Below are 244,895 nucleotides of genomic sequence, written 5' to 3'. Positions count from 1 at the left end.
GGGCTTTAAATGGTTTGGTACAGATTACAGTAATGGATTACACATCCACCCTGACGTATATGGCCTTTCTCTATTTGGAGGATTTTCACATATTGTGGCTGGATTTGCAAATGGGGTGCAGTGTAAAGCAATTTGTTTTTCACTAAAGTCACCACCGACTCAAAAGAACAGTCCCATCAAACATCTTCATAAATTTACTTCTGGACAATTAATGAATGAATACCTCCTCTCCTTGCGTTGTTCATAGGGATTGTAGCCCCCGCTTTCCTCGTGTCGTCGCTTTCGGACACTTTTCGCCGACTCCTTTAACTGCTTTGCTAGACCGTTGGCATCTTGTTGACAATCACGGTCCTCATGCCACAAATTGCTCTCTGCCTTTTGGTCATCCTCAAATTTGAGGTCATCGTTAATTTCTGTAATGCAGGACAATTAATGTTATTTGGTCATCCCGTGCAACAATATAGACGCTGTCTAAAATAAACACAGTAATCCCCCACACAGCAACAGTTAACTACTCCTAAATTAAAAAAAGATCCTATGTGGCACAAAGGCTGTTAATTGGCTGGAAATAGCCCAGGCTTTTAGTGAGAGGAGAGATGGAACTTCCCCATTTGCTTGAGAGCTTTGGATGGCAAACATGTTGTTATCAGGGCACCAACAAGCTGAGCTCTGGCTCGCTATATTATAGCTAATATTGAAAACAAACTACAGTGTGTCTGGAATTCAAATGTCACACACCACTTTTGTAGTTGACATGTTCCTCCTCGTCCGGTTCAAGTTTGACGACCATCTCAGCCATGGTGGCGGTTGGAGGAAGGTCGGTGTCTGCGCCGTTGTAATGCACGCTGCGGCCGGACTCAAACGCCGGCTCGGACTCTGCCTCCTCTTCGTCAGAGTCGCTGTCTGAATCACTGCCTTCCTCTTCTTCCAGCAGCACATCGCTGTCGCTTCCAACAGATGCCTCGGCTGTGAACGCACAGAGAGGAACATGTATGCCCATTCCTATTCCTCTTCTTGGGGTTTGATGAACTCTCAAATACTGCAAGAATTCGTCTTGCAGACAAGGTTACAAAGCCCTCTGTTAAACCTTTTTTTCCCCGCCACGAAAGCCTAAACTGTAAAGTCGTGGTTTACCTTGAAGCTCTTCCATTCCGTCCTCCTCTTCCCCTTCGCTCAACGACTCTGCAAGGGATTCCTTGTCCAAAGCTATCTTGAGCCGCTTCATCAGGTCCACCTTCAGGCCTTCGGCGTTCAAACCGCGACGCTGCAGCTCATCTTTAAGTTCGTTCAGTTTCAGTTTCATTACGTCGCAACTCATCGCGTTCCTTGGCGCATGTGTGTGCAGTACAAAGGCTGCAAAAAAGCGCAGTTATAGCATATCAAGCATTAATGAAATAAAATTAAATAAGATGTTCTTTCAGAACCTTTCAAGACATTGGGAGGTTTACAGCATTCAGCTGAACTTAATAGAGGGATGCCATTAGTGGAGCGTGCGCTGACATGTGCAGTTTAGCTACATGGCTACAAATAATGAAAAAGGGTAACTAAACGGGGTAACTTTGACCTAGTACCATAATTTCAACAGCTACCAAACGAAAGTGACTACTACTTATACAGGTTATAAGTCCCCTTCAACGTTTTCGATTTTATCGTCTGTGGTGTGCTACCTAGCTTAATACAAGCTTCACTACTCTACATTGGGGGGAAAACGAAACATTACTGCTTGAAATGCGTTTCTAGCAAACGTGCACTGGCTTCTCATGCAAGTTGTACTCTGCGCGGCGTTCGTGTAGGTGGGAAAAACAAAAACACGACAAATCGTGGAATTCAATTTGAGACCTACCTGCTCCACAGGAAAGTCACGCGGCCAACAAGAACGTTGTAGACAAAACATAAATATATATATATTTTTTAAAAAGAACGACGACTGCCCCCTAGCGTACCAGCTTCCGCAAACCCCCAGTAGATGTTTTGAGAGATTGCCATCGTGGTTGAAAATAATAACAATTTTAAAACGTTTTGGTAACTTTTTTACCATTTCACATTTAAGTACCAAATAGTAGTATTTTAATAACAACTTATCAAAATAGAGTAATTCGGTGCAGTATCGTGAATGACCCACGTGCTTTAAAAGGAAGTGACGTAAAACTATAAATAAAGAATCAAGGGTAATGTAGTTTAAGAGGTTTTCCGCAAACAATCTGGTTTAAAAAGGCGCCAACAAATCGTTTGTACGATGCTTACATAGTATAATGAATACAAATACGTAAGTACCCAAGCCAGGATGAATTCAGCAAAACTAACGTGCAAACTTAAATTCCCCCCAAAAAGAGGGGGTGTACGGGGGTGCTGCTATGGTGAAACCTGTAAAAATCATCCAACCATCGTAAGATCACCAGTTGTAAAAATACATTTATCAATTGAAAAAACAAACACGAACAAGTACATTTGTGGTTTGTTTTCCAGCCAACAATCAAACGCATTGTAGCCAACAGACACCCTTAAAATATAGGCGCATTAGTAAAAATATTTACCTTAACTCGTCATATCGTAGCCATTTTTACTGGAGCACCCCCCCCCAATCCTAGCGGTTTACTGGATTTTAACTGATCTTGATACTATATAAACATGGAGCCTACCAAAACAAAGATGACTCTTTTCATCAGAAAAAAAAGTTTATAGCTTCTTAGCAATCGGCATTAGAAAAATAGCTCATTTGAATGAAAATTAAAATTTCTGGGAAAATAAAACTGAGAAAATTATCTTTTTGTCAACGCATGCATTTCAAGCATAATTTTTCAACAGTATTATTTTTTGGCTTTTATGGCAGCACAAACATCTAAACAATTCATTCCTACTAAAAAACACCACAAAATTGCTTTTGATAGAAAAAGAAGAATTTAATTGCACAAAACACAAAAGTATTGAACTGATGAAATGCACTGTTCAACTATGAACAGAATTAAAGTGTGAGTGTGTGTGTGTGTGTGTGTGTGTGCGCGCGCGCCCCTTCCGCCCGAGTGTTTAGACATACTTTTTCTTAGTGTGGTACAAAATGAAACAGTTGCCTTGATGCAAGGGGACACAACATATCTCACACCACATTCTTGTCTCGCTCCGTTTGCCTTTGCGCAGACAGACCCGACACTTTCTCTGTGGTCTGGCTTTGGTGGTACTTGGCAAATAGGCGAGTTTGTGCTTATCCAAAGGATGTGCCAGCCGAATCGATGGGTCGGTCTTGTACGGGGCCCTGTGACTTCTTCCCTCAACCACAACACCCTCAACATGGACATCCAGGATTTCCTCCACGACACGCGGCTTTGACGTCCAGGTGTCAGCAACCGCCATTATGAAGTCTAGAAATGAATTTGCCTTCCCGGGGTATCTGGTTTTGAAAATAACGTATGCATTGAACATGCTCAACTGAAATAAATGGGCAACAAATTTTTTGGGCCAGTTCATGGTCTTCCGGATAAAGGGGTAGTACTCTGCGTTCTGATCCAACCTGTCCACCACACTCATGCGCGAGTTGTAATCCACGACACACTCCGGCTTCAGCACACGCATCTTTTTTCTTTCGCCCTTCTTCCACACATCAACTTCCTGCATTGTGTCCTTGTGGCAGGTGGTCACCATCTTTACAATCTGCTTGTCCTGCCACGCAAGCACCATCACCTTGCCGTTATGGTAGGAGAGTGTTCCCCTTTGCCCCAAGCAGCGCTTTGCGGCCTCCTTTATAATTAGTGGCTCTCCTCTGTTCTTCTTGAGCAAACCACACACGTGAGTTTTTGCTTCGAGCAGCCTTGCGCACATGTCCACAGAATTATAAAAACTGTCCATGTACAGCGTGTATCCGTGTCCAGTGAGGCGGTCGAGAAGCAGCGAGACGATATTGTCAACCGTGCAAGCCTCGCCTTTGCATGGCAGCAAATTGAAACAATATCCCGTTTCACAATCCATTAATACGTATGACTTGATGCCGTATTTTTCTGGCTTTTGTGGGTCGTAATCCTGAAAGAAATGGCGTCCCCGCCACTTCATCAAGCCCTCATTTATGCAGATGTCTTTGTTAGGTTGGTACAGTGCCTTGAACTTGACCAGCAGGTAATCGAGTACCTGATTGACCCGGTACATTCTATCGGAAGAATCAAATGATGTAGCCGTGTTGAAATGCAGGAACCTCAAAATGTTCTGATAACGATTCCTTCCCATTGTCTGTCCAAAAATAGGGTTGGCGTGTAAATGATACACAGACCAATACATGGCAAGGTTTGGTTTTTTCACAAATCCCATGATGAAATTAAGTCCAAAGAATAATTTGAGTTCCGCAACAGTCACTGGTCTCCATTGCAATTTTTTGCGCTGAAGACCGTCCGTGTCGGTGTCAAAGAAATTTTCTGCAAAGCGGTTGGTGGCATCCGCAATGTGCTGCAGCAGCTCATCGGTTATGAACAGCTGCAGGAAGTCGGCGGGCTCTTTCGACTCCAGCTGTGCGGCAGCATTCAGTGGCCCGGGGGTTGCTGCGAAGGGAATATTCTTCGGTTGCCATCCAGTGTGACGCCATCTTGAGTGACTCCCATCACTACCAGATACAGGACCTGTAAATTACAGAAATATAAACAATTAGAAATCTGAATTTTATCGCTGCAGTGTGAAGTGTAATACTTTTATTTACACCAACAATGCCATGAGGAGCTCTTTTGCTGCGATATACACAATCTGTATATTTAATTACGACACCATTTTGTATTGTTGCTATAGAATTACTCTCTACATATTTTTGTCCGCAAGACGCATGATCTGTACAATATTTTCTGTGCATTACTGGCGAGCGCGGTGATGTGGATGTAACCAACTGATGAGTGCGTGAGAGGTGACCAAGTTTTAAATGAGAACTTGCGACCACTAACCTCCTTGTTCTGCGGGTTCCGGTGAGGATTCCCTGCTGCTTTCGCTCACATCCAAAGGCAAATACTCGTCCGTCAAGTCGGGGTCCAAATCCAGCTCGTATTCATCGTCGTCTTCACTACTGGAAGTCACCGGCGAAGCATTCCGTGAGCTGCGTGGGCGAAGTCGCTCATGTGAGGTACACGGAGATCCGTCATGGTTTTCATTCCTAGACACAGATGAAACAATTTGTGGGCGATGTGGACCACGTGAGGTACGCAATGGTCCGGCACTGACAGCGATAGTAGCCACGAGGAACCTCTTTGGACGGACGGCTGCTTGGTTTGGCGGCAACAAAGCGTCATCCACTCAACCAAAACATCTCCATTGCCTTATCATGCGAATGGGATATATTTTTTTTTAACCAAAAAGCATTCCTTATGTGTTAACTGTTACTCATCGCTAATGCTGATGCTACAAACAACTCTCCAATCCCGCACTACTCTAAAACTTCGCCAAAAATCCTGCCTCCCAAATACAACTTCTGAAGCATGATCTTTTACACCACTGCCACCTCGTGGTCGTTTTTTCAAAGTATTTACAATGCAAACAAGACTGATTCTCAGTCATAAGTTGCATCAGATCCTTCTGCACACTATGACATAAGAAAAAAACAAAGACGTACATGTACGTCTTGGGTAGGCGGGGGCCTACACTTTTCAAAGACGGACAAGTACGTCTTGGGGAATAAGAGTCAAAGGAGTTGAAAAAAAAAAAAAGCCATTTAATTTAAACTTAATCTCCACTGTTCATCAAACTTCCTCTTGTGACATTCACTTTCGGACAATTAATGAATGATTACCTATGCTCCTTGCAGTCACCATTCTCCTCATACGGTCGCTTTCGGCCGTTGCGTCGGCTTCTCTCTGACTCTGCCTTCATCTGCATGGCCTGACTGCCGCCATCATTTCCGCAAATCGGCTCTGTCCACCCGGCACCGCCGACTGGCACCTGGGCATCATCCATTTTGAGCTCCGCTTTAATTTCTGGAACGAAGGATAATGAATGTCATTTGTTGGCAGACAGGGATGCATGTTCAGGATGATACATAGATCGATCTTGTTATTGATAAGATGGACCATCCTGGCAGTACCACTGCATCTGGAATTTAATTGTCACTCACCTTGTTCGATTTCAACATTTTTCTCTTCCTCTGGTTCACGTTTGACGACTATCCCAGCGATGGCAGTCCTTTTTGGGAGGTTGCCGTTGGTGTTCGGGCCCGGCACGATGTGGTTGGAGTCAAACACTGGCTGGCTGTCACACGGCTCACATTTGACCTCCTGCTTAGTGTCCTCTTTCTTATAGTTACCGCTCCAATATCTGCCTTTGTCTTCTTCTAGCAAGGAAAATTCATGGATGAGTTTGTGTCACATTCACCCAAACTTTTTCCAGTTTATTTTTTATGTGCAGTAAATGGCTATATTATTGAACTTAAATTTAGAGCGGCGATTTTCACTGTCTGGTTAATAATTACACATCGCTTTTCATCTAGCCTGCTTTTAACAACGGTTTTATGGCATTTGGACATATCTTTTAACATGCCCAAAAAGATAAAATGGTAAATCAAACAGAATAGAAACAGGTGTGTATCTGGAATTTAAGTGCCACCCACCTTGTTTGATGTCAACATGTTCCTCTTCGTCTGGTTCAAGTTTGACAACGATCTCGTTGATGGATTCCAGACTGCTGCGCTGGAGCTCATCATTAAGGTCCTTTGTGCTCAGTTTCTTCAAGTCATCTTGATTGTAGGTCTGGGAGCGTTTAGCAGGACTGTTGGAAAGAAAAAGCGTGGGGGTGGGGGGGGGAGATTGGATCAGTTGCAATTAATCGTCCAAAACTAAAAAATTCTGATAATTGTATACATTATGGTATAAAACAAAAAATGATGTTCAAGCATTTGCCCACCACAACAAAACTGAGCCGAATTTTGCTCATCTGCTGCAAAGTTTCATTTGTGGCCAGGCATCTTCTCTGAACACCATAGTTTGATCTCGGGCTCAAAATTATTTCGACGTCGCTAGTCAGACTTCAGCATACTTACTTATTATTTTTCCTTTCAGTCTTTGCTTTGGGGTTATCTTTTTTTTTTGCGTGAGGAAATACAGAGGGCACAAAATCCGGATGCTCGTTGTCTAGTGACATCTCACCTATAAAAAGAAAGACGCAAATAAGCCAAATATCACCAACTAGCACATTATAAGTTGCTAAGGCGTTCTAGAGTGCCTAAACGTCACAAAACAAGAACGCCAACGTAACAAAGAGTTTAAGTCACATAGAGCTGAATGGGTTAGCTACTAGTTCCTAAACTATCACTAGTAGTAAAGACCACTTACTCATTATTCGAGACATAAAGGTTAGGTTAAACGCAATGGCCATGATAACTTACCAGAAATGAAATGAGCACTGCAAACTCGGGCGATCCTGATGATGTCCTCGTGCCAGTCGGTGCGTTCAATAGCTTGCAACCACAAGGTCCTCTGGTGTTTTTCAAACGGTTTGTTTCCTCTTGGAATCGGGAAAAATTTTAACCCATTTCCACGCCGATTCGTACACCCGTTGACACAGCAGCTGGGCATGTTAATATTGTTTAAAACTATTCAAAAACTCCTAGCTAAGAAAAAAGAAAATTCAAACTCTCCACGACCACGCGCCTGTTGCCTGGTGCGGAAATGGAACCGGAAATGAAAGTGAACCGGAAGTTGCGTTTTTCATAGCGTTCTAACTCATATAGTTGACTCTACATTTAGGTACTTTCTATTTTAATACTTCACAACTTCACCCCAAATGGGTGCATTTTCACAGGAAATTATGAAAAAAGGATCGCAAATTGTTATGTAGTATTTCGGCACGATGGCCGGGGGGTGGTAGAGGAAGTGACGTTTTATTTGGCGGAACGCATTCTGGGTATTTTAGTCCGTGAGCATGTACGATGGCAATTACCATCTTGCATCGCAAAAAAAAACTAAACTAAAAAATAAAAAACGAACAGTCCTTGCACCTAACAGTGATATTAAAAATTGTATTTCCACAAATTATAATAGCTTTAAGGACGATGGCTATGGAAAATGGGCGTGGATGTTTAGTTTTGAAGTAGAGTAGACATCGAGGTATGCAACAATACTTTTATTTTCAGAGCAATTTGTACAAATTCATTACTAATTCTATTATCGTCATTATTTTACACGATTGTTCATTCATTACATCCGTTGCACATAAACCAGACAAGTGATTTACAGTGATGTTGACTGAGGTTTTCTCTATTACTTGGAAGAGGCATGTTAATTATTAAACAAGCCTCTCCTAAGATATTAATTATCAAAAAGGTTGCCGTTATCAGATATAATTTCTTTTGAATTTGTTGATGAAATTCTCCACCCAGTCATTCCACTTTGTAATAAGCATGCAATGTCAACCACAGAAAATACACTATGAATATCATAGCAATCCCCTTATTTGCACACATAGTCGTTCCAAAGACGATTACAAAACGCAGCTCCCTGGTCTTTTCCGCTTCCTCTGCCATGCGGGGTGGCAGTGAAGTAGCAGCTTCAGGCTTTACATGTTGTAGTCGTGTGTTCTTGTGTCCCTTTGCGTACAACTTTTTCAAAATTAAATCACTTTTTGGTGGGGGGAGGAAAGGAGACCATCTGCCTGTTCACCTCTCTCAGCTGAGCGCTTAGCGTCTCTGTGGTGAATGTGAGCTCAGCTACTTGAGTCTGTAGGCTGGTGAGCGTGTGGTTGAGCTCGTCCTCCTTGCGACGCGAGTTGGCTGCCTGCCTGGTGTACTCCAGCACCATGCACCCGCCGCCCACGAGGAAGATCAACGTCTCACCCAGAAGCTCTGCGCCCAGCTCCGCCGCCGCGTCCTCGTTCAGTGGCTTAATGTTGGCCCCACGGAAACCCATGATACGCATCTTGGTCCTCATCTCGACCCAGTGGTATACTGTAATGACATCAAGTGATAAAGTAACACACTATGGTAGTGTTGGGTCATTCACAAACGATGCAGTCAAAAAGAACCAAAGAATCTTTTCAGTGAATGTGAGTGAACGGATCACTTCCTGAAGTGGGTTGGGTTTGAACGATTCGGTGAACGAATGAGTTGAACAACTCTTTTTGATGAACTGATTCTAATGATTCTGCGATTGTCAGGCAACCAGTTCAGTGTACTGCGCCTGCTGCGGGAAGACAGCTGGAATAGGCTCCAGCACCCCTCGTGAGGAGAAGCGAAACAGATAATGGATGGATGCATGGATGGATGAGTCTAATGATTCAGTTCACTTAAAAGAACTGTCATGCCCATCAGTACATCACCTCACAAAAGATAAGTGATGTTTTTAATAATGAATGAATCTCTAAATTAAATCCATAAATCAGAATAAAAAACATGCTTAAATTTGACATAACCTTTAGTCAAAATCAGGACATTAATTAAAATGTCACGTGGACAAACTGGTCAACAACCAATTTTAATCTGAACTTTTTGTGTTCCCTAAACCTAATATCCCAATTTAAAAAAAATGTCTATTGGCTGTTTGTTAACCTACTTACTTAAGCCCTCCCTCAAAAAACAAAAAAAACGTAACAGAGGCAAGACTGGCTTTTTTTAATACGTTATGATATATTTAAAATATATATTTACATCGCAATCAAGTTTATGGTTGTCATTTACTGTCGTTTAACTGGAAACTGTTTTCATGGCACAGCGAGTAACTACATCAATGTGAAGCACATGCTCAACAGACAATAGCAAGGCAGATATCATTTTAAATGACGTAACAATGCGGAAATAGTATTTAAAAAATGCCAATACAATATTTGGTTTTATTTAATAACTGTCACTGATAGTGCTAAGAGTCGCCCTGTTTTACCACATAACGTTCAATGACAAAAAAAAAACCCTCAAGAACCGCCCACCCAAGTATTCTCGTGTGCTATTGGTCAGCCAAGAGTCTTCACGATGCTTATTGGATAAGAGGGTTCACCAAGCGCAATCTCATTGGTCATTGGCGGCTCTCCGGCTATATTGAGACCGGACATGTCTGACAACAGGAGTCTAGCGGTCACTAGATGCCCTTAAAGGCCTGTTACTCACGCTGGGCCGGCGGCAGGCAGATGTAATTCTTAAAATACTCGCTCCTCCGAGCTCCGTCTTTAATCCGATTGGCGAGGGGCTTGCTCAACTGCTTCACTCCAAGGTAGAGGAGCTTGGCGATTGGGAAGGCGCCGACGACCATCTTTGGGCGGAAGTGCGTTGAGGTCCAGGGGCGGGACGTGGTGAAAAAAAAAATACGCGAATCACGTGGTTACCCCGGTGACCAATCAGACGTCGCGCTGGCACGTCGCTGACGCGGTTCTGACAAAAGCATTCTGGACAAGGACAACATTAATTATGTTTACACACGTAGTTGTACTTTGTAAGTCGGTTACCATGACTCTTTTTTGGGTTTTTAAAATTAAAACCGAGGTTACTCAATTCTGTGAAAAAATGAGCAAATGCACACACCTTTGTAATGACTTATATAAATATTATAGAAAAATGTAAATTGTAAAAGTCCGTCGTAAAAAAATGAAAGAATCGCATGTTTTACCGGGCCAGCTGCGTTTTTGGAGAGAGGAGCATGGGCGGACCTGGAACGGTGTGTGCGCGTGTGCGTGTGTGCGCGCGCGCGTGTGTATACACGCCTGGAGGAAGCTCACGCCCACACGCACTCGACTGGGCAGTCGACTTCAGGAAGCCCAGAAAAAAAAGTGTTCCAGGATCAAGAGTCAGGACACGCAGATTTTCTCCCTGTCGGTCTCAAACGCAGAAGGAGGACAAGAGGTTTCCATTTTCTTTGAGGTAAGCGGCTTCTCATGTGCATTCCTGCAAGAAAAGTTACCCCACACTCTCGTAAAAATCACTTGATCGTCCGTTGTGTGGAATTCGTAAAGGCCAGAGTGTTTTTTTTTCCTTTTGCTTTTATGGATTCTCAAAGTAATAAACATCAGATGTTACTAAAATCCATAACAGTCTGGCTTTTAACCAGTTCTTAAGTATGACTGCACGATTAATTACATGCAGGCAGCAAAGCAACATAAAAACCCAGATTTATATTCGTTTCATGTTCATTCATGTGACTTTATGGCCACATTTGAGAACTTTTAGGATGCAATATCAATGAGGTTGATTGCGATTGTGAATGTTGCATGGCAAGTTAAGTGTATTGCTTGTGTTTGTTTAAAAAAATTAATTGAAGAGAACAAAAAGGACATGATTGCATTATTGAGGTGAGAGAGGGGGTCACATATCTAAATTGTTCAGCCCTACAAGCACAATGTTCCAGAGGTTTGCATGCCTGACTCGTAATTCTGATGTTCAGCGTTCGTAACTCTTCAGGCCTCTCTGTGTGTAAAAGTCACATACTGCTAGGAACTGCTAGTGGGAGTTACGCCAGGGAATTGGAAAAAACAAAAAAAGTCCCAAAAAAATTACAAGACATAGCACTACTTTTAATGTGTTGACGGAACACATCAGGACTTGTTCAGAACTTGAACCCTGAAAGATTCTTGGACTGAAGCTTGACACAGGGATTGACACATATTTGGGATGTGCAAAGCCGAAATCTTTTTTCACATCTGCAAGCAAATCCAACCTGCTTGCAGAATGTCAAAGTGGCGACCGGCCAAGTGGTGTGCGGCCACTTGCCGCAACTTGTTGTTCAGCACAACACACCTATAAATCTCTCCAGTGATACATTTAGTTGAATTTGTTCCGTCACCATGTCTGAAACTCAAAATAACTATATCAAATCATCATTGCCTGTTGAAATGAATCAAAATGTCAAAAATGTGCTAGGAAAATAGTAAAGGTATTTTTAAATCAGGGTCAAAAATACATTTAGAGGTACTTAAAGCCTTCTCTGATTAAGATTTGCTGTTGACTTGAGTAATATTTTTTCTTGAGGATAAAGAATATTTGTGCATGTGAGTATTGTTCTATTGTCGGTCTACATGTGTTGTACCACTGCTTGTGTTCCAACATTTGTTGTTTGAAGCGTTATAACCCCACCGCATTGATGCTACTCGTTAGCCCATCTGCGGTGTTTGTGTTAAGCGTTGAGCAAAGTTATGCGGTCGGTTTAAATACTCACCATGCAATTGTCTTTGTTTTGTGTTTAGTTTGACAGAATCAACTGACAGTAGCTCAAAACACCTAGAAGCGTCTTTTTTTTGAAGAATTGGCCAAATTGCTACTAGTTGTGAAGTGACTTGAGTTGAAAGAGGCAAATTGTTTGTGAAAATTTCAGCCCAATTTCCAATTATGCCACCTCAGTTTTTTTTTAACTGTATTAATGATTAAGTTAAGCCTCTGCGTTTCACACAGATTTTATTTCTGTGGTTTAAAAAAAAAAACACTCTGGGATAACTGTGACAAAAGTGAGGCTTGCTGTTGCAAATAGGCAACACATGTTCGCCCCAAAGTGTTTAATCACAGTTGGGATCGATACACAGACAGCCAGTTGCCCCAAACCACCACTGCTCCTGTGCACCAACACTCGCTATTCGGCAGCCAGCTGAAAAAACAAAACAAAAAAACAACAACAACGCACATAATGACTTGGAAGGGGAACATAAATTGTGAGAAATGACCAACAAATCTCTGTACTGGCACCTTCTTTGTTCCATGTCTAGAAATGTTGACTCGGTGGTGATTCCTGAGTCACATGGGGCACAGTTTACAAAAAAAAAAAAAAATTAGTCTTCCCATTTCCAAAGACTGAGTAAAAAAACGTGACGATTATTTGCACTTTTAGTACACTATGTTGGATTTATAAACATAATAAAAGGCATGAAAATAATATGCAAACTCCACACAGGAAGGCAAGGACCGTATGATTTCTGCGCTGTGAGGTGGACGTGCTAATCGGCTGCTTTCAGTCCATGGATGTGGATTTAAGATCTTGTCCAATCAGATTACGGCCTCATGCTCAGGGCGTTGGGCGGTCACGCAAATTTGACAAGTTAAATATTTAAATTATAGTCAATTGAAACACAAAAAAATGTTTGATTGAAAATAAACAATTGAAAAAAAATATTTAGTAATTTTCGATTACCAATTGAAAATGGAGAGCATGAATAAAACACCAATTGAGAAAAAGACCGTTTTCTGTTGCTGGGCCTGTTTTCTTTGCCTCTAACAAAAAGAATGCAAACTTGTTTGTTTGGTGCTTTTTTTCCCCTTCTAATTATTATGGGGAAACGTCAAGCACCTCAATGTCTCAACAGGGGAGAGTTGTTGTGAGGAACTAAGGCGTAACTCTTGTTAAAGTCTGCAAATAGAAACGACTGACTGTGCCATTCTTGGGAGGTGACATGTCGTTTTGAGCACTCTTATCGCAACGTGTGGGAATTGAGGATCTACTATGAGTCACGTTGGGATGTGTCATGTTTGAATGCACAACCTATTGACCTTTGAGATTTAGCACACTTTCATTTGAGTTGGGAAAGCGTTGCTTCATTTAGTGGAAGCCCCGCGTGATTTCACCAAAGTCTTGTTTGATTTAGCGGAAATCTTACGGCATTTGTGAAAGTATTGTGTGTGCGAAGTCCTGCCACGTTTAATGAAATTCTGAAGGGATTTGAAAATGGTTTAGTTGGGAGTCTTGCAGGTTTTCATGAAAGTCTTGCAGAGTTTGTGAACGTCTCCTTGTACCGTATTTTCCGGACTGTAAGGCACACCTGTATATAAGCCGCAGCAGCGCCTTTTTAATAAATAAATAAATAAATAATTAACTAATTAAATAAATAAATAATAATTTAAAAAAACAATATACAAGCGGCACCAGGCTATAAGCCACAGTTTTCTATGTTGAAAAAAAAATAGTTGTTTACTGCGTGTACGTAACGTTTTTGTTCTGTGAATGCACAAAAAGGTACATAAACAGATTGTTAAAACAGTGCCGTTTAACACGGCAACAACTTTCTCATTAAAACGGAACAGACTTGAGAAAAAAAAATTGAGATTCATTAAGCGTATTTTCTGAACTCTAGAGCGCCCCTAGTGGTGAAAGAAAAATCCACGGAAAAGCCGCACTGTTGTATTAGCCACATGGTTCAAAATCTAGGAAAAAGTAGCGTCTTATAATCCGGAAAATACGGTATTTCAGTGAAGGTCTCATGGCATTTTATGCTAGCTGTACATCAAAAGACTCTTGGAAAAATATCATCTCAATCAAGTCAGAACAGAAAAAATCAGACTGAGATTTTACACAGACGGAATTTTGCAAGGTCACTATTTAACAAGACTACGACTAGATTCTAGAAGCTCAACTATCTGCTCCTCTTTCTGGACGGTCGATGTTCTTCGGAGTAGTTTTGTTTTCGACGGTCTTTCTTTACATTGTAGGAGGAAGGAAATTGTGGAAGCACAGAGAGGACTGAAACAGGAGATGTTTGAAGTCAATGAAAGATTGCAAAGAAGGAAGACTGAGGACAGTCGGAAGAGTGATTGTAATAAGACGCAGTAGCAGACACACCCTGGTATTCTGTTGAACTAACGATTATTGTCCTGAACTCTCACGTATCCAGAGTGTCTGTTCCATGCTTGCAAGTCAGGTTGGAACGAGCAGCGGCCTTTGTTACAGCGGCAGAACCAGTTGCCTTGCCAAACGTTGGGAGAAGTGGAAGACCAGCGTGTTATTTTTGCACAACTTCTCTTGAGAAATAGCCCAAAGTGTATCAGCAATTTGGGAATGCAGGACACTGCAACCACATTTTGAATGTGTCAAAACAACGGGTGGGGCTCTTAAGCAATAGTGAAACGTCTCTTGTCGTCCAAGTTATGCACAAAAGTAATTCATAGTTTCATATTTGATAGGTCAGGTTCATGTGACCCGCAAGTGTTATTTTAATCAGGTTCATCCATTGCGTCGAGGGGAAGAGAATTGAAAAGCTATTTGAGAACCGGTTCCCTCAATTTTGCTTCTATCGCAAATCACTGTGATGTCAAATGTCAAGAATTGTACTTTTGAACTTTTCTAACGTGGTGCCTTTTTCGATAATATTGTTATATAGATGTGTGGGGCATCCGGTTAGCATCAATGCTACGCTAGCGGTTTTTCAATTGTACATGAATTAAAAGTATTCATAACCCAGACAGATTTTGAATCAAAATGTTTGTTTTTTTTTTAATTTTTTGAATGGGAGCTAGTCCGGCTACCAATGACTTTAAGATGGAAAGAATCATTTTCTATAAATCAAAAGTCTGGAGACGCATTCTCATTTACTAGGATTATGACATGTTTTCAAACTGTGACTGGTACTGGAAATGAGAATTTAAAAAAAAAATGTTTTTTAAACACATTAATACAACTGACAGAGGGCCACTTGCAATCATTTGTTAAACTATAATGGGCAGAGATGTGAGCCTTGTGGGACATCACAAGAGGAAATTGCTACGACTGATGCAGGCTCTTAAAGTGCTGTTTGTAGCAAATAGTATTTTTTTGCTCTCACTAAAGCTGGTATCTTACTAAGCGGCAAATGCTTGCAAAGGTTTTTTTTTGTGTCAAGGTTCATAAAAGGTTGCAAAGACGTTCGCAGACAATTTTTACTTTTTCTTATGATGAAAACCCCAAATTCGCTGCCTTCTCAAACATTTGCCGCTCAATGCGATAGCAGCTTTAAAGTGTTTATAAAACTCGCGTTTGAGTGTTAACTTTACCACCTTTGAGGACACTTCACAGGATAATAAATACCTCTGATAAGAAAAGCAAAGGAAGGGAATCAGCAGGTGACCTGAAACAACAAACCTTAAGATAGGCAAAAAAAAGTCCAAATATGATGACACTAATTCATAATTTCATGGAAAAAATGTACTATCCAGAAAAACACAATTTTACAATTTTTAAATTTTTTATGAGAAGTTGCCAAATATATAAATCTGATATTTTTTTATTGATTAGTTTATTGCTTGTGCTTATAAAAAAAAAATCTCAAATAGTATTCATAGTATTGAATGGAAATTATTTATTTATTTTTCATTTTTGCTCTCTCTTGAGCGTTTGAACTTTTTTGTCACTTCCCCCGACAGAGAAGCGTAGTCTGTTGAAGTAAGTCCAAATGAACTTTGGACAGAGAACAAACAATCAGCTGTTCGGGAGAAACACAAGTTCCATAAGTCTTCCAGTAAACATGAAATGGGGTGAATGGACAGAGTGGGGGGGGGGGTCAGGCCAGGAAGCTGAGAGGCTGGAACAGGACGTGACCTATGTGTCATCTGGCGTCGCGTTGCATACTGCTCTTGACAAAGATAAGACGTGTGTGAGACGTTGGAATGCGACGGTGAGTCGTGCACAGGCGAGCTTATCGATAGTCTGAAACCTCCGCCGAGGGGCCTGACTAATGTTCATCCAAATCTGACAGATGTCACTCAGCGCGCCACTTGTCCATCTGCCAGAAATTATGCACACTTGTTGAATGCGATCTTTAATTGGCAACACTTGGCAAAGTCAAGACTAAATCAAGTCTGTTTAAACAAAACCAAAAGTGAAATATCAAAACTACTTAGTTTCACGTCGACATGATTTTTTTTTCTTGCTTACTGCTCACAAGCAACAATGAATAAAACTCCCCAGTTTTTATTGTCCAACCAGATTAACTTTTTTTCCTCCCTCCTACTGGGAAAAATGTCCTTTTATTTAGCATCCATGCGATCCGTACGCTCCAAGTAAAGCACAACAAACTTTTCTCCTTCTTGTCCAACATAAACGTCCCTTTTTTTAGTTCAGAGGCCAGAAAGCGTCCACCGTGTTGGCAACAGATGCGGCCCAAAAAAAAAAAAAAAAAAAGCATAAGTGAGTTTTAATAACATAGCCACGTCACATCGGCCTTTGGAAAGTGGTGAGCCCAGTGCATTATGGGTGTTTTGGACAATTTGACAAAGAAGTAGCACATCCCTTAAAAAAAAAAAAAAAAAAAAAAAAAGAAAAGAAAAAACTCCTTTCTGATGAAATAATTTTTCATGAGACATTTAAGTTCCAGGATGCAGTTTTGGAGTTTTGTACCACTTTTTCACCCCAACAGGAAATTCAATCTTTTTTTTTTTTACAAAATGAAAATATAAATATTATGTGAAATTTCCAAAACTGTTCGTCTGATGATGTTAAAAATGACAAAAAAATAACCCCTAAAAACTACTGTACATAATTGTTTGATGGATAAGTTTTAGAGTGCTTAAAGTCAGACAAATTAAAAGCGGCCCTGGCATCCTTCAATTTGTCTGTATGCAGCCCTCGAAGGAAAAAGTTTGGATACCCCTGCTTTAGTACATTACATAGTTCATAATCTTTTTTCTCTTAATTACAAGAGTTGAATCAATACTTATACTTTGAACAGAATCTTTTTTTATACAAGTATCTCAGTAGTTTCATAAAAACATGCTGTAGTCTGAGTAATTTTGTCATTTCGCCATACACAAAAAAGGGTGTGAAGGTGTTGTGGTTGCACGTTTCCCCTCGGGGAGGACTTTAATGGTTAGACATACCTGAAAACTGAGCCAGGCTGTTTAGTATCAAGGTGGGACCAGACGAAAGCAGAACAAGTGAGACCATCCCGAGCTGAAAGGGATCAAGTGGCGCCATTGTTTAACCTTTAATAGCTGTACTCTAAATGAATTCATGAACATAAATAGAAATGTATACAAAGCATACGTTTTAAGTGACACCATGCTCAATCTTTCACATTCTTAATTCTGATACAAGTTGTAAAAAGAACTCATTGTAAGTGTAAAAATAAACATGTTTTAAATTAAAATGAGGCAACTGCTTTCTGAAAGTCCAAAAAGTGTGACTTTGTTTTCCAGGAGATAAACACCGCTGCCTGACAGTCATGACTTCTCAGAGCAGCTACGGCAGCAACTTGCTGTGTGAGTATCCCCCCCCCCCCCACTCCGCCCCACATCTTCATTTAATCGCCCTGTCACTGCGCTAATTGTCTGCTCCGTGGTTTGACGCTCTCCAGTCCAGACTATGAACGATGACCTGAACGCATCGCTGGCCAGCGCGGATGAGCTTGACAAGGAGTTCAACTCCATGCTGAGAGAGGCCTCCTCTGGACCCGCAGACACACCGCATGGATTTCAGGTACACACATATATTCACACACACCAAGCGATTGAGCACCTTACATGAACTAACGTCTTTCCGGACATACTGCTGTGAATGTGTGTGTGCGTAGATTCCTCGGCAACACATCTCTCCACCATCCAGCACGTCCAACACACTGAAGGGGTCGAGGAGCTGGAATAACATCAGCTCTACGTCAACGACATACACACCCACCGCATCGACCCTCCACCCGATGGACTCTCTGGTCACCATGATCAAAAGTGCACCAACTTCCCCAGTGCCCTCCGTGAACCAGCTTTCCTCGCCTAAGATCAGCCGGGCCACTTCGCCGCTGCCCCGTGCTGGTCCTGACAACTACACATACCGCCAGCTGAGCCCCAAACATTCGCCCCACACCCCGAGGCGAAGCTACGACCGGAGTCCCCGCAATTCGGTGGGCTACGTGGAAAGGAGCCCGTCCCCCAGCCGTGCCGCGGCGTCTCACCTGCCCCCGCCCTCACCCTCGCCCGTCCCCTCACCCAACCGGCTCAGTCCCTTCGATGGTCGCAGGTCGCCTCGGCCTGACCGAGGCCCCTCGCCTTTGGCCTTTCATCATCCCGTAAGAACGCCGGGTGAGTGCCTGTTCGTTCTACTGAGGGGTGTCAAACTCATTTTCATTGCAGGCCGTGCTGTAGTTAAGGGGACATTTTGAAAAGAAAATCTTATAAATGAGTCAAAAAAGCCTTCTCTGATCGCCTAAGCAACTGCAAATGTGTGGGTTGGAGAGTTAAAAATTAAAAAAATGTAAAAATAATAAAAAAAAAAATAGATATAGTTTCTTTAGATTTATAATGGTTTCTATTGTGCATTTTCACCTATTGTAGGTCCATTTGGAACATATCCCCCATGATAAATGAGAGTCAGTGTCATATTTTATTTACATATATTAAATATTAATTTCACTGTTCTAAAAAAATTATAAACCATAAAATAATAAAAATCTGAGTCAATAAAACAGTGTGAGGAAATACAAGAGTATAAATTAAATTCCTTCTTGGTACAGAATCTACACTAAACTGTGCTAAGTAAACACTGATTTGTGTTAATGTGATGTCTCAATATGGCAAGAAGCGTTCGCATTGCTTAAGAGGGTGGAGTTGCTGCGAGATTGGTGTGTTGAGTTTCTGTCCAACTGATGATTTTCAACATCTATGTGGAAACGCGCACACATACACACAGTAGAAGAACAGGTTTGTAAAAGTGGCGTGAAAAGTCACCCGATTCAAAGCTGACTGATAAACATCTTGTATTTGAAGAATGCCAGTGGGCACAGTACGCCATTAAAACCGTATCAGATAAACTCAAAATAATTAGAATTGCGAGCCGAGGACACGCTCACTTGAAATTAATTATCTTGCTGTTATTAAAGTGACTCTAGTAAAGTAATCGCCATTATCAGACCGTTTGCATGATCAAAAACTCACCAAAAGCACCCTGGAATGGTTTGGGTTATTTTTGGGTTATTATGTCAATTTTGGGCCTTTAAAAACACACTCATCTTTGCACGTTTGCCAAATAAATAAATAAATAAATTGTTTTAGGTCCATTTCCGGGCATCCTTCAAAATTGGGAATTTTTTCCAATTGCTTCCAAATTTAAACCACAGATGAACAATGTTTTGGATTTTGGTTTTCGCCACAACATGGCAACCAAGTTTTAATGACTCGCCATGAAACCTGAAATTCCTAACTTAACTCCATGATCTCAGAACTTCATCCCTGTTCAGCGCACCTCCGAACTTTCGGGGGCGGGGGATGCGTGGGCCGGTTCATCGCTACTCTTTGCTAATCTTATTTTTTCTTGTTCTTTGGTTTCTCCCAGATGACGGTGCGCAGAAGCAAAAGAGTTCCGGCAAGTGGAACGAGACAGATCTCGACATGTCCTTCGAAAGCAAGCCTCACCACACCTATGACAGTTAGTCCTCCGCGTTCCATGTTCACTTTGTACTTTGCTCAGTGGGACTAACGAGCAAAAAAATGTCATCAAAAGGGCCTTTTGTCTTGTTGTTCCAGAGAACGAGTGGGTCAGAGCAACCGTGCCCAACAGTAACTGGAGAGAATCCAACTTGGATGGCCCTCCTGCGGCCCCCAGCCCCAAAAAGGTGTGTGTTTAATGTTTGCATCTATAAATGGAGAAAAATAAATTAATAAAGCTCATCTCCATGAATGTGATATGCGATACCTTCAAACTTGCTGATGAGGTCGCTAAGAAATCATTAGCATGTAAGGCGCAAAAAGGGATAGGCCCTAAGACTGAGCCTTGAGGAACACTGCAGGAAAGTCTGACTTAGGGGGGGCCAACAACCGAATAAAAAGCTCTGAAAGTTTAGGAGACCAAACAAAAAAATGGTGAGATGATTGAACAACCGTTTTATTTTTCAGAATCATCGCGTTCCACCTGTCCAGTTCCCCCACAGTTCCCTCCCCCGGAACACTCGGGTGTCAGTCCTTCCGGACATGGCGTCGCCGACCCAGCCCCATCAGTACCACCCGCAGCCCATCATCTCCCGCATTTCCATCCCACCTGTTGCCACCCAATCTCGCCAACGAAGGCCCATCCCCCTCTCCGTCATCATGCGTCTCCAGAACCCGCAATGGGGTGCCACGTCTGTCCGAGTCACTCAAAGCGGGCCTCCCGGACACCAGTGGGAGGCGCCTTACCATCCTGCCGCATCTAGGAATTTCTTTTTCAACCAGGGCGCTATACAGCCGCCCCCTGAACTGAGACAACCGGCCGTTTACAGTGATGGTAATCAAGGTTTTATTTTTAATTGGCTTTAAAACTCTAAATGGTCTTCAAAATCCCCCTCCTGTCAAGGGTACTTGGACTTAAAATTCTTCTTCACACATTTATCAAACTGTCTCCTTTTTGGCAGCCTTGAACCCAGGTGACATCGATGCTGAGCTGTCGCGACTGGACTTAGCTCACCACATGCCAATGATCCATGAAGGCGATCCAAGCACCTTTCAAGGCCCTCCCCGCCCCCTCAGTCCGACCAGGCTGCAGCCCGTGGTCGCCCATGAGGCCCAGAGCCAAGAGATCCCCGACATAGAGGAGGTGTTGCGTATCCGCTCGGAAATCCCCCGAGCTCTGAAGAGGCGCGGCTCGGTGGACCAGTCACGGCCCCTGAAGAAGGCGTCGCAGTACGAGCCCAACCAGTACAAGAAGCTCATAAACAAGCTCTTCCAGCGCAAAGAGCGGCATCACAAGGAGGAGGGAGGAGGCGAACGGGGCAGTGAGAGCAGCAGTTCGTCAGAGGGTGAGGACAACAATGCTGCGCTTCCTCCGCCGCAGCCTCCCCAGACCTCCACCCTCCAGGACTACAGAGTAAGAAACCAGAAACCTGTTCCTCGACTATTGGATATCATTTGTAGGGTTAAAGAATGCTAAAATTTGATTATTGCTCTGGCTCACTATAATGTCCGCTATTTTGCTATGACCATTTTTGATCGTTCGATACATCAAGGGGAAAAACTGTGGCAAGCTTTCGCGGGCCTTATAAAAAGGGAATATCAGGCCTGATCATGCCCACGGGCCTTGAGTTTGATACCGATACATTTGAATCACAGCTCATTTGTCCCTTCAGAACTACCATTCCATCCTGAGGGCCAGCCGGGAGCGCAAAGGTTCCGGGAGACGGGCCCGCCTGAGCCCGCTGGTGCTGGCGCTGGACGGAGCGCTGGTGGGCGAGCTGGAGACGGTGCAGCGAGCCGTACAGGAGGTGCTAATGCTAATGCTAACTCTACCATGGGCGTGTACGGATGCTTGTGCATTAGAATGAGAGATAGTATGTGCGTTTGGAGAGGCGGGGCGCACTCTCCTCACATGAATTAACCGATGGTCTGAACCAATCAGCAGGCTCGTGATTTAACTGTTGCCATGTGGACTGGAGCAAACATGCGCCATGTCGCACTACTAATATTGCTGCAATTTAAAGTGAAAAATACTGGGACCAGTTCTACTTATGTTTCCCCCATGTAGAAAAAAAAATATTATTACTAACCGGGAACTTTCTGCATTCCTGCAGATGCCGGACCCGAGCCAGCCGAACGATGAGGGTATCACGGCGCTCCACAATGCCATCTGCGGTGGTCATTACAAGGTGGTGGACTTCCTGGTTCGCGTCGGTGCCAACGTCAGCGCGCCAGACAGCCATGGATGGTAAATGTTGACATGTCGCAAGGCATAAGAAAGTCTCAAGTTTCCATCTTCACGTTTCAAGCAGGCCCCAAGTTCCTGTGACACAAATCAAGTTTTAAGTCATACATTTTTCACAATATGCAATCGCACATTATTCACTTTGCACTGAGTGTCAGTACGTGTGTTAGTTAATCGTACAACACATCGCGACTCAGGTGTGATGCCAGTCAAGTCACGTGACTCAAGCACCCCACCAATCAGTAAAAGTCATGTGACTGACGTCAACTCGCAATATTTTTGTCTGGCAGGACTCCGCTGCACTGCGCAGCGTCTTGCAACGACCGTCCGCTGTGCGAGTTCCTGGTGAGGAACGGTGCGGCCGTCATGGCCATGACGGAGAGCGACGGCGCAACAGCTGCACAGAAATGTGACCCGTACGCCGCCGCCTTTGAGGAGTGCGAGAGCTTCCTAAGAGGTGAGGAACGCGCGTTGAAATAAATGAGAATACGTGATAATTGTTTTTGACAATCTTAGCTGACGACGTTTGGTCCTTAATGTCACAATCCATCTTTATGTTTGTCTTTTATATGCTGCGGTCTGCTCGAATTTTTGTGTCTTTGATGTCGCTGTCAGGCGTAGAGGAGGCGATGGGCATGGAGAACAGTGGCGTGCTATACGCCCTGTGGAGTTACCCGGCTCAGGCTGCCGACGAGCTCACCTTCCGAGAGGGGGACATGGTCACCATCCTACAGAAGCCCGACGGCTCCGACTGGTGGTGGGCCTCACTGTGCGGCCGCGAGGGCTTCGTGCCCAACAACTACTTTGGGGTAAGACTTTGTCATGATTAGATGAAACGAATCAAAATACGTGTTTCTATCGTGTGTCTTTGACGCTGCTCTCGGACTGTTTTGTGTCTCCCGCATCACTATTATACTTGACGCTGCACGCTAACATGTTTATCTTTGATGCTGCTCCCTGACTCCACGTTTGTTTCTTTGATGTTTCTATAAGAAAACATGTGTCTTTGAGGCTGTTGGTAGTGTCTTCCTGTCTATGATGCAACTGTCAGAATGTGAACATCTTTAAGGCTATTGGCCCAGGGTTTGTTTTTCGGCTTTGAAGATGCCATCTGACTGTGTCTTTGACGCTGTCAAACTCACAATTTAGCACCGTGTGTTTAAGAATACATTTTCGGGTTTAATATTGATGTCGCAAGATTATTGTGTATAATCAATTTTAGTGCCCTTAGAGGTAATGTCGCCAACTTGTGGCCTGGCATGGTTTGCGTCTGTTAAAAACAAAACAAAGAAAAATAAATGTTTATTGTTGTTTTGTCTGTTTTGTTTCCACAGCTTTTCCCCAAGGTTCGGCCAAAATCTCTTTCCTAGCAGGGAAAATGCCTTTGGGTCAAGCAGCAGACGTAATCTGTGTGTGTATGTGTACGTGTATGTTCATGAGTTTGACAGTCAAGGACAGTTGAAGGACAAGTCTCAGTATTCTTTTTTTTCTCTGCTATCAGTTGCTTTTAACGCCGCATATTTGTATATAGTCACTATCATGGAATGCCAGATAGCTTCCAGGTGGGCAAACACAGGAAGTGGACCTCATGTCCAACTGTACTTTTTTTATTTTAACCAACAGAATCGATTTCATCCTTCTACTCTGTGAATTGCAATGTCAACCATATTCCTAATTTTTTATGTCAAAGTGGGATGTGTAATAATTTAATGCTATGCTACCTGCTTATTCATCTGTAAAGGAACAAAAAAGAAAAAAATGTTTTCTATGAGTATGAAATTTGTGTATATTGTTTGAAATAGTTGTTTGTATTATAAAAATACTGACTGTTTACACTTTATGTAATGTTGTTTAATAAGAGTGCAATGACCAGTGCTGACCACAAGGTGGCACCCTGTAATCATATAGTATTAATATTGTGCTCCTTTGTAATGTGATTAGGTAAACCTTTCCTTTTTTTTTTTACCTTTGACTTTTTAAGCTTGTTTTTCTTCGAGTGTGGGTGAACTGAAGTCTATCTCAGATGACTTTGAGCAAAAGAAACAGGCTGCGCCCTGGAATGGTCCCCAGCCAATCACAGGGCACATACACATACGTTCACACCTATGGACAATTTGGAGTCTTCAAAGAACCAAACATGTATGTATTGGGAATGTGGGAGCAAGACTGCAACGAAGAACGCTGGGTCAACTCACTCTGGACCTGTGAGTCATCAATGTTGTATACTTTGTCTTTTAACTATTAAACACACGTCAAGTGGAGTTTGAGTATTACGGGAGATGTTCTGTTGGTGGGAGAGTATCATGAACGGGCTGGGGATGGACCACTGTTGCATTATTTAGAGAAAAACAACAACAATGTGTGGTTAATGCATGTGAGTGCGCTTGTGGTCGATCACAGACTCTTACAAGATGTTTTCTCCCGTTTGCGCAACCGCTCGTGGATTCCATACGTAATAAATAATCTAGGTTTCTTTTTACACTGATTTGGAAAAGTGTTAAAGTTCTAAGTGAATGGCGCCAATACTAAATAGGGAAAAAGTTTGTTTCATGTTAAAAAATAAATAAATTCTGAAACTAACTCGGGTCTCCTGTCACATTTACCAATTGTAGCTTAATTATAGAGGATGTTTGGGCAAGGCTGTCCTGCCCAGCTGAGTCGCCTTTGAAAGGCACAAAAATGTGATAAAAATATATAAAGATATTAGTCTGTTCTTAGAGAAGCAGGATAAATAATACACAGTTTTTGCGAATAAAATGTATGAATTTGTCACCTCCCTCCGACAGCAAGTTGCCCCTTCCAATATGGTCGCCACGTCTAAGATTATTGTTTTCACAGTGAACTCAGGAAAGCACATTAACATATTTCAACAATTCATGGACTTTAGGTTTCTCAACAAAATTACTGACAGGCTACTGTAAAGATTAAATTGTCACTCTTGTCAGGCTTGCGGAAGAACCTGATTGGCCGGGTACCGTGTACCGTGATTACGTCGGAGTGACTAGTTGCTATTATTCCTCAGTGAAAAATGATGATTTTTCTGGTTTAAGTTTGAGTCCCAGCTGGAGTAACAGCCTCTGCTGGAGGATAATAGATCAGACCAGAGTGCATCAAGTACGTAGGAGCCTGACCATTGAGCGCTCTTGTCAGTGACTGTTGAAATTCTGCACTGTCGCCTAAAATGAACAACTGAAACGTGTCTCTTGATGAACACGCCAATGCTGCAAATGACTTTTCCTCAGCGCATCCTGCGGCACCTTTTGTTCCCCCGCTCTGCATTCCGAACACATTCCGAGTGACGTCAACCTCCTCCTCCTCCTCCTGCTGCTGCTTGCCAGGTGGGATAGCTCCTAAATCCCACCGGTTCAGCCGCATTACTCTGGTTCTGTGACCCAGCACAAAATTGAACTGCGTTAAAAAGGACGAAAAAGGTGATGAACTATCGTCACGACACATCACACTACAAAATGGCAAATTCAAGTCACAGATGCTGAGGGGTCCGCGTGTGACCCTGGAGAACATGCTTTTTTTTCGCCGTACTACAATAAAGTGTAATTGCACATCCACTCCAGTAGTTGGCAGTGGCACTCTCCTTGAGTATTGGGGGATTGTTTTCTTCTTAATAGGGGGGCTAAACAGAAAATAATTGAGAAGCACTGATTTACTCACATCATAGCCTTGTCTAATAATTTTTTTAAAAGTATGTTGCTGCCATCTTGTGGGATCCATAGGCAATTACAATTTTTTTTTTTTTTGGGGGGGGTAGTGGCGTTCACTGCATATAGTACAGTACGCCGTGGACAGAGAGCGATTTCCAAAACAGCCTGTGAAGGTCACACGAAGGGGAGGGGCGACTGTGTAACGAGTCAAGATGGCAAAGTTAGCCGGCGCTGATGGACTTGTCATCCTGGAGGCCGGAATGATTTATTCAAGTGACGAGAGCAGACGGGGTGAGCTGGGATTAACTGCGGAGGGATGGAAGGGAGAACAAGCACTCTATTATTCAGAACGTCGCTGGGTGCGCAGCGGACGACATGGACAGGTTAAAGCAAAAAAAAATAAAAAATCGTGCGAACGACTGTTTGTCTCAAAAACTCACAAATCTGATCGCTCATATCTCAAAGCATCACTGTAAAGTATTTTAAGTATTTCAAATTCAAAAAAAATCCCTCAGCATACCACTAAACAAAAATATGTCACTTTGCCATTTTATTGAAGAGTATTTAATTGTTTCTCCTGTCACTATACGCCACTGACAAAAATAGAGGAACACCGATAAGTTACACTGCTGGCAGCATTCCGTTCCATCTTGTGGGTGTTCGCAGCCTCATTGACTTCCTAACAGTCAGTGCAACACTTTTTCTTAATCTGCCTCCATTAACCACCACAACCCTCCACAGGGAGGTTATTAATCACTTTAATTGCCCGAAAGCCTGAAAACGGAAACCGTCCCCCCCTTCCCCTCCACTGCGTCCGCGCCTTCATCTTTTATTGTTGGCACTCGTCTTCCTTGACAGAGACTCAACTCCATCCTCACGGAAAAGACTTTTAATCCCCTTAAACGACCACTTTGGCTTTGATTTCATTATTTTCTTCTGCTTCATTGCCGCCATCGCAATCCATGCGTGTGCCTAAGTGTTTTCCCGCTGTCTGATTGGATTAGCGTGCATCCCAGCCCGTTTCCTCGCAAATGCCCCATAACGAGGAGCCGTATCGGTTCACAATGACGTCAACAAACTCGCGGCATCCGGATGAAAAATCTTTCGAACCTCTTAAGGGCAGGAAAACAAAATGGAGATGGTGAGAAAGAGGGAGAGGGGGAAAAATATAATCAGTTTTTTTTTTTGGGACGACCTAAGCAAAAATGGGAGTGAAGAAAATCCAACCATTTTTTCACCATCCCAGGAGGTCACTTCTGTCGACTGAAAATGACATCACAGTTGTTCAGGGCTCAGGTAACGACCAATCACGGCTCACCTGGTTTCTGAAGCTTTCTGAAGAATTCATTTCTAGTGGACCTGCATTGAACATATTTTACCCTTAAATGGTGTTCATTTTCCATGTACATATATTCAGGGTCAAGTTTCTTTTGTACAGTTAATAAATATTTTGTTCTAACTGTAGTTTATATTGAGCGTAATTCCACTGATGACCACTAGTTGGTGGCACACTTAGTTTGCGACAGTATAAATTTGAAAGAAGAAAAAAACATGAAGTATTACAGCACAGCAGAGTTTTTGTTGAGTGAGTGTCAGTTTTGATCCTGATTACAGAAAGCAACGACTGTAGGTTAATTTTATAATGAATATCTTGGGCATGATAATCGATGATTATAAGATGTTAGCTTGGGAAAAAAATGGATTAATTTAGTGTCAACAAAGTCTGATTGAGCAACATGATGATGGCAGATAGGACATAACCAGCATAGTTAAAATTGACAATCCAATAAAACCCAGCCCCTCAAAAAAGACAAACAAACAAAACAGCTGACGTCAGGAGGAAAAAAAAATATTACCAACAGCGACAAGACGAGTGTTGGCATTTTCCAGGATGGCCGGATTGAACCTTGCAATTTCCCTGTTTCCAACAGCCTTCATTTTCCATCTTTTATTAGCTATGCTACTGTTCTGTATAGAATGTATCCAATTTTACCTCATGCTGGAAGAGCAATTTCCCAAATGTGCTTACTTTGCTTGGGGCTGCTTGAAAACAACAAAAAAACAGGTTGCAATGGACTCTAATGGGGGTGTAAAGACTGAAGAGGCAGGCCATAAAGCATGTTTTGGATTCCTGCAGGAGAATTGGTTTAGTAGCGTTCCCACTAATGAGCTATTTACCACCTCAGGCTGTCAATGCCTCCCCAACCTACTCATTGCCACCCCTCTCAAAAAAAAAAGAACACAAGCTTTCTATATTTTTTCAAAGTACAGAGCTGGTTCACACTTCTATGAGTAAAAAAAAAAAAAGTAAAACTAAGTGTCGTTTATAGTGCTTAGTTAGCTTGTGCCTTGGGTTGGCTTTGCCTATCAAATATCTTGCATTCCCAGCATGGGGAAAGTGAAATGCAAGGTGGTCGCGGCCTTGCGGCCCCAATCCCCCGTTTGCTGATTATTGACAAACTGGCTTGGAGGGAATGAGAGGTGGACCAGGCGGTAAGAGTCTTACGGTCAACTCTTCACCTTTCCTGTCTGAGGATGCAACCAATTGAAATTATATTGCATACCTCAAATGTATTCTATTCACATTGCAGTAAGGGTCTATGAGTAAATACTGCTAAGGCAGGGGTCCTCAACCACTGGTCCGCGGGCCATTTTTATACCAGGCCACACATACTGGTACCGGTCATATATGTCCCAATCGGGAATGTGCATCAACAACCCGCACTTAGCGATTGATATCCTTATTTGTTTTGTTAACTTTATGCTTAATAGATTTATTGTGCCAAATGACAGAATCAGCATCGGCCTAAAAAAATCCCAATTGTTTGAGGCCTATCTTTTTTTTGTTTTTTTACTTTGGGACATTAGAACACCTCTTTTACTTTTACTGACATAAAAGGAGTCCAATCAGCATTTCTGTTTTAACCACCAGAGTCTATATTGTTTTCCAGTACAAGTAAAACAAAAGAAAGAGGATTGATCCCTCAATGCATTGCGTCCTGCCCCCGTGATGGACTCTGAAGTCAAATACGCTTTCAGATAGGCGGCTTTGCGGCCACTCAAACAATAACAGCAACAAAAAAAAAAAAAAGCATCCCGAGGTGTGTGTGTGTGTGCCTCATTAAATAGTCAGCATAAGCCAGCGGCAGCCCGCCCGGCCATTGATTGGTTGGCTGCGGCGCTTTATCCACATGCACGCTGATGCCGTCTTGAGTGTGACTCAGGAGGGCCAAAGTGGGTCAGAGAAGTGGTGAAGTGGGCATGGAAGAAAGAGTGAGATAACACCACACACGCACGTCCATGCACACATACGCGCACAATCACCCACAATGCATAACAATCGACCACAAAGCGCACCCCCCCGCCCCGCCCCACTCCATCTTTTGTTCTCCCACCTCTTTATGTTGATTGCTCACGCCTGCTGAGCAGATTTGCACATTATTATTTTTGGGCCGGGCAGACGGACGGACAGATAGAAAGAAAAAAAGAAAAAGGATAGACTGATAAAGAAATGCTAGACCATGCCATTTGATTCACAAACTCATTGATCTATCGAAGTGGTGTATCGATGTCATCGATTGGTGCTTGTGCATACGTCAAGAAGTTTCCAAGTTTGATATTTACAGCAGCGTCAGATGCAACCCCAGACAGCCATGCCATCTTGAAAACTTCGTTTGGACTTTGTTGATTTGGTATTTTTTTGATTCACGTGCTTTGTTTGCTTTCCTTTTTCTTTATTTGAGATTAGATTCCCATTTTTGAGTGCAATCCTGCCTTGCCTGCCTGCTTTTGGGTCCTCTATCACACAAAATGAAACAGAATTTAAAATGTAACAACAAAATATCCTGGTCAATTCAATTCAAAGTAACAACAAATCGTCAGCAATGTAAAACCGATTTTTATCTGATGCCTATCGCTTATGGAAGACGATTCGATATGAAGCTCGATAAACGGGCCTCAATATGATTTTAAAATGCAGCGATTTGATCAAATGAAAACTACGGAGCCCCTCTGGTGCCATAGTTCGATTATTTTTTTTTTTTGCACAAATGCACGTACGGATAAACTTAAAAAGAATGTAAAAATGGTTAGAAACAAATGATGGGCAAACAAAAAGATGGACGGACAAATAGAAACGACGGACATATGCTAGAAAGATGGACGGACGGACACACAGAAAGTCAAATCGCGAGAGATCAATCGATCAATTGATGGACCGAGAGCAAGAATGGGAAAAAGAGATTGCATAGTACTTCATCGTTGGATTGCAAATTGAAAATTACACGTTAAAAAGAATCTTGTCTGAATGTGAAAAAATAAAGACATTTTAAAAAATTTACTGTCAACACACACACACACACATACATATGCTAACCTTAAAGCCCTCCCGGCTGCATGTCTGGTCTTAACCCCAATCCTAATTCCAACCCAAAATCAAGCCTTGACCTTCGTAATCCTCTTAAACAAGTAAGAAAAGGCAAAATGTCCTCACTTAGCAGGCTTGTCGCTATTCCCCTCTGCAGTAATCGAAACACCAAACACACATTTAAAGGACCAGGTTTTAGGACCCAGTAGTCATGTAGCTGCAAAGCGGAGGAGGAGAGCTGCAGTATGTGGAAACCGAGCGATATTGAGAGACATTGAAAGAGAGAGAGTGAGAGAGAGTCATAGGGAAGTTGGGGAGTCAGGAGAGAGAAAACACCATGCTCCCTCCACTGAGGAGAAGCCAGGAGGAGACCAGAAGGAGGAGGAGGAGGATGACGGGAGAGGAGACGACGCGCGGGGGGGAAGGGAGTCCGATGCAGCACTGATGTCCTACCGTGCGCGCCAGCGTGGATGCAAAACAATGCAGGACCATTTGGCGATTGTCTCCTTCCCAGGCTGACGATTCATCGAGAGGACGCAGAAGCCGACGTGACGTGCCAAACCTGAAGGTGAGGCAACAATATGACAAGATTATTCATTCGCCACATGCTGTCTCACAATAGTCACATGAATCGATTTGATGATCTTTTTGCGTTTCTCTTTTTGATGACTATTATTTCTCTGTTCTCATTTTTTTTTTTTACATAGACTTATTTTTTATTTACTGTGCATCATAATACATTATAGGAAAAGACTCACGTACACATGCATACTTATATACAGTACATACATATGATACTAATGACATGACATATGATGATAATGATAATATTGTATACATGTATAAAAAATGTACAATAACGGACTCATATAAGGTGGCTTAAAGATGTATACGGAACATACTATTATTACAACTAATAATAATAATAATAATAATAATAATAATATAATAACAATATAATAATAATAATAATAATAATAATACATATGTGCACCCACCCATGTATTGTTGATTAAAGGAAACCTTTGAGCACATAGGAGGATATTTAATTTGAATAAAAAGTATTAAAAAAATATATATGAACAATTCAAAATAAAGGAGCAAAAAATAATTTTAATTTTGTGGTAAAATGCACGATTAAAAAGAAATAAAAAATGTTGACTGAAATCATTTCGGCATGACCACCACACTAAAAAAATATATTTTTTTATGTCCTCCGATTTCATCAAGAAAATAAAGTTGAGTTGAGAAGGGTCATGTCACATGCGTCATGCTGCACGGCGAATTGTGCGCACAACTAAAATAATGATGAGTTTGCAAATGCAAGATCATTATCATTACCATGAACTGAGTGAGGAAATTGGAAATCCCCCCCTTGCTTGACACACACTGGTGCCTCAAAGAAAAATGCACTAATAACTTGTATTGATTAAGATGTAGCGGTCCCATTGGGAAAATACAGTAAAACACATAGGATGCGTATATTCCAGTCATGTTGTAACAACAACAAAAAGGCAGTCAACAGGACGTGTCAACCTTATTTTGTTCCTGTCAGTCTCACCCGAAACAATACACACACACACTTCTGAAAATGCCGAGCATTTTCTATGTTGTGCTCGACGTGTACTTGAATGTGCACCAAGTGACATAACCCTCACAATTAAAACATGCGCACGTTCGGAAGCAGAATTCATGATGAATGCAAACGGGGTTGAAAAACAGCTGCAGGAGGCAGCGACACATCATTTGCACACACACAAGTGGGCGTGCACCGACGACAGCCACTCACCATTGTGCTCCACTCAGAACACTGTGTCCAACACACTTCATTGCACGCAGCCATATTTTGGGATTTTAGGTCTGTGTGTGTGTGCGTGGGTGTGTGTGTGTGTGTGTGTGTGTTGAACAGAGGTTCTTAAACTGCTTACAAGGACTACCACAAAAAATATACAAATAAATTCACCAGGTACCACCATAATGAATCAAATACAGTACGAGTCTTTTTGTCCATAAAAAAATGGGCAAAAGAAAAGACTAATTTTATTGTAAGCTACTATCTTGATGCACACTATGAAAATTAACCCTGCACTCAAATACAATAAAGGGGGAAAACTGTACTCATATGTTGGATTGTACTCAGTGGTCCCCAAACAGCGGGTCGCGGCGTAGTACCGGTCCGCACAGATGAAAGAAAAAAAAACAAATTACAGTACAAAGTGACCGGATTCTCTCCATTACATCCGTCTACGATGTCAAAATGTAAATTATCTCTTTCACATTACGGTAACATTAAACCTACAAGCTAGCAAAATGAGTAAAAAAACAAAAAAAAAAACAGACGGCATATGAAGCCCGCTCTTTACAATATGTGGAGAGCACAAACCTTTGCCAGGTAAATCTCTCTGAAGGGTATTGCACGACAGCAGAACATTTAATCATGAGCACGCTGCTGATGGAAGGAGCACATACATACGTAAACTTGAACAGGGACATGCGGGCATTTAATCCGCGGCAACACTACTACGCTTGCATAGCACTGCCAAACTGATGACGGAATAAATGTCCATTAATCATACAGCTTGGGCTGCTGTGTGTGCTGTCAAGCTGGTGGAGGGAGCGCATACGCACACACGGACACATACCAAGACACGGATGTAAATAAATGTCTATTAATCATATTTCCTGGTTTCATCCTTGTAAGACTCAGAAGAAGAGATGGCCGTTGTGATGTGTGTGTCCCAAAATTGGACGGAGGGAGCGCATACGTACACATACAAAGATAAGGATGTAAATAAATGTTTATTAACCATATGTTAAAATTTGACGTGGTAGATAGTACGACACAGAAGTAGGGTTGGGAATTCGGCGGTATATGCTGCTGAAGGAGGGAGCGCATACATACACATAAGATATGGATGTCAGTAAGTACCTGTTACATTTATACCTTTATAAAGTTGTGAGCACACTCAAACTGAATGAGGGAGCATATACATACAAATATTATCGCAAGAAATACAAAAAATGCTAGGTTGTTTTTTTAACCCACTCACTGGAATTTGATCAGATAGTGTGACTTTTAAGGGCTGAGTTAATTCTTTTGAACCAGCAGATTGAAAATTGCATTTGGGCCGGCTGAAGAGCTGAAGCTGATATTTTTTTAAATATTCGGAACAATCTCGATATGTGACTGGCGTAACAAATTAGCGTTTACCCAGTGATTTCAAAACATTTGGCACCTCCGCTCATCGCTGACAGTCCTAAAATAGTGATGACGAAATGTAATTTTACGTTGACGGATTGACGGACTGACGATGACAGATTTGGTGGGCTTCAAATGACGGTGTGACGGGCCCAATTCTGCTTTTAACCAAGCAGTTTTAAGAGTTCAGTATGTCATCACAGAGTGTCAAATAAATAATCTGCTCTTCACTTCACATGCAGCCAGCTGAATGCGTTTTCATAGGAACAGCAAGTGGATGGCAAGAAAACGGTGTGCAAAGTCGGTTAAAAAAAAATTTTTTTCCTTTCTTTTTTTAAACTCATCCAGCCTCATCTTTATCACAGAGATAAAATCAATGCCTCCGTTTAAGATCCAGTGATCCCCCCCCGGGGTGTGTCTCAGAGGAAGGCCGCTCGGCTCCGATTGGCCGGGGGGGACGCATACATGTGTTTTCATTAGCGACTGTGATTTCCCGCATCCCGTCCCTGGCTGCTCGTTTGTGCACGAGCTGGACTGGTCGAGCAATTACCTCCAGCGCTGTGCATTGTGCGCGTGTGCTGAAACGCATCGTGTGAGACTGCAGAGTGGCTGAAAATCCGACAAAGTCAGCAACAGCAACAGCAGTTTCGCTTCCTTTTCCCATTCTACCTCAAGGTTTGCCTCGCTGATAGGCTCGCGTGCTGGGTCCTTTGTATACGTGTCATCCCATCGGAAATAATAATCATCTTTTTGCCCTCATAAAAGTTTTATTAACTTTACCAGTGATGTTTTAAATCAGTGATTCTCAAACTGGAACGTTGTAGCTTGGGGCTGTGTAAAAATGTTTTTTTTTTTGTTCTAATTCCTATGTGATTTAGGGGTACACATGTTAGCTTAATTGGCAGGGCATCCTTGGAAAATATTCTCCTTGGGCTCAAAAAGTTTGAGATCTCTTAATGTAATTATCAAAAATAAAACTATAATAAAGAAAAGTAAGTAAAGAAAAATGACTTACCCATTGAAGACACCTGAGCAATCCTGTAATCTCAAGTAGCCACCCCAAAGAATTTCTGTAACAGTAAAACATCACAAAGTAAGTTTAACGTGTATCATAGGTATGTATCAAGTAGTATCTATACCAGGTGTGGGCAAACTGCAGCCCGGGGGCCACATGCGGCCCGTTAAATGTTTTAATCCGGCCCGCCGAACTTGAAAAAAATGAAATAACTAAACCTTGTTAATGTTTTATTTTCTAAATACAGTGGTTTTTCAAAGCCATATGTTTTTGTAATGCTTTTGATCACTTTCATTTAAAATTAAATGTATTTATTTTCTCTGATGAAGTGAGGTTACCAAAACACTCCATCCAACTGCTCCAGGACATTGCTTTTTCGCTAACCAATATCTTGGAATAAAATCACTGGTGATGTGTTATTTACGGCATCAATCGATCTGTGGAGACTTGTGGTGTATCTGTACTGCACACTGTGAGATGACAATACAATAAATATAGATATCAATATTCTGTATCATTCAGGTCTGGTCGTTAAAAGACGCATTGTCCTGATTGAATAAAACAACGGAGGTGAGTCACAGGGGGGAACGACGCTGCTCTTGTTACACGGTGTTTGTGATTTGTGGCAGCGTCCTTGTCGCCTCCCTTGTAGCCGTTTTATTAGCGTTGCAGAATGCGAACAGGAGGATGAGGACGAGGAGGAGGCGGGTGGGCGTAATAAGCTGAGTGCATAGCTACTGGAATGAAGATGCGGTAGCTGCGTGTGTGGGGGGGGGGTGCGTGTGTGTGCGTGTGTGTGTGGATGGGAGAACAGGAAGCATGGATCCAATGAGTGCAAGTGAAGTACAAGAAGAGTGAAAGATGCTTGATGATGCAATCACAGGTTCTTCTTCCTCTCCCGAGTGGAATGAAATGCTCCGCTAATGTGCTATTGATTGCCTTCATGCTTCAGCCCAACACTGCAGCATCTTCCCCATGACACGAGAGAATCATGTCTTCTTGCTGCTATGCAACTATAGTAGATGTTGGTATCCCATGAGATCGGGTATCATCTTGTATGTATTCTGTCTAATAATTTTGCCATGTAACCATGAGGTATCGTTATGCATGTATCGTGCATTCGTCATCAATCAATCACAAATACATCTGATGTCCGATAGGCCTCACCGTGTATCTATGACTCCTTTATCAGCCATTTGGCAATCGTATGTTCATTATTTATCTGGTATGTTTGCTACATGACAATGCATTTAATTCAAGTACGCCATTCAGCTTCTATTCTGGTGTATCATATTTTAAACAGTGGCGGGCTGTCAAGGCCTCTGCTGGGCTAACATGATTAAGAAAAAATGATCATAGTCTTCACATTGATGTCATATTATATTGTCGTGTTTTACTTTTAGGTGAGCGTTTTTATCCAATCAGAATTCCGCTAGCTCATGTTGCTAGGCAGGTTTCACAATACCAATAGCGCGAGGCCTTCAGATGCAATTGTGCGGGCATCTCTTCTGTCAAAGCCAATGAGCTTTCAGATTTGATAGATAGTTGCGATAGCCAATCAGATCACAAGTTGGTTGCAGTGAGCCTTCTCGCTGGCCTTATGCTGAAGGTGCTGAACGCGTTTTGTGATTGGATACTCACTCGTGAGGGGGGAACACACCCGAAAGTCGTAACTAGCGGCCGTTGAAAAATCTAAAATATATTCTTGCTTTTTTTTAAACAAATTGTCAAAGGAGGGAATTTAATTGCAGATACACTTGCAAGGCCATTTTCAAGACGGACCTTTCAAGAGAAGCTACGTCGTCCAATACTCACTTAGTACTATCTAAGTGTGTTTATGCATATAATTTGTCCAGCCGTGGTGTCATAAATGATGCGATTATGAGGGGGATTTATTCAAGTAGGACAAAGTAGAAGTTCACGAAAGGCCAAGGTGTGAAATGCACAACCCGCCACTGATTTCAAATCCAGCAGCAAAACAAGCTGTCATATTTTAAAGTCGATCTGACTTGTGCTGAAGGTCTCAAATATTGTTTTATATAACGATAACTCCTTCTCGTGTGTCTCCGCAGAGCCCTTCCTGATCTTATTTGAGAACGTCCGGAACACATCAAGCTGAACTAAGTAAGTGTTGCAGTCTATTGATCCAAAAACTAACTTTCTAAACTCTGAGCGAGTCTTGTTTTACCCAAAGGTCCACTTTATGTAACGTTTATGTAGAACACATCTGCTCTGCTCCAGAATTGAATTAAAAGTTCCTCTTTGGGATTTTGAGGGTTTTTACAATTCACTCAGCAGTCTTCAAATAGATTGACTTTAAACAAAAAAAGAAAAAAAAAAAAAAAGGAAATGATAGTTCTACAGGCTCGATCGTTTCTTGATCAAGGGAACATTGACGCTGAAATGTCTTTGTTGCTTCTCTTTAATAGACCTCCGCTTCCTCGTGGCAGCCCAGCGCTCCTCGTTCGTCACGACTTAAACCTTGTGAAGTTGGACGGACTTCATTAAAAATACACGTCGTGGAAAGCAAAGCTGCCGTGCCGTAAATCAACACAAAGGCTCTTTGATTTCTTCATGATGATGCGATGCAGCGATGGACGCCATAGACCGGCGGGCCGGTTGACCTGCCGACGTGTACCGTAGGATTCTATTTCTGGAGCCTGCTTGCTTTTACAGATTAACTGCCCTCCAATATGGCCCCAATCCGCCCATGGCGCCACGAGTTTGACTGATGCTCGGGCATAATCAACACGCACCAGTTATCGGTGCAGTCATCTGAAACGCATCATCAAGCCATCCATTTTCTTCCACTTATTCTGCTTCGTGTGGTCGGAAAGCAGGAAGTCTATCCCAGCTGAATTTGGGCCAACGGGATATCAAAACCTGATTTGGCCGCAGGTTAATCAAAGGACGGACACAAGACGACGAAGCTGCACCTCGAAAATCATAGACGCTTATCCGTTAAATGACAATCATTCCTACACACTTATTTTTTAGAACTAAGGACAGTAAAATTGTGATTCTGGTCATTAGTCCATCACAGGGTTTATAGAGATTTAAACGTAAAACTTTAAATCTCCTCTCGAATCTAATCCATTCATTGAAAGCCATTCCTCAACGATCATTCCGACACTGAATTTTTTTCTGATCCATCCCGGAAAGGTTCGATGTGACTGTCTTGAACCTTGGATTGGTCATCAGACGACAGAGCCAGAGAACAAACCTGGACCTCAAAATTGAGCTCAAAGTTATTTGCTACTTTACGATCAGTCCTCAACTTTCATTACCACCCAAAAAACAGAAACGGAAATCCTCAACTGTTGTTTCCACACAGATTTTTTTTTTTTTCTAACCCTGGATGGGAAGTATTGATATGATAATCCCACACCCTGGATTGGCAACCGGTCAACCACAGGGCACACGGAGACAGACACCTGGAAATCACAACAAGTTCGGAGTCTTTTACATTAGTTTGTGATCATTCCACAAACTATTTCCACACCAGAACTTTTTTTTTTGCAATCCTTGATACAAAGGACACATGTGATAATTCTTCACCCTGCATTGGTCGCCAGTCAGTCTCAAGGGACAGAGACAGACAAAAAACTGAGCATCTAAATCAAGACAGCTCAGAGTCTCATCTGTTCTGCTTCTCAACTCTCAATTCCACCTAGAGCTTCTTTTCTACCGCTTCATCAAAACATCGTATTCTGTTCCAGGATTTCCTAAAAGACTTTATCATTGGTTGTCCATCATCAAAAATTAGACTGGAAAAGCAAAACACTTGTAGACCAGAGGCTTTGGAGTTCTTGAGCCAGAACCTGCAGGGGACAACGGATATAACGCGTGTTGTCATCCAAGGCAGCTGAGCTTTCACCAAGAGAGAAATCATAGAATTGGATTAAAGATGGATTATCGCTGAAATACTAGCAGCCGGCAAAGCATCTAATCCCATTGTGCCCTCCTCGGGGAGCCACTCCGATTCTGTAGATAACATTTTAGGCGTGGATGCCAGTCAAAGCCAGCGATGGAGAACCGCGACGAGCTGGAGCACCCTCTACTGGGAGAAAGCCCGCATCCGCCATCGGGATCGGCTCCCGGGGGAGTCTTCAAGGGAATGCTGGTCAAGTGCGAGGAGGATATGGCCTACCCTCCTCTCGCATGGAGGGGCTACTGCGGACACCCTCCGGATGTCCAGCAGCCACATCAGCTTCTGGACCCGTGTTCCTTGCCCCGCACGTTCGAGTCCTTCTACCCGGCTGCGCCCATTTGGAGCCACGGCGACTCGCTGCTCAGCAAAGACTACCTGGAGACCACCTTTGTGGACATCGGGCCCGGATCCACGCTGGAGCGGAAGCTGCTGGCCGAGGCGCATGGCGACTTCCACAGCGCCTCCTACAGTATGGACGATGAAGACGACCTGCTACCCGACTCGGATGTAAGTCGGCGCCTTGCCTCAAAACTTCATTTTTTGTCTGCTTTCACTTGCCGAGATTGCATGAAATATTAAAGCAGTGGTTCTCAAACTAGGATCCCTGGACAATAGATTTGGGATCTGCAAAATAATTCCCAATAAAATCAAACACGATAAGACAACTACTACTCTCAATTGAAGGCTCTGATATGAATAACAGAAACAAGAGGATGATTTGATGGATCCCAGAGCGTCGTAAAATCATTTAGAATAAAAGATTATTACAGCAATGGTATCCAGTTCAAGACCCACCGTGGCACCTCATGACCTTTCCTTTTACAACTTAACATCACCACAATACGTTTGCAGCCATGGAAATCCCAGTCAATATCTACCAACCATGTGAAACACTACTTTTAGTTTGTCCACCAAATGCAGAAATCCTCGAGCCACTATGTCCTTGACAACCAGAACTTTACATTTCGGATGGGGTGCAAAGTTTTTTTTCTTCTCGAAAATAGGCAACATACTAATTCTTATGGCATTCAGGGGTACACGAGGTGGCGTTGGAATTATGAGTAGGTCCTTGGTAATATTTCACGTGAATGCACACACCAAACAAAAAGTTAATTTAACCACAACACGACCCCTTTGAAGTGCAATATTCCCGCCATTCCATCAGCCTCGAATGTAGCATTATAAGGCAGACAAGATCTAATACTACTTAGAGTTAGGAAATTGTGAGTTGGAGAGACTAAGCAATATTTAATCACATCATTTAAATGGGTGCTGCTGCTGCTGTTGCTGTGAGGAAGATAACTGCATTATAAGCACAAGCGTCTCTCGACTTATTAATAGACGCGAGCGAGCAAAGTATTTTGGGGACAGCGGCAAGGCAAAGCTGTCAAGGAGTCACATTGCATGAAGCTTGGCGCAGGTAACCATTGTAGAATGACAGCTCTGTTCCAACGGGCAACGACGTGGTCACGAGGAACATGCAGTAAATAAGAGAAAAGGAATGAACGCAAAAAGTTCAATCAGTATCCCATAATAGGCTATTTTACATTTGGTTTTACATGCGCTGCCTCTTTGTCAAAACAGTTTTTGCTCCTCAAGGACAGACAAAAAGCTCATTCGGAATTCTGGCGGCGGTGCAGTCATGCAAAAAGTGCGGGCTGGCGGGAAGGAAACCTCGCCGTGACCTCAAAGGCAACACGGCATCTTCTTCTCCTTCGTCGCACTCTACGAAGCCCAAAACGTTTTGCAAAAGAAAATGGCGGACACTGAGGAATTAAAGTGGGCAGGAACAACCCAAGCACAAAATCGCATTATTTATACTTTAAACATGAGCGCTATTATTTTGTGAAGATGCAATTTTCCCATACAGCTCCATTATCTTGATGACACAATTCGAAAAGAGGTACTCATTTCAGCATGATGACTATTTATTAACCAATGACTACCCTGGTCAAAAAATATTTAATTCGAGATGCAAGTAACTTTTCAATTATTATTTTTTTTGCACTGATTCTGGATGTGACGTTATTTTTTTTCTCTAGCACATCAGGTGTTCATAATGACAATATTAATTTTACAACAATATTATATTCCTTTATAACAATATTATAACTATGTAATAGGTCATATAGTAATATAGTGTATTTACAGTATTAATATGGGTTAGGTTAGGTTGAAATTTTTTTCTGAAGCGTCATAGCTATAAATAACAACGCATGGTAAAATCGCGCGAGCTTTTATAGGTCAAACTTTAAAACAAAAAAAATGAAAATATCTCAAATACACGATGGGCTGAAAAAAAAAGGAAAGACATTTTTTTAAATCTGCGTCAAAAATACATTTTGAGACACTTAAAGCCATCTCAAATTAATATTTACTCTGGAATAACAAGTCTGGTTAGTCGCACTATGACTGCAAATAATGATTAGATGACTAGATTTTGTTTTTTGCATTGTTCGGTAGTCCTAAGTAAGTTAGTACTCTGTGAACTTTTTTTTTTTAGGTTAAATCTCTGTTTTATGTTTAGCTTGACAGTAAATTTCAACTGTGAGGCGCTCTTTTTGAGGAATTGTTCACTTATTGTACTGCTTGTTGTGAAGTGACTTGAGCGAACTTAGCATAAATGGCTGAAAATGTTAAAAATCGGTGTGTGTGTGCGCCTCGCTTCAAATGGTACACAGGTGTCTTAATATTACAGCCGGCATTGAAGCAGCAGCTGCATCACGTGCATGCGCGCATTCATCCAAATAAATCGAGACATACAGGAAGTCACATTGAATAAACCTTCGCTCGCAGATGACGCGTGAATCACGGGCGACTTGTCAGAGCTCGTTCGGGCTAACCTCATTCAGTCACATGACCTCATTAAGTCACATGGCACCAGCGAAGTTTCGCCGCTGCAAGACATAAACACAGACGAGGCTTTTTTTTGGTTCTGCGGCTTCTTTTAGAGCAGAAATAACATCAGTCACACGGGATTAACGCTGAATACTATTGAAATGGCATGTTTTGTTGGATATGACATTCATTCCCATTTACGCCAGTGGAATGTAATAGCCAAAATAAAATAAGCTCCTGAAATGCCATGTTTATTTAATTCTTCAACAAATGTTTGTATCTTTAATTTCACTAAACATGTAAATGACTTCCCTGGTTATTTCCACATCAACAGAAGTTATGCTTTTGATTCCATACAATTTGTGCATCTAGAACATCTACTTGGTCAAATAAATTGCCTGGATTGAATTGATATTTGTATTGCTCACATGATACTGAGCCCCCTCATGATTCATATATGGTTATTATCACAAGTTTCCCTATTATTGACACCCATCTGTGTTGATATAACCTCCCCGAAAAAATAAAAACAAAAATGAGAGTTACCACTTTTTGGGCCTCTGACATCCTAAATTAGTGTTTTGAGTGGTCCACAATCTAAAAAATAAAAATAAAAATAAATAAACAAATAAATAAATAAATAAATTAATTAATTAATTAATTAAAAATAAATGAATAAATTAATTAATTAATTAATTAAAAATAAATACATAAATAAATAAATAAATAAATTAAAAATAAATAATTAAATAAATAAACAAACAAACAAACACAAACACCAGAATTCAAAAGGCCCAAATCCTGTCAACTGACCAATACCGCGCATGTAGAAAAGCGTCCTTTCTGACCTCTCGCCTGTGTCCACTCAGGACTCGTCCATGGAAGACTTCAGCGATAGTGACAGCGAGAGCAACTTCCCCCTGATGATCCCACAGGACTACCTGGGCCTCGCCTTTTTCTCCATGCTCTGCTGCTTCTGGCCCCTGGGCATTGCCGCCTTCTACCTCTCGCAGAAGGTAAACACAAACACACGCACAACAGCACACACACGTTTGTGCCAAGCTGACGAGATGTAACCTGGCACTTCAGTTGGCAGCAATGGACTAACACCAGCTTCACTGTTTTAAGTGCAACACAAGTGCAGGGCTTACATAGATTTGTGGGATTAAGTTAACCACAAAGGATCAAAACGGCACACAGACTGTAAGCGCAATTTTAAGATGTAAAACAAATGTAAGGGAAGAAGGGATTAAATGTCAAAATCAAAGATTTTTCAGGACCGGTTTGTTTCAGTATCTAGAGCAGTGGTTCTCAAACTGTGGTCGCCGGGGGTGAGCGAGCCATATCTTGGTTGTCAGCAATAAATGATGTCGTTGAATTTGTGCATACCCAAAAATGTAGACTGGCGCACTAGTAAAAGAAACATTCGCTTTGGACCAATTAAAAACTGTGAAATATCCTCACATAAATCTGAAATCCTCACAAAGTAGTATTTTGCCCAAATTTTTTTTTTTGATAGTTTAAGGCATCTTTTTCAAGAATAAAAAAGGCACAACCTTGCACAAATAAAGTTGTATATTTTGAAAGTCCACCTTTAATGCCTGTTCTTGTAAAGATTATTGATTCGGGAAAACTGCCGAGTTCCCCTTGGGCAAGGACGCCACGCTGTATATCAACATTTCTTAAGTCCTTTGGAGTAGAAAAGATATCAAAGTCCAACAAGAAAATGAGACTGCGGTCTTGAAATAACTTTGGGTATTCTTAAAACAAGAAAAACTCATTCATGAGCATCTCCCCGCAGAGACTGAAGCTGAATGAGTTATGATTAATAGTAATAGTTAATAGTTATGATTGATGTTGGGAATAAATGAAGACCTTTTGGAAAATGTAAAGGGGGTTAAAAAGCTGGAGAACACCTGGTCTCGTGGACCGAGACAAGTATAAGTCGAATTAATGCTTCTGCAAAGCAAACTGGCAGCCGGTAGCAAAGGCCGTCCTATGGAATCAATGACTTTCATTAAGGTTTAATTAGAGTCATAACAAGGAGCCGCAAGGTGACAGAGCGCCAATAGTGTCAAGCGGAGACAGAAAAGGAAGGCGAGGGCGGTCAGAGTCAAAGAAAAACATGCGGCAAAAGAGCCTCAACGGCACAGTAAAATGTTCAGCACATATTCCGTGTTTGGCACAGAAGTGAATATTTTCAGCTCTAACTATTCCATAAAATATTATCCCCAAAAAGTTGAACATAATTTCAAAAATGTTACATTAAGACTGATTGCGGCATCATCGTGGCAATCTACCAATTTGCGTGGTTCAAGCAAGGAAAATAAATTTTCTCGTATGATTCTGATGTGCCAATTTTGCAGAATTTCACTTTTGAAAGAGGCGATACGAGCTCAGAAGCAGAGATTTCATGCGTGCTGTTCACACAGAACTGCAACCAGGGGGGGAATTCACACCTTTAATCGGCTGGGTTAAAGGACTGGCGAGGGAGTGATGAAGTGATGAGTGAGCCACAAACGCTGGCACGGATTCACAGAAAAACCTCAAACTGAATAATTCGTTAGCGTCAGTTTCATCCAAATTGCTGTGCTGTCATTTGATCAGATCCTTAAAGAGAGGAGATTGAGAGCTTTTTGGATTCTGGAGCCCTTACAGGAGAGTCATTTTCCCAAAGAGTCCTCTCATCTTAGCCTCACCCTTACGCTTTGTCGTTGTATATTAAACTTTCTTATAATCAGTATGTAAATATCTTTTTCGGATTATATCATCGTATTTAACTATAACTATTGTCCTAATAAACTACAACTAACTACCATTTGCACTACAAAATGCAATAAGATTTAAAAAGGGTAGCTTAGTTCTGAAAAATAAAATTGAAATGTATAATTGTCATGAGAATAAAGTTGCATTTTGTGCGTCTTAAAGACAGATAAAAGTCGTAATTTTACAAGAATTTGTATTTATCCAAGATAAAGTCTTAATAGAACGGCAATTGTACGATACTAACCTCATTGTATGACGAGGGAAGAAAGTCAAATTTAAACAAGTGAAATTCAAAAATATTTAAAATTACTTTAATAATGAGCCTTATACTCTGGGAGCGCTAAATTTGCCCCCCCCCAAAAAAAACAAAATTTTAATTAATTATTAAAAAATAAACAATTATTTGGGGGGAAAAAAATAAAACTTTATTCCTGTAATAATCTGACTTTTAAATTGAGTTATTGGTTGAGTATGTTGGTTTTATTAACATGCCTGTCCTCACATGTAGATACGTGCTTTAAAAAAAAAAAAAACACAAAATAACGTAATGCAAATGATTTTGCAGTTTACCAAACTACAGCTAGCCGACTCCATTTTGAGAACCACTGCCTTAAATGAAACTAATCACTAAATCAAAATCTTGTACCCTCTTTCAGACCAACAAGGCTTCAGCCGAGGGCGACCTCCAGGGGGCCAACGCGGCGTCCCGCCAGGCCCTGTGGCTTTCCGTGCTCTCCATCGTGTTCGGGATCGTCACTTACATCTGCGCCATTGCCGCCCTCATTTCCTACCTGTCTGCCAAGCCGCCATAAAAAAATTGTATATATATATATATATATATATATATATATATATATATATATACATATATATATATATATAAATAAATAAGCTGTGAATGCTCTCCTGGAGCTGACAAAACAAAACAAAAAAAAGGACCTTGTGCACATGCCGCCAACAGGTACTTGTAAAATAATCACATTTTAGAGCATCGGCTTCACTACCTTCAACCATAATCAAACTGGCCTTTCGCTAAGACACACCCGCCTTAGGCCTGGTACACATGCGCAATGACTTTTTTTTTTTAATCGGAAGAGCTATTTTATCTATAACAGACATTAACATTTTAAAAAATTAAATCAGGCATATATCAGTTTTGATCGTACTGTGTGCGGTGTGCAGCCTAATCTTTTTGTGTGTACCAGGCCTTAGTGATTAGTATCCTAGCAAATCACAGCAAAACTCAAAAATTCAAAAAACAAGATGGAGGACAATAATATTATTTCTTGAAAGGCCAACACAAACCGTGCAACAAAGAAGATATATAGTAGCTAGCCGGCTAGCTCTCTATTTATTAATACAATGTTTCAAAAGGCAAATCTCTCTTCTGCACTGTGATTGGCCATTCTGCACTTAGGGGGTGTGGCTTAGCGCAAGATCAATTTTAAACTATTCATTTATCTATTCATAGTGGAAATGCGCTTGATTTACACCCTGCAGCTCCCTACCGCCCTCTGGACTCTCATTAGCTGTACCAAAGTTAGAAGAGAATCACTGTAGATATCATCCTCACGGTAAGAACGAGCAAACTTTAAAGACCTGTGGGCGGAGAAGTGGATCCTGGTGGACCTCGCCGTGGGCTGGTGAAGTTCTGAATCCACGCCACAACTCGATTCTTTAAATAAAACAAAACAAAAAAGAAAACATAAGTGATGAGAAGAATATGGAGCCCCTTGGGGGTGATGTTGCCATAATATAATTATAAGATTAGCACAACATGCTAATTTGTCACCACAAAATCGGCATAACATGCACAAATAACTAATTAACTGAAAAACTTTCATTCCTTAACTTAACTGTCCAGCAATGACTCAAATCACTTGCATCGCAAGGGACGACTGCAGTCATTTGTATTTTGTGCTCACATTATACCGACTTTGTGACCATGAATTTGTATTTTGTGTGCGCATTTCACTCAATTTGTTGGCACAAATAAGGATTTTGTCCGTTATACAATATCTAATTTTTTTGGTCCATGGGGTTGCATAGGAGAACAGTTTTAGGTTGAAGGAGAGGAACACGCAATACTTTTAAAAAGAATACCAATGTAATTCAGGAAAAAAAAATGTACAATTACATTGACATGTTTGTTGAGTAGACTTCTCCTGATTGTCTGCAACTCACATACACGAGCTAGCATTTTGCGCGCTTGAGTTAGCATCTCATGTACAGTGAATCCCTGCGTATGTTCAATTCGCTAGTCACAAATTGGTGTTCATGTGCTCTTACTGTGAGGTCCTAACATGTCGCAAAGTGCTGCTTAATAGGAAAGTAGCACTGTGAACCCCCACCATTTTCAAATTCATCTGTGCGCACATTCTAGGAAACACTAATGTGCCAAAAGAGGCCATCAAAGCACTTGCTAAAAGGAAAGTAGTAATTTGTGTTTTTTACAGGTTGCCAATGCCAAATGGAAAATCAAGACATATATTTATGATGATCTCAGAATAATATTAAAGTGTTTTGGAAGCATAGTTTAGGTTATATTTATGGTTGAAAATCTTTTATTATAATATATATAATATATAATTTTAAAATTGCTTACAAATTTTTGGTGGTAGTAAAGTATTTTGACACAGCATAAATTCACAAACAAAAAGAAAATACATAGAGCATATGTGATTATAATTGGCCATCTTGAGTCTTCAGGGTATGACTCCGATTTGGTCATTTTGCAGGACCTCGGGGTGAAACAGGCTATGATCTCAGGTTTTATCCAACACTATCAAACGAGCACAAGTTGTAATCTCATGCAGACACGCTACACAATTTCACTTTCTCACAAGATGCTAACTCGTGTGCTCAGGTTAAAAAATATTATTGCCCATCAGGACCTACTGTATTGAATTTTAAGATTTCCGATGTGCAGTCTGAGACTAGATAGCAGGACCATGAGAGATGGACGCAAGTGCCAAAAGAGATGGGAGTTATGTATGTTACATTAAGTCCACTGAGTTTGCAACAACAACAACAAAAAAGAATGCTCAACCATTCCTTTAGGAATAACAGAGAGACAAAAAGATGTCCAGCATGAGTCCCTCACCTGACTTGGCTTGAGCTTCAGCGTGCCATTAACGTAAGCCAGTGACTATTTTAAGTGAAAAGTCCACATTTTCTATGTAGATGTAGTTTTTATATCATAGGGTGCACCAATGATTATCAAACGTAATAAATAAATAATAGCTGTGCGTGGCCAGTACACAAAGATGACCTGTGATACCTGGTCAGCTTCCAACCTCCCGACAATCCTCCTCCACTGTCTTCTGAGCCCGAGCGGCTTTGCCTGGACCGTTCACTTCTTCTCTCGATATGTGGACTTTCTCTCTCGGCTCACGTTCTTCTGTTAAATGTAAACAAAGTGGAAGAAAAGAAAGGTCAATCCCAATAAATAACGGCACCCCTTTGAAAATGAGTTTGCCTCTTTTAATGTTTTATTTCCTCTAATTGTGCTCCAGTTGTCCACTCAGAAATTGTTAGGACAACCTTTAACCACCTCATTTTTGAAAATTTCAATTCCGTTGAGATTTTCTGTGGTTCTGATAACGATCAAATTGTTCCTTGATTTCAGCGTCCAAAAATCACACATTTACAGGAGGATTTCGACAAAAGTTAAATATAGTTTAACGGTATGAACATTTATTCTTGTTTTCTGTTAAATCTGATGCAAATCTGAGATTATATTTTGAATATGGCAATTGTTTATGATCATTCCGTAATATCAATAAAACATTTCACTTTTTATGTGGGTCACAAATTTCCTATTGATTGACCATTTCTGGACATGTCAATTTGGGCGGAATCATGATATAAAAAGTGGCAAAAATTCTTAATCCTTAACCGATTCTTAAAAACCAGGTATTATTTTAACTTCGTTTCAAATCTCTATCCATTGATATCTATTTTTAAGATGATTTTACTATTCTGTCACATAACTTAATTCATCCTGTTGCTTATAGCAACCGTGTGACGTGTCTTCTGCCTTCCCTGAGTGTATATTAAGATGTTTAATGACACCACAGTTGGACTTTACTACGGGGAACAACACACAATGTATATTTAAATACAATAAATTGTTTTACGTACATAAAATGCTAGCACTCAATCCGGCTAGCAAAAATTTGCATAAACATCATAGGGGCTACTTACCTTCAAATAACGGAACGACAAACATAAATGTAGTATAAACACAGACAGAGAGGTAATATAAAAATACTTACGGACATGTATTTTACTTAATCTATGAAAAACTAGTTACATACAGTTATAAAATTCGCCACTTTCTTCGCATACTCTTTTTAAGTACATTTCCACGTGTGCACCACACTGCCCCCAGGAGACCAAAGCGCGCACGGCAGGAATTAATTTCAAGAAGTGCTTATGAACTAAACCAAGACAATAACAATTCATTATAAATATGACCAACGATTATGAAATAATGTGTACAGATTCCTACCTTAAAGAGGCGCTCGATTGATCTTAACGTTGGCACTTATATAATAGGTTTGAATGGAGAAAGTGGAGGTGGGCGTGGCCATATTCCTCCAAGGCATTTTCCAAGTAGTCACGTATTTCCTAATTACTCCAAAATAAATACAGAAAAAAAGAAAATGATGACTAATTTCAGTTTCCTGATCAAAAAATATATCAATGGAGCTTGTAAGTGAAAAAATTGTCCATCTTGACTAGAACGATACGTAAAAACCACAGGAGTTCTTCAAGTTTATTGTCTCACTTAGGTCATTGCATATCTTTTTTTTCTGCTCCAGAATGAACAAAACACACACTGACACGCACGCAAACACACACACGTGGCCTAGAAGTGAACTGAAGCAGAGGAGGCCCAAAGTGGCTGATGAATATTTTATTAGAAAAAATGGTCTTTGTGTGACGAGTAGAGTTAAAAAAGATCAGACGCTTTTGGAGTAGCGCCGCCTGAGCGACTCTCTGTGGAAACTGAAGATCTTCTCGGAGGCCGCCTGACTGACAGCGATGCACTGCTGCATCTGTACACACACGTACACACATTTTTGGTTTGTTTTATTGACTTGCTGGTCCCCATAAAAGCACTTTTTTTAAATGATACAAATGACTAATTTCTTGTAAAGATATATTTCATGGACCCCAAGAAGTCGCTGCTTTGAGAATGACTGGTACATTTCACCAACCTCTTGCACCGAAAACGATCCTTTGGTTGAGGTCATCATCACTCTGCGCTCTTTGCTGTCGATGGCGAAGGTCATCAGAGCTCGACTCTCCTGATGAGGGCGAAAGCAGACGAGTCCATTCAGCATTCATTAGCATCGAGACTACAGTTGTCCTTCGCTATGTCATGGTTCACTTGTTGCGGGGTTGCTGCATCGTGGATTTCTTTTTCCCATTTTCATAATGGATTATTTCCTATATTTGGGCGGTTATTTTTCCCCCCCACACTGTTACTACACGAGAAACTCACACTTACCGCTTCCTGCGAGGCGGTCGGGTCGGTGATGATTCTTCCGTCCGTGTGAATGGCGCAGGTGACGCCGCAGAAAAGACAACTCATCGGCAAGCCGGCGTCCATCATCGCCATGCAGCCGGCGTTCAGGAAGCAGGACAAGAGCTTGACAGCGGGTCAGGAAGAAGAACACGAACATACATGCTAAGCTAGCCCCAAGGCATTAAGCAACTAAACACCCGCTTGGGGCTCCACAATCACGATGGCCCAGAGAAGCGGAAGAAAAGCTGCAACTGTCTTGCTGCGTGAGCGAAAGATACAGAACCATCGTTATGGAGCTCCTGCAAAACGAGTGTGAGGGACGAGCGAGGGTGAAGGGACAGCAGCAGAGACGCCTCGCAGCTTTCACGCAAACACTGCTCCTGCGCTCGCTCCTTTACACCTGACAAAAAAAAATAAAATAAATAAATAAAATAAAAGCAAGCTTCTTGAACAGAGATACAACATCAGAGCCTGAATTGAACTCAACTAAAATGTATTTATAGAGCACTCCCAATAAAAAAAAAATGGTCTTACACAAGGAATTTTCAATGATTAGAAATAATGATGAATAATGATAGTACGTTCGATTTATATAGTCTATATATAAAGTACATTTATATAACCAATCAAGTTAAACATCTGACACTCACGCCCACCGCCTAAATAAATGAAAAACTGAAGGAAAAAAACTTCTTTTAGGCTCATAAAGGCATCATTTGCTAGCATCGGAACAGAGGCTACGAATGTAATTTAGCCTGGTGGTGATGCCTAAGATGACAGCAACAAAAAACGCCCAACAATTGCACTAGAGTGCCAATAATGACATATAATGTATAAATAAGCTCAGGACTTACTTGGTAGTCCAACTTTGGGTTGTATGATCACCTCCAATGTCGCCCTGTCATAAATCTCCTTACTGACCTTAACTTCAGCGGGTCCATACACTGCAGCCAATACACTGGTGTCACCTGGAAACAAACAATATTGTGAATGAAATAGAAAATATTATAAGTGAAGCAGATATTGTTCAATGGTAGTGATTGGCTTGTCATCACATTACATAAGCCTTTATTTATGGTATTACTGCCATCATGGATATTACTGTTGTTAACACGGGTGTTGTACCCATTATTCTCAAGAACTCTAATAATAGTGTTTCTGAGTTAGTATTGACAAGGTTAAATATTTTAAAAAAGATTGTAAAAGTGGAGAATGTTGCATTATTTCAAGGGATTATGCTATACAGTTTTACAACCATTGTAAACTTGACATCTCATTTCTATGATCTAATACAATAATAGACTACGCGGGCTAAATCGAAATGGCTCAGACATGCTGACTGACTTAAATGTCGTACAGTAACTGATAGAACGAACAGGGCTGATCACGATTCGTACTGAAAACAAGCTAAAAGCTAAGTCATTAAATCAGAGTCCTACTTTTGTGTTGTTACCTTGTGTGAAAGACGCCGAGCCGTCTGGACGAGACAGTAAATTTTGCTCGCAGCCAAACTTTCTGAGGGAAACTGTAGACGGACTACACTCCTCCATCGTGCAAATATATGTGTATGTTAGTCGCGAGAAAATTGCGTCATTCGAGTTTATCGTGTGGGTAGGCACTCATCGATGACATCACGCTAGCTCAGTCTGTTGTGCGGCGTTCATGTACTGTCAGTGAAAAGAAATAGTCGTATAAAAACATCAGGTAAAATAGATATTTGCCAACCCCCATACACTTTTGAACCCATATTGTACTCCAGATTTGTAGAAAAATAACAATTTGGCCGTCATTTTCAAGTTTTCCATGGATGATAAAACTACAAACAAAAGATGTAACTTGAGATGTAAAGTCAATCAAATCTGAGCTCTTGATTGATTTAAATGTGGGTGTTTTAAAAGGCGAAAAAAAGAACGAGAAGATCGACATGGACGAAGGTTAACCAGGAGGTATTGCGTGGCGAATGTATGTATCTTATTATTTTTGTTTGTTGTTATTCTTAATTCGCAATGTTTGCAATGTTACGGGATGTTATTTTAAAAACATTTCCGAGTTTGTTTTCTTTTGTAAATCAGCACTTCTACTTTTTTTCCACGAGTACTGAATGTTATTCAACTTATGTACTGTGCAACGTGTTAATACTTTTGTCACCTCTAAAATGTCAACAATGCGGAAAAGTGGATTGCCCGAAAAGTCCCCACAATGTGCCACGAAAATACCGGAAATTTATTATTTTGACTCTTGATTGATATGTAAAGTTTGTATCACTGTGCAATGAGGTCTGACCATTTCTATGAGCTACATCTGTAGGAAAACAACCACAAATCTATAACATTAAGTAATGTTTAAAAACAAAAGAAAAATGACAATATGTCTTATTTTGAAACCTCATCTAATTTCCGTTACGGCTTGTCTCGAAGCTGCGTGTAACCTTTTCTCCCCAAACTTGCGTCTGTGCGGTTGCGCGTTGAAAAGCGACAATTCGGTGTCGTGATCGGATTACTAATATTAATTTCCAAAGACGTGCGTCGGCCGCTAACAGTTTAGTCATTCAAACATAGTGTGAGGACGGTCCTAATGGCGGCTGTTAGCAGCTTTAGCCCTATGAACAAAATGTATAGGGCATGTTTCCACGCTGCTCGTCAAGCGGCTGCCCTAAAGGCGTCGAGGCTGCCCCACCACAGAACATTCAGATTCAACGTAAGTACATAAATCATATTTCAATCTTGTAGCGAAGCTTAACTTTGCAACCTCGAAGGTCGCGTTAGCTTTAATGCCCCTCAAAATGTTATGGTGTGGATCGAGCCTGTCAACCCGGAAGAACGATTTGCCCCACTAAAACACTTGGTTACGTGCCATTTTATCCTTCATTTTTTTGTGACCAAGAGTGCGATTTAAAAAGAAAAACAATGAGGTGGTTTCAAATTATTGTTGCCTCAGCTTTTGTGGGAATCTGTCTTCAAGTCTCGCGATATGTTGGTACACATCTGTCTTAGCAACATTAAATAAAATAACGATTACGTCACAAATGAGAATTTGTGGAGTGTAGCAGCAAAACAAAAGGGTTTTACACTTTAAATAATGTTCAATTTTGCAGGAAGGCGTACTCCGTATGTTAGCAGAGATGTTCGGAGCTGGGTGGCTAGAGACGAGCTAGCCGGTTCTTGTGACAATAGCGCTTGTGATTGGCTGAGCAGTGGGAGCGTCCGACCACGACGTCACAGCAACGAATTTTGTATAATTTCTCAATTAATAAACGAATTAAATAGTCATAGCTAGGAATGCGGTATAATAAATACATTAATTAATTAAAAAAAATGGGAATCACTTTTGTGTTTAATCTGGTGCAAGCATATCTGAACGTCTTTATTGATCAATGGATGTACACATTGGCCTTGAACTACAAAACAAAAATAAAGAATCCACAATTTATATGATCTAAAAGTATATTGTACGCTAGATGTTTTTGTCATATCTACAGTATATATTGTTAAATTGCACAACTTTCCTGGCTGATAGATAATACCAATAATGCCATGAATGGACATTTTCCAGACCCCGCACAGACAGCAGCCGTTTGACTCAACGCTGGAGAAGCCTCAGTTTCCCGGCGCCTCTGCAGAGTTTGTGGACCAACTGGAGTTCATCGAGCCCAATGTCATCTCAGGCATCCCGGTGTACCGGGTCATGGACCGCCAAGGCAACATCATCAACCCCTCCCAAGACCCTCAGGTAGGGCTCTGTGCCCCAGGCTTAGCAAAATGCAACTTGGGGGCCCTCTATATATGACAATAATATTGATTAATGATCATTCATTGTTGAATTTGAGAGAAATGCAACGCGGAAAGGTGTTTTGTAATAGGTTATATGCCATAACTCCTTTCTGTGACTTGCTCCAAGGCCACCCTTAGAACATTCAGAGGTTCCAAAATTACATTGCTGAGTAGACGATATGTCTCGCTTATTTTTTATTTCTGGCATGTTTCATCAGCTCTCCAAAGAAACGGTTCTGAACTTCTACCAGAAAATGACACTGTTGAACACAATGGACCGCATTCTTTATGAATCCCAGAGACAGGTACTTCCTGTCTGCCGCTCACTTCCTGTTTTTTGGAGGAAATATGAATATGAATTCATTTCTTGTTTTCAATCACAGGGGAGGATTTCGTTCTACATGACCAATTACGGCGAGGAGGGCACGCACATTGGCAGCGCCGCTGCTCTCGATCCAAACGACATGGTCTTTGGACAATACAGAGAAGCTGGTCGGTTTTAAAAGCCTAATTCAAAAACCAAATGCGGTACTCTAACCCTTATTTTAACTGAACCCGAACCTAGAATTGAATCCCTAACTTGAAAGCAACTTAAATTATTATACATGGTCAGTTACGATGCGACAAGATATTTTTATCTGCTTCATGACCATTCAGCTGTTATGCGCCCCCTGCAGGTGTGCTGATGTATCGCGGCTTCCCCCTGGATTCCTTCATGGCTCAGTGCTACGCCAACGCCGACGACCTGGGCAAAGGCCGCCAGATGCCCGTCCACTACGGCTCACGGGACCTCAACTTTGTCACCATCTCATCACCGCTGGCCACGCAGATCCCGCAAGGTGAGTTCGCCGTCCCGCAAGGCGCGGGCGCAGTTTTGACTCGAGCCCCCCCCCCATTCCCCACCCCCCCGCGGCACAGCGCAGGTGACGTCCCATTTCCTGTCATCCAGCGGTGGGAGCCGCGTACGCCATCAAGCGGGAGAACATCAACCGAGCCGTGATTTGCTATTTCGGCGAGGGGGCGGCCAGCGAGGGCGACGCCCACGCCGGCTTCAACTTCTCAGCCACGCTGGAGTGCCCGCTCATCTTCTTCTGCCGCAACAACGGCTACGCCATCTCCACACCCACCAACGAGCAGTACCGTGGCGACGGCATCGGTAACAAAACTCTTACATCTTTGGATTTTTCTGTTCTTTATGTTCCACCCCTCTTAACATGTTAAAGAGATGACCGAATTACTACCACTAGTACAAGAATCCGGATATAAATAACCCAAATTCTGGTTCAGCTGCTCGCGGTCCGGGCTACGGTATGCTGTCCATCCGTGTGGACGGAAACGACGTGTTCGCCGTGTACAACGCTACCAAGGAGGCTCGGCGCAGAGCCGTTGCCGAGAACCAGCCCTTCCTCATTGAGGCCATGACGTACAGGTGAGTGAGTGCAAAGTGTCGCAGGTCGTCACCTCTCACCACGTACAAGAAGACAAAAAACTTTGGTCAAAAGTTAGTACCAGGGCCTTTTTTTTTTTAAACAAATTTTGGTCTGTTTTTTTTTTCTTCTCATGTTTGTGTGTCTTTTTAAGCAAATATTTTAGTCTAATATTTAGCATTTATTTTCTAATATTTCGATTTTTTCCCCTTAATACATTGGTATTTTTGTCTAATATTTTTCTATTCCTCTGTTTGGATTTTAATAAGTTGTCTTATTTGTGTATTTTTGGAAAATCTTTTTTTCTAATATTTGTGTATTTTCCCCACATTTCTAACCTTTTGTGTAATTTCTTGTTATTTTACACAGATAACCGACAGTGACGTCATCGTTCCATTGTCCTTATTCATAAAATAATCATGCTGTGCCCCTGTAATAATTATATGTAAAATAATTATATAATAAGTAATTTCTGGACTACCGAACACATCCAATTAAAACATTTCATCCATAAAAACGGATTTGTTCATCAGGTTTTCAGAATTTCATCCTGCCAAATATCGGCCTAAAAAAAATCCCTCTCATCCGGACCCTAGTTAATAAATTTTGGCTGTTATTCGTGCAGGATTGGCCATCACAGCACCAGCGACGACAGCTCAGCGTACCGCTCGGTGGACGAGGTCAACTACTGGGACAAGCAGGACCACCCCATCTCGCGCCTACGCCACTACATGGCAACGCGGGGCTGGTGGAGCGAGGACGACGAGCGAGCCTGGCGCAAGCAGTCACGCAAGACCGTCATGGAGGTGTTCGAACGGGCCGAGAAGCGCCTGAAACCCAACCCGGAGCTGCTCTTCACCGACGTCTACGAGGAGATGACGCCCGCCCTCAGCAAACAGCGTGAGTCGCTCTTCCGCCACGTCCAGCAGTACAAGGAGCACTACCCCCTCGACCTCTACGACAAAGACTCTCACTAAATGCTTTTTACCAGGGGTTTTCAAACTGGGATCTGCAAAATAATTGGCACTAAATTGTCATGTCATTAAAAAAAAAAATAAAAACCTCCACGTTGCTAGCCTAATAGCATAATTAGCTACGTTATTTTTAAGTTACTGCCACAATAGCAAATAAAAATGAGAATGTGCTTGATAAAAAATGTGATTTTCTCATGTCTTTGTCACTAGACACGTTTTTTGTTAAATTAGTTTTTTCTTTTTTTCTGAAAATGTTCAACTATAACTTAGGACACCATGCTAGTAGGCTAATGACATGGGGAACATGAGTCAATCACACATTCATCACATAAATCTCACGTCTCTTGCAGCTATGCATTTCTTTAATAAAAGGTGTATTATTACAGGAATAAAGATTTCTTTTTAGTTAAAAAAAAGACAATTTTTGAGAATATTTTGGAACGCTACTTTTTTTTTCGGGGTAGAGAATAAAGGCGTAATTTCGGTGTAATAAACGGTGTATGTCAAAAAAATTTGAAACTTTTGTTGAATTGTCTTTCTTTTCTCTTTAAACTCAGACTACTACGACTAGGCAAAATATATCTTTCATTTTGTAAAATGACGCTTCCCAACAAAACAGGTCTTTATTCTTGTAATGACTACAACTTTTTGTCCTCTGTGAGAATACTTTCTCATAAGATTATGACTTAAATATGCCTTTTTTTCCTGACAAAATATATTGAGTCTCCTAAAGATTGCAATTTTTTTTATTGAATCTTGTTACAACTTTTTTTTTCCTCACAAAAAATATGAATGTCGTATGACTTTTTTCCCCTTCGCAAATAGGAAACAGAGCCTAATAGCATAACTGTCAAAGTTATTTTAACTCACTATCACAATAACCACTTGTGCTTACAAATAAATCAGGATAATCCACAGAAGTTGAATCGAGGCTACTGAATTTATCATTATTTTTTCCCAAAATGATGTCTATATTCTAACTAAGGCAACTATGCTATTAGGCTAATCATCAGCAAGCTCGTCAGAAGCCTGATCACGATCCTGATCTTTTGAATGGGGTGTGTTGGAGTAGAGAGACATCGGAAAAATGCAGGAAAGTGGCCCTCATGGACCGGGTTTTTAGATCCCAAATGTTTGAGAACCCCTGCTTTCTACTGATGCACAACAATGTCGTTTTGATGATGTGTGTGTCTTCATTGCTGTTCCTATGTTGGTGCCTTACGGTTAGCACAAATCCTTGTCATTTAATCAACAATTGTAAACAGTCTAATGCAAGTGGACGCTATGTAGAAAAAAAGTTAAATGCTTTGTATGTATCCTCTTCGCTTTTGTTTGTTCCGGTTTTCAGCGGGTTGTGTGAAACTGTTACAAAACTACATCGATAGCACACCGATGTAGCTCCTTACCTGACCTGTGTTTTGTGGAAAAATAAAAGATTCAACTTATTAACTTTCATGAAACCCTTGTGTGGTGATTGATGTATTTTTCATATTTTCATCAAAAAAATAAATCCTTAACTGTCCAAGTTTGTTAGCTAGCTAGCTAGTTAGTTAGCTCCTTGTTTCTTCCATTCACACAACTCCACAATTCATCTCCTTGTTTCTATGAACTAAATTTAGTTCTTTGTTAGCTTGAAGGTTAGTGGCTGGTTTGTAGATGACGTGTCTGCCATTTTGATTAGTTTCATTCACACTAACGTTAACAGTCTTGTTTCTACAAACTAAACTTTTCAAGTTCCAGATTTGTTAACTAGCAAGCTAGTTTCTGGTTCACATGTGATGACACAAAATGCGTCAAATACGCAGGTATTTGTCAGCCATTTTGATTGGACTCTTCTATTCACACAAACATTTCTAAATTGACTGGAATGAAAAGAATAAAAATCATCTCTTTACAGGTTCCATCTTCATTTGTTAGCTAGGAGGCTTCTTCCTGATTTGTGTGCTCCGAAGCAGTCTTTTCTCTGGACCTGTCTCCGTGGAAATGTAGGCCAAATATGAAGTCAAAATTCAAAGGCCACGGTAATTTGGTCAAGGCTCACTTTTAATTACGTCATGTAGCCATCAAAGTCGGCCTTTGAAGGAGGTAGCCTACAAATTTTGACAGTGTTGTTGTTAGCTAGCAGGCCACTTCAGGGTTTGTGGAGGATAACTTTCGTCAACCATTTTAAATTGGACTGTTCAACTCACATGACTTCAACTATTCATCTCATTCATTTCTAACTTTCTAAACTCTTTGTACCATTTTTGTGAGCTACCTACTTCCTCACATTGTGACGCATCTTTTTTGTTATTTTATTGTGACGTGACAATGTGAGGACTCAGTCGTTTTCTTGGTTCAGAATGCATAAAAATGGAAGTTGATTCAGCATGATACATCTTTAAACTGAATATGATTTGATATTTTCAATAATTCCACTATAACATAGCAAAATTATTTTTTTAATTATGTCACAATGTTAAACAAGGTCTGATCCTACATGTGTTCCGTCAACAGAAATGTAATCTTAAACCACGTGCTCAGTTATCCATACCCCCCCCACCCAAAAAAAAAAAAAATAATAATTTTGCCTCAACAAGTCAGTAGCGGATTGTGGATGCCCCGCCAGATCCTCGTCATCTGCTGCGGGGACCGGCGGTGGACTAGAATCAACTTCTTGTAGGCGCACAGGTTCTCGCGGTCTTTCTCTCCGATGTCAAAGGTGTGGAAGCCAGCGTGGGCTTCGGGCGAGACCCCCAGTGCACTGAAGCACATGCCAACATAGACATCGTCGATGGGGAAGAAGGGAATGGCGCTACATGTGGAATAGAGCGGTCGCAGCAAGGCCCCGGAGATGATGTAGCCGCCGCCGCCCACGTAGACCGGGTAGGGTCCTTCATAGAAGCTTATAGGAATGAAGTACTTGCTCTTGGGGTCCCGTAAGGGGCTCGCCATCTTTATCACATGTCCGGCGTACAATTGAGAGGCCTTGGAAGAGTCAAGAGAGCTGAGATACCTCAGCAGTGCCGGAGTGTTGACGATGACGTCGTCGTCCCCGCTGAAGACGAAGGAGACCCCCGGACACCTCTCCAGGGTCCACCGGAGGAAGGTATTCATCTTAAGGGTCAGGTTGAGGAGAGAATCGTGGAAGTCGGCCTGCAGAATGTCGCCGTAGCGCTCGGCTTCGAACCTGAGCCATTGATGGCAACTTAGCACTTTCGTTGGTAGTTTGAGCAGCTTTTCAGACAATCTTATCAACTACTTTTTTCTCCTTGGGAAAAATCAACTCCTAGCAACAAGTGTAGATACTTCTAAAATTTTGCAGAATTTTTTTTATTGGCACCAACATACCACGAGATGGCAGAGACATTTTCTAAAACAAGTAAACATAACTAGCCTCAAAAATTCCAACTAATGTCATTTAGGACGTTTTAGCACGAAATAATGAGCAACATCTCCGAAAATGTAATTGGCAACACTGACCTGACAAGCTCACTGAGGTCCGGGTCATCCGGTGATGCGACGCCCAGCAGAAACATCGTCCTCACGCGTAAGCCGCCGTCATGAAGGCGCTCCCGTCCCCAGGTGTCACGCACCACCTGAGTGAAATAAATAAAGCGCCAAAGATTGACAAAGTGTGGTGCCACTAGCAGTCGACGGGCTCCCTCTAGTGGTACGTGGAAGAATAACTACCCAACAACTCATTTGTATTTAACTTTTAAGTTGAATACATGCGCAAAGACAATTCGCTACATTTAATTCAGTTCCGTTAAATCAAAACCGATTTCAATCATCATTTAAGTCACGACACCTGTCGCCGCTCGAAGTGGGCCGGCATGGACTTGATGGCGAAGAACAGGAAGGTGGCGTTGTCTTTGCACTTGTCGGGCTGGTCCATGAGGAACGGAGGCGTGCGGCACTTCATTCCCCACAGGAAGTTCCGCAGCAGCAGCGGGTAGGAGGCCACATCGTGCACATTGGTCTCAATCACCTCTTGATTTTTGTCCTGGCAGTGAGGCCAAGGTGGGTCCAGGCTCAGAGGGTCCTTGCCCCGGTCTACAAGTTTCAGACCAGAGTGCAGAAGCCGGTTCCAGTATGCTCCATTTTCTGGGAAGAAAGTCCTGAACGCAGAAGATATGTTGATGCTTGGTGGGATCAGGACTTGGGTTTTGATTTGAGTTCGGACTTGCGCTTGGACTTCAGTTCGGACCGGGGTTCGGACTTGCGTTGGGACTTGAGTTCGGATCGGGGTTCGGACTTGCGTTTGAACTCGAGCTCGGACATGGGCTTGGACTTGAGTTTGGACAGGGGTTCGGACTTGTGTTTGGACTTGAGTTAGGACTTGCGTTCGGACCGGGGTTCCGACTTGTGTTTGGACTTGAGTTTGGACTTGCGTTTGGTCCGGGGTTTGGACCTCCATTTGGTACATGACAGCATGCTTGAGAGGCTCTTTCACTCTTGAGACCACCTCCTTTCGAAAGTTGGAGAAGAGAAAGACAAGGAGTAACGTGGACAGGAGGAGCAATGCTAGGAACCTCTGAGTGAGTCTCATGGGGGCATTAGGGGTGGATCATCATCGAGGAGTGGAGGACCAACCTGTGTGAAAAACCAAATAAGTTATGGGTCATTCTTGACTTAGAGGACAGTTTCTTACACCTGGTTCAATTCCAAAGAATAAAAACAGGCCCCTTACGAAGCTTCGGACCAGTAACAGAAAAAGCTGGTTAGCTGACTCAGCTCAGAGAGGTAAGGTGTTGTGAGACCATTTCAAGATTGGAAAACAACAACCAAAAAATAACATTTTAAAACGAACTCCAAAGGAACATGTGGAGGGAGGCCAGAACCGCAGTTATGAGCTCCCTCTTACGTGTCCCAGTTAAGCGACAGTATTTCGAGCCAGCTGGACATTAAGGGTAGGGCTGGTTGACTCCAAAATATTTTTTTTTACAGTAATCCAGCCAAGATGTGACAAAAGCATGGGTTACTGTTTCAAAGTACCATTGTGCAAGAACGGGCACATTTGTCATATTTGAATTATTCGAACGTTTCATTTGATCACAGACATATTTTAAAGAGGAGTATTTGTCCTCTAGTGGTAGGAAAAAAATAGCTCGATGACTCAGCAGAAATGACATCACGCTAATCGCTTGTGTTAGCATTGGTGTTTTGAGTACGAAAAAACGCAATCACAGATATCTCCATCTGTCATTTGGGCTCGTCACAATTATGTTGCAGATATTTGGAATGAGGACCAATTATTAAAAATATAATTACACCTCGTCAGAAAGGTATCGGTGCTCTCGACAAGGTTGGTCAAAGTTCCGCTTGCCTTATTCCACACAATTGGGGGATTTAGTCGGACGAACATTGATACAGCCGCACCAACAAAAAAATGTCGTTGGACAAGTTACTCTGCTGCTTAGATCACTATTGTCCATGGTGCCCAACTTTGCCCGCTAGTGTGCTAAACTCTCAACCGGCGGAAATGATGGTCACGGGGAGGGCTGGAGTGGCACTTAAAATCTACTTTGGCGTGTTTGGCTTTGACCAACTTGTGCGCACGTGTACACTTGCACACACTTTTGTTGCTTGTTCATATGCCTACGCATGTTCACAACCAACTCTGTAAAGGAGAAGTTATTGTTTCATGAAATTAAATGTGAACAATGTTTTACTAGGCTTGATTTAGAGGATGTCGTTTTTATTTGCTGCTGGTTCGGGTTTCATGCACTGATTAGCATTTGCTATCGCTAAAAGTCAGTCAGACTTTACACCATTTTGTAGACTGCGGCACTTTTGTTCAAATCATATCTAAAATCGAAAATCTTTTCATTCTTCACAATTCTAAAACACTGCTTTTTACTTTGGTTTGCTCCAGCTTGTATTATAAATATCTTGCGCAAAGTTGGGAATATGTGTGCATTTTATTTCATGAAAACATGACAGTAGACGTTATGATAAATAATGACGTCTCAGCCATGTTTGATTGTTGTGGTTTGAAAATAATGGAATTAAATATTGACTGTAAAAATTAAACATTCTATTCTAGAGACAGATTATTAGAAACATTTGTATTTAGATATAATTTACTATTTATTTCCTACAAATTTCTAGCTAATTTCAAAACATAAATATTATGCTCTACTTTCTATACCATGTGATGGCTTAGTGAGTGTTTCCAGAACCAAAGTGAAGCAGCATTGTGTTTCCTTAACGGTGGAACAAACTCCCTTAAATCCTCAGCTGATTCTCTCTATAAATTTAAATATGGTCTGAAGACTTTTTTTTAAAATCAATCAAACATGATTTCTTATTTTGCATAAGGATTTGCCTACGCTGCTTTGCAAGCAATGTCTATATTACTCAAGCACATTTGAGGAGCCTGCAGCTGTTGCATAAATTGTAGTGGCGTTGGTTACTTTCTCCATGAGTGTACATGGTGTGTTAAACACGATGCAATTAACCAGGGACTTCCTAATTAACTCGCTCCAACGTTCAGGGAAAAGCAGACAAACACGCATTGACGCTACGCCAAGGCGACCACTTTATAATAATAATGATAAAATAAAATGTAAAAAAAAAAAAAAAAACACTTACTGGAAGATGACTTGCACGAGGCTGCTCGCTGCTAGCGGCTCGAAGACGACGAGGATCACGTGACCTTACCTGTAGTGTTTGTTCAAAAACATTAACTGGGTGTGCGATTGATGCCAGGAACAGCGCGCAAGGAACTAGTTCGCGCGGCGGACAAGGCGGTAGCGGGGTCTAAACTCACTTTACGAGATATTTCCGGGTTTCCAATTGTTTAGTTTTTTTTACACATCTACTGTAATGTTTAATTTATTGCTGAGGTAAAAGCATCCAAAGTACAATAGGTTAGCCATTAGTATGAAGCCTCCAACACGTGAGAGCGGGTTTAGGTGTGTGCGTGCTGTATGGGTTTGTTCTCTTTTATTTTAATGATTGAACGAACAGGCATTGTTTGGGCATGCGTACATAAAAAGATATCGACCTTCATATGTAATCGTATATAGTTAAGTAAACTAAGGTGAACCTATATTATATATTTCATTATTATTAATATTAATGAACCGCCAAATTCAAACCAAGTTTGAAAAATGCCACATAGAAAACTTTACGACATACGTCAGGTCACGTCCATGCAAATCTCGTGAGATTTCAGTTTTATGAGCTTATAAAACTGGCAAGTCATTTTCATTGTGGCTCTCGTCGGAGTTGTGGATTTATCATGTCATAAAAAAAGACTAGGATCTCAATTGAGATTGCTTTATTTGTGTTAATCACTCCTGTTTGAGTACAAATGTTTAAAATATGCATTAAAAGTGTGTGAATTTCAATAAATACAACGGAAGACCCGCGATTGCCAGTGTTGTAGACATGTATTGAGTTCAATACATTAAAATTTAAAGTTTATGAAATGTTTGTCTTCAACATTGATTGAGGCGTAATTTAACTTCAATGTGAAAATTTTAGTGGCGCAAAACGCTTGTACAACGACCCTTAACAAAAACGGAGTAACTGCAACTTGTCATTTTATTTAAAAAAAAAATGGAGAAACAACGTACTGCTCATGACTTGATCAGTCAGTACCTATAAAAGGCCACTTGGTGTCAGTATTGCTTTGCAAACACTTTCCAGTTCCCTCCATATTGCGTCTGTTAGGCCTATACAAGGGGTGAGTAGTTTATTTATTTTTCTGTTTTAATATACAGTCGTTAACTTATTGTTGCACTACTACGACAGTGGGGAACATTGAAATGTGAATTTAAACATCATCTGTAGGTTCACCAAGGATTTTACTTCACATGATTTCCTGCTTGGGGTGAGTTGGACATCACATCATGTTGGAGGTTTCCACTCCATCAACATGCCCGTTAAGACATGACAAGGATACACAAACCAGGCACGCGTAACATCAAAACAAAACAAAAGAAAGTAGAAGCGCTGCTGTTCTGCACTTGTCCAAAACCATGCAAAATGTTCATCATGATGTGCGGGGGAAAATAAACAACACACAGTCCTTGGGAGTGAAAATAAGATTCTTGTCCTGAGGAGCTGAAATGAAGACGTCATGGTTATTATTATTGTTGTTATTATTAGAGGAGCCAGAATGCCACAATAGGGAAAAGGACATTTTAACACGTTGGTTAATGTTCAGTGGAGCAAGAGGGGGAGGGGGTAAGGATTTAGATAAGGTTGATTCTATTACCAACACAAGTACAGGTCGTCGAAGGGAGTTTGTTGAAGTGACACATCTCGACTGTTGGGAAGGAACTACGTTCAAGCTGTTTTTACGAACTGTGTTACCGCATAGGGGCCATTTTTTATGAAATCAAATAGTCTGTAAGCCATTTATTTTTAAGGGAAATATAAGTTAAGTTAGAAATGATGCTCAAGTGGTTTGGGCTCACAGTAGGTCTTGTTGTTCACCATTTAAACTATTAACAGAGGCAGTTTAAAAACATTTTTTACACATCTTTACAATTTGTCAATTTTGCTGACTTATTTTTTTTAATCTATCATCTATACAAATGTTTACTTTCATTTTCCCAAGTAATTTAAAATATGGATCATTGATTTAAATAAATTTGTAATAGCTATACAGATTTTATTCATTTTTAATGCATCGTTTCTTTTGACCAAACCTGTAATACAGTTGCTCCAAGGACGTTTGCTGGAACAATAGATCTCACCTGAGGGGACAACACTGGATGTCAGGGGAGGAGCCAAGTTTAACCTGGGTTATAGCAGAGAGTCTTTGTCGCATGTGCAAGTACACATACAATTCAAGATATTTATTTTCTAAGGGTAATATTATAAGATGAGTTGGGAAGCTGTTTTGGGCTAATAGATTCTTCTATAGTTACAGTTTAAATAATTAATAAAGGGAATTCTAAACATTTTTGGGGCGTCAAGTACTACGTTTTGTTCACGATTCGTGGCAGGGCTCGGTATTTAGCCAAGTGCTGGCAATCTGACAACAGACTAATAACCATTTCACGTACTCTGAAGGATAATGTTCACACCGAGAAATCAGATCCTGTGGATGTTCCGAAAGGAGGACATAAAGGCTTAAAGATATGCAAAGATGATGTAAGGGAGAGAGAGAGGCGAGGCAAAAACACGAGGCGCCGTGGCGAGGGTGGAGCCAAAGTCAGCGCAGGTCGCTCTCGTCCTCCTGTATGGTCTTCTTGATACGCAGGAGCATGGTGGTGAGCCACTGGTCAAGCCGTGAGATGGTGTCGAAATCCTTAACCTGTTCAAATTAAATACACAAATAATCAATAGATAAGATAAATTAAAACTAACTCTAAAAACAAATTAAAAGTAACTGAATTTAAAACTGAAAAGTCAAAGTGACATTCTAATTGAACCGATAGGATTTAAAAAAAAAAAAAATCCAAACGATTATAAACCCGGCTGAGACACCAAATGCACAAAACCACCAAACAAATGTGTCCACTCACCGAGTCGGTGTAGACGTCCACGTTCTGTTCTTCATACGCATCTAGAAGTTTCTGATAAACAGAAGCATATGCCAGTACATTTTTTTTTAAGTACATGTAGTACCATGTTGTTGCCACAACATGTTAGGGCAGCACTGAGGTCAACGGGAAGGAGATGCAGTGTAAATGTGAGTAATGCTTTATTGTATGATTTGATTGAACATTTTGACGTCTGAATGTACAGTATGTGATGCTGCTTTGTGTGTAAAGTAGCAAAGTAGATGTGGTGTGAAAATATACAATGACGGTAACATGTAGAATAATTTTCATCAACGTGACTATGGCGTTCTGCATGTTAGCATCAAGCTACCAGAGCGTCATTGAAATCGATGTGTGTTTAAAATAAAAAATAAAATCTCCTTCAATGTATTTTAAATAGCATGTGGAATTTCGCTATTCTGTACTCTAATTTTCCAGCTGGTGTCAAAAATACATAAAGCACCGGGAAATCAAATAGACGTGCAATAAGTTCGGTCTTGACTGCCGTTGTAATGACAAGCGGGCAACCTACCTTTAACAGCTTACACTCTCGAGAGTCCGAAAAGGCCGGGAACATTTCTTCGTACTTCTGCACAGCTAGCTAACACGGTGCGAGAAATGACGAGTATGATCACCGTGACGGAAAGCGCAATTCAATGCATCAGGACGCCGCCATCATGACTTACTTTGGCGTTCAACATGTCCACGCAGAAGTGACAGAGCGCCGCCTTGAAGAAGTGATCCTTGGCGCTGTATTTGAGCAGCGTGCTGTCCATGGCGTGAGTGCCCACCTTCAAAAGACAAAAAAAACAAAACATTTCTGGAACTCAAAATCACTGCCAGGCCAAAGTGTGGCGCCCTCTTGTGGAATCTTGTTGTTGCCCCGTTTAACTCAGGGATCGGCAACTCACATGCTGGAGTGGGGCAATATGTTCAAAATAGTTGCTCTTCATACATTTCATTTTTCATCAAACATTTCTGAATGTTTGAGACGCGTGAGAACACACTTCAGTCTGTTTTAAGCTACACAATGGCTCCCAAGTGAGCCAGTGTATCAGAGTTTCATGCAGACCTGCTCGTAGATTTCAATGGCTTTGGGGTACTGCTCCAGCTGGGCGGCATAGGTGGCGACCTTCAGAAGGCACTTGTTGGCCGAACTGTGAAAAGTCAAGCAAAGAGCTGCTCAGTCTGAGGTGCAGAAAGACAAAAAGGAAAGTAGTGATGACCACAGCAAGGCTGCTGATGTGGTTCACAAGGATTTTATTCACCTGGTGGATTCTTCGCCTTTGTAATAATCTGCAGCTTGTTCATAGTGAGCGATGGCCTGCAAGGAGAAGATACACCTTGGGTTATTTTAAATTGACTTCATTTACCCAAAATAGGTTTCACTGTATTATCATTCATGCGCATTTAGAGCAGTTGGTTGTCTTTTCCATCTGGCACGTCACCAATAGCAAAAAAAAAAAAAAGAAAAAGATGACGCAAACTGTAAATGAAAGTAATTAAGGAAAATGAATAAGTCGTCGGAAGAATATGTTCTGGCACTACAAAACATGGCAGGTGTATCAAATATTTTAGTATTACTTTTATATATTTCTGTATATTTTGATGCAATATTCTGGATTTCTTTTCAACATGTACATTTTGTATTATATATTTTTTAAATATTATCGTACTTGAACGAACATGTTTGTATTTTATCTCTTGCTTTTAAATTATTTTCTAATGCTTCATTTTAAAAAAAAAATATGTTTTCCTTTTTAAAAATGTCTGCATTTTTCCATCTATGAGCATTTTTGTCCACAATGTTCCATCGCTATTTGCAACGGCAAAAAAATCAGCGCGTAATTGACACTTTCCTAAAGGTTTATAATTGTCTGTGGATGCCACAAGATGTTGGCAAAGCACTACTTTTGTCTAAATTGAGGTTCTTAACTCACTTCAACATGGTTCCTTCACCCCGATATGTCAAAAGATGGGCGCACAAAAACAAAAAAGATGAAAATTATTTGTTTTTTTTCAAACTAAAGTAGACGATAGCTTTCCAAAAATTCTGAAAAAAATGTGAATTTGCGAAAGGCAGAGCACAAATAATTATGATTCACTGTAATTTTGCCATTTTTTCCTCAAACTTTTCAAATACTTTGGGGACTTTTAGATCACTTTCATATTTTTCAGAATTCTTTGTATTGTTTTCTAATCGTTCAGTTTTTTTTAATGTTTTTTTTTTTTTTCAAATATTTGTGTATTCCCCCCAGCGTAAATGTGCGGAATGTTTTGACTTTCGGCACCTTATCGATGTCCACCAACTCTGTTTCGTAGATCTCAGCAATGCTCATGTGATGTTTGGCTGCAATAGTGAAACGGCCCTGGAGGGACCCAAAAAATATAAGAAATTACCGCCCAACAATCACATTCAAGTGGAACATAAAAAAAATTAATCCAAACTCACCATGTCTGTATATATCTCAATAGCTCGGTTTAGACAGTTTATGGCCTCTGTTGACGCAAAGAATAAATTAAATACATTCACCAACCATAATCTAATAAAACAGAGATCCCCTGCAATGTTAAGATACACTGTATGAAAAATCACATTCATATATTTTTTTTAACTGTCTGCAATAAAATCAGCCTCAACTTTTGCCGTTTTAGGTCGACTAGATTACTGAAATTATTTCTATCAGCTAAATGCCAGAATAATAAGAGAATAATTGTTGAGACCATTTTTTTTTTCTACGTCCGAAGCGTATATACAGTAAGATTACTAAATAATTGGAAAAACGCAGGTGATGATGTCATGTCTTTGGAAGCTTCTGATTGGTTGATTGACACCATTTGACTTAATTAAAAAGGACAACGCAAAAGGGGCAAAATTAACACAAAAAGTACAAATTACGATAAAGTTAGCGGAGCTGTTGCAACAAATTGCCAACTCAAGAGGTTATACTTTCAAACTCATTCAGACTCATAATTGTCCACGGTTGTGTCATTTTTATTTAGCGAACTGAACACAGAATTAGAAACACTCCTAAGTGTCGTGCCAGTGAGGTTCTACAACCACAATGATAAATTACATTGTCACGCGAATGCCTGTCAAATGTCAGCTCGCTCTTAAATTATAAGGGCAGAAAATCTATGACGGTGCCATTAGTCGTCATTACGAGACATTTTTACCTTGTGGGTCGGCTTTTTTGAAGGCGTTTCCGGCGTCTATAAAGTTGGTGGCTGCGTCGTGTTTGCTCTGCATCTGCAGGTGGAGGCGAGCCGCCTGGGAGAAAGCGTTCCCCGCCGCTGCAGAAACAGGACAGTCCACATTAACACAGAGTAAAGAAGCAACAGAAGTGCTGTTATCAGGGGGAAAAAAATTAACATACCACACCAGTTCTTGGCCATCTTGTACATGTTGGCGGCCCTCACGTACATGTCACAGGCCTCTTCCTGCTTGGAGGAACCCCTGCGTATGATACAAATATTAATTGTAAATATACTTCATCATTATCTTCAACAGTTTTGCACATCTCTGTAGTGCCATTATTGCTGTAGTCGTCCTTGTCACTCTGTAATTCTGCAGGGACCGCTCTACTCATACTAGTAAAAATGCACCAATACTTTGACATCGATACCCCTTCACCAACCAAACTTCCAGGTAGGAGCTACTTCAGCCATGTAGCGATACTTCAAGATAAACACGTATGACAACAACGTTTACTTGACTGAAAATTATGGTCTGGCATAACTGCAAGCACTCCACCCCAGGTTTTGTCACAAAGCCACAACAGCAAATCAAGAAAAAAAAGCAATGAGTCGATAAAGTATCGCTTCAGTTATACTGTCAGTTTTATTTGATATATTGCGATTGTCAAGAAGCAGTCTTGTATTTCTGACTGAACTTTTTGGTCGTCAACACACAAAGTTAACATGGCATCCTATGTGGAACTCCACCAGACCCAACCTTCTTCTTTTACATACTGCCCCCTAGTGTTCAGACTGAAGAATATAATATGTCAACCAGATTTCCTATTGTGTCAGTAAATCTGCGATGTCTATTTCAGTTGAAACACTTCTTCACAATTTAGTTTAGTGGCGTGTTGATTTTTTTTTATGTAAAACATGTTTCGGCTCAATGACCGTTCGGAAACACTGCTATATACAAATGATGCCCTGATGCCCCCAGACGAGAACGGCCTTCTCCACTAGATGGCGCAATCTGATCAACAATAATCGATATAGGTATGAAATGATTAATGTTAATCATTCCCTATTCTTGCACTGAGCCTCGTGGAAAAGCAAGCATCCTCACTAAAAGCAATCCGCTATTTCGCACTGTGTGTATTGACCGTTACAATGCTTAATTCAGCGTATACGCACTTTGACGTATTTTAAGCAGCGATCACATTACGCTCAAATGTCTTAAAATGTCCCGCAACGATCAAACCGCACGTTGAATTACAGCCAGTGAGAACAATGCAGAGGATTTTAATCAGATACGACTTGTCAAGTCTTGCCAGGTACCTTTCCTTTTCCGCTTAGTTGGCCCTTTAGCTAACGCGGCTACAGAAGTGCCACTCACCCGAAGAGCGCCCCAAAAAACGACTGCGAGGACTTCAACTTCTTTTCGGCATCGGCCATTAAAGCCGCGGCTTCCTTCTCTTTGCCGCTGTTGTCCATGTAGGCGGCGAGTCTCTCGGGTTTAGAGAGAAGGAGGTGACAAAAAGGCGAAAAGTCAACAAACTTGTAGCATAAGCAGAAGCCGTTGATTTGCTTCGAGTCACCAGCTCCTTCTGTCACGTGACATGGGAACACCGGAAGCGCTCTCGGTTTGTTTAAGGAATGTCCGTAAAACTGACAAGTCAACAAAGACATATTGCATAATACGTGCGTGTGTGTATATATATATATATATATATATATATATATATATATATATATATATATATATGAATCTTTTTTGCTTTTTTTAGATATGTTTAAATTCCCGGTCCTTATCAAAGTCAGGAAATTATTTCGCACTGTCAGTGCAGAAAATGCGCAAACATAAGTTAATTATGAGTCAGTTACAACAAGAGATGACACAATGCGAACTAATCATCTTGCTGTATTTTTATTTTATTTTTTATTTTTGTATTTTATCTTTTATATTTAGTGTCAACTGGTCACATTCCAGCGGTCCGAAAATGACTTTGCGGAAATTACGCTTATTACTTAATAATAAACAGTGTGACGTTCGTCCACTATTTATAATTTGGTATGGGTAAAAAAAAAACTCCTCAGTAGACAAAAAAAAAATTCTCTTATTGTATTAAATTGCATTGTTCTTATACTGAGATGAAAAAAATCTCTGGGAACATTTTAATCCCAGCTAAATACTGAGAGGAAAATCAACGCAGCAAACAAGACAATAAAACATACAGTGCTAAATTTGCTAACTAATGATATTTACTGAAAAAATACACTCGGCAAATGTTTTGTTTTTCATATTGCATGGAGAATTTTTGAAGGGTAGTAGCCGGCGGATTTTAGGCTGTCACAAGACAACACATTCACCACGAATCATTCTGGGAGCCGACAAGCAACAACATAAAAAAAAAATCTCTCTGCTGGGAATATTTTGCCTCTCCGAATGTGTCGCATCATCGTTGTTAATGCCCCCGAGTGCACATTCCTTCATCTTACTGCTGTCCTTGTTTTTTCACCTTGTACAACCCCAAGACCCCAATTTATCAGTTTAACCACAGTTGATTGTATCTCTTTCTATTTACGTCTGTTGAAGGTTAAAAAAATGAATGAGCCCATTTTTGTCTTAATTATATTTTTCTCACTTCGTCTTTACACCAAAAAAACCTGCTTGTAAAACCAATTAATTTATTTAAATCAAGAATAAGATGCAAATCCTACATGCAGCAGAATGAACAGTCAAAACAGCATACCCACATTTAGTTCACTCCAATGGCCAGTTTGGTTGCAGAGGTGTCAAATTTGTTTTTCTCAAAGGCCACATTATAGTTATGGTTTCGCTCAGAAGACTGTTATTACTGTGCAATCATATATGGTCAATGTATAATCACCTCATGATAATATTACATATACACTAGCAAATGACGGTTAATTAGTTTTAAAATCAAAAGTCACTTGGTCAACTATTTTTAAAAAGGTTTAATAATGAGAAAAAGCGTAAGGACAACTTGCAATTGTGGCCTTTTAGGACGAATCGTGAGGTAGAGGCACGTGATTTGCTTTGGCAGGACACATAAAATGCTGCACTGGGCCAGATCTGGCCCTAGGGCCGAGAGTTTGACATGTTTGAAAGTCATCAATAAACCTGCATGTTTTAGGGAGTTTTTCATTGCCCTCCTAGGGGTTAAGATCTGGGGATGTTGACTGTGGGTATATGAAGCCCTTTGAGACTTTCTGTGATTAAGGGCTCTCCAAATAGATTTGACTTGACTTGATTCCACACAGGAGGCTAGAACTAAGGTTCGAACCTGGACTTCAGAAGTGCGTGCCAATCACTAATCCAGTGAATTCCAGCCACTAATGTAAAATGGGAGATTATAAAGTCTGATTTGGGAAATTATCCAATTTCAATTCATTGGTCAGATATTTAGTACATTTTCACAACAAATATTGTACGTATCTTTGTTCATCTATCTATGCCACTGATTTTTAGGGACAGCTTTGTGTTCAACTGAACATGTCCAGATTTCACAATGTATGCCCATTATAAGGTACTTGAGACTCAAAGATGGATATTACAGTAGAAAGTACCTTTTTTTGTGACATTTTTGTTTGTTGATGTGCCTTGATTTCATCCCCCTAATGTAAAACAATGTGCCTTGCAAGGCTCACGAAAGGTTGGGAAACACTGCACGAGTCCACTGAGTTGCCGTATTGACATTTTGTCTTCGTTGATGTTTATTGTTTAAAAATGCCCTTTAAAAACAAAACATTTTAATGAATAACTAAGATTAAAAATTTCTGCGGAAATCCACAAAAAAATGTGAACCATGATTTCGCTGGTGGGAAATCACGGATGTACCGAGTGTCGATTTTACATCAGGCAGAGCGGCGGTCGCCTAAGTTCCTTGCCCGTAGTTGGGTCCTGTGCAGCAGCCCGTGCGAGGCTGTCCTGGAGACCCCGCGCTGCCTGCACCTCTATCGTCTCGGGTGAGTTTGTTACAATGTAGCAATTTCTCTATTAATCGCAATAACTGCAACAAAGCTGCATTTATTAACGCACCTCATCAGCGGCTGCTTCGTGCACGGCGGGCGGCGTCGACTCGCCACACTGCCGCACGGCCCGCCAAAAACGGGGTGCTCCTTTTTCCCTGCGAATTCCCAAGCATACCCCCCTCCATCCAACAGTATTCCAACATTAACTCATATATTTTTTTTGCTCGCTGGGAGACATTGGTTGTCTTTCTGCGCTTTTTGCCGTCTTCCACGTCCCCGTTAGGAGCAATGTCTCGGGCCGAGTGTGGACGTGCAAGCCCGGGCGTTTAAAGCGCCTCCGTTGGCGGTTTGTTTTGAATGTCAAAGGCTGTCGAGCTAGCGATACACGTCCGAATATTGTTGGTAGCCTAGCTCGGGCTAGCAGGCTAACCAGCTAAGGCTAACCAAACGCAGCCCAGGCTAAGTGACAAATTACGGGCGTTACAGCTGGAGCCTGGTAGTGTTATTCGTCACGCAAGCACCTTGTGCAGGTTTTGGGTTTGTTATTGTAAGCGGAACGTGACTGGATAAGTGTTATTACGCAGGCGTAGATACTGGGGGTAGACTAGTTAGCATGTAGCTCGCAGCGTCTCCCATTCATATCCTGCGCAGTGGCGCCGCTAAATGGCTTGTATCCGCTGTCTTTGTATAGAAGGCAAGTGGGGAATACGTTTGGGTTCTCGGGGTACCGTGCGGATGGTGTTTTGGTTTGTGTGTTTATGCTGGAGTCGTCCCTGGGCACGACGGCGAGAGATCGTAAGCAAAAGCTGCTCGGGATGCGCGGAAACCGCGCGTTTTCAATTTGTTGTCTTTTTACCTTCACCTGCTGGACGACGTGCTGCCAACTTGCCCCAAAAATGATGACATACTGAGGATATTTTGCATTTAAAAAACACGAAACGATATTTTACTTCACCACATGTTGTAAAAGTACAGATATATTATTATCAGGTATGCGTGTAAAATGTCAAATAATAATTGATATGCATTTGACGAGCATTATCAGACAGATCATTTAAAGATCATTTCAATCACTGAAGTATCATTTTTTTGTTTCTTTTCGCTACTTTGGAATCACATAGTTGCTTCTGGGGAGTATTTTTGGTCACGTACACGCAACAAAAATATAAAAGTAAACAATATTAAGACGTATTTAACCATTTGAAACACTATAATTATGTAAGTTCCTTTTGGATTGGATTGTTTATAAAAGTAGTTATTTAAAAAAAAATGTGTAAAGGTGAGCATAATTTCCTTATATAAAGAAACAGAACACTAGAGTTTACTTGCTCTACACTTATAAATTGCCATAGAACTGTTGTAACATTTCCATAAACAATCTATATAGGACGCTCAAATTTTGGACTTAAGTATACACACAGTATAGAGATAAATGGTGCACAGTACACTTAGTTTTAATACTTCTTAACAGTAATTCAACCTACAAATCCATTTTAGAAGTTTGTAATTTGGCCACCAAGTAAGGCTGGTATCAATTCAAATTTACAAAATCGATTACAATTCGATACACAGTCTTTTTTTAAACTCTTGAACACGTGTACGGCACTTAAAAAAAAAACAAATGACAACTAATACTAAAACTAAGTGTTTAAAAAAAAAAAAAACTAACAACACCACCCTGAAAATGAATTTAAATGAACTAAATTTAAAAAACAAAACTGAAAATGAAATATATAAAAGAAATGACTAGAACACGGAACACAATAGAACAATTGAATAGACAATAGAACCATAAAAAAAAATATATTATGTTTATATATCTGAATCACATATGCTCGTTTGGCTCAGCACAGTCACATCTACGGCAAGTTGCAGCGTATACAGCCCAGTCTGGAGAGTCCACATTCATTCATAACCTAGATCATATTACATACATTGTTCCTCAGGACATCATGTACCATATTCCTGCTTATGTTCCATAGTCGAAACACGGTTTCAAAAGTCTCACACATCGCCATTGTTGCAAGTGAGCCGGACAACTTTTATGAATGAAAAGTTGTCTTTTGCATATTGTTGTCCTCTTCCTGCCATTGTGCCATCAAGCTGAGCGTAGTCACTTGACTACTGTTATTAAAAGTGTTAAAACTGTTGTCCTGCATGTTAGATTGATCATGTGTAGTGACAACATTATAGAATTTTGGTAAATCCATGTCTGCCTAATAGTTTTGTCTTGGAATTAAAAAAAAAAAATAGCCCTCATTGGTGGGTGATCTGCAGCCGAGGCTTGGTGCGCGACCCCTTTTAAAGTGACGGTAACCAGACCAGTGTCTGTGTATTTGTGGCGTGTCTTGTTATCGGTCCACTTTTGTTGATAGCTCTTCAAAGAATGTGACATTTTTTTCCCCCAATATCGGTCCGATAGTTACAGTACCGTACATCCGCTAAATGTTGGACTCTGGTAAACGTAGAAGTGTTGATTTAACAAAAAAAAAAACAACAACAACAATTTGCACTCAAAATATTTCAATAATTTGCATAAGGCTCATGCTAAGAAGGACGCAATTTTTGTTACACTTCAATTAAACACTTTTTTGACAGTCACTGAAAAGAAAGAACATTTGAAATATCAAGAGAATACGCATATCATATTAGGACACACCCCTATTCAAAAGCAATTTTTTGTCATATAATAAATTGGACCAAGATAAGGCATTTCAACACTTTTTCTACCATTAATATGACCTACAACGTGGACAACTCATTTGGAAAACAGTCTTGTCAAAAGGAGAAGTCAAAATAACCAACTGAGAAAATGCAGTTACACAAGTGTGAACACTCTCTTCGAACTGACTGACTTTATTTGGGAGACGTGGCTCCAAGCAGGTTATGTTGTTTTTTTACCTGTTAATTACGTTTTTTTTGCTTTATTTCATATATGAGTTCTCCGGTAGAAATTTGTGGAACATTAAAGTGCATTTCTTTTTTTGTGTGTGTGTGTTTCTGTGACGACTGATGCCATTTCATGTCATCCTAAACAGTTGTCATGGATGATGAAGACGGCAGGTGCCTTCTCGATGTGATTTGGTAAGTTGTTACCAAGATTTTGCAAATAAGACGCGACTCAATGTTGCCCTTGTTTTTTTTTTTTGGTTGTTTGTTTTGTTTTCTGTTCTTTTTTTTCTTTTCTGCACGTTGTGAATGTCACTTTTGTTTTTCACCGGCAGTGACCCTGAAGCTCTCAATGACTTTCTTCATGGATCTGAGACCCATGTGAGTAACAAGTGGCGGGTGCTTTTTTAATACGCTGCCCTGATGATGATGATGATGGTGATGAAGGTGTTGGTATATAGTTGTGAAACAATGGCTGGATTTTCAGTGGTGGTCCAATTTCGTGCTGAAATACAATTTCTATATGATAAAATTGCTGTGTTTTTAGTGAGATTTTTTTGTATGGAATTTCTAATGTATTTTTCTATACATTTTAATGCTTTCATTTTTTGTGTTCAAATAAATTTAGAATATGTCTAAAATGATGTTATTATGAATTTGGATGGCTTTAGATGCGTTGAAGGAGTTTTATGCGGTCTCTCTATTTTATGGACTTTTATTTATTGCGGGTGGGCCTGGAATGTAACCACCGCAGTGAATGGGGGGGTCACTCCAAATTCTGCGAATTTAAATATTGCGAACCGTGTTTGCCTGTTAAATGTTTTAAGTGTTAAACTATAAATCTGCTATTGGTTAATGCGCCTTGCTGTCACGTCCCCTTTTTTTTTTTTGCTTACTCTTTTCCCTCCCACTGTTTTGGCTGTGTTTGCTTTTTGAATGCACTGTTCATGGGTTCAGCCTGTCCTTTCCCTTTTTACTCACAAAAAATGCAAAACTAACGCTTCCCAAGTCTGCAAAACCCTGTCGTTGTGCCTCTCTTTCCTTAAACTTTTGGCTGGTTCCTTACAAAATTGGTTCTCTTTTCTGTGTTCTGTCCTCTTCCTTGCCACTGCCTTGCCCTCGTCCCCGCCACCTCCTCCTCTGATGTTCTGTTTCCCTGTCCTGGTGGCTTTTGCCTGCTGGTTTTGGGGGGCCTTGGGGGTTCTGTCTGTCCTATCCCGGGTGGGCGTGTGTCTGTAGTTGGACACTGACGACCTTTTGGATGGTTCGGGTGATCCCACCAGCTCGTTCTTCTCTACCACCGGGGTGAGTAAAATCCCCCAATCCCCTTCCACCCTGTTTTCTGTCTGTCTGTGTGGCATGCAAGTCTGAATATTTAAACCCCTGCCCCCCACTTCCTCTGCCTATCACCGCCACTAACCCACCTACAAGCCTTGATTTTCTTGTTTGTGGATATTCACATCTGACGATATAGATAGAGATGGTTTATTTGATATGGGCGTCACAAAAACATTGGACAAAATAGATGCTTTGGCGCTTGTCCACAGGAGGCTTATTAGAAGGTAGGCAAATGGAATAAAAGAAGGTAACTAAGATACTAGTGGGTTGATAGCTCTGGCCAGATTTACGCAATTTTTTTTTTAGGTCCGTGTCAACTACGCTAGGCTTCGTCTGCAGCCTCGATCTCTGTTGCCAGCGTTTAGCGGCGGCTACAGCGATAGCAGCGCTCAAATGCTCTTAATGGGCGGGTGAGAGCCAGGATTTCTTTTCAGCGGCAGGAGAAGTAAATGACTCGGCACACTTTGATGCTGACAACCAGACACGGTTGCCGTCCCCACTGAGCACTTTTTAATAAACCAGGCTTACTCAAGTGTGGTGTTTCGCCGTCAGAATCGCTACTGTGCTCCTGACATCACTCCATCTCAGACCAATTTATTTTTTTTGTCTAAAAACTCACTGTTTCTAGAAACGAAAGAAGTGTGCTGCAATGCACACTTTAAATTTAAGTATAAAATTTATTTGTAAAAATGAAAACCACTTGGTTGCTCATTATCAAATGGAAATGAAATGTGTTTTTAGTCTTCAGTACAAAACATTTTTATTTCATACCCAATTATTCGATAGAATTTTCAGTAGGATATCTAAATAGCAAAATATTCAATAGATGCAGTCCAAATAAAATTAGTCTCATATTTGTATCTCTGCCTGCTTTTAATGTAGCGTGTTGAGTAACGCACATGCATATTACAGAAGAGAAATACTTTGTTTATCCAGGATTGGTAGTATTTGGCCTATCAAAAAATAGCCCAATTATTGATCAAATCAAAATGGACCATACAGCAAATGTCGCTCTGTATAAATTAGAAATCTGAAATGAAATGTAAATCCGAATATTTTTTGTCCCACCCCTAAATTCAACTCGTCTTCTTTACTCCTCTACTCAAGGGCCATGTTCCAGAGGTCCAGCCTACAGTTCAGCTCTCGGCCACTGAGGCGGCAGGTCTGCCCAGAGTCAGCGTTGACCTGGACTTCTTGGAAGATGACGACATCTTGGGCGGATCCCCCGACAGAGATGGCGGGAGCAACGGCATCGGGACGAACCACGAGACCTGCGACATCCTGCAGCAGAGCTTGGCCGAGGCTAACATCACCGAGCAGAGTTTACAAGAAGCCAATGCGGAGCTGGATCTGGAATCCTTTGGGATTCCTGGTCTCCCGCAGGTGGTTCAGACGCTGCCTGACGCCAGCCTCTCGGGAGCCGGCGGCGCCGCCGTCGGTGTAGGCATCAGCGTCGGGGCGGCGGCGATCTTTCCTGGGTCGGCCCAAAATGCCACCGCTACTCCCCCGAACGCCACCGCTGACATGCTGGGCTCTGTGCTGGCTCAACAAGGTCTTCAGATCCAACCACAGGTCATGAACAAGGCCATTAGCGTTCAGCCTTTCATGCAGCCCATGGGCCTCGGGAATGTGACGCTTCAACCAATTTCAAGTCTTCAAACTCTCCCTAACGGGAGCCAGTCTGGACATTTGGGGATTGGACAGATTCAGGTTGTGGGTCAACCCACAGTCATGACTATCAATCAGTCCGGGCAGCCCATTCTGGCGAAAGCCATGGGTGGCTACCAGCTGCATCAGTCTGGACCCGAGGTTTCGGGGGCAGCAACTCAGACGGGGCTCGGGGCGTCAGGAGGTGGGCTTCTCATCCAAAGCAACAAAACTACTTTGGGATCTCCAGCTTTAAACGGACCGGCCGCGGTTGTTAGCAGTACGAACAGCACCAGTAGCGGCACCATGACTGCGCCTGCTGGACTTTTGGGCTTTGGAAGTACGCCCCTGAGTTCAGGAATGGCACCCCAGTCTCAAACTCAAGGCCAAATCATGCACAACGTGATTATCCAACGCACACCAACACCCATTCAGCCTAAACCTCCTCTGGGAGGAGCTCTCCAAACAAAACTGTTCAAGCCGCAGCAGCAGCAGCAGCAGCAGCAGCAGCAACAACAACAACAACAACAACAACAGCAGCCGACGCCCCAAAACCTGCAGAACGACACCACCAAGGCCCTCGGGTTGCAACAAATTCCTGTTTCTGCAGCTCAGAATGTAACTTTTCTGACTGGAAAACCCGGTTCAAACGTTGTCCTCAGCACTCAAGCCACGACGCAAGGCTCGCAGTTCCAGCAAACGTTGTTCAAACAACAAGCGGCGCAAGCGGCGGGCAAGCCTCTCAGCGTTCACTTATTAAACCAATCAGGCAGCATCGTTATTCCCTCTCAAACGGTTCTGCAAGGTCAGAACCACCAGTTCCTTCTACCACAGTTGCAAGCGGGTGGGCAGATCCTGACCCAGCACCCCGGTGGCCACATCATAACCAGTCAGGGCCCCGGGGGGCAGCTCATTGCCAACCAGATTTTAACAGCGAACCAGAACATCAACTTGGGTCAAGTGTTGACTTCCCAGGGTCATCCTGGGGCAGCTCACATTCTATCGACTCCCATTCAGCTTCAACCTGGCCAAATGGGCGCGCCCACCCTGTTTCAGATGCCGGTCTCGTTGGCTCAGACGCAGAGCCAAGCGCATACCCACACCGTCTCAGGACACGGCCCGACGGTCATCCAGGGCATGCCTATCCAAAACTCCCTGACTATGCTCGGTCAGGTGGAGGGCTTGAGCCCGGCGGTCAGCCTTCAGACAGCTCTGCAAGCCCAGTCGGGTGGAGTCCCGAGCAGCAGCAGCAGCATCAGCAGTAGTAGTTGTAGTAATAGTAGCAGCAGCAGCAGCACCGGAGCAGCGCCGATGGCAGCCACCATAACACAAGTGCAGCCCGGCGAGTGCGTCACTGTACTGGGCAGCTCCACCGACCCGACCGCCCAGCAGGCCTCGATCCTCTCCATGCAGCAAGCTTCTTCCGCAATCACCACCGTGTCGTCCTCCACTCCGTCCATATCATCGTCTTCGCCGGTGACCGCGGTTGGGCTGGTCTCCCACCAGGCTCAGCACAGCCCAGGAAGGCTCCTGTTCACCAACCAGGGCTCGAGCATGATCCTAAGTCAGGAGTCTCTGCAGATGTTCCTGCAGCAGGTCAGTGTCTTGCACTTGGCACGCCTAGTCTTGAAACATTCATTAACATTGTCACTGAGTGGGCTGTGTTGGGAATCACTCCCTCGCCAGTCGACAGTATTGTGCCCTGCGTCGTGAGTTTGCTATTTTGTTGCGCTGTTCCAATGTGTAGTGAGCGAAGGCAATCCTTTACAGTACCCTCGATCATCTTGATAAGTGGTGAACGACAAACGGTCGCTATAAAAGGAAGATATCCAGGATGCTTTGTGCCGATGCAGGCAAATGCATTTACGTTTCTAGGAGATTTTTGGCAGGAGTGAAAATTACTAAATTGTGGGGTGAAAATATCTTAACTTATTCGCTGGCAGCCCAGCTAAGATGAATGTATTTTTTGGGGGGCTTCGATATATGTCAATGGCAGCAAATGAGTTAAGTATGAACGGAGCGAAACATCAAAACATGGATGGACCTAAAATTCTTCGTTTATATAAATTTTGTAAAATATATTTGGCTTGAAACTGCTTTGAGATACCAGTGAGCCGACTTTTTTTTTTTTAAGACAACGCACAGACAACTGTACCTGTAGACTAATAAAAAATATATATATATATTATTACGTTTTTTTATTGTTGGTGTTTATGGAACAACACTTAAATTAATTTAATGCGGAAAGGTGATTTGAGATACAATTGTTTTTGAGTTAGAAGCTTGGGATCGTAAGAAATTAAACTCGCATCTCAAGGCACCACTCTTATTTATTTATTCAATATTTTTGGGCCGGTAAGATTGATGTTGATCGGGTGCATTGTATTTATGTGACAGCAGCAATGCGAGTCCGAGTAGTGTTTGAAAAGTATTGCCATCATTTGACTAATGAGTGAACTATATAGTCTACCACATGTTCCTTAAAAAAATCCTGCAATTGTGATTATTAGGGGGTCGGGAATAAGTACATGATTCCGAACACAGCTTTGGTCTGACCTTTCTGGCTCACCATTCTGCTTCTCATCCAACCCCCATGTCATTCCTTCTCTCTTCCCTCGCCCCGGGAACGGTAAACTATTAGCCGGAGAACAGAGCGGGCGAATCGACCCCCTCTGTGGGGGTCCCTGCCTCTGTAATCGTCAGCAGCGCCGGCGTCACAGCTCCGGCCCACATTGTCCATGACAGCCAATTAAGTGATTCGTTGGTGGGTCAGAGCCCGCCAGTGGTAAAGCAGGTAGACGTGCCCTCTACGTTAAGCCCCCATCCACTTGCTGCCGCCGCCACCGCCTCAGCTCTTAGACGTTATCTTCTGTTTTTTTCCCCCCGCTACCTGCCGTGCTATTTGTAGTCTTGCTTCCATGTCGCTGTACTGTAGTGCACAAACAGCTAACACGCTTGCAGCTTGTGTGTGTTACTAAAACTGCTTTGCTGTGTGAAAGCATGAGACTTTTAAATGATTAGATCGTTCCGTATGATTGGCAATCAAATAGGTTTCGTTGAGGTGAAATCAAATGGATACTTTTTTCATATACAACCCGACCAAATTTGTCGATCAAACTCATCAACTCGTCTCAAAATATATATTGCGCCGGTAATCATGCTTTAAGAAGTCCAGTGCATAGTAAAATGAAACTACAGCTGTTTTGTTCTGTCGGCGCAAAATGCAGGATAATAAAGGATTGAGACATTCAATAATCTCTTTAGAATCTCTTCAGCAAAAAATGTGAGCTAAATTTGAAACACTTTGTTTTCACTTCAAACGTACACAACGTTCACCGTGGTTGTTTACTTCCACCTAGTGTCCGAATGTGCGATTACATCCCAAAATAAAGAACAAAGTTGACTTAAAAAATAAGAAAATTGCATGCCCTCGAATCCTGAAAGCGCAATAAATGGGGATATACTGTATTCTTAACTTCTCATTAAACAGTGAATGCTGGCAGGTGTCCATACAGAATGATGTCATTGCACTATTTGTCCACTAGAGGGTGCGTTGACTCCATTTAATCCAATAACGGAACTTTCGATGAAATGGTTGTATAAACATTTGATTGGGGGGCGCTCAACTACTTTGTAGTGTTTCATTCTTGTGACAGTACTTGGTCCCTACCCACCCTTTGGCAGTTTACTGTATTCTAAGACAGCATGATAACCTTGTCAAAGCATCAAATTCATGGAGTTTCTTACTTCTGTACTAACAATAAACAAACTCACCTACCCACTCCCTGTTACTGGCGATGAATAATCGGCCAGTCAATCACATCTGACAATGCTACACTAAACCAAGGCAAGTGTCGCTCGCAACCCCATAATTCGTATTTTAAAACAACCGAAAAATGAAGTTCTTCATCTGTAAAGGTAGTAAGATCGCTTCTGTCATCATCATGTTTTTTTTTTTTTTTGAAAGATCATTTTTGGACAATTAATTCCATGATGAGACACGGTTGGACTTTTCCAGCTTTTAAATTTGTGCTGCTTCTTTGTGTGTGTGTGTGTTGAAGGTATATAACGGGCAATGGGCGCTATTTTATAGCATCTGTGTTTAGTAGAATGCAATATTAAGTAGCTGGAGCTTTCTGAAAAATAAACGCACATTCACCAGCCACAACTTCCACTTCCAAATTATTCACAACATTCAGTCCCACTTTGGAAACTATTTTACCCAAATAGCAACTTTTACCACAATCCCACATTTTCCACGAAAAGAAGTCCTATTTAAATGAAGGAGACCGTTTCAAATTTTTCGCAGCCTTTAAAAAATGTTGTTTAACTGATTCAAAACATTCCTTTGGCTTCAAAATGTTCACCAAAGACAGGATGTCTTTGAAACATTTCTCACTTTGTTAAATTTACCACATTTCTCACATTCCAATCCTAGATCAAGAGTGATTTGACACCTGTACCTCCTCTTACTCCAGTTCTAGACTGATTCAAACAATTCCATTGAGTCTCAAATTTGACATTTAACAATTGACTTAATTCCACAGCATTTCAGTTAAGCATAAGCTCTTAAGCTTTTCACAGAAATTGCGCTTTGTAGTTAGTTTTGCCTGATCCAAATGCATATGTGTTAAATATTTATATTCCACGTGCACAGGTGCCCTCCAGTGGACACCAGCAACCCTTGAAGATCCAGGGAATGTCTCCTTCGCCCATCTTGACCAGTCACGCTGCAGCGCCCCCTGTGGCCGACAGCCCGCAGCCCTCGCAGTCGCCGCTGACTCTGAGCCAACACATCCAGTCGCCGCACCACCAACAGTCGCGTCCTCCCTCGCAGCCCCAGCCGGCGTCGCAAACGCCCTCCCGCTCCTGCACGCCCTCGTCCCACCCGCCGCCCCTCTTCATCGTCCACAACCAAGTCGCCGACTCCCCCTCGCAGCCCCAAGTGGCCCAGCCGCAACCGACGCAGATCCAAGTGCAGCTCCTGTCTCAGCCGCGGCCCGCCTCCCAACCGGCACCCTACCAACAGCAGGAGCAGCCCCCCATGTCGCAGTCGCCCAAGCCCCCGCTCGTGCACCCGTTCGCCGCCCCTCCCGCCGGCGCACCGACCCCCGCTCTGTTAAAAGCCCAGGTTCCCGTCCACAGCCTGACGGCGGATCAGCAGCAGCATCTGGCGCTGTTGGGATCGCAAATCCAGACGCTATCGGCCATCAGCCAGCCCTCGCTGCAGCAGAAGCAGCTGCTGGAGAAGCTCCACCAGGTATGTTCCGACCCTCAGACTTCTTCCAGACGGCAAAGTAAAAGTAGTCGATTTCCTGTTCTTGTCAACTTTGTTGTGTGGTGTGGTGTTTTTTGCTCAACCGCTCATATATCACCATTTTTGGGGAGAGCGGATTAACTTTTTTTTTTTTGTATTGGGTCTCACTGTCTGCTGTCCTTGGCCATGTGCTTCCAGATCCAGCAAAGCATCCTGCTGCAGGTCAAGCAGCCCACTCAGGCACAAGCTCAAGCCCTGGCTCAGGCTCAGGCTCAGGCTCAAGCTCTGCCTCCCGCCAACAGCCAGTTTAGCATGCAGCAAGATGTGCCTGTCGACAAAGCAGTGATCACCTCATCGGCCGGTGCTGCGGCACCTGCCCAGCTGTCCTCGGCGCCACAGCCCACCTCCGTGCTCATTACAAGTCCCGCTTTAAGTAAGCACTTCCCTCGCCATGCCAGACAGCAGCGTTCTGCCCATTCTGACAGTCTGCCTCTCTTGTTTGCAGCCTCAAGTGACTTACAGGTAGTCTCAGGAGTCCAGGGACCAGCTGGAGCCAAGGTGAATCAGACTATCGCTCCTGTGAGCCTTACTCAGCCTGCACAGGTGAGCAATCTTAACTTTTTTACTTTTAATATTGACACAGTTTTTAATGTTTTTCGACAGGGGGTAACTCTAAATTATGATTTTTTTTTTTTATCTATAGCAGGTGTTTTTGGAATATATGCCCTGTGAAGAATTGTGGTTCACTGTATAACATCTTTTCCCGTTTTTAAATTCCACAGATTCCACCAAAGTCTGGAGTGACCAGCTCAGGTGGAGGGATGACTCTTGGCAAAGGTGGCATGCAGATCCACGTGTTAGGCACTAATGTCAACCAAATGCCAGCTCCACAGCCCCCAGCTCCTCTACAACCTCAAGTAAGCGAAGAACGGAATTTGTTTGGACTCGCTTTCACCATGTAGAACAGTTGGGTTCAGTACAAGCCAACATTGCCGACATTTCGTTGTGGCGTATAAAAAAACTTGAAATGCAAGTCAACTTTTCACAATATTTATTTATTTTTTTGTGCTGAATCTGCTCTCATTTATTTTTTCTCTTTAACTCCACTCTAATCGTGGGACGGAAGTGAAGAACCTCTCACTCACAGACACATTTTCAGAAATAAACAGATAACTCTAGAGAGCCAACTGTTTGAGTAGAAGCAATTAAAAAGCCAATTTTCCATGACAAGTCCACGTTAAGTGCAAGTTTAAAAGTGGTAATCCTCTTTTATCTCACATTACAGACAACAGCAAAGTTGCCTTTCGGTGCGGAACCGAGCAAAGAAGCCAGGTTCGTTGACACTCGTTATTTTTTTATTTTTTTTTTATTTTTATTTTGAGCATTTGGACTTTCCTCCCGTTTGCAGGTTGCTGGATCAGCTGCGGAAACATCAAGGCTTGGTGCTTCACCCGAACTACAGCGCTCCTTTCTACTCGTTTGAGGACACGCTGCACCGACTGCTGCCTTACCATCTCTACCAGGGAACTGCCAACTCGTCTCAAGATTATCAGAAAGGTAACAAGAGCCTTAGTGATTGGCGGCTTTTAAAAATAAAAGTGTAATTATTGTGTCATAACACATGCTGAATTGATATCAAAGCATTTCGATCGATATCGGATGGAATCCATTGACAATCTAAAAAAAAAAATCTAAATCCAATTGAATTATAATCAAAATTTTATTAAATCTTGAGGTCCTGAACAATGCCCAGCCCGACTATCAAATCAGTTTTCCCCAGTGGAATTAATTAATTGACACACTCAACCTTTCCAGCATCTCTAAAACAATTTTTTGTTCCATGGTGTGAATAAAGAAAAACAGGACTATAATGGACAAGTAACAATAAAAGGTAAAGAAATTAAATAGTTTTAAAAGTGCAATTAATTACTACTTGTCCTGGTGGATTAGTTCAATGTGAAGGTCGCAGGATTTTTTTTTTTTCCACTTCTTTAAATGGGGTGGGGGCACTCGTAGGTAAACGTCTTTACAAAGTGTTTTGACAGAGCAGGAAATCTTAAAACAAAATGACGATCTGTCATATAAAACCAATGGGTAACCCTGTCATCATTTTGTTGCGCACAGTGGACGATGAATTTGAGAGTGTCTCCTCCCAGCTGCTGAAGAGAACGCAAGCCATGCTTGATAAATATCGATACCTGCTCTTTTCCGAGTCAAAGGTAAGTCCCCGAATCCGAAAATCTGAATCCTCCCAGTGCTCACGTCTCCTTTGTATCACAAATCCGCCCACCTGAAAACTGAACTGACGTTTGACTTGCAGCAGCGACTTGGCCCCTCGGCAGAGATGGTGATGATCGACCGCATGTTCATTCAAGAGGAAAAGCTCGCGTTAAGCCAGGACAGGATTTTGGCTAAGGAAAGACCAGGTAGGCTGTGCCCATCCAGCGGCTGCAGTGGGATGCACTGAAATGCAAACATAAGTTTATTTTCTAGGCTACATTTTCTTATTTAAAAAAGAACTTTTGATGCGGGCCATGTTTAGTTTTGTTATTAGTATACGTGGGAGGCGCTTCCACTGTTGACTAAAGTTGATTGTTTGTGATTGCAGAGGAGTTTGTGGCCAACGCTCGCCTGCTGGAGAGTTTAGCTTTGGCCCAACAGAAGTCCCCTCCGGCCGAGCCCGCCTCCAAGCTCGCCGTGGTCCCGGCCGCCGCCGCAGCCGTGCCACTGCCGGAACCCGCACCTCCCACTCCGGCCATACCTTCGCACGTACCGCCGAAACCCCCTCCCGCACCCAGCCCGTCTCCTGCGCCAGCGCCAGCTCCCGTTCCTGTCGCCGCCCCACCTTGTGCTTCCTTCCCCCCAACGAAACTGGTCATAAAGCAGGGTGGAGGCGGGGCCTCTGTGTCGTGGTCCAGTAGCTGCCCCACTCCTTCTGGGGGGTCGGAACCAACCGGCCAGAGCCCCTCCTTATCACGCACCCCTGCGGCGTCGTCATTCTTCTCCTCCAGCTCGAAAATAGACGACGATGACGACGACGCACTCCCGCAAAGGACCAGTAAGCCGCCTATCAAAACCTACGAGGCTCGGAGAAGGATCGGCTTGAAGCTGAAGATCAAGCAGGACCAAACGGGCTTTGGTAAGGTGGTCCACAACACAGCCTTAGACCCCGTGCACACCTCGCAGCCCAACACCCCCAAATCGCAACCATCATCCACTCCTACGCCCGCCGGGGTCATCAGAACTCAGTCTCCCATGTCGGTCGCCACGACGACCACTCAATCCAACCCTTCTCAGAGTTCGTCCTCCACTCAAATGAACGGAACCCTGGAGCACCACAACACGGCCTCCGCCACCCCCGCGCCCTCGCAGACTACCTGTCGCCTCCCCCTCAGAAAGACTTACCGGGAAAACGTCAGTCCCCGTGTCCGGCCGGGCGTCCCGGGGGGCGGTGGGGACGACGACTCGGCACCATACCCCACACCCGCGCACGAGAGGACGGTCATTGCCAGCGTGAAGGTGGAGAAACGAGGTCTCGACCCCGGCTCGGGCTTGGACCACGTGGATGACGTGTTCAACCACGCCGTCAAGGGGGTGAAGGGGAGCGGGGAGGATCGCTCGGAGCAGGACCCCGACTTCCCTAAATACAAGCGGACAAGCGGGAAAACCAAACAGAGACAAGCGGGGACTTTTAGGATGGACCAGCACGCGCCGGGGCCCCCTTCGCCGGAGTTCCCTTCGCTACCCGCCAAGCGCTGCAAGTCGGACTCGCCAGACATGGACAACGCCAGCTTCTCAAGCGGCAGCCCCCCTGACGACTCCCTCAACGAGCATTTACAATGCGCCATCGACAGCATCCTCAACCTGCAGCAGGAGCCCACGCTACGGGGGCACCACCACCACAAGGGGGGCAATGGCCGGACACATTCACGCTCGGCCCCCCCGCACAGACCCTCGGGGCCCCCATCGTCTTCCTCCGCCTCGTCCGCCTCATCCTCCCTGGCCCAGCACCCTCAGGTCGGTGGCCGCGGCCACAACGGCAACCTGGTGCCGCAGACTCAGAGCAGATAACGGCCCCCCCCGCCCCCCGCATGGACTGACAGGGGGAGGGGCGCACCCATGAGAATAGGGAGGGAGTCTTGACGACTCTGCCAAGTTTGTCAGTGGAGTTCTCTCATCATGTTTTTGTTGTCTTGTCCTGTTCGGGCTTCTCCTTGTGTTGTCATGCCCTTAATTAAGCCTGCCCCCACATTCCTTGATGAAAATTCCCTCAGGTGTCCACTTGTATGCCTTTCTGTGACTTCCTTTCAAATTGGTATTTAAGTTGTCGTCTTCATCATGCACTTCCCACTTTGACATTCTGACACCTAAATGACATCTTGCAATCGATTTACTGTTCTCTCGCCATCAAACATGAAGGTAGCGACTGAGCTTGGAGTGTTCCCAGCGGTTTGCAGCCGAGAGACTGGAAGCGTCGTAGAAAGTCATACAAGTGGACATTGGAAACGTTTAAAATTGCTGAAAATTGTTTGATCCATGGAGATTTTCATTCCGCTCCTTGTTGGAGAGGCGTGAGAAGTACTGAAATGTTGAACAGATTGCATTCAAAGGCTGAAATATGAAAATATAAAAATGTCTCACAAACGCATTTGAGAGAGGCATGAGCACATATCACAGTGAAATTATTCAACCACAAATCCTAAACTAATTTTTTATTTTATTTTTTTAAGCTGGTTGATTTCCGACCTCGTTTGCGAGGCCTTAATTCATTTCAGTCAGCAGGGGGCAGGCTAGGCTCATCCTTCAAACTTCACCTTCCCTTCCTTCCTTCTTTGTGTGTTTTCTTGTTTTGATTTGTTGATGTTGCTTTTTTTTAAGTGTAAGCCCGATGGACAAGTCCAACTGAAACAGCACAAGCGTACGCAAACGGCGGGGCGGCGTAGAGAAGAAGAAAAAAATAAAGAGAAAATGGAACAATAATAATGTACAAAAAAGACTGCAAGAGAATTTGAAGTATAGTATTACAGATTAATTTTGTATTGTATTTATTGTGTATAAGGATACTTTTTAAAAAGAAATGTACATTTAGTAAAACTGTAAATTAAACCTTGCTTCTTTTATCAATTACTTGCTCATTTTTGGAGATATTACTTGTATGAGCATCATTCGTTCTCATAACCATCATCAATTCAAGGTGGTTTGGAATGTCTGAACTTTTTTCCCCATGGAAGATAATGAAATTATAGGGAAGGCATTTCAGGGTCAAACTAAAACCTATATTTCCTTTTCTTACGGTGTTTTAAAGCACTTTACAAACAATAAAACACTATAGCTTTTAATATATATATATAATTTTTTTTATAAGAATATTTTCGGGTAGGAGTCTTAACTAGTGTAATTTAAGATTTAAAACAATATATATATGTATATATATATAAAATAATGAGAAAAACAGTTTTATTTTTAGGAATGAAAAAGTCATTTAAAGAAAAAACTTTTTAATTGCATTTAAACACTTGAGAGTCATATAAGTGTAAAAATAAGTGAACCACCGTTAATAGGAAAATACAGCCTGAAAAAGTCAGGATTGAAAAGTTCAAAGGTCAAGCTTTTGCCATCCTATGAACTTTACAGATGTAAGTCTGAATTTTATTTTTTTTTGGGGGGGGGGGTGATGTCGACCAAAGTTATTTTTTTATGTCATTTTTTTCCCCAAGTCTTGTTTAAAAAAAAATTTTTTTTTTTAATCAAGCAGCCTTGATTTGAGATATTTAATCTTAGCTAATGTTCATAAACAAAATGGCTAAATTGATTACTTTTTATTTTTAATGCCACAACTTTTCATTTTTAATTCTCGTATAATGAGCTAAATATTTAATATAAATGTGCAGTAAGAAAATGGACTTGCATTGCATAAGAAGGAAGAAGCTCGTACTTAAAATGATTAATTACTAACAGAATAATGATTACTTTAAATCAAACAAAAACATTTTTAATACGTTTTTAAGAGAAGGATTTAATTTTTTTTTAAAAACATTTTAAAGTTTTTAATTCTTTTTTGGACAAGGGGGAGGGTTTGGCCTCCTGTATCACAAGTAGCAAGATGTCATGTGAAATCCTCGTGTGTCATTTCATAAAAAGATAAAAAGGCCTCTCCCCCGCCCAAATGCTTTCTTCACGGCCGCCTCCCTCCCTGTTCTTCCTCCTCTGGAGTGTTTTGTGCTGCCCACAGCGTTGCCAGGCATCCCCGCTTACATGCAGAAAACGGGAGGAGGAGGAGGAGGAGCATCCAAGTAGGAGTGAGGAAGAAGGCTGGGTAGGAAAAAAAAAAAGCTGAGAACGACATCAAACCTTGCAGGAGCAGCAACGAAAAGACCCAACCCTTCACCTCCACTACAGACTTTTTTTTTTTTTTTTTTTTTTTTAAATCTACCAAGGGTACACTCGTCCATGTAAGTACTTTAAGGTCTTGTTAATTATTTTATTTGTTTATTTTATCGTGTTTTGTTTTTAGTGTAACTGTTTGTGTAAATCCTAAAAAAAAAAAAAAAAATCTGCGAAAACACATTAGTGGGCAAAAGTCACTTTTACAAACTTTTGCGTTTCTTAGAAGTACGTAACAATGGTTCGGTTTCGTATACGGCAGCAGAGAAAGGATGTTTCAATGTTTCTTTGGGGATTTAGCCTCGTCATTTCTTGGTAGTGGTACACAGGCTCCCTCTAATGGTATGCAAGAGAATTACTGAATTATTTTTTTTCGTCACAGTGGATTCAACTTTTTTTTTTAAACCTTTTGCAGTACATTTGTTAACTACAATTCAGCTGGATTTAAATTTTAAGTTACCATCATAACGTTTGTTTTTTCTTTACTCAAGCATAGTAGCAAGGTATTAACTCTCAAACAGTGCATAAAGTTTCAGTAGCTTCAACTTGATTAAGTGCAGTACAGTTCAGTTGTATTTAACCTTTAAATCCAGAACAACACATTGATTTAAACTCTGAGGACAGTTTTTTTTCTTCCCCCCGACGGAATTAACGTACAATATATTTTGAAGGCGTGATTTTTTCAGTACAGTTTTTTTTTTTATTTAATTAGCTATTTTTGTGCAGTGTTAATGTTCAAAATGTGCTTAGTTAAAGTGACGTATTTGTTTTTTGTCCCATTCAGAACGCTTGTTAAATACAGTTCAGTTGTATTTAACTTCATGTACAATATATTTGCATTTAGTCTTTTAGAATTGTTTTGTTTGTGTGCAATCTTTACCGTCATAATTGGTGTATCAAAAAACAGACAAACATTGAGGACCAAACTGCGTGTGGATTGAATTGATTACAGTGGAAAAGTTTTTCTTCTTTTTTTTTTTTTGCAACAACAACCCCCTCCCCCCGCCACAACCCCATCCTCCTTAAATGCCAGTAGTGAATTCCCCAGCCTTAAAATGTTCCCACAAGTCTCCTGTTATTGCTCTCCACATTTCAACACCAACTTTAATTTTCTGCATGGCTCTTGTGACATGTCCCGATCGTGCTAGTTTTTTTCCTCTTCCCCCGCTAATGACTCCAAAAATGGACAAGCCAGCCGCCACGACTCCACGTCAAGAACAGCGCCTTTTCAGTCAAAATGAGGACTCCCAAACGGAATTTTTTTAATTCCCCCCCCCCCCCTACCCCTTGCGTGAACACACTAAACACTGTGAGGCAAAAATCCGAAGGGGATGAATAGGAATGTCTTACTCACTTTTTCACTGAAGTCATGAACTGCGGCCTAAGCATGGGCTGGGTTTGAAAGTGTTCCAGCTTGGAGCACCAGCTTTTTCCAGGCATGCACTGACAATGTTAGGCAGCCTCCTGGAGGGCTCAAAAAAAAAAAAATTCCACATATGCACTCGAGGTGCAGCACTCCCTAATAAGCAGCTGCCTGTCTAAGGCTTTAACAAAGGAGGATGTTCTTTACAGATTGGAGCTATGTCCAAACTTTTTCCACTGACGGACACTTACACACAAATGGAAAAAAGGGGGGGTGCACTTCACATTGTGTATCATGCGAAATACAATTTAATCTCTTCAAGTTTAAATGAAAGAAAATCTCTTTTTGGTGTAACTAGCCAGTGATATGGAAAAGGGGGAGGGCGGGGCAGGTTAGGGCGGGGTTCAGTTTAGTCATGTGACATTAACAAGCTGAATATGACAGCCCCGTGCAAAGTGTGGGCTAGGGGCCACATCTAACCAGCCCACCGTCTCTGAACGGCCTTCACAATCATGAAGTCAAAGTCAAGGGGAAATTTTGTGCTTTTATTTTGAAATTTGTCCTTTTATTTTATATGCACAAATGCAGTGGGGGGGTGGGGGGGCGTCACAGCCTTTTCTGATGGTCTAAAATAATCAAGAAAAAAATGATCATATTCTTCACTTTGATGTCATATCCTAGCGTTGTATTTTTGGTGAGAGTTTTTATCCAATCAGAATTCAGCTAGCTCGTGTTGCCAGGCAGGTTTCACAATACCAGGACTGCGCACTATTCCTTCCGAGACCTTCAGATGCACACTCTTCTGTCAAAGCCAGATTTGATAGACAGATGCGATAGCCAATCAGATCACAAGTTGGTTACAGTGAGCCTTCTCGCTGGCCTTACGCTGTAGGTGATTAACGCGTTTTGTGATTGGATGCTCACTCGTGGGAGGGAGGGGGGGGGGCAGCGCCATGCGGAATCAACTCACACGAAAGTCGTAACTGGCGACCGTTGGAAAATCTAAAATATATTCTTGCTTTTTTTTAAACCACAGTGTCCGAAGGAGGGAAAATTGAGGATTAATTGAAGATACACTAGAATGTCAACAACAGTGCTCACTCCTTCCATATTGGGAATGTCATCTCACTATCTGGTCGTCATGTTCCCATTGTCGATTATTCCCCACCTTCAAATGAAATCTTTTTTGGCGTGAGACTTCAAGGACAACGGAGCAGCTTTCACACACAAATGCAGGAAACATCAAGTTTTTTTTTATTATTCCTTTAGAGGAAATAGAGCCCTTTCGCATCCGAGAAGCTCCCTGTGTCACTCTGTGAGTATATCGACTTGTCATGCAAGTGTAAAAAGAAGTCAACCCGCTGCTGTATGTAAAACAGGAATGAATAATAACCAAGCTCGCCATCCAAAAACTTGACTAACTGCTTATACATTTTCACACTGAGTGATTTGATAAATTAATAAAAAAAAATTTACTGCTATTTTCTGAACATAATAGGTGAATTTTGAAGAGCGTAGTAAAAGAAGGTGTCTTCTCCAGATAAAAAGACACAATGTTATGCGAGTAGTTGTATTTTTTAATGTTACTTTTTTTAAAGTGACTTTCTTCATGTATAAATGTGATATCTTGCAACCGTCTTATTGAAATTATTTCACAATTTAAAAAAAAGTGAAAAAAAATCTATACATATTTTTTTATTTACAAAATAATTTAAAATGAAGTGTTATCCAGTAAAATTTAAATCAGCACCAATTTTCATTAAACCTAATTAAAAATGTAATTGAAGGTAAAAACAGTAATATCTTGCAATGGTCACATTCATTTCTATTTTTGATGTCATTATTTTTTTTTTAATTAAAAAAAATAATTAAAGTAAGCAAAAATGTGTGATCGATTGTCTTGTGTCTTTTTTTCAAGATCCCGTCGAGATGTCGCGCTGGGGGCGTAAGAACGTGAAGAAGGCGCCGGAGGTGATCCGCACGGTGACCGAGGGCCTCAAGTCACTATACCGCAAAAAACTGTTGCCGCTGGAGCAGTACTACGGCTTCCACGACTTCCACTCGCTCAGCCTGGAGGACGCCGACTTTGACAACAAGCCCATGGTGCTGGTGGTGGGTCAGTACTCCACCGGGAAGACCACCTTCATCAAGTGAGTCGCTCCTGATTCCCCATCACAGGAAAGGATCCTGTTTCACTTCAATGGGCAATAAATGCTTATTATTTTATTTTATTATTTATTACCACTGTTTATTAGTTTTTTTTGCCAATTATTTTTTGAGGGGGGGGATGTTTGAATGTCTATCTTTGCTGTACATCGTAATTTGATAAAGCAAAAAAAATACTAATAATAGTATTTAATCTGCAGATATTAACTCTTTTAAAATTGTAAAGAAATTGGTAAAAAAATGCTAAAATTTACCAATTAACTCACCTAGCTGCTTAATTGGTCAAGCCATAATATAAAATTACATGTAAAAAAAAAACAAAAAAAAACAAGATGTGGGGATAGATAAGGTTTAGGTCAATAATTTCCTGGGCCAATTTTTTTTAGATACTCCTACTCTAAGTTAACCGGTGTGTGTCTTGGCTCAATAAAGGTTGCGCAATCACTTAAGTGCGGCATTCCCTTGCAGGCAGCACATAACCCAGATGTGATTGACAGGTACTTGCTGGAGCAGGAGATTCCCGGCAGCCGCGTGGGACCCGAACCTACCACCGACTGCTTCACCGCTATCATGCACGGCGATGTGGAGAGCGTCATTCCTGGAAACGCTCTCATCGTAGACCCCAACAAACCCTTCCGGAAGCTCAACCCCTTTGGGAACACCTTCCTCAACAGGTGAGCTGATGATGAAAGGCAGCGAGTGGGAGGATTGTCAGGCCTTTGGAATTTTTTTTAAGCATGTCTGCCAAATTCCCCCCCCCTTTCCTTACTTGCGGAAAAGCGGAGAAAGGGAACGTTATCAGGGAGGGTGATGAAAGTGCGGAGGGGAAGTGTCATGGATGGAGGCAAGACAAGTTTATTTGTATTAACCTTTTCCCCATGACCTCATATCTACTCCCGGGTGTCAAAAGCTCAAGCATTCACTGAGTAAACAAAGCCTTTCACGTCATTTGACCATGGCAGAGCCATTGAAAACAGCGCGAATGCCTTGAATGGTGATTTTTGCCTCCTAGCTTGAATGTGAGTCGTAGTTTGCAGTGGTGAGCAGCATTGAGTTTGTGGGAATTAGCATTAGCTACAATCATTATTTAATAATAATAATAATAATAATAATATTCCCTTTATTAGTCCCACAATGGGGACATTTTTTGAGATTCGAACCCAGGCCTCCTGGGGAGACTGGGTCCTGAACGCGGCGCCTTAGACCACTCGGCCATCGTATTTACCAATACGAAAAATGAAGATATAATAAATTTATAAAAAAGTCCGGAAAATACGGTACCTAATAAAATAGTGGTACTCACCACAGATCCTGATGCAGATGTCCTTTCTTAGCTGCTGCCTGGCTAGCTATAGCACTCATACATTCTGAGTACCCAAAAACACAGAATCCATCGCTTAGTAACACCACCACATGGCAAAAATAACACTCAAAAATGTTACATGACAAAAAACATAAAACCTATTAAGACTTAAAATATATCCGACTCATCTTTCTTTGCTCCTGCCTGTTGGCGTAAACTAGCCATAGCGCTCATGCATGTTGCCCTAAAAGTGCTCAAAAAATTCATTTGGTTGACCTAGCATCATAGTCTTTTTTTTTTTTCAAAAGGTTTTAAAAGTGTGCCTTATTATTTTTTGATGTTATATTATGTTTGATGTAACTTAAATAGCAAAATGTAAAACTTATCACTTTTTGACAAGTTAATGTTTCACATTATAAGATGAAAATGATCACCTTAAAACTAAAACTAAAACTAAAACTACTTCGGGCAGTAGGCAGTGTAAACCCTGAACTGGTTGTCACCCAATTTCAGATACATGATAATTTATCACATTAAAACATGAAACATGGTATGTTCATGAAACATTTCTAGCGTGGCAGCAATACACTTCTGGATAAAAACAACCCCGTACTTGAGTCAAATGCAAGCGGAAACCTCGTACCCATCTTTTTTTTTTAATTATTTTCCACATTTATTCAAATTTAATTTACTGTGTCTTGTTTGGACTGAAAATGAGAGACAAGGGTCAGAAGGGAGGCAATGAGTGAAGTGGGATGGTGTCAAGACAAACAAACCCAGTGACGGACTTTTGAAGCTCAGAGAACCCTGAGGCAGAATTCCTCCCGGATTTTTTTTTCCCACCACTGACGTCACAGGAAGGCAAGCAAAGAAATGCTGGGACTCCCACTTTCGTGTTTTTCTGACTTGGGAAGGAAAGCGGCATGCTTGTTCATGTCAAACTGTCACCATCATAAAAGCTTTTATTTAATACATTCATCGGTATACAGGTTTTATATATATTTTTTTTACGAGACTTTCAACTGGTGTCGCCAGCAAAGACAAATTTAAGTGTAAATACGTTGTATAAGCTGAGAGGATTTAACCTTAAGACGCAAAAACAATCCGAGGCGGTTGTCTGTCGGAGAAATCCCGGGACTCCCGCACCGGTCTTGCTCTTTGTTTGTCTTCCCATCCGGGCGAGGGTCGGGAAGCGGGGCGCTCGTTAAGCTGCTGGGCCACAGGAAGTGGCGTTGTTGTTGTTCCAAAGGCGCGACATCATTAGCGAGCCTTATTGTTTGATTCTGGCAGCGGGAACAACGTTTTTTCCATTCAGGAAGTGGAAAGCCATGATCGCTCTCCGACACAATGGAGCAGGCGTTTTCCATTTCAGTCCGAACCCGCCGTGGTTTGAGCTCAGGCAGGGCTGGGCCACGTTTCAATTTGCAAACGGACGCATGGGCCCTCACATTCCTTGATGAAGGCACACATAATAATGATAAGAAGAAGTTAAAATGTGTCTATCTGGCTATCAGATTTTCTTTGCCTTAAGTATCGATGGCTTGTACGGGCAGATTCCATAACTTCTCGATACCTTGAAACAATACCGGTATCGATATGCATCGATACCGTCACTCGCCCAATCCTATTCGTAACTCATATTTTGCTCCTCTGTCATGTTTTAGCTGACACATGCGGCCATCTTGTGTTGCAGGTTCCAGTGCGCCCAGATGTCCAATCAGGTGCTAGAGAGCATCAGCATCATTGACACGCCCGGAATACTCTCAGGAGCCAAGCAGAGAGTGAGCCGAGGTGAGAAATGTGCAAAAGGAAATTAAGGAGCAGATGGATGGGTGCAAAACGTAACTTGGGAAGCTAATATTGCTCAATTAAATTGGCCAGCCGATTAATCGGTGAGGCTCAACCCGTAAGTGAATCATAATCAATTTATGTTTGTGAATTTTCTGGACCGCCAAATTTGAAGAATTTATGAAATTAAAAAAAAGGCTCACTCTGATTCATTGATGAAATTAAATAAATAAACAAATAAATAAATAAATAAATACAATAATTGAAAGATAAATCGTTATTAAAATGATCATCAATTGCAGACCTAATTTCTATACAATACTGTCCTGTTTTTTTCTTTTCAAACTTTTATTTTTTTTTTTTGCAGGGGCTACAATGAATTAATAGCATTTAATTTTCTTTCTATGGAGAAATTTAGGCTAATGGCTAAATTGGCAACACCGACAGCGCTTTTGTGCTTTTAAGTAGCTCTCTATTTCACAGCCATGTTGTTAGTATAAGAAGTGCATATCTGCTAATTAATTCATTTGAATTTGATTAAAGTAAAAAAAAGTAATATATTCTCATATCAAATGCTTGCTTGTAAGAGGTGTGACTTGCGAAACCTGAATTTAAAAACAAAAGAGTTGCATCTAATGTATTAAGAAATGAGTGTGAAAAGTCACACGTCTAGCTCGTCAGGCACACACACGCACACAAGGACATGGGCTGTGTCCTCATAATTCAGTGTCCTCGCAGTGTGGTGTGAATTCAGGTGAAATGTCCCCATAATGCATTAAAACAAACACACACACGCATTACTACATACACACTTCGGCACACAAGCCATTCATCCAAAAAGATGACATCATGTTGTTGTTTCCATGTAGTGTTGAGGTGCTTTGCTGCGAGTGAGTCGCAGTATGCCTCCGCTCCACATGACTGGAATGTTCCATCTGGTGGCATTTTAAAAAATGGTTTTCATCAACAGCATGACATCATGACTTTGACTCTTTGTCAAATAGATTAAATAAAACAATAATAATTATTATTATTTGTATCATACATTACCCATATAAATAATGTGTATAACTAAGTGTGTTTTATATACAGTCGCATTACACTGTACACACCCAATTGTCTTGTAACGGGTAGATGCAAAACCAGCATATACCCGTCTAATGGTGCGTCAATTATTAGCAGTTTTTGGATATTTGTGGCACAGTTCGATCTCGTGTATTCCAGCTCTAACTGGCGAATTCACCCTTGCCCGCAGGCTATGACTTCCCTGCCGTGCTACGCTGGTTCGCCGAGCGAGTGGACCGCATCATCTTGCTCTTCGACGCCCACAAGCTGGAGATTTCTGACGAGTTCTCTGAGGCCATTGGCGCGCTGAAAGGCAATGAGGACAAGCTGCGGGTGGTCCTCAACAAGGCCGACATGGTGGGCACCCAGCAGCTCATGAGGGTCTACGGCGCCCTCATGTGGTCCCTGGGCAAAGTGTTTGGTACCCCTGAGGTTCTGAGGGTCTACATCGGCTCCTTCTGGTCCGAACCCCTCATGGTGTCGGACAACCGCAAGCTGTTCGAGCTGGAGGAGGAGGATCTGTTCACCGACATCCAGAACCTTCCTCGCCACGCGGCTCTCCGCAAGCTCAACGACCTGGTGAAGAGGGCACGCCTGGTCCGGGTGGGTCTTTGTTTTTGGAGATTGTGTGGAAGGAATTCAGGAAAACTTGAACCTTTAATCCTGGAAAATACTTTGTCTTTGTCTTGTGAAGATTTATTGTTACTTGAGTTAAGGTGGAACAACCCTTGGTTTAAGAGTTCCAAGATGAACTCACGAAGGAATTCCGTGTTGCGCTGTGGCAAAATAACTTTCCACCTCCCGTGTGCAGGTGCACGCTCACATCATCAGCTACCTGAAGCAAGAGATGCCGTCGGTGTTCAGGAAGGACAACAAGAAGAAGAATCTCATCTACCAACTGCCCGTCATCTTCTCCAAGATACAACTGCAGCACAACATCTCTGCCGGAGACTTCCCCGACTGTGCCAAGATGCAGGTCAGCTGGATTCATGATGGATCGATGTATTCATAGTTGAATGAACAGATAGCCCGATGGATGACAGATAGTTGGATGACATATTGAGAGATGGATAACAGATGGACAGATGGATGCATGGAAGTCAGATTCAGCAGACTGATGGATGGCATATTACAGAGAGACTGATGGGTGGATGGATGGATGAAATTGATGGAAACATGGGTGGATGAATGGATTGATGGATGGACGGACAGACAAGCAGATGGATGAATGATGAACGGATGGATGAATGGCTAGATGGATGGACAGATGGAAGGATGGATGGATGGACAGACGGACGGACAGATGGATGGACGAACAGATGGATGGATATATGTAAGGACAGCTGGATGGATGAAAGGATGGATGGATAGATGGATGGAAGGAAGGATGGATGAATGAATGAATGAATGAATGGATGGACGGACGGATGGATGGATGGATGGATGGACAGGCAAACAGATGGATGGATTATTGGATGGAAATGAAAGAATGTGTTTAGAGTGATAGACAGATGGATGGTTGGATATACAGTTGGACAAACTGATAGGTACAACTTAGTCACAAACCATCCCGACAACTGTTTCGCTTCATCCAAACATATACGGAAACTGCGTTGACTAGTTATCATATGAAAATGGTCTTTTCATAATTGTGGTTGTCAGGAGCAACTGATGGTTCATGACTTCAGCAAGTTCAAAACCCTGAAGCCCAACCTGATGGCAGCCCTGGACGAACTGCTGTCGGTGGACATCGCCAAGCTGATGCCGCTTCTCCGCCAGGAGGAGCTGGAGGCCGGCGAGCAGCCCGGCGTGCAGGGAGGCGCCTTCCTGGGCACCCGCGCCGGACCCTTCGGCGAGGGTGACCCCTTCGGCAACGAGGACGAGGAGGCGGGCGACGGCTGCGAGGACGAGCCCGACAAGTGGGTGGTAACCAAAGACAAGCCCAAGTACGACGAGATCTTCTACAACCTGGCGCCCAACGAGGGCAAGCTGAGCGGCACCAAGGTCAAGCACTGGATGGTCAGCTCCCGCCTGCCCAACTCCGTGCTGGGCCGCATCTGGAAGCTGTCCGACGTGGACCGGGACGGCATGCTGGACGAGGAGGAGTTCGCCCTGGCCAGCCACCTGATCGAAGTCAAACTGGAGGGCCACGGTCTGCCCCCGGAGTTGCCCAGCCGTCTAGTGCCGCCCTCCAAGCGCCGGCAGATATGCGCCGAGGCGTGAACTGATCGATGGGTGACGGATGGATGGATGGATGGATGAATTATCAATGGATAGATCAATGGATGACAGCTAGATGGATGGATACAGTATTCCCCAACTATTCGTGGGGGACAGGGACAATTCAGACATGTTTCTTCATAATAATTCCTTGACGCTAATTACTACTCGTGAGCCAATTAATGTCGATTGAATAGATGGATGCAGATTTGGGATTTTCTTTTGCAAATAATTTCAGATAAGATTAAAAAAAACGTGAGAGAGGCGTTTGCAAATATTGTATCATGATTTTGCAGGAGATTACTGTATCAGAAAGAACAGATAGACACAAATAGATGGACAAGGTGGTTAGAGGAACAGACAGATGGTGATGACGGACCGGGGATTGATGAATGAACAGACTCTTCATGAGTCATCTAATTTTGGAGGATTTGTGTTTTCTTTCTCAGCAGCCCGACAAATACAAAATATTCATTTGAATTTTGTACAGCGCAGAGTCCCATAACAACATGGCGGCACTGCTAGCTTAAAAAAACTCACTGGTCGCGACATTAGGTACACCTGCACACTTCCATAACTACAAAGTTTTATTTTTGTAAATGTTTTGCTGCTGGGAAATCAGAAATCTAAACAGTAAATTCACTTGGACCTATACAACAAACTCGTTGTTATTATTAACAAAGAACAGAGAGTTTGTCTATGTTTTGCTGCATTCAAGTTCACCGGGAAATTAGAAAACTCTCCCTTGGAACCTAACTAAAGACGTAAGGTTAGAACAAAATTAGACCTCCACCAAGGCCAAACTCTGAACAAAAAACACAAAATGTCTTCCTAGATGTGTTGCTGGGAATCAGAAAAATCTCTTTAGGAGCCAAACTGAACTTTATGAATAGACCTTTGAGGCTTTCAGGGTCCAACCTCAGACGTTCTAGTTAAACAAAAACAAAAATCAGGGCTGGGGTTTGCGATATGTTAATTTTTGTTTTGTTTGTGAATAAACAATTTCAGAGCCATATTTGCCACTTTTCCTTCCCCAAATTCAGTAATATTCAGAGTCCCAGTTTTCCTGAATGCAGCATTTCTTTGCTTGTTAGCGTCAACTTCGTGCTCTTATTAGACGGTGCAGGTGTACTTCGTAAAGTGATTTCCTGGTAAATAAAGAAATATATTTATCGTAACTCCTAAGTGTGATGTATTATAGCCTTTTCTGTACACGTCGCTTCCTTAGCTCACCCGTTGTGTATGTAGCCACTCTCATGAGCATCATTAGCATATTCTGTGTTTTGACACGTAAAAGCATTTGCGGCTTGTTGTACACTTTTTTTTTTATGTTTTGTTTTTGGGTGTGTCTCATCGCTGCTTCTATTCACACGATTGTAATAAAGCGTCCACAGAGGCCCAGTATTACTACTACTACTGTGCACAGCGCCACCGCCTGGCCTCATGTCGGCTATACAGCAATAAAGTTACTTGACTGTGTCTCGTCTCAACTTGTCTGTAATTTTGATGTTCACAAGAATGTTTAGTCGGTCAGGAAGTCGACCATTTTGGTTTGAACTTTCTATTTTGAATAATTTTTTGTGGGGCTTATGAACTCTACAAGGGAGACTATCCCAGCTGACTTTGGTGAGAGAGGTCACAACCAATCAGAGAGCACCTTTCGACAAACAACCATTCACATTCATTCATGTGTATGGATTAACAAAACATAGCAACTCCACACAAAAAGGCTCCAGCAGAGATTCGAACCGGGAACCTAAAAACTTGTGAGGCAGACATTCTTCCAAAAAACCTGCTGCCTTTACAAGCTTTCCTCTGGGGAAAATTTTGCTGTGGAATTTACATCAACATGTAAGTTGCACCGTGTGTCATGTTCTCTCGCAGGCCGTCCTGATAAACACTCACTCTGACTCGCTCGCGCCCGACCGGGCCAAGTGTGCTTACCCCCTTTTTCCATACCCCCCCACCCCCTCAAATCACAACATCAGCCGCACAAAGTGGAGTCTATCCACAAGACTATTTGCGGGCCCTACGCTCCCTTCAGGCACCGTGTGTGTGCTTGCGTGTGTGTTTGCATGAAATTGTGCATTTTTTCCAGAAGAGGACAGCTCACTCCACTCCTCCTCCATGGAAAAGGGAGGCAAATGAGAAACAGGAGCAATCCTCCTGACTTTGAGACTCGCTCGTTCGCTGCCTCCGAAGCTGACTCACATGTGAAGAATGTGGCGGGCCGAGCCGAGAGTTATTAATATCTCTTTCCCTAGCCTCTGTTCAGTTTCCTTCACAGGATCGACGCACTGTTCCTTTAAGAGAAAAACCCGACAGGCCTCCCGCCCCTCATCTGGGCCTGTGAGTTACAGAAGGCCTGATGACTGTTGGTGACTGGATAAGATAATAAAAAAAACAATCCAGATGGAATGAATCGGTGATGGGACGAGGGTCAGAATAGTTTGGGATTGTTCATTATCATTTTAGGGTTAGGGTTAGCGTTAGGGTTTCCAACTAGGGTTAGGGTTAGGATTTCCAACTAGGGTTAGGGTTTCAAACTAGGGTTAGGGTTTCCAACTAGCATTAGGGTTAGGGTTTTTGGTGAGGGTTAGGTTAGGTTTAGGTTATGGTTTTGGGCTAGGGTTTCGAGTAAAGGTTTTAACCTCAGGTTGTTTCCTTTAAAAAAAATTCTCAAAACATTTTTTCTTTTTGTGGACTTTTCAGCATCTGTACTTTACCCCCACTTTAATTTCAGTTGAGTTCTTGAAACAGTACTTGCACTTTAACCTGACTTTTTTTTTTGTATGTTAAGACTTCAGCCAAGTCGACTTTTCAGTTTGGGAAGAACTCTTGTTGGAGCTTGTTACATCATCACCCCGCTGACTCACCAAAACATCCAAATGGTCCAAAGCAGATGTGTACGACATCAGGGAACCCCAACAGCAAACACACCTCCGAGTGCAAACCACACGTGCAACCCCCGAAATAAATCGTGCAAACTCAACAAAAAAATCGGCTCTCCGTCGTGGGCGTTCAAACGGGGAATTCCTCGCTGCCTGGGAAATGATGACGTGAGAAATGTGGGAGTGGAGTGACCTCTGGTGGACAAAAAAAAGAAATAAAACAAAAAACACGACTCTCACAAAAGTATTGGAACGGTTCCACTTACAGGTCCCAAAAGTATTGGAACGGTTCCACTTACAGGTCCCAAAAGTATTGGAACGGTTGTTGTTTATTCTGTTTTATTCTTATCAGCCCATAGAACATCATTATACAGTGTTGTCGATATCATTAACTTATTGACTCTTGGCCAGGACTCCCTTGAAAAAATAGGTTTTTACTCTCAAATGGCCCTTTCTGGTTAAAAATACTAAATAAAAACAAAAAAATATAGTGATTTTTTTTTCAAACAGCAAATACTCCAAATATATGTCAAAAACTAAAACAAAAAAGCACTTTCAAAACATTAAAAATAAAGTCAAAACAAAAGAACAAATCATAATGAAATATCCAAATCTATTAACAACCCTGTCATAGGATATGACTACTTTTTCCATCTCTGAGTGTTGCTCAACAGAAATGACTGAAAATCATGAACATTTTTTTTATTTGACATACAAACAAAACATTTTAAATCTTGCGACATTACAAAACAGGGTGTTATCAAAAACCAAGGCCCATGTCTCACTTGTGGTTCAAATACAAGTCGGAGCTCCTCATGGCAATGAGACAGGACATCTCTTTGACTCTCTTCATCATGTCCACGATCTGCTGGCCCTCCTCCCGAAGCACGTCCTGCACCACTTTCTTCTGCGGGCCGCTCAGTGTGATTGAGGCCCGCCCGGGGGCGGTGCCACCACTGCCGGCCAAGGGAGCGTCCTTGTCCACCTGCGTCTTCTGGTACTCCATCTTCATCTTCACCTGCTTGATGCAGATGTCCAAATGGCGGAGTTGCTCACCCATGGCCTGCAGCTCCTTGCGCATGTCCTTCTCGCTGTTGGACAGAATGGGCAAGCGGCTCTGCTGGCCGGCCAGCGCACGCTTGACGCGCTCGGCCCCTGCCTCCTGCCGGTATTTGGCGTCCTCGTACTTGTCGGCCAGCCGCTCGGCCGCCTCGCGCAGGCTCCGGCGCTCCTCTCGGCATTGCGCCATCTCCTCCAGCTGCTTTGCTCGCTGGCCTCGCAGTAGCTTGACGCGCTTCTGGAGCTCCTCACGCGCCATGTCCTGCTTCAGGATGTACTCCTCGCGGAACACCTGCGTGGCTCGGCTCAGGAGCTGAAGGCGTTCCTGGGGGGACGGCTCTCCATCGCCGGCCTGGACAAATAAAAAGAATGAGCCGCTTTATTTTTAACGCCTTTCATGTCATGCAGTTTTTGAACATTTGCAGTGCAATGCATTTTAAATATTGAAAGCCACCGTAAACACAGTTTTAAAAAGTCCTTATGTAACAATTTGATTAAAATGCTTGTTCATAATTAAATGCAAACTATTGAACGTAAAAGTTAAATACAACTGGACTATATTTAGGGCGCGATTCATGTGGAATTCTTTCTGGTGAATTTCCACGTTTTGTGATCAATAAAATCTCCTACCACTAGGGGGAGCCCCCACACCACTAGTAAGGCCACACTGAGAATCATTGCCTGACAGGATAAAAAAAAATAAACTCGACTGCAACTTCTGTTGAAATTACATGTGAATTCTGAAGAATTGAAGTAGAAATGAAATGCAGCGAATTATTTTAATTAGTTCACTGTGTGGCTTAGAGTTTGAATGATGTGAAATGTAAGGTGGCCTAAAATGTGTAAAATTTCCCTTAATTTTGGAATTTAAATGCACAAATTGAGAAATTTAAGGAAATGTGGAAAAACAAAGTATAAAATGTCTCTTTGGGTTCATCCACTTGAATGGGGCATTTTGTGACGTGGAACCTAATTTCTTGAATGTTTGTGAAGCTTATCAATCAGCTGATCATGTGACGACCTCAGCGAAAAACTTGCCTTGAGCAGAAGCGGGTTGGCCGAGCCCCTGGCCAGGATGTTGCGAACGTGCTGCTCGAAGGAGCTTCCTGCCAGGCCGCGGAGAGGCGAGCTGTCCGAGCCCGGCTTGGAATGCGTGCACAAGAGCGGGGGCGAGGGCACTCGCACGGAGCTCAGCAACGGCAGCAGGATGCACTCGTAGGCGGCGCTGACGCAGATCATGGTGGCGCCCAGCGCGAGGTCCGCCACAATGAGGAAGCCCTGCACCGGCGCCGGGCGGCTTGTGGCAAGGGGCCGCGTGCACACGATGTGCTCCACAGCACAACGCCGTTCGGCCGGCAGCTCGGGCAAGCCGTCTTTGTCGTCGTCGCCCGCCCGCAGGAAGGTGTGCAGCTTGTCCAGCCAGATGAGGCCCACGCTGTGCACGCCTGCCTCGTGGGTGCAGTGGTAACGTCGCAGGCACAGGGGGTCCCGGTGCAGCCGGATGGGGCAGGTGAAGTCCGGCTCTTCCTCCGTGTCGTCGCCAGCCGCCGGCGCCACCCTCAGGGTCAGCTCCAGCTCCACGCACTCAAACACGTAGAGGGCCGGCACCCCGCCCGTTATCCACCTACGCTTGCAAAACAAGAGACATTTTCAAAGTTCGAAAGCTCACTGGAACGAATGTGACTTTTAAGGCAGCAACTTTTAGCATAATAAACTTCCCATGGTTATTAACTTTTGGGAATTAACCAGAAATTACCAAATTGACTCAAGTTTCAAATTTGGGAACAGTCCATGTGAATTAAGGACAATAAAACAGCCACTCTCTCAAACTCATGAAATTAAGGAAGTTTGCAACTTTTTTATGCAAATTAGTGAGAATTAATGGTTAGAAACGCCCCAACAATGGCTCCAAATTTTTACAACATTGCTCACTACATTAAACAGACAGTGTGCGCCTACTTTGCGATAACCGACATTGGATCGGTGTGTCGAGGCCTTAAGGCTCACCTATTCCTAAAAACTGCCACCTGACAAAAACTGGATGTTAGCTAGAACATTATAGTACTTATCCTACCATCCCAAGGTAATTTACCAGAAATTTAATTTACAATTAAATCTTCCGCGCCTTTAAATCCTGAATAATCCCCAATGTTAACTAACTACGGAAATCTAGCCATAACTTTCTGGACATTTTTTCCAAAATGTTCCGTCCCTTCGCAAGCAACCCGTTCGCACCTTGGCCCCGAGTCGTCGTCCTCCTCAGACTCCAGCACCACGCAGTGATACAGCGTGCCGGTCTCCGTGGCGATGACCAGGATGCTGGGCACACATGGTAGGCAGAGGATGGCGCAGGCGTCATAGCCGTAGTTGTCCTCGGCCGCCGGGTACATGGGCAGGGGCCCCAAGCGTTTGCTCACGCTCACCCGGTTCACCTGGCTGGTGTGGCACAGGTACGTCTCGCCGTTCTCGTAGAGAATGTAGAGTGGGTAGACGGGCCTCTCTCTGACGTAGGACAACGGGCCGAAATCGAAGGCCACGGCGATCTCCCCCAGAGAGGCGGCGTAGGAGCGGGCTGGCGCCCGGACGCTGCTGCTGCTGTCGTCATCGGGCTGCGACACGGGCACAACTTTGACAGGAGCCTGCGGGGCCTTGAGGCAGTAAAACCGGATGGTGTTGTCGGACGTAAGCAGCACCAGCAGCGGCTCCCCGGTCTCGCTCGGGTACCAGGCCGCCTGGCGGAGACTCACCGACGGCGAGCTAGTGAAGAACCGCTCGGCCACCGGGGTGGTCTTGCAGTTAACGCGGCTGCGCCCGCCCTCGAACTCGGACATTTTGCCCCACCGCTGCGGGAGCTCCACCACCGAAGCGCCCCGCTGGCCCACCAGCGCAACGTAGCCTTGCGTGGGGCTGAGGAGCAGCTGGCACACCGGGAAGCGAGGCGGGTTGATGCACAGCAGCGTCTGAAAGCTCCCGTCGTGCTCCTCCGCCGCGTTTAATTGGCGCAGGCTGGTCGTGTAAAAAACGCGATCCACATCGTCCCACACGAAAAAGTCGGCACCCAAGCAAAAGGTCAGGTTCTTGGCCACCGCTCGCTCGGACGACTTGGGCTCAGAGTCCAACTTGTCTCGTATTTTCTTGAAAATGTCGTGATTTGCCAAGCCGCTGAGCCAGCGGTCTGTACCGAACGCCGCCATCTTGATAAGTCTCCAAAGGGGAAGAGGCGGAGCAAATATAAATAAACCCCGCCAAGAACCGATTGGCCCTCGCTGTGACACGTCGGCGCGTCCGCCATATTTAATGGGTCAGCTCGACTAACCACATCAGGGTTTAGCAAATAACAAATTAGCCATCGCGCCTACTATTCTATATATTGCCAGCTTTATGTTCATGCTATGATTTAAACATAACAAATTAGTTACTCACCAGATTTTCTTCCTTTTAACCTTATAATTATTACTACTCAAGTCATACACCCTTAGCCTACAAAGTGCACACGTTACAGCAACCATTTAATGTACCAGCGTCATTATAACTGTACTGATAAAAATTGAAACATGAAATGCGTAAGGAAGTAATTATATATATTTCGCCGCCATATAGGATGTGGAAATGCGGCCGCATCTCTCGAACGGGGTGGAGGTCACATTTCCACATCCTCTATGGCGGCAAAAATGACGCGCGTCTCAAAGGCTATCGCGATATCTACTTGTGTATGTTTTCCCGTGAGAAGCACTTTCCGGTTTTACGACACACGTCTACCCCATTGCGTCGGCCGGTGTCGTGCTGTAATTTGCAGAATCACCATGGCGTTGAGGGAGACGGCGGGGCTGTATGAGATGCTGAAAGCCGAGTGGAATAAAAAAAGCCCCAATATCAGTAAATGTGGCGAACTACTCACTAAACTCAAGGTACAGAATTACGATATGACTGTTATTTTTAAACAGTAGGAGTCGAACCTGTATTACATGTTTTTTACGGCTACCATATTGCTAGCTACGTTAGCCTATCGGGGGGCTAAGATTGCTAATTTAGCTAAAACGCCGAGAGTTTATTTGCTACATGTTGAGGCTTGACGTTCTAATTAGAAAGAAGACAAATCGTATGTGATACTTTATTGATCGAGAACACGTCCAACACGCACCCAAATTATTGTAGATTGCGTTCAAATGTTTGCCAATTGTCTGTGTGCAATCTCGTTGATGTTGTGCAACTGTCATTCAAAGATGATTACACGGAAGTTTCTTGTATTGATCAATTTATTGATTCTTGTTTTTTTTTATTTTTTTATTGATGCTTGCTCGCATTTTATGATCTTGTCATCTTTGTTTATATTTTTAATATACATGTTTGCATGACACGGCCAATAAGACTTCCCTCTTTGCACTAATTGTACTTATATTACTGTAATATTTATTTTATGATCTTACAGGAAATATGATGAATGTCTGTCTATTCATTGATTTTATTTATTGTTCCTAACGTGACAGGTGTCATTACTGGAGCTAAACTTTCTACCCACAAGTGGCTCCTCGTTCACCAAGCAGCAGCTTATTTTAGCGCGTGAGTATTTTCATATAATTTATATCCACAGTTATGATAAATCCTTATCTATGCTGAATGTCTGTGTGTGTTTTTTTTTCCTCTCAAGGCGATGTCCTTGAAATCGGAGCCCTGTGGAGTATCCTGAAAAAAGACATCCCCTCCTTTGAGAGATACATGGCCCAGCTCAAGTGCTACTACTTTGACTACAAGTAATATTTTAGATTTTTTTTAAATCCTTAAAGCAGTCTTTTCCATCATTTGAGTCAAATTTACTCACAAATGGACTCTGACACTATACTTCACTGGCTTAGACAGATGAAAAAAAGAAACTTTGTTGTTGTTATTATTGATACCTGTTTCCTGTTGATTTCTCTGCACAGGGAGGAGCTCCCGGAAGCAGCCTACATGCACCAGATACTGGGACTCAACCTGCTCTTCCTGCTCTCACAGAACCGCGTGTCCGAGTTCCACACAGAGCTGGAACGGCTGAGTGCGCGCGACATTCAGACCAACGTGTACATCAAGCATCCTGTGTCCTTAGAGCAGGTAAAAAAAAATTTTTCTTTTTTTTTTTTTTTTTCTGAACATTGTTCCATCTTCTCATATGCCCATTAAAACATAATTTCTCTCAGTATATTTTGATCAGAGTGAAAATCATGCCAAGAATTCATTTTAGTGTGTTGCCACTGAAATTTATACCTTTTATTTGCTGACTCACTTTGGGTGTTTCGATGACTGTCTGCATGGCTGACAGAAAGTTATACTGAGTGAATTGCGGCCTTCTCAATCCTTTCATATGCTCTCTTGCTCATATACACAATGTTTTTGAAATGCAACTCTATAAAATATGACATGAGAACAGCGGCTGTTTTTTTTTTTTTCAATTTTAAATTCAAAGAAAATTGAGTAGAGCAAATGTGATTTAACATTAAAGGGCATTGTTCACATGTTTTGCCATTAACTTAGCTTAATGTGTTGGTTATGTGCTGCATACATTTTAAGTCCTAAACTTAAATCGAAATTCACAATTTCACGTTATTGTGCCATTACTAGACAAATACTAAAGTATTTTAAAACAAAGAATCGTACTCTTTTTGTTGTAAGCGTTGAAGGCCGTATCTCACTGGTGTAAGCAAATGTTGTTTTTCTAGTCATGGTTCGTTCCAAGTCGCAAACTTAAAATAAAAAAATTTCAATGGTCTCAAACAGTTTTTGAAAAATTGCCAAAAATGTTTGCAATCATCAATCCTGTTTTGGAATGTCTTTGCAACATTGAACAATCGCTTTGGCCCTAGTATTAATGACGTTGGTCTCTTGCGGCTTTTTCCAGTATTTAATGGAGGGAAGCTACAACAAAGTGTTCCTGGCCAAAGGCAACATCCCGGCAGAGAGCTACACCTTCTTTATCGACATCCTGCTCGACACGATTCGGTAAGGAACGCCACGGTAACCGGCAGCCAACTTTTTTTTTTTTTTTTTTTTTTTTACTATTTCAGCCAACTATTTTATATACACTACTCTTTTTCCTGTTTGGAAACACAACAAAAAATTGTATGCTGGCTTGGCGCGCAAGCTTGGTCACATAAAAAGTGAAGATACCACTGCTAGCCGAACACGACAACGATGACAAACAAGCTTTGTTTTGGTTTACGCAGCGACGAGATCGCCGGCTGCATCGAAAAAGCCTACGAACAGATTCAGTTCACCGAGGCCACACGTGTGCTTTTCTTCTCGTCGTCCAAAAAGATGACGGAGTATGCCAAGAAGGTATCCGTGCTTTTATCTTGATGCAAATACAAACTTAAATTCAAACCCCTAACGACATTTTTCTGGCAATTTATCCTCTGCTATACGCTGAAAAAAACTCACCCATTGGCTTTTTTTTTAAAGCATGCCACTTACCCAAATGTGTGCTGCCGTTGTCCTTCAGCGCGGCTGGAGCCTGAACGCGGCCGGTTGCTACTCGTTCAGCAGTCAGCAGCAGCGCACGGAAGAGGTCAGCATCCCGTCCACGGAGTTGGCGCAGCAGGTCATCGAGTACGCCAGGCAGCTGGAGATGATCGTCTGAACCAACTGGCGATACGGGATACACACTTTCTTTTCAGATTATTATTGCAGCCCTTTTTCTTTTCTTTTTTTTTTTTTTTACCCCAAACCTGCCGAAGTTTACTGTCTTTCTACGATGACACACGTGATGTCGTCCGTCTTGTAAAAGTCAAACACAACTCCTAATTGTAATTAACTTGATTAAAAAGAAAAAAAACTCACCTGCTCATGTTTTTCTTTCCTTTTGATTCAATTCCTCTTCCAGTGCAGAAACTTAAAATTCCACCATGTTTTTGTCAAATGAAGTCAAAATGTTCTGTCTACCAAGATATTTTTGAATGAAGGAAGACAGGATGGATTTAAGGATAAAAGGTGTCAGAGAAAGAAAGCAGTATGGGACATTGCATGAATAAAAAGTGGATATGAAGGCAGGAAGCAACAAAGGAAGGAAGTAGGCAGAAAATGTCAAGGAAAGAGGGAAGGATGCATGAATTAAAAGCTCAGGTTCAAAAAGGTCGGCAGAATTTTATTTTAAGCTAAGGAAAAATGTAGCGATGCACAAATAAAAAACAGGTATGACGAAAGAAAAACAAGACATGAATAAAAAGTGAGTCACGGAAGGAAGGCATAACCTGAATAAGGGAGGAAAATGGAATGGCAGAAAAGTAACAGGAAATAAGGTCGAAAGGTGGTCTTTGCAAAAGGCGAACAAACGTAAGGATGCTTAATAAAAATCAGGTCGGACAGGATGGAAAGCTCAGAAGGCAGAAAAGTAACAAATGGAAACATGAATGAAAAAAGCTGATTTGAAGGAAGAAAAGCTGTACCGATAAAAGGTGGCTCTAAAAGGACGGCTGCATGAATGAAAAGCAGGTCTGAGGGAAAGGAAGCAGGAAGAAAGGAAGCATATCAAAAACCAGATCCGAAAGATGGTAGGAGTTTCTAGAAGGAACACAGAAAAAGTTTAACTGAAGGAAGCAACATTGCTTGATTCAAGAGCGGCTTTGAGGGAAGGAGCGATTTCACAGTGTACCATATCCCTACTTTTGTCCAAATCAGCACCTTCGTCCTGTTGTGTGGCTTCCCGGCGCTGTCCATGGTCCTGCTGCCTTCTCCATCCTCCTCATCGATCCCGTCGCGCGCACACGTCCGCTCCACGCGTTGCCATCCATCCCACTGTGCCGCACATGGCCGCGCCGCGTGCACGAGCCTGTCAATGATTAGTGCGGATGTGCAGCAGGTAGCGCGGGAGAGAGAGAGAGAGAGGAGAAGGAAGGAAGGAAGGAGGGAGGGAGGGAGGGAGGAAGGGACCGAGGGAGGGAGGGAGGGAGGATGCTGCCAGCGGAAAATGGCTGCTGCAACCTCCAGCCTGTCCTGATCGGCCGAGACGACGTCGAGGAGGCCCCGGCGGAGAGGCGAGCGAGCGGATGCGGGGACGATGTGAGCCCCATCGGCGTGTGTTTGCTGCGAGGAGGCTGAGCAGAGCGAGAGAAGAGCCCGCGGTGGGCTCCGGCGAGCGGGCAACGGAGAGCCATGGAGGGCGAGTAAGTCCCCCGGAATGAATAACGCTATGTGATTTCTTTTGGGGTGCTAATAATTATCACTGGCATGACCCCCCAAAAAATCAAACAAACAAACGTGCATCCATGTGTGCTGCTGCATTCTTCCTTTTATTTGGTGTTCTGAAAGCCGCCTACACGGCCATTAACACGTCATCTATACATGAATGAAAAAGGACATGCAAGCCGGACGAGCAGCCCCAAAAAATAATCCAAACGATATGGGGTGCTATGTGAACAACTAGACGGCTTTACGTGATGGTAAGGGAGGACAGAATAATGGAGGTAAAAGGGGAAAAAAAATAAGAGCAAAAATATGGCGAGTTTGTCTTTCCAGGAGGGGAGGATGAGGTGGAGGAGGGAGGGAGCGTCGCGCCATTCAAGGCGAGACGCGTCGTGATTTCTTTTTATCAACGTGTCTCGGCCTTTCATTATGATTTTTTAAAGCCAAACTTTATGAATGAAATGCGATTTCCCCCCTCCTCCCTTCCCTTCTCTCTCTCCCCCCCACCCCCCATCGCACATCCTCATCATCTCCCCCCCCACCCACCATCGCTCCGTTTTATGACCGAAAAAAAGAGAAAAAACAGCAGCAACCTCGCCTTGCTTTTCGCTCCATTCATAAAAAAACAACATGTATGTCTTAATGGATTGCAGTAGCAGGGCGGGATGGAAGTGAGGAGGGAGAAAGGAAGGGAGGAGGGAAGCGGGGGGAATAAAAGCGTCGTCTGATGGAATTATCGCGATGTTTCCTGACGCAAAAAAAAAGTGCGCGCGCATATGGCGTTCATTGATGTGGAGCTAGGGAAGCACTCGTTTTTCCCATTTTCTCATCTTGCACTTGAACGTCACATATGCACGCATGTACGGGCTGTGTTCGGGTTCATTCATATATATTGATTTGCTTTGTATGTGGAGGACGGTAAATTTCACGATGAAATCGTAAAATAGCGCAGAATGATTTTGAAAAATCTACTTGAGATTCTCTCCGCCCTACTTAATAGTGATATATATATATATATATATATATATATATATATATATATATATATATCTACAAACACACTCATAATATGAATACATAGTTTTTTTTAATATACTATCGAAATTTTGAGTACACGTTTTCACATTTTTTACAGTGTTCATGGACTACATAGTTCACTCAAAATCTTTTTGTGGGTATTAGGAAGTAGCAATTGAAATAAATGAAAATGCCATTGTGTTAGCCAACCCAAAATCGAAAAATTTCAAAATGTATTTTCCAATAAGAAAAATGTCACCATAACATTGTAATTCATATAAACATACAGAAATGATATAATTAAATATATTGTAAAAAAAAAACCCCATTATTTTTACACATTTTCTAATCCAATTCAATGGATATTGTGCTCCTCCTTCTCGGAAGTCATATTGTTAGTTGTTCTTAACAAAGGATAAATATATGTCTTTAAGTATTATTAAATTGTCTGCGTGTTGTGTTCAAATATCCGTTGCTTTAAGGGTTATAACATCGGACAATACTAATGCTATTTGTTATAAATAAAGTTATATTGTATTGTATTGTATTTGGAGTTTTGCAATTTTGTTAGCATTAAGCTAAATGGCTTTTTGGTGGTTTTAAACATGCAAGCTGTAATTGTTTTTGTTGTTTTGTTCAGTTTGACGCTACGTTCAACTGGGCGGAGCATCATACAGCTTGAAGCCCCTTTTTTCATATAATACAATCACATTGTAATTAATTCACTTTTTTTGAACATTATTAGCAATTGAGCATGATTTTAGGATGATGTTTGTGGCAAAAAATATGCAACAGCAATAAATACTGAATGGACTCAGTCTAGCCAAAAAGTCGGGAAGACAAGTGAAGCCAGTCACCAGGTGCTGCAGGGGCCAACTTCAAAATAAAAATCTACCCCAGCATTGACATTCATGTATTGGTTCCTCAAGCTTTTATTTTGAGGTTGTATGTTGGCGACATGTTACGGTGATCCATAGCATGAGCAATTTATTTGGGGCAGACTCTACTTGTCTTCCCGACGGAGTCCACCAAATAAATGGTTCCCTAAAGCATATAAATAAATCCTTGAAGATTTTGTTTTTAAATAGATGACGAATTTCACTCCTACCTCCATGGTCGCACTCTCTGACGTTGTCTTTTCCCGCCTCCTCCAGCGTGCGTGTTCGCGCCGTGGTGATGACACGTGACGACTCCAGCGGCGGCTGGGTGCCCCTAGGCGGGGGCGGCCTCAGTCACGTGGTCATATGCAAGGGCCGAGGCCACAAGCGGAGGGAGTACGTCATCCGTGGGGAGAGGCTGCGTGACCGAGCGGTGAGCACAATCTGATGATGATTTAATTAATTTTGAATGGAGGCAAACTGTTATAATTCATTCGACCTAAACATTTCCCCATAGATACGTCATTTCCCTAACCCCTAACCCTGTACAAAAACACAAGAGAATGTAAAGAAATAAACTGGTTTCATAATTTCTATACGTATTGTAGTAGTGTGTTGGATGCGTGCCTTAAAAGGGCGTGGCCTAGAGAGTGTTATCAGGAACTGGAGTCAGGTTGGATGTTTATTTCTGTGTGAGCATCTGGGTAGGAGTTGTGGTCGACAGCAACTCCATGTGAGTGTTTCCAAAGCCTCAATTCAACTTTTGTGTGTGTGTGTGTGTGTGTTTAGCCGGTGCTGGAATGTGCAGTGCAAAGGGGCCTGGTCTACAACAAGGTGAATCCCATCTTTCATCACTGGCGGGTGGACGAGCGCAAGTTCGGCCTGACCTTCCAGAGTCCTGCAGATGCCATCTCCTTCGAGAAAGGTCTGCAGGCCATCATCGACAAGCTGGACCGAGGTGGGCGCGCACGCCGCCAAGCTAGAGCACACAGCGGGGGTCAAACAGTCGAAACAACTCTCCTCTGACAAATTTCAGGCTCGGATTCGCCCTCGTCATCCACGCCGGAGGAAGCAGACACCGAGGACGACGGTCAAGCTGTGAGTATCCAAGTTGTTTTTTGGTTCCAGTTCCAAACAGAAGTCCATTTATTTCCTTTAAGGTGCATAGTACCCAAATTACCCATATGGTACTTGTGCATGTTCCTAAAATGGTAGACTACCTGACGGGAGATTTGGAAAGGACCCCATGAAATAGTCATACACCTAGAGTCCATTTTAGAGTACAGTACAGGTTGGCATGTTCTTGTTCACTTCACCATTTAGAAAGTTTTAGAAAGGCACAGGTACTGTACGTTCCCAAACTGTAAAACTCACCGGTGTAAAAGCAGAACCTTTCAAAATCTGGGACAGGATTGGACTCCAACCCGATAAAGCATACACCTTCCATTTTATGTTCACGCCCTCAAGTGGTCTTAGTGTTTGTACCTTTTCCAGGTCCATAAAGGGACGGGTATTTTCCCAAACTGAATAAATCAAGTTAAGGGTATACAATCGTAGAAACTTTGAGGGGACCACCCCAGAAAGAAGACACCTTAGGTCTGGTACAGCTTGACTAATGTTCTTTGTAGGTCTCCAAGGTCTGTACCTGTTTCGGGTCCAAAATGGCGCAGGTGCAAGTCTATAGTAGAACATTTTAAGGATACCAGTCAAGGACAGGATGAGACCCTGACCCCCATGAAACTGGGGTGTCTATTTTAAGGTAGAGTCTTTGCTACTGTACCCCTGTGGACTCTAGCTGTTTGTACCTTTTCTAGGTCCAAAAAATGGTACAGGAATGAAAAGAAACTGGTAATGTCAAGTGAGTAGAACCTTTTGAGGGTACAACCCTGGAAACAAGACACTGCAGCCCTAGAAAAATACGCTAGGTACCACTGAGGTTTAAAGTATTGGACTCTCAGGTAACGGTTTGTACCTTTTCCACATCCAAAAAGGTACAAGTATGTTGATGAATGTTAAACGTCAAGGGTATGAAAGGACCAACCAAGGGACAGATTATCGAATCCCTACAATGAAGAAGTGCACTTAGGCACTGTCTATTTTCATATGCACTAGTAGACTCCACGGTAACTGTTTGTACCTGGTGTCTACAAAAACAACAAAGGTAGAATATTTTAAGGTACCACCCCCAGTGACAAGCTAATGGATCCCCTTCAAGATTTTGAAGTGTTGAATCACGGGATGATGTGCGACCTCTGCCAGTCCCATACAGGCAGCGAGTCGTCGTCCAACAGCAGGAAGGAAATGCTACCCAAGCCCATCACCATCGTGACCAGCGAGTCGTCCGCCACCTGCTTCGTGCGGACCGAGGAGTTCGCGTTTACATCCGGCGTTACCACACAGACACCTGCCCAGGTAGGACAGACAGCTTTGAGTGTCGGGTTCTTAAATGGTCTTGCTCAGTTCAGAAGGGTTGAATCCTGATCAGTGGAGGGAGTCTAGGACAGTGGAAGTCTGGATGCAATAATGGGTAAATATTTAATTCAAGTGAATTTGGTTAAACACATTCCTATTAAACAAGTCATGAATATGACAGCACGAGGATTATCCTTGGAATTTCTCCCTGGACCCAAAAGGTTTGGGAACCCCTGGTTTAGGTAGCCAAGGATACTCAAAAACAGGTAGAGTTAAGACTGATGTGATCTGTAAAGTTTGGTAGGTGGTGGGCATGGAAAGGGGATTTGGGGTAGGCAGGGTAACCCAACACCTGAAAGTGCTGCGTTTGTTGCGGTCATGCAGGAAGTGAAATGAAGATGAAAGTGACCTCTACTCAAGTGAAATTTGATCCCAATTGAGACGCGATATAAAAACCCAGCAGCAGCAGGCTGTTCTCTTCCTGACTCTGTAACTCTATATCGTCTGCAGATCCACGCCAGGCCGGGACAACACCAGCTCTCGCAAATGACCACCGCCTTGAATCCCCCATCGCCGCCGCCTCAGCCTCCGGCCCCTCCGTCCCCTCCCGTGGGCCCACCGGCCTCGTCGCCATTGTCCCCCCTCTCGCCCACCATTTCCCTGCTGGAGGAGGGCGACCTGCGCAGCGTGGATCCCTGCAAGGATCTGTGGGGGTCCAGAGGATACGAGGACTATCGACGAGCGGGGACCACCAGGACTATGGTTGGGGGGCTGACCGGAGGTGTGGTTGTAGGTAGCGGAGGGAGCCTGCAGGACAAATCCGAGCTGTGCGTGGTCCGCTTCGAGAAGGAGATGTCCGGGATGGGCACGGGGGGATGCGACGTCACAGTGAGTCTGGACAGCAAGGCGGCCCAGCGTCTGTCCTCGTCTTCGCCCACCTGCATGTCCATCCCCAACGCTGTGTCCGGTGTGTCCTCAGGGGCCGGCTCCCCCCAGGAGACCGGCAAAGGCTCCCCCTCGCCCTGCTGCATCCACACCTCCCTGGCCACGCCACGCTCACGGACTCGTAAGAGGGGCGGCGGCGGGGCCTGCGGGGACCCGGGCGCCATCTCCCCCGATGACGACAGCCCGTGCCCGCAGGCGTCGTCATCGTGCTCGTCCCGCTGCGTGTACTGCCGCTCTGTGTTCAGCGCCTCGGAGAACGGCCGGGGCCGCTGCAGGGACGCCCCGGACCCGGCCCTGCACTGCCTGCGCCAGTGGACCTGCGTGTGGTGCGCCGAGAGCCTACTCTACCACTGCATGTCGGACTCCGAGGGCGAGTTCTGGGAGCCGTGCTCGTGCGACGACTCCATGGGGGGCCATCCGCACCCCCTGTGTTGCGCCCGCTGGCTGGCTCTCGTGGCCCTGTCGCTCTTCGTGCCCTGCATGTGCTGCTACCTGCCTTTGCGCGCCTGCCTGCGTTGCGGCGAGCGGTGCGGCTGCTGCGGGGGAAAGCACAAGGCGGTCCGATGAGACCAGGTTCGGGGTGGGAAGAGATGAGGGGTCGCCGATGTGACCCTCCAACGCCCCCCCCATGGCCTTCCACTGCATTCCGCTCTCTCTCTTTTCAACCCGGGGGCCTTCTTGGACGGGGGGGTGCATCGCACTCAGACCACCTTTCACGGAGCCTTTCATTGTGGATCTACACCGACGTCCAGTTGGTGACCCGAGACGCAAGGACGAGGGTGGGTAATGTGTACGCTGTTTTGAAATGTCCGTTTAGAATGGGAAAAAAATACATATTATTATTTTTATTTTTTTATTTTATCAGACACTCCCCAACCTATGAACAAGTGACAAGTGGCTGCTCGCCGCGATTAGCGAAAATGTGAGTGATGAACATTCTGAAAAGGTTAATAAGATGGCAGCAAAGCACAAAGTTTACCAAAATGAAACTCCTAAATTCACTTCAACATTGTTCATTGGCAACAAGATGACACAATTTGATCTCGGATGGCATGAAGTCAGGAATGGCATCAAGAAAAAAAATGATCATCCAAAAACGGCGACGTTGAACAGAGAAAAAGCTCTGACAAAATGATCTTAATCGGACGAGAAGGTTGCCAACTCTACACTTTTTTTGGCAGTCAGATAGAAGGCAATAATGGTCTGAAAAAATTATCCAAGGCAAGAAATTTACACAGTTTTTTCTCTAACGTCTCATCATAAGTACATTGGTAGCATTGGGGTCTCCATGTTGGGCTCCCGACGCTCAAACATACGGTGAACCCTCTCTTGCCTCGCTTAAGTGCTGCCCAGCTCAGATAGTGTTGAAACGTCGTACTACACTGAAATTGCGCAACTCAACATTTTGACTTACGGAAGTATTAAAAAAAAAAAAAAAAAAAGTTTTGTGTTCATATGTCAAAAATGTTCATAAGTCGGGGAGTGTCTGTAATTGGTATATTTTATTAATTAAATGTGACAATGAGTCCCCCCACCCCCCCCCCCCACAATGGCACACACAAATTCACAGGAGGTCGTCCAGGGGTTTGGTGTTAGTCTGTGTAGTACTGACAGATGTTGCCCTTTACCTCCGAAATTACCTCACAGCCGAAATAAAAAAAAAAAAATAATAAATAAAAAACACACGAGAGCGAGCTTTGGAGAAAATGTCGACAAATGCATGAGGACAATTATTCGTAAAAGGGAAAGTAGAAATGACAACCGCTAGCCGTAACGACGAAAAGGAATGCGTGTTAAAACACTTTCACATCCCTCCATCACCTCGCCACCTCGCCGAGAGAAACACTACTAACCTAATCGGTGGACGCGTTAATGCCGCCACGCAAAAGATTTAAAAAAATAAAACAAACAAACGAAAAAAAAACAAAAACAAGTGCAATGAACAATGTATTTAAAGAGTATTTTTGTACGTCACGTTAGGAGAAAAGTGTGGTAACCGACTACTGTCATGTGTTATTGTGACCAATAGGAAAGAGGCCGCAACATTAGCTCCTCCCACAGAATCGAATGAGATTAAGTGCAAGAGCTCTTAGAAAGCAGTGCTTCTCAACCTTTAATGAGCCAAACTAAAAAAATAAATAAATAAATGTCACTACAATGAAACAAAAATGGCACAAAAAGTATATCCAGCTCTCTACTGCTTTCAGTGGAAAGAGGGCACGAGCCCTGCTGTGAAAAAAGAAAAATACACAAGTAACTTATTCCCCTGGAAAAAGCTTTAAAATGTCCTTATGTGATGGCGATGACGGCAAAGTACTACTTTTGTCTAAATGAAATTCTTCAATTCACTTCAACATCAATTCCTGGCAGAAAGATTCCGCAAAATGGCGGCAGGGTGTTACTTTTGTCCAAATGAGGCTCCTTAAAACACATTTTTGGGCATTAAGAGGCTTCAAGATGGCGCCAAAGTACCACTTTTATTGCTTGAATAAAATGCCAATCCGCAAATATAATTTGTCTCAAGTTTACCCACAAATTGACTGACTCGGTGTGAGACGCATACTTGAACCCAATGTGATTATTCTAGTACATGAAAGGCAAGTTAATTGGACCTTAACTAGTGGAAGAGCATGTCGTTGTTCTACCTGTCACTATACATCTCCATCATAGCGAGATGAACAAAAATACATTATTTGTAGAATAAATGTACATTTTAGGACCAATTGATTGAAATTGGCACACACGTGATTTCTCACACTTGTGTACGCAGTGGTTGGGAATCGTTGCTATCGCCAAACAATTTGACCACAATAATAAACATGATATTTATATTTCACATTGCATTCAATTGAGCAAATGGCGGCTTCGTTTGAGCTTTGAGAGAGACATACGAGCTGCTACTTGAAAGTTTTTAGTTTTTTTTTTACTGCCACATTTCCACATTGTGGTCCACTTTGCGGATACTGGCTATATTTACGGGACTAGAAGATATATTTTTTTGACATATTAAACGCAAAATATGATCCAGAATGCGGACTTCTGATAAAACTTGACAACAACAAAAATATAAACTCCTGAAATACTTCATTCTTTATGTATTAAATCTGCATAATAAACTTTCACTTTTTTTAGTTGAACTAGTGGAACAGTATATTCTGATATATTGAGATGACACAATTGTCACATTTTCACCATTCAGTCCAAAAGACTTTTTATGACCAAGACGGAATAAAATGCAGGAAGTACCAAACTGCTTTTTAGCCTCTTTCAGACGTCGCAAACAGGCTGCATCGGCGCCCCAACACAAGAGCTGACGTTTGAGTAAACAGAACAAAAGATATCTTTGTTCATGTAACGATTACGACTTTATTTGCATAAGATCTTTTTTGCTCAGAACAAATATGATTCATCTAAACCTGGCGATTGGCATGAATATTCCCGTACAAATCACAGTCGCGTAAATATAGCCACTGTGCATTTTTTTTCTTACTTTAATCTCCTTCGCAGCTGCAAAGTCTTGAAAATGAAAACTGCGTTCAGAGATGGTTCCGGAAAGTTCTTTCACTCTCTCTCACTCCACAAAACGGAACAGAACCACAATTCGGTCCATTCGAATTAGTTGAGACCCGCCATGGAACAGTTGATCCTGCGACACTTTTTGAGTGAATCAACTCATCACAACAACAACAACAACAACAAATTCACAAATAATTTCCTCCAGGGAAACTAAACTGCCAGTCCCCAACCTTCCCCACAAACACGCGCGCGCGCACACACACACACACACATACACGTCCACTGGCTGACTTGAAGACGCAGATGGACCAAAGCCGTAAAAAGAAGCCATCGTGCACACACGCGCGCGCACACACACACACACACACACAGACGCACGTACAAACGTTTGTTACTTCCGCTTCACACACGCAGATGGCGTTCCCGTCCACACACTCTCGCAGGCCCCCTGCCCGTTCTTACATCTTAATAAATGTGCCTTTTGATTTGAGTAATCAATACCTTATGATTTACCTGAGTAACTCTGTATTTTTTTTCTGCCAATGTGCATATTTCCAAATGTATTTATTATTATGAGTTTCAAAGTAATTAATGAAATATGACCTGTTTTATTATTTATTTATTGCGATATTTATTCTGATTCAATTTTTTTTTTGTTTCTTGGTTTTGTTTCTCCCTTGAGGCAGGTTTTTATCTTCCGTGCTGTCTTACTTCTGACTTTGTGCCAATGTGCTGCTTTGAGGTGTTACATATCGTGGGTTTGTATCATTATTAAACCCTCACTCTATATTTTAAACGCTCCTTCTCTCGCTTGAAGTTCACTTGTCGGCCTCAATGACACCGTGATCGCTTTCGGAAAGTGAAGCAATAAGTTGAATGAGCTACTTAACGGAGAACATGTGCTGCCGTTTGTGCTTGAGGATCTCCGTGGATGTGAGCGTCAAGTCTTGGTCGCAAACGTCGCATTGGTAGACTCGGCACAGACTGGAGGAAGACGAGCTTGGCTTTAACACATCCGTCCCTAAGGAAAAAAAAATACACACACACCAAATAATATTTAAATAAAGAAATCTCAGTATGTTGTGCACACCGGATACGAACAAATAGTTGTGTAACAGATCGCATAAGTCAATCACAGATTTTGAGTCATTGACAGGATTGTTTTGCAGCTCACCGAGAAAATAAAAACTAACTATACAAAACGATGACTTATTTTATAAAACATTATGCCTAAATAAACAACAACAAAATAAAATAGGATTTAAGAACGCAGGATACATTATTTATTTTATACGTGGTACAGTGTGTAAAATAAAGTATCCTGCCAGAGATTTTGAGCAAAATGTTTTCTTAAAATGAATTAATGAGCAAAATTGTCTTATAAAATAAATGAGAACTTGGTTTTATTTAGGTTATTTTTTTTCATATTGAAAAAAAAAACCCAAAGTGCAATTTAGGGAACATTCCCTTTCTTTAAACATAGCAGGTGCACTACGAGAAAATAAAAAAAAAATAAATAAAAAATAAAATAAAATAAAATAAAATAAAAAGTAATTCAGGGAACAGCTGTTGAGCTACTAGCCGGGCACTTGTTGCTAATGATAATGCTATATCAGTAATTTGAGGATTCGTTTCACCCCAAGTTGCCGAAAAAAAACAAAAACAAAAAACAAACAAACAAACAAACAAAAAAAAAAACTATTTGGAGACAAGTTGGTATGATGCCAAGGTGTTAATTTTGAGTTGAAACAAGGAAGTAGTTCATTAAAGCCCGCCCACCTTCGTCTTGCTCCTGTTGTTCCCCTGCCGGCCTGCAGGTGGTCTCGTGCTGCATTCGCTCCAGAGGCGTCAGCGGCATGTAGAGGTCACAGTTGGGACAGTTCCAAAATGTACGTAGGCAATCGCTGTACAGGTCCCTGGAATCCTGACCACCATTGGAAAAAAAAATATTGGGTTTCTATTGTTTACTCTGGAACCTCTAACTTCCAATTCTATTTTTGAGTTAATTTACCACATTGGAAATAACGGAAACAGGAATAATCTGTTCCAGGTTCCCCATAATAAAACATATATATAGCAATAATTAAAAAAAAAATTGAACAGTCATATAAGAATGAAATAGAGATTCATTTCTGTAAATTAACACAAGATGAGAGTAAAGCACTATACTCAAAAAGTTTTATTTGAGGTCCGATGGCACAATTTGGTGGGATCTCTTACGGTCAGACAGTTGTAGGTGAAGAAGTTGGTGACGCGCAGTCCTCCCTTGATAGGGTCCGGCTTGGCCTCGGCACCCGGAAACAGCGGCGTGACACCAGCACCGGCGCCAAGCGAAACTTCCGACTCGGCCTGGGGTCCGACGTACAAGTTCTGAGTGTGGAGGGCGGAGAGACGCTGCAGGGTGTAGTTGGTCTGAAGACGACAACAGGAAGAGTTGCTATGAAAATAAAAGTGATATTCGAATAGACGCGTTTGCAGAGATGACGGTACCTCGGTGTAAAGCAAGAAGCGGACCAGGCGCTCGCTCAACTTCTGCATGGACTTCTGGGACACCTCTGCGGTGGGACTTTGCCCCAGCTGGGCCTGCAGGAGGCGCTCCCACTCGGCCCGGAGGATGAGCGCCGTGGACAATGCCTTGAGGGCTTCCTCGGGCACCTTCAGCTGCAGCTCCAACCAACCGTCCACCACCAGGCGGGAGCAATCGGCATTGCTGTCCAGAGAGTTGGCCACCAACAGCATAGCCTGAATTTCGACATGATAATCAAATGGTTTGCAAAATTTAGTCTATTTTTATACTACGACTCCTTTTAAAGTAATTTGTTTTAATATTATATTCGTGTACTTCAACCCTCCGTGACGCTAATGAGTCAGAGCGAGAACTAACACGAACTAACCTGCAGCGCAGGAACACGCACACAGTTGGACAAATACGGCCTGTTGGTCTCCAGCAAGGTGACGAAGGCCAGCAGCTGATGTTTGCTGCTGTCTCGTCCTTTTTGTCCAGGCACACAAACAGAAAACACAAAAGTTTTTGAAAATGCATCATCATCTTTTCCTTTGATAACCGCAGAACAGGAAATTAGACCGACTGGGACACGTAACAGTATATTCTGAAATCATTTGGAAAAAAAAATTCCAATTGTGATATTTTTTCTCTCTCAATATTCTGATTGCAATTTAATATGCATTTTTATGTTCAACATCCACTTTCCACATATTTAAAAAAAATCTGTGTTACAATTAACACTCTCAGTCTTATTTCGCAGGTCACAAAGGTTAGGCTTATACAAAAAAAGGGAAAATGAACCATGAAATTATATGAAAAAGTATAAAAATTTATGAAAAAATATATATTTATTTTTTTCAAAATTCAACGTTGCGTCTTATAATCAGATTGTGTATGGTGTCAAATTGCAGTTGAATAAAGTTTGACTCATTTGCTGTACTGGTTTGTTCCCCTTAATGTGCAGTAATGCGCCTTAAACACCAGTACATCCTATATATGGAAATTTCTCCCCAAAAATGTTCATTCACAATGCAGCTTATAATACGGTGCGCCTTATAAAATACGGTATTTACCTACTTCAATTAGAGTTGTGACCTTACAAAACTTGCAGTCTTTCAAGCATTCAACATGTGAACTCTTTTGGTGGGTTTTGTTTTGTTTTTCCTAATGGCAGCCAAATCATCTTGAAAAATCCATTCCACTGCATTGTAATGTTGACTTGAATCCGATTAATTGTTGAGTTCTCTTATAAGGGTGTGTGGAGTTTTTACACCTGTGAGGCTGTTTGGGAGGCTTACCCGCATCCCGGGCGTCATCCCGCACATGTAACACCTCGGGGTCGCTGGCAAACACGCTCGTGGGATGGATGACGATTCCCTGCTTATTCTTCGTATGGAACACCTGAGCGTAAGAGCCAAACAGCGCCGTTAAAGACAACTCCTAAACAAGATGGCGGCGCGATCGGAGGGCTCGACCTGCTCGGTGTCCTTGCGGGTGCCGTTGTGCTCGTCGGGTAGAGCCAGCTGAGGGTAGAGACCCCGGCACAGAAGAAGCTTAAGGAGAGCTTGCTGGCGGGATGACAGATCCTGGCTGGCGTTGACGGCGTCCTGAAGCGCCGACACGTTGTGGCGCAGCTTGAATTTCACTTCCTGTTGGAAGACGCGCCAACAGACGTCTGGACTTGACACCCAAAACTTTTGTTATTTGTATTTCTACCAACTATGACTCAACCAGAGTGGGAGGGACATGAGTCTCACATGACTGGCCAATTTTAGGACTTGCGTGGTCTGTTACCTGGATATCCACATGAGCTCCGTCCTTGTCCTTCTTCTTCCTGCTTCGTCCTCGTCCTGCTTCCTCCGTGTCAGATCCGGAGGAGAACTCCCCTTCCTGGCCCTCTTCCATTTTGAGGACTTTCCGCTTGGTGCCCTCCTGCTGCTCGTGATCTCTCTTCATCTGATGAAGCTTCTTCCTCTCTCTCAAATTCTCACGCCGCTGCTGCCGGTCGCCGCGATTGTCGTCGTCAGTCTCCGCCTCCAGCAGGCTGTGGCTCTTCAGCAGCTCCTGGGGACGTGACTTAAATAGTGAGTCAAAGCATAGGCAGAGTATTTCCCCCCCTTGCTCGATTTCTGATTTTTTTTGCATATTTACCACACTAAAATATCTCAGATCATCAAACCAATTCAAAGACAAAATGGGGCGTAAAAATTACGCATTTGACAAAGAATGTCACGCCAAATATGGTGCAGGCAGTGTGATAGCGTGGGGTCGCTTAATGCCTTCACGACCTGGACGAACACTAGAAAAAGCTGCAGGCGCACATCCGGCCAATTCCACACATGGCCCAAAATAACTGACGTTATGGACGTCAAAGTTGGGAATCAAATCCATTTAAGATGCTATGGTTTGCCCTTAAACGGGTTGTTCATGATCAAAAACTCACCACTATTACTGAGTTAAAACAATTACGTGATGGGAGACTGGATACAAATTCTCCACAGTGATACAAAAGACTCACCATCAGATGGTTTATTTCAGTTATGGCACAAGGGTTAGGGAGAAATTACTTCTTCACATGAGGCCATATAGGTTTTGATCCCCCCCCCAAAAAATAAAACTTAATTTTGAGCGGCCTTTGAGGGATATTAAAATTAGCTTGATGACGCATAACAAAAACAAAAAATAACAACTAAATCAACAAGGGGCAAATATTTTTTTATGGCATTGACGTTCACGATGACGCTTGCCTTAAATTGTCTGCGCAGGTTGACCATCTCGTAAAGACGTTGCTCCTCCAGGCCTCGCCGACGGCACCACTTCCTGGAAGCGCCGCCTCTCTCGCCCTTCACCTTTGCACATCCAAAACAAAAGACAGAATCACGGAACAAATCACTCACTAGGCACGCTCGCGGACCACCAAGTGATATGAGACACTGTGCTAATCTAAGTGAAAATCACAAACCATATTCTTGGGCCACTTTATTAGGTACACTTGAACAGACTAACGGCATCCAGACAAGAGAATATTCTCTGTAAATTTCCCATTTGTCCCCATCTGCTGACCTGCACCCAGGCATTGAAGGTGTTGAGCAGCGTGAACGGGTCCCCCTGGTTGCAGTGCAGCGGCTGGCGGGCGGTGGCGCAGTCGGGGTTGTGCTGCGAGCTGCGCAGGAACGGCGACTGCACGCTGAGCGCGGCGGCTACCGTCAGCATGGGCTCCACCAGGTTGAATAACGAGCCCAGGACCAACATCTTGCCTGGACAACACAAAAACAAAATGGTCTTGTGTGCCGAGGGTACTGATTACAGCGAACCCCTGCCAGACATTGCAAAAATTCAAATCCAACCCTGAATAAATGTGAGAAAGCAAATTTCAGGGTTAGTTACTTTAAACGATTCTAATTCTATATAATTCTTTCTTTGAAAATTGGGGTTGAAGGGTTCCCTACGGTCTTAGTGGGGGTGTATGGCACAAGAGAAATGTCGCTACCGATTACAACGTCAACAGGAAGCTGGGCCAGCACACTCCCGATGGTGGTCAGCTCGCACCGGTGGTCAAGCGCCCCCTGCTCCTTGAGGTAGGTAATGGCGGTCTGGATGCTGGCGGCCGGTGGAGGATCGATGAAGACAAATGAAAGTGGATCACCTAGTCCCATGCTCTTCATCTGGAGGGCAAACAAACACAGTCAGATAGACTCGGAATAAACAAAGTACAGTGAACCCGAAACTATTTGCAGTTTTCCCACAGAAGCTCTGTCGTAATTGACTCCAAATCCCATTTTTTATAATAAACAATATTAATAATGCAAACCATTAATATACTGTGTAACCCCCAACCCCCTCCATCTTGTGTTGCAGGTTTGCAGATTTTTTTTTTTGCCGCCTGTTTATTTTTTGGTGTAATTCCACTGTCGGCCACTGTATGAAGAAAAAAATAGAAAAAAAATACGGTTGACTGTCAAGTCAGTATTTTGCACACCTGCAGAACCAGAGAGTCCAGCGCCACCCGATGGATTTCAGGCACGGGGTAGGAGGCGAAGGCATCGTAGTCGGACTCGGCATAGAGGCGGTAGCACACGCCAGGACCCGTGCGACCGGCGCGGCCCTTTCTCTGCTCCGAGCTGGCTCGGCTGATCCAAAACTCCTGGAGACGCTGCATCTTGGCCTTGGGGTCGAAACTCATCTCCTTCACCTTGCCTGTGCAAAAATAATCCTTAATTACAATATCTTTTTTTTTTTTAATAATCTGTGCATTATACTAAACAGAAAAATATTATATAATGATAATAATAATAAACAATAAATTAACATCTATTGTAGGGAACTGCCATTAAACTTTTTTTTGCGGTTAAATAAATTAGACTGAGTATGTGAGTACTGTAATACCCCGGTTATCGCGGTTAATGGGGACCGAGACCACCCGCGAAAACTGAAAATCCGCGAAGTAGCGGTGCACCTTCAAAAATGCTTAAAAAAAACTATACAGGTATACTACAGTATACCCCCCTGTATACAGTACACCATATAGAATACGTGCCCGGGCGGAAGGTGCTCCTCTTCGGCTTAACTGCCACGCACGCCGGCCGGAGCTCTGGTACGGTCCGAACCGCGCGAAACGTCGCCCCCGATCGTGCCCGGGGGAACGTGCTCTTCTTCGTCCACTCTCCTCTTCGCCCACGCTCTTCTTCGGCGCTCGCCGGCCGTCTAACCGCTCCAGCGCCCCGTCGTGCCGCTCGGCGAAACTACAATGCCCCCGCGGAGCAGAGCGAATGGAGAGCCCCCATCGTGCCCGGGCAAAAAAGTTTTTAATTTTTGAATATTTTTTAGACCCGCGAAGCACTGAACCCGCGAAAGGTGAACCGCGAAGTAGCGGGGTATTACTGTATGTACTTTTTTACTTTTACTTAAATGAGTCGGATCAGTACTTCCACTCAGATTTTGTTTAATTTTTTTTTTTTTACAGTTCACTTTATAAGTTTCTATATTTTTACTTAAGTGTAGCATATGCGTACGAGTAGTGGTATCAGTACCTCTAGCACCCAAGTCTTCTTTTATGTGAATACTTTTCCCACTTCAGCCTACCTGAGTCCACAACAAAGCGCACGCCATCTATGGTGACTGAGGTCTCTGCGATGTTGGTGGAGATGATGCACTTCCTCACACCAGGGGGCGCAATGTCAAACACCTACACCAAAAACATATGGGCAAATAAAGCAAAAAATAGCACTCGAAAGAAAACAAAAAATAATCAGACAGGACATTGAGCGTCTCCTTCTGTTGTGCACACATTTGACCAACAGGGGGCAGTACAATACAAAATCGGGCACATATAAGAAGTCCGTTATCTGGCTTCAAAATGGTGTCTGTACCTTGTCCTGCTGGGCCAGCGAGAGCGTGCTGTGCAGCGGCAACACGATCCAGCGGCGCGTGTGCGTGGCGTACACTTGACACGCCTCCTGGATAGCGCCAATCTCGGCCACGCCGCTCAGGAAGACCAGCAGGTCACCGCGCTCCTCCGGCGGGTAGCGCTGGTCGATGCCCTGCAGGATGCGCAGGTACGGCCGCGGCTCCAGCTTCTCTGTGCGGGACGACGTCTGCTCTTCGGGGGGAATGGGCTGATAGATCACCTGAATGAATTATTCAGGCACTTTTTACTTTCTTGAGAACCAGATGGAGGACTAATTTAGAGAGGAAAAAATATAGATGCGCATCTGGAGCGCTTATGCTGGTTGAGAGAAAGGACAACCGAAGTAATAATTGTGAATTGAATTCAAATCAACTACAATTCAAATCAATTACCATAATCTAGTAAAATGAGGTGGGGTGCAATGATTAATTGATTAACTAATTGATCATAAAATTCAACAATAATTACTTTGATAATTGATGAGTTGTTAGATCTTGTTTAATAAAAATTGTCCAAATATTTGGAATTTCAGCTTCTAAACCCCAACACAACCCAATTCAATAACTAAATATTCTTTGTGTTGAATTGAATTAAAATATGTTCAAACTTGCGCATTTACATTGGAATAAAATGATAAAAAGTTTTGAAATGTATAATAATTTATTGCTTGATTGTCAAAAAATAAATTAATTAATTAATTACTCGTCAAAATGCCCGACACTTTCGAGTCTGATTTGAGCATGTAGGCTTACCTGTATGGGGAAGAGCCTGCCCGGCACCTGCAGCACAGGAGCGCCGCCGAAGTAATCGGAGAATAGCTTGATGTTGATGGTGGCCGACATGAGGATGAGCCGCAGGTCGGCGGGCCGATCGGCCAGCAGCGAGCGCAGCACACCCAGCAGGAAGTCGCCGTGCAGGTGGCGCTCGTGCACCTCGTCCACGATCAGCACCTGATACTGCTCCAGCGTCTTGTCCTGCTGGATCTGCCTCAGCAGGAGACCCTCGGTCAAGAAGATCAGCTTGGTGGCGGTGGTGCGCGTGGTCTCAAAGCGGATTTGGTAGCCCACCTGTGGAAACACGGCTGCGTGTTGTGAGGCCCTTTCTTGTCCACCCATCAGAGGTGGGAGTAAGTCACATATGTGCCAGTCAAAGGTAGAGTAAGTCTCACGTTTTAAAGGTAGAATATGCAGTTATAAAACTGCAAGCAGGATTTGAATATAGCCTCACTTCAGCCAAAGAAACGGCCCCAGTTCATTAATGCGCATGCACGACGGCACACCATGACTTAATCATGGAGTATTGCCAGAAATTAAATGTTACCAGTTTGTTGTTGATTTTTTTTTGGACTGTACAATCAATTAAAACATGAGAGAAAAGCAACTTACTGGTACCTGGTGACCCAAAGTGAAAAATCACATCGGCACCTCTAACACGTAACATGAAATTACAAAGCTTTCCAAATACTTCTTCTTAACTCTTGTTGCTATATGGACTTAAATAACTAGCACTCTTTTTATCTCGACAGTCTCTGATTGGCTACTTTTATCTCACTGTAACGAGTTAAGAAATAATAGTTTAAACTTAAATTAGAGGCATGAGATAGTACCAGAGAGGGGTATACCGTTTTCTCAATCGCTCTGCCTTGGTCAAATGGCATAGCGGAGTTGTTTAGTACTGACGCCATTGGATCTATTGCCACCTGAAAGCATCTACAGGATTTTTCCCCATTTTAAACTGAACAGTGTATGTTAATTGGGTGTAATAACACAAACCTTTGAGCCATACTGGTTGAGACTCTCAAAGCTGACCCTCTTGGCCAAGGAGATGCAGGCGATACGTCTGGGCTGGGTGCAGGCTATCTGAGTGAACCCGGCCGACAGGAGATACTGGGGCACCTGAGTGGACTTGCCACAGCCGGTGTCTCCTGCCACCACGACCACCGGGTTTCGTCTGACCAGGTCCACGATGCGCTCCCTGTACTGGAAGATGGGCAAGTTCTTCTGCTCACGCTGGAGCTTGGCAAGCTTGCTGAAGCTTTGTCGCTGACTGAAGTCCAGGTAGTGCAGCAAGGACAGACGAAAGTCCGAGATCACCTCAGAGTTTGGACCCGAAGACTCGCGCCTGCTGTGGTTGTGATGAGATCGTCCGAGACGCTCCTCGATATCTCTGGTCACCAGAGACACGTTGATGCGGTATCGGGCGTCATACTCCTTAGGGAGGTCCAAAGACCCCGTTTGGCCTCCGTTTCTGTCCTCGTCGAAACTCGGACCTGGTCCACACATTTCCTTCTTTAACTTGAACCTCTGGAAGCGGTCGAAGAAGGCCCAGAAATCTTTGTGTTCCTGGCTGCCGGCTTGAATGTAGTCGTTCTGACGGAAGAAAATCTCGTCCAGCTGGGCCCGGCAGTGCGGGTTGTCCCAGTCCCAAGTCCGATTGTAAAACCTCCCTTCAACATCCATGGTCCCCCTTTAGGTCCCTTCCTACCGGCCAATGCACCCTCGGCTTCCTGCACTTTGTAAATTTGTCGTTATGCCCTATTTTGTTAAAGTGACTTTTCCCCCCGTAATATTTCAACTAACGGCCACAAGTAACATGTTGTATCGTTAAAATTCGGATTTAAATTGACCCGACTGACATGACACAAAGTCGCAAAACATGAGAAATCACGCAAAAACAAGTTCCTTTCCATTTAAACGCATTTGATGGAAGCTTACGCATCCGCTATGTCATTTAGCATATAAATTAAATATATTTCAACAGAAACCATAAAAACATCACATTCTTCCAGCGGATAAAGTCAAACTTGTTTTGAATTTGGATGGAAGAAAATCTCAACCGGACCAATTTCCGGTGGCTCCTAGACTTGTCCGGCAGAAAACAGCGTCGTTAAAAAGGTTCTGTCTGAAATTTGTTCCGCAGAAAAAAACACGACTCTCGACAGTACGATATAAAGATAAAAGTATAACGTACAAATACTACAATTAACATTTGTGGAAAACTACAAAAGTTGAATGACCAAAAACTATGTTTCGACGTTTTTGCGAACGTCGTCTGGCGGGATAATGCATTAAATTGTTTTTTATTTATGAACTCGACTTTCTCACACAAATTACTTGTAATAATATGTAACATCTGGGATTTCATCGTTTTATTAGAATGAGTGTAGTATCTCTAAGAACAAATACAAGCAGGACTTACCAGTATATTAGAAATATTTTATTTAAAACATCCGCTATAAAAACATTCACAGAGACAGTGAAGTAAAATGGTCTCGTTTGTATTCGTACTGCCTTGAGCTTAAAAAAGAAACAAACATCCTTAACGTGACATGTACTGTAGATATCGCTGCCAAAATAAAATAAAGTATTTAAAAGCAAATGTATGATACATTCAGGGAGCTCTGGTGACTAAAGATTCCTAGTTAAGTGTCTCCGGATTAAAATGTACTCACTCCTTGGCTCCTTTCGCATGGTTAATTGACTGACCATCTTGTTTCTTGACATTAAACTTTAATATTTTTTATTCCAATGAATTGAAATCATTGGACTTGCGTCTGTGTCCATAAAGAACAGAATTGAAAACAAAATATATGAGTAATGGCGTCAAAGAGTGAGCATGCTATTCTGGGATACACTGTCTGGAGGTAGGATGGATGGATGTTACAGTTGGTGACATTTATGAGGAAAAAAAAAAAAAAAGAAACGAAGGGATGAACATTTCACGTTCAACAATATCATTAAAACCTCTTTGTACCTGTGTTTCCAACCAAAATATGATAAAATATAAAAGAAAACATGGGAAATATAACATATTTACAATTCATCAAGTTGACGATAATAAAATCACAGTGGACACGGAACAGTGCTGCACTTGCTCTTGAACCATCGTATGTGGTGGTGCTTCTTCTTGTGGTCAACAAGTTTGCAGTCTCTGTATGTCTCAGTCCATGTTCATGTGCACGGCCCACCCCCGTGCGGCCTATTTTTGGTCTACACACCCGTCTTCTCTTTGATCCAGCCGCGGAATTTGGTGACCGTCGTGTAGATGCCTGGCTTATTCCGACGGGCGCAGCCATCGCCCCAGCTGACCACGCCGCCCAGGAACATGCGGCTGCCGGAAGGAATGGAGAGCGGCCCGCCAGAATCCCCCTGACACAGATCGACACACACATGGTCAGGACTTGTTAAATCTTAAGCTTACGTTCCTAAAATTTCATGTTAGGAGCGACTGAAAAAAAGTTAGTCTGGAGTCCTGTAATGGGTTTCTGCAAACCAGACGTACTAAATAAGAAATCAAAGACAGGAAGTCACCTGACAAGCATCAACTCCTCCACTCAGAACGCCGGCGCACATCATCCTTGTGGTCAGCTGACCTCCCATCAGAGAGTCACACACCGTGTGGTTGATGGAGCGCACCTGCGCTTTTTGCAAGACTGTTGCGGCGAATCCTGAACAATACACACAGAAAGACACGTTTGAGATCTATTTGAAGATTTTTTTTCAGCATTTCTATAATTGGAAACATACGCAGACGGACACAAAGTGATGATTGCTGTTGGCGGTTTGCGGGAAATCTCACCTCCCTCCCGAGTGGCGCCCCAGCCGGTGATCCAGACGACGTTCCCGACGGGGAAGTCGTGCTGCGCGGCGGGTAGGCAGATGGGCTGGATGTAGTCGCTGTACGCCACAGGCGTTTCCAGCTCCATCAGGGCGATGTCGTTGTCAAAGGTGTAGTCGTTGTAGTTGGGGTGTGGAATGATCCTCTTCAAGTTCCTCTTCACGACCGTCTTGCTAATGTTGCGCTGCGAGTGGAGGCCCATATACGCCTCCCAAGTGCCCGGTTGGGAAAACCTGTTTTGTTGAACATTTCCATTGATTGTTAGGAGATGATTTCAAAGTATGGTCGGCGACTTCTTATAATCCGTTTGCCCACTCACTGATGTCGAGCAAAGTTGCAAAAGGTGAACTCTACCTGGTCCTGCCGTCGTCCTGCACGCAGTGGGCGGCGGTGACGAGCCAGCGGGGGCTGATGAGGCTCGCGCCGCACACGTGTCCGAAACGCTTGACGTGCAGGCTGACTTGCCACGGGTACTCGCCCGCCACCGCGTCCTGACCGCCGACGATACGCGACGTCTTGAACTTGCTGCGCCCACAATCTGCCAAGCCGATTGCAGATTTGTCAGACAAACGCGCACGGAAACAAAAATGCAGAGAGAAAAAAAACAGCACGCACAAAGTGAAACAAAAATGCACATAAAACTCATCGAGTACATACCGCAGTTGTCCTCGTCAGAACCGTCCTCACAGTCTTGGGTGCCGTCACATTCGGGGTTGACTTTGCTGATGCATTTGTTGTTTTTGCATTTGAATGCGAGGTCAGTGCACACCACAGAACCAGAACCAGAACCTACACACACGCACACACACACCAAAGAAGCAAACATTACAATTAAACAGTGATGGAAGAGTTAAGCAGTGGCAAATGTGGGGGGAAAAAAAGACGCTGGATAGAGTGGATGTACTAATTGGGATTGAGAAATTCACCTCGTCCACAGTCGAGCTCATCAGAACCATCGCCGCAGTCGTCTCTCCCGTCGCAGCGACTCTTCTGCGAGACGCATTTGTCATTCTTGCACGTGAACTGTCCCGTGGAACAAGCACCTGTCGGAACAGCAAGTGCACAGTTTTCAAACTTTGGGGCCACTTAAAAAGGTGAGACAGTTTTCCGAGGATCTCCTCGTAATCGTAATGGCAATTAAACATAACTATCATTTGGTTAAGAGAATAGAGACGATGCTTAAGTGATTTTTAATTTACTGATATATACTGAATGGCGTGCATGTTTTTTTTGTGTTTTTTTTTTTTAATACTCAGTCATGCAAGTGTTGGAAATCTGCAATGGTTGAATCGAGGCCACTGGACACTTCTTATGATAAATTCCGATCATGTAGAGGAAAAAAACATGATCAAGTTGAATTTTTGGAGACAAAAAGAAATAACCTTGGGAGAATAGCGACATTTTTCAAAATTTTACAAATAAAATATTTACAGCCAAAGAATTGTATGTATGTGTAAAATTGAATTTTCAATTAAAAAATGGGGAAAAATAGGCTTAGATGTAAAAAAAAAAAAAAAAAGCATTCTGTCTATACATGAATAAATATTAAAGTCAATATTGAACGAGAGAAGAGAGTCATATATTGAAAAGTAAATTTTTAAACTTCTCAAAAAATATACTTGACAAAAACACAATTTTATTTCTGTAATACTACACATTTAATTCCCCTCACTGGATGAATAAAGTAAAAAAAAAAATCTATCTTGGTTTTGTTGTACACACAGAAAAAAAAAAAGAACATAATATATCAGAGCCTTATAATTAAAAAGTTGCGATGACTCCAAACTGTCCGGTTTAAGAAAGCACCGGTTCGGATGATTTTACTCAGATGCGTTAACGATGATGTGTCAGAAATGAATCAGTCTTACCACAGTTGAGCTCGTCGGTGCCGTCGCCGCAGTCGTCAACGCCGTCGCACTTCCAGAACATGGGCTTGCACAGCCCGTTCTTGCAGTGGATGTGACTCGAGCTGCATTCTGGAGGAGGAAACCATTTGCGATTAGCAGAGCAGTGGCAACGAAAATGCCGACCGTCAGCAGATGACGTACTGCATTTTAACTCGTCGCTCATGTCGCCGCAGTCGTTCCAGCCGTCGCACCGGAGCTCCGACTTGATGCAGCGCTGGCTCTTGCACTGGAATTGCTTCGGGCAAGCTGTGGATCACACCATCGGTAAATAATCGCAGAGGGAGAGTTACACATGTGCCATTATTTCGTCAAGTAGCTTTGAGTAGCTAAAAGAAAAAGCCCATTTAATCGTTGAACTTATTTCGTCAACGGTAATAACTTTGACCAGAAGGAAAACTTTTGCTGCTTACGGTCGGCGACGTCGACCGCCTCATATGTGGCATTGAAGCCTATGTCCACGTAGGATCCGTCGGAATAAAACATGACGGTCATTTTGTTGGTGCGGCTCGTCTCCGTGAGCGAGTTGTCGGGCTGATCTCCACAAAACCTAAAAATGACACAACAATCATCAGATGGCATCAAACGATTTATTATTATTATTATTATTAAATTTTTTTGCTCTGGTGCAGCAGGACTCACTTCTTGCCGTTGATCTCCACATAGTCCTTGCGGCAGCCCTTGCTTTCGCTCTGGCCCGGTTCAGACATGAGGAACTTCTTGAATGTCACCTTCACCGACTTCCCAGCCGGGACCTGAGAGACGGACGGAGGTTGTTAACTGTGAGGGTTAGTGACGCTTAGCTTATAAGCTGTAAATAAATTTCTGAATAATCAGTGTTAATATGACTTCCGATGGCAGAGCTTCACCTTTGCAGTTTTTAACCAATTGGTGCGACTGCTCATTTCTACATCTTACAGCGATGAAGGGCAACTAGTTTTGTTGACTTTTATTAATAATCATTCTAAAAAATATGTCCTGTAAAAAAAAAAAAATCTAATTTTTATAAACAGTTTATTATATTTTTTAATTAGCTTTTACCTACCTAAATTATAATATAAATGCCCAGCAGAATTTTTGATGGTTTCTTTTCATTCACTTCAGAATTTGAGAAAATTCTGTCAAAAAATGTAAATAATGATTGTATACAAATGTTATTATTATTAGTTTATTTTGTTTTCTTTTTTTACCAAAATTAACGTTGAATAAAAGCCAGTTCAGAACATTAAATGACAATGTATTGAACTTAAATACTTTACAAAGCAATGATTCTTTAACATACCACTAGGGGGAGCCCGCATAGCACCAGCGTTAACTCTACCACACAGATAACCACTGAAAACGTTTGCTGTCCTGTTTTAGTTTTTCTGGTGGTAACACTTTGATAATTAAACGCATCGTCTTATTTTCCATCATTTCCTAATGTGAATCAGATGCCGACCATCTTAATGGAATAATAGTGGTTTAACTTTGGAGGTGGTCTCAACTGAGTGCCATCGTATAATGTGGAGTATTTAAATTTTTTAAGTGGGGAAGGGGCAGCACAGTGGCTGTGTCCAATGCTCACCTGGATGGTCCACTGGCAGGATGTCCGAGGTGGGTAGTAATTTGGGAAGTTGGGGGACGTAAAACGGCCTACTTCGCCTGTCAGCTGGCCACCGCACGTCATTTCTTGAAAAAAAAAAATAAAAAAAATATTTACATCAGAACAACCTCAAAGCCTCCAAGAAACCTAGCACAATTGCATTTGTGTCTGTGAGTGGCTTCCTACTGGTGCTGCCGCGTCGCACCTGCGACATTTGCGCTTGGAAGCCTGGGTAGTTCTTCGCTTGGTTGGTCCCCATGGTAACCAGCATCACATTGCCAGAGGACAGGAAGGTCAGAGGCTCGCTGGGTGAGTAGAAGCCACACATCCTGAAGAACGAAAGGAACGTTGTTTTAAAAAAAAATTAACGAGTATATTTCACAGGTGTAAGCTTGTTACGAGCCAGCAGGGGTCGCCCACACATCACTTTGTCATTTTCAAACTCTACAAGTATGACTCACTCCTGCAGGACGTTGGCCTCGATGGCCACCAGGGAGTCGTAGATCTTAACAAAGTCGTTCTCGCAATTTTCCTCCAAGTTCAACGTATCAAAATCCAGCTTGATGATGTAGTTGGGGTCGGCCCGTATCTGCCACTCGATGAAAGTGTTGGGCGGGTACGGGCTGTCGGGGAAACCGGGGGACTTGATCTGTCCGATGTAGTTGGTCCTCGTGTGATCGGAGAACCTCAAGAATTCTGAGACGTCAGACAGGACATATCTAAATACAATAAAATGGATGTGACATTTTTTTTTTTTTTTGCCAAAGATGTCTCTAATTGATGCAGATAGGGTCATCCAGAACTTTTTCATGTTCCGTGCTCCCAAGGAAGAATCAATATCATTTTCATCATCGACAAATTTGAACAGAATTTGCCAGATATATTTGGTGATATATTAAACCAGGGGTGGGCAAACCTTTTGATTGGCGGGCCACAATGGGTTCTAAAATTTGACAGAGGGGCCAGACCAGGGGCAGATGGATGGAGTGTTTTGGTCACCTCACCTCATCGGAGAAAAAAAATACATTTAATTTTAAATGAAAGTGAACAAAAGCATGACAACAATACATGTCTTTTTTCAAGTTTGGCGGGCCAGATTAAAACGTCTAACGGGGCGCATGTGGCCCCTGGGCCGTAGTTTGCCCACACCTGTATTAAACTAATGATTCCTAGCCAAATAGGAACATCACTTACTGTTGAACCGCGTAGAAAACAACCGAGAATCGAGTTCTGTAAAACATAAACACAGACAGTTCATCGACCGGTCGAGATCACAGAATTGCGAGCATTTTTTTTTTTTTTCTGGGGTTGGCAACTCAACATACCCGAGGACACGACGTCTTCCAGTAGCAGCGAGTTGCCTGGCCTATAGACGCTGCGCTGCTCTTTGTCCACCAGTTTGTCCATGCTGGAGATGGCGCCGTCCACCGCCGCTTCTTGGCCACTCGGAACGCTGAACTCTGAGATGTAGTAAGCAATGACGCTGCCCTCACTGCCGGGAAAAAAAAATTAAAAAATTAATAAAATGTGATTGTTCACACAGGGAAAGTTAGGAATGTGGACAACATGGATGCAAGCTGGTTCGATAGAGCTTCATGGTGCTTTTTGCTCTTTTCTCACAACGTTCCCGCTTGTACTTGTCATGCGAGTTCGCCGATTGAGACACGTCGTACCTGAAAGCCTGAACGGTCGATCCGACGTAGTATTTGGCAAGTTGCGGGCTCTTGTTGTAAAGCGTTTTGAGCTGCAAAAGACGCACGACAAGCGTGAGAGTAGAAGGAGACAAACGTAGCCACGTCATCGTCTTTCAGGGTCGTACCTGCGTCTTGACCTGCTTGGCCAGCGCCTTGAACTCGGAGCTGTTGACGTTCTCGTAGGCGTCCTCGAACACCTGGTTGGTGATGCGCATGGAGCCGCTGTACAACTTCTTGACGCGCACGTCTTTACGGACTGCAAGGACAAACGGATGGAGGGTATAGAGTTATAGGACAACAAGAAAGTTTATTTTTTTTTAAATAAAAACATTTTAAGTGACCAATTTTCATCTTTTCAAATAAAAATGCAGCCCTTGATGTTTTCGTGTGACTTTGTTTTCCCCCCCCACCACGTCTTCTTTCTGATACGTCTTGAAAGCCCCCAGGCCTGCTCTGTGTCAAGGCTGACGTCTCCTTCATAAAAGAACATCAAGAAAACATGAAGACGACGAAGAAGAGCGCAACTTTCTGCCACTTCATCAAAAGCAGCTCAGTGGGAGACACCCAAGGGCGAAGGGAATAGAAAGCGAGGAACTTTCTCTGTGATGTGTATTTTTATTTCTGTTTATTCTTTTTTGTGCTTTTCACATTAGTTTCCCAAACAAAGAAGAGCATTTACAGAAGCCGCAAGACTGAGAAAATAAATGATTGTAGCTCGCCCACAAAGATATTTCATGTTTTCTTTTGTCTCAGGTTTGCCATTTTTGTACATTAGAGCAGAGGTCCCCAAGCACCGGTCCGCGGCCCGGTATCGGTCCGCTTGGCCCCGAAAGAAAAAAAAACTTGCAGTACTTCTGGCTTATTTAATATTTGAGGCTAAAAAAAAAATCTATGATGGACTTGTGACTTGTGCAACGGATGATCTTTGACCCGTGATCCAGCACATTGGTTCAAAAAAAAAAAAAAGTACATATTTTGTCCTTATTAACACATTCGCTGCCATTGACGGATATAGACGCCAAAAAGTATGTTCATTTTACCTGTGCTGGCAGAGTTAAAAATAGCATTTTGTCACACATCTGTCCAATGTCCCCCCGGCCCCCCCCAGTAGCGCTGACAAATAATTGTGGACCCCTCCATGATTTAAGTTGCCCATCCCTGCTCTCGTGACTATCAAGAATTCCGCCGACTTGTCTACAAATTGGAGTTGGGTTGCTGCTTTGGGAACAGAACTCAGTGGATAACCGAGGACCCCCTGTGCTGTGCAAACAAAGCCGACGAGCAAGATGCATAAACATGAATATATTTGTCGCCAGTTTTAAATAATTTAGCTCAAACATGACAAGTAACTTGAGTGGAACTGGGTGAACATGGAATGTAACAACATTGGGTAAGCTTACAGTGGAAGTGCCAGACCAGCAGGCCGGCCATCAGCGCTATGACGGCGCATAAGATCAGCACTCCGATCACGGCTCCAATCTTCCCCGGACCTTTCTTCTTCTCTAGCCTCTTGTTGTCCGACGCCGGGAGGAACTGAACAGTCGTGTCCCATTCTTTGTCCTGGAAGACACATACAAGCACTTAACTGTAGTGTAGACTTTGAGCGTGACATCACAGCATCGATTTGCTGTGCTTTGTTACAGCTCCAGCTGTTGTGAAATGCATTATAGAAATTTAAAAAAATATCGTTTGTAAATATTGAGAAATATTTTTTGGAGTGTTTCTACTTAAAAGCAGCTCCCAAGCCATGTTAGGTAATCAACTGAAAATAAGTGACAGCAAGTCTCTGCTTGTGTATTCAAGGAATGTTTTTGGCCTCTCCAAACAGACAAAATATGCCGCGTCAGAAGGAAATAATCACCCTTTCCTAGTGCCACACACCAGTAAGTGAAGAGTTTCAAAGCATGGTCATGAAATAGAAAAAAAAAATGGGGACGTCTATGCGCAAGTCACGACTCACTGTTGTTGCCTCTCGAGGGTGAGATAGAGCAAGGAGGAAGAGGAAGAGGAGTGGAGGTAGGAGGAGGAAGGTTTCATCTTGTAAAATCCTGTCAAACCTGCTGGGAACGAGCCACCGGCGCAGCCGCCGAGCACAACAAACACGACCCAATTGTGCGACAAGGCCGGCTGGAAGCACAAACTGTGCGTTTTCCTTCGGGCCCAACAAATCATTTGAATGACCTGCACTGTCAAACGACCGGCAAACAAAAAGAACAAATATTTACAACTCATATCAAGTCAAGTCAAATGTATCGATACAGCCCTACATCACGGCATCAACTGATCTTTAACTCCCGGGAGGGCACCGGATAACTAAAAAACAAAAAAATAAAACAACTCAATCCAAGTGTGTACATGCTTATTGTTGAACGTTCCTTTTATGCTCACGTCGAAACACTGACAACACTTTTACACTCTACGCCTTCATCTAGGGTGATCAAAAGTTATGTCACCAATCTTGGTGACGAGCCAGGCCACACATTCATTGCTGGCGGGGGCGACTTTCAATGGAGGCAAATGATGCAAAACCAAAATGGGACGACGTGTCATAACACGTCATTATCGCGCACTAATACAATACTAACGCCTCCGAAAGACAGTGACGATGACAGAGAATTTATTTGTTCCGTGACCACGCTTGTAACTCAAAACACATCGTCTTTCCCCAGTCGATTGAGATGCCATTAACACTTGGCAATAAACTAATATTGTACTTTTTTAAAATACAGTGCTAACAATTAAAAATAACGAAAATAATACAGTTTTGCGCATCATGATTTTATGCTGCAATCCAATTCATTGTGCTGCTCCATCTGGTGTCGCAATATACATAACCACAGTCTTTATTATATTTATTATGAATATTATTATTATTATTTAATTTAGGAGCGACAATAACCAGCTTCAAGCCTCTTTTTGAAGAATTGGCTTCGAGTGAAATCAATTGAATTGAATGCACTGCCATCACACAGCGATCGCATTGTTAGTTTGCGCTTCAAAGTCAAAGGGAAAAAAAAAAGTTAGCCGAACCATAGCTCAAATCTAAAAAGCGCCACAGTACTATTTGAACTTTAGTAGCATCACAATAATTTGAAAGATCAATGAAAATATTCATTCCGTAGTTCCGTTGAAAAAGTGAAACTCGTATGCTATATAGAGAGGCTAAAATTGAGTCAAAAATTTTATTTCCTTAGAATTTTGACGATGAGAGCTTACAAGGGAATGAAAAAAATACTAAAATGCAAGAAGCAATCCAAATGATTTTTAATATTAAAAACTGAGGTGGATATTATTTAAGTATTTTCCCATCTGTCTGATGAATCTACAGTGCATAACACATGACTTTCACTTTTTAGCGTGTCCCTTGAAAGGCGCTATCGTACATGCAAGAATGTTCCTTTATGATACAGTTCGACAACAATAATCACTTTCTATTCTATCTTTTGAAAAAATACGTTTCTAGCAATGATGACAAAGTCAAATTGTTCCTAACGCCAGCATAGCAAAGCAGTTGGCCGCTCAGCACAATAAAGAGCAACATAAATTATTATATAATAATTTACGTGACACTAATTATCTTTAGAAAAGAGCAACACACTGTCAACAAACTACACCTTGGATATTCCGTTTCATAGACAGTTTGTACAGTAAATTGTGGGCCAAGTAGCACAATTTCCAACGCCATTTTCAATTTATTGTCACTATATATAAATATATGCTTGCTAAAAAACGTGTGCGAGGATTTTCAGTGAGCCGGGTCAGGATTACCCTCGAAGTCTGAATTGAGGCAACCTAAAATCGAATAAAAATATTTGCACAATTTCGCAATTATGCTAATGAAATACAATTTTAAGATGATCATAGCTGGACTTTACAAAAAAATGATTTATTGCAAACGGAATTTTTTTTAACAACTTGCAAGCAGCACCACTTGCTTAACTTTGGAAACTCTAGTGTACAATATTTAAGGTTTTGTAATCGAAGTCAAACAAAATAAAGATTTGAAACTTAAATTTGACTAGTGCCCCACTTCTGTCCTGATCATATGCACACCTCATGGCAACTATGTGTGATTTGTCATTTTGTTTTTGTTTTTAGTGCATTCTGGTGTTGGAGCAGCTCCATCTTGGTTCGAACACACAACAAAAGGGACTCCTGGAACAAGTCCCGACAGGGCAGATGACTGGGAGGAATTCAGGATCAGATCTGAAACCCCACCATGGCAGACTGATACCAGCCGGGACACTCACTTGCTGGAGGGCTTTGAAAACATCCATACTGATTTATTACAAGTAAAAATGTCCTTGTAAGTGTGTTGTTTAAGTGGTGGCGGTGGGATAGGAGTGGTCATGATGAGGCTCCCAAAACAAGATGCAAATGTATGAAAAATTTGGAAGTATGTGAATTGAAATTCAACACTTGAGTGCATCAGGTCATATGATTATATACTTCTGATTGTATTAAAATGGACATTTTGGTTGTGTAAGAGTGTTAAAAACTGTGAAGAAAATAAGCAACTGAGAAATGAAAGTAAGAATTTAAAAGGTAAGTGCCATACGCTGCTAAAGTGTTTGAGCACACATTTAATGTTTACTGTACACAAATGTGACCCATTTTGACAAGTGGCGGCGATAATAATATCGTAAATATTAAATCTAAAATGTGATACCTTTATCTGGTGTCACCCAAAATACACAAACATGAAAGTATTTAAAAATGTCGTAAGGTTGGTTGTCGGTAAAATTTGAGCAGTGTCTAAAAATTTACTTTCGATTTTACGTTACATTAAGGAAAACGGTGGGAATCTCAAAAACTGTAAAGTATTTTTACTGAGACATTAGTAAGCTCTCAAGAACTGTCTGTGTTTCCACCACGTTTGCATTCAATCATCCATTTTTGAACAGATCAAAAGTATATAATTTCGTAAAGAGAATTATGAGGATATTCTTGGCCGGGGTCAAAGTTGAATTTGAACATACTGAGTGTGTGCGCATACATACAACAAACCATATGTATGGGTTCAGTGTTAACTTCAGGTACATATTGTAGTTACACGTGAAAAATACTTTGAATATCAATTTCAAAGCCTCTAAGATGTATATTACATTAGTGACCCAGAAAAGAAGCACTCCTGATGTATCGTGACGTCATCCCGAAAGGTGAGTTCAATGTCAGCTTTCTTACAATTGGACACGAAAAACTGAAGCAGTACTCCATTGCACTTCTTACCTGGGTGGGAGTGTACTTCAGGCCGCTGTCCATGTAGTCCATCCAGGTGCGAGGGCCAAAGAGGAGCGAGAAATGAAGAAAACACCTGGGCGCCTTCGCCGCTGTTGTTGTTGCTCGTCCTCCCTTCTCTTCCTCCTTGTCTGCTTTTTTTAATAGTTTTCCAATCTCCGAGGCTTCCTGGAGTGGTTCAAAAACAATCACCTCAAAACGCCTTTAGAAAGGTTTTAAAAGTCGTTTTATCAGCGTAAAAGTCGTTTAAAACCTGTTTAACTAAATGTCCTGATTTGTCACCAGATTATTGTTCAACCAGTCGTGTCCTACAGAGAGGCAAATGAAGCGAATTAGAGGAAGGGAAGAAGAAAAAGTCTTCCGGAAAGTGCAGGTTTCTGTGGGCGTGGCTGCGCCTCGCGCACCTGTTAGCACTTCCCCTCACGAAACGCCAGTTTTTGAATACCATTTAAAAAAAATAACCAGTTTAAATAACACGCTAATCTACACTAACAGACTACGATTGTAGTAAAATAACAGAAGGTGCTATAAATGAGATATGGCCGCATTCCGTGACGTATCATTTCCAAACGCGCAAGCACTACTTTTCCGTGCGGATTTGTCGCTTTTGAACATTTCAGCGATTTCACTGACAGAAGAACTGGTTTAAAAGCGGACATGGGCAAATTTTAGATTCGAAGATTTCCTGTGGTCTATTTTTGGTATCGGTTGTGTGATTTAATCCCAATTCTAAAGGTGATTCACCTGCGCTGACTCACCTGCTTGGAGCGGTGACACGTCAGGTTTCAGTTTGGTCGGAAGAAAAATTCCCGGATTTTCCATGTGGGACTGCTGTGCGAAGTTTGTCGGCACGGTACGCTAGTGGTCGACAAATCTGTCTCACAGTCTATGGGCTGCGTGGATTCGAATCCTCCGTCCCACTCGTTTCCGTTTTTTAGATCAAGGATTAAAGTATAATGAAAGACATAAGAAGTTGATACTATATTTTAAATCATAATTTGGAGTCTCAGAAAGAAAATAAATAAAATACTTTCCCGAGGCTTACAGTCTGTTTATGATTTTTACAGTAGACTGTAATAATATAGGACAAATAAAATTTTTCAAAATTCTATCCAAGCTAAAGCACATAATGTGATATTAAAGTTACTGTGATTAAAACAAACACTGCAATTTCTTAACAATAAAAGTGAAATGTTTAATCTAAAAAAAAATGTATTTACTTGGGTCACTTAAAAAAAAAACAACAACATTGGCCTAACTATTTTAGTATTTAACTACCATTAATTGCATTTTTGGGTGTTGTGAGCAAAATATTACGAAACAAATATTACAGTATTAGTATTCTCCGTTAAAATGCAAACGTCTAGATCAAATGTATATAATGCAACATTATGTACTGTTTATACAATCACCACCTATATATATATATATATATATAATTTTTTGTATATATTTATTACTCTCCATTTAGATAAATTATATGGCTCAAAACATGAAGCAGCATGGGCTGTAATATATTTTTTACTCAGTCAATATTTTCAGTAATTAAAATCAAGATCATTGCCAGTCTGTGTGAAAAGATGAGACATGGGGGTGGAAGTTGTGACTTTATTGAAACGTGTGTTGTCCCCTTAACCAGAAAACTGCTTGTTAACGCCACTCTCTGATGACTAATATTAATACAAATGAAATACAGCATATATTAGTCGCGTATGTACGTGTATGCGTGTGTGTGTGTGTGTGTGTGTTTGTGTTGTCTTGCCACACATTCAAACAGGCAGTTATAGTTACAAGACTGAAGCTGTTTTTTTTCTCGGGGTGCATAGTGAGACGTACAGAGCTACAGTACTGTCACAAGAGGAACAAACAAATAGAAAAAGAAATTAAAAATAGATATATGTATATATATTTATATATAGAACATCATCTTATGTATCAGAACAATGCACACCAGCACAGAAAAAGTCCTCAGGAAAGAAAAAGCCATGATTGTAACAGCGACTATACAAAAGACAGCAGAGAGGGGAGAGGAGGTTTTATTTAGTTGTCTGAGATTATTTGGAGCGCAGGAGGAACTTTTTTTTAAAGCTTTGATTATTGGCTTGCCACTTTTCTATTTGTAGCTGTTATAATAAATCTGTTTATGTACAGTGTTTGTCCATGCGACGTTTTAGTGGGGAAAAAACCACATTTGTAAAATGAAGGGTTTTGAGCTTGAAAATTTTAGGAATAGCCTGGAAGAAAAAAATCCAAATCCTCATGCAAAAAGCGACATGATTGAAGTAGAGAAGTGGCTCGAAATACAACCAAATTTGGCCTCTGGTGAGGCGAAAGTTGTCCTCTATCACAATCTGAAATGGGACATTCCATCTTACATTCAATCTTGGGAAGAGCGGTGGCAAACCATGCTGAAAGGTACTTCCGCAAAAACAGCTCTGGAAAAAAAAACTTTTAGCTTTTAAGTACATACATTTGCATTTCATTTTCAAGACTGTGCGGTTTTATTTAGGTAAAAATTGTAATGAACTTTTATGAACAATATGTTTTAATAGATTCATTTTTAAAAAGTATTTTTTTCTCCTGTTTCCCACACAATTCTATTTTACTGTTGAAAGAACTGAGTGCAATGGAACGCCCCCTATTTGTCAAAAGTGGAACTACACTTTGTATTTTTCTTTTATTTTTTGCATTTAACTTAAAAATGACAAAAAAAATCCCACTTCTGTTCTCAGTGAAGAGTGAAATCAGAGATTGTTTTTTTTTTCTCCAGAGCTGCAAATATTGTGTTTGTCCTTCGGCTTGCCAGCAAATCACAATATATATATTCCCATCATATAACATTATATCTATTTATCATCTGTAAATAAATGTCTTTTTTTTCCCTCATCCGTTGTTTCACAATACATTTCAATCGGTACAAATAACCATTTACAAGCAAGCTAACCAGGAGAAAAAACACAGTAAAAACGTCAGCGTTGGTGTCAAAAACTGCTTTTGAATCACATCTAAAAAAATAAAAATAAATTGTCAGAATTGTTATACATCTTTGATCCAAGCAAATGGAAATAGCGGGGAAAAGAACTCATCGTAATCAACAACAATGCAAATAAAAAATTTAAAAAAAAGAGGAAAAGAAAAAGAAAAGGAGCTCCATGGTACAATAGTAGCAAGTAGGAGGGTTGTTGCGGATGTATGCAAATGAGTGGAACAACAGAATTGTTATGGTCATCATCTTATTATGAAATTATTGGTCAGTAGTATGCGCCAGTGGGCTCTGTGGCGGCGCCCCCCGCAGGCTCAGATCTGCATCTGCTCCAGGTATTTGTATGTGGGGTTCTCATAGCCATGGTTCTGCATCTTGTTCAGGTGACGCTCCTCCGGCGTCAACATGGGGTCCACCTGCCACCAAGAACAGAATCACAAGATCACTTGTCATTTTAAATGTCATTTATTTACAATCATAATCATTTAAAAATGTAACATCCTTCAAATCAATGTGTCGAACTGAATCGAATCTTTCCACAGTAAATTATATTAACACGTATCAAGTCGTCTTTTATTGCCGGGATATATATTTGAAGGAAACGTCACTTTTACAGTACCCTAATGACAAGGGGTTTACGGCGGTCATGAAATACATTTATGAAAGCACAAAGGGGAGCTGTTTGAGCAGACCTCCACAATGCCGTGGCTGATGGTGCCGTACTGCCTCTTCCGCAGCAGCACCAGGCTGATTACGATCACCGTTGCTATGGCGACCGCGATCACCAGCAGGCCGATCAGAACGCTGCTGCCAAAGCTGAAGTCCTCGCCCAGGGGCCTGTAGGTCTCCTGGTGGGAGGGAGGGGGCAAAAGAATCATCGTCATTAATGTAAAAAAAAATAAATAAATTATAAAGAAATTTTATAGTTTAGTGTGACCTTAAACTACAACGTAACGACTTTAGTTTCTTGTAATAACAAAATTGCCACCAAGAAGCAGTCCAGTGCACCACCCGTTCCAGTCACCATCTCCCACATATGATGTCATATGTGACGTCACATTACCCAACGAGTCAGGTGTGCATTACATTCACATAACATGCATGCACACATGCACAAACCAGCACGACGGACTAGCCCCAACAAAATAATCAGGATAAAAAAAAAAAATCAATAAAAAAGGGGTGGGAATTTAGATCGTGGATTTTTTTTTTTTTTTTTTTTAGTATGTGTCTGAAAATGTACACAGGATGTTATAGTTCTGCTACAGTGGAGCCTCTGAAGTGAAAATGTCCCAGAGCCAATCATTACGAGGATCCACCATGAAAAAGGTGGTGCGGGGGTGCGCTGGTTGATTAAAATCTGACTATAATCACTTTCAAGATTCCACTGCACATCCAAGTTCAAAGTCACACTGGTTAAGTGGCACTAAGAACTCATGAGCTGCAACCTCTGGCGCCGCCGTAGTTGCCCACATAGGCCTGTCGAGGGGGGGGGGGGGCGCCGCCATACTCACCAGCTCATCATCATGCATAATGTGGATTCTCTCTGCACTGTAAACAACTTCTTTAACATCCAGAGACTCATCAATCACCTGTCAACACAGACAGGGCAGCCCAGGTTACTGCGTGTGTACACGTGTGTGTACGTGTGTGAGACAGGTGGACAGCGTGTGCAGTCAAGTGGAGGGATTATCAGTGCGTGGGTGATAAAGATGTCTTGTGCGAGATGGAAGAAGAAAAGTGTGTGTGTGAGTGCAAGTATGACCATTAAAAACACTCCTGGGCACACGCGCACTCGCATTATTTCATGACTGAGCGCACAAACCTTCAGAAGAGGCGCCACCTGAGCCAGGATGTTGATGTTCTCCGTCTTGAGCATACAAACAGTGACACACTCACACACACACACACAAATGCATGCGACAGACACATGCAAGATTAGCAGTCTCGGGTTCTCAAATTTTTGGTTCCAGGGGAGGATTTTTTTCATTTATCAAGGACCCCCCTCATTATCCCAACATAAATAGGGGGTTTGTATTTTCCAAAAATCTGTACCTCTAATACAATTTTTAAGAAACCAGCGCACCCGAGGAAAAACAACCAAATGCATGTAGGTAAGCACTTTTTTTTAAATGACAATTTATTGCAAATTCTTTTACGGACCCCCAAGCTGTCATTAGCGAGCCCCCGTTTGAGAACCCGTCATTTTCCAGGCTTGTTAGCATGCAACATACATATATACACACACACGTGCAGCAGCCAAGAACACGGAGACAGGTCGCATGCGGACTAACAAAGGCTGGAGCTGATTGTCGGCAGGACGCGAAAAATAGCACCGTGCCGGTTTGCAGTAACTATGGCAACATAGTTCATTTTGGAGAGTTGTGTGGAAGCTGTGAGTGAGTGTGTGTGTTGTTTTCAAAAATTGGGGAGATGTCAGATCATGAAAAAAAATTGTGTACTACATTACAATAAGGTGAGGTTTATTTTAAAAGGTTTATAAATCACTTATACACCGGTTATGAATTATGCAATGCATAATGTATTAATCCTTCATATCTTGCTGCATATGATAAAAAAAAAATCACGGCAGCATTATGAAGGGTTTATAAATTTTAAGTTAGGAAACTAAAATCAGACATAAAGGCTAACTTAAAATAAATGACAAAATGAAGATGTAAGTAATGTACTTGGTATCTTACTGGTATCAATACTTGACTTTCCTTACTAATTTGGCATCAAAATGGCCGCTCTTAGAAATGTGTGTGCGCGTGTGTGTGTCGGGGTGAGGCAATTAACACAAAAAGAAAAAAAAATTGCAGTCTTGTTCTTACCACATTGGGTCCCATCTTGGTCTTGCTGTTAATGAGTCTCTCCTCTGCGCCGATCAGACCGTCCAGGCCGGACACGGCGGAACCTGCGCGGGCGAGACGGACGACTCAGCTCAGACCGATAAAACACAAATCAAAATCATCACGCGCATGCTCGACTCGTCTCCGCAGTGCACGAATGAAGATGACAATCAAAGTCTTTCTTGGGTGCAGCACAATGGGAGTTCTGTGTTGTCGTTTAGCACAAAAGGTCTAAGAAGATAGTTATGCAGTGGATTCCAGTCGATAAAAAATACAAAAAAAAAAAATTAAATCCATTTTGCAAAAGATTCTGATAATTAAAATGTATTAATGTGTGCAGATTGCTTGGGGTGTGATGTGATACTGAGCTGAATTTGAAATCTGACTGGTTGGAGAAATGCAAATCTAATTTCATTTATTACATGAGTTCCTCCGACCGATTCTGAGGCAAAAAAAAAAAAGGCAAGGATGAAGAACACAATCGAAGAAAATGTGGAAATAAGGAGAAAGAGAAGACGGCAAAATAAGCACCAACCTTTCTTGAAGGCTCGCGGAGGATCGGACAGATCGCCTTGTTGTTAACAAGAAGAGGTGGAAAATAAAGAAGAACAAAGAGAAAAGGTTGACTGAGTGAAGAAAAGGCAAGATAAAGATTTTATGAGGAAAAAAACGATGATGAAGTGTTTGAAGGGCCATCATGAAAAGATTACCGGTACAAAGATATAAAGTCATATTCTGGATTTATTTTAAGTTTCCAGGGGCGCGATATTAACAATAGAAATAAAGGTTTTGTTGAAATTTGTTAACTTGGACTTATGTCATCATTTTTCAAATTTATCTTGAACGCGGTAACTCTAAAAATTGTGAAATTGTTATTAGAACAACATGACTTATTCCTCAAAAACAGGACACTTTTTTAGGATCAATTCAACATGGTCGTAATTCGTCATTTGGATTAAGAGTGGGTCCTCGAGTTCCAGGAGCCAACAGAGCTCCGTCTCGTCAGACCGTGCTCACCTTCTGGCTCCGGGCGGGATCCCAAAGAAGTGACCTGGATGGGCCGGTAGGGTTTCCCCTCGGACACGACGGGCACCTCCACGCTCTCCTCGGACGACACGGTGACGTCGGGCTGGGACTCGGAAATAGATGAAAGGAACTGGTCCATGTCGGCTTTCTGCTCCTGCATCAGCTCATCTGGCACATAAAAAAATAATTATGGGGATTTCAACATTTTTTATTTTTTTTTAACATATAATTTGCAGCAAAAAATGGAACGCATCCTCACTTGAAATGGCCAATTACGCAGCCGCAATTTAGAATGTCATGGCCACGAATGATCATTTTGTGCCTTGTACTTATTTCATGGCCTCAAATTAATATTTTGTGGGCTCAAAATAGCCTTTCATGTCGAAGTTTTACCTGTTCCCACAATTTAGGACATTTTGTGGCCTCCGATGATCATTTCATGATCAAGTTAAACGGGTTTCGTTGTTGGAAATTAGTATTACGGGGGCACAAATAATCATTTTGTTAAACCTATTTTGTATTCATGTGCAAGTTTTAGGTATTTTTCATTTGGAGCAGATGAAGTAACCATTTTGTGGCCACAATTTAGCACATTTTCTAGCCACAAGTTAGCATTTTGTGTTTATACGTATTTCGTGGCCGCAATTGAGTTTTTTAGTATTTTGTTACCACAAATTAATATTAAGTGCGCACATTGCAGCTATTTTGTGGACTAAATTTAGTACTTTGAAGCCATGAATTCGCATTTTGTGAGCACACCATAGCAACAGTGGCCACGATTAAATATTTTGTTCCTTAAATTTCACCATTATTAGAGTGAACAAAATGTTCCCAGAACTCCAAACACCTGCTCCCCATTTGCCGCTAACTAGCAATTAGCATTTGTCTGTGTGTGTGTTTTTTTTTTTTTTTCCGAGGGAGTCTCCCAGCAGGAAGCAGCTCAAACGTGACCCAGTTCTGTCAGCGCACTCGCTTAGCTTTCATCTCGACGCCGACACGCCGCGACTTTCATCGACACATCCATGCTCAACGTAACGCAGCACTGAGAAAGGAACAACACATTCAACTGTTAGCCATGGCGGCCTCATTATTGAGCAATAATTTGTATTTATTTATTTATTTTTGCCTGTAAATAATATAATAATAAATAATTGCCATATTGCGTTTTTTTATAATAGGAACGCTAAAGACTTGCTAACAGCATTGATCGTCGAGGTTTTACAACCCTTGAAGCAAGGGATGTTTCAACACAAATGGTTGAGCAACACATGTAGAGGGATAATATAACAATAGTCACTGGCATATTTTATTCATTCTATAGGAAAAGTGAATAATGACATGACATTTTACAGAGTCACATATAGTAATGGTAAAAGAAGTAGGATGACTATTCTTCATTGTGCCTGCATGACTGCCTCCAAATAGCGAACACTGGCACACCAGAAGGAGCAGCACAATGAACTGAATTGCCACATTAAGTCATTGCACAAAAACGGTTTAATTCGTAACATCCTATTTAATTAAGTTAATTACTTATTTAATTATTATTAAGACAATTTTTTTGGGGGGGGACTGGAACAGCATAATTCCATTTATTTTCCTGGGGAAAGACAAAAAATTATATGAGTGATTTGAGTTGTATGGTCAAGAGACAAATTAAAATTGTATCTCAAGGCACTGATGTAATGTAAAAAAAAATATGTAATCCAATTTTAAAAAATACAATTTCATCAGTTTCATTATCACCAGTTTCAGTTCTGGTGCGTATCTTTACAAGTGACTAGGGACCAACTAATGTTTTTTTTTTTTAAAGCTGATGCCGATTCCTACATTTGGCATAATAAAATAAAACTCATGACTGACTGCATTGGCCAATTAATTAAAAAAAAATTGTATGAATTAAAAGCAGTTTTACAATACTTTACCCTTTGGTGTTTGTTAAACTTTGCAACAGAGAGAAAAATGTGTATTTTTAAAACCAATTTATACTTGCCATTTTTGTCCGCGTGTTAAAATATGTTTACAACGTGTAAAATGTGTTTAATGTGTGTGGGAGGAGGAAATAGAACCAAAATATTTTTAATTTCTTGCAGATTTTCTCCCATTGTGAGTGGGGGGTGGAATGCCCCCCCCCCCAGTCGCTGTAACCTCGTGATCAAATCGGTTCCTCACCGATTTCATCCTGAATTTCCTCAGCCACGTAGGGGACCTTGTAGAGCAGGGACAGACTCTGGTTCATCCTCTCCTCAATCACATGCAGGTGAGTCATCACCTGACAAATAAGAAAAGAGACAGGAAGTCAAGTAAGACACGTTTACAAAGGCACACATGCACAATTTTTGACAGTGAGTCTAATATGCAAATTAGCGGCACGTCTGAATCACTCCACAACATCCTTTAACTTGTCAGTCTTAATAAGCATCACACGCACACGCACGCAAGAAAACGTTTGAAAGTGCATGCAGGAAACAAAATGGCCAACAGGTGGCGGTAATACACAATTTCTCGATTGTCTATGCTGCAGTGCTATAAAACTGCAGCAAAGATTTGCTTCAAATATTTGGCAACACTAATCCTGTGTTGATATCCTAGCCCTAATTTGAAACTTTAATCCCATCTTGAAACCAAACTTTAAAAACCCTATTACCGTCTTCGAACACTGATTTGAAACCACTATCCTGTCTTGATACACTAATCCTACTTCGAACCTCTGACCATGGTTTAAAATTGAAATTTCAAACATTAATGCTCATATTTGAGAACACTATTCCTGCCTTAAAACTCAAATTTGGCCTTGTTTAAAATAATAATTGATAAATAATAAAAATTTGAATTTGAAAACTATTGTGAAACCTTACTTTGAAACCCAAACGCTGGCGTGACAGTATAATTTAAAACCCCAATCATGTCTTGAAACCATGACTTCAAACTTACTTTAAAACCCAAACCCTGTCTTGGCCGTATTATCTAAAACCCTAAGTGTGTCTTGAAAAACTGTTTTTTAATTGTGAAACCCCAAACCTTGTCTTGAAACCCGAACCCTTTATTAAAGCCCAAATTAAAATAGGGTCTCATGTTTGAGGACTCTTTTTTCCGGCTTTCAAACCCAGATTAGGGTTGCAAGTTAGGGTTTTAGACAATGGTAAGACTTTCAAATTAGGGTTTCTCGTCCAAGTTAGGGTTTCAAATTTTACTCTCAAGCCCGTGTTTGGGTTTCAAGCAACATTAGACTTTGCAAATGGAGGAGAAAAACATCAGGTCGGTGTACCTAATGTAATGTCTTGTCGAAATGTAGTTCCGTCCATCTATTACGCAGCATGTCTATTTATAGCATAGAATGCTTTCAAAACTCAAACGTCCACACTGGAATTGGAATGTGGAGACACGCCGACGCACAAATTCACACAACAACAACAACAACAACAACACACAGACACACACACTCACACACTGTTACACAAGCCCAGCAAGTCTCAACGTGATCGTCGCCCAGCCAGACGAGCCTCCTCACTTCACCCCCACTCCAAGATGACACATGGTTTCGCCTGCATCCCAACACACTCTCGCGCCAGCTCCGGCGTGTATTGACACAGACCAAGCACGAAAGCGATCTTAGTTTAAAACGAGCGGCGAACAGATTAATTGAATGCGCACGGTGCAGGACATCACAAGGTGTTGAAATTGTGGCCAGAATATTGATTTAACATCGCACACAAAATCCTAAGAGGTGATCACAAATTAGGTGCAATCAACTTGAAAAAATTCAAACTAATAATATTCACATGATTCCTGGACAGTTGAACAAGCAACATGACTGCACTTTCTCGAGAAACAGTGACGTTGATGGTGATTTTAAAGCCACAAATGAGTATTTTGTGCACAATTTATGACTACATTGTGGATTATTTTATTCACGTGTTATCTTTGTGGATGGCAACATTGTTTGTTTTGTGTTTCACAATGATTTGACGAAGCCACGAGTGAGTCAGCAGCTACAAGGTACTGGTTGCTTTCCACACACTTCTGTCTGCGTGTCTCCACTTGAATTCACACTCGTGTTGTGATCCACTATTTGCCAACCAAGGAATATTTGACATTTGACAAATATCATGGCACATGAGTTACAAACTGTGTTTTTCTGAGAATTGAAAAAAGAACAAAAACTCTCTCGCACTCTCTCTCTCTCTCTCTATGGATTATATATATTTGAGAAGAAGAGGAGAGAGGACAGTAGAACACAATACAATATATCGAGCCATCACTGCTGTGTGCCTGCGCCGATTTACCGGTTCTTCAGCGCGTAACTCTGAATTTATGAGTAATCGTTTGCTGATGCTAGAACTCCCACAGCCGTCATTTTGACAGTTCTCAAGCTTCATGGGGTGTTATTCAGTTTACGTAGATTACCCACATTCGGATGGAACTCGGTGGTCCCAGGAGAGGAGCGACATACATGACATCATTTACATTCAAAAAATACTCACAACAGAAGGATAATAACTATTAATAATAGTTAACCATTTTCAATCTACTGATCTTTCATCAGGGCTTCACTCAAACAGAACCCACCTGTGACTTCATCTGAGCTGCCTTTTCGGGATCCACAGCCAGGACGTGCTGGTAGTGACGGATGGTGTGCTGGCGATCCTTGTTCTCGGCACGCACGTAGCGGCGCAGCGCCTGCAGGATGCGGTGAGGCTGCAAAGAAACAAACACTGCTTATTTTACATGGGTGTTAATCATGTTTTTTCTTTTTTCTGTCTACTGGCGCTCTCTTCGAAACAGGAGAGGTACGAGCTTTACCAAAAGATTGAAAAAGAGGGCAACTTTAAACCAGTACAGAGAAAAAAAAAATTGAGGGGTATTTTGCGGGGCTGTATTATACACGGGATTTTTACTTCAGTGTTTCATCCGAGTACCACTAGAGGGGGCCCACATGAGTGTAATACTCACCCTGGGGGGGTCGGCCTGTAGGGCCGCCAGGTAGTTCTCCAGGGCCAGACGGCGCCGGTCGTTCAGCATGGCCTCCACCCTGGCCAGATGGGTCTCCACCAGCTGCTGCTTCTCGCTGGCGGCCTCTTCCTCCAGCGACTCCACCATGGCCTGGAAGTGCTGCACAAAAACAAGTTTCACGGACGTGTCTCAGGTTCGTTGTTGATGGGCTGAAAATATTACCAATGATTTCAAGTAACCATTTAAGGCAAAAAAAATAAAATCAATCGATAGTCCAAGTCTTCAAAATATTTATTGGCGGCTCGATTAGCATTGTCTCCCAATCTTTTAGTTCATGTGAAATGGTCAAAGAATGAGTGGTAAGGTGTCCTATCTGACCCAACCACAAGGGGGCACTGACTGACCTGGACCAAAGTTTGCCTCTCAGCCTTGGGCAGGTTTTTGGCCTGCCGGTCAGCCTCCTCCCACTCCTTCCTCACCTGCGGCCACGAGGAGAGAAGACAAGATCAACAACAAGACAAGGGTGATCATTTTCAATCATCTTTCTGTTTCATGCTGCATGAATGATATGCTTATTGTTGAAGATTGAATGAATGGATGAATAAATAAATAAATAAATATATATATATATATATATATATATTTTCTCCATCCATTCTCTGTACCACTAATCCTCACCAGGGGCCAAAGCCTATCCCAACTGACTTTAGGTGGGAGTTTTTTTTTCTTTTGGTCTACATATTTGTAGTTTTTCCTTTTTTGGGTATTTTTTTCCAATACTTTTTTTGTTTCGAGCCATTTTTGTAATATTAGAACCATTATAGTTTTGGCTCTTGCAAGTTTGTTTAAAAAAAAATAAATTGAAAATGTATTGAAAATTAGCATTTAGCATTAGCATCCTTAGCAACTGAGGATGAAAGACAATCTCCCAAACTGTGTATTTGAGTTTAAGTATTTTCGGGGGGTGCAGTATCGTCCGCCTCACCCTCTCCATGCGGTTGCGATGTCTGATCTCCAGCTGCTCCTTGGCTCTCTGGAAGCGACTGTGCTCCTTATCGTCTGCCGGCGTCTCGAAGTAGATGTCCACGTCGTCGGCAGGCTGAGGTGTCGGGGGCGTGGCTGCCAATTGAAATCAACCACCACGCCAATGTAAATAAAACAATGGAGCGGAAATAAATTACAATGAACCCTTGCCTATTTGTGGTTCCTTTTCGCAATTTTGTTTTTACAAACTATCCTTGGCTATTTATACAATGAACAAGGGATGGGCGAATTAAGAAAAATAAATAATCCAGATTTTTTTTTTGTAACATAATTATTGATTGATTTCAAAACTTAGCACTTATTCAACAACCCAATCGCAACTTTAAATATTTGCCCATCTTAAGTGCAACTGACAAGTTTTTTCTCACCGAGTCGTTTGCACACTGCCATGCAGTACTCCTCTGAGTCAAAGTTGTTGCGATTTCCCGCACAGCCTCCGTAGATGAAGAGCACGCACTTCCTCTGGCTCAAGTCGAAGTGCCAGCGGGGCATTGAGGCCCTGCACGGGCCCGTCTCCGCCTCCAGGGTGCACACGGCTGCAGGTGGGGCCAATGGGGAGTCAATAAGCAGCTGCACGCGTCACATGACCAGGACAACTAATTGCCCTTGGAAGAAAAGAGGCAAAAAAAACAAGCGAAAAGAACCTTTGACTTCTTGCAGAGTCTTATCCTCGTCCTCGCGGCTGTCCGACATTCTGCTGCTGTCTGGCTTGTCATCCTCCTCCTTATTTGCCTCCTCGTCCTCGTAGACATAGTGGTAATCCTCCTCGTCCTCGTCCTCCTCACCCTCCTCTCCATCTTCCTCATCCAGTGGCTCCTCTTTCTGCGTAGGTTGCTCGACAGCCGGTGCCTCGCTGCGATAAGTAGACAAAACATTCATAATGAGATCACCCCAAAAAATTCAGAAATTGTTTCGAGAAAAAAGAGGAGAGTTATAACTATAACTTGTGAAACAGAACCTAGAGGAGGCCAACAAGAAGGGTAACTCATGGAACCTGTCCTCGAGGGCATCCTCGTCTTCATCCAGCTCGGCCTCGTCGATCTCCTCGTCCTCCATGTCTTCCTCCTTCTCCTCCTCTTGCTCCCCGGCGGAGTCGGCCGACTCCTCGGCGCGGGAAGGCGGGCAGCAGACAAACTCTGTGCCGTGGAATTTGTCGGTGCCGCACGGGAGCAGCATGCCGTAGCTGTGAAGCACCGTCGAGCTCTTGGAGCACGCCTGAGGATGAAGCGTGAATACGATCATTCATCTGGCCATTTTCAATCGTATGATGTCCGGGATTTGTTCAATTTCAATATTTCCTGATCAAATAAATGAGAAGTGCGATCGGCTAAAAAATAAATAAATTAATTAAATGGCCTATTAATCAGCCATCCCCCAACCCTCCCGCCCTGCTCGACAAGATTCGAATCAAGTCATGTGACCCGCGTATCCCGTCTTACCTCCTTGGCCACGCCGTGCCACTGCTGGTAGCTGGCGCACAGATCCATGCGCTCCTTGTGGAAGAACTTGCACTTCTCTGGAACCAGCAACACGTCGCTCACGAACTCACCCACTGCGACATCACACACACAAACACACACACACAAAAAAAATCTCGTTAGTGGCGCCAGAGCACGGACTCCGCGCCTCTGCCCCCTGCCGGGTTCACGTATCAACTATGAAGAATCGCACGTCAAGAGTGGTGGGGGGGGGGGAGTTGCGATCCAAGATGCAAACAACTGCCTGTCCTCCTCCACAGAATGACACCGCACTTGAATGAAATCACGTCGGGCTGAACAATTCGGAAAAGTAGATTCAACCAAATAATGGGATTTAATATGCAATTATTTCTCACCGTGTATTTTTTATCACTTCAGATTTTTATGTTTCATAAAACGGACATGTGATCAGAACTGCATTTCTTAAGCAATCAATTTATCTAGTCAATACAGAAATTTAAATGAATTAACTGAATGAATGAATGAATCTTTGACGACTTTTGCCGTCAATGGCAGTAAACAAGTGAATAAAATATGCATACTGCAAATATGTAAAATTAATCTTGCCGAACTGACCAAGCCAAATGAAGCAGAAGCTGTTGGCTTTTTCCAAATTGTACCCCCTCATCTGCTTGGAAAAAAAATGGTTAGTGTGACTTTTAAATGAGAATTGAGGCATGACAGGAACCAAAGTGAGGTAGACGCAAACTGATAACTGGACTTATTTTAAGCAGAGCTTTTCACGAAGCGCCAGTATGGGATTGTGTATTGTGAGTGTACCTAATGTTTTGGCCCGTGAGCAAGCAAGCAAGTATGCATGTCAACCGGGGGCCATTATGAAGAAAATAATGGTCAACAGTTGGAAATCCACAAGTGGGAATAGAAGGGCCTCTGTTGAAGAGAGTGAGGACACCCAAAAAAAAAAAAAAAAGTCTGGGAGGTTTGGTAACAAGTGAGGGAGCGCTTCGATAGCAGCTCGTTTGGTAGTTGGTCCAGCGTGGAAGGAAGTGTTTTGGAAAATGAGGGGGTAGCATGGGAGGAAGAGCAGGGAGAGCTGCAAATAGCAGAGCACTCTGCAGCTGCTGCTCATCTCCGCCAAGGACGCACCCCCCCCACCCCCCGCACTCCAGGCCCGACTAGCTTGCTTCTAAACAGGTAGCAATTTGAAGTTTAAACAACATTTTCACGGGCAAAAAAAAAAAAAAAAAGGAACTAAAAGTCAAACAAAACTCAAGGCTTTGTCACGAGTGACGTTGGAAAAGCTCAACAAATACTTTCGACCCGACTAGTTTGCGGTTAAATTGTCAGCTTTTTGGAGTTTTCCGAACCTTTGATTTCTAAGTAAAATGAAACTTTAAGCTTCGTTGTGAGTGATAACAGCAAATCCAGGTGAAGGATTCAGGCCTGACTCGTTTGCTTCCAAATAGGAAGCAGCACGATAGCATCATCGAGAGTGATGTCCTCAAAGCTCAGCAAATATTTTAGGCTGGTTAAATATTTCATCTCGCTGCTTTGTTGCCGAACGGGTGGTAATTTGGGAGCCATAAACCAGCTTTTTGGGGAAAATATGCTTCCAAAGTCAAACAAAAAAATAATTCAAAACAGGATGATGAGTCTTGATAGCAAACCGTGAAGAATAGCTCAGGCTGAGTAGTTTCCAGGAATTCGACAAACATTTTCTGGAAAGTAATGCCTCACAAACGAAACTCTGATGCACAAAGCATCATTCTGAACGATGCCAGAAAACTCATCAATGACTTCAGCTTTCATTAGTTTGCTACCAAACACGTGGCAAAAAAGAAAAAAAAATATCACATTTTCTAGAAAACTGCCTCAGGAGTCAAACGAAACGCAACAGTTTAAAATCATCAAGCGTGAAATGATAAAAATTCTGACCCGACCAGTTTCCTGCCAGATGAGTAGCAATTTGGAGATCAAACAACTTTCCAGAGAAATATGCCTCAAAACACAAAAAAAAAATGTGGAGCTCAAAGAAATCATGACTTGGGGAAACATCACCAAACTTCAGACCCGACTGAAACGGGTTCCGCATGGAGTTCAACCCACATTTGTGCAACATGATTTTTCACAGAGTGTTCCCTTTTGTATGCCTGCGTGAAATCAAATTCAGCAGAGACAAATGACTGGGTTCCTTCAGCGTCAAATGTGCAGTTTGAGGCAATTAAATGAGTGCCTGTCACGCACACCACATGACGGGCCGCTAACTGCTCTCACAGCCATTGACAGCAGTGAGGGCTGTGAATAAAATAATCCGGCGCTGAATCACGCAGACACGGCAGATTAGTGTCTGTGACGACAAACAGTGCGCCGTTGAGACTGAAGAACGACAAATCAAAGTCGACAGCCAAACCTGAAGTTTGACTTATTTCGTTGCTCAATTGCGCCGCGTTCGCTAAAGTCAACCTGAAAATTGAACATTTTAGCCTAATTTTTTTGGGGCATTTTGATGAATCCTTTGCTCCTTCTATATACAAACATGGAGACAGTCAGTTAACTGCAGTAACATGACCGTATTTTCCGGAATATAAGACGCTACTTTTTTCCCTAGATTTTGAACCCTGCGGCTAACACAATGGTGCAGCTTTACTGTGGATTTTTCTTTCACCAGTAGGGGCGCTCTATAGTTCAGAAAATACGCAAAAAAAAATCTAGATTTTTTTTTTGCGTATTTTTTTTTTTTTTTTTTTAAATCTAGATTTTTTTTTTCTGTTTATGTACCTTTATGTGAATTCACAGTACAAAATTATTCTGTACATGCAGGAGCAGATGGATGGAGTGTTTTGGTAACCTCACCTCATCGGAGAAAAAAAAATACATTTAATTTTAAATGAAAGTGAACAAAAGCATTACGACAATATATATATCTTTGAAAAACCACAGTATTTAGAAAATAAAACATTAACAAGGCTTATTCATTTCATTTTTTTCAAGTTCAGCGTGCCTGATCAAAACGTTTAACGGGTCGCATGCGGCCCCCGGGCCGTAGTTTGCCCACACCTGCAATATGAGGTTCTTTCTTTCACGATCCTTTTGCATGTATTTTTAACATACACAAGCAATAAATTAATCTGAATTTGTTTGTGAACTGCTTGACCACCACTGCTCACGTTCAGCTAAGAACTTTTCTCCAGCTCTGGTTTGGCTCTTTATCAGTCGTCGATTAGAAAAATTCTCCCTGAAATTGTCTTTATCTGTATTCTGGGTTTAGCCTCTCTCCAGCCGCGATGTTTGCTGCGTGAACATTTAAAAAAAAAAAAAAAAAAAAAAAATTGCACTCGCCTTCGCCCCCTGCCAAGAATGCTCTTGAATTGTCACCCATTTCACAGTCCGGCGCAAACGCTAATGGATTTTTTCAATCGCGGACAACGAGCCGGCGGCATGACTCAATCAGCAAAAAAGGCTTCCGGCACCAGGAAGGGTGGCGGAAAACTGGTGCAGCACAGGAGGAGATGATTTGATGTTATTTTTCTTCCTTTCTTTTTTTTCCCTCACTTTTGTTTGTGTTTGCGATTCTCACCAGTCAGGTATGCATTGTCTTGTGCCAAATTGCACACAGAAATGAGGAAAATATGAAAATATGAATTTTGTTTCATTTTTTTACAAGTTCTCCCTCGTGATGGGAAAATGAAGCTTCAAATTTGCTTCATGAACCAGTTGTTGTATTTTTGAGTCCTGTAGATGGCACTGTTGGTTTAAAAAAAGGGTTTAAAAAATGGCAAGTCAGTGTGCTTTCAGCCCAATGTTGAACAGAGAGTGCCATCTACTGGAGTCCAATAATACTGCAACTGGTTCATGAAGCAGATTTGATGCTTCATTTAAACATCACTACTTTTCCCTGTTGAGAAATATCTTATATCTTATAATAAATATCAAGTGTCTTATTTGTTTCTCACACCGCATGGCGACTGGATGCAGAGCTTTTGCGTGCAACATAACGCCCCCGTGCCGAAGGTTTCTCACCCGTGCAAAAGTATAACGAAGCAGGGGCCAAGAGAGAGTATGATGCAGCAGACCTTCTGCTTGCTGACCCTGCACGTCAGCGGGACTTTATGGTCTCTGTCTGAGCCGGAGGGGGGGAAAAATCCGATTGTGTTTTATTGCCTAACAAGCCTCCTCACCAATAATAAATAACGACCGTGGCCTTGGAGGCATCCGCCGTGACAGACGGAAACAGTCTACAATTCTGGGCTAACATTAGTCACCTCACATTCAAGTTCAATATTACGCTGGAAACCCTCACACAGAAAAATAAAAAAAAGAACAGTGAGGACACTTGAGACGAGCACTTAGCAAGGCATTCGGAAGGCATCGTGATGATTTATTTTTTTTCCCGAGAATTTATTCTCAGAACATGGCAATAGAGGGGGCGATATTGGGGGAAAAAAAATCTCATTTTTTTAATTTACTTTGTCAGTGGTACAGTGTGTGATTTGTTTTTTTGTTTCAACTTGGCGGGGTGTTCCTCAGATTTAGTCTGTAGTCATGCTCGTAAATCTAATCTAATCTAATCTAATGCAGTATAATATAATATAATATAATATAATATAATATAATATAATATAATATAATATAATATAATATAATATAATATAATATAATATAATATAATATAATATAATATAATATAATATAATATAATATAATATAATATAATATAATATAATATAATATAATATAATATATATTAGAGCTGCACAATATAATTTTAGACACTGCTGATTGTGCACAGAGTCGCGGAGGGGTGCGAGAACGCCGAACGAGCGCTTACCAAGGCATTTATAAGGCACCACGATGTGGGCGTGCCCCTTGCACACCTTCTTCTCCTTCTTGCACCAGTTGTTGATGCGCAGCGGCTGGTTGGCCTCCACCACGTTGGTGATCTGGAGCTCGGGATACATCTGCGAAAAACACAACGGTGCTCACTAACCACAGACGGAGTTGGGGGATACTGCGAGTGGATTTTCAGGAGAAATAGTTGTAAATTTTGGAGGTGAAAAAAAGAGGATTATTCCTTTAAACAGGGAGATTTTCAGAATTTTTTTTTTTCTTGCATAGGCTCCTCCACACTTAGCCTTGCGTTGAGAATTTTCAACTGGGTTGATTTTGAGATTTTGCAGCGTGACTCACCTCCTGGCAGTATTGCAACACGCCCTCCTTGGTACCCACGCAGCTCTTGGTTCCGGACGGATCAGGCTCCCAACGCCCCGTCTGGATATTGACGTGCATGTTGAGCTTGCCACAGAACATGGCCACCTGTGGCTCGGCCACGGCGAACCCGGTGCCTGCGTTGGCTGCCAGCGCCTATAAGATCAAAAAATAAAAATAAAGGGAGGTTTATTGCATCAAATGGAATGACTGGGGTGCACGTAGCCCCATTTGAGAACCACGGTTGTATTGTCTTGATGGTTTTTACAAACGCACAGCGAGCTACTGTTAATCACAGAGAGTTTCATTTGGATTTGTGCGCGTGGTTTTGGTCGGGTGGGAGGAAAGCGCTCCGTCACGCCTCACCAACGAGAACATTTCTTTCCTCCTCCTAAGATGGATCATTCACTCCCCTGCTAGGTTAACTAAAGGTTGTGGCCACAAGTATTTTTGGAGACACTTTATCCTATCTGACATTATTTTGAAAATAGGGCTGATGAGTGAATGGGGACCATGGCGATTATTTTTTTTATTTCTATGACTTGTTTAATGATTGTAGTGTTCTAAAAAAAATCCTTACAGCACTGGTGACAAATTCCGGTCCTCGAGGGCAGCCTGATAACAATCCTCATCATTTGAATCAGGTGTGTCGGAGGAGGGTAACATCCGAGTGTTTGACACCTTCACCTTAGATTTGAACTTGAATACAATTATTAATTAGTTTTTTTTTTTTTTGCAAATTAAAAAAACTAAATGGGTGGATTGAATCTAAAAAAAAAATAATAATAAAAAAAGGCAGATTTTTCAGGGGTGGGGTCGTGCGGGGGGGGGGGGGGGGCTTTATCCTCCCTGCCGTGTGTGCTGATGACAAGTGCAGACCAGCACATCGCCGCAACAAAGCAAATGCTGCGTAATCAACGGCTGACTGGCTGGCTGGAGTGCATGAAGAGCTGCAGAGTCGACATGCACACACACACACACACTCACCCATATACGCGTCCTCACTTGCTCTCCAGAGGACGCGAGAGTCGTTTTGGGGGACGAGCACCCATGCAGAACTCAAATGTAGAAATCAGAGGGATGTATTTTTTTCTCCTGTGAGGTGAGGTTACCAAAACACTCCATCCATCTGCTCCTGGTCCAGCTACTCTGTCAAATTTTAGAACCCATTGTAGCCCACCAATCAAAAAGTTTGCCCACCCCTGTATTAAGTAATTGATTAATATCGCGATTATTGTTTCCATTATTCCATGAATCATTTTTTTTTAATTGCTCTATATTATACCAAATTAACAGCGCAGGAATAAAAAAAAATAATAATACCCGAGCAGAAACCAGTAAACTAGTGAATTTTTCAGCCATTAATTGAGGATAGGCAAATGTTTGAAGGGTGAACCGCAAATAAGCAGAATTCCCAGTGCCGCATATTTTTTGTTGTCGGGCTCCAACTCAATCAACTTGATACCGGCAAAATCTGAGCCTGAGGACGAGCCGACCGGTGATCAAGACGCAAGCTCGATCCAGCCACTTAAGACTCGTTCGGAAAGTGACATTTTCATTTCTACTTATTTCAGCAGGGGAAGAAGTCAAGCACTCAAGAGTCGCTCCATCATCGTCACGGTTGTTCCACATCATCCCGGGAGGATTTGTTCCGTTACAGGCGGCAAAATGAAGTTTAAAGCAGAGAGGAGGGGGGAGGGGTACGAGGAAGAAACTCTCTGAGGAAAACGAAATAAAACTTGCATATATTATTTTTTTCCAGGTGACTGTGCATATGAACTCTCTTAAAATGTAATTCGTCGTGCTGTGACATTTTCGCTTTCATTGTTTTTCCTGCCTGGAAATAACAAGAATTTCTTTGCTCATCGAGATACACTAAGCATAGAGTTTCTTCCTGTTTGTCCACCCGCTGCCATTCATATGACAAAAGCGTTGTGTTCAACAAAACAGGGTCGAATTTCAAAGCTGAATGCTGAGTGAAAATTATTATTATTTATTTTTTTTTTTATGTGTGTAATAAAGGCTAACGTAATACCAGGTGTCCATTAACAGGTCAAAGGGTTCAGTAGATGGCTCTTGGCACAAATTAACATTGTGGACCAGAGGGACAAAGGCAGGATTCAAAGGTCAGACTGAAGTCAAATGAATAGGTTTAATCAGTAACACCTGGTGTGTACACAGTATTGTTTTCGTGACGTTAAAATGAAACATTTGCAACCGCCATATTGAATTAAATAAAATGAGCTGAATGAGAAAAGCTGTGGGTTTTTTTTAGAATTTTTTTTTTTTTTTAAGATTATCCAAATTCTTACTTTTCCCGCAATTTATGAAAAATAAATCCAACTGAAATGTGAAACTTACAAATTAAATTCATCGTTCCACATTTCTCTGGGGATTCATTATCATGCCAACTTGAAACTTCAGCTCATTCAGAACATCTTGAGGAACATTCCTAAAATTCCCACTAGCATCATTAATTATTTTTTTTTTACTTACATTATTTACTCTACCCATCCTCGTTCGACTGAAATGAACGAATCTCAGTTTCTCGGAAATGCTCAATTTACAAACGTTACAATTCACTGTTGCCACGTTCCAAATTAAAATACTTGCAAAGTGCCCACATTACCCCCACCCCGAGATGACAGCTTCACGTTTACGCAATCCAATCGTTACAGAAGGCTCACTCTGTGGGAGACATTAGCGTTCAGGAGTAATTGTGTTCATTGTGTTTGCGGTTTGTCTACAGACGCTGGGTGTATTTTGTACTCGATTGCTTCTCAATAATGGCTCTCGTGGATGGTAAACAACATAGAGTTGCGCAAAAAAAAAAAAAGTACTGAAACTTTGAAGGAAATTAAATTCACATGTGAAGGTCGGAATACATTTTAGGTTCATCCTGAAATTTTCCCCGAATGTGTGAGTAGTTTATGATGGTGCTTGTAGTGGGCAGGGGTGTTCAACTGGACTGCATCACATTGCCATTTTTCCGTGACAAGATTGTAACAACATAAGTCACCTGCTACAAGAGCACCTGGGTTGGATCCAAATAGCATCATCCAGTTTTGTGTGTGTCTGTGTGTGTTTGAGAGAGAGAGAGATAGCCGACACACACAAACACAGCGCACGCAGGGCCCGTTGGGATACAGTGACATCACACCAAATCAAACACGGCACACACCCATCCCGGGAGGAAGTAAACAGGAAAGAAGACTGGCCCGTCAAAGTATCTTTCAACTTTGTGCACTGCGTGTGAACTTTCCAAAATGTCGGGCCTGGCACCCTATCTAAGATGGCCGCGCCTCCCGGACTGTCTCGGTTTAGGACTTTTCCCAGAATGCTTATGGGCCATGTGACTGGAAAGAAATGCCTGGTATGGTGAAATCGGCCTAATCCTTCCCTGTGGTGACTAGACGCTTAAGTAGGATAGTCTGGAGGGAAACCACACACGCGCACACTCACACATACTCACACTCACTCACTCCTACATGGCCACAAAAACACGCACACACTCACTCATACGCTCACTTACTCAATCACCCCCGCCACACACACACACACCCACCCCTACACGTACACACACAGTCCTCATTCAGCGCATGCATACAGCACAGCCGTCAGTCACACACAAGCTGTCACAATACACACAACACACCACATGTATTTTAGCATTCTGCACCCTGCACCCTTAGAAACATGATAGCGGTGTCCGATTTAAGAGGACATGGGCTGTCCTCGCAGCGCAGTGTGTATTCAGGTGAAATGTCCCCATATTCCATATAAACAAACATACACACACACGCGCGCATCAATCACCCACTCACATGTTCGCACACGCTCGCTCACTCACTCATACTCATCCACTTGCACACAAATAATCACACACATTCACTCACCAGCCCACTTATTCACACACCCACATAAACGCACGCACACACAAAGTGAAACTCTCACACGCACTTTGCTTCTGCGTGTGCTGAGATAAAGTGCAGTGCTGCAATTGGAGCTTTTATTGCACTTTTACTGTTTGTTGCTGCGAAGCTCCCTGCAGTATTATTAGACAACAATCAACAAAGTCTCCACACATTTTAAAGGCCAATTTGTTTTGTTTTAAATAGCCGTTAAATTGCCCGCTTTGAAACACATCTAAACTATTGAAAACAATAAATATCTTTTATCCGCACGACTACTTTGCAGTTCTGCTGACTCAGCTTTTTAATACGTTTTAATACTTGCAGTAGAAGGAAAGTCTATATTTGTTTTGTCGTAAATATGCCACAGTCACATAACACTGAAATTTCGAGTGTATGGAAATTATCAGAATTTCTTTTTAAAAAATAAATAAATAAATAATCACAGGTATTTTGGTCCAACAACGTTGACATAATATGTTGGTTTTATGGCAATTCCGCACTCCAAAGTTTGTGCTATTATTATCTTTTTTTATGCATAATAAACACAGGGGAAAACACTCATTTCTCAGATTAAAAAAATAAATCACATTTTAGGTATTAAAGTAAGAAAAATTTGCAACAGTCTCTGACATAAACTAAAACTAAGAAACAAAAAAAGACAAAAATTTAAAATGTGTCCAAAAAAGTTCAAAAAACAAAAGAAAAAAAAAGGAAACACAATCATTCATTTCTTAATCTTTTGAGGAAATCACAGCAATGTTACTTGTGTGTACTGTTTTGGGTAATTATCGCTCCGGAATGCCTTGATAGTCTTGATCTCTCATTGAAGATTCAAAACACACTGTTGCCGGATGTAGCAAAGCAGCCCCAGAACAGGAACAGGAACCCTTTCTGAAACTGGGCAGCACATTTTGCAACAGACTGACATCATCCTCCTAAGATTTGATTGTACTCTGCACAGACGCCTGCTGGGATATCAAACAAAAAAACACAGCGGGAAAGGCAAAGCCGCTGTCAAGAGTGAAAGAGCGCTCACGTTTGGGGTTTAACGAGCTTAAGGTGAGCAAGCGGACGTAGCCGACGTGTTTGGGAACGCCGACACGTGTCATCTTAAAAAGGCTTCGGAGGTTGTTGTAAATGCATTTATTATTATTTTTTTTTATAATAATAAGTGGTGGCAGATTGACAAGGCTTTTCCCGATGTTGGAAGCGACCCAAAACATGTCAAATTAGCATCTAATCCAAAGGGTGGGAAAAAGTTTGCGGTAAAGGGGGCACATTTGATTTTCAAAGCAGACATAAATGAAGTAAATAAAAAATAACAACTTTGCAACGTAATATCACAAAACGCAAAGTGGAGAGGCCCGGAACTATGTTGGCGGACGTTGGACAGATACTGGCACAATCTTTTGAATGTATCGTCAAATTCCGCAGCAGTTGAAAACAACCCAAGGGAATACCGTCATGTACACACACACACACTCACACACAGACGTGATTCACGGAGACAGTGAAGCCGTGGGAAGGCCGAGACCTGAGACACTACACAAACATCACTTGGACACCAGGACGCGGTGGAAGGACGCCATCCGACGACACCCACACACACGCACGCACACGCACACCCACGCGCGCAGGACAAGCCCTTCCCGGTGGCAAAGAGTGGACAGTAAAAACAGAGTCATAAAAGGGCAAAAAAGAGGAGTCATGCTCTGAATCGGAAGGGCAATGCCTGGTTGGAATGCAAATAAGCTTCTCCGTCCCACTGAAACGCTCTTTTGTTCTCGCAGCCACTGGACACTTTACTGCGACCGCAACAAAAAAGTCGGGATGACGTTTCTTCCCTAGCAACGCGGAAAAATTCCTGACCCAAGTATGGGAGATTTACATAAAGTGTGAAAATACAGTCAAAAGTGTTTTATGCCCCCCCCCCCTCAATATTGCGATTTAATATGCAATTATTTTTTTAAGGTACTTTTTCCATGTATTTTTTTAAACAAGAAATAATAACAAATAAAAGCTCTGGCAAAGGTTTCAAATTTGAGTTTTGATTCTTAGTAAATGTTTTGTTAGGGTTTTAAATTAGGGTTTCAAGCCTTGGTCTTGGTTTCAAAGTAAAGCTTTAAGCATGCATCAGGTTGTATTAGGACTTCAAGAGTGGGTAAGGTGTTCAGATTTGACTTTCAAACATTGGTGAGGGTTTCAACACAAGGTTAAAGTAGGGCTTCAAGTCATGGTTAGGATTTTAAATGAGGGTTTTCAAACCTGGGTTGGGGGTTTAAAATAAGGTTTCAAGCCGGGTTTTTAATTCCTGGGATATTAATTCAAGCCTTGGTTAACATTTCAAGGTAGGGTTTCAAGCTATGGTTGGAATTTTGACTCTGTGTTAGGGTTTCAAATTCGATCTAAGGTTTCAGATTAGTTTTAATCATGGGTTAGGATTTGGGTGTCAAAATAGCCTGGCCTTTGATCTCACATGTTATTCAAATTCCTTCCGTTTGTCTTCCACCTTGACACAAAGACAAACCCCAGCGACAGACAGCCGCCACGTTTATGATTGGTGGCGGAGGCGGCGACCATTCCGATTGGCATGTCCTACTCTGTCTCCCTCAGTCTAGCAAACGGAGCCCAACGACAAACGGGCTGCTCAAATAGCCCGTCGCCACGGAAACCAGCACAAAAGTATCCCAGCTATTCACACAGGCTGTAGGGAAAACAAACGCAGGCATGAAAATCTTCCTTTCAAACAGTAAGCGTGGCCTGACACCCTAATTTCAAAGCCTAAACCTAACAACCCAATCGCAAGACCATAATTTGGGACTCTAATCCTTTTTAAAAGCCTAATTTGAAACACCAACCCAGGTGTGAAATCCTTATTTGAAACTCTAACCTTTGAAATCCTAAACATTTTTAACAATTTTTCCCGTGCTTCAATAGTTAAAAATAAATAAAAATTCAATAAATATCCAATATGAAATACATCTATTACACTGAATTGAAACCTTAATTTTAAACCCTAAACCTTATTTTAATCTGTCTTTGCACCCTAAATTACAAAACCCAGATTTCAAACCCTAAAAAAAAAAATTCTACCAGACTCAAAACCGTCATTTAAAACGTTTATAGCTAATCCAAAACCTTAACAATCGTTTGAATCCTGAGCCAGGCTTGAATTTCTCATTTGAAAGCCCTAACCTTGTCTTGAAACCCTAATAAAAACCCTAAACAACATTTGAAAACTTCATTTGAACCCAAACCCTGCCTTGAAACCTTAACCTTTTTTGAAACCCTACTTTGAAACCCTATCAAATGCATGAAACCCTAACCTTGGTTAAATTACTAACCCAGGCTTGAAACCCTAACTTGAAAGTCTAAACCTTGAGTCCCTAATATGAAAACCCTGACCTTGGCTTGAAACCCGACATTGAAAAACCCAAAGCCTTGTTTGAAACCTTAACCCTAGCCTGGAACGTAAATGAAGATAGTCTTGCTTTTCTTGGCGTGCCATATATAATTTATTTTTGTCCCTGCCCTGCGTTGTACGTCCCTTCCTTGTAACAACGTAATTATGACGTGTATTTTAAGACCCCACAACCGGCAAATTACAAACGACGAACTACTGAGCCGGGGGATTACTGTTAATTGGAGCAAAACTCTTCATTCCTACGGCACACCGTCGTCGGTTCCACTTGGGAGGCAGATGTTCCGTCTGGACTATTTATAAGCTTCCACGGGGGGGGGGGTTCGTCTATCGGGCTGCAGAGCCTAAACACACACCAGAATTTAGTACTTGCCTGAACACGGTATCGTCTAAATTCAGTTCAACGCTCAAAAGCAAAAGGTAAACGATGTGATTTTCTGTTTACTGTGAAATGGCGCCAAGAAGTTCCATTAAAAGAGGTCGTTTCAAGGTCAAAGAAAAGAGTGGAACAAATTGGTATGATATTGCAGTTTTTAGTTCTTCCGCACCGTATAAACTCGAAAACGTTTAATATGCAGAACGACAAGTTTTTTTTTTTTGTGAGACGACAGCTGAGTAAGTCAGCGGACAAAACAATGAGAGTGAGATGCGCAGATAAAGAAAGGTCTAATTAGAGCTAGCCGGGGTTGTTGCTAGGATATGCAGGTGTATGAGAAGATAAATGAATAAATCAAGCAGCAAACAATGACTTCTCGCAAAAAGGAAGCTAATTGCTTGTAATGACGCGAGCACTTCAGTGACCGAGGTCCATTAGACGCGAATCCGTTGGGTGTCTACGCTCCCTCAAACGCATCCGAGGTGGCTCTTTGGCTCGACCACCTCGTCAAACCGTTAACCGCTCTGGTCAATGAAAGACAAATTATTGTGATGAACTTGAAATGGTAGTTTTCGTGACGTGTATCCCTCTACTCCACGGGAGGACAATCCTTTCGATTTGCGGGCCAAGATGGATTCTAAAATTTGAAGATGTAATAAAGCGTCGCGTGTCGTGCGCAAACCTCCGTAGCACAGTAGGAACACGCAAATAAATGAACCAATCCTGACGAAATTTGACGATCATCAATTTAATCCAAGGCAACGTTATCCTCTCGATGACAGTGGACACCTGTTCAAACGATGTAACAAAGTCCATCGCAGGGACAAGATCAAATGATTGAATGATGGTGATTTTTGCATCGAGCCGGATTAAAAAGCCGGGCTGTAATTAGCCCAAGTCTGCTGTAACCCCCGACCCACAAAGTGTTGTTGCATTAATGCTGTATCATGATTATTGGCAAAACACCACGAGAATATCCCACCCTGACCCGGCACCTGGTGTGACTCACCATGTGAGCCTTCCATCCCGGCTTAACGTCCACGTGTCCTCCAGAGGATTACACTCCTGACATCCCGGTGCCAGATGTTTACGGCTGAAATAGAACAACTTGGCGCTAAGTCGCACATTCATCTGCCCTAAATGAGGGCGCCCAACGTTCTGCCGTTGACCGAATCGTCCCCGTTGTTTCCCTTCGCTTCCTTCCGGCGCTAATCGGTGTCTTCATTAAAGTAAAGCTAAGCTAAATTGACAGGCTTGGTCCCGTCTTTCTTTTCGGTCCGCGCGGCCAGCGTCCGCCGCCGCGGGAATCGGATGGTCGATAAGCCTCGTGCTGTAACGCAGGCATTAGGCTGATTAAATTAGCTGCGCGAGGTGGAGGGGCGACCAAAGCGGAGCGTCAAGTCAATGAAGGACTGGCATGTACGATGAGAAGAGGTGGTAGCGGTAGTCTCCCCGGGGAGAAAGGAGGTGTGATTTATGGCTTTGGCCAGGTATGGGCAACTGGCGGACTGCGGGCTGCATTCACAAGCAGCGTGGGCTATGAGATGAGGCGACAGCGGGAGTCTCGCCGGGAAAAAGGAGGCGAGTTTCAAGGCTTAGGTGACTGAGCGACGGGGGCTCGACGTGTTTCGGGCAGCGTGTTTAAATCCATCTGTCTGTCCATTCCGTCGCGCACGCTCAGCAGTTTAAAAAGAGCAGGATTAGCTGCAGGAGTGGGGCCTCGCTGCGGTCGGCCGGCTAATCTCCGGCGCTCAGGAGGAGGATTTGGGAAGGGATGGCCAGAGCTTGCGCTCACTTTCTCCTGTCGTCTGAGTGGAGGGGCTGAGAGCTGTTAGTTAACTACAAACTTTTAGGTTATGATCCATATTCATACCTCTCAATTTGCACTCATTGTTTTGATTCACACATTTACTTTGTTGCATTATTTTAAAATCTGTAATTGTGAAAGGGAACGATCATTTCAGTTTTGTCTCGTTTCTATATCGAGAATAAAAGTGTATGCGCGAATATTGCAGCTCTGAAAATGTAACTTCCTTCACAGGAAGAACAAATGATCTATCGCTCTATGCAGCATTCCATCTCCCCCTTAATGGCCTCCCCTAATGAGCACGTATTTTGCAAAACACAAGCGTGGAACACTCATGATAACAACAGAGCGAGACAACACCAACACGCAAAAAGGAGTGAGACGAGGAGGATGTCTGACTCCCAAGAGAATGACATTGGAGTGGCCACAAGGACAAATTAACCCTTGCTTGGAATCTTAGCTGAGTCCAAACCTTCATTTGAAAGACTAGCACTTGTTTCAAACACTAATCCAAGTTTGAAACTGCAACGCTGGCCTGAAGATTTGAAAGCTTCATCTTTGTTTGAAATCTTAAAGCAGTCTGAAATCCTAAACTTGAAACCGTAAGATAGGCTTGAAATCCAAATTTGAGAACCAACTACACTGACGTCGCTCCACTGCTCATAGGCTGGTCTTTAGGCGGCTGCAGGGTGAAAAGCACGAGTTGTGGGTGATCCGTTTATGCGATAGGCAATGAAAGGTATTGATCGACATATGCCGATCACAGCGGTTTCCACGGAAATGGGCTGATCGTGATCTGTGGCCAATTGAATAGAGCACCTCCACTCGAATTGATTAACCAACTGGCGGAGTTAATTGGACGATATTATCTCGTTTAAAATCAGTTAGAATCCGACCAATTTTTGCCCTTTTTTTTTTTTTACATATTACAATATAAGACAAAGAACATTCAAACGTGAAAAAAAAGCTGTTTTAAACCTGATTCCTCACTTTTTTTGTATAGTTAATAATAAAGGGCAAGGTAATGTAAAACAGTCAAAATTATTGTCTACCCCATCGCCCCCCCAAAAAAATCTGTTGGGTACTATTTTTTCTCGCTTTTTTCATTTTTTGGGGCATTGCAAAGATTGCTAAACATTATCAAAAAGAATATTTCACTAAACAATTATTTAAATAAAGATGAAAAAACGGATAGTACTAAGCCCCGTCAGTCCATCTAACACTGTAGAGTGTTAATTTTATTTTTATTAAAACTAAATGAATAAATAAATAAATTTGTTACAAACATCAATTGGTGTTCCTTGGGTGGCTGGAATGAATTTATAGAAATTCCATTTGTATCCGCAAGCAACGTAGATTAAGCAACGAGTGATTTGAGTTGTGAGCACCGTCATGGAAGGAATTAAGCTAGTAAATCAAAGCACCACTATAACTAGTCCATCGCAGCTACACAAAGAACAGCGTGGAAATCTCTCGCCGCTGAGACCGCACAAGCGCATCCATCAGACGTCTGACGGGAGGCAGACATGATGGCCTATTGACGGGGAGATGATTAATATGACTTACTGTAGATGGTCTCATCTGTCATGCGGGAGCGAGAGGGAGGAAGTCATTCCATCAGACGAGCTAATCAATTATGTCCGAGGTCGCCACAGCTGCTTGTCTGTTGACCTTGTTTTTCTGGGGGGGGGGGGGTTCCTGGCTCAAATTGAGGCGGAGGCGGTTTCCATTCTGATTATTCCCACCCCCATTGGTTAAAGAAAACACTTTTTTTTTTATTTACACGCATTTTAATTGTTGTGTCACTTTTGGTTAAATCATCAAAAATACTAGCAAGGAATTCCAGCAATCCTGCGTGATATTGAATTAAATATGACAAGTGTGCGTGTTTGTACTGTGAAACAGCAATAAAAGGAAGAGGATCTGTCAACTGCACTTCTTATGAACTTATCTAGACACTTAATCGATAGAAATATTGGTAAATTGATAAATCGATAGAGCAAACAATATATTACTGTTTAAAAACATATTCACGTCTGACACATTTGAAGTAGGAAAGAGAAGACGAAAGGCTGCTCCGACGGTGCTAAAATTAGCCACAGAAGATTTTGTGCCCGCGGCGAAAATTCATCGCTCATCAAACTAATGGAATTCTCGTCCGTGCTTGATTGCTTTTTATCCAAGATTAAAAATGCCTGACGTGTACAGTCTCGACGTGGAAGAAAAAAAGTGCCAATTTAGGGAACTGAGCAGGTATCCGAAAAGAATCGATTGAAAAGTGAATCCAATCTATTGATCGTTTAATCATTGGGTAATTGATAAAAATGCACCCAAGGGTTTTCCTTTGTGTTATTAGTCTATTTAGAGCAAAGTTTTGGATTGGCGAGCCACAATGAGTTGTAAAATTTGACCGAGGGGCCGGACCAGGAGCAGATGGATGGATTGTTTTGCTAATCTCACCTCATCAGAAACAAAAATAAATGTCATTTTAAATGAAAGTGAACAAAAGCATAACAACAATCTATAAGTCGTTGACAAACCACAGTATTTAGAAAATAAAACATTAACAAGGTTTATTCATTTCATTTTTTTTCAAGTTCGGAGGGCCAGATTAAAACGTCAAACGGGCCGCATGTGGCCCCCGGGCCGTAGTTTGTCCACGCCTGATTTAGAGGAATACATGCAATCTAACTGTGGAATTGTTTAACAGTACATTTAAAGCATTTTTTGTCTGCTCCAAGGCCATTATGTGTCGACATCGGTGTATATTATTGGAACAAAAGGACCCGAGTTGAACAGATGTACGTTATTTGTTATTTTCATTCCATTTACATTTACCCGTGCTATTATTTAACATTGTTTGGAAAACAACAAGTACACTTTGTCTCATTTTTTTTTTTTGTTTTGCACCGAGGCCTTAAAGTTGCAAAGTGTTGATTTTAGTGTGCTTATCTGACTATTTCGAGGACAAAAGGACCTGTGTGGAATGGATGTTTTTTTTTTTTTCTTTCTTAGCTCCAAGGCCTCGCCTAAAGCAGTGACATATCGTTGAACAATGGGTAGCAACATATGGGAACCATGCATGACCTTACCTTTGGGTCAGTTAAGAATTGTCACGTAAGATTGTCACGTAATCATCAACTTAATATTAACACACCTGCATGAATAAAGTCATTTTTCTCAAGAAGTAATTATTAACTAATTATTTTAGGAATTTAGTAAGTTGACTTCCATGAAGTACAGACAGCGAATGCAAAGAGGTGACTATAAAAATTGCGTAAAATTGGATGACTCGTGCTATAGGAACTGTGAAGATTGTCTGACTCGATTCCAACTTTTTTTAACCCAAGCAATGGTTTGTCATGTGACTTGCATCACATTGCATCGTGTGACCGACGTGTTGTTCTGCGCAGCATGTTGACAACACACCAGAAATCGTTCCAGGCCTCGGGTTGCAGCGCACATTTTGTGATTGGCCCGTTTAGTCGCCTGCTGCGATGACCTACAATGGTTTTAAGTTGCTCAACACACAATCGTTTATTTGTCAGCATGGAAAAGAAAATGTGAAAGCAAACGTAGATGTCGCATGGATGTCGCTCGAGGAACTGTAAAGAAGCCTTTACTGGTGTGAAATAATCAGCCGGGGTTACCATGGAGATGCTTTTTCGCTTTTGACGAGCGAGAGCAACCATGTCGACGCCGCAGTGAAAATCATTAGTTCTTGTTGTTTTAAGCGCATTTGCATAGCATACATTTTGCAATTTCGGAACAATAAAGAGGACGTCTGTGTGCGTTTTTCTTTTTTTTTTTTGTTTTTTTTTTTTATTTCCAGGGTTTTCTGTCAGGCATCCGAGCGACATTAAAGCGCACGGACAGACTCCCATGAACGCGTGCCAGATTGCACATACAAATCGGACGCTTTTGTGTCTTCCTGTGTGGTTCGCTTTTGATTACAATGTGAGAAGGCGTGAGGCCTAAACGATGATTAACACACGTGTGTTCGGAAATGCTTGCAGGTGTCGTGACTGCTTCTGTGAGTTGTCTTCTATATGAAATGTGCTGTATTCATAAAACGGCATTGCCTTGCCTTCTCAGGCTTCCCTCCATTAATTCCTCTCTTATTCCATTCCACTACCTCATCCTCTATATTCCACCTTGATCCTTTAATATCCTTGCTCTTCTGTTTCCTCTTCTGTTACAGATACTTTACTCGAGATTCTGTTACAGTACCGCCATCTCATCGTCCTCCATTCCCTGCCAGTCCCTCCTGTTATTTCCTCCTTCTATTCCTGTCACCTCTTCCTGAGAGGAAACATGTCCGTGTGTTCCATGCGAGGGAGGGCGAGCAAATCAGTGTCGTCAGCCTGCAGGGGACTGATGTCCTCACGAACGGACAGACAAGGACTGTTTGGGGACAGATGGACCCGAGGCGGGCTTGACAAGTGCTCTATCACGCGGAGACATTCCACTTGATGTTTTATTAATGGAATAAAAGCGTGCGGACATACTCGGAGGGGTGAGTGGGTTTAAAACGCCAGTGTTGCCTCGCATCCCCCAGTGGAGAAAGCATGAAATAATAAAGTCAGGAGAGGCAGTCCTGCTTCGAGCAGTGTTATTGGTGGAGGGTTGGGTGTGGGGGGGGGGGATGTTTTTGTCTAGCGACTCGCTCCATGGCAGGAAGAGAGCTCACTCGCAGCACAATACGGGGCACAAAACGCTGCATTCCTGCACGCCCGGCCGCACAAAGGATATCGCCGCGCAGCTGTTACGAGGCCGCACAGGTGTGCTCGGTGGCCATGTTGTCCTACATATGACCAAATGTGTTGCATGTTTTGTTTATGGGAAAAAAAAAAAAAAAAAGGAAACACAAACATGAAAAAAGGCTGTTTTTTTTTTTTTGATTTTTTTTCTATTTGTTGCATATTTAATAATAAAGAGAGTCGCGGGGGGTGCTGGAGTCTATCCCAGCTATCTTCAGGCAGTGGGCGGGGTACAGCCTGAACTGGTTGCCAGCCTATCACAGGGCAAACAAAGACGAACAACCATCCGTGCTCACACTCATACCTAGGGGCAATTTAGAGTGTCCAATCAACCTGCCATGCATGTTTTTGGAATGTGGGAGGACACCGAAGTACCCGGAGAAAACCCACGCGGGTACGGGGAGAACATGCAAACTCCACAAAGGAAGGCTGGAGCCGGAATCGAACCCACGAGCACTGCACTGTGAGGCCATCGTGCTAAGCAGGCATCCACCATGGCGCCACTGCTGGACTTGTTCATGTTAAATGTCATTTTCAACTATTCGGGTGGTTTGCATGCATTTTGGTCCTACACTCACCTGTGAGTGATTTGTTTATCAATTTAACCAATTCTTTCATTTAAGACAAAAACATGAACGTTGAGTAAAATATTACTCATGCTACCCACAGAACCAACCCATTTAAAAAAATAACAAAAATACACCCCCCCCATCCAAAAATGCCAGCTAAAGTTCTATTCAAAATGTTAAATGAAAAGAGCCTCTTCCGCCAAAAAAAAAAAAAGTGCCATTCAAAACACAAATAAAGAATCTTTCCTCAGGCTTCGCAAGCATTTTTGCTAAAGCCTTTCAAGCAATGGCCTCTTCCTTTTTAACTGTAATTGCATAAAACCTTTTTTTTTGGGTCAGAATTATGCGAAAAAAAATTTCTCACTAGTATATAAAGTTTCCATTTAACAGCAAACCTGAACTTGTGTAAATTATTCCTATTATTTTATTATTTATATTATTCCTATATTCATTCCCATAGAACATTTGAATTAAAAAAATCCTGAATGATTGCAACCCTAGACCTGAGGGCCCAGAATAATTTTCATGATCTGCTTCATGTTCCTGACAAAAATTTGTAACAAAATTATAAATTGTATCAATTGACTTCTTATAACTTCAAGATACCGTACGCCTTTCATCGTGACCAAACCCAAATTAAATTTCTTTTAGATCTCAGATGATGAATCCATTTTTTTGTTTTGTTTGTTTTAGTTCGTCCCTCCGTGCAGTCCCAGCAGTCGGGATCCGCTGCCTTACCACATAATCAACCCGCAGTCCCGAGAGACAAAGGCAGGCACAGCGAGAACAAATCTCGCCTGATGAGCCTTTTGCCTTCAAATCCGCACGATGAGCTTTTATGAGCGTGTCTCCTGGTGCAGTCGCTGCGGGAAGACGAGCGGAGGAAGGAAAGGAGGTGGCGAAGGCACTAAAAGGAGGCTTGGTTGGGGAGGGGCTGGGCTGGGGGGGGGGGGGGGTGTTATAATAAATCCATCCCTGCTGCTGGTCACAGGCCATTGTTCTGCTCTAAACAGCGCTTCCACTCGGCAGGATGATGTTGCAGTTGGTAGGTCCACAATTATGGAGCCTTTTTCACACAAAGATTTTTCAAAATTGACGCATCGCTTCCCGGAAATGCAGAATTTAGTCACATTTGCCTTTTACAAAGTACACAGAATGCAGTTAAGGTGAGATATTGCCCAACTGTCTGTAATTTCACTCAGAAATCCCACAATGAAATAATTTGTGGGGGTCCTGGATCTATATCTTTACGGTCTGTAAAATAATTAGCAATAAAATCCGATGCTGTATCATTTTAAAACGTGAATATCTACATGGGGGCAAATTAAAATGCTGAAATGATTGTGACATATCAATACATTAATCTGGCATGAGGATTGACGGGGATAGGGACCCATCCTGACGCAAATAGCAAAGATCTGCAAATAATTGATGCTTCCTTAAAACTGCCATTAAAGAAATTGGAAAAAAAACATGTGAATTTGCAAATTTCGAACAGTGAATGTGTTACGACTTTCTTGAAAATATGAATTCATTCTCTCTCTCGCAATATGACTTTTTATTCTGACAAAATGAAAACCAAAAAAAAAGTTTTTGTTCTGGTAAAGATTCCACATTTTTTGTGCAAAAATTCAATTTTCATGACATTACCATTTTTCTTTTTAATGTGAAATTGTGATAGGAATATTCTTATCGACGAAATAAGCCACTTTTAATTCCTAAAATCTTGCTGTTACAATTTTTTGGGAGCGTGGGGTCTATTTGCTTGCCAATACAAAACCTAAAAACTTGGCAAAAAAAAGATGACAATGCTTATTTCTGCCCACTAAAAAATAAGTGATGCCGAGTGCAATTGAGACTTTGTCCTTCCTATTCGAGCTCTCGAGTGTTTTTTCTTGTCACTTAAGAGGATTCACAACAATTGAAAACAAGCTTTTACCTGCTAATCCGCCCGTGAAGGGCAGCGAGGGCAGCAGATGATTGACATGACAGAAGGTGAAAAGGCAGCCTGGCACACAAGGACATGATTAGCAATCCAAATAGCTCTTTTGGAGATGGGGGGTAAAGGGGGGGGGTTTATCTACCACCAGCACTCCTCATACAAAAAAAGCCTTGGGTTGTTCCCAAAACAAAAGGATTTACGCAGGGTAGCAAGTCCTACTGCCGTGCTCTCAGCTCTTATCCTGTCTTCCACATACACTTTTGAATGAATGCACTGGCATCAACTCGATAAGACGGAAATTGTTAACGGTCGTTTCACAGTCTGTACTGAACTTTTACCACAATGTTGCTGCATACATTTTTAAAATGCGAAATAGTTTGTATATCGAATCACCTTTCCCCATTGAAATGAATGGAAATGACATTAATGAGTTCCAGCCTCCAAACAAAAATCAAATATTTTTTCTGTGGTTTTTAATTAGGAAATTATCAATCTATAATGCCGTACTTTATAAAATCAGCATGGTGCATTCAGGGTACTTTCAAAACGTCGGGAAATTTTAAGCGCACCGCGCTGTTCTGCAAATGAATACGTTTTCTTCCACTATAATATTTTAAAGACGGCGAGAAGGTTAAATCCAAATCACAATTGAAATTTCGATTAATCGTCCAGCCCTATCAGAGGGTAAAATTACAAGGATTAGGACAATTTTCAATTAAACAAGGTATCTAAACAATTGTTTGATTGTCAAAATAATTATTTATTATTATAAGTTGTTGATTAAACAACTTATTTAGAACAAAGGTTCACTACTGACATCTAGCGTTTGTATCTAAAATTTTTGCTCACAATTCAGAGCAAAAATCCCGCCATTGACAACACATATGTGGAAAAACTGATAAATTGCAACTCTCGAAAATCATGACTGCACTGTAATGGATTGTTGGGCAGTCAGGCTGCGGTGGGTGGCGTTAACTCAGCATAGGTTAATTGAGAGTCAAGCTTATGTCATTTGTGTGATCAATACAAGCTAAAAATATCGACATTGTCATTAGCGATGGAAAAGTTTCGATCAATTATGACTCCTTTGTCATGTACGATTTGAGAAAAAAAACTGTACGTTCTCAGGTGTTTATTTAAATGCATGTGTCTTTAAGAGGCGGGGCTTGGTGGAGTGGCATATGACATCAACGGGTCTGTCTGCGAGTGTCTGGCTGTGAGCTGTGGTCGACAGCAGCTCCTGCAAGCGTGTGCTCATTGACTTTGTGTTAGACTGTTCTCCCAGCATGGAGTGTGTGACCGTGGCTCAGTTTAGCCTGGGTTGTTGGCGGAGAGCCTTCAACGCTTAGGGTGCATTTTTTTCCCCCGCATTTTTTAATTGAATTTTAGAGTAATATTGCAAAATGAGCTTGAAATTATGCGATAATACCTCATGGATTCAAGCTTTAGGATTCAAGCAATTCATATCGTCAATTATAAACATTTTTTTTCTCTATGTGGCATGGCTGTGTCCCTGTAATCCCATCGCTCTTCACGGGGGATTACTGTACCGCTTCAACATACAGCATTTACCTGCATGTGTTGCCATGACCTTAGAGCCGTCCAAGTGATGTAACCGACAACCTGCTCTGCGCCGTCGCGGCTGGCAAATCTAACGTTATGCGTTGCACAACGTGTGCATTTTTACGAGACGTTTCAACATCGCGGCGAGATAAGCGGTCCGACCGGAATCAAATGAACGGATAGCATTAACCGTTACCGCTATGCCCTTTATCCAAAAGGAAAAGGCTGAGATGAACCCAGCGGCCAATCACAAGGTCAGAAGGACTCGCGCAAGGAATGCCGTGAAGACGGCCAGCACTACTGTTGAGGAAGAGCACAGAAAAAAAAAAAAAAAAACTTAACATCAATAATTTATAAGATATCAATGAGCATTTTAAGAAAATAAAATGAACCACCTGAAATGCTCATCTTGGTAAGAGAACTAGCTTGGCAGACAAAGAACAAACATGTTTTTCTTTGGTTTGAGATATTTCATCTTGGTTGGATTTGAGTTTGTGCAGAGCAGGTGGGCTGCTGACAGACAACAAAGCACTCAGCAGAGTGCTCGAGCGGCGGCCGTGAACAACAAGAGGGCGAGCGGGGAATGAAACACGTCTGACACAGCAACCGAGCGAGCCGCTTGGAAGACCATAAATCTAAAGGTCAAGGTCAGCGTAGCGTGCCGTGACGAGACTTGTTCGTGTTTAAAGCTTAAATACAACAAGTCAAGTGCTGTTGACATGACGGTTGAGAAAAACCTTACTGGGTAAATATAGCTGTGATGAAATTAGACTTAAAATTTTCATTTTGATACAAATTATGAATGCCTACTATGTCTGTATGCATATGTTTCATTTTCCTTTTTTTAATTATTACTTTCCGTACGCAATATTTTTTTACCATTATTATTGATGTAGTCTTTATTTTTTTTCCCCAAATGTTCCTCATTTTATTGTTTGCTTAATTATAAATATAAACATTGTTTATAATACATATTTAAATTGTTTTTTTAATTAATTTTTTTAAATTTATATTTAGTAATTACTAGTACTACTAATTACCGCCCAAAAGATTTTTTTTTTATTCCCGGTGACAAATTTAGCAGATCTTACTAATATAGTGAGAAAAAGTTGGCTTGACGTTCGATGTTTGACATTCACGCTGACCGTCTGAGTTAGGGACCGTCCACAAATGACATGTTCTAGGGTGATAAGGTGGGTTGTCACATATATCAATCACCATAAACGTTAAATATATGTGTTATGTTATATATGTCACATGATTATTTTTTTTGTTGATTTTTACTTCAGATTCACATATGTACTGTATATACAAAATACACTTTTTTTTTTCTATTAATTGGTTTCTGTGTTCTAATTAGTCCAGGAACTTGAAGCGAGCATTACTCCTGAGCCTTATTCCGTTGGCCACACGAATTCCCACTGTCAAGTGTTTATTGACATTTCAACAGTGCCGAGAGGCCAATGAAGTCATATGTATTTGCTGTTGGGAGTGCAAATAAATCCCAAACAAACAAAGACGACAAGTAACACCATTCAGCTTGGCTATCGATTAAACACCACCGAAAAAAAAACGAAAAAAAAAAAAAACGCTCAGCATGCGACTCGTCCGCCACCACCGTGCAATTCCGACATTTAATCACGCTGACTGATCAGGAGGAGCCGTGCATTTCCTCCATTAATCACCCCCGGGGGGTGGGGGGGTGGGCAGTCCCGTATCGACTGCCTCTTGGCGTCATCGATTCCGCTTGGCTCTGCGTTTTCCGGCCACACGGGGGGAGGGCGCCTGGCAGGTGGTCCGGCCTTCAAATGGTCGGTCAGTTGGAGACATCTGGTTTGTTGTCACACATGTGCGATCCAAAGCTAGGTGTGAAAGCGGACCTCGGGTGGGTGAGAAGTTGAAGGGGGGCGGGTTCGTTTTGTTTGGACAGGAGAAGGTGTCGGACCACCAACCACACTGTTTCACAAAAACTATTGAGCAAAGGTATTAAAAAAGGCGGATTTTACATTTTTTCAAGCCATACAATTTGACTGAGAGATTTCACTAAAGTATGTCTCGGAGGAGCCAAGTTTAGCCTGGGTTGTTTTCGGACTTTGGAGAGTCTTCACCGCATGATTACCACACTTCCTGTAAGCAATTTATTTGTAAGGGTAATGTTGTAAAATGAGATTGAAATGTTAATGAAAGTGTTTGGGGATTGTGGTATGTTTGGGGGGGAGGGGTTAAATTTATTTATGTGCTATTATAAATATTTTTGGTCCGTGTCAATTACTCGCAGGCTTGCCCTATTTCATTGAATTACTCAGCATGATGTGTCAACTACTTCTTTGAGTACAAAGCTAGCATTCTGTTGGATGAATGGCAACAGGTGGATCCACTGATATGTTTTGTCAACTAGAAGTTTTTGTAGTATATAAATAATGTTCTTAGCAACTGGTAAAAATGATGACGGTGCTTAAAAATCACTGATCTACCACCCTGACGTAAATGATAACCAATTCTTGTTCAGCTCTGGTAACATAAATGCCTGACATTTTCACAGTTGCTTTGGGGAAGATACAAGAACAAGGGACAAGTGTTGTTGCAGATATCATTTCAAAGCAAATGGGGTTCAAGACATAATCCAATAATCCCTCAAAACTTTTTAAAATGGGTTGGGAATCACAACTCACAGAGAAGTGACGAGGGCCAGAAATAATGCTCAATTTAAGCATTAAGATATCGCTAGAGTTGAAAATATACATAATATTTAAATTCAGTTGAGCTTCTTGCTTTTACCAATTAAACCATGACATTCTCTCAGAGTGTGGTTTGTCAAACTACAAAGAACAAATGCCAAGAATCATCATCAGCCACTCAAGCCCTTTTTGTCAGGAACCAAATCAAAATTGCTTCAGAACAGGAAAAAAGGCTATACTTCAAACCTGACATGCACACCCAAATCTTTCGAACCAACTACCTTTTTTTAAAAAAGAAAAAAGCCGCAGCATGGCATTAAAGAAATAGCATCAGCTGCGGATTTTATTGATTTATTATTATTATCTTATTGGTTGCTTGTTGATTCTTGTTCCATAGATGATGTTCAAATTCCAATAAAATCATTGTTTTTGGAGGTGTTTGCAGAGATTTTATTTGTTTCGCCACAGATTATAATTGCATTTCATTTTAATGCAAGAGGTTATTTAGTGTTAAAATTTTGACTTTTCTGGTGATTAATCTTGAGGGTTTTATGGTCAATTGTTTAAAAAAGAGATGTTTTGGGAATACAAATACAATCGCCGAGATTTTTTTTAATTAGAGAGGAATACAAATATATATATATATATATATATATATATATATATATATATATCACAAAAACACTTCCACGAGCTGTAATCACACTTAATGTGATTTAAACCCATTTTTAAAAACGCCTTAAAATTACGTTGAACAAAAATCTGAAATACAGCAGACAAAACAGCATGTGGGGTCTACCTACGGGAGGGGAAAGGGATCAAAAAGGCTCCAACTGGATTAAAAAACGTCCTCCTCCGTGTTAAAGATAGACTGTAACAGCCAGCATGGCGGGGAGAGAGGGTGGGTCGGAGGGGGGGGGGGGGGTTACCTTACTCGGTGTTATCTGCGTGGTCCCCGGAGGCCTGACAAAGCTACCCGTCTTTCATTTGATCTCTGCACCACGCACCTTCTCGAATGAAACCAACTAGGGGGGGGGGGGGGTGGCGGGGCGAAGTCGTTTCTTATTAGAATTATTTTATTATACACCTCAGTCTGCCATCACCATAACAAATATAAATGGGCAATGTTACTAATAATAACAAAACACACACACAAAATGGAGCAGGCGCGTTTCAGTGCCAACAAATCCCCAGAAGAGTGTTGACATCTATATACGGTTACAAGTGCATAAAAAAACCAGAAGAAGGGGGTTGCCATACCTGTATCCACAGTAGTTACATACTGTATGTCAGTGCAAAAACCACAAAATGGGGGTGGGGGCACACGGTAAACCTACCTCGATGTATCCGGCCAACGATGGCACCACGACGGCCAAAACCAGAGCTGATATCACCGGGACGCAAGCCATCTTCCACGAGAGGGAAATAACTCCTGAACAGAGCTGTCCGGCGTCAAGAAGAAGACACTTAGAAAGTCCCACGGAATGCTCCGACGGTATCCGCTCTTCGCCACACGACGAGTGGGACAGAGTCCTGATCCTGCTTGTTTGGACGACTGGAGAAAAACAAACGATGGGAGGGCACCGAGTCACGAAGTGGTTCCGTCGTGGAAATGTGAGCAGAGATTATTGGGAAGGCTGATCGTGGATGGCGCCTCCTCCCTCCTCTCTCCTCTCTCACTCTGCTTGGGCTCATCCACTCACACGTACTGTGGGCTTGCACGCACTGCGCCCCTGGTGCCAGCAGAGGGGAATAGCAGGACAAACAGGCCGACATTGCATTATTTATGGGATCTGATTTTTACTCATTTTTTCATCATTGACGCAAATAAACTTGTCCTTGTTTGACGTCGATTACGAATCCGCCCTTGTTTTTTCTCTTGTCACATTAGTTTTTATTATTATAATAATAACAATAATAAATATTTATTAAGGGTTACGTTTAGCAGCAAGTGGATTTTTTTCCTGAAATGTTATAGCTATGTATTAAAACGCATTGGAAACTCAGTATCGTGCAAGCTTGTTTTCAAACGTAAAAAAAGCCACTAAAAAAGAACAATGTCAAAGAAGTGTGTTGTGAATCGGTGTCAGAAATACATTTTGGGACACGTGAAGCCATCTATAATTAAAACGTGCTATTGACCAGTGAAATATACACTGGATGGTTGTGTAATTTATATAATTATAATTTATAAACATACATACCTATATATGGGAAGTCAATAAAACATAATAGATCAGAATCAGATTATTCTGATTCAGATGTGTTGTGTTACATAGACTTTTATTTATAGACGCTGCCACATGCAATATGGCGGCAAAGACGCCGTACGATGTAGTCCACAAGGCTAAATTTAATCCATTGCGGGTTGTCAGTGTGCGTAAATACAGTGTAATTTTCTTAAATTCATGTAAAATAACTGCGATTACAGAGCGTCTAAGAAAATGGATGTGTAGCGCAAAGGTGCTGCGGAAAGCCTCTGCGTATGCTGAGGTCTCCGCTGTGTTATCGTGGGTGCGAGGTGGTGCGGAAAGAAAGACTACGGGCTGTGTGGTTATGCTTGAGACGGTTATGCTTATTTAATCACCTTTTCAAAATCAATGACAAACTCCCGTCCTAATAATGGAGTGAAACATAAAACACTTGATTACTCAGAAACTCAATTCACAGCAAATTCGCAGAATAATATTCTCAATCCCATTCACACGAACTAAATAAGCACGTCAACGCGCAACAAAAAACAATATTAATTGAATGGAAAAAAACTCTGATGGCCTATTAAACTTATAACACAGAATGTTGACAGGTGGCAGGTACGTTCACCTTTTCAAAATCAAAGACAACATTGCCACAAGATGGACGACTCCACGCAGGCAACACGACTGGGTCCCAACATGGACAAAAAGTGCCGAAATGTATAAAAACCTTTAATCGAAACATGGTACAAGGGTGACATCGTGTGGCAGCCTTGAGCCACTACAAAAAAAAATAATTAAATAAATGGGCGTACGAGACTAGCCAATGCTAGTAAATACATTGTAACAACTTTAATCCTCTGTAGTTATTTAATTTGTGTGGGGTTTGTTTAAGATTAAGCGTTTAAAAAAAATAAAAAAACAAAATGAGGAACTCTTCACGAATTTGCGTGTAATCCTTGCGCCTAGTGAATCGCCATCATCTGGGTACCTTGAACCCAAGTGATTGTTTTAGCCCTAGTCTACAGTTTAAACCAATCGCCAACGTCACAGTGTTAATGTTAAAATTTTGCACGAGTCCGACTCCACCGCGTCCCTCCGCCCCTTCCCCTTATCTCTCCTGTGGAGACCGCGCTCCCCGGCCCGTGACGTCACAGGGACGTCAACATTCCAGCGTGAGCTTCATTGTCCGTTACACACACACACACAAAAGCGCACAAGCACCCAAGACCGGACGGCGAGACAGGCATGAGGTCAGTTTGACTCATTGACTATCGATGGAATTCATGATTGACAGACTCGGGATCTCTTAACTTTGTTCCAACTTGGACTGCTGAGTGTCGCTTTCAAATTTTTTTACTCGATTGATTGTGATAGATTAATACTTGGATGCATGACACTTCCGCCACGAGCTGACGTTGACTATCACACCATTTATTTTATTCTGATGGATCAATTGTACTTGAGTGGTTGTTGTCAGATCGTCCAGGTAACTTTGATTTGTCAATCAATTATGAATTTGTCGATTGACTTATGGTTATCAAGCAAGATGTTATTTGTTCTGATTGATCTATAAATTGTCTGTGTGTGTGTGTGTGTGTGTGTGTGTGTGTATGCGTGCACGTGCATTATTGCGCTTGTAGGCCAGTATATTTTTGCACGTGCGTGCTGCTGGGCCTGGCAGAGGCCGAGAAAGTTGTGTCATTGACTCAACCCTTCGGAAGCTTCCAGTCGCCAAACTTCCCGGCGACCTATCCCGACGACACGTCCCATCGCTGGGACATCCGCGTTCCCGACGGCTTCCGTATCCGACTGGACTTCAGCCATTTTGACCTGGAACCATCTGACCTGTGCCAGTGCGACTACGTCAGGGTGAGATGCGCACATGCGAACAGAAACTTGCCGAGAAACAGAGTGATGTTGCGTCCGTGTGCGTAGGTGGAGGTCGGGGGCGAGGCCTCCGACAGGGGCGGGGCATCCATCCTAGGCGTGTTCTGCGGTGGCGAGTCTCAGGATCCGGAGAGCGTTCCCAGTCCCGAGCCGCTCTGCTCTCCCGGCAACGGCGTCAGCGTCGTCTTCTCGTCTGACTTCTCCAACCAGCAAAACTTCTCAGGCTTCCAAGCGCACTACAGCGCAGTCGGTGCGTCCGGCCATCTGCGAGACATGTCTGCGCATCAGTTTCGCAGTTCGCGGGTTCGGGGTTCATCTCAGAACAGGATTGGGATTTTTTTTTAGATTTGTCAATACAGTTCATTTGGATTTTGTTCCATTTCAGTTCGTTTTGATTAGTTTAAGTGTTTTTTTTTTTTTTTTAAATATTGAATATTGATGATTATATTTGTTGCGTACAAGATAATACAGGCTTTATAAATGTAAAATGTAGTTTCAGTATCTTTAAAAAAAAAAAAAAAAAAAAATATATATATATATATATATATATATATATATATATATATATATATATATATATATATATATATATATATATATATATATATATATATATATATATATATATATATATATATATATATATATATATATATATATATATATATATATATATATATATATTATCTAATTGTGTAATTTGGCTGCCAGGATGGCCGAGTGGTCTAAGGCGCCGCGTTCAGGACCCAGTCTCCCCAGGAGGCCTGGGTTCGAATCTCGAATTTCCCCATTGTGGGACTAATAAAGGGAATATTATTATTATTATTATTATTAAAAATATGACTTACATTTTCCGTTACTTTGTCTTTCTGATTGACGGGCGACCAGTCCAGGGTGTTGCCCAAAGCTGCGATAGGCTGAGATTCACATTCACCATTTTTGACTGGTGCTTTTCGTTTGTCCCGTTATCAATCCCAGACGTGGACGAGTGTGCGGAGGGTGTGGACGAGGACGTCGCCTGCGATCACCTGTGCCACAACTACGTGGGCGGCTTCTACTGCTCCTGTCGCCATGGTTACCTGTTACACACTGACAAACGCACTTGCACAGGTTACAGCACACACACACACACACACACTTAAGTCAGAAACAAAGTAAACGGCCAACTTTTTGGTCCGAAGATTTGGATCAGCGCCAGAATGTTCCAACACACTAACGACTTTTTTAACACAACAGATACAACAACTATGTGTGTGCGTGCATGTGTATGTGTGTGTGCGTACGTGGCCGCTGTGTGACTGATAGTGAAGCAGATTTCTTGTAAATATTTACATGTGCTGCATTTTTCGACTCAGTTTGATTGATGAAGTCTAAGTTCTTACTTAGTGTGTGTGTACTCATGTGGGTGTGGGGGTGTGCGTGCGTGTGTGTGTGTGTGTGATCGCGTGCATGAGTAGTGGAGTGCAGTGGCCTGGTGTTTTCCGAGCGCGTGGGTTCCTTGAGTAGCCCCAACTTCCCGTCGCCGTACCCGAAGAGGACGGAGTGCTCCTACATCATCCGGGTATCACCGGGACTCAAGCTCCGCCTCCACTTTAATGACACCTTCGACGTGGAGGACCACCCACAAGCCCTCTGTCCCTACGACTACATTAAGGTCCTCACGCTGTGCACGCACACGGAAATAGAGACAATGTTACATTCAAACATGCCCAGAACGAGTGCGCGCATGTGTGTTTCAGATCCGAGCGGCGTCGAAAGAGTTTGGACCGTTTTGCGGTGCTCAATCTCCCGGCGTCATCCAGACCGACGCCAACGTCGTCGCCATCTTGTTTCACAGTGACCACTCGGGAGAAAACATCGGATGGAGGATGACGTACGCCTCCGAAGGTGGCTCACACGCGTGCTAATTAGGCGAGCTAATGTCCAGTGATGGAATTTTGTCAAGTGGACTTTTGTTGGTGTCCGAGATAACATTTCTCGTCTCAACAAAAGTTTGAATATGTTCAAAGTTTCCTGGTGACAAGAAAAGGTGTTTGCGACCAATAAAATGGTTGCCGAATGTCTGGCGAACATCTTTGCGAGCGTTTGCAACGTTGAACAAACCCTCGGGCTGTGCGCCACACTCGTGGAACAGTGAGCGATGGGGATTAGGCCCCGCCCACTAGGAATCAGCCATCCTGGATTTTTGCCAGTGGCTCGGTTGGTACCGGTCTGGATCTTTCTGGTTGGTGCAGTCACACAGGGGTTGGCCTTGTAAAAAATGACTGGTCGCTCATCACCACGCCATTGGTTTGAGACAACCTTTGGGGAAGCGAAAATGAAGTGGAAACGTCTCCTACACGCAACAAATGTCCACTTCAATATCTTCTTCTTACAGATTCCTACCTTGCTTTTATTTTCTCGAGACAGGAATTCAGTGTGCGTCTCCAGCGCATGTGGCCAACGCCACGGTGAGCCCGCTCCAGCCGGAGTACTTGGCCGGAGACCGCGTCTGGGTGTCATGTTTACCAGGCTTCATGCTTTTCAAGGTGATGTCACTTCCTCTTTAAATACGCCGTCGTCAGCTTAGCTTCCAGAGCGTCTCTCTCGTCGTCGCCCACCTGAGGGACGACCTGGTCACCTCTGATCTTGTGCTAGCTTTAGCATTAGCAATGGGGGTGGTGTTTATTGGCATCACAGGAAGTAGCACACATACCAGAATTAACACGAATAATTCAGCGTTTGTTTTGTTCCCCGGCAGGATGGTGAACGCCTGGATGGCAACTTTGAGATGCGCTGTCAGCAAGACGGCACCTGGGATAGCACACTTCCTGTCTGTCAAAGTCATAGTAAGAGTTACTCTCCTACACTTCCTGTTTGTCAAAGTAAAAGCCACAATCAATCGTTCACTTCCTGAAAGTCGAACTGCGGCCAGCCAATCAGTTCTCTTTTTTGGGGCGGTTTGTCTGACGTGTAAGTGTGTTTCAGGTGAGTACGGCTGCGGCGTAGACGGTCTGAGCGTCAAAGACGCGACGGGGGCGGTGCTTCCATCCTGCGTGCCCGGTGAGCGCTGATAACCGGTCACGTTGTTGTTTTGTCTTAACATGTCGGTTTCACGGCGATGTCTCGCCCGCTAGCGTGTGGCCGCCAGTCTCGTCTGCTGGCCGCCCAGATAAAGCGCATCGTGGGCGGTCGCGTGGCCGAGCCGGGGAACTTCCCCTGGCAGGTTCTGCTGAGCGTGGAGGACTCGAGCCGCGTCCCGTCGGAGCTCTGGTTCGGCTCGGGCGCCCTGCTGTCGGATGTGTGGATCCTGACCGCCGCCCACGTTGTACGCTCCCGCCGCCGCGACGCCCGCGTGGTGCCCGTCGCACCCGAGCACATCAAGGTGAGAGCAGACGACAGTCGCCATTCGGGTCAAGTTTTAGTCGGTCCGCCCTTGTGCACATCTCAAGAAGCGAACTCGTGTTCCAAACTGGGGTTAGAGTTGCAAATTCGGGTTTCAATTTCAAACCCTAACCCTTTGAAACCCTAATTTCAAACACTAACCCAGTCCGTGACGGCGCGTGCCGTGTCGACCAGGTGTTGGCGGGCGAGGTGGACATGCGGGACAAGCGGGCGTCGGCTGTCTTGGCCGTGTCCCGGGTGCTGGTCCATCCTGACTTCCGGCCCATTGACTTCGACAATGACATCGCCCTGCTGAAGCTGAGCGTCAGGGTGGCGTTGAACCACGTCGTCCGTCCCGTCTGCCTCCCGCCGCTGCCGCAGCAGGTACGCAAGGCCGAACGTATTCGCTGAAGCACATCTCTGACTTGCACATTTGTGACCTCTGTGTCCGGCAGGGCGACACCCCAGCGCCCCCACCCCACACTCTGGGCGTGGTCGCCGGGTGGGGCGTGTCGCACCCCGACGTGACCTCCGACCTTCTGCAGTTCGTCCGGCTGCCGGTGGTCCCGCAGGACGAGTGCCGCGCCAGCTACGCGGCTCGCGCGGGCGGCTACAACATCAGTGACAACATGTTCTGCGCTGGCTTTTATGAGGGCGGGCGCGACACCTGCCTGGGCGACAGCGGCGGGGCCTTCGTGACCCAAGACCCCGTCAGCCAGCAGTGGGCGGTGTTCGGCCTGGTGTCGTGGGCGGGGCCTGAGGAGTGCGGCAGTCGGCGGGTGTACGGCGTCTACACGCGCGTCAACAAATACCTCAAATGGATTGAGCAGCATCTCCTGGTGGTCCCGTGATTATGTCTCAAACAGAACACGCAGTTCTAGCGTGACTTTGTAGTCTAAATATAGTAAACATTATGGCTAACGTATAGCTAGCCAGAGCCACGCTATAACGAACCATGTGGCTATTAAGTAGCTCCGACATAGCTCACCATTCTTGTCATTTACAACATCACATGCTAATAGGAAGTGCTAACGACACGAGCAAAGATCTGCCAGGCCGACTGAACATTAGCTTAGGTAGCTTAGCGTTGCTGAATGCGTTTTGCTAGCAAAGTTAGCATTCGTTCCTGTTTGCAGGCAAGAGTCAAAATGTATGTCGTGTATGAATACAAACATTGATCATGCCACATTAAACTGAATGAATATTCAACAATTCTGTATGTATTGATTGAATATCAAGCAGCCAGGAATTGAACGTTGCATCTCACAAAAGTGAAAAATGGCGGACCCTGAAGGTGATTAGATGCAATGTTTTGAAGGCATGTTTTTTAGGATGAACTACCAGATAACGAAGATATAAACAGTAAAAAAGTTTTGCCATCTTGAGCTTAGTTAAACATTTTATTTCAAGTGTGAAACTCTGGAGTTCACTTAGACGGTCCGTTTTGTCACTGGCTTTAAAATTGCAGCAGTAAAGGACCTCCACTGACATATCTCCTTTCCTGTGGTAATTTAGGCACCATTCACAAAACATTTTTCCAATTCCAGTTAGTCGTCCTATGTTAGCCCTTGTATTGTTCCCTCAAATTAAAAATAGCAGAAAAACAACTCAGCAAATAGTTTTGAGCAAACATCTTTCTTGCTTTGTTGTGCTAACTAATATTGTTGGCATATTTGTTCCAATTTAAAATGTTTTAGCCCCAAAACAGGGAAAGACAGATGATCATTAAAATAAACACGTGAAAGCTGTTTTTGATATGCGTCATTTTTATTGTTTGATTTTGAAAAACATCTGAGTTTTTCTTCCAACACGTGCAGACGTCCTTTTTCTTGTTTGACATTTTTTCACGCTACGTCTTGTCTTTTTGCTGCCCGTCAGCATGGAGCGCGCGGACGTCCTCGCGGCGGCCGCAGAGCAGTTCTTTCCACCTTTGCCGTATTTGCGTCATCTGACCTCCGTACACCAGCGGGTCCACAACGGGCTGCACGAGCACGAAGTACAGCGACAGGAAGTTCTGCAGAACGCGCGGCAGGGCGCTGAGGTCAAAACGCGTGCGCACCACCTGGAAGGTGCAGCCGAAGCCGAAGTTGACCAGCGAGACCACGTGCGGTGCGCAAGTCGCCAGCGCTTTGCGCCGGGCTCGCCTCTGGCCGGAGAACACCACGCGCAGGATCCTGGCGTACGAGTAGAGCACGGGCAGCACCGGCGCCACCACCGACACCACTGTGGACAACAGGCCGTACACGTCGTTGACCCGCGAGTCGCCGCACAGCAGCCGGGCCACCAAGAAGTTGTGGCAGTACAATGCGGGGAGGACGTTCCCGCATAGCGGCCGGCGGGCGTTGGCCGCCACGGCGGAGGCGACCCACGCCAGCGAGAGAACCCACAGGAGCAGCACGCCCAGGAGTGCCCGGCGCGGCGCCACCAGAGCGCCGTAGCGCAGCGGCCAACAGATGGCCAGGTAGCGGTCGTACGACATGGCGGCCAGCGTGCAGAACTCCACGCGCGCGTACGAGTACAGCGCGAAGATCTGGAAAAAGCAAAAGGCCGGCGATACGGCGTGAGAAGAGCTCAGCGTCTGCGCCGCCAGGAACGGAAAGAACGCCGTGGAGCCCAAAAGCTGGTTGGCGAACAGGGACGCCGCCAGGACGAACATGGGACGTGTGCGTAGTTCGCCGTCCCGGCAGATCAGCGCCACCAGAGACGCGTTGGACGCCACAATCCCTGCGTACGCCAACGCGGTAGCGCCGAACGCCGCATACTTGGCCGAGCCCAGGTCGTCGTACGAAGACAGGATAAAATACGAATACGTCACGTTGGACGTCATCTTTGTTTGGCGGCTGCAAACAATTCAGGAGTCCGGTGAAAAGCTCTTCATCACATTAACCAGTGAAAGCCTTCAACGCAAAGCATAAATCGTGACAGTCAGCAATTTCTAGTCCGAACCTGTAAAGATGATGAAGAAATTATAATCCTAACTTGCATTTGCCTTTTTTGGTAAATTACAATTTTGACGCCAAGCATTCATATGCCGTCATTAATTTACAATTCAACTCATCAAAGTACAAGATGATATTGTGATTTGACACCTTCCGCTGAAAAGCCACAATCATCAGCACAAAACCACTTCATCGTGTCAATTTGACCCAGAGTACTACTTTGATCTTAAAACACTTAACATCTCTTAAGGAGTAAAATCTCTGAATACTACAACGTAGCATCAAAAGTCATGCTGCTGACAAGTCATCGTCTTACGACGACGATGATGATGATGATGATGATGATGATGATGGCGATGATGATGATGGCGATGAAGAGCACAAGAGTGCTTGCTGCTGTTAGGTGAGTGTGTGCTGCTCTTTATTGTTTGCTGGCCTGTGAGCACGCCCACTAGCCCCCCTTCCCGCACCCACGACATCATCCTTTTGGTCACTTTTTTTATGCTCATTATTCCTACACCCCCCCCCCTTTTTTTGGGTGCCTCTTGTTTGAATTTTGAAAGCGCTTACAATAACATCCTGAAATCAAAATGTTGTCACATCAAAGGAAACCTCCAAACAAACCACATATGAAGCTCAAAAAGGAGGCATTTACCAAATTCGATTCGGAGTAGAATAGCTTCAATAGAAAAGAGGCATTGGCTCGGTACATGTTCCGTTTCCGCTTTTTAAATAATTTATTACACAGGACAATTTTGCTGAAAAGGAGATCGAGCAAAATTATTGACCCCGCCTCTCGCCCAAAGTCAGCCAGGATTGGCAGAAGAAGGGATGTATGCAATTGTGAACTTTCATTGAGGCAAAAGTAGTGCTTTGCCGCCGACCGACAGCACCCATGAATAGGTTCTAGGGATGACGGAGTCGCAGCGCCAAGTTTGCCATGACGTGATGCCGGAGGTGCTGCAGGTTGAAGCCGTAAATGAGCGGGTTGAGGAGGGGCGGAGCCACCATAAACAACACGGCCAGCGCGTGGCGCACGGCCTCCAGCCGCCCGCCGCCGTAGCGCTCAAACAAGATATCAAAGACCAGCGAGCCGGTGAAGACGCTCAGTGTCAGCAAGTGCGGCACGCACGTCTGCACGAAGCGCCGGCGGTTGCTTTGCGAATGCAGCGAGGCTTGCACGAGGTGGCCGTACGAAACGCCGATGAGGACGGCCTGCGCCACGTGCAGGAACATCAGCATAAAGCCGTAGACGTTGTTGACGGTGGTGTCGGCGCACGACAGCTTGACCATTGCCCAGTTGGTGCAGAAGAGCCGGCGGATCCGACGGCCGCACAACGGCAGGCGAGCCGTCAGAGCCATGCCCGCCATCGACTCCAGAAACGATAACAGCCACGTCAGCAGTAGAAGCCGCCAAACCTTCAGAAAAACAAGATCAAACCAACAAGTGTTCTGCTTCCTGTATGATTTGTATGTAATACCATTCCCGGCCACTACATGGTGCCACACTATTTTATTTGCCACTGAGTCTGAAAGAAGAAGAGTCAAACATGGAAATGTTTCATGTTGAGCTTGGTTTATAATTGAACGTGAAATCCTCTTCAATCCTGCTTTTGTTCCTTCAGAAAGCGACAGTTGCCGGTTTGTGTTCTAATGTACATCTATGGGTAGGATAATTGAACTATATTGTCAGATGATAAATGAGTTAGTTTGCAAAAAAAAAAAACTTTCCTCTAAACAATTGCACAATATTTTGGGGTTCTAGTATATCATGTTTTTAAACGAGTTAAAAAATAAGTGCAGTAAATGCTATTAAAAATAATTTGATAATTGCGATAGTTCATTTGTTTTGTACAGCACTACTACGTCATGGATTTTACTCTTTGCGACATGTGGGCTCTTGAATGTAAGCCCTGCCCACGATGGGGGCGGAGCTTACGGATATCTAGCTTTCATGGACAATGCATTTCAACTGAATAATTATTTCAGTAATGTTTATTATCCTGTATTTTATGTTGATGTTGAAAGTGGCTTTAAACCATATGAAATGTACATTGAGCCAAGTATTGTTTTGAGCTCCCACTTGGTGTCTACGCTTTGCAACCCTCTGAGCTACCCCTTTTCTCATCTGTGTTCCATTTGTGCTATTTTCTGTCAAGTTTTTACGGCGGATGTCCCCATTTGCTGCATCGATTTGGAGAACCTCTCGGGAATTTCCGGCCACACCTGCTTATTGGATTACTTCAACTGAAACTCGGTAAGTCAGTCGGCTCAAGAAGCCGTCCAAAACCAAAGAGCTTGAGAGATGTGTTGAGAAGTAATCAAGTTAAATTGTTTTGCTCAATTTTGAATACATTTTTGGAATAAATTTTCATTTGTCGATGTCATGCAAAACAGCCATTAGCGTTGAGCCTGCTAAACTGAACGTCAACGACACTGAAAGTAATAATGCATACAAACCTTCTGCGTGGTCATGACGGCGCGGTAGGCCAGCGGGCGGCAGATAGCCACGTAGCGGTCGTAGGCCATCACGGTCAGGCTGGCGAACTCGCAGAAGACGTAGGAGTAGAGCACCAGGATCTGCGCTAGGCAGCCTGCGGACGACACCACGTGCGCCTCGGCCAGCAGGTCGTGAAGCAGCTTGGGGTAGAAGCACGACGCCCCTAGCACGCCGTTGGCGCACAGGTTGCACACCAGCACGTAGATGGGCCGGTGCAGCGTCTTCTCCGCCGCCACCGTCGCCATCAGCATCACGTTCACCAGCAGCGTCAGTGCGTACGAGACCAGCGCTACCGCGAAGTAAATGCGCCGCTGTCGGGAACTCAAGCCGCTCAGGCCGTCCAGCTCCAGTACCGCCGGCGACGAGCACGATGCGTTCTCCATCGCTAACACCGCTGGCGAGAGGGTAGCAACCGTCGCGTTGTGCCCGACTATAAACGTGTCACTGGCTGATGGGGAAAAGTTCAGCGTGGAGCAAAAGCAAAAGTCAACATGCCCAGTCAAAACATCAACTTTAACGTTCAAAGATTGCATTAAATGTGCATTAGCGTTGAGACTCAAAAATTAATATGAATTAAATCAAATGCCTTAAAATCTCATTTGTGTTGAGACCAAAAATTATTTAAAAAATTACAGCGACTTACAGTGTTATGATTTACATGTTACACTACAAAAGGGAAAAGTTAAGCGAGGATTGCTCACAATGCTCAAAATAGCAGTCGAAAATCAGTTGACTCACTTGTCATGCTAGATCTGCCTGAGTGGGAAAAATTAAAAGATGAGGCAGAGGAAACATTAATAAGCACGCGTCAACATGCCTGGTCAAAACAAACTAAAAACACACACAAAAGAAAATCTCATTAAAAGCACATTTGTGCCAGGGACCAAAAAGAATGGGTCAAAACTTGCATCTTTGCAGTCAAAACATATTCAAAACAATAAGCATCAAAACAACAAACTCGTTTTTACTGAGAATAAAACACATTCAAATTCTCTTCAGTGTTAAAAATATGCAAAAAAAACAAACATAAAATCAAACATAAAACCACTTTTTTTTTTTGGCATTCCTGTTTCGTCAAAACGCAGAGTCCAAATGTTTCCCGCCGCAGTCAAATCTCAAATAGTGAAAATGCACAAAAACTGCATTGGGACTGAAACATGTTCCGAAATAACTTGCATCATTTCAGCCAAAACTTGCTTTCACATGTACAAAAGCCACCCAAAACATTCAAGATGTGCGTCAGAACAACAAAAAAGAAAACAAGTTCAAAGACGAGCCATGACACACTCAAAACAAGAGCGATTTTGTGGACTGGATAAGGCCGCTAAAACGGTGAAAAACAATTCAAAGAACACGCATTTCTATAAGCGGCACGTGCAAAAAGTGTGTTTGACATCAGGAGAAAAAAAAAAAATCCAAACTGGAAGCTTGTTCTCATTCGATTGAATGGTGAAAATTTGAATTGACCTCGCATTGACGCCAAATCAAAACATGTTTGCATAAAATAAAATGTTCGAGGTGACAGGAAAGCAGGAGATAAACACGCAAGGTGACTGCGAGAGACGTTCAAACCCGTTCGCCTCGACGAGAAAGACGCGTGGAAAACACAAAGACGTGACAATGAGGAACGTTAAGGAGGTTCTTATTGACCACTAGCACACAGGCCACGCCCCCCTCAGGACTCACGCCTTCTTTCTCATCGGCCCCTTTTTTTGTGACCGCAATTGTATTGACGTAAGACAGCTTGATTTAGAAGGCTGGCACCTTTCATACACAATGGCCTTCAACTTTTTTTTTTTTTTTTTTTGATCCGCTTTGCCTCGTGTCTCGCTGGCCTTCTCATGGACCAGTCAACTTCCAACTTGGATTGAGATCGAGACTATTTGCAGGTCATGTGTGTCCTGCTTGTGGGAAACACTTCCAGTTTTTGCTCTATATCAGGCGTGGGCAAACTACGGCCCGGGGGCCACATGCGGCCCGTTAAACGCTTTAATTCGGCCTGCCGAACTTGGAAAAAAAATGATTAAACCTTGTTTTTTCTAAATAATGTGGTTTTTCCAAAGACATTTTGTTGTAATGCTTTTTTTTCAGTTTCATTAAAAATTAAATGTATTTTTTTTTCTCCGATGAGGTGAGATGCCTCTTATCAAATTTTAGAACCCATTGTGGCCCCGCCAATCAAAAGGTTTGCCAGCCCTGCTCTATATCATCCTTGTCCAATGCAGGTTCACCATTCATTTCGGAATCGGACTTTGATACAGGATTGATTTTTCCTTTCGGCTGTTTATTACAGTTGGGTCAGAGACGTTGACTCCAGTTTCCTCCCACATTTTCAGTTTTCAGGACACATTGCTTTAAGATTTGTCTTGATGTTTCGTTGATCTACCAGAATGATTACCTTGAACAACCCTCCCTTGTTTAGACTTTGTCCAGATTTGACACTCATACGTATTTTGTATGATGCTTTTGTTTCTTTCGGAAGTGTGACAATCCTTTGTTTCAATTGACATCTCTCGTTCACGTCAGTCCACTTTGTGCAACAGCTCGCCAAAGTGTGATTATGACTAATGAACAGATCATATTTGATGCTGGATGGAATTTTACCGGTGATTCCAGATTTTCTCCCCTTTGCTAGATAAAAATGCCACACAATTTTTGTAGGGGTTGTACAAGTAGCACTATTAATGCTCCTTCATTTCATAGTTTAAAGCAGCAGTAGTGAGTTAATAGTTGAAAATAGTAGATTGGATTAGGAAATAATTACTACATATTGGTAATAGCTTTTTGTCCTTAGATGAAGAAAATGTTGACAGCTTCCCACACGTGGCACAGAAACGCATCAACATGTTGATCCTGATGTTAATATGTTGACGGACACAACACGTTTGTCCCTCAGAGGCTAATTAGCAAATAGCCTCGAAAGCCCAGATGACTACCCCTGCAGGACTGCCAACCGGCTGCTACCATTGAGACATGTCAGCGACCCTTGACCCCTGTGTAGCACTCAAACAGGTGCAGACGTGCTTTGGGCGCCGTCTTGGACTTTGCACTTTAGGTCGCACGTCCTAACGGACATCAAGACCCCTGGGGGGCTCATTAGCCACCAAGTCAAAGTGACGACATCATCACTGGACACAAGACGGGTAAACAAATCATTAAGCCATGTCACCGGGCACGGAGGGACACATGGACGTACGCATTGTTTTTGAATGAATTCAAATGGGAAAATATGGCTGATGACATCAATGCAGAGGGGGCGTGGCCACCAGCTCTGTCACACTGGCGGGACAAAATCACCTTGTGGTGGTATTGGGAATGTTTCTTGCGGAGGATGAGAAATTCCACCCTAAATTGCTCGCCATAAATATATTCATAAATAGGGGTGCTACATTTTTGGGGGAATTCTCAATGTAATATACTATTCCCAACAAGTATTACATTAAAGACCTAGTGTGAACTAACTTCAGAAAATGGCATATAAAATATTTTTGTGTCACAAGTAAAATAATTACACAGAATACAAAGCATGGAAAAAGAATTCCTGTCCGATTCGGCAAAGTGACGTCATTCCAAGGGAACTGTGGCAGCGCTCAACATAGAAAGTGTATTAAGCCAGTCAGAAATTGACACAGAAGGCAAAATATCAATCCAGGTATTTTATTTATTTTATTTTATTTATTCATCACCAAAAAAGAAGTAATTGAGTGACTTTTTGATTGATGTAATTAGTTACTGCGACCAGTTACTATTTTTCGGAAACTAGCACAACACTTGTTGCATCACAACTCAAAACAGTGGACAACAACAGAAGATGGCAGCAATGAGTGCTAAAAGAAAAAGAAAATCGTTCCAATTGAGCTGACTGCTGTTCACATAACGTCCAGGCGGGAAGCGGTGGTCGTACGGTGGCGTCGGCACATCAGCTGGACGCTGCTCAGCATCACATTCCACACCTCCAGCCTCTTGATGCTTCGCAGGTTCTGAACTTTATACCTAAAATCCAGCTGGACGTCCTCGTTGAAGGTCATCTTGAAAGCGTCGCCAACACACTCGATGACAATCTGGACGGCGACAAAAGATCAGGGTCGGTAAGTGCCTACGTACACTTTCGAGAAGAAAATCATGGAAATCTGATATTTGGGATTTTAGGGATGTGAGATCTCACTGTCACATGAATATCTTCATGAGGAAAATGCTTTGAAAATATTGGTGTTATTGTTTGAACAATTTGACAGGTTGAAATGGATTTCCACATTTGGGTGAAAATTGACGACATAGCGCTTGACGTGACCTTCAAGTCGAGTCCGGGTCCGAAGGGGAGTTGTTGGGTAATGTTCTCTGCTATGCTATTTTTCATCCCCTAAAGTATGTGCAGTGCCATGAAGTTTTCATCGTCGTTGACGTCGGCGTCAATAATACTTAATGGAAGGACACTTACGTAGCAGATTCAGAGTAAATTGTTCCGTCTCTCTATTTCCACTTATCATTTTGATTATTTCGCCGCAAGCCAATCCAGGCGTACAAGGCTGGCCTTTGTGACGTCATCCAGGACTGCAAGAAAGAGAGAAGAAAGAGTGAGAGTGCTGTGTGTGTGCGTGTGCGTGTGTGTGCGTGCGTGGCAGCGTCACCAGCTCATCTGCGTGCCAAACGCTCGCCAGGTGGCTTCCCATGGCGACACAATTGGCGTCGGCCATAGCCGCCGACCAGTAACCCGTTTCAAACAAGCCAATCGGACACTCAGAAAGCGCTGGGACAACAACAAACACTAAGAATCAGAATCAGAAATCCCTTTATTGTCATTGTACTCAAGTGTGCAACGAGATTAGAGAGCTCCCCTCTCCAGTGCAATACAACAATAATTCAGATAAATATATAAATTAGATAAATAAGAGAATAGTTAGTGCAATGGAAAATAATACTGAATAGGAGAGCGACACCAACGTCCTGCACACAAAACCTCTTTCGGTTCACATGCAACAAGAACAGAAAGTCGCGCTCCGCGTGGCTTGTCGTGTTGTCAACACATTCGTGCATTTCTACTGCAGGGATTAATGTTGCTGTCAAATGAGGCGCGTGTCCATCCTGCCATTACAAGTACGTGCCTCAAGTGGGCGCTACAGGACCAAAACAAATGTCAAACGCTCGCCGTCGCAATCACAAAGCCACACGCAGCAAAGGAAGTCGTGCGCTTTCATGCAGTTACGCGTTAGATTGCTGGTTTTATATACACAATGCACGCTTGAGATTTTATTCTCAAATTAATTAAGTCAGCATTCACTCACCGGTGCAGATGCAACACCGGCAAAGAGTGATGAGCAGCATCTGGGTGAGTCGCGGCCTCATGTTTAGTGCAAGTAGAGAGATGATGATGATGATGATGATGAGACGACGTAAACCAACAAGTGTCCCAACTCAAGTGCGTGCCAGCTCCTTCTGCCCCATGTACGCGCCCACAGACCATGTCACAGAAGACTGCGCGTGATGCTCTTTTGGTGGTTTGCGTGTTTTGTGTATACGTGCGTGATGACATTTGAAATCGTCAAAAAAACGTTTGAAAATGAGCAAACGCTTTGATTTAGAAATGGCGTGACAGCGGACCATTAAGCAAAGAGGCGAAAAGAAAGTTTACATGCATTAAAACTGCGGCTCTCGAATGAGGAGCCAGCACCTACCCCTGGGGGTACGTGAGATTTTGAAATGTATTTAAAAAGTCGCGTCCGTTAAAAAAAAAACAACTTGATTCCAGCAGTTGCCGCCCTGCCACCATGAGAAAGATCCTCCGTGAGGCACCAATGAAAAAAATCTCAGTTTAGTCAAATAATTCAGTTTGTATTGTTGTCGGTCTTCTTATTAAAGGGGAAGTCAACCCGAATAATCATTTAGAATAAAATGTTCTGTGCACCTTCCCTATTCTAAACATGGTTTTCTGATTAATATTGCATTTGTGGAATATGTGTTGAACACCAAAAGCCACCTGTTTTTAGCCAACTCAGGGGGCGGCCATTTTGTTACTTCTGTCAACTAAAAGCGACAACACAGTCGCCCTGGGCTCAGGTAACGACCAATCATGGATGCAATGAGCCGTGATGTCATTTTCAGTCGACAGAAGTGACAAAATGGCCACCCACCTGGGGCGTCGTGCTTCTACACCAAGCTGGTTTAAGACCTGCTGTACGAGGCGCACATGGTGTGGTGTCATCCACTGGCTGCCTGGCGCAGATCCTGGTGTTCTACTCCTACATCTCCTGCGAGTTCGCCAGCCTGATCGTGATGGACTTTGACCGCTACATGGCTGGCCTACCGCGCCGTTATGACCACGCAAAAGGTTTGTATGCAAAGACCTTTTATTACTTAGTTTCATTGATGTTCATCTGAGCATGCTCTCACGAAACACATTTTAGCTCATGACAAGGATATGGTAGGATAAGCCGCCCACGTAATTGTGACACAGGTGATTGCAGGCGACGTCCTCATCCACACCCTCTGCACACTCGTCTATGTCTCGGGTTGGCAAAGGGACAAACAAAAAGCACTAGACAAAAATGGTGACGGTGAATCTCAGGCTATCACAGCTTTGGACAACACCCTGGACTGGTCGCCAGGCGCCCGTCACTCACAATGACGCAGAGAACAATTTGTCGATCTTCAATTTCAATAACGCAAGCATACTAATGAGTTTGGAACACTTGAGTACAAGCAAAGCTTAATGAAAAACATAAAATAACAAAAATGAAAACAACATTTTCACACATTAAATAAAATAAAACCAGTGTTTTTATTATTTTTTTAATAACTCACTGAAACAAAATTTTACATTTATAAAGCATCAGGGGTAGTCAATTCAACAATGTTCTTTACAATATCAAGATCCACCCGTTTTTAGCTCTCTCGGGGCGGCCATTTTGTCACTCGCTGTATTAGCAGCTCATTTTACAAACTTTTTGTGGAGATTTGATGTAATACTGTATTTGGTGAGATGCTCTTAGCCAGGGGCGGATAAAAAAAAGCACATGGATTTTGATTGGCTAACGGCCATCTTTAACATCTGATTGGCTGCCTTGGCCGTCTTTTACATCTGATTGGCTTCGGTCAAAGCACGGAAATTGTATCTTTTTTTCCACAATTGTTAAACAACTTATTAAATAAAAGAACGTAATAACATGTTTTTATACAATAACACGCAGTTTAAGTGTTGGATTTGAAATCGTCCTGTTGTCACGGTTGTTGATGGGTAAATGCCCACCAATCCGAGGGCAAAGAGCCGCCCGTTGCCGGGCAGATTATGTTAATATACGCAATACGGCCATCGCTGCAGCTACCATTCTGAGGTAAGAACAGCTTGACGTTTTTCCATAAAACGTCTTAAAACCGGGGATTTCCTCCACCTACAGGCGCCGCTCGAGTCGCAAGTAGTCCTCCTATTGTAATTAGTCAAAATTTCGTCTGCTTTCGGGCTCGGAAGCGCCGTCAAAGAAGATGATATTTGTCGCGAACTAGCTCTTTGTCCATGTCTCCCGACGATGGTAGTCCCACCCAAAATGGAGCCCGTCTTCCTTGTTCTATACTCGCCTTGAAGGGCTGGGCACGACAAACTAGCGTGGGGGACGGGTGGGTCGACCGAAAGAAGGCATTTATTTACTGCTTTATATCACATTTTCTTAACAATGCCAGAACCTAGTCGCCGACGCATGCAACGAGATATTATCCGTTCCTCTCATGTCGGCCTTCAGTGGTACTAAAAGGCCGAAATGCTAACATCGAACGTCCGCGTTACTACTGCGCGCAAATTTGTGGTATGGTCCGGTTGGGACCGACAACCTGCAGGGTTAAAGCGGGGGGTAACTCTCGTTTATCGATTGGGTTCGTTTGATTGATAAATCTGACAGTGACGTCGTATTTCCCCGCTACACACTGTTGCTTTTGCCCCCACACGCGTTTGTATTCGGTTCCCCGACGGCCTCGCCGGCAAATTTGAGCCGACCTTAGTGTGCTTTACCCCCGCTTTGGTGTGTGCTGGGTGACCGCTCTGCGTGTGTATGATGGAGCACGCTGCCGCTTGCTCTTGGTGTGTTGACAACCTCTGCACATCCTCAAAATACACATTTTACTCGACTTTTTTTTCTCCTTTTAATGCATAGCATTTATTTATGTATATTTTAAAAAACGACAACCCTTTTCATTGCGCGTCATTACTTTTGTTTTGATATCTTTTTAATCTTATGGATTAGCTAATCTAAAAATACATTTTGACAATCCGATGGGACCTAGTGCAAGAGTTAACTTTATTCACCAAAGGCACATGGCGTCTTGAAAAAGTATTCATACCCCTTGAAGTTGTTGACATTTTACTGCTTTAGGAATTTACATGTAGGGCCCGTCCAATTAATCAGCCGGCAGACTTAATTCACAGTTATTAGCGCCTTTAAAGTCAACCATTTTCCCCTTCACATTAACACATTACAACATAAGACAACTTTCAAACATTCCCTCCAAGAAATTTGCAGATCCTGATGTTTTTTCTCAGTTTTAAGGTTAAACAAATTAGGACAATGCATTTATACAATGGTCAAATCTTTTGCCTGTAATTCATATTCTTAATGTGGTACGCATTGCGTGACCATAAACAAATTTTTCATTCATTCCATACATTTTTTAATTAATCGTCAGAGTAATCGATTATCAGAATTTTATTCAGCCAAATCCTGGAATCAGAATCTGCCTCAAAGTGCCCATATCAGTCAGGCCGTACATATGTACGTACTAAAGATAGTGATGTCACGAGATGTGCGCAGGCTCCCAAACGTGTATCGAGTAATGAAGGGGGGCATTTCCGTAAAGCGTATATCAAAATTTGCTTCTTTTAGGGGAGGAGCAGAAAACCCTAAAGTTGGAGATTTCCACCATTCTTTGCAGGGCTAGGTCCCTTTCCAATGCAAATGATCTCGTTTTAATATTGTCACACGTTCACTTAAACTCCCAACCTCTTTATTTAAACCAAAAAAACATTATTCACTACATAGTTTATAGTCTGGTGTACTGTTGTTGAGTTTTGAAAACACAAAAACTTGGAGTTGCACTCCAATTTCATTTTATCTGCACCGTTCATTGACAATGAAAGTGTCCCTGGTCATTTCAAGCTTTCTGCCGTGACGGTTGTCCACCACGAGGACGGACAGCTTTGTTGCCATGGAAACCAAGTCGGAGCCTGCCGCCGTGTGGACTCAGTCCGCGAACCCGGACTCAACAGATGGCACAGAGGTAGAAAGAATCACACAACACAAGTTTAAATAAGGCATTGTCGAATATGAATACTAATCCCTTCATAATTACTTATGAAAATATTGAAACTAATGTGCTCATCAAAGAGTCGAATTGTGCTGTCACATTTGAATTTGGGTAAAGTTATGGTATGGTGATTATCTTGGTTTATTTGGCAGGTTCATTTCGAAGGTGGCACGGTGGCCCAGATCGTGTACAGTGGAGACGGTGGTGATCAGGCGGAGCGCGGACAACAGCAACAGGTGGTGTACACAGCCGACGGCAGCTCGTACACCTCGGTGGAGTCGGCCGAGCACACGCTGGTTTACATTCACCCGGCTGATGGAACACAGGTAAGGATGGTGTTTTTCTTGTATCTAGGATTCCTTCATCTAGGCCGGTGGCTCTCAAACAGGGACCCTCAGACCGCCCCAAAAATTCTGTCAATGACTGTCTCGTAAAAGAAAACTAGCAGTCAACGATCCGGATGCTGACTTTCCTTCCAGACCGTGTTTGCAGATCAACCTCAAGTGGCGTACATCCAGCAAGACGGCACAACTCAGCAGGTGCGTGCGGATGGATTTTCACTTTTTATTTAATTTTTTTATATTTTAGCACGGGTGTCACGTTGGTTGACTGGTTAGCACGTCCGCTTCTCAGTGTAGAGGTCAAGGATTCGTATCTGGTTCCGGCCTTCCTGTGTGGACTTTTCTTGTTCTCCCCATGCCTGTGTGGATTTTCTCCGGGTACTCTGGTTTCCTCTCACATTCCAAATAGATGCATGATAGCTTGATTGAACACTCTAAATTGTCCCTTGGTGTGATTGCGAGCATGGATGGTTGCTTGTCTTTGCATGCCCTGTGATTGGCTGGCAACCCAAAACTATCTCTCTCCTCAGGTGGCCGTGTTGCTGCCAAGCGGGCAGAACATGAACGCCGCCAGTCTGCACGTCCTCAGCAATGTGGCCGAGGCACCGCAGCCCACCCTGGAACCAGCCTCCCAGGTGAGAGCTCACGTTTTGTATCGAAATGTTTCATAACTGAGATGAGTAAGAACAAATCTCTGTCTTGATGAACTGAATCATTTTAAGGGTTTTTGAAATTAGGATCAAGTATACGTATTGACAGCGAGTAAGATAAATTCTTGACCAACAACATTTTGGATTCGGACTTGTCACACAGGAGCAAATGTCCGTGTCCAACTCGTTAGCCTCCATGGCCGACATGACGAACCCCCCATCCAGCCCGCTCGGGGCCATGGACACCACGGACGACTCTGACGAAGACAACGATGACGAGGACGAGGATTCCGACATAGACGACTGGGAGCCTCGTCAACGCTTCAACCCTCACAACCTCTGTGCGTCCTGGATTTTTTTCTGTTGTAATTTCAATCTGACCATTCATATTACAGTTAAAAGAAGTGAACCATTCCACTGATAGTGAAACAAAAAAAATGTGGGTATGGAATTGATGCCCCCCAGGGTGCGAGGAGTGCAACAACACAAACCCCTCGGAGTGTCTGAACCACGGGCCCCTGCACCCGATCCCCAACCGGCCAGTGATGTCCAAGGCCCGCGCCAGTCTTCCTCTGATCCTTTACATCGACCGCTTCCTGGGCGGGGTCTTCTCCAAGAGACGCATCCCCAAGCGCACCCAGTTCGGCCCGGTGGACGGACCCCTGGTGCCCCAGAGTCATCTGCAGGACAACTACATTCACCTAAAAGTGAGCCCAAACATCCCGTGACATTTTTTTTTTCTGGATGTAAATTCCTGCCATGGAAACTGTTGCTTTCATGAGACTTTTATTTATTACCAACATTTTAGTTGGCGTTTTCAAACCTTTATTGAACCAAGGTACATATTAGATCTCATTGCAGACCAACAAACTGAAATGTTAATAGAAATATACATAATTTAGTGCAGGGTTGGGCTAACCTTTTGATCGGTGGGCCACAATGGGTTCTAAAATTTGACCAAGGGGCCGGAGCAGGAGCAGATGGATGGAGTGTTTTGGTCACCTCACCTCATCGGAGAAAAAAAATACATTTAATTTGAAATGAAAGTGAACAAAATCATTAAAACTATATATATGTCTTTGACACACCAAAGTATTTAGAAAATAAAACATGAACAAGGTTTAGTCATTTAATTTTTTTCAAGTTTGGCGGGCCGGATTAAAACGTCTAGTTTAACATGACAGTATTTTGTCAAACAAATGCACATAATTGACCACTGAGGCCTTTCATTGCGGCCACAGCTCTGCGTGCTGGACGCGGAGAAAGACGGCGAGAAGTCCGAGGACACGTGGCTGGACTTGTCTGACGAGGACAACTGCAACTGGATGATGTTCGTGCGACCCGCCCAGAATCACCTGGAGCAGAACCTGGTGGCGTACCAGTACGGCGCCGACATCTTCTACACCAGCATCAAGAACATCGAACCCAAACAAGAGCTCAAGGTCGACGATATCCCACATGGAGTCGTCGTGGTCGCTGCAACTTTATTTATGCACATTTGTGTTCCTTTTGCAGGTGTGGTACGCCGCCTCATATGCAGAATTTGTCAATCAGAAGCTCCACAGTGTTACAGAAGAAGAGAGAAAAGGTGAGCATCATCCTCTTGCTTGATCATTTATGTCTAAACAATTCATTGCATTTAAATCAACATCGCGATGTTGGGGAATGCAATTTTCAGATCGCAATGGGTGCGATTTGGGAGAGAAAAAAAAAACAACCCAAAAGTTGCTTCATTTGGGTCGGTTTATTGTTTTTATATATATATTGTATGGATGTGTATTGTATTTATTGTCTAGATAAATTCCAGTGGTTAAGAAATGCAGTCCACATGTTAACATAGCATTGTTTCATGAAAATTGAAAAGTTGACACGATAAAGCCCAAAATTTGCCTTATTGTTGTAATGTAATGTAAATTAAATCTGATAGTTTTTCTTATTGCAATGCCGAATAATGTATTTCTTGTGTTTGTTAAAAAATACATTGGAGGAGGACTTTCCAAAAAACTCATCGCATGTACTTGTAAATCACAATTGCGATATGGAGGGGGAAAAAATGCAGCTAGATTCTATTTCAAGTCGTTGAGTCTTAGTCATTATTCATCGTTAATGTTCCGTGTAATTCAGTGGCCTTCACTCATTCTGTGCTTCCATTCAGTTCTGCGGGAGCAGGAGAAGAACTGGCCGTGCTACGAGTGCAGCCGGCGCTTCGTTAGCTCCGAGCAACTCCAGCAACATCTCAACATGCACGACAACATGATCTACTCTGTTAGCAGGTGCCAGGCTTTTGATTACAAATATCACATTTGCTTTTTTTTTTTTGGTTGGTGGAGGTGTCGCTTATCCTCGTTGTCCTCCTCCTCCAGGTCCAGAGGGCGTGGCCGATCCAGGGGCAGGAAGCGATTCGGGACAGGGAGGAGGCCGGGGCGACCGCCTAAATTCATACGTTTGGATGCGCCGGTTGAAGAGGACACGGAAAAGATGACGGTAAGTAGCCTGTGATTTAATACGTTAAGACGTCCTACTATAAATAAATGTACTGTACAATCGACTGTGGTGCCTTGAGATATGAGTCGAAGTAGTTTAGTTAATTTTATAAATGTAAACTGTAAATTCTAGTCGCTTTATAATACCCTTGAAGTTCCACCTCCGTGTTTTCTTTGACTTTTGAGGCGTGTTTTCCGCCTTCATTTTCTCAGGAGTTGCTGGAGCTGGCCGAGGCGCAACCACTGGACGAGGCAATGGAAGCGGCTCACAACGGCGGGGAGATGATCGTGTCTGAGCCGGACCCTGAGGCAGATGGCCAAACTGTGTTCCCGGCGGTGGAACCCTCCGTCGCCGAGACTCCCGCCGTGGACGTGACGATCACGACCAAGGAGGACCTCGCACAGAACGACCAATCGGACGCACAGCCGACGTCTCCGGACGTGCGACGCATGAAGAAGATGCGGGTGAGACACAAACAATTATTTTGACACCGACCGGGCGTGTTTCAGTGTGCGTTTGCTTTTCAACACTGTGTTTCTCTTCTTAATGCCGGCCTCTTTCAAAGACGGATGTACAGGTAGGCGGGACCGCCACAAGTGCATTTTAGGAAATCGGAAGGCTGAAAAAGTTGTTGACTTGGTTGACTACTTACCTCAGTATTGTGATCGTTTTTTTTATTTATTTATTTATTAATTTTTTTTACATTATGTTGCTCTCACATTTGCCATTGCACCAAATGAAATCAGCAAATGTGAGAAGATGGTGTTAAGTATGCACGACATCATTTTTAATTGAGATCAATTAGTATTAAACTTCATGTCACGTGAGATGATGATGCATTTTTTTTGCTTTAATGTATTTAAACTTTATTAAAGGTTTTTAGCTTTGTTAAGCTTGAATAATAATTTAAAAAAAAATCCTCAAATACCGGCCTCATGTTGATGCCATCTCATATGCAAGTATTGCAGACCCTAAAATAAATAAATGTATACTCTGTGGCCCATCTGTACTTCAACTCAAATAATTTATCAATATAAAAATAAAATCTTGCTAATAAATGTGAATTAATAAAAGGACTTCATGATTTTATTTGACCATTTCCTGTATTTAATACTACATTAACCTGAAATAAAAATGGACACATAAAACATGTACTGTGCTTGTTAAAAAGTTATTTCCATATGTTTTACCTTTAAAAAAATTAACCATGCCATGTTTTGTAACTAACTGACCTCTTGCTTGTTTAAAAAAAAAAAAATTATCTTCTAACTAGTGCATATAACTTTTGTCTTTGTGTTTGAACAAAGACCTCAACAGTCTACTTCCGTGTGTATTTTCAGAATGCGGCACTGCAGCATCACTTCATCCGGAAGAGCTTCCGTCCCTTCAAGTGCAAACACTGCGACAAGGCCTTTCGCGACAAGGACAAGCTGGAGCAGCACCTCCGCGTGCACGGCCGCGACACCTTCATCTTCCCGTGCCACCTGTGCAGCAAAACCTTCGTGACTGACACGGCGCTGGACGACCACCTGCTGGTGCACAGCGAGAACCGCTCGTACTCGTGTCTGCTGTGCGCTGAGACCTTCGACAGGCTCGACGCGCTCCGGGACCACATCGAAATGCACGCCGTCGACGGCATCTTCACTTGCCCGTCTTGCAAGAAGACCTTTCCCGACTTCATCCAGGTTGGTATTCCAACGTATGAGACCTTGCTGTATCTCGTGAGACTTTGGCAGAGGAGTTGCAGGGCATGTCTCACAAAAGATGTATTTCAGACTCAAATTATGAGATTTCCCCCTGGAGTGTGGGCCAGACGTTCACATCTACAAAGAGATCCTGCAGCATATGATTTGTACAGTGCACACGGAGAGTAAAGTCAAGTCACGGTTATTTATATAGCCTTTAGTCACAAAAAAGTCTCAAAGGGCTTCACAGGCCTACAATTCACACACAGTGGGAGTGGGGGGCAGAAGTGGCAGTTAAACAGGCCAAAATCCAGATGTTGGGATGAGCCAGAACAAGAAACAAGTTTCAAACTTAGTGTGGTTTAACCAATTGCAAGAGTGTAGAAATTTATTTTGATTTTATTATTTGTATTATTATTTCTTTTAAATCAATAAATTCATTTCTTATATAATAAAAAAATATATAATAAAATCAATGTTTTTTTTTCCTTAAATCAACTAAACAATTCAAAACTGAACTATCTCACTTTTCTGATAAATTATTAATGAGACTAATTGATTTTAAAAACAATTACATTTTAATTATGTAATAAAAAAACGCTCTTAACTTAATGCACGAAATATTACTGGACTCTTGATAAAACACTCAGTGGGCTAGATTTTCTGGTTCAGTCATGGATTTAATGACATTTAAATTGCGGCACCTCTTGTCTATTATTTATTGTCTTATTTTGTGGTCTTTTATTTTCCACCAGGTGAAGAAGCACATCCGCTGCTTCCATTCCGAGAAGATCTTCCAGTGCCTCAACTGTGACAAGGCCTTCTGCCGGCCCGACAAGCTGCGCCTGCACATGTTGCGCCACTCCGATCGCAGGGACTTCCTGTGCTCTACGTGCGGCAAGCAGTTCAAGGTGAGGCTACGGTGCACGATGTTTCAATCCTGAAGCGTTAAACATGTCAGCGTTATATTCCCACATCTCCATGACTAAAGATTGATTTTTATTTTGGTTTATTTTTCTTCAGAACAAAAGCCACATTACTAAAGAATTTTTTTTTGTTTTGTTCCAAAATCAAAATGTGTATTACGTGACTCATTGTATGTTTGTCCAGAGGAAAGATAAGCTGCGGGAGCACATGCAGCGAATGCACAATCCCGAGCGGGAGGCCAAGAAGGCCGAGCGCATCCAGCGCTCCAAAAGCCACAAAATGAAGACCCCCACTACCGACTTTGAGAGCTTTATGTTCAAATGCAGGCTGTGCATGATGGGATTCCGACGCAGAGGAATGCTGGTGAGCCCGGAACGCACGCCATCACGTGTAATGAATGATAAGCGAGCCGGCGTAAATATTCATTTGTTGTCGCAGGTCAATCATTTGTCCAAGCGTCACCCTGAGATGCGCGTTAACGACGTCCCCGAATTAACGCTGCCCATCATCAAGCCCAACAGGGACTACTTCTGCCAGTATTGTGACAAGGTTTGCTTTCTATTGTGCTTGTTCTCATTTGAGTTCCAGTAAACTAAAACCTTTTGATTCGCAATGCATTGGCACTGCTTCGAGTTATCAATTATAATTATCATCTTGCTGGCAGGTGTACAAGAGCGCCAGCAAGAGGAAGTCGCATATACTGAAGAACCACCCAGGGGCAGAGTTGCCGCCCAGCATCCGCAAGTTACGTCCGGCCGCTCCCGGCGAGCCCGACCCCATGCTGACCACGCACACGCAGCTGGCTGGCACCATCGCCTTCGCGCCCGTCTGCTGCCCGCACTGTGCCAAGCAGTACAGCAGCAAGGTGAGCGAATATGTGACTGACGTTACACAGTAGTCCCCGTCATGTTTGGTTTACGTCGGAAACGCCAGTATGCTGTCATTGCTTCAAGGCAGTGATCCGCTTCCAGTGTGCCATGGGAAATGATTCAATTTTATTTAACTGATCTGAAAATTATGAAATGCAACATATAGTGACATGGATAGCTAAGCTTTTCTATCTCATCCAAGTGAGCCACTGCTCACCTCACCCACCTGTACTTTATTGGCAATTCAATTCAGTGTTCTGATCCTGGTGTGCCTGCCTTGGCCACCAGGAGGCAGTACTGTCGTTATTTTTCATAGAAGTTTAAGAATAAATGATCCGGGAGCAGTGTTCTGCTTAAAGGTTGGAAAAGAGTGACTATCAATGGTAACTATTTGCATATCATTGGAATTTCCCATAGTATGTTTGGATTAATTTTGTGTGTGTGTGTCTCAGACGAAGATGGTGCAGCACATCCGGAAGAAGCATCCAGAGTTTGCTCAGCTCACCAACGCCATCCAAGCCCCTCTGGCGACGGCCGTCATCAGCAGCACGCCTGCCGTCATCAGCACGGACGGTGCCACCGCCGAGGCTGTCGTGGTAAGTAATCAATGTCGTAGTGGAGTAGAACGCAAATTTCAAATTGCTACGGTTGCAGATTTGACGTGGTGGTGGTGGGGGGGGGCAATAGCAACTCTGCTTCTTTTCAGTCATTTGGTAAGCTTTTCTTTGTAGATGTATATGTATATTTGATGTAGTTGTGCTTATGTTTACATATCATTGCTTCATAAAATATGTGTTATTAAAAAATACCTAGCAAGAGGAACTTTAAAAAAAATCTCATTTTAAATCGCAATATTGAAAGGAAAAAAAACTATTGCAATTTTTTGCAATCGTTACAACGACTTTAAACACAACTTACTTTGTCTTGGGGTTAGTAAAGAAAGCCTGATTAAAAGCACCTCGTAAAATTATTTTTTTTGTCCACAGACCACTGACCTATTAACGCAGGCTATGACCGAGCTCTCCCAGACGCTGACTACCGACTACAGAACACCACAAGGAGACTACCAGAGGATCCAGTACATCCCTGTGTCCCAGGCAGGAAGCACCTTGTCCCAGCCGCAGCACATTCAGCTGCAGGTGGTCCAAGTGGCGCCGGTGAGAATGATGATGTTTGTGCGTTTTTTTTTTTTTATGGCTTTGTTTCTCAGGGAAGAGCCCAGTGGGAGTTTTGGAATTTAGCAAATGGAAATTGTTTTAGACTTTTGTTTTGTTCAGAAAAAAAAAAAATCTGTCAATTATTTACAACTTAATGTTAAAGGAGACACTGTGCGCTCCCTTCAGAAATTAAACTTAAAAAAAAAAATTCAAGTGTCTTAATAAAAGGTCACTATTATTTTTTTTCTCTTCCTTTAACTTCTTTAGCAACGACTGAAATGACCTCATGCTCATCATGTTTGTTTGTGTTTCCCCAGGCTTCCTCTCCTCACTCGCAGCAGCAGACGGTGGACGTGGGCCAACTGCACGACCCGCACGGCTACAGCCAGCACTCCATCCAGGTGCAGCACATCCAGGTCACCGAACCCTCGGCCTCCGGACAAGGTGTCGCCCAGGTATTAGCGCTTACTTATAACTTCAATGTCTTATTATTATTTGGACTTTTCAATACAATGTTACTCTACAACCATATACTTTGAGAGCTAAGTAAGGAAAGTTGAAATAAAGGGAGAATGTTGCAAAAGTATGCACACCCTCTTGTAACTCGATGTGCTTCTGTCTTTACAGGGAACCAGTCACATTCAAAGTCATATTAAATGGACACGGTATAAAATTTATACCTTTGCTCAGTAGAATTGATGGCTTTCTTGACTTCTCTACCAGGTGACGACTGGTCAGCCACTAAGCCCAAACTCCCAACAGACCAATCAGGAGCTGAGTCCTGCCCAACTGACCCCTGTGACGCTGACTCAGAGTCAAGGTCTTCAGGGCAGTGGTACTCCTCAGCAGCAGCAGCAGCAGCAGCAGGGAGCAGTGCAGCACGCCTACATACCCGGAAACTGGAACTACAGAGGCTACCGTGAGTCCAGCTTGTAATGTGTAGAATCAGTACATCTACTTTGACCTCCAGTTTATTTTTCTTTTCAAACCCAAGTATCTGTACTTCTACTTAAGCAGCCTCCGAGATCCAAATGATGACACTGCCCCACGCTCAGTACGTTATCGCCGAGGCCGCCACGCCAGTGACCGGAGCCAGCAGCAACCAGGTGAAAACGGTGAGTGCACGTCAAACGTGAGCCAAAGATCCCTTTGCTTGAGAGCGAGAGAGAAAATAGAGCAGCAGTTTCAGCCAAAAATGATGCCGCAGTGTCATATTCGCACTGTGCATAATTTTTTGGGGATGTCATGGATGCTGACTAACGATAAGCACTGGCACACAAATGAAAACGATGCTCCTCTTGGTTCCTCCAGACGCACTACGTCATCTCTGAAGGTCAGACCGAGCTGGACGCCAAACCATCGGGTCCCGTCAGCTCGGGTCCGAACCCCGGCGAACACTTGGAGCCGCCGGCGAGTCAGCAAGCCACCACGCAGTACATCATCACCACCACCACCAACGGGAGTGGCGCCAGCGAGGTCCACATCACTAAACCATAAAACCTGATGAACTTTGACCCCCCTTGCTTTTCCACCACCCCCACCCCTAATCCTGCCCATCGGCAGTTTCTCAGCACGCGGACTAATAATAAATGAAGACTTGCTGAATTTAGAGGGCAAAATGAAGACCAGCACAGTTTTATGTGTTAAGTGTTTTTATGTTCTTGTTGATGTGCCACATGCTGCTAGAAAAGTCAACAAATGAAAAAGTCTCATTATGATTTACATCTTTCTGAACATCATGCCCCCTTCTTAAGTGGAGAGAAAACCTTTATAGGCTTTTGAAGTAGCCAGAAAAGTCATTTATTTGTGAATGAAAACTGACAGAAAATGAAAATCTTCCAGTTTAATGGCACAGTTGTCATGTTTTTGTCCCAAAATGTTAGATTAACAGTGTTATAGTTAATGAAAACTGACAAAAAAACTAAAACTAATATATATAAAATGGTACTGTATTTTAAATATATATATATGTATATTATATATGTATATTATATATATATATAATATATATATATATTATATATATATATATATATATAAAATATTAAAATTAACAAAAAACGAGTCCAGTAGTCAGCCAACCACCAGGGGGCGATTGCATTATTGTGTCATTCAGCTCCTTGAATATCAGTGCACACAGTAAATTTTATTTTATTTTTTTATTTAAAATTTACTCTTGGACAGTTTCATTTATAGCACTAAAACTGTTAACATTGCCTACTGAAAAGTAGCACAGCAAAAATACAGGTGTTTTCCATCGCATAATTAATAAGTGTGATTAATAATTATGATTACAGTAGTGATCAAAATAAGCGTGATTAACTTTTTGATTCCAATCATGCAGCTCTAGTTACAGCCTGACAGAATGAAGCGCTTCCCCTTAGATCAGTACAGTTCCTTGGCCACAAGATGGCGCCAACACATTTTTGAGTCTCATTCGTTGATTTTGTTTTTAATAGGTTCCCTTAAAAATTCACTACCACATTTGTCTCACGCCACCTCAACTCTTACAGACACCACATTACCTACAGTATTTTCTATAAATCTATAGTATTATTACGTCATTAATTCTGTATTTTTTCTTGCGTTCTAGTACATTTACAGTGTGTGTAAAGGGTTAAACTTCCCAAAAATAATTCAATGTCAATGTTACAGAAATCTTGGCAAAGGAACCTCCTCATGTATGATGTGAACGTGTGATCTTGTAATGTGAGCGGATTTTTCTTTTTAGCTCAGAGTTTGATTGAGAAGTGGCTGTGTGACTTTCAGAGGCGGGGCATGTCCATCAATCTTAAGGTTGGTACCTGTTCTACAAGCTCTGCAAGTAAATCGAAAGTCTCTCTGTAACGGCATGACGCTCTAATACTTTTCTTACTTCTTGGAGCATGTCAGCTCGCCGCACATGCCTCGGCTGACGCTCAGCAGTGCCGGCGGTCATGGAGGCCCAGGCCCTGGTGCGAAGGCGGCCCTGGAACGAGCCCTGGACCGGGCCAACCACCGGTGGGAAGAAGAACCCGTCCAGGGGTGTTTGGAAAAGACACACAGGTGAGCTGTGTCAATCAACTTCTTGGCATTTTAAGATGGCAATCTGGTGACAGATCAACACACAACTCTGGTTTGAAGCACATTCCTCATGAAGTACAAGGTATTATGAAGAGCTATTAGATTATTTATTGTTCAGCAATAAACGATTATGTTGTGGTATTATTGTGTTTCAGTTCAAAGTGCCTATCCTCTATCAACAAATATTTCTTTTGAAATAGCAGATGAGGTCGGAAAGACTTCAACGGGATATTTTGCTTGCCAAATAGTGATCCCCTGGATTATTTCTGTTCCCATGTTACGAGTTATAAATGTTATGCATTAGTTAAGTCTTGCCAAATAAGGTCCTTGTTTATCTCTTTGGCCCTTTGCTCATTGTAAATGGAGAGTGAGCCACTTTTCATCTGTATTAGAGTCCGAAATTCCATTAATTTTTTAGGCTGATGCCGATTCCAGAATTTGGCAATTTCAAACAACCCCAAGCCCACATTGCAGAACTGTTTATAACACTATTTTTATTAACATCTTGATAACAGCGTGATAAAATACCCATACTGCCCAACTTTGTCACCTTTTACATCCCATATTTAATTTTAATATTTTTTACTTGTCTGCAGCTCACAGCAACCATCACGTGATCTTGAGACACTGGAGACCTCATCACTCATACAACCGTGCAAGATCTCCTGCACAGGATGCTACACGTTCCTGCCAGCAGCTGCATTGTGGTCTGTTTGCCATTTGGGGGCGCCATTGTCCCTAGAGGATGTGTGTTTACGAGGGGCACTGCTGTGCCTGTTGTGGGGAACGCTGGGGGGCTGCGTCTATGTGCTGCTGTCCTACTTGCGGTTGCCCTCTAGATGGGACCCCGCTCCCGTGTTACGAGAGGAACTTGTCACTCAAAGCAAGATGATGACCAATGAACGGTGAGGATTTTTTTTTTTTTTTAATATTTCTATGTTCTGCCAAAGCTGGTACACTCCTCCATAAGGTTCTAAGCATAATATTTTATATACAGCACTATAGAAAGCCACAAGATGGCCGAAAAAGTCTTTAAAAAAAAAAAAAGTCTAAAAGAAGCTCCGGGCGCGGGGCCCCCACTATTTGTGTGACCCTGGGGAACATGCTTTTTTCCCGCCGTGCTTCAATAAAGTGTAATTGCACATCCACTCCAGTAGTGGGCAGTGGCGCTCATTGTCTATTGTGCGCAGCGGTGTAGGTTTGTTTTGCAACAAAAATGCTATTTATAGTTGCGGCGGAGAGTGTGAGGTGGTGGGGGGGCGCAAATTGTTTTCTTCTTGCTGGGGGAGCGTCACAGAAAATAATTGAGAAGTACTGAGCTAATAAAACTAGTATCACTGTTGTGGTAAATTTTTCCATTGACCATTTGTGACCTCATGTCTCCAGGTCAACACGTTCAAGTGTTCCTTTACCTCTGGGTCTTGCCCTGGCTGACAGCCTGCTAGTGAGCGTCCTCCAGGAGCCCCTGGTGGACTCTAGTGGCCCTTGTGTGCAGGATCTCCTCTCCAGGCTGGAGGTGAGTCTTCATTTTCTCAGGTGACGTGTCAGGGCCTCATTCATGCTCCTCGTTGCAGTCCGTATCCGACACACTTGAGAGTGTTCACCCGGGCTCGGAGTACATGAAGCAGGAATGCCTGCTGACTGAAAAAGTGACGTTCATTCGGAGCTACCTGCGGAAAAGGTAAGTGCGGGGTTTCAATGCAGCTATGAGAAGTAGGGGTTAGATTTGACAAAGTTTCTCAGTAAAGAAGCTTCTCTCCACGTGTAGGAGCAGCTCAATGAGGAGGTTGCTCCGGGTCCAGGCTGAGTTTGTGGCCGGTGTGAAGGATCTGCAGGAGGGCGTGGAGGTCCGCTGGGGCAGACTGGAGGAGCTCCACACTGGAGTCACGCTAACGAAAGAGGGCGGCCAAGACCGGGAGGACTTGGCTTTGGCTCACCAGGATGCCGAGGTAAGCAAGTTGCTTGTGAATGTGCCTTGTGACTGACTGGCAACAAGTCCAGGATGGATGACTCAAGTTGTTTTTTGTATAACTTTTGGAGTTAGCAAAAAATTCATACATTGAACCAAAATGGCCAACTTCCTTTTTATTTTCAAACACGAGTCCTTGAGATCCTTTCATGTGTGCTGTTAATGATCAAGAAGCTCTCCATGTGTGTCTTTCTTCAATTCTTACAAGTGTATAACAGCTTCGTTCTCAATTAAACACTAACCATAAACATATTTTTGGAACAGCAGTCGTGTATTCGATTTTATTTTCATTGAAATTTGCATTGATAAGTGCTACTTCCGGTTTTAGCTATACGCTTTTATTATGAAAGTAAACTTCCTGTTTAGTACAGTTCACTCGTTAGGTAACTTTATCAAAGAGTACGGCCAAGCGTTTCATATTGATCTTCAGAAAAACTGGCATTTCTTTTATGAGCCTTCTTGGAGAGTACAAGCTTTAGAACTTGCTCAAAGTGGCTGCTTCAAAGCAACATGGCCAACTTTCTTTTCAATTCCAGGCACGAGTCCTTGAGACTTTTTCATGCGTCCTGTTATGACAGCCCACCAAATTTCTTGCCTAAACTGTGAAACTGTTGTCAGGGGAGGCTTTTTTTCCCTCCATTTTCCTTCCAAAATTTCTTGATCCAAACCAAAAATGGCCAAAATTCATAGTTCCGTAAAACTTTTCCCTGTGTCCTGTTATGATTGGAGTACCCGCTGATGAAGCCGAACATTAACATTTCATGTATCTGCAAAGACCTTATTTGCAGTTTTGAGCCACCACAGGAAGCAACTAGATGACTGCCAAGCGCTCCTGAAAGACAGCACACAGCTCCTTCAGGTAAACATCATCTCCTCAGCCCTGAGGAACTCCGTCTCTCCTGGGATGATTTCCAATTCGGCACTGCCTTGTCCTCTAGGAGTTAACGTGGAGTCACAGCCATGCAGGCAACACGCTCAGAAACTGTAATAGTGAGTCAGTGTGGCCGGAAATGCTGCTTCAGTCCAACATGGAGCAGGTTGGGATTCTTTATAAATGCTTCTTTGTTCATCTGTCTATGCCCGTTGCTGCGCTTCATTCTTGACTGAAAAAGGATTTCCTTGTATCGCAGTTTGACAAGGTACAGGAGAGCTGTCTGTCCCTGGAACAACAGACCGCCACTTTCCAGGCTCACCTGCAGGGATTAGCCACAGGTAAGGAAAGTGAGCACGCCAGCGGGGCCCCCTCGCCGGACCTCAATCCGGGACTTTCCAGTGAAGTATCCTCGGAGCATCCCGATTCAGACGGCGAGGCGGATGCCCGCCTCTCCTTGTGTGAGAGGTCGGCGCAGCAGTTGTCATCCACTATTGGACGCTTGCGTAAATCTGGAAGAAAGAAAAGAGAAGTGATTGGACATTAGAAAGAAAGGTGACGAATGTTTGAAATATTTAAAAAGAAATCCAAACATGCATGTTGGGCTCGCTGAAGATCGCTGTGAATGTGAATATGAATGCTCTGACACAAGGGGGCGCCCTGCTGCCAATTATCTGCAGCTGCGCGTCACAGTATTATTACGTCATGACATATAAACTCTTATTTCCAGTTCGTTACCTATTATTATACTGCACTTGTCTGCACAAACTGAGCCTGCTGATCAGAGCAGACGTCGCAAGATACTTTTAAAGAAAATCTAGTAATCAGAGTATGATTGTATGTGCCTCCTTTTTTTACGGTGAATTCTCCAAATAATTTTTAACTAAACTTTTACCCCACGCCCTTCATGAGATAACTTGGATAAAAAAAAAAGACAATATGGCTGCTTAAAACCATAAATGGCAGACACGTTCATTTTTGCGCATGGGTCCTTAAGACGTTTCCGTGCGTCCTTTTGTAACATACATGTGCACCCAATTTCGCGTCCATTTTTAAATCTGTTGTCAAAGGGACAATTTTTTCCCCCTAACTTTCTCACAATGAATGAGGCCTTGGATTTGTCCGAAGTAACATCTTGTGACTTTTTTTGTGCATCCTGTTATGAAAGACATGTCCATCAAATTTCATTAAGATCGGTAAAACAGCTGCCATGAGCATTTTTTTTTCCTCCCCTAACTTCTTTAAAATGTAAAAGCCCTGGAATTTGCCCAAAATGGCGTTTTCAAAACAAATGGCCGACTTCCTTTTCAATTTCAGGCATGAGTCCTTCAGACTTTCTTTTTGCGTCCTATTATGATTGACATTTCCGCCCAATTTTGTTTTCGATTGGCAACTGTTGTCGTTAGCAATTTTTCCCCTTACTTTTCTTACAAAGTATGATTCTTGGAATGTGCCCAAAACGGCTGGCTTCCTTTTCAATTTCAGGCATGAGTCCTCAAGAATTTTTTGTGCCCTCTATTGTGACAGACATGTCCAAGCAATTTTGTGTTGATTGGTAAAACCGTTGTTTTCTTTTTAACTTTCTTACCAAGTATGATTCTTGGAATTGGCCCAAAATGGTTGCTTCAAACCAAAATGGCTGACTTCCTGCTCACTTTCAGGCATTTTTTTGCGCGTCTTGTTATGATAGACATGTCCACGCAATTTGGTGTCACTGCCGGAAGTGTTTTTGTTATTATTCTAAACGACGCAGCCCTTTTGACCTGAACTTCTTTGATCCCAAATTCAATTACGTCGCTGAAGGTTCCTCGGACTCCTTCTCGTCAAGTTTCAAGTCATTTGAAAGTAAACACAGATGCTGTTCGACTGCATCCGTGTTGGACTCGGGAGTTTGGAGGGCGGCGGCGGTGTCGGTGTCGTTGGGTTGTGTTTGGGCCTCGGGGGATTTGGGATGAAAGGGATGTTATAGCGCGGGTGGGAAGTGTCAGAAGACGGCAGTACGTTGAACAGGATCCATGTGGAGATGTTTTTGTTGCTGGTCAATGAAAAACATGTACTGGGTCTCCACGTTTTGGGAAAAAAAAACAAACACAAATTTTCTTTGTGATTTGGATTGGCTTGGATTTTGGAGATTAAACCGAACAGATAAAACCATAAGAATGAAAAAGCACAAAACGCCACATAAAATAAATCCTTTGAATTTTTTGAATGTTTCAATTTAAAAAAAAAAAAAGACACATTTTCACTAACAACTAAATATTTATAATGAATAGAAACACTTGTAGCCTTTTAGCATTTTTTTAAACCCACCCTCTTTACTGTGAGACTTCAATTTCGTATAAAAGAAAAAAAAAATGAACACACCAAGAATAGCAGACACGCTTTTCAATTAATAGAAGACATTTATAAATTATTTTTTTAATTTAATTTTATTATTATTATTATTTATTTTTAGATTATCCATTTGACATTTTTGATTGACTCACCAATTAAGGTTCCAAATAATAGTCTTGTCATCATTGTCAAGGTTGAGTGAGCTCCTCAACCTGTCGCTGTCGTGATGGAGGACATTTCAAAGCTCGTCAAGTGCGTTGTTGTTTGACAAAATAAGCTCGAGGGCAGAGATCAATCCCTCGCTTTAGCCTGGCAATTACTACGCCTCCAATTTCACACGGACGTTACAGTAGTGCAAACACAACTTTGAAGGCCCGTTGGTAGAAAAATCCCAACGCAAAAAACATCTTACTTTTCCTTCTTGGTGACGAAGATACATGGCAAACGCTGAAATGCTTGTTTGGTTGTTTCAAATATCCCTGGAGTCTTTTATATTCCGATATTTTAGTTCTTATGTATATCTTTGAAGTAAATGTGATGCGCAAACTAGCAGCGTTTCCTCAGTTAGCATTAGCAACACTATTTCGGCCATTTTGTGGTAGAGAGCCTTTGAAATTGCTAATGTTCCAATAAGCTAAGTTAGCTAACGCTAATGGGGGGTCATTTCGTGTCTGTTTGATAAGTTAAGTAAACAGGGTTAGTAAACAGCATGGAAGTCGAAAAAGGTTCGTGTTTGTGTAACACAGCTTCTCTAATTGAATTTGATGCGCTAACTCACAATGTGTCTCTGATTACCATTAGCAAAATGCCGACCTATAGACTTGCCTGGGTTATTTAGGTTTCAAAATGAATAATGTTTTTGTTTTGACATTCCTGGTAGCTATGTGGGGAATTTGGACACGAAACTGGCGATTTTGAGCTAAGTTTGGCTAGTTCAGGGAAGCTAGCATTTGCTAATGTGGTCACACGTGACAAGTGGCTGCCATATTTGAAGAATTATTTACAAAACTTGAAATAATCACTTTGAATGCCCCTATAACGCCTCCATAGTGAATAAATAAATAAATCAATTCCGGAAAAAAAAACTTGATATATGAAGTCCATTTCTACTACCCACACTGTGAATCCGCAAATGCTGCAATGCGTATCTACCCAGCTACTTCTTCCCTCACCCCTTTTGTGTCAAATAACCTTGAAAATAAATAGCAGTTCTTGTTTTGAACTCCCTGAAAGATGTATTTCGGAAAAGTGATAAGAAATTAGATCAAAGTTATGCTAGCTAATGGAAGCTAACCCTCGCTAACGGCGTCATCCACTTGCTGTTTTGTTTGTCGCTGCACCTGCGTTGAATGATGTGAAAACGATGTTTGGAAACATCATAAAATCTCCCAACAGGCTTTATTTCTATTGTGATATTGCGTGTTTGTTCATTAAAGATGTGTTTTTGCCCCTTTTCCCACCGCTGCCAGCGGACACGTGCATCATGTGCGTCACATCAAAAAGGCCACGCACAGATGTACGCAATTAGGAACATGGCAGACATTTAGGGGGAGCAAAGGTCCATAAAGTGGCAGATTATTATGCTTCATCTAACGTGACTGGAGGGGCCGCGCGACATTAATGGAAGTGTTCCTTGAAGTCGGCGCTAAATCTTGATCCCCCTCCCTTTGGCGCTCGCATGAGACAATTAGCACTGGAGAGAATACTGTCGGTGGAGTTTATTTTATTTTTTTTAATTGTAATCTGACAAGAACAAAGTGATATCTTTGCCAGAATGAATAAGAGAAACGATGAGGGAAATGTTTTTTTTTTTTTTTTTTGGGGGGGGGGGGGTAAATATAACTTGATGAGAATAATGTTTTTGCTTTGGTTTTATGTTTTTTTTTTAAGTCATAATCTTACGAGAATAATGTCAAATGTGGTCTTTTTTTAAGTAATTGTAATCTTTTCAAAACGAAGTCCTATTTGTGATCTTTTCAGAGAATAAATGAGGGAAGGTGTGAAAAAATTAGTGAGGAGAGAAATATTTTGAAAAATGTTATGATCATAAAGAAGCCAGTTTTTCTTGAAGAAAGTTGTCGTCTTATGAGAATAACGTCAGAGGAGTTATTTACTTTTTTTTAGGAAAAGAAAATGGAAAGTTTTGTTACTAATTATTTATTTTTTATTTTTGTAGCAAATTTTAAATAGTGTAATCTAATGAGTGACTCATTTTACAATATCTTGAGAAAATAAATGAGAGAAATGCTGAACAGATTTGCTTCATTTTTCCAAATGATTTTTTTTAATGCAAAATGTACGCACTTGTCATCCTACAAGAGCGTAGTCGAATTTTTGTGACCTCATCATAGAATAAATAGCAGAAAACAAATTTTTAATGATTTTTTTCGTTTGTTTGGTCTCAGGTCTGCACTTCCATCTAAAGCCAATACAACAGATGAGTCATAAATTTGACTTTTACATGTGAATCTACAACACTTATCTCTTTAAAGCTGAGTCAAGTGAACATTTGTTTTTTTTTTCCACTTTTTTTCCCATATGTTTGCAATTGTGCAAAATATGGCATGATAAACGCTTCGGCCAAGCCTGCTTCTAATCCCTTTTGGAAGCTGAACGTTTTTAAGAGTTCCTTTCATTCATGGCAGCACCTGTCTTTTATCTCTCAGTAATTCTCTTTGTGCCCTGCCAAACATGTGGACCGCTTAATATCTCCAAATCCCTGCGAAGTAATCATTTTTTTTCTTCTTTAAATGTGCACATGCAGCTGCTGAAAAGATGTCACATTGAAAAACAAAAATACTTTGGAGGAATAGAAAAGGACTGTCGCCCTTCACAGTGTATGGCAGATAACCACAAAACAAACAGAATTACCCTTTGTGTATTCAAAACAAAGCAAAAAACACACACATATATATATATATATATATGTATATATAATTTTTTTTTTTTTTTTTCAGTTAATGTCAATTGGGTGTGACAATAAACAGCCTGAAACGCGCACACTTGACCTCTTTTTTACTATCTGCCAAATTGCAACGACTTATAATGTGAAAAACTGGGACATTCCTAAATCAAGGAATTCTTGTTTTCATCAAACTGTATTTTTTTCCAGACTCACGTGACAAACAACCCACTTGCCCCCACCCTTAGCATGCGGTGGCGGCGGTGTGTGAGGCAAAACAAACACAGCGTGCCTTCCGCACAAAAGATGCGAACATGTGGCAGCAGAAGCCACTCAATCCACATCCACACCCCCGAATGGTGTTGAAGAAGGGAAAAAATGGAAGAGGAGGGGGAGAAAATTGTGATTCCCATTCAGGGAATGTCAGCGTCGCACAAAAGACGTCCGCATAACATTGGCGCCAAATCACACTTAATGGACCTTTTTCTCAGCCGATGACATGACAGGGTGCGTGTGTGTGTCTGCTTGCGCGCCTTTTGTAATGTCGTAATGTGAAATAAAAGCAATCAATGTGATTAAAAGTTTATAAAACTCAGCTTGACTTTAGATACATGTTATTTATTTTTTTTTTTTTTACAATTTTTAAAAATCTTTTCTAATGTGGAAATAAGCTTCCTGGTCTGATCGACAAAATTCTGACAAGTTGAGGTAACATTTGTGTAACATCCTGTCAAAAATTAGGCCTTCAAATTAAAAGCACACCTCCATTTAACATTTTCATCACACGTGTCTCGTTTAGCAGTCACGCTCAAACTTGTTTTAGCTTGTTAATTGAGTGTGACTTTAAAAAGCCACCATGTGGCCCAAGAATGTGTGCCAAGACTGAGTCTTGTTTTATTTTGAAGGTCTGACTTTTGACAGAACGTGTCACAGGCATTGCATTTGTTGACCACACATTCGATTCCGGGAAATGAATGCCGTAGTTAAATGTTTAAAAAAATTGTGTTTAAAAAGTTTTTGGCCCAAAAAATGTCTAAAAAACGAATTATACTGAAAATAGGGCCAATGAAAGCTGATGTTCCACCGAGGTATGAGTGTTCTATTTTGTAAAGTTGCCAAAAATGGTCGTCCGGTTGGTTGTGCCCGTCACTTGACAACATGAAGCTAATACAAGTGACACACTAAAATTGCGTCACTCCACTTTCTTTTTGGCAGGCGCATGATGCCATGTGTGTGTGCGTGTGTGCGCGCGTGCGTGAGCGTGCGTGTGCGTGAGCGTGAGCGTGCGTGTGCGCACACAACTGCCTGTCCATTCATGTGGCTATATGTTGGTCATGCGTAGTGACTTTTCTAAGTTGTGGCTAACCCCACTGACTCAGTATTAAACAAACACAGTCAAGCCATGATCCCGTCACCCCCCCCGTCACCCCCCGCCCCGTCAGCCTGTCTTATTCTTGGCACAGGTCAACCTTCCATTGCAGTTGACTGCTGCCGGGTGGAGTGTGTTTATGAACAGCGTCAGCGTGGATGGTGGAGGCGAGGCATGCATGAGGCCGATGTTTCATGCCTGTGAGTTCTCTCGTGTGGTTTGTGTATCACTTTGTCTGAAATTACAAGCTATAAGAGTGGTCTGGGGTGTTTATTTGCTGCAGATGGGTGGAAGCTTCTGTTTTTCGCTCTTTATTTCTTTCCGGTCAATTATATAATTATTCCGACTAATCTCTATTAAAAAGGCCTTCATTTTTGTTTTGACTTGTTTAAATGACAGACTTACTTGCCACTACATTTCTGGCTGAGGAAAAACAGACATTTATTTCAGGGAGTAATTTATTTGCCCCCTTTGACTTATTAATGGGTAGACCTTACTAACTTGCACTTTTTAAATAAGATATTCAAAACAACTGCAAGTGAGGCAGAACGAGCTGTTGACTGCGCTGAGGCGTGCAGTCAGTTAGCGACTCACGAACGCAGATAATTGAATCCAGTGATATGTGTTGGATGGATTCTTGTCCTCATGGTGTCTCTCCCTGAGCGCCCATGTTGTTGCCGCAACCTCCCACGCAACCCAAAAGAAAAAAAAAAAAAAATCATGCTCACTCATCCAAGTAGATTGTTGTCTCTGATAACAAATAATAAGAAAAGTTGTACAAATGCAAACTTAAACCAGACAAACAAATTGTGCTCGTCTGAAATGTCACATTTCAACCTTGCACAATTTACTGGAATTTACATAAAATAGACTTTTGGTTTGTTTAACGCACACAGTGTCATAAAAAAAATCTATCGTCACTTATTGGATTCATGATGGCATGCTGTATTGTTAGAATCAATAATATTGTGGAAAAAATAAATATAACATTCAAGTCAAATGTTTAAAAAGCATTTAGAAATAATATATTAAAATAGTAAAATATATATAAAATGTTAATGCAAATAAAATCATGAAATCTAAATCCAAATGTGTAAAAAAATAAAAAGCTTAATTACATAAACCTAAAAAAATAAAATAAAATGCATTACAGTTCTAGTTACATTAACTCATATGTATGCACTTATGCTTCATTTCGTTCAGTATCTCCAAATGAAAACATTTTTTTAGGGCTCGACTGCAGTTTTTCGAGGCTAATGCAGATTCAAATATTTGGCAGCATAAAATTCTGATTAAAACGAATTAATCAGCCAATTAATTAAAATAATCATAAAAAAATAAATCTCTGAATATTTGATTGATTTACAAGACTAAAAAAAAAATTTTTTTTCTTTTTTTTTTTTTAACCACAATAAACCCTTCCCACGTGTCACACTGAAACGTACACGAAACGAACACAGGGCTCCAGATGACCCCTAATTGCTCTCACCCTGATTTTGACCTTTGACCCAACAATTTGAGACAATGTAAATCAATAATCAACTATTATTATTTTTCATTTTTCATATTTATCTTTGACATGTTTCGTTGCTCACAAACCTCAGCTCCGCACTTCAGCCTATTGATCAGTAAAATCATGAAAATGAGTGGAAAGGTCAATATTTCCTTAATTTACTAAATTTTCTACATGTACCCCTAAAATTTCAGGTTCGGGCCCACCTTGCTCCTAGTTAGAAAAAAAAAAGTGAATCTGGAGCCCTGCAACAGCAACACTGCATGAAGTAAATGAGCAGTAGCCGCCATCATCTCTTCTGCCTGCTTCCCTTCTTCTTCTTCTTCTTTCTCCCCTCGCTGCTCTCCTTGTGTGGTCCGACGCTCCGAGTCATTCCCAAACAATCGGCATTAATCCAGGGAGGGAGTTTAAGGGGGCCTGGCTTGAGTGTACAGTGTACACACACACACACACACACACACAATAAGCAAGAGTGAGGGCTTTAATGGTGCTTTATTGTCTTTTTCAAGATGCACGTGTGCATGAATCGGAATGATCAAAGACGGCCGTTAATGTGTCGCAGTCTCGTCGAGGAAACCTTGGGAAAAAAAAAACCTCTTCATAATCTCGCTGAGTCCACATTTGAGTCATCAAACTGTCGTATTGCAAACATGATGATTGTGCACTATCAGTGAAGGCTCGTTGCCCTTTTTTTTTTTTTGTCACTCATTTCAGGTCATGTATGTTGCTTGGGGGGAGGGAAGGGGGGGGGGGGGTGCGCCAAGTGTGTTTGGAAATTGATGGGCTCAAGGAGACTGATAAAAGTTCGAGGGTGCGCTGACTCTTAAAACAATTTTTCCTCCTTCTAGTCGCCCCACACTCAAGTAATTTTGTTCATCAGTACTTGTTTATTTATTTATTTATTTATTTTTTTAACTTAAAGGCCTCCTCATCAAAGATTGGCATTTATTTTGTACTCCTTAATTTAAAATAATGTCTGGTGAAAATAACAGCCAAAACAACAAGACTAGTAGAGTAGTCATTTTTAGGCTTGTTTTCTGCTCTTTTTAGCAGATTTTCAAACGTCGACGTTGAGGTTAAAAATTGCGGCGTCAGTCTAAATATACAAAATTAATCTGCCTCCACTTTGGCTGTTGTTTTTATGCAATATTAACTCATTTAGAGTGGTTTAAAAACGACATGAGAAGAAAGCTGAAAACGCTCAAAATGGCCGACGAGTGAGAAGGTCCGCCTACTTCCTGGTTCTGTGGCAGCAAGCCGTGCGCCGGGATTGTTGCCTATCTGGATTTTTTATTTTAATTGTTTTTTCTCCAGACAATATCAAGTGGAAATAGTGAGATTTGATACCCTTAAGAAGTTTTTGTAAAAATTCCATTGCTGGAATGCTTCGTTGTTGAATGTTGCAGATGTCTTGAGCCAGGTGAGTGCGTGCTGATTCATTTTGACACTTTTTTCCATCCGTCATTTGTTAGCAAATTATCTTTTTTTTTTTAAAGCGCATTAAACTAGCGTTTGGGCATAATTTTTGAGGTGCTGTCGTGCTGATGTGAGTGTGCAATTGTCTTCACAAAAGTGATGTTTGGAAACTCAAGTTTCAGTTTTTTTTTTGTTTTTTTGTTTTTACCAATGGCGATTTAAGAGTATTTGGGTAACTTTTAGGAATTATTATGTACATTTAAGAGTATTTGGGTAACTATCAAGGGAGTACTTTGGAGTATTTCGTAGATTTTAAGTATTGAGGTCACTTGCCATATTGAGTAATTAGTAAATTAAAAAATGTGACTTTTAGGGAGTGTTTTGTAAACTTAATTTAGTTGAGACCTAGTATTTGAGTAGATTCAAGAGAATGTGAGTTAGAAAATGTCACATTACATAATATATATAAGAATATTTAAGCAACTGGTGGTGTATTTTATAACTTTTTTGTTTTTAAGTCATCTTGAAGGTGGTATTTTGTAAATTTTTGATTTCTAAATATCTTTTAGAAACAAAAGTTTCATCAAGTGCAATAAAGAACTTGGAACTACCAGTTTCTCTTTTACTAAAGTATCTGTACTTCTAGTTATATACAGAGTATGAATACTTTTGCCTCCTCTGCTGATTTCTCTTTAGTCGTTGTTTTCGTCTACTAAAGTTCTATTTCTGGTCATAGCGTTGAGCAGATCCACTATACGCTGCCCTCCCGTCACAACCCTGACGAGTGGGCCCGGGGCTTGTGGGATTAGCCTGCCCAATGCGCTGAATGGCCTGGAATGTAAGCTTCTTCTGGCCAAATTGCTGTAATCAGCCATTACTCCAGTCTGGGCCGCTTACCCGACCGACTCCGAACATTCATCACGTTCGCTTGGAGGCGGCGGGTGCGGCGATGATGAAATTAAGCCCCCGTGAAGCCGACCTCAGGTGGGGTGAACCAAATGGCCCACGTCATAGGCTAAGGAAGCCCTTACTCAAAGCTTCGTGGGCCACTAGAGGGCCCCCAAGAGCAATTGACAGTCGACAAATCCTAGAGGAAAGAGGAAGAATAATGTAAAAAGGTCAAATGTTTTTTTTTATTTTTATTTTTGTACACATTTTTATAAAATCTTAAAGGCTGTTTCTTGTCATTCTCACCTGAAATTTATATTTTAATAAACATAAAACAAAGACAATTACACTTTGTGATTTAAAGCAACCACATAGCCTCTGCGACTTGAATGCTAACATGTGATACTCCACAAGCACACAGGCTAACAATTAGCATCCGTGTGTCGACGTTGCTAGCCTTTAAGTAATGGAGGTCAGAAGATAAACAGTGCTACAACACATTTTGAAGACCATATAACAATATTCACAGGCATATATTCTTTATCCTCTCAGAAGAATATCACTGCCGTAAATTGGCATGAACTGACTTTGGCTGCCTCGGTTTTATAAAGGCTAATCACCAGACCTGAACAGCCATTAGGGAGTCTCTTCATACACTTTTTTTTTTTTTGACACCACATCCGCTACCACAAACATACCCACCTCCACTCCCCCTCTTCCGTCCGCTCGGGTGAAGTTGGGGAGAAGAAGCGGGTCACTTGCTGCGTTACGGCCATTACCGTAATGAACGTTGACATTGTTAATTGTTTTCCGTTGGGCCTAATGAGGTGAGGAGAGGTACGATGCAATTAAGGGAGGATCAGGTGAGGAAAAGGGGGGAGGAGGAGGAAGCCCAAGAGAAAAAAAAAAAAAAAGTGAAGCAAGGCGCTGGAGTGGAGAGATTGAATTGTCAGTGCAGGTTATGATTAGGAGGTGCAGAAGCAGCCATGTGAAGAAATGAATTTCATGCCTGTTGATTCCGTAAATTCTCCTGGAATGTCGGGATTCCTCTGGCAGACACGGGGATATCAGAGGACATATGAGCGGGAGAAGAGAAATATCATCTCCTGACACTAATGATTTAGGTCAAATGATTTTGTTCTGCTTCAAGCTTAAAATAGTAATTATATTGTCATTCTTTTACATCCATAAAATGGATGGATGGATAGATAAAGTAATTATCCTGTCATTCTTTTACCTAAATAAAATAGATAGATAGAGAGAGTCATTATCTTGTCTTTCTTTCACCCCCATAAAATAGCTAGCTTGCTAGCTGGGTGGCAAGATAGCTAGCTTGCTAGCTAGGTGGTAAGCTAGCTAGTTTGCTAGCTAGAGAACCGCTGCGCAAGTTCTTGACATTGAGTAAGGAGAAGTAAACGATCAAGTATCACTTTAGTAGTCCTGTAGCAGTTTACAATTTTGTGGTATTTGCAAGTCTTGGATTTCGTTTTCCTCACTTTATTTTGGAGTTAATACAAAGAACTAACATGACATATGTGAAAATGGACTGGAATGTTTTTCTTTGGCTCTTATCTATAGTATGTACTCCTTTTACATTATAAACAGTTTGAAAAACCAGTCATATCGTCAAATCTTTGGCCTTGGGCCAGAAAGCCAAAAAATTGCAGGAAAAAACTGCTAGAATAGATTCACTTTATTTGGGGTCTAAAAAAAGAATGAAAAATTAAAAAAAAAAAAAAAACTCACTTGACCTGTGCAGGTTTAAAAAGGTTTGAAATGATTTACATACCATTTGAACAGGGGTGTGTAGACTTTTCCTCCCCACTCTAATTACGCCTCATGAAAATTTTAGACAAATCCTGAGTCTGTATTGCATAGTGTTATGTGACGCAGATTATTTTTTGCGTCCCAACAATAAAGATTTGACTGTTTTACAGTATTTTGACCATTAGTGTTTCTAAATTAACGACAGAGTGAAAAATAGGAAAAAAATCAACAGATTTTTTTTTTTGTCGATTTAGTGTTGAAATACTGTATTGATGTGTAGTTCCAGTTTAAAAAAAAAAAAAGTCAGACTGAAGGGCAGTAATGAGCTGACAAAATCTTAGACAGGAGAAAAATTAGGTACTGTTGTTGGCAGAGAGACAAAGAATGCTTAACACTTGGTTATAACCATAATGAACTTTGTCTGACATGCAGTGGGTCAAGCGCCGCCAATCCAAGCTGCTTGTTGTGTTCATTGACCGCCGCCATGTCCTTTTTCCTGTTCAATGAACCAACTCAATGCAAGTGCTGCCTGAGCCTCACACGTCACCACAATGGCGACGAGAACAAGACGAGGCCCCTCGAGCTTTTCTCGCTCCCAACGACAAAAGCGCTGACACAGAAGGGAGACGTGGAGTGCCGTTGAATGCGGGACGGCCGCGCCCTCGCCCAGAATCCCGCCCACCCCCTCGTTCCCGGTACCTCCGCTGGGCTATTGTGGGCGGCGGCCGTGACCTCCGCGTCTTTTCCGGCTGAGGCCGGAGTGCTCCCCGATGGCCCCAAACAGGATTAGTCCCCGTTCATTCTCTGTGGATTTACGGGTGTTACCGCCGCCCGGCTGGACCGTGGTGCTTTAATTACCTCGCCACCAGGGGGCCTCGCAACGGCCCTGTGGGTAACAAGCTCAGAAAAGGCAAAAGCTTCTCTCTCGGCATGGGAATAATCCTGAAAAACTCAGAGACTACACTAAACACCGACAAACATCTTGACCCCGATAATGTTTTAGTGTACAGCTAATATTTAGTCCAATCCTTTAACATTTTACCCTTGAAGTGGATTTGCATGATATCGTATAGCACCGCATAATATCCCATCAAATCGTATTTGCTCGTTTCACTTTGTAACATGCAACAATGACATCAACAAACATTAACCAAACCAGCAACTGAACCAGGACAAGGCCCTCTTAAATGTTGTTTCGTGTTTTTTCATCACTAAACAATACCAAATAAACAAGAATAATTTGTTACTAAAAAGTGATTGGGAAAAAGAAAATGAAATATACTTGAATGCAAAGTAAAACTTTATCAGTTTAATCGCAAAAATGATTGATTCTAAAAATATTCAATAGTGAGTTATATTATGTATTATATTTATATTATCATTCTACACGTGTTGCTCCACCGTTTGTTTTCAGTTAGCATTTAATAAAGGGTAACAACACCGTCACCTTGATGCTAATTGTTAGCTTGTGAGCCTATGGTGTGTTCCATTGTACGTTAGCGGCTGCCAAACCGCGAGTATACTGTCGACTGTATATACTTTTTTTGTCAAATTTGTTTCATGCTATGCCATTTTTTTTAAATACAAAATATGTGCCTTGGCTCTATAAACGTTGGGAAACCCCTATTTAGTACTTTCACATGCTGAACACGAGCAAGCACATTTGTGTTCGTCTTTTAGTGCTCCACCTGCCCAACGTTTGATAATGAACAAGGCAAATATTCCCATTCCGACAGCCAGGAATGACGTCAGCGACACCGAAGCCCAGCTGGACGCATCCACTCCCATTTATGCGGCACCTTGTGCCACAATAGCTCACTAAGTGCTTCCCGCTTACGAAACACAATATTAAATGCCGCCCGAGGCCGACGAGACAGCGTGGGCCAGTTTTCAACATCTGGACTCGGCTTCAAGACGCTGTTTGTGAGTCAGTGTATGTTGGCACATTGTGCGTGTGTGTGTGCGAGTGTGTGTGTGAGGAGGGTCCAGAGAGAGCGCGGGTACACACAAAGGTAGGCCTGTGAGTGTGACGACCTGTGGAAAATTCCCGGTCAGTGCCGTGCCAAGACGAGCTGTACTTGTGAGGCGCGATCCACGAGGAATGCGAGATGATGTGTGCTGTGCTAATGCAAAAGTGGGAAATGTGCAGACAAATGTGACTTTTTATCTCCACTTGATCATGTCTGTTGAGTGGATGTGTGCAAAAATGAGAACACTTGCACAGAAAAGTGAATGTCCAGCAGCGGTTGGAGGACTGTATATTGAAGGTCTCTGTAATTTACTTGAGGATTTATTATTTTAGCAAATTTCTTTCAGCTTCTGCAGATGACGACATTGGATTAAAAAGACAAACCAGTGGTGCCTTGAGATACAAGTTGAATAATATATACACAATATAGATATAATTTAGGATTCTTTTTAGATTAATTTACTAGCAAGTCACCAATAATATCTGTTGAGTGGCAATACAAAAAAAGTCAATTCAAGTCACTTCACAATAAGGAGTGGTTTGGCAAATAGTGAACATTTCATCAAAAATAAATCAGCAAAATAAAATAAAAATAGGCTTCAAGCTTTTTAATGCCTCGCTAAGTTGAGGTTTACTGTCAATCTAAATATAAAACTAGGAGAATCACATAATGTGTAAAGAAAGACTTTACCTATAGTCTGCTAGCTTAATGCTAATGCTAGCACAGGCAGTAGCCACATAAAACCCTTTAAATGAGTTGTCTGTCAGTCTATCTTTAGCATCTTTTGATGAGGATTACACTTTGTGTACAAACAAGCAAATTACATAGCCTTAAGAATGACCTCCGCTAGCTTAATGCTAGCATAACTAGAAAATGCCATTGATACGCTAACGGATAGCATCAATACTTTACTGAAAACCCTTTACTGATTCTCCCCTCACTGTGTTTTATTTTAGGTGGTGTGCATTATTATGATTGAGGACAATTTTCATAAAGTGGACATTTGAGTCGCACATTGTATTTGAGCATATTTCATTATTTTGTATAATATATGCCATGGTGCCGCGACATGTCGTCTTGAGTGTGAAGAAACCTTAGAAAGGCGCTGACTGTGTTTTTGGAGCATTTTTTGGAAAAAATAATCCACCTTCTTGTAGAGTGTTACCCAAAGAGTGACAGCTCCATGTTCATTGGCAAACATTGAGGAAAATCCTCAGTGAGGATAAAATGGGACACCTGGAGGAAGGGACAAGGGAAGCAAATATGGGCTAGTCAAGATGACTAATTTTCCATAAAGCATTTCAACGTCCACAGGTGCAGTATGTTTTTTTTTTTGGGGGGGGGGGGGGGCGTGCGTGTCATATTGCATATTGTGTGTACAATGTGAGCTATCGAGTTGTCGCTGCTATTCGGAGCATGTTAAACCTCCCGAAAATCTTCGCGTCCGTCCATTCTGTCTCGCTGACGCTGCCCTCGGGATGTTCACCTGCTTGCCTGGCTTCACAGTGCGCACCGTGCGCGTGTACGTGCGCGTCTTTGTGTGCGGATGCATGTGTGACCTTCCGTGAAGATGCCAAAATAGTTTACCCCACCTGCATTCCCTCTCAGGACTGCTAAACTTCCAGGAAGTCGCGAGACTAATGATGCCTTTTTTTTTTTCCAAATCATCAACTTGCATTAGTGAAAGGGCGGTGTTTAGTGATCAGAGTTTATTAAACACGCGGTGTATGCTGAGGGGGGTGCATGCGACCCTGGGGAACATGCTTTTTTCCCGCCATATTACTATTAAGTGTAATTGCAACTCCATTCCAGTAGTTGGCAGTTGCGCTCTCCTTGCCCATTGTGCACAGCGAGTATTAACTCTGCAGTGTAGGTTTGTTTTGCGACAAAAATGCAGTTATTTATAGTTGCGGCGGAGAGTGGGTGGTGGTGGGGGGGGGGGGCGCAAATTGTTTTCTTCTTGCTAGTGGGGGCGTAACAGAAAAAAAATGAGAAGCACTGCATTAGACCATTTAGAGTACTACCCTGCATTATGCAGTACCGTATTATTCAGAATCCAAACTTTTTTTTAAGTGTCATATCATACAGCGCAGGTGTCAAACTCAAGGCCCGGGGGCCATATCCGGCCCGCCACATAATTTTATGTGGCCCATGAGAAAAATGAGTTTGACACCCCCTGTCATACAGCATTTGACCAGATTGTATTGTAGGAAATTGAATCTTACCAGTGCTTAGCGTATTTTACCATATTATATAAAATAGAATTGTGTTGTATCGGATCTGATCATGTCACGTTGAATCCTACCGTATCGTATCATTTTGCGTGGTGTTGTACCGTACGGTGAATTGTCTCATTTCGTGTCTGTCGGTATCGCGATGTATGCTGTTTTGGTTAGCAAACCCTTGAATTTCCGTGTGTGGGAACAATATCTAAGAAATGGGAGGTGTCTATTCGAGGGAGGCGTTTACTTTTCCCAAATCTGCTCGGATCCACCAGGGCTACCGAGTCTCCCGCCAGGAGCTGGAGAGAGACCCCCTTGCATCTGGTCTTGCTTAGAAAGTCACCCCCCCCGCCCCCCAATTCGCCTTCCTCAAAAGAGCAGAAATCATTCACGCCGCTTTTCTTGCACGCCGACAGAGCAACACAAATTCAAATGGTGACTCCTTTGCCGTGCGGCTGGAGTGTGCAAAGAGGAAGCACATGCACAAATACATAAATAAACGACACACACACAGACACACACACACACGCACACACACACATTTGTAGGCATTCCTGCCGCACCTGCACCCACTTAATATTTAGCTGGGAGAAAGAGAAAAAAAAAGCCTGTCATGTTTGTTCACTGAAGGAAACAAGTTTGGTTTTAATTAGAGCGCCTGCCAAGTGCTGAGGTAACCACTTGCATTTCTTTTTACTCTGCTTTTTCTTTATTTTTTTGTCATGTATTCTTTAAAGCATTAGGGGGGGGGATATGAAGGATAAGCATGCATGTGACCATTAGTGATGAATTGGCTGTGAATTGTGTTTCAATTTCTGCATCCCTTTTGACTTAGTGTCATCAAACAGAGATTTGTTGAAATTGTTGAAGGCCAACATCGAAGGAAATTCCGCTGTCACAAGTGAAGTTACTGCATTGAGCGTTTTTGGCAAGTGGATGTGATTAAACCTGAGAAAATAGCAGCTTCAGCATAGATGGCTAAGTCTCGTTTGTTGGTTTTCTCATGCTCCATATGTTGATCAAAATTGATGCTGTGAAGCAAAACCGGATTTGGGTTTTATATGTATATATATATATATATATATATAACTTAATGATTGACACGCCTCTTGTTCTCCAGGATGGAGGGCCGAGACAGAGAGCCAGTGGAATGATCCTGACGGAAAGCAGAGATGGGAGGACACCACACTCTCGACGCTTACTCCGGTTCAAAATTGGAGCCAAGCGCCGGCCGTGTAATTGTGCTCAGGTGTGTGCCTCAACTTTTAAATCTTGAAGAGATGAACTAAAACGAGGACAAAATGAGATCATTGGAGCCTTTAGCAACATTAAATGGATCATTTACAAAACACACAAAGTGCAAGTGAACAATTATGGATGAAGATGCAGATGTTGTGCCAGAGGTTCGTAAGGACAATGTGACATCATTTGATGTTGAAACACCGGACCACCGTGTTAAAAGCGTGACCACCAGGGGTCGGACAAAATAGCGATAATATCGCATGATTTTTTTCTTATAGGTGGGCGTAAACCTTGATGTCATTATCACAATCCCTGATAAATATGAAACTTGCCAAACGTTAGCTGGGATGGTCTTGAAGCTCACCTGTGACCTTGACGAGGACAACCGGAATAAAAAAATAGATACAACCCCCTCGGTCCCCACCAGACACACACACACACAGCAAAGCAACAAAAACATACGACAAAGATCCGTTTTAGACGGCATTATTCTGAAGATTAGACCTTGACCAGGTGGAGCAGAACTTGGGACCGCTCCCAACGTCCTGATCCGCACAGCAGAAATGTCCACAGCAGGTGTTCTTCGCGGATGTTTTAGCCATTTCCCGTCATATTAAATTGGAAACACACATTCACACACAAACCACAATCCTGGGACGCAAACATCAACAAGTGGAAAAACATTTGACAGTCAGGACTGTTGGGTGGCCTTCGCCGCTCAGGGGGTGGCCCGTCCTTGTGAGCCCCCAATGTGGCGTACAGTGTGAGCACCAATTGCAAACGCCCCCCCCCCACAAAGTCCGGTGAAAGGACGCAGAAGGTGAGCTGGATGCTGGCCCGGGTAAACTCCACCTGGGCTCGTGTTGGGATCTCCCAGGTTTGCGGTGCGGACAGGCTCGTCTTTGTCGCTGATTGGCGGGTTAACAGCTGTTTCAAAGCAGTGCATGCTGGGTAGGAAAAAAATGCATTTGTGATTTAAAGCATTCAAATTTCAGGAATGAACATAAATCGCTGAATCTAGCACGTCAAACCAATGTTTGACTACTTTTTACAAAACTTGGTCTTCTTTAAAAAGGAGCTGCACGGCAAAATTCACTAATGTGAGAATCCCGGTCACATTCGTAGATCATAATTTACTGTTCATGAGGTTGGAAACTTGGGGAGGACTATATTAAACAGTCCTCAAATGGTTCAGGACCTACTTGAAGGAAAGAAGTTAATTTGTGACCATAGGAAATTTCTAATCTGATCTCTTGGCTATGACGTGGGGTACCTCAAGGATCAATACTTTGACCCTTTTAGTTCAGTCTGTATATACTACCCTTGGGTCAAATTCTGCACAATGTTGGCTATCATGGCGATGCAGATGATACGATATCTGTCAATGTCCCCCGATAACAGTTCAATGAAGGTGTTGTGTCACTTTCTAAAACAAATTAACACCTCGATGAATCACAATTTCCATCAACGCAACTAAAACGGAATTGTTTGGCAATAATGAAAAGTGGATTACAGTTAGTCAACACCTTATAGAAGCTTTTTGGGAGATTTAGTTTTGGGTTTCCTTGGCAACTCAGTCCAAATGTCCTGTATATTGTCTCCGGAGTTCTATTTCAAAGTGCTGGTACTAATACACCCATCAAGCGTCATCACCTCTGTCCGGCGTCCTCTCCTTGCACCCTAAACCAAAACAGATCATCGCCTTTAAATACACCCGGAAACATTCTCTCCGCACCCAAGAGATGTTTGGATGCATTAAGCGGGCTACCCAAAAATAGGCTTGAGCTTTCCCAAAGGGCCTCCACAGGGCATTGCGGGGAATTCTGTTTATGAGGTGCACTCAAGTAGCGCCTGTCCAGAGCTGATTCATGGACAGGGGTCAGGCCTCGCGAGTGTATATCAGGTTTTCAGTTTGTTGCTTCCAACAGCTGTTATTACATTTAACAGACACAGCTGCACCCCCCCAACCCCTTTCCCCCAACTAGAGGGGTCATAAAGGAGGGGGGTTGCAGGATGGCACCGGGCACCATAGCAGGCTGCCTCCAGGCTATCAGGCTCACCCGGGCTAGGTGGTCCGGCCTTGTTTACCCGCTTCCAACTTGCATGGACACACAGGGATGCCTGTGTGTGTTGACGTCACTACGCGGGCACATGTGCTCACTGCTGCCGTTTGGGGACATGCTCAAGGGCGGGACAAAATGGCGTATTAAAATGAGAAAAAAAAATTTTCAAGGTAAAAACAAATTTAAAATGAATTCTGATGACAGGGGGCAGCATGCTTTAGAGCAGGTGTGGGCAAACTACGGCCCGGGGGCTACATGTGGCCCATTAAACGTTTGAATCCGGCCCGCCAAATTTGAAAATGTTTGTTATAAAATGTTTACAATATTGACGTTAAATCATAATTTGATACATGTGAGATGCATACCAAAATTGTCATACAACCGCAAAGAAATTTGCAACAAATGAAAAACATTAAAAAAAAAAGTAAACATCACCAAGCACTAAAACAATACCAAGTCTCATGGTGAGTCAAAAGCCCAAAATTAAAAATGAGTTTTAACCAGAGTTTTAAAAGTGGATAGCTCAAATTGCTTAACATTTAGCCGGAGGTCATTTCAAAGAGAGAACCCGTCAACATAAAATGCTCGATGCCCTGCGAGCCGCCGCTTAGTCCTCGGTACCTCCAGTGGCATCCGAGGCACCGGGCTGGTTCGTTGGTGTGGAGGAGCTTAGAGAGAGGTTGGTGAGGCAAGTCCATTTAAATATTTGAGAACAAATTAAATAAACTAAAAAATAACTCTAAAATGTACAGCGAGCAGTATTTTGGCCCAACTGGAGCCGCTTGAGGGAGGATTGGCCGACTCCACAATGAAGTGCCCATCCGACCAAAAGCAGCGGAATGACTCATTAGCTCACTTGATGCTTTATCAAAGTGTCTTTTAATGGCAGCCAGTAGAGTGAAGCGAGCTGCTCTTTGATCCGGGCCTGTTTTCCGTGGCCCCGCCGGCCTCTGGTGGCCCCCCGTGTGGCCCCACAGGGGACGGCTTTTAGAGGGGAAGTGGCAAGCTCAGATGTCTTGAAAAGCTCGGGTTTGATCCTCGATGCTGACATGAAATTTTTGATCGATGATTAGCGCCCCCTGACAACGGCCCCTGTCCCCCCCCCCCCCTCCCCACACCGCCGTCTCCTCCATCTTCTTCCCTCTCGTTCGTGAAGCTCGGCCGACTCCAAATGTCAATGATGTTAGTTTAGCCATTGTACACGGCTGGTCGCATCTGAATGGGCGACTTGTACCCAGGCCAGCCCCCTACAATGGCCTCCTTTCTCACCACGACTTGTTCTCAGCGTTTGCCTCCTCCATGAGGACAAGGCTGTCTCTCTCTCATTCTCTCTCGCTGCGAGTAAATTGGAAGCCAGCAAGCAGGAGTTGGAGTGAGGGAGGAGGTTTTGGGGGGGAAGGTGGAGCGTGACCGAGCAGTAAGTGCTTTTTTTTTTTTTTTAATAAGCAGAATTATTACAGTGTGAGCGGCAGCAGTGCTAAGCCTGCCTTTCACCACAAAGCTAAGCTTGTTAGCCGCCCTAATCGGACAGGGGAAAAGTGTGTCGAGCAGACTGAGGAAATGCGGATGTGGGAAAACGTCAAGGAAACTGTTCGATACTGTTTGGACACTTGACAGCAATCGCGATACCCTAAATCAGGGGTGGGCAAACTTTTTGATTGGCAGGCCACAATGGGTTCTAAAATTTGACAGAGAAGCCGGACCAGGAGTGTTTTGGTAACCTCACCTCATCGGAGAAAAAAAATAATTTAATTTTAAATAAAAGTGAACAAAAGCATTACAACAATATATGTCTTTGACACACCACAGTATTTAGAAAATAAAACATGAACAAGGTTTATTCATTTCATTTTTTTTTTAAGTTCGGCGGGCCGGATCAAAACGTTTATTGGGCCGCATGTGGCCCCCGGGCTGTAGTTTGCCCACGCCTGCCCTAAATGTCATTCTTTCAGCATGAAATTTGAGACTTTTCCTGAAGTGAATCAAAATACCGTAAATGCCACTTCAACCGTACTTGCGAGTGATCGTAAAGTAGAATAACTGAAGTGTCTGAAACCGGTCAAGAGAGACGATGTCTTGAAACTCGTGATTGGGATGTTATTGATTATACGAGGAAGTCTTTGATGATATTGATCACAAACGGGGCGGCACGGTGGACGACTGGTTACCACGATGGCCTCACAGTGCAGAGGTTGTGGGTTCGATTCTGGCTCCGGCCTTCCTGTGTGGAGTTTACATGTTTTCCCGGTGCCTGTGTGGCTTTTCTGCGGGTATTCCCAAAACATCCACGGCAGGTCAATTGAACACTCCAAAATGCCCCTCGATATGAGTGTGAGCGTGGATGGTTGTTCGTCTCAGTGTGCCCTGCGATTGGCTGGCAACCAGTTCAGGGTGTCCCCCGCCTACTGCCCAAAGATAGCTGGGATCGGCTCCAGCGCGAGCGACCCTTGTGAGGAGGGAACCACGATCTGTCTTCTTTTTGTCGGCCACTTTATTCATCCACATCCTAAAAAGTGGACATGGGAAGGTCTTTCGGAACCTTCGGATGCCAACTGTGGGTTTGGACTGCAGGACTCAAAGTCTTCATTTACAGTTCTCCAAAAATCAACTGGGCAACATCGTTCCGTCGGGACTTGTCACTTGACTTCCTGCCTGAGATTTTTGCCTACTGAAGCGCCGTTGCAAAAGGTACATCTGGCAGGCACATGGCTTCACCGACAGATGCGACCAGGAGTCAAAGGTTAGGAAGGCCCTTTTATGAAGATTAAAGGACGAGAGTGAAGAACAACAGAGATGAACAAACGTCTTTCAAGTCAACATGAATGCCATCACAACAAAGGAGTTGCAGCAGATTTTAACCATTCAAAATGAAACAAAATGCTTGTATTAATAATTTTAAGCCCTATCTCATGTCTATAACTGCTACTTTCCTATACGCCGATTTTTATATTTTTTTACTCAGTGATGCATTTTATGTTGCCACGTAAACAATGGAAAACGAGTAATAATGTAAAATACTTAAAAAAAAAAAAAAAAATTACTTGTGACTTCAGTCAAGTCACGTGACTTGACTCCCGCGATCACCTTACGTTGTATTTGAAATGCGTGCCGACTTTCTCATTGCCTTATCTTCTGTGCTCCTGGCTCTGCTCAGACACGTCGCTGGCTCCCTTTCTGGCATTCCCTTCTTTCAGAGCGAGGTCGCAGGTCAAGGGACCGCGACCCACCCTGGGGCCAGGGTGAAGGACCTCCTTCCCCTCGCCTGTGAAAGAAGGCCCGCTTCGCCTCTGCCGGCTCTTTATTTTGTACACACCTGAGTCTCTTCGTCTTGGGGCCGCAGATCCGGTGACAACGTGCAGAAAGAAAGCTGCATATCTCGTTACATCTGACCCGAACAACCCCCCCCCCTCACACACACACACACACACACCCCACACACACTTTTAAATTGTTCACACGGATCAATACGTCATCCACGCATAAATTTGTTGAGCCATGTTGTGGATCAACACAAGGAAAAAAGAAAAACATTTTCAAATCATCCACAGACTTGGCGCACCCCCTGTAACACAGATACACTCTAAAAAAATTGAAAAAAATAATGGAAACCTTTCTTGACACCAAAGATTTGACAAAGCTGAGATGAGATCCTTTTTTTTTTTTTTTTTTTGAGGTTGGTCGTGGGCCAAAATGGTGTGCTCTCTGGACACCCAGTCAAGTCAAGTCAAATGAAGAACTCCTCAGAAGAACCGATGACAGTTCGTTTGAAGTGCATAATGTGCATTTTCTCTGATCTTCAGTTGGACTACTCCTGTTAATTTATTTATTGAAACTGTATTCAGTTGAAAAGTGGGCTCTGTCAAAAGGCGTTCACATCGGCCTAGCATTTTTTTTTTTTTTTTGCCATTACATGTCAACAAAAAGGTTTTCGTCCCTTTTCTCAGTTAGAAGCCCATAAATGGTACTTTTTGGTCCCAACACTAACCTTATTTTCTGACACTTTAAGGTGAGCATGGACATCCGGAAAGGTTTCTATTAATTTGTTGGCGGAGGAGCGCTAATACTGTCTGCAAGCTGTGTGGCTTAGAAAGTTCCATAAATACAGTTGTAAGGCGCACACGTTTTGAACGTTGCATTTAGGCCAGCTACGGAAACGCTGCTCCAAAAACAATCATCTTTATCACTGTCTGTCCTTCTTGTGTTCATTTCCTGTTTTGCGTCCCCCGCTCAGCCCACCACATACAAAAGTATGAGAGCATAGCTGTTATTTACGGCCCCTGGGGGCTACCTGTCATCTTGGCTGCTCCGTTGCCATTGCCATGGCGACTCCCGAATTCCATGGAGCACAGGTCCCGACCCCCCCCCCCCCCAAGGTCCCACCACATCCCGCTCCGCCATAAAGCGACGACCCCTGACCTCCACACCTGTGGGCATAGGTCGCAACGGTCCATTAGAATGTGTAGGAGATAGAGCTCATAGAGATAGATAGCGCCACCCCCCCCCCCGAACACCATCCCTCCCCAAAAATGTTTATAGGCCCAAGGTCACCTTATAGTAGTTTTTCGCTTTTCCAAGCACTCCCTTTGACATCACAACACACTTGGCACACCACCTCTCTCTCTCTCTCTCAGAAAGCCACAGAAAAAAATTGCATTTCCATTTTATGTCAAACACCAACAGTCACTATTAGTTAATTTTAACAACCATTAAAAACCACCCTTCAACTGTCTTAAATTTGTTCAAATCTTACAAGATCAGGTCTGCTTCGCCTCAATTGGTAAATTAGTAGGAACAAGTGTGAACGACCAAAAATCACATGTGGAGTTCCGCAAGGGTCAATTCTTGGACCACTTT

The 244,895-nt window shown here is 42.6% G+C and overlaps 20 protein-coding genes and 1 long non-coding RNA gene across 38 annotated transcripts; 10 read left to right on the top strand and 11 right to left on the bottom strand.

Annotated features, from left to right (window-relative positions):
• Positions 1–8,058: 8,058 nt before the first annotated feature.
• On the bottom strand, positions 8,059–10,677 carry opa3 (outer mitochondrial membrane lipid metabolism regulator OPA3). Its single transcript, XM_088301266.1, has 3 exons — positions 10,542–10,677; positions 10,046–10,187; positions 8,059–8,893 (listed from the first exon to the last, which is right to left on the bottom strand). Exons 2-3 carry the CDS (start codon positions 10,185–10,187, stop codon positions 8,565–8,567), a joined length of 471 nt encoding a protein of 156 aa, XP_088157392.1. The 5' UTR covers positions 10,542–10,677; the 3' UTR covers positions 8,059–8,564.
• ppp1r13l (protein phosphatase 1, regulatory subunit 13 like) lies at positions 10,618–24,517 on the top strand. Its single transcript, XM_088301265.1, has 13 exons — positions 10,618–10,792; positions 17,795–17,857; positions 17,953–18,074; positions 18,169–18,670; positions 19,920–20,012; positions 20,111–20,199; positions 20,480–20,846; positions 20,974–21,425; positions 21,685–21,819; positions 22,126–22,259; positions 22,547–22,713; positions 22,872–23,065; positions 23,591–24,517. The coding sequence occupies exons 2-13, from the start codon at positions 17,821–17,823 to the stop codon at positions 23,624–23,626; spliced, it is 2,328 nt and encodes a 775-aa protein (XP_088157391.1). The 5' UTR covers positions 10,618–10,792; positions 17,795–17,820; the 3' UTR covers positions 23,627–24,517.
• LOC148333117 (uncharacterized) lies at positions 17,006–30,394 on the bottom strand. The gene is made up of 3 exons (XR_015844293.1): positions 30,291–30,394; positions 22,102–22,334; positions 17,006–17,549 (listed from the first exon to the last, which is right to left on the bottom strand). It is a non-coding gene; the product is annotated as an uncharacterized LOC148333117 (long non-coding RNA).
• A 176-nt stretch (positions 30,395–30,570) lies between these two features.
• Positions 30,571–47,831, top strand: tmem91 (transmembrane protein 91). Its single transcript, XM_088300904.1, has 5 exons — positions 30,571–30,849; positions 36,568–36,619; positions 36,925–38,933; positions 42,134–42,280; positions 44,687–47,831. Exons 3-5 carry the CDS (start codon positions 38,523–38,525, stop codon positions 44,840–44,842), a joined length of 714 nt encoding a protein of 237 aa, XP_088157030.1. The 5' UTR covers positions 30,571–30,849; positions 36,568–36,619; positions 36,925–38,522; the 3' UTR covers positions 44,843–47,831.
• A 1,105-nt stretch (positions 47,832–48,936) lies between these two features.
• On the bottom strand, positions 48,937–51,184 carry exosc5 (exosome component 5). The gene is made up of 6 exons (XM_088301068.1): positions 51,020–51,184; positions 50,421–50,534; positions 49,845–49,966; positions 49,549–49,689; positions 49,256–49,345; positions 48,937–49,093 (listed from the first exon to the last, which is right to left on the bottom strand). The coding sequence occupies exons 1-6, from the start codon at positions 51,114–51,116 to the stop codon at positions 48,998–49,000; spliced, it is 660 nt and encodes a 219-aa protein (XP_088157194.1). The 5' UTR covers positions 51,117–51,184; the 3' UTR covers positions 48,937–48,997.
• A 762-nt stretch (positions 51,185–51,946) lies between these two features.
• Positions 51,947–57,197, top strand: bckdha (branched chain keto acid dehydrogenase E1 subunit alpha). Its single transcript, XM_088301425.1, has 8 exons — positions 51,947–52,263; positions 53,119–53,295; positions 53,555–53,641; positions 53,720–53,828; positions 54,014–54,175; positions 54,286–54,492; positions 54,624–54,765; positions 55,389–57,197. The coding sequence occupies exons 1-8, from the start codon at positions 52,141–52,143 to the stop codon at positions 55,738–55,740; spliced, it is 1,359 nt and encodes a 452-aa protein (XP_088157551.1). The 5' UTR covers positions 51,947–52,140; the 3' UTR covers positions 55,741–57,197.
• A 965-nt stretch (positions 57,198–58,162) lies between these two features.
• On the bottom strand, positions 58,163–62,721 carry b3gnt2l (UDP-GlcNAc:betaGal beta-1,3-N-acetylglucosaminyltransferase 2, like). 2 transcript variants are annotated; one of them, XM_088301561.1, is made up of 5 exons: positions 62,492–62,721; positions 62,314–62,382; positions 59,528–60,312; positions 59,200–59,315; positions 58,163–58,906 (listed from the first exon to the last, which is right to left on the bottom strand). In XM_088301561.1, exons 3-5 carry the CDS (start codon positions 60,266–60,268, stop codon positions 58,309–58,311), a joined length of 1,455 nt encoding a protein of 484 aa, XP_088157687.1. In that variant the 5' UTR covers positions 60,269–60,312; positions 62,314–62,382; positions 62,492–62,721; the 3' UTR covers positions 58,163–58,308. The 2 variants fall into 2 exon arrangements, with proteins under 2 accessions (XP_088157687.1, XP_088157686.1); XM_088301560.1 differs by lacking the exon at positions 62,492–62,721 and having other exon boundaries at positions 62,314–62,480.
• Positions 62,722–63,252: 531 nt separating this feature from the next.
• On the bottom strand, positions 63,253–70,053 carry napab (N-ethylmaleimide-sensitive factor attachment protein, alpha b). The gene is made up of 11 exons (XM_088301168.1): positions 69,796–70,053; positions 68,600–68,679; positions 68,400–68,516; positions 67,675–67,721; positions 67,514–67,591; positions 66,491–66,546; positions 66,295–66,379; positions 65,909–66,013; positions 65,755–65,823; positions 65,205–65,255; positions 63,253–64,993 (listed from the first exon to the last, which is right to left on the bottom strand). The coding sequence occupies exons 1-11, from the start codon at positions 69,891–69,893 to the stop codon at positions 64,892–64,894; spliced, it is 888 nt and encodes a 295-aa protein (XP_088157294.1). The 5' UTR covers positions 69,894–70,053; the 3' UTR covers positions 63,253–64,891.
• A 2,274-nt stretch (positions 70,054–72,327) lies between these two features.
• On the top strand, positions 72,328–88,650 carry bicra (BRD4 interacting chromatin remodeling complex associated protein). Of its 3 annotated transcripts, XM_088301164.1 has the most exons (15): positions 72,328–72,389; positions 75,434–75,479; positions 75,620–75,665; positions 76,524–76,589; positions 77,730–79,865; positions 80,911–81,063; positions 82,927–83,529; positions 83,725–83,959; positions 84,032–84,129; positions 84,309–84,443; positions 84,812–84,858; positions 84,935–85,083; positions 85,651–85,745; positions 85,847–85,952; positions 86,135–88,650. In XM_088301164.1, exons 2-15 carry the CDS (start codon positions 75,439–75,441, stop codon positions 87,595–87,597), a joined length of 5,373 nt encoding a protein of 1,790 aa, XP_088157290.1. In that variant the 5' UTR covers positions 72,328–72,389; positions 75,434–75,438; the 3' UTR covers positions 87,598–88,650. The 3 variants fall into 3 exon arrangements, with proteins under 3 accessions (XP_088157290.1, XP_088157291.1, XP_088157292.1); XM_088301165.1 differs by lacking the exon at positions 76,524–76,589; XM_088301166.1 differs by lacking the exon at positions 80,911–81,063.
• Positions 88,651–89,847: 1,197 nt separating this feature from the next.
• Positions 89,848–100,019, top strand: ehd2b (EH-domain containing 2b). Of its 2 annotated transcripts, none has more exons than XM_088301268.1 (7): positions 89,848–89,978; positions 93,192–93,423; positions 93,937–94,113; positions 96,436–96,533; positions 97,786–98,198; positions 98,407–98,571; positions 99,258–100,019. In XM_088301268.1, exons 2-7 carry the CDS (start codon positions 93,203–93,205, stop codon positions 99,816–99,818), a joined length of 1,635 nt encoding a protein of 544 aa, XP_088157394.1. In that variant the 5' UTR covers positions 89,848–89,978; positions 93,192–93,202; the 3' UTR covers positions 99,819–100,019. The 2 variants fall into 2 exon arrangements, with proteins under 2 accessions (XP_088157394.1, XP_088157396.1); XM_088301270.1 differs by lacking the exon at positions 89,848–89,978 and adding an exon at positions 92,205–92,588.
• A 3,374-nt stretch (positions 100,020–103,393) lies between these two features.
• On the bottom strand, positions 103,394–107,303 carry nup88 (nucleoporin 88). The gene is made up of 3 exons (XM_088301526.1): positions 106,001–107,303; positions 104,804–105,389; positions 103,394–104,117 (listed from the first exon to the last, which is right to left on the bottom strand). The coding sequence occupies exons 1-3, from the start codon at positions 106,957–106,959 to the stop codon at positions 103,488–103,490; spliced, it is 2,175 nt and encodes a 724-aa protein (XP_088157652.1). The 5' UTR covers positions 106,960–107,303; the 3' UTR covers positions 103,394–103,487.
• A 203-nt stretch (positions 107,304–107,506) lies between these two features.
• psmd8 (proteasome 26S subunit, non-ATPase 8) lies at positions 107,507–110,574 on the top strand. Its single transcript, XM_088300563.1, has 7 exons — positions 107,507–107,673; positions 108,253–108,325; positions 108,414–108,516; positions 108,688–108,853; positions 109,638–109,738; positions 109,963–110,074; positions 110,238–110,574. Exons 1-7 carry the CDS (start codon positions 107,569–107,571, stop codon positions 110,373–110,375), a joined length of 798 nt encoding a protein of 265 aa, XP_088156689.1. The 5' UTR covers positions 107,507–107,568; the 3' UTR covers positions 110,376–110,574.
• Positions 110,575–111,691: 1,117 nt separating this feature from the next.
• Positions 111,692–121,480, top strand: spred3 (sprouty related EVH1 domain containing 3). Of its 3 annotated transcripts, XR_015844231.1 has the most exons (7): positions 111,692–111,897; positions 114,088–114,244; positions 114,601–114,769; positions 114,848–114,909; positions 116,071–116,223; positions 116,734–117,947; positions 118,034–121,480. XR_015844231.1 is itself a non-coding variant. In XM_088300521.1 (6 exons), exons 1-6 carry the CDS (start codon positions 111,887–111,889, stop codon positions 117,733–117,735), a joined length of 1,554 nt encoding a protein of 517 aa, XP_088156647.1. In that variant the 5' UTR covers positions 111,692–111,886; the 3' UTR covers positions 117,736–121,480. The 3 variants fall into 3 exon arrangements, 2 of the variants coding, with proteins under 2 accessions (XP_088156647.1, XP_088156648.1); XM_088300521.1 differs by having other exon boundaries at positions 116,734–121,480; XM_088300522.1 differs by lacking the exon at positions 111,692–111,897 and having other exon boundaries at positions 114,095–114,244; positions 116,081–116,223; positions 116,734–121,480.
• dhx34 (DEAH (Asp-Glu-Ala-His) box polypeptide 34) lies at positions 120,070–131,442 on the bottom strand. Its single transcript, XM_088300520.1, has 16 exons — positions 130,370–131,442; positions 129,350–129,664; positions 128,560–128,817; positions 128,273–128,375; positions 127,170–127,387; positions 126,681–126,855; positions 126,254–126,447; positions 125,938–126,039; positions 124,985–125,254; positions 124,666–124,839; positions 124,489–124,591; positions 123,579–123,676; positions 123,175–123,426; positions 122,905–123,096; positions 122,464–122,608; positions 120,070–121,705 (listed from the first exon to the last, which is right to left on the bottom strand). Exons 1-16 carry the CDS (start codon positions 131,054–131,056, stop codon positions 121,566–121,568), a joined length of 3,426 nt encoding a protein of 1,141 aa, XP_088156646.1. The 5' UTR covers positions 131,057–131,442; the 3' UTR covers positions 120,070–121,565.
• A 356-nt stretch (positions 131,443–131,798) lies between these two features.
• On the bottom strand, positions 131,799–144,052 carry st14a (ST14 transmembrane serine protease matriptase a). The gene is made up of 19 exons (XM_088301159.1): positions 143,627–144,052; positions 139,798–139,957; positions 138,523–138,653; positions 138,377–138,447; positions 138,029–138,195; positions 137,898–137,933; positions 137,165–137,399; positions 136,890–137,032; positions 136,686–136,789; positions 135,761–135,873; positions 135,532–135,668; positions 135,263–135,367; positions 135,083–135,190; positions 134,141–134,257; positions 133,872–134,003; positions 133,569–133,752; positions 133,176–133,447; positions 132,908–133,044; positions 131,799–132,745 (listed from the first exon to the last, which is right to left on the bottom strand). Exons 1-19 carry the CDS (start codon positions 143,666–143,668, stop codon positions 132,587–132,589), a joined length of 2,553 nt encoding a protein of 850 aa, XP_088157285.1. The 5' UTR covers positions 143,669–144,052; the 3' UTR covers positions 131,799–132,586.
• Positions 144,053–145,229: 1,177 nt separating this feature from the next.
• aplp2 (amyloid beta precursor like protein 2) lies at positions 145,230–185,858 on the bottom strand. 7 transcript variants are annotated; one of them, XM_088300190.1, is made up of 19 exons: positions 185,505–185,858; positions 163,120–163,293; positions 162,761–162,890; positions 157,933–158,045; positions 157,488–157,708; positions 157,138–157,346; positions 156,862–157,029; positions 156,435–156,568; positions 155,854–155,928; positions 155,450–155,608; positions 155,066–155,194; positions 152,669–152,768; positions 150,488–150,664; positions 150,006–150,041; positions 149,453–149,535; positions 148,444–148,488; positions 148,133–148,210; positions 147,311–147,466; positions 145,230–147,034 (listed from the first exon to the last, which is right to left on the bottom strand). In XM_088300190.1, exons 1-19 carry the CDS (start codon positions 185,574–185,576, stop codon positions 146,933–146,935), a joined length of 2,361 nt encoding a protein of 786 aa, XP_088156316.1. In that variant the 5' UTR covers positions 185,577–185,858; the 3' UTR covers positions 145,230–146,932. The 7 variants fall into 7 exon arrangements, with proteins under 7 accessions (XP_088156316.1, XP_088156319.1, XP_088156318.1 ...); XM_088300193.1 differs by lacking the exon at positions 185,505–185,858 and adding an exon at positions 174,222–174,305; XM_088300192.1 differs by lacking the exon at positions 148,444–148,488.
• A 1,721-nt stretch (positions 185,859–187,579) lies between these two features.
• Positions 187,580–192,827, top strand: masp1 (MBL associated serine protease 1). The gene is made up of 12 exons (XM_088300540.1): positions 187,580–187,615; positions 188,006–188,234; positions 188,301–188,502; positions 189,231–189,362; positions 189,710–189,906; positions 189,992–190,139; positions 190,662–190,780; positions 190,993–191,080; positions 191,220–191,294; positions 191,369–191,616; positions 191,811–191,999; positions 192,071–192,827. The coding sequence occupies exons 1-12, from the start codon at positions 187,611–187,613 to the stop codon at positions 192,464–192,466; spliced, it is 2,028 nt and encodes a 675-aa protein (XP_088156666.1). The 5' UTR covers positions 187,580–187,610; the 3' UTR covers positions 192,467–192,827.
• Positions 192,828–193,448: 621 nt separating this feature from the next.
• On the bottom strand, positions 193,449–194,520 carry LOC148333102 (olfactory receptor 11A1-like). The gene has a single exon (XM_088301054.1). The coding sequence runs from the start codon at positions 194,440–194,442 to the stop codon at positions 193,465–193,467; it is 978 nt and encodes a 325-aa protein (XP_088157180.1). The 5' UTR covers positions 194,443–194,520; the 3' UTR covers positions 193,449–193,464.
• A 940-nt stretch (positions 194,521–195,460) lies between these two features.
• On the bottom strand, positions 195,461–197,799 carry LOC148333101 (olfactory receptor 2A12-like). Its single transcript, XM_088301039.1, has 3 exons — positions 197,793–197,799; positions 197,015–197,502; positions 195,461–195,973 (listed from the first exon to the last, which is right to left on the bottom strand). Exons 1-3 carry the CDS (start codon positions 197,797–197,799, stop codon positions 195,461–195,463), a joined length of 1,008 nt encoding a protein of 335 aa, XP_088157165.1.
• A 6,389-nt stretch (positions 197,800–204,188) lies between these two features.
• On the top strand, positions 204,189–216,083 carry prdm10 (PR domain containing 10). Of its 4 annotated transcripts, none has more exons than XM_088301412.1 (23): positions 204,189–204,382; positions 206,192–206,312; positions 206,492–206,665; positions 206,819–206,878; positions 207,211–207,315; positions 207,494–207,671; positions 207,796–208,037; positions 208,572–208,772; positions 208,846–208,918; positions 209,486–209,603; positions 209,694–209,814; positions 210,027–210,278; positions 211,155–211,499; positions 212,255–212,410; positions 212,610–212,789; positions 212,865–212,975; positions 213,091–213,291; positions 213,748–213,891; positions 214,282–214,452; positions 214,770–214,907; positions 215,176–215,371; positions 215,470–215,567; positions 215,764–216,083. In XM_088301412.1, the coding sequence occupies exons 2-23, from the start codon at positions 206,241–206,243 to the stop codon at positions 215,947–215,949; spliced, it is 3,522 nt and encodes a 1,173-aa protein (XP_088157538.1). In that variant the 5' UTR covers positions 204,189–204,382; positions 206,192–206,240; the 3' UTR covers positions 215,950–216,083. The 4 variants fall into 4 exon arrangements, with proteins under 4 accessions (XP_088157538.1, XP_088157535.1, XP_088157537.1 ...); XM_088301409.1 differs by having other exon boundaries at positions 215,467–215,567; XM_088301411.1 differs by lacking the exon at positions 204,189–204,382 and adding an exon at positions 204,412–204,662 and having other exon boundaries at positions 215,467–215,567.
• Positions 216,084–217,120: 1,037 nt separating this feature from the next.
• LOC148333099 (uncharacterized) lies at positions 217,121–226,186 on the top strand. Of its 3 annotated transcripts, none has more exons than XM_088301436.1 (10): positions 217,121–217,248; positions 217,337–217,497; positions 218,112–218,420; positions 218,902–219,031; positions 219,090–219,196; positions 219,284–219,464; positions 220,260–220,343; positions 220,423–220,521; positions 220,615–220,696; positions 225,802–226,186. In XM_088301436.1, exons 1-10 carry the CDS (start codon positions 217,231–217,233, stop codon positions 225,837–225,839), a joined length of 1,209 nt encoding a protein of 402 aa, XP_088157562.1. In that variant the 5' UTR covers positions 217,121–217,230; the 3' UTR covers positions 225,840–226,186. The 3 variants fall into 3 exon arrangements, with proteins under 3 accessions (XP_088157562.1, XP_088157561.1, XP_088157560.1); XM_088301435.1 differs by having other exon boundaries at positions 220,615–220,910; XM_088301434.1 differs by lacking the exon at positions 225,802–226,186 and having other exon boundaries at positions 220,615–224,941.
• Positions 226,187–244,895: the final 18,709 nt, after the last annotated feature.

This window comes from Idiotropiscis lumnitzeri, chromosome 7 (assembly GCF_059441095.1).
Source record: "Idiotropiscis lumnitzeri isolate Australia: NSW breed Sydney's pygmy pipehorse chromosome 7, RoL_Ilum_1.0, whole genome shotgun sequence".
In the NCBI taxonomy this organism is placed as follows: domain Eukaryota; kingdom Metazoa; phylum Chordata; class Actinopteri; order Syngnathiformes; family Syngnathidae; genus Idiotropiscis; species Idiotropiscis lumnitzeri.
This window is presented reverse-complemented; position numbering and strand designations above follow the sequence as displayed.

What these genes read in the sequence shown, in the direction of transcription:
- opa3 (XM_088301266.1), bottom strand. Translation starts at nt 10,187, where the DNA reads ATGGTCGTCGGCGCCTTCCCAATCGCCAAGCTCCTCTACCTTGGAGTG. An exon ending in CTGCCTGCCGCCGGCCCAGC is followed by an intron (nt 8,894 to 10,045) that starts GTGAGTAACAGG and finishes ATGTCATTACAG; the next exon opens with TATACCACTGGGTCGAGATG.
- ppp1r13l (XM_088301265.1), top strand. Translation starts at nt 17,821, where the DNA reads ATGACTTCTCAGAGCAGCTACGGCAGCAACTTGCTGT. An exon ending in TCATCCCGTAAGAACGCCGG is followed by an intron (nt 18,671 to 19,919) that starts GTGAGTGCCTGT and finishes GGTTTCTCCCAG; the next exon opens with ATGACGGTGCGCAGAAGCAA. An exon ending in TGCCCAACAACTACTTTGGG is followed by an intron (nt 23,066 to 23,590) that starts GTAAGACTTTGT and finishes TTGTTTCCACAG; the next exon opens with CTTTTCCCCAAGGTTCGGCC.
- tmem91 (XM_088300904.1), top strand. Translation starts at nt 38,523, where the DNA reads ATGGAGAACCGCGACGAGCTGGAGCACCCTCTACTGGGAGAAAGCCCG. An exon ending in ACCTGCTACCCGACTCGGAT is followed by an intron (nt 38,934 to 42,133) that starts GTAAGTCGGCGC and finishes GTGTCCACTCAG; the next exon opens with GACTCGTCCATGGAAGACTT. An exon ending in CCTTCTACCTCTCGCAGAAG is followed by an intron (nt 42,281 to 44,686) that starts GTAAACACAAAC and finishes ACCCTCTTTCAG; the next exon opens with ACCAACAAGGCTTCAGCCGA.
- exosc5 (XM_088301068.1), bottom strand. Translation starts at nt 51,116, where the DNA reads ATGGAGGAGTGTAGTCCGTCTACAGTTTCCCTCAGAAAGTTTGGCTGC. An exon ending in CTCGGCGTCTTTCACACAAG is followed by an intron (nt 50,535 to 51,019) that starts GTAACAACACAA and finishes GTTTGTTTCCAG; the next exon opens with GTGACACCAGTGTATTGGCT. An exon ending in AGCTCCATAACGATGGTTCT is followed by an intron (nt 49,690 to 49,844) that starts GTATCTTTCGCT and finishes CCCGCTGTCAAG; the next exon opens with CTCTTGTCCTGCTTCCTGAA.
- bckdha (XM_088301425.1), top strand. Translation starts at nt 52,141, where the DNA reads ATGGCGGCTGTTAGCAGCTTTAGCCCTATGAACAAAATGTATAGGGCA. An exon ending in ACCCCTCCCAAGACCCTCAG is followed by an intron (nt 53,296 to 53,554) that starts GTAGGGCTCTGT and finishes ATGTTTCATCAG; the next exon opens with CTCTCCAAAGAAACGGTTCT. An exon ending in GGCCACGCAGATCCCGCAAG is followed by an intron (nt 54,176 to 54,285) that starts GTGAGTTCGCCG and finishes CCTGTCATCCAG; the next exon opens with CGGTGGGAGCCGCGTACGCC.
- b3gnt2l (XM_088301561.1), bottom strand. Translation starts at nt 60,268, where the DNA reads ATGAGACTCACTCAGAGGTTCCTAGCATTGCTCCTCCTGTCCACGTTA. An exon ending in CCCACTTCGAGCGGCGACAG is followed by an intron (nt 59,316 to 59,527) that starts GTGTCGTGACTT and finishes TATTTCACTCAG; the next exon opens with GTGGTGCGTGACACCTGGGG. An exon ending in GACCTCAGTGAGCTTGTCAG is followed by an intron (nt 58,907 to 59,199) that starts GTCAGTGTTGCC and finishes TCAATGGCTCAG; the next exon opens with GTTCGAAGCCGAGCGCTACG.
- napab (XM_088301168.1), bottom strand. Translation starts at nt 69,893, where the DNA reads ATGGACAACAGCGGCAAAGAGAAGGAAGCCGCGGCTTTAATGGCCGAT. An exon ending in GATGGCCAAGAACTGGTGTG is followed by an intron (nt 68,517 to 68,599) that starts GTATGTTAATTT and finishes CTGTTTCTGCAG; the next exon opens with CGGCGGGGAACGCTTTCTCC. An exon ending in TGGACGTCTACACCGACTCG is followed by an intron (nt 64,994 to 65,204) that starts GTGAGTGGACAC and finishes TAATTTGAACAG; the next exon opens with GTTAAGGATTTCGACACCAT.
- bicra (XM_088301164.1), top strand. Translation starts at nt 75,439, where the DNA reads ATGGATGATGAAGACGGCAGGTGCCTTCTCGATGTGATTTG. An exon ending in TGCAGATGTTCCTGCAGCAG is followed by an intron (nt 79,866 to 80,910) that starts GTCAGTGTCTTG and finishes GTAAACTATTAG; the next exon opens with CCGGAGAACAGAGCGGGCGA. An exon ending in CAGCTCCTCTACAACCTCAA is followed by an intron (nt 84,444 to 84,811) that starts GTAAGCGAAGAA and finishes CTCACATTACAG; the next exon opens with ACAACAGCAAAGTTGCCTTT.
- ehd2b (XM_088301268.1), top strand. Translation starts at nt 93,203, where the DNA reads ATGTCGCGCTGGGGGCGTAAGAACGTGAAGAAGGCGCCGGAGGTGATC. An exon ending in AGAGGGCACGCCTGGTCCGG is followed by an intron (nt 98,199 to 98,406) that starts GTGGGTCTTTGT and finishes TCCCGTGTGCAG; the next exon opens with GTGCACGCTCACATCATCAG. An exon ending in CCGACTGTGCCAAGATGCAG is followed by an intron (nt 98,572 to 99,257) that starts GTCAGCTGGATT and finishes TGTGGTTGTCAG; the next exon opens with GAGCAACTGATGGTTCATGA.
- nup88 (XM_088301526.1), bottom strand. Translation starts at nt 106,959, where the DNA reads ATGGCGGCGTTCGGTACAGACCGCTGGCTCAGCGGCTTGGCAAATCAC. An exon ending in GACGACGACTCGGGGCCAAG is followed by an intron (nt 105,390 to 106,000) that starts GTGCGAACGGGT and finishes TTGCAAGCGTAG; the next exon opens with GTGGATAACGGGCGGGGTGC. An exon ending in CCAACCCGCTTCTGCTCAAG is followed by an intron (nt 104,118 to 104,803) that starts GCAAGTTTTTCG and finishes TTATTTGTCCAG; the next exon opens with GCCGGCGATGGAGAGCCGTC.
- psmd8 (XM_088300563.1), top strand. Translation starts at nt 107,569, where the DNA reads ATGGCGTTGAGGGAGACGGCGGGGCTGTATGAGATGCTGAAAGCCGAG. An exon ending in ATCCTGTGTCCTTAGAGCAG is followed by an intron (nt 108,854 to 109,637) that starts GTAAAAAAAAAT and finishes GGCTTTTTCCAG; the next exon opens with TATTTAATGGAGGGAAGCTA. An exon ending in TGACGGAGTATGCCAAGAAG is followed by an intron (nt 110,075 to 110,237) that starts GTATCCGTGCTT and finishes GTTGTCCTTCAG; the next exon opens with CGCGGCTGGAGCCTGAACGC.
- spred3 (XM_088300521.1), top strand. An exon ending in AGAGGCTGCGTGACCGAGCG is followed by an intron (nt 114,245 to 114,600) that starts GTGAGCACAATC and finishes GTGTGTGTTTAG; the next exon opens with CCGGTGCTGGAATGTGCAGT. An exon ending in CCGAGGACGACGGTCAAGCT is followed by an intron (nt 114,910 to 116,070) that starts GTGAGTATCCAA and finishes GACCTCTGCCAG; the next exon opens with TCCCATACAGGCAGCGAGTC.
- dhx34 (XM_088300520.1), bottom strand. Translation starts at nt 131,056, where the DNA reads ATGGATGTTGAAGGGAGGTTTTACAATCGGACTTGGGACTGGGACAAC. An exon ending in CGCTGGCCCAGCAGGACAAG is followed by an intron (nt 128,376 to 128,559) that starts GTACAGACACCA and finishes TTTTTGGTGTAG; the next exon opens with GTGTTTGACATTGCGCCCCC. An exon ending in CCCGCAAGGACACCGAGCAG is followed by an intron (nt 124,592 to 124,665) that starts GTCGAGCCCTCC and finishes TCTTACGCTCAG; the next exon opens with GTGTTCCATACGAAGAATAA.
- st14a (XM_088301159.1), bottom strand. Translation starts at nt 143,668, where the DNA reads ATGGACTACATGGACAGCGGCCTGAAGTACACTCCCACCCAG. An exon ending in GGTGCGACGCGGCAGCACCA is followed by an intron (nt 136,790 to 136,889) that starts GTAGGAAGCCAC and finishes TTTTTTTTCAAG; the next exon opens with AAATGACGTGCGGTGGCCAG. An exon ending in GTGGAGATCAACGGCAAGAA is followed by an intron (nt 135,669 to 135,760) that starts GTGAGTCCTGCT and finishes TGTCATTTTTAG; the next exon opens with GTTTTGTGGAGATCAGCCCG.
- aplp2 (XM_088300190.1), bottom strand. Translation starts at nt 185,576, where the DNA reads ATGGCTTGCGTCCCGGTGATATCAGCTCTGGTTTTGGCCGTCGTGGTG. An exon ending in CGTTGGCCGGATACATCGAG is followed by an intron (nt 163,294 to 185,504) that starts GTAGGTTTACCG and finishes TTGATCTTATAG; the next exon opens with GCGCTGGCAGCCAACGCAGG. An exon ending in CAGCTCAGATGAAGTCACAG is followed by an intron (nt 152,769 to 155,065) that starts GTGGGTTCTGTT and finishes CTTATTTGTCAG; the next exon opens with GTGATGACTCACCTGCATGT.
- masp1 (XM_088300540.1), top strand. An exon ending in GTCCCTACGACTACATTAAG is followed by an intron (nt 189,907 to 189,991) that starts GTCCTCACGCTG and finishes TGTGTGTTTCAG; the next exon opens with ATCCGAGCGGCGTCGAAAGA. An exon ending in TCCCGCCGCTGCCGCAGCAG is followed by an intron (nt 192,000 to 192,070) that starts GTACGCAAGGCC and finishes TGTGTCCGGCAG; the next exon opens with GGCGACACCCCAGCGCCCCC.
- LOC148333102 (XM_088301054.1), bottom strand. Translation starts at nt 194,442, where the DNA reads ATGACGTCCAACGTGACGTATTCGTATTTTATCCTGTCTTCGTACGAC.
- LOC148333101 (XM_088301039.1), bottom strand. An exon ending in CCGTCATGACCACGCAGAAG is followed by an intron (nt 195,974 to 197,014) that starts GTTTGTATGCAT and finishes GTTTTTCTGAAG; the next exon opens with GTTTGGCGGCTTCTACTGCT.
- prdm10 (XM_088301409.1), top strand. Translation starts at nt 206,241, where the DNA reads ATGGAAACCAAGTCGGAGCCTGCCGCCGTGTGGACTCAGTCCGCGAAC. An exon ending in CTTCAACCCTCACAACCTCT is followed by an intron (nt 207,672 to 207,795) that starts GTGCGTCCTGGA and finishes GATGCCCCCCAG; the next exon opens with GGTGCGAGGAGTGCAACAAC. An exon ending in CCGGACAAGGTGTCGCCCAG is followed by an intron (nt 214,908 to 215,175) that starts GTATTAGCGCTT and finishes CTTCTCTACCAG; the next exon opens with GTGACGACTGGTCAGCCACT.
- LOC148333099 (XM_088301435.1), top strand. An exon ending in AAGATGATGACCAATGAACG is followed by an intron (nt 218,421 to 218,901) that starts GTGAGGATTTTT and finishes TCATGTCTCCAG; the next exon opens with GTCAACACGTTCAAGTGTTC. An exon ending in TTCAGTCCAACATGGAGCAG is followed by an intron (nt 220,522 to 220,614) that starts GTTGGGATTCTT and finishes CTTGTATCGCAG; the next exon opens with TTTGACAAGGTACAGGAGAG.